General features: G+C 41.7%; 3 protein-coding genes and 1 long non-coding RNA gene across 35 annotated transcripts in view; 2 read left to right on the forward strand and 2 right to left on the reverse strand.

The window, feature by feature from the left end:
* Window positions 1-20,884: 20,884 nt before the first annotated feature.
* On the reverse strand, window positions 20,885-188,969 carry KANK1 (KN motif and ankyrin repeat domains 1). 31 transcript variants are annotated; one of them, XM_065550437.1, is made up of 15 exons: window positions 188,698-188,890; window positions 148,010-148,168; window positions 144,513-144,647; window positions 82,547-82,663; window positions 46,792-49,440; window positions 44,082-44,099; window positions 38,334-38,552; window positions 37,306-37,414; window positions 35,261-35,467; window positions 32,509-32,596; window positions 30,042-30,261; window positions 27,179-27,321; window positions 26,489-26,689; window positions 22,907-23,005; window positions 20,885-21,916 (listed from the first exon to the last, which is right to left on the reverse strand). In XM_065550437.1, exons 4-15 carry the CDS (start codon window positions 82,581-82,583, stop codon window positions 21,854-21,856), a joined length of 4,053 nt encoding a protein of 1,350 aa, XP_065406509.1. In that variant the 5' UTR covers window positions 82,584-82,663; window positions 144,513-144,647; window positions 148,010-148,168; window positions 188,698-188,890; the 3' UTR covers window positions 20,885-21,853. The 31 variants fall into 31 exon arrangements, 29 of the variants coding, with proteins under 29 accessions (XP_065406509.1, XP_065406514.1, XP_042706562.2 ...); XM_065550442.1 differs by lacking the exons at window positions 44,082-44,099; window positions 148,010-148,168 and adding an exon at window positions 151,309-151,446 and having other exon boundaries at window positions 188,845-188,960; XM_042850628.2 differs by lacking the exon at window positions 148,010-148,168 and having other exon boundaries at window positions 188,845-188,931.
* Window positions 188,970-203,330: 14,361 nt separating this feature from the next.
* DOCK8 (dedicator of cytokinesis 8) overlaps window positions 203,331-288,358 on the reverse strand; it is a 132,059-nt gene continuing 47,031 nt past the window's right edge. For both annotated transcript variants that reach the window (XM_005296756.4, XM_065549378.1), the window contains 42 exons: window positions 288,206-288,291; window positions 286,833-286,899; window positions 285,974-286,123; window positions 285,183-285,263; window positions 280,391-280,550; window positions 279,582-279,721; window positions 278,956-279,049; window positions 277,207-277,369; window positions 260,996-261,113; window positions 260,039-260,109; window positions 259,156-259,294; window positions 257,851-257,952; window positions 257,043-257,138; window positions 256,552-256,786; window positions 255,745-255,909; window positions 253,986-254,161; window positions 252,305-252,400; window positions 250,478-250,573; window positions 248,520-248,669; window positions 246,313-246,426; window positions 244,807-244,962; window positions 241,978-242,117; window positions 240,631-240,800; window positions 238,495-238,643; window positions 236,794-236,976; window positions 235,546-235,681; window positions 233,547-233,634; window positions 228,084-228,180; window positions 226,553-226,687; window positions 224,547-224,699; window positions 223,718-223,876; window positions 222,737-222,837; window positions 222,221-222,413; window positions 217,473-217,616; window positions 216,563-216,694; window positions 215,557-215,691; window positions 214,196-214,285; window positions 212,256-212,492; window positions 210,603-210,746; window positions 208,977-209,083; window positions 206,541-206,711; window positions 203,331-206,024 (listed from right to left, as the gene is read on the reverse strand). In XM_005296756.4, the coding sequence (XP_005296813.2) occupies window positions 205,964-206,024; window positions 206,541-206,711; window positions 208,977-209,083; window positions 210,603-210,746; window positions 212,256-212,492; window positions 214,196-214,285; window positions 215,557-215,691; window positions 216,563-216,694; window positions 217,473-217,616; window positions 222,221-222,413; window positions 222,737-222,837; window positions 223,718-223,876; window positions 224,547-224,699; window positions 226,553-226,687; window positions 228,084-228,180; window positions 233,547-233,634; window positions 235,546-235,681; window positions 236,794-236,976; window positions 238,495-238,643; window positions 240,631-240,800; window positions 241,978-242,117; window positions 244,807-244,962; window positions 246,313-246,426; window positions 248,520-248,669; window positions 250,478-250,573; window positions 252,305-252,400; window positions 253,986-254,161; window positions 255,745-255,909; window positions 256,552-256,786; window positions 257,043-257,138; window positions 257,851-257,952; window positions 259,156-259,294; window positions 260,039-260,109; window positions 260,996-261,113; window positions 277,207-277,369; window positions 278,956-279,049; window positions 279,582-279,721; window positions 280,391-280,550; window positions 285,183-285,263; window positions 285,974-286,123; window positions 286,833-286,899; window positions 288,206-288,291 (5,580 nt within the window). In that variant the 3' untranslated portion in view covers window positions 203,331-205,963. The remainder of the gene's footprint in view (window positions 206,025-206,540; window positions 206,712-208,976; window positions 209,084-210,602; window positions 210,747-212,255; window positions 212,493-214,195; window positions 214,286-215,556; window positions 215,692-216,562; window positions 216,695-217,472; window positions 217,617-222,220; window positions 222,414-222,736; window positions 222,838-223,717; window positions 223,877-224,546; window positions 224,700-226,552; window positions 226,688-228,083; window positions 228,181-233,546; window positions 233,635-235,545; window positions 235,682-236,793; window positions 236,977-238,494; window positions 238,644-240,630; window positions 240,801-241,977; window positions 242,118-244,806; window positions 244,963-246,312; window positions 246,427-248,519; window positions 248,670-250,477; window positions 250,574-252,304; window positions 252,401-253,985; window positions 254,162-255,744; window positions 255,910-256,551; window positions 256,787-257,042; window positions 257,139-257,850; window positions 257,953-259,155; window positions 259,295-260,038; window positions 260,110-260,995; window positions 261,114-277,206; window positions 277,370-278,955; window positions 279,050-279,581; window positions 279,722-280,390; window positions 280,551-285,182; window positions 285,264-285,973; window positions 286,124-286,832; window positions 286,900-288,205; window positions 288,292-288,358) is intronic.
* LOC122173748 (uncharacterized) lies at window positions 244,738-250,612 on the forward strand. The gene is made up of 3 exons (XR_006174493.2): window positions 244,738-244,878; window positions 247,938-247,993; window positions 250,484-250,612. It is a non-coding gene; the product is annotated as an uncharacterized LOC122173748 (long non-coding RNA).
* LOC101943302 (uncharacterized) lies at window positions 271,007-275,383 on the forward strand. Its single transcript, XM_005296755.3, has 3 exons — window positions 271,007-271,615; window positions 272,187-272,297; window positions 273,323-275,383. Exons 1-3 carry the CDS (start codon window positions 271,121-271,123, stop codon window positions 273,434-273,436), a joined length of 720 nt encoding a protein of 239 aa, XP_005296812.2. The 5' UTR covers window positions 271,007-271,120; the 3' UTR covers window positions 273,437-275,383.

A 288,358-nucleotide genomic window follows, 5' to 3' on the forward strand; every position in this document is an offset into this window, starting at 1 on the left:
GGAAGCCCGAAGGGAAAGACTTGGTACTGATATTGTTTTGAGCCTATTATGAAACACAGGAAACATTTGTGGGATGGGGGGATAGCTACATGAAAGTAGATGTTTTGGAAGTTAAGGGTGACGAACCAGATCTAAGGATGGGCTTATAGTGGTTAGCATCACCATCCTGAAGTGCTGGAAATAGGTGTTCAGGTTTCTGAGGTCAAGAATCAGTCTCCATCTTCTCGCCCCTGGGAACTAGGGATAGAACCCTCTTCTGACAAACTGTGGGAGAAATGGTTCAACAGCCCTCAAAGGTAGGAGAGACTGGACCTCTTGTTTTAAGAGGTCTTCATGAGAGGAGTCACTGAAGAGGGACAGGGAAGGGGGGGTGGGAAGAAGGAATAGTGTGGAAGTGGATGGAATAGCTCACATCGATCACCTCCAAGATCCGTTTGTCTAGGTAACCTGTTCCCAGGCAGGAAGGAAGTGGAATAGTCAGTCTCCATACAGGGATGGATGGAATCGTGTAGCACAGGATCCAAGAAAGTAGGTTGCTTACAGCCCTCAACTGAGATATCAAAACTGTTTCTTAGAGGGAGGTGTAGATAATGTTATTGGAGGAGTGGTCCTGTTTTCTGAAGTCTAGATCTCTTCCTTGGAAAGTTTGAAGGTCTGGGAAAAGTCTGGCATGGATAGTACTGAGGCTTTTTTTGTCGCAAGGATGTAAATTCCCTGAGACCGTAAGGCTGTCCTTGTCTCCTTTAGGGTATGGAGGGAGGAGTGTGTGTCAGCACTGAAGAGCTTAGGCCATTCCAAAGGCAGGTCTTCAATTGTGTTCTGCATCTCTCTTGGGAGACCAGAAGACTGGAGTCAAGATGCTCTCCATGTAACCATAGCCATGGCTATGGACCTGGAGGTTTTAACTATCAATTGACCCTCCGAGATGAAGGCCTGAAATTGCTCTGTCTAGTTGTAGTGGACCCTCGCTCACCCCAGAGGAGGGAGGCCACTCTGTCCAGTCCTGTTTGGCCAGAACCAGAGTCCGCAGGACAGTCTGGGACCCCAGTGGAGCTGGGCGACACACAGTCCCCAGCAAGGGTTAGCCTGACCTGGGCGACTCAAGCTGTCATTGCTTAAACTGAGTCTATCAAGGGTTTGGGGCCGGGGCTGAGGAGGCTCAGGCTGCCCACAATCAACACAGTCTCGGCGGTGGCTTCAGCCTGGGCGGGGCTCAAGCAGCCAGCAAACAACAGTCTATAGGTAGGCTGGGGCCTGGGCTTGAAGGGGCTTAGGCAACCAGCAGACAATACAGTCTTAAAGCGGGGTGGGGCCTGGTCTTCTGGAGGTTCAGACAACCCGCAAACCAGAGAGATTGAAATGTTCTCCTACTGGTTTTTGAATGTTATGATTCCTGATGTCAGATTTGTATCCATTTATTCTTTTGTGTAGAGACTGTCCGGTTTGGCCAATGTACATGGCAGAGGGGCATTGCTGGCACATGATGGCATAGATCACATTGGTAGATGTGCAGGTGAACGAGCCCTGGATGCTGTGGCTGATGTGGTTACGTCCTTCAATCTCTCTGGTCACTCAATAACAGACCTAAAAGTGGCAATTCTTCAACAAAAAACTTCAAAAACAGACTCCAACCTGAAGCTGCAGAACTGGAATTAATTTGCAAACTGGATATCATCAGATTAGGCCTGAATAAAGACTGGGAGTGATTGAGTCATTACAAAACCTAAACTTAATTTCCCCAATACTAATTTCTCCCAACTGTTACTCACACCTTCCTGTCAACTATCTGTAATGGGAAGAACAGGAGTACTTGTGGCACCTTAGAGACTAACAAATTTATTAGAGCATAAGCTTTCGTGGACTACAGCCCACTTCTTCAGATGCATTTGCGGATACAGACTAACACGGCTGCTACTCTGAAACCTATCTGTAATGGGCCACTCTCTTACCACTTCAAAAGTTATTTTTCCTCCCTTGGTATCCTGCTGTTAATTGATTTATCTCCTTAGACTGACCTCACACTTGGTAAAGCAACCCCCATCCTTTCATGTATTTATACCTGCTCCTGTATTTTTCACTTCATTCATCCAATGAAGTGGGTTCTAGCCCACGAAAGCTTATGCCCAAATAAATTTGTTAGTCTCTAAGGTGCCACAAGGACTCCTTGTTGTTTTTTATGTGAAATAAGTTCTTTAGAAATATGTTAATGGCTCCACTGAAATAGCAAAAAGTAAAGGAGGCGAAGGATATTTTTGTTCTTGAGTAATAATTTCTCTGTAACTGTCCTTTAGCTTTAAAATTTGCTTGAGATTTAAAGTATAAAATTTAACCTTTTATAAAAAATATCCCTCACACTGTTTACTGAGCACGCAGCCTGTTGGTAAACCACTGAATATGGCTGAATGCTTTTGCTGCATTGATTGGAGCCACTGTACTGATGGGTGGGTGTCAGTTTAGATCCCAGCAGACAGGTGTCAAGAGGTTTGGCACTGAGTAACAGTCTTGTTGACCAAGAATTAAGGACCCAATTCAGTGAGGTTCTGCCCCACCTCTGAGTGCAGTGGGAGGAAGCTTCCATTGCTCTTGTTTGTGTTGTAGTGGTTCTGTGGAAAAACGGACAACGTTCTACAGCACCAGTCTCTTTCCAAAGTCTATTTTATTCTGAAATGTCTAATTTGTTTTTATTTATATTTGGACTCCTTATTAAATGAAGAATCTTGCTTGTTTCTTTGCCACAGTTAAAAAAACAGCCTACATCTTGTATGTGTATGAATGTGATTCCCTGGTTCTTACCTCCAGCTGGGTCAGAAAACATAGTATCCAACATGCTTAGCTACTACACAGGCAGCTGGAAGTACATCACTCACGGTGATCCACTCTCTTTACCAGCTCCCCATTGAATACCAGGGCAAAACTCAGGTGCTGGTCCCAGTCTTCATAGTGATTCCTTGCCTGAGAGACCACCTCACATTGCATGATTGTAGCTTCCTGCAACAGCTATGATACAGTGGGAGGATAGAACTGTCAACCTGAGGAGTGGGACTCAGGGGTAAAGAAGACAGGGCTTTCACAGCAACTGGGTCTTGCAGTGGATGAGATTAGAATGTCCATGAACACTAGTACAGTACCTTCAGAATGTGTAAAACGGCCTCACCGTATCAGGCTCATATATGATGTGTAAAGGAGGGAGATGGTGCTAGGACCCTCTCCCCACCTGGAACATCACTCACAGGGGATTGACTCTAGTAGGAGTCCTTGTGCTCAGGAAGCACATGGAATATGTATGGTCCGGGCTGCTGTCGCTGCTAACCTCTATGCAGGGGGTGGGAAGAGATGGTAACGAAGGCAAAGCCAGCTACACCACATCCTCTTAAATGCTGGTACAAAGCCCACCATCCCCAAGAGTGCCTGCTAGATGGCACTGCTTGCACTGCTCCCAAATTGAAACAGTGATGATGTACTACAATACAGACAGCAGTACACCCACAGCACCCATTTAATTGTCATTATTTTCTACGTACAGAGGAAAACATTTATGAGACACTTATCTGAGATGTTATTGTACCTTCTTATGCTGGAAATTCCAACTCCCCCTCTCCCCCTGCACCGCAACTAGGATCTTTAGCTACTGCTGACAGGCACTGAGCACATCATTATGTGTCAGTTTGGCAGACTCACTTTGAAATGCCATCAGCCTTGACTGCCTTTCTAGACCCAATTAGACCTCCCAGGGGCCCACCTCTGTAACTGCCTTAGGCCCTAAATATCCTAGCTGCTGCCTGATCATCAAATTTAGCAGAATAAAGAGCCATATGGCTCCAATTCTATAACCACTTCAGCATATGTGTATCTTTACTTATGCGTTTAATCTCATCAAAGTCAATGGGCCTACTCACATGAGTCGCTCTACTCACATGTGCAAGTGCTTGCAAGATCAGAATGTATGACTGTACCATCCAAACCCACTGAAAATATACTTCAGTAAAAATCCAATAGGTGGCCTAAATAGGCCATGCTTTTTTTTTTTTTTTTTGAGTTTTCCTCATCTTTGTACTGTATAGTTCCCCTCCCCTTTTTATTCATTTATTTTTGTCTCTGGAGCCTTAATCTGAGCCTTCTTTAATTTATAAGGAAGCTGAAGTCTAGTCAATGGGATCACATTGCATATACGCCAAAACAAAATTCCATAGAGTTGTATTCCAACCAGAAAGGTATTTTTGCATCTGCTGAAGAGGTCACTGGTACTGAATTCAATGAACATTGTGGAGGGAGACCCAAAGTTGCCAGCTCTTCTGTACAGATTTTGGAATGTTTATGTGCGAAATATTTTAGGACTCTACAGTACAACTCAAGGCCAATTACATTTAAGGTCTAATGACCCCGTTATGTTCTTACCAAAGTCAAGAGAGTTGGCCTCAGTAATTCTTTCTAACATGCCCTTCCATCCAACCTACAGCATGTCAAAGAGCTCCCTTCTTACTATTTTGAAAAGTGGTGCTTCTTTTACAGTTTATCAATTTCCACTTATAATTTACTTGTGCACCCAGGAACTAGTTTTTCCCAATTAGTGGAGAAGGATAAGTATCATGTCTGTGTTTCTGAGGCCATCTATTTATTTTAGGCCAGGTTGTGACTGCCCTTTACAGCAGGGGCCAGAAGATGGAGGGCCCTATGCTAGGAGTCTTCGCCTTGTTCTTATGTGCCCTATTCAAGAGCCAGTGATAACCTCAATCCCAGTGCTCAGGGGTGGACAGGGGCTGTTCCCTCCATTGCACCTGGGAATGAACATCATCCCAAAGTGTGAAGGGAAGGTCAGTGTGTGGGCCTGCGTTCCAACTCACAGTTCAGGCCTGAAGCAGCCAGGGGAGTATGCTGTATCCCTGAATGGACATAGAAGCGAGATGTGTCAGCTCAAACACAAATGGAATTTGCTTTCAGCGCCATTCCCAGCACTTCATCCAGGGAGTTAAGGCATCAGTAGCTCCAGATACATTACTTGTTAAAGAAACCACTGGAAATATCAGTATGAGTCAACATGCATTCGGTGGGTGGGTAGATGTGGGTTAGTAGTAGTAGTAATTTCCCCAGAAATTAAGGGATTATGTTAAAAAATATTTTCCAAATCAATCCAAAAGTGCCTACCTATAAATAGTCCCCTCTGGGGGTAAGAACCTAGCCAACAATATCAGGCTGTAGCTTTAAACAAAAATGAAGTTGGAAACAAAAGTGAGTCTACCAAACTGTGCTCAGTAAAATGCAAAAAGTAAACAATTTGCAAATTTGCCAAAGCAAATTAAATTGAAACATTCATACCCGTTTCAGATGTTAAGAGATGTTAACATTTAAGATGTTAAGAGCTTTAAAAGTCTCAAATGGGATTATTATTATAACTAGTAACAGATAGGGAAAAAAAGGTGAAAAACAACACTTTTATCCCTCTGAAAAACCAAAGTCTGTTTTTTGTTTTTCTCCTTTGTTCCTGAATCATTTCATTCCAGATTTAAAGACCGGGGGAAGGGCATGAGCTATCAGGCTCTCTGGAATTTTTAGCTGTTGTTAATAATTTACTTTGATAGCTATTTCAAAACATTATTAGGCTTGACTTATAAAATAAAGGTAGATGAGCATGCAGGAGGAAACCATTGTATTGCTCCAGAGCAGTCTTCACATTCATTTTAGGCACACTCAAAAAATTAATTGGACCAGTGACTTAGAACATTGAGGTCGCTTGCATGACTCATTAAACTGACATTTCTAACATTTGTAATTCACTCTATAAGAATGATAGAATCCTATAAGCAATCTATATGTTTGAGCTCTTTTATCAGAGAATAGTGCTATTGCATACAGTGCCTTCAGATTTGAATACCAACATCAATTGAGATATAAGACAACCAATGCAAGACAGCAACATTTGATAGATTTCCAGACTGTGGCAAACTTGGATCTTTTAAAGCTACACAATTAATTGCTATGTTTTTTATTTATGATCTTTAATCTCTCATTGGATACAGCTGACTTTCCACTTCAGTGAACAAAGCCACTGCCTTAGTTCCTATTTAAAGGAATTAATAGATCATTTCAAATTATAAAGCAGTTGCTTTATTATCTACAATTTTTAAAGTTGCTCAAGGTCCAGTTATTTTAAAGTTCTTAATTTGAAATAGCCAAAAACTGATGGTGTTCCAGTCAGACTGCGAAAGCCATTTATTTATTTCACAGCTGTTTGGAGTGTGGGGAGGGGAGATTGAGGGCGTGTACCAAGAGTTAAAGGGACTGGTTTTGCTGCTTTGATTTATTGGCTGGCAGAGTTAATTCCTTATTTGGATATGATTATTTTTTGCTGCTGAGCAATTATTTGGGGCTGGAAGTCTAATTAATTGTTTGTGCACTCACAGCTTTTTGTAGAAGTTGTTTTTTTTTTTTTTTGGTCATTTAACTGTAAATAAATAACAAATAATTCTTTAGTGCTGAACTCTGCTCTCAAAGGCAAACACATCCGTTGATTCAGTCTGATTGACTTTCCATTGAAGTCAATTGGAACAGCATGGGTCCAAGAGCAGAATTTTGCCCTGCTTTATTTATTTTGTTTTTTTAATTCTGTCCCTTAAGTTCTGTACTTCTCCTCCCACCCTCCTCCCCACCCATTTCCCCCTATTTTCAAATCATCTGTGTAGGTGAGATAGGTCAGACTTCACTTCAGATAGAGCTGGAACACTTAGACCATTTTGATGAGGGCTATATTATTGTTATTCAAGCCTTTAATCAGTCTTCTTGTGTATAAGGTTTTATATGGACATCAAGGTATTGTTATGTCATGTAAGAGTACTCAGTACATCGCGATAATTGTTTAGCCCTAGTAACAGTTTTCCTCTGTTGTTAGATGTGTGTTTTGCACAATATTGCAGTCCAGCAATGTAAGGGTTAGTACTCTCTAAAAATATACACACATAGGCTACATTAAAGACCATATGAGCATCTATGTACCTATTGGTTAGGTGGTGCTTAAGAAGATGATACATTGTTACATATTCTCCTAATTAGTGGACTGTTGGTTTTAATTAGTGTGAGGGTGAGTTTTTCTAGACACAGCTGTTTGGTGGGCTGCTAGCATCTGGCTAGACAGATGTTTTGATTTCTATCACTCCTTGGAAACCTTCCCTTGCCATTGACAAAAAAGTATTTTGGGTGCAATTCAGCAACCCCTAGTTACATTGCAGAGCTCAAGCAAATAGTCCTATTGCCCGCATAAAGACTAAATAACTAAACCTAGGAGATTGACGTCCTCGTACATTAAAAACCAGTATTCATAGATGCAGGCTCAGAAATGAACCTTTTAAATAAGCAATAAATTTGCAAGGATCCAGCTTTAACACATCATTTTGTCTTATCTCGTTTTTATATGTAAAGTCATTGGATGCAACCAAGCTATTAGATGCTGAAAAGCAACTTCCTTGCAAGCACATTAATGACTTCTCAGAAGAATTTTCACCAAGCTCATTGAGGTAAATAGGACACATTTTTAAAATTGTCCAAATACCTATTTACACAATAGACCATAATTCCACTCTGTAGAACTTGCTATGGTCTATCAAGTAAATGATACACATTTTAAAAACTGTCTGGATGTATATTTACCTGATAGACCATCAGACTGCAGCTGTTACGGTCCACTGGGTAAATAATACATGTTTTAAGCAATTTTAAAATAGCTATTTATTCTCATACACTTCAGTAAGATTGCTTTTCTCATTTTTTTAAACCAAATGTTAACACACAAAGAAAATTAAATACAAAAGCCTTATCTGGAAAAAATATATTCATCTCTCTGGGCTTGTGACACCACAGTTCCCTAATATAGCTGTGACTGAGCTCTCAGAGAACGTGAGAATGTTACCAGTAATATTTTGCAATTACTTTGTGTTTTCATAGTCAAAGAACAAATAATCATTATTTGTATCACAGTAGGGTTTCAGAGTTCCACTGTGCTAGGCGTTGTACAAACACAGTAATGAGAAAACAGTCCCTGCCTCTGAGAGCTCCCTATCTAGGTTTATTAAATAATTGATCTGCAAAACAACTTCATGCGAGGATGTATCATTATCCATGTTTTGTAAGTGGAGAAATTGAGGCTAGGTTACTTACCCAAGGCCACAAGATGGAGTTAGTGTCCCAGGTGCTGTTGAGGCCTTAGCGCTGGTACCACTTGGAACAAAGATGACTTCTTTAGATGACCTTCAAGACATTTTTCCCCTTAGAAGCTTCATTGGCAGTTAAATCGAAACCATCAGTTTGGTGGCATTCTGAAACAATAATTCAGGCATGTAAGGAAAATAACCAATGATGGGAGCAGATCTAACCCACATGCATGCACTACAGCAGGCAGTGGTGTAAATAAGGGAAGAAGCAGCAGGGAGAACACATAGTTTCTTGTTTTTATTTTGAAGGCTCTGTACAGTCTTTGCGGGGTGACTCTGCTGGTGGAGCTAGAAACAGCCAAAAATGTGGGTACGGCAGTCACTAAACATGCCCGGTAGCCATTTTGAAGCTATATATGAAACTTTGTGGGCAAGCTAACTGGCAGGAGATACTAAAAGTAACCATCTGAAGACTGAGCCAGTTGAGGTCCCTGAGGAGGAGGCTATAAATAAGGGAAGTTGGAGCCAGCCTGGGAGAACTTAGCAGCTGAATCATGCAGTGATAAGTGATGACCACTGCATGGTCTATATCTAAAGACTGTGCCATTCCATTTGGATCCAGATGGTGTACGCCACAACTCAGGGGGAACCAGAGAAGGCAGAGGGTTCACCCCATGAGGACATTGGAGGGAAGTGACTATATATGTGTGGTTACAAAATACATATTTCCTCAATATTTGTAATAGCAACAAACGTGGCAATTTGGGTGAGAAACACATACCAGTTGTTAGCGAAAAATATTCACAACTAAGTCAAACATCAATTGAAGATTGTTCATACTTATTACATGTTACTTTCAAAAGAAATTGTGTCACACTCTCGGTCAGAAATGTAACTGTGTCTAATGTCAAATCTTTGTCCTGGAAGGACTGAGCTCTGCTGTGTGCTTCTGTAGAAGAATAGGCTGAAGCACAGGAAAGGGGGTGTGATTAAGTGGAATCTCAGACCCCTGGTCAAGTACACAGAGATGTTCTCAAGTTCTGTCTTTCCCCAGTGCGGGGCACATGCACTCTGAACACTTCACATTCTTGACTGAATTGACTTCAAAAGAACAAAAACTACATGTTGGCCAAATTTTTTGCCATATCAAAGCATTGACTTTCCCTAATTGGAAAATTAGGTGGGGGGAGGGTGGTGTCTAATTCCCATTTTCATAAGGCTCATAGGAGCCTAGGTCTCATAGAAACTCAACGGAATTTAGGCTGCTAATTGCGTATGGGTAATGGTTTCAAGGGACTTGGGAGACTACATCCCATTTTCAAAGGTGATATAAGGCCCAGATCCTCAAAGGCATTTTGGCACTTAACTCCCTGTGGTAGGATCTGAGCCTTGGGCACTTAGGACCGGATTTTAAAAGGTATTTAGGTGCCTAAAGATGCACATAGTGGTATTTTCAAAAGTGCCAAGGTAGGGAGTTACGCACCAAGGTCCTTCTGAAAATCCTACTAGGTGCCTATCTGCATCTTTAGGCATCTAAATACCTTAACAATTCTGGCCCTTAGGAGCCTAAAAGTCAGTGTGACTTAGGCTTCCAAGTGCCTAAGTCACTTTTGAAAGTGGGACTTTGGTGGTTTTGCTTTTACTGGAGGGTCTATATATAAAGGAAAATTTTCCTCTTGTGCATGGAGCTTGCGCCTCCTGAATTGTTGTTTTGCACCCATACTCAGCCCTTGCATACCTTTTTACACTTGGATGCCCCACGGCTTCCTTCCAGCTGCTGGTCTCTACCTTTTGCAGAGTATTACTGCACTTTCCAGTAAGATGGAGAAGCAAGGAAGGTAATGGACTAGTAACCCAAAGTGAATTAAGACATAATCTATCCTTGGAAAAGCCCGAGTTTCACATGTGTGGTCCCTTAACTTCACACATTGAAATTTTTTTTTAAAACCCAGAAAATGAATGAATCAAGCTCTTAGACTAGAATACTTGTGGGTGACTTGTGACAAATGCTGTGAATAAACACCCTGTAAAAGAGAAGAATGCATTTGCTGCAAAGCTGTAAATCTTTGCAGTATTTGGCATTTCCTGCCACCAGAGGTCTCCCTTCTCCTTAGAGAAATGTCTAATCATGCATGAAGGAGCCAAGAGAGAAGCCAAGCAGATGTCCCAAGTCTCAAGACTTTTGTTTTTGTTTTTTTAAAAGTTTGTGGCTAAATTTAGCATTAATGAAAGAGACTAAAGACAGGCATGCTGCAGGCTGGGGCTCTGTAATTTTCCCTATGCAGCCCTACCAGGCACTTCAGTCCTTATCTGTAAAACCCTGCCTTCTACTCCCAGCCTGTTCTTGACCAGATACAACATCATAGTGGTTTTGTCATGTGCGTCAATGGCGACACCATAAGGCCATGTTCACTTATATTGTGATCCGTGTCTTTCCAAGAACTGATTCAGTTATCCAGAGGTAACCTGCCATGTCCCCTTAGTCACAGAGAGCCTCTTATTATTAATTGCAAATAATTACTTCACTTCCTACTTGATGTTTAAACCCTTCAAATATTTATAGTTCTTTCCACATTCCCCACTTTCAGCAGTTGTCTCCTAGCTAAACTATAGATATTTTTATCCCTTTAACCTTTCTCCATAAGTTGACCCTTCCAGCATGCTGATCATTTTTGTTGATTTGCCCTGAACTCCTGCCAATCTGTCATTATCTTTCCAGTAAGGAGCTGGCCAGAAATGAACACTACCTTCCAGATGCAGTTGCATCAGAGCTACCAGTATATAGGGAGGGATGTTTACCTCCCTGCTCCATGACTCATGCATAAGCAGAAAAAATTGCACAGGTCTTTTTCACTGCCCCCAACACCTTGCAAACTCCTGCCCAGTTTGCTCTCAGCCCAGCTCTCTTTCAGCATTACTGCTTTCAAAGCTTCTCCTCCCACTGATTAGCTGTGGTTTGGATTATTTTTCCTGAGTATTTTTATTTTACCAAACTGAATTTCATTTTATTCTCTGCCCATGTTTCCAATCTCTCTCAATCCCTTTGTATTATTCCTCTGTCATTTGCAACTCCTCCCAATTTAGTATTATCTGCAGAGGTTATTAACATGTTGGTTACACCTTCTTCCAGGGCCGGAGGGTATAATTAATCACCACAGCAAAGGAAGGGACAGTTGAGTAGATTTTTTTGTGCCTGAGCGCATGACAAATTTGCAAGACTGGTTTATGTCTGTAATTTGGTTGTAATTTCCAAATCCTGAAGTCCTTAACTCAGGGCCTAGTTGATCCACATGGAACGGCTCTCTTCTATGGAAAGGAAGTTCAACCATCTCCACAGTAGCCTCTCATCCACTCATGGACTCTAAGGAAGGTGCTAATCAGGTCTGGGGTTACATTCAGGGGGTGGGTGGCTAAAGTTGAGGGAATAGATATTGCACAGGACTCCAGACAGCCAGAGGCAACAGGAGGCTTTATAAAGCATTTGGAGAACCTTGCTTGAATGAAAGACACTGTACAAGAGCAAAGAATGCATGCAAATGAAGTGAGTAAGTCAAATTCCTCCCTTCATTTATAGCAAAGGCTCTGCCAGGGATGAATCTGTCATTGACTGTTCTGGACACATTCTTTGATTTTTGTGGTTAGCCTAAGCAACGTAGTAGTAACTTAAAATGAGATGCTTCTTCAACTCTGGCCATTGTAATTAAAAGAAGAGCAGATAAAAATAATTAGAAGTAAACTAAGTAAACATCCCAAAGGTTTCTCTCTGCTACTTCCATTTAATGGGAGTTCCTCAGCTAAAATTCCTACCATTGCTTTGAAAACTTACCTCTCAGAGTCTATAGAATAAGGGAGGGATAGAATGTATTGGCTTTGGGAAGATATGGAAAGAGATTCATACTAGCAATAGGAAAAGTTATCTCATAATTCTCCATTTAAGAGCATAGCCAGTCTGTATTTACAGGCATTTAGTATAGAAAGGCCTCTTGGCCACCAAAGGGTACTTTTGATTATATAACACAAAGTATTCAAAAGGTAATTTCTATTTTATGGTACCAGCTGTGCTGGTTATCTGAATAGAAAATGTGCATCTTAAGGATGCACTACGCTGCTGGGAAGTGAGGAGTTACCAATATACCAGCTCATGTCATGCCAAACATATAGTTGTTACAATGGATTTATTAATGGCAAAGGAATAGCAAAACATAGCAATCAGCTACCTCATATCTAACCAGCCAAATTTATTAATCTTGTATCTGTATAGACCCAGCACATTCAGGTTCCGATCCAAAGCCTATTGAAATCAATAGGAGTCTTTCCATTGACTTTAATGGTCTTTGGAGGAGGCCCTGAGTGGGGAAGTCTAAGAGCTTTACAATTTTTAACTGAACTATGGAACAAACATGAGTCTGAGGGCACCTTCCTTGAGACCTCATTTCAGTATTTCTAAGAAAGTCTAGCCTAGGACTCTCAGTGTGTTTTTCTAAAAGGACTTAAAAAAAAAAAAAAGAAGAACAGAGGCGAGGTCCCAGAAGGTATTTGTTCTGCTCCTATGTGACACCCTCAGGTTTGCTGGGAGTATGAGTGAACCCTCTACAAAGTTGTGTTTCAGAGGAACAAAGTTTTTCCTCTGTGTCAAAGCCATATTAGATGTTTATATTAGATGTAGCACTTAGAGACCCTAATCAGGAGTAGGTTCCCTTTTTGCTGGGCACATTACAAACACATTGGATGACATTTGAGCTTACAGTCCAAGAATCAAAAATATCTCATCGCTTTTGTAAGGTCACGTCTGATGGAAGTTTTTCCCTGTTTCTAGCAGAGTGATAATAATGGTGCTTCTGGAGCTTGTAACTCTGGGGTCCTTTTAGCTCTTTTCTAAATGTGAGCTGCTTTCTTTAATATTACAGTCTCAGAGATGACAACTCAAACTTCCTGAGATAAAGTTCCTCTCTCAATTTGTGCTGTGGAACCCCCAAAATGTGTACATAGCCTTGTTTTCCAGAATCTCCTACAGAGATGGGCCCAAGCCTCAAAGCTTAGATCAGGATCTGAACTTTCCCCAAGACTTAGAGGGGCTTGGATTTGGGGTTTTGGTAGGAGTCCATCTTAAATCCTGAGCCTTCTCTGAGCCAGGAAATTGTTTTTAGTTAAACCTGTTAATTTGGAGAGGTCCAGGTTGCTTCTGGATGGGGTCACAAGAGTGGGAGAGGATGAAGTCTTTTTCTCACACACATCCCTGTGCCTCTGTAAAAGGCCAGACACAACTGCGTAAGCTCTGCACTACGGTGGTGCTGTCATTAGCTTTTCCAAAGGCATGGGGAGAGCCATAATCCCAGTCCCCCTCTATACCAGTGAATCATAACTTTGCGTGTCAGGGAAGCAACCCAGTTGGCAATGCTTGCTCACAACAGGGTTGACATGGACCCATAGCATCCAGGCTTCTAACCCAGGAGCACCATACCAGTGATAGTCCCCCACATACACATCACATACCTTCACGATGACTGAAGTTCCTCCAGCAGAAAACTGGTGTAAAACTTCTCAATGCAAGTGGCTGCAGAAGCAGTCTCACAATTCCAAAGGAGACTTTATGTTTTATATATTACTGCAAAACAAGTCAAAAGTCTGGCCTAAATGAGATGGAATGTGTCACTCGTCTACACTGGGGCTGCTAGAACACATCAGTGCAGTCTGCAACACGCGGTGCGGTATTTTGCAGTTTCCCCAAGAACAATGGAACTTTGTAACCACCTTTGAACCCTCACTCTGTAGGGAAGTTTAAATTTCAGATTTTGATAGACTTTATTGTCTGACCTGGATTGAGAAACTAACCACTGGTGATCTCAGCACATACCCAGTATGGAGTTGGTATGTATGGTAAGCCCCTTAATCCAACCATCTGTGATAAATTCCATCCAACGCTGACAGATGGAATTAAACATTGCTAGAGAAGGGCACCAGTGGATGTAGGCATTACTATGAATTCCAAAGTATTTCCTGTTTGAGGACCTGGCTTTCAAGGTATGAACTAGTTAGGGTGTCAAGCTATTTGAGACAGGCGGGGCATCAAGAGAACGGAAGTCTGGGGGAGTAATTACTTTTTTTTTTTTAACTGTTTATTCTGCTCAATTAATTAAATCTGACAACAGGATTGCAGGTCAAAACAGACTGTAGGGTTTTTGCTGCCTTCGGCAAATTGGAAAATGTACTTTTAGTGTTTGCTTGTTGTGAGTGCAAGTGCCAGCCTTGGATGGCTACGTTTTTGCCACCCTTAGCAGTTTTTCTGACAGTGTGGGGGAGCAGGCCCTGCTTCCAGCATGACAAAAGCTGTCTTTTCAATGGCCTAAGCAGATGGTGCTAATTAGCTTTTGTTGAGTTGAAGATTATTGCACTGACATGGACTTGAGTCACAGTTCTGACTCAACTTGAGTCTGGTTCTGAATCTGAACTTCCCCATGGTCTGAGAAGATTATAGATCTATGTGCAAATTCTGAACCATCTCTAGCACTAACCAGACCATAATCATGTAAAGATACTAGGGAAGGTTGTGACCTGTATCCAAACTCCTCCAAACTTTTGGACAATCAGATTCAGATCTAGACTTTGTGAGTTAGGCCTGCACGTTCACCTCGCTAGCACCATCCATTCTAAGTTTGGGGCTAAAATTCTTAAATTTAGGTCTCAACTTTAGACACCCATATCCATAATTACTCCTCTGAATAAGTGGTGTTTTTTTTTTTTTAAGGCACTGACCCCCCAGAGCTCCCACTGGTTTCCTTGGGGACTGCAGATGCCCAGCTCCTTTGAGAATCAGGCCACTTTATTTAGGCAGCCTAACTTGGGACACTCAAGTTTGGAAATTTTAGCCTAGGGCTACGAGAGATTCAAATGTATAATTGTGTCTGCAGTCCCAGAGAAACCACTAAACTGCCTGTGTAGCTTCACTTTGACAAATCATAGCATTTTTCTTTTGAAATATATATAAAAAATGATTTTTGTGGCTAGAGCTGTGACATGTATTAAATGTGCAAGGTGCCTGCTACAGAGTAAGATGCCCCAGAGTGGTTTGAGGGTGTTTACTGTGCATATCCAGGTTCTCAAGGGCTATGGAGAGCTGGTTCAGTACCTTCACAGCACAGTGTAATCTTTAGCAAAGTGTATTTTTTATATGATCCACTGGCTTTCAAAGTGCTGCCATGATAAATAAGCAAGAGGCAAACATATGATTAGTAATTTCCTTATGGCAGGAAGCACAGCTAAATGGTTTCTGGCCACAGACCAAGGCTAAATAAAAATCATGTTCTCAGTAAAACAGAAAATAGAAAGTTGTCCCACGTCCAAATATTGTCTGGCAGTTCGTTGGCTTTCCACCAGACATAGTGCACAAATACCTGCTGTTAGGTCAAGGGAAATAGAAGACAAACCTGCAAACAACCTGATAAGACTGGCTTACAGGTGCCTCTTTACATGAAATCAGTAGGTTCCTAAATCCCAATTAAAATTAAAAAAAATATTTACTATAGTAAAGCAAATGTCTCAGCACTTCTTTTTAAAGCAGGGAGTTTACAGCATCCTAGTTTTCTTCCAATTCCATCATATTGATTAGCCTAACATGCCTTCGGCAGTCTTAGCCAGTGTTATAAATCTCTCCTACCACACATCTTGCATCTGAAGAAGTGAGGTTCTTACCCACGAAAGCTTATGCTCCCAATACTTCTGTTAGTCTTACAGGTGCCACAGGACCCGCTGTTGCCTACCACACAGAAGCCATAGGGGTGATAGGGTAGTTTAGATAGCATGTCTACACTGCAGTTAAAAACCCATGGCTGGCCTATGCCAGCTGATTTAGACTCATGGGGCTCAGGCTAAAAGGCTGTTTAATTGCAGTGTAGATGTTCAGGCTGCAGTCTGGGCTCAAGGACCTTGCGAGGTAGGAGGGTTCCAGAGCGCTAGCTGCAGCCGGAGCCCAGAAGTCAACACCAAAATTAAACAGCCCCTTAAGCTGTCAGCTGGTATGGGCCAGGCACAGGTGTCTAATTGCAGTGTGAACATACCCTAAAAGTCTATCCAGTCCCAGACTTCTTTGCCTGAATTGTTCTATTGCACACCCATCACAGTGGCATCTGAGCACCTTCCAGAGTTAAAGACTGTAGAAGGCAAGGCATGGCAGTAATGTTTCTGCTGTCTCCCACTGCTCCTGAAGGGAGTAAGTTTTGTGAGGATCAGGCTTTTATCCTGCTTTGTGTTTCAGAGGTGATACTGGGTTCTGAATTGCTGTGTGGGAAATCAAGGTCAAAGAAGTGGGATTTGCATTTGGATCTGAAAGTGTTGGGGCTTGTGGTCTTTAAATTTGCTGTGGGAGTGAATTCCAGAACACCAGGCTTGCTGCCAAGAAAGCCCTATCTGTTGCATACACAAGCTTCACCCCTGTGGTGAACAGTTGTATTGTTCCTCAGAAGCGGAGCTGTTGAGGTCTGGAGGGTAAGCTGTTTCTTTAGATAACCTAGGCCCAGACCATGGAGATCCTTGAAAATGAAGACGGAGGGTGAAATCCAGACCTGATTGAAGTCGATGGCAAACTTCCACTGTCTTCAGTGAGGCCAAGATTTCATGCAGAGAGCCTGAGTACAAAGCCAGTGGCGAGCACTGCGTGATGTGCTCCTTGTGACCTCTATTGAGGCAGTTACAATGCTGCACTGTAAATCTGTTTTTCAAAGATTATGCTTCCAGAATAACGTCTATTGCGCTGAGATAATCCCCATGGAAGTGAGAAGCTTATGATGCAGTCCCAGTTATCATTGCACAGGAGGGACTGCGATTTCCTCAATCGTTGTAGGGGAGAGAGTATGCTTTTTGTAGTGACTGACATCTGCTGCGTAGGAGCCCAGTGTCAGTGAAGAGCCCAAGAGGATCCTTAGAGTTCAGATTACTTTGACATACATTCTCAGCTAGTGGACCTGTCATGCCAGTGGCAGACTCTTCAAAGAGTTCTATTCTGCCTACAAGTAAAACCTCCAGCTTGTTGGATAGAACTTCAAGTATCTCTCCCCCTGAGGACAGGAAGGTAAGGGTGGCATTAGTGTGTGTTGTGACTGATAAATAGAGGGTGCTAATAAGAGCCAACTGTGATGGTTGTTTGTGTGGCATAGACACCTGTTCCCTGGGAACTAGAACTTAGACTAATTTCATACAGACAAAATCACCACTCAGCAGGGCTTTCAGTCACCACTAGGTTGGGTTAGATCAGAGCTATTGAGCTGGAGAGGAAAATATTCTTAATCCTGTTAGAAACAGTAGTTATTACCAATCACTTGAGCCACCCAGAGCCTCTAGTTGACTTTTTTTTTTTTTAAATGATTGAAGTGTTGGTGTTCACAAGTTACAAGTTTTAAAGTTCAGTTCCCCTTAAAACAATCACTTCTCCTGGAAGTAAATGGTGCAGAATTTTGGACCTTATACACAAGAGTCACTTAGGAATACAAGAACATAGGAATTACTCTACTACCTCAGATGCATGGTTCCACCTAGTCCAGTATCCTGTCTCGAATAGTGGCCACCCCCACATGCTTCAAAGGAAGGTGCAAGAAATCCCACAGTATGCAGATGCAGGGAAATCTGCCCCTCTATCCCCAAGAAGGTCTCATTCTAATCCCTAATACTGTAGTTAGAGATCATTTTAGGCCCTGAAACAAAGTTTTACCTCCCTTCCAATACTCTGTTAGCACTAACTCTAACTCCTAAATCATTAGCTATTGTAGTACTGCAGTGATGATGGCACTTTAAGATTGGCTCTGTTTTATGGATGTGAATTAGTCTCTCCCCCAAGAAACTGGGGGACAGACAGCTGTTCCACCTAACAGGTAGTTTGAAATGTATGTGCAAGTAATTAGAAGAAAACAATGCAGAGTGTCATTTTTTTACTTTCCCCTTTGAAAAGTTCCCTGCCATCCATCTCATTTGTACAAAAACAAGAAGGAGAAAAAGACAGGGTAAAAATCATCTTGGGCTACATTTTGCTCTGTTACACCTCAGTAGATCTGGAGTAACTCCACTGATATAAGTGGAACAGAATCTACTCCCTCTGTATTTAATCAGATGGCATAACCCACATGTTTTTGTTTCCTGATCAACATCATGTCCTGCCAAAAATCACATGCAAGGGATGAAAATAACCAACCTTTCAGATGAAATGTTAAAAGCCTGCTATTCAAAATAATTACACAGTTATTAGGTACCTACAAATCAAGAGACAAAGTACAATTTAAGCAGATGGAATATTTTGTCCCAATCCTCTGTCTGGCCAAGTAAAGCACAAGATAGATTGTCTTCCAGAAAGCATTTAGTTCCTGTGGCTGTGCTGAAAGACTTTAAAACATTACTTCTGTAGGTATCCTGGAAAGACAAAGAAACTCCACCTATAATTCAAATTGCTACAAGTATAGGACCTCTGCAACCTTATTCAGGGTATAGCTTTCTGATCCACTTTCCTTGAGCAGTGGGTTAGGGGAATTGGAAAGCAAGTGGTGTGACCCTACGGGAGACTTCGTCCTTTGCTACAGTTCTAGTTACACTGAAACATACCTACTTATTGGGATCCTGTGCTGATCTTGGTTTCTGTACTTTTCCTTTTCCAAGGCTACAACCTTGAATGGCAGTCTAGATGTTGTGCACGTATCTACGTTCAGAGCATAAGTTTGTGAAGGGATCACATCAGTAGTTCATTTAGTCATGCACAGGAAAGACTTAGCTGGTGTTCAAATGAACTCACTGGAGACCTGACTTCTCTGGAGATAAAGTCACCAGGCAAAAGAATGCAACTGACTTTTAAAAAAAAGTAGATGCTAGTCTTTGTCTAATCCTATGCGATGAATGTGAATAGGTAGGACATAAGAACACAGCTGGGTTTGGAGTAGCGTTTGGGCCTGAACCTTGAGCATTTCAGTCAGAGCAGAATGAGTGATACACAGTTTAAACTCACATGCAGGCTGTAATGTAACTAAATGACGTACATTTCAAATAAACCTGTAGTGAGAGCAAGAACATACATCTACACAGCTCCATAACCCTTTGGAAACTAGTTCCTCTCCGCCTCCTCCTCAGTTGGATATCACCCTGGCACTGGCTGATTTTCGGTGGCTTCTTTTTGTTCAGTGTGTGTGGGTGGAGGGGAAAGGGGGACCCACAAGGGTGTGACGTACTAAGAACAATCTAACCTCTGGAGGGTGGGACCTGTTTGGGATTTCTAAGAATAAGTCCCAACATACCTTCCCCAGGCATGGGCCCTTCCCTTAAAGTGGGAAGGAGCATAGTGCAGGCACCATAACAGCAGGAGTAAATCATTTTTGACATAGGACTCACACTGGCTTTATGCCATGAGACTAGCTGAAAGGAAAGAGGAGAGAGGTGCGTTAAAAAGAGGGCCCTCTTTCAAGGCTCACAGGGAAAGCTGGGGGAAAAGTAAAGAACAGGCGCAGAGAAGAGGACAGGTACTTTGAAGGGGAAACTCAAGTATATTCCTTCTCACTGTCTTAACACATGTCTTGTCTCCAGAGTTAACTCTGGCTCTTATTTGGGTATTGCCTCTTACCCAGCTTCTGTCAACACACAAAACTGTCTCACCTGAGTTTGGTGATGCTTTCAACCCAGACTAGCCGGGCCAGCTGGAGGTATAATCTAAACCCCGACTGCTGCGTTCACAGGCCTGGTAACCTGCCCACTTTGCAGTGAGAGTGCAGGCTAAACTATCTGAGTGCTGATAGTCCAGTGCCTCCCCACTATTCTCTCCATGTGCCCAAAAGGACAGACAAGTTCTCCTACTATTCACTGGGAAAGAATCAGATTGTCTCAACTCACTACAGCACTAAGAACCATGGGATATGCTCCCGCAAGTGCTAATGACACACACAGGTGAGTGCAGCACCAGTGACGACACAGGAAATCGGGTAGGGCTTTGCAGTGTGGCTGCTCAGATACAGGATACTGACCACCTGGGAGAAGACACCTCTGTAGGGTTAATCAGCTAGAGGATTTGCTGTTGAAGAATTTCAAACTCTTTCTTCATGCTCTAAGGAATGACTCATTCTAGCCATTATCCTGCCCTAGCAACGCCATTAAAAAAGCCTATAAGATTCCTTTATTAGTGATATTAGGCCGCATAGCCTTGACGTTAGCCAGCACACCTGGATTCTACTCTTGCTTTGCCATTGACTTGCTGCAAGTCACTTCATTGCTCTCTGTGCCCCAATTTCCCTGTCCATTAGAAAGGGATAAGGACATCTGTCCCACTCCGTGACGTGCCTTTTGATTCTCAGATAAAAGGCGCTGGCAACATCAGTGGTAAGGATTATTAATAATGACATTCAATTGAAAGACTAGCTGTAGTGAGAGCAAGAACATCAATAATAGTTTAAAACTTGTGAAACTAGATTTTCAATTGTAAGTTTCATGACAACAGCAATCTGAGACAAAATGATTCCATGTTACAGCCTCATCTCATGGAGATGGCCAGACAAGGACTTGTTTGCCTACTGAAACTCTTAAAACCTGTAGCTACCAAACACAACCTGATCAGGGCTATAGGAGATGAATGAGTGATGTCAGCTGACAATGTTAACAGTAACCCCAGAGTGCTGAACTACCCACTCATCCCAGCCTTGACCCGATCAATCCAGCATGCTTCACTACTGCAGTTGTAATTCACAGCAATTTGGATGATGGTAGATCACAACTAAAGCAGCAGAGGAGTATAACAGCATAATGAAATTTTATTTTGAAAATATGGCAAGAGTCTAAGGCACTTCAAACATTTAAATACATATGACTAAAGTGAATGTGACAAGGTAATAGCATTCCATAAATATGCACTGAGAAATACTTAATTCTGCTCGAGAGGAACATATAGCTGATACCTCTAATTTTATTCTCTGATAAACATTATGTATAGATCCTATGGACACTGACACATAGTTAATAAAAATATGGTAACAATACATGTAATTCTTCATATAGTTTTTAATTACTAGAGAATATAAAATGTTGAAAATACTGTGCGATTTAATTTTATAGATACAATTATCTTTAATATAAAAGTTATACAATACATCCAACTGGTGACAACTCATTTATTTAGCTAATTTCAGACCTGACAGAGAGCCCTTCTTCTATTTCTAAACCATCAACCCACCAGCCCAAGCTCCAAAGAGCTGATTATAAAAATTGCAATTGCTTATGTAATTTTAAAATTAAAAAGAACTCAAAACCATATTGGAATGACATTTATGAAAATAATAATTGCCAATAGCTCCATGTACAGTAAATATAAATATTTTAGAGAACAATTAAAAAGTGCCCTGGAGACTATGACACTTGTCCAAAGAGGGGGAAAAACACTCATACCTGTGAAGATAGCTTAAAATTCCTAAACTGTACATAATGCAACGGAATAGACTCTACAGCAAAGAGAAACAGGATTTATACTGTATCCTGCAACGATGGATAGATGACAAAAGAATGGTTCTGGCTATGTTACTAGCAGACTACTATCTAACTGTATGCTTTCTTCAAGTTTATAGTCTTCTACCTTTAGCACTAGGTTCTGCTTTCAATTTGCTGGTGAGTTCAGGCACAAGACAATTACATTCAGTATCTGTCTCTGTAATACAGTAACAATTAGCAGCTTAGAGATGGCATTGAGATTTACAGATATTCGTGCATTACTAATCAAACATGGCTCTGCGGGTAGGACCAGGAGATGTCTTTCTGCTGAGCCTAGGTGTACTCTAGAAAGGAGAAAGGAAAGAACAGTTAGTTAACTGAATTCAGCTAATTAAATAAAGAGATTAAACAGACTGCACATGAACCACTGTCCCTTCAGTTTATGAAGGCAGCAATTAAAATTCAACCTTTATAGAACAGGTAATGTGTTTTGTTTCAGTCCAGGAGCTGCTGTGCTGGCTACATATAGCCTAGTGTCTGAAGCAGCACGGTATTATCGGTAGTAAAACATTTAGGAACTGTTTATCATGAAGACAAGTGCAGACTGTGAGAGTTGGTGGATATTTGCCAGTTTGCATAGGGTTGCAACAAAACTAGAGCTGACCTTGCTTTGATGACTTGCTCTGTAATAGGCATCACAATTATGCAAAAGAAACTTTGTACATTGGCCAGTCTACGTGGATGTCTGATTTAACACAGACGATGAATTGTCCTCACCCAGAGAGAAAGGGGAGGAAGTATCCTCTTGCCAGGGTCCAGGCTGTCCTGGTCTGTACTGCACTATTCGCTTAAAGGTTGTTTTGTGGATAAACACAGATTGTCCTATCCTGTGCTGCCCACCCAATACCTTTCAGAAGCTAAGTATTTACCAAACAAGAGATACCCACAAGCTATATGCATTTGTGCATGCAGTGATAGGTAGCATATTCACAGACAGATTACCTATATAGCACTGTTGAAATTCTTTGTACGCAGTGTTATTACAGCCATGTTGGTCCCAGGATATTAGAGAGAAAAGGTGGGTGAGGTAATATAAGTTGGTCCTCTAAAAGATATTACCTCACCAACCTCGTCTCTCTAAAAAGTTCTTTGGTTAAAGTATCAGAGGGGTAGCCGTGTTAGTCTGAATCTGTAAAAAGCAACAGACTAACTTTGGTTAAAGTGTGGCCTCTCCAGATACTAACCACATGATTTTTTTCAATATTTAGTCTCAAGAACAGAGAGATACCACGTAAATTCAGTGTTCAACGACCAGGAACATTTAACATACTAACCGGTGACTGGGGTTTGGAAAAGTTTACATGAGCATAAAGAAGAACTGCTATGTCCTTGTGTCCAGCTTCCAGGGCTATCGAAAGTGCTGTGCTGCCATCCTTAAAGAATAAAAAAGAAAAAAAAATTATACCCGGGTGCATTATCAAGCCCCTTAAAAGCTCCTTCAGTCTACAGAGAGTAGAAGTTACTGTAATGAGGCCCTATTGCTCAAACAGCCAGGCTAATTTAGGGTCCTGTTTAATTTCCTTTATTATAATTAAGTGACAACAAGCCTTGTGCTTCTGTTTTATGAGGCAATCCAAGTGCCAGAGGCCTCATAATTTCTCTCAACAAGGGGACTGGATTATAGCTGAGAAAGAATGAGTGTGCCATTATCACAATAATGTTACAAGTAATTCTGTGTAAGACCAGTGATTTCAGGAGATTGGTCTGAATTTGCTTGAGAGAAATTGAATTGCTGGTGGGGAGGGGAAGAAAAGTGAAGGGAGGGATAAAAGTTAATCAGATACAATGAGAATTAGCTGTGTTATAACTCCCATTAAGAGTAAGAGCAGCTGCATTCCTAATTCAAAGTGCACCTGGCTGAGAGTCTACCCACGAATATTGTCCTTTACAGATATTATTTTCTTGTGTCAGAAGATATTTTATTTATTTCAGAATCATAGGGGAACTTAAGATTGTACCTCATTTATGTGTATGTGTGTGTTTACCTGCTTTAACCTTGCAAATAAATCTCTTATTTCTTTTTCCTAGTTAATAAACTGTTAATTAGTTTATAATAGGATTGGATATAAGTGTTGTCTTTAGTGAGAGATGTAGGGTGCACTTGACCTGGGTAAGTGGTTGGTCCTTTGGGACTGGCACTAACCTGAATATTGTTGTGATTTTGGTGTAAGGGACCAGCTATCACAGAGGCAGGCTTGCCTGGGTGGCAAGATAGATTGGCATCCCCAAGGCTGCCTATTAAGGTTGTTATAGTGCTGGAGGTGTTCACACTTGTTACTTGGTTGGTGAAATCTCAGGATAGAACTCACAACCCGTTTGAGGGTTGTGCCCTGGTTCTTGACAGTCTGCCCTGAGGGTGGCATCCATAGTCGTGAGCCATTCCAGACAGCGTGACAGTTGGGTCAGCGTGACTTATCTCTGACCCCCTCCTGCACAGCACACAAGTTAGTCAAGAAAGAGGCTCTCCCTGCCCTGATTCTCCCTTCTGTGCAGCTACCATTTGCTTCCCCTCCTGAGGCTGAGCTCCTGTGACGGATGCAGGCATCACTCAGCCATAGCACCTGCTGACCAGTGATTTTTAGCTCACAAGGCATGAGGGGATTTGCCAATAACAGCCCTTATATCACCAGAACTCACTAGTGTGCTGCCAGCCTCTTCTCCCCTTGTCCACCCAAGTTTCCACTACAACACCAGTGTTACAACTGGCATCACAGTGAAATGTTTGGGAGGAGCAGGCTTGTTAACTATTGCTGGGGCATTTGGTATTAGACCAGTCAAGACCAATCTAAAGGAAGCTGCAGCCTTGATCTCTGCATGAGCCACTTTTAAGTGAAATGCTTCCTTATCAGGTGGTGATGAGTGATTAACATGTTTAATTCTACTGAATGGGCAGGGGGTGGGGTGGTCAACCACTAGGATATCGTGCTGAGCAAGGAATACTGGTACATTTGTGGTGTACACAGATTTGTCCTGGAAAAGCAGGAAGCATTCAGCAAAGTTCCTGAATCATTAGCAAGATGGCACAAATCAATAGCACAGAGCTCATTTCCATAATGGCAGCTGGAAACCAAATTCTTCGTCATTAAAGGGGACCAGCAGAAATATAATCCTTCCTTAAAAATGCCAAAGTACCCTTCATTGCAAGCAAGGTACTTGCCCATATCAAAGAACTGGAGGTAATTTAATCTTAACAGATCTACAACTGAATGGCTTGTGTAAGTGACAGCACCATAGTACTGAAGTCAGGGCTGGTGCCATGCCATCACCTAGATTTTAGGCACCACCAAAGTGAGTGATAGAATGTTGACAGGCTGCTCAAAATTAGCACCTGTTTCTGGTGGCCCTAGACTGCTTTAAGAAGGGATCTGTTACACCAAGGTAACCTCACTCAGATGTCTATGGGTATGTCTATACAGGAATATAAGCCTTTATGGAATGGCTATAGCTGGCCCGGGTCAGCTGACTCGGGCTCAGGCGGTGGGGCTAAAAATTGCTGTGTAGATGTTTGGACTTGGGCTTGAGCCTGAGATCTGGGACCCTCCACCCTCGCAGGGTCCCACAGCTCGGGCTCCCAGCCAGAGCCTGAACATCTACACAGCAATTTTTCAGCTTCAGAGCCCAACCCCCATGAGCCGGAGTGAGCAGACTCGGGCCAGCCAGGGTTTTTTTATCTCAATGTAGACATGCCCTATGAGGCCAGCTGTTGTACACCACTCACTTTGAGGGCAGTAAAACCAGCTGAGCTTCCTGACTAAGGTGGATGTACTGAAAGCGTTATAACTGTTGTACAGGGAAGTTAAACCCCCAAATTAAAAAAAAGTCAGACTTTTTGTAAGGACTGAAAGTGAATATTGGGTGACAGTAATAGCTAGAATCCAAACATATCCCGGAACAATACTGTCACCAAGAACACAACCATAATACTCAGTCAAGACATTCTCAAGTTTTAAAGGATATATTGATCAAATCCTCTATCTCAGGGGTTCTCAGACTTTTGTAATGGTGACCCCTTTCACACAGTAAGCCTAAGAGTGTGACCCCTCTTATACATTAAAAACAAGAACTTTTTGATATATTTAACACCATTATAAATGCTGGAGGCAAAGCGGGGTTTGGGGGTGGAGGCTGATAGCTCGCGACCCCACATGTAATAACCTCATGAGCCCCTGAGGGGTCCCGACCCCCAGTTTGAGAACACCTGTTCTATCTACTCACACAGGATGCAGTGATCTTTTCTAACCAAGAAATATACAAGCATATCATTCTCAGTTGAGCACACACATTGCCGCAACAATGAACAAATGTGCAATGTTGTTCAGTGGTTGGAGATGGCAAACTGACACTTACAAACTCACGGCATCACTGCTTTGGGCAAGAGAAGAACTTATGAAGAATAGTCAGTATTTTGATTATTTGTCATGATCATAGAGAGGCACTGAAGGAGGACTATTAAGTCATAGAAAAAGGTAATATATGGAAAATTAGGTTTTGGATTTTTTTTTTTAAAGGATTTCTCACCACAAGTCTTTAAATCATTCAGTAAAAAAATGAGGTTTGAGTACTAAGGCCAATTCCCGCCCTCAAACTTGTATGCGTGAAGTTAAGCATCTAGGTTTAGGCACCTTAATAAGAGTGACCTGATTTTTGGAAGTGCTCAGAAAATCATGTATTTAAAAGAAAAATAATCACAGCATGCACTATGACTAAGATGATGATTCTGGCATTTCTACTTTAGGTTGTCAGCCATAAATTTCATGTAAGTAGATCTTTGAATCTCTCCATTCAGTCAAAAATAAATCAACATTCCAAAAGTTATCTCGTGGAAAGGTAGAGCAGTGTCTGGAAAGGTAACTCACATTGTCCTGCAGGGTGCCATTACATCCGGATTGAGCCAGCAAGAGCTTCACTATCTCTACATGTCCATGTTCACTAGCACACATCAAAGCAGTAGAGCCCTCATCATCCTGGATATTGACATCTGCACCACAGGCCAGCAGAGCTTTAACCATGTCTATCCGTCCATGACTTACTGCCAGCATCAGAGCAGTTTGGCCGGCCTGCAAGGAAAATCATAGCTAAAGTAACAACCAACCAAGCACATGCACACACTCACTATCATCTGCAACTGCTGAAAGAAGTCAAAACTATCACAAGAGAAGATTTGCTTTAGGAGAAAAGTTGGTGGTAACAATATCTCACAAAGTATAATGAACTAAGAGTTCTGCAGAGCTTATAAACTTCTCCCGAAATTCAGTTTTGTTTTTCCAGACAGTGCCCCCCAAAATTGAAAGAGGGACAGTTGAGGCACTTGAAAAAGAAAAATCTTATTTAAAGCTCAAATATTTTTCCATGGCTCCATTTTGTAAACAGGAACCAAAACCATACACACAGATGTCAAGAGGCAGTGACTGGCTGCGTACAGTCAGTGCAAACTCTGAACTAATGGAAAGTCACACATCTGCTCTGTAGTTGCAATAAAGGCAACTTTATATTCAATTTACAAAGCAAAACAGCTTTGAATGGTACCTGAGTGTGACAGTACTGACCTGACTGGCTTTAGCATTCACGTCCCCACAGCCGAAGAGTTCTTCCACTATTCGCATGTCTTTCTCAGCCTCCACAGCTGCAAGAGCAGCCAGCATGATGGGGGTATAGCCAGCCTTGTTCTGATGATTTACGTTACAAACATCTGCAGAGGAATGAGAGAGTTTCTTTGGAAAGCAGGAATTGTACTAATGAACTGAATAAATTGCTATTAGAACAGCCTATTGAATCTGCAGTAGTCGCTCACATAATGAAAGCAATTCAAAGGAAAGCTGAGGAAAAAAGGGTGCTCTTGAACCAAAGAAAGAAAATAATTCTTCTTCATTACATGTATGATATATGTGCCACAGAAAGGACACAAAGCAATTTATTTGTCACTGTTAAATTTAAAAAAATGATTGGAAATTTTACAAGAATATTACAGACAATAGCAGCCTCGGGTTGGAATTTGGGGCAGGCCATCTGGGTGAGCCTTTTAATTACATTTAGGGAATCCTCATTCCAAAAATGAAATAGTTGGTGATTTTGGCCAATGAAATTCAAGACCAAAAGTTTCCCCCACAGCACATTTTCTTTTAGCTACTTATATTGGTGCTAACCATTTTAACGATTTGCACAAACTACTCTGACCTGTTTTGGAGCTTTAGAAAAGGCTTTCCAGTTAAAAAGTTTCAAGCTCTAACAACTACTTGTCTGGGAATAAATACAGTAAGTCCTCTGAGGAAGTGTTGGGAACTAATAGAGCTGTTCTTTTTGTTCCAACCTAATACACCAGTCTGTTTTCTATTCCTAAAATTCTTGAGTTCAGTGGGACTAGTACTTATTTACCATCCAGTAGCTTTTGAATGTGTTCATATTTTAATTATCATTTGGAGGGCAAGAGGGGATTTATATAAGATTTCTGTAAGAGGCTTGAAGTTTCAGCTCCACTGCAGTTTTACCTCTGGAAAAAAAATTCACAGCAACATCTTCATGTTTCTCCCTGTTTTTCAGACAAAAATGGCATTTGCAAAAGCGATGAGGGAAGAAAAAGCAGGCTGGGAAGGTATGAGGAAACGTATGCATCCACCTCTCAGAGGAGTGGCAGTCAATTATGCTAGCTATAACCAACTACAGAGATCCAGGCTTGCTTTCCAGTGCCAATATACTGGCCCCTCAGTTACCAGTGGGGAATTCAGCTGAAAGGATCAAAGGTTTTCAAAGGGCAGAAAAGAATCTGACCCCTTTTAAGTGCTGCTCTGCGGCGGGTGATGGATGCTACACCTTGTGGTAGTGCCAGCTGAAGCCATTCTTACTTGACTGATCTGCCTCAGCATTAAAATGCCTCGTAGGAAGTGAGTTCTCAACTACCCTCCCTTTCTTTATAGCTAGATGGAAGGGGAGGATCTTGAACCTTTTTTCTATTGTAACATTGGGTCACAGATTGCAAAAGGTTGAGAGCCACTGTGTGCTATGACAACTCACTCCATCCTTGCCAGCTGGGGCTTTTGGGCCTATGCACATACCTGATTTGGGAAGTTCGCTGTTTCATGCGTCTAGTGACCATTTACATACAGTAATTAAGGGAAGGGCTGTCCACACTGACACTTACGAAGGAATGCCGCTACGTTTAAACCTTTTAACAGGATTCCTGGCGCAACAGTCCTTTTCACACAGCACTAGCCCACAATAGTTGGCATTTCCAATTCCAGTCACTTAATTTAATTACTAATGCAACTACACTGGCTATTGTGGACTGAGGAACAATGACTTCCCACACAGCAGCAATGTGCTCATGCTACCTTGAGATATTCAGGGAGGTAAGAGAGAAAATTCTTTCCAACACAGTCTAGCGCTTACATCAGAATTCAGTCCTGTCCCATTTCACTGTGCCCTAGACATTGCCCACATTCTCCTGCAGTGACTCAATGCTTCCACCCGGCCTGCGTTCAAGCCAGCCTACAGCATTTGAAGTGCTTGTTTTCCTGTCAACGGACGAGGAAATCTTTGGTGCTGGATGTGCTGCATTGTTACAGCACATTCAGATCCGTTCATTCTCTAGCTGGTGTTTCTATTTTTGTTGATGAACAATCATTAGCACAGCACCTTTCATTTGGGAATCTCAAACCACTTTACTAGCATTAATCAAGCCTCTCTACACCCTTTTGAGGTACAGCAGGTAAGTATTATAGCTATTTTACAGGGACAAATTCTGTTCTGTACCTCACATGGGTGGGGTCTGGACTACCCGTACGCTATCCACCTTCTGCCGGGGGCCAGCTCTAATTTACAGCAGCCTTACCTGGGCTGTCCACTGCCTGAACTGCAGCTCAAAGCAGTCACTATGGCAACTCTCCCTCCTACCACTACTTCCTTCCCTCCCCCCCTTACACTGGGCTGCAAAGGGGGCAGCATAGGGCTACATGTGGCAGCCCCACACTGCTCCTGTGCTAGGGAAACTCTCCCCTGGCTGCTGCCGCACCTTTACAGTCCCCATTTGCCATCAGGGCAGTGAATAGGTGCTGAGGTGGTGGCCAGGCTCAATCCTTAAATCAGTGGATAGATTAGCCATTCAGCAAGTCACTGGCAAAGTCTTGAATCTAACCTAGGAATCTAGATGCCAGTTGCCTAGTCTAACAACTAGACAACACTGCCTTCTCTTCTGCAAGTTAAACAAAAACCATCACCTCCAAAGCAAGTCTGGAATCCTTACTTCCTAGTGCTGTTTTACTGTGAAGTTGCAGTGGACTGTTCTAGAATTAAAATTCTGGAGGAAGCCCAAACCCAGAATTCTGGAGCTGACCGGTGGGATGTTACCTGTGAGGATCACAAAAAAACAACAACCCACCCACCATCCCAAAATCCCCTCAAAAACAGCCAACCTACTTGCATCCAAAAGCAGCTTTACAATCTCAAAGTTAGAGTGTGACACACTGTAATGGAGAGCTGTGTTGCCATTCCCATCTGCCATGTTGATTATGTGTCTGAGGACAGGGGGAGAAAGCTCTTCAAAAGCAGCTATGTAGTCTCCAACCATTGCAGGAACAGCTGACTTTTGACTCGATATACGAAACCACTCATGCTGGATGGTATTTAAACAAAATCTCTGCCAAAAACAAGACAAAAAGATTTTCAGATGGATGTACTATTTATAGTGTTTTCTGGCCCATGAGCTGGCAGTTCAGGAAACCAAGACTTCTTTAGTCAGATGTGGGCAGGAAGTATTCAACTCAAACCCAAGAAATAAAAATTGAATCTTCTCCTCCCACAAATCTCCATGTGAAACTCAGGTTGTTAATTTCTACCCATTTCACCTACTTTCCAGGAAGCTTGCCTGTCTCTCTGGTGGTATTAAGTTCGACAAATGTCTGGCACCAGAATTCATAGGTATCAAGTGTTGACTGATAGGAGCAGGGCTTGGGATGGTAACTCTCTTCTTAGATAGTTAACTAAGTGTATCTATTAGTCTTGTTTTAGGGAAATGTCCCAGACTAACAGCAATGGAAACTGAAGTTTTTCAAGTGCACAGCTACAGTGCAAGCTTCCCTATATTGCCTCACCAAGGTGTCTTCATTCTAACCTGGAAGGACTCAGATATTTCTCCCTTCCCTTCCTCTCCATTCTCTAGTTCTGGTCTCTCCCCAGCACTGCTCCCTTCAATACAAAGCCTCACAGGCAGGGAAACTTACTCTCGTCAAGAAATCCAGGGGCAATCAATGGTGTAGTCACTCAGTGTGTTTCTTTAGGCCCTTATGCTGCATCAGTATTTGCTGGTGCTGCCCCTGGCACTTGTGTTAGCAGATCTTGAGACAGAATCAGGGCCAGAGATTGTAAGCTTCTCAAAGGAAGGATAGTGTCTTCCTTTATGTCTTGTTTTATTACCTAAGCCATGGCATTATGCTTGAAAACATACAATTTTTGGGGTGTAAACTGTTAGTATAGTCCCTTTTGTTTATATAACACCTAGCATATTGTGGGCACTACCAAAGAGAAACAATCAAACAATAATTATTAATATAGAATGCCCTTTAGTGTTACAAACAGAAATATTTTCTTACATTTCTTATGCTGTTTTGTAAATAGCAAATATCAAACTGTGAATAAGGACCATGCTTTCTACATGTGGATGCCTACATTCAGGCACATCATATTTAGGCATCTAAATAAAAGTGTCCTGCAGCTCCCACTACTGTAACTGGGAGCTGAGAATGCTCAATACCTTGGTAAAAGATCACCACTTATTTAGGTGACTAATTTTGGATGCCCAAATTTGAACATTTTGCACAAGGTTCATTTCCAACTTACAGATAAAGGGAACTAGAGTGGATTAGACTGGAGTTCTTAACTACAGAGAACCACTTGTGCTTGCAAACAGTTTGAACATGAAACATAATGCACAAGATCAGATTACCCTTGCTGGGCAAAAATAATCGCCTGATTATCCCATTATGGACACTTTCAACACCCACTAGGCTTGAAAGTTTGTTCTTTTCATGAAAAACTACCAGAGCAGGCAGGACTAATATAGGGATTAAAACTATATGTCACCCATACATTAACCAACAATGTCAGGCCCAAATCAGAACTAGAAAGACATTAGGTTAGAGACCTTTGGCCTGATTATCAGAGATGCTGAGCACCTGGAAATCAGGAGCTGCAGTGCTTCCCATCACTTGATTATTGTATCTCACACCTCCTCCAATTATAAAGCTGTAGTTGTAAGTACAGAACACAATTTCACATTATATTTATAGCAATCTACATTCATTCATCTTCAGAAAACCCTCACAAAATGCACAAAGATGATGGATATTAGCACAGCAACCTCATTCTGCTTGTTTGCACTATATTAAGAATATTTTCACAAATGAGAAAGAAACAGTATGTACGTCTATGTTTGGAAAGAGGCAGAGCACATTCCATATCAGAACATACTTTGTACTTTTGTAATCAAAAGGAATGCTAACTCCCGATGCCGTATATTTTCCCACAGGAATGTGGTTACCAAATCCATATCCAACCTTGCCAGCCACATTAGCACAACACTTTCTAAAATATAAGTAGAATGGACTGATGCAATGAAACTGCCCTTTAATAAGTAATACTATTTTTATGTGCTTGTCTTTTGGATGAATACATTCCTGGCGTGAAGTAGTATGGATGGGTTGGTTGACAAAAGTCTTCTGATGTGGAACCAGAAATGACATTTTGAGACTGTCTAAAGACAGTCTTTATTCTGCCCAACTATTTAATTTCCAGTCCTGAAAACAGGAAGTTACCCTGACTTGTGCTAAAAGAGACTGAATAAGTGAGAAACATTCAGAGTAGTGACTTTACATTGGACTGGGCTTACCATATCTTTGCTGGCTAAGGCCTTGGGATCATCTAGGTTGCTTTTAAGTAGATTACATGCAGACAACATCTTTTCACTTAATTCATACCTGTGGAGCAAAACCAAAATAAAAAGGCATTTGTAAATTAGTTCCTCTTGATTTAAATGTTTTACCTTGTAACTTTTCAAAAAGTTACAAAGGAGCAAATGGTTCTAGCCCTGCCACAAGTGCTGAACTGTGGAATCCATCCTGGCAGCAGTTTTCAGTGCGAAAAGAAGAACAGGCTACACCATTGCACTTCAACCACAGAACAAAAAGTAGGTTTCCCAGATGCCCCCAGCAGGATAATTAGTACTAATAAAGTTGAGCAATATTTAACTCTTGAGTTTTAGATGCACTTACCCTTTACATGAAATGCCAATTACATTTTGTACTCTCAGAGGTAATTTACCAGCATTAAAAGGAAATCAAACCAATGGGTGAGAAGCAATGTAAGCTCTGGCTCCTTGCCTTTTCTCATTACACCCCATATGCCAGGAGCACCCTTGCTAATCCCTGTTCAACATGTGATTTCACTCTACTCCTTCGAATCCCTATTACTTTTCCGTCACTGACCTCCTCCCCATCCCTCATTATTGACATGGTTCCCAAACTACAATATATTTATTTTAAAATCAGAAGAACTACTAAAAGATATGAATGTAGCAACTGGGGTTGAATTGCCCAGGTTGCTGATCACATGCTGGTCTGTGGGAAATGTCCTGTATTTTTGCATGGTCTGAGAGACCAGCGACAATTTCAAGCAATAGTCTTTTATGAAGCACTAGGGATAGAAGACACATCTATGGGAAAGTTGGAGGTTTTAGCTTTCCAGTGATATAAAGCAGTTTTTCCTAGCTTTGATACTTCATGTGAAATCAGATGTTAAAAATCACATTTTGGTTATGCCCCTGCACACCTACTGCATCCGTGCTTGTAGGATAGCACTTGGGGCTCTGATCTAGACAGTCCAATCTGGTTAAAAATAAAAGGCTTATCTCATACACTTCACCACTGTAACCTTCTTCCCTCTCCATTCACCTTTTATCATCCCTTGCTACATATTAAATCGAAATTCAAATGCACGTTCCTTGCAGAATAGACCTGTCATTTTTATTTTGTCTCTAAAATGTCAGACCCACCTATGGCACTGTATAAATAAAATAGAGAAGACTTTAAAAGTCACCGCCTAAACACATGTATATTAATAACCCTTAATTATTTAGTAGTGGTGCATACTTGTTATTTAGCAGTAGATAAATACACACATGTTTTGCTATTAAGTTTTATCCCCATTGAAATTCCACAGCTGAATAACTATTATCTAAAGGGCTTGTCTACATGGAACAGCAACGCAGCCTATGGGATTATGTGATTTCTGAAGCGTGCAAATGTGTTACTTACTAATGGGTCCACGTAGACTCTGCTGGTGAGCACTAAAAGTTCTCTACTGTGCTTCTATGTAGTGCTGTTTGAAACAGCACTATATTACAGTGCACTAGGGTACTTTTAGTGCACACCAGCAGGGTCTGTACAGACCAAATAATGCACAACACACTAGAATGCTTTAGGAATCACAGCCCCGTAGGACACATAGGGCTTGTCTACACGGAGCAGCACAGTGGCCATTATGACGCCACTTATTTATTTTTTACAAGTAAGTGCACTTTTAGCATTTTACATTTTAGCAAACCTTGTGTGTTAAATGGGTATTTTATCTTGGTTCAGATTTAAGACCCCTCTCTCTATTCTTACAGTACTTGTTATGTAGCAGGCAGCAACCCACAACACAGTACTGTCTGCCACCCATGGAAAGGGTAAGTATTGCCTGTCCAATGCTATCTTACCTAGCTCATCACCAGGCAACCTTATTCAAAAGAAGCTTGGTAGTTGTATGCTGTATAATGCAGGATGGAAACTTTAATTTACATGGTCTGGGACTTGATCCACCTGACACATCACACCCCGCCAATGAATCATCCTGGCAGCTGAAATCAGCTGAGGCATTTCTGATGGCAGGCCCAAGTTCAAGACTAGTATGGATGTGGTAAGTGTTCAGTTTGTTGACCTGCAGGGCCTGGTGCAAGGTTCATCTGTTTGCTCTGGCTTTTTTCTGATGAGGTGGTTAGGAAAGTGTTATCCTTTTTTGTTTTTAAAAATGAGTGCCATTGATTATCAGGGGATGGTCTGTACTGGCTATAAATAACCTGGACCTAGTTATAAATGGACGATTTTAAATTGGACATGGGGCAAGCATGTATATTACAAGAACATAGTCAATTAAAAACAATAAAAGTGGCAAGAAACTATAATCCTCTGATATGTTCTTATTATTCAGAGAGAATCGTTTTACTGTAACAATCCCTCTCTTCTGGGATTACCATCCCTGGCTACATTTTTAACAAGCATATGCAGATAAATTTGGGAGAAGTTTAGTATTTACATATTGGGATCCCGCTGAGTATAGTATTCAAAGAGTTGAATGGAGAACAGAGAAGAATACACTATCAGGAAGAGGCGTACTCAAAACAAGCCTAAAATTATAGTTTTTAAATGATAGTCTCCATTGACCTAGTGACACAGGAAGTGGGTAGCATGCCAGTAAGAGTCTAGTTTTGTGCTTTCCAGAACACAGTAATTAGCAATGATGAGGATATACTACTGAAAATAAAAAGGCCTGCTCTATGCAGCTCTAGCGCCATATTATATATTAAACAGGGAAATATACCACACCTTTCTCTGATTTCAACCTTCTCAGGCTCACTCTCTTGAGCCTGCACCTCTTCATCCACCCCAACACACCCAACATCTTCAGCATTAAGCTCATGATGTCCTCCTTCCATCTTATGCAGGGAATACTCATTGCCTTCACACTCATCATCCGACTCTGAGGAAGAACTCTCTTCTGAACTAGACTCGTCACTCGATGTGGTTTCATACCTAGATGGCAATTGGGAGTTGTAGAAATATTCCATGAAAGATTTCATTCAGTGACATTCGATATTTGATCAATGCCAGATTAAACTAATACTTTGCGCATGTATATTACTATCCATTGCTATCCAAAGAACTTCAAAGCCTTTTACAAGTATTAATCAAAGGTAGAGATTATCCCCATTTTACACAGATGGGGGAATGCAGATGCAGAGAAATTAAGAGGCTTGACAAAAGGTTGCACAGTAAGCCCCCAATTCAGGAAAGCAATTAAGCACATGCTTAACCTTAATTATGTGCTTATGTCCCATGACACATTCTTAGTGTTTGTTGAAAAGATATGCTCTCCTGCACTGGGGCCTTAGCGTCGGACCTGAAATAGCAATTCAATATGACACCAGCCAGTGAGACAATTTCTGAAGGTAATTCTAACCATACACAGAAAAATTGAAATAGAAAAATGTTAGTAAGACATCCAATATTAGATTATTGGGTAATTCTTCATTATCTCAAGAGAATGAGGCAGCTGATTAGATTTGATCATTAAATTCTTTGATAGTCAAAAATGAGCATAAAAGTCTCCCAAAGATTTTCAGAATACTTATTTAAGAGTTAATGCCTAAATAAATCTCTGCTAAACCATATTTTCTCTCTGACACTTTGACCATTACATTCACATTGTCCCATGACTGAGACTGTGCAATGCAACTGGCAGGGGAAAAAAAGAGAGAAACATCCCTTTTAACGGTAGAAACCTTCTTACAACCCCAAATATTACTTGAGGCGCTAAAGGGAAAGACAAACTCCTGCTTAGAGGGGAATTTGTTGCCTTGGACTTCCATCCTTTTCCCTGCCAAGCTAATGTTATCTAAGATCAGAAGCAATCTCCCCCCACCCCACCCCACCCCACCCCCACCACCTTTTTTGTGTGTGCTATGATGATGAGAAAACTTTTGTCTTTTTAGATTAAAAATAATGGGGGGTTAGACCATTTTGAAACTGATTCTAATGAATTACCTGATTTCTACTGAGTTTCTAAAGAACACGTGATGCTCAGTGATTGTTTACACATTCATCCTCACATCTGCAAAAATAGGTGAAATCTCAGCCCCACTGCAGTCAATGACAAAACTCTAACTACAACAGGGTCAGGATTTCGCCCAATATATACAATAGTAAGTAATTGTTTAATGTGTAGGTAAGATGTTCAGGCTTTACTTTTCAATTACCTTTTAAAGTCTTTGTTTTTTTCTTTAACAAAAAAGCATTTCAAAAAGACAATGATGTGGCTATTTGAAAGTTCCCTCTTTAGCTGATAATTTGATGTAACATTCTGAAATTGATAACATTTTAAAACTGAAAGATTTTTAAACCTAAATTTGTTTTGCACTACTTTTGTTTACTTTAGTCAATTTCACTTCTTGATCTCACAATACTGCAATATCTTGATTGTCCACTCTTTATTAAAACTGTATGTGTTGAAAAACAATTCCAGTGAAATTAGAAGCGTTCCCATGGGTCTTTGTTTGTTTGATTGGTAGTAAGTTTTGTAAAAGCTGATATATACAAAAACTTAGCTTTGGGGACCATGTGTGACATGGTAGCTTCCATAAAAACAAAAACAAAACAAGGCACAGCAATGAAAGGTCTCAGTAAAATCATCCCAGGCAAAAATTTCATTTCTCACCCCCTCTAATTCATGACCTTCAAGATTGCTCTCTCAAAATTCTGAGAGAATTCCTGAACCACTATGTACACTTCCCTTGTTTTGTCCTGGGAAAAGGAAGAAAAGTGTTTTGATTAATTGAATAGTCAGATATTTTTAAAGACAGGATTCCTCTTACCCTCCATTTATACCGACAAATTGCAGATTCTTCTTTGCACCGTTCAAATCCTTTTCCCCATCCCTTTTTTTCATGATGGACTTCAGTGTACTTTCATTATTTGCACATACTGTTGGAGAGAGTGCCAAATGCATGCATCAGTACAAGTTTTGCACCACCTTTGGGTGTAACTGTTTGTTTTAGATCATCTTAAAACAAACAGCTCTTTATTTAAACTGTAGATTTAAGGTGGATTTGTCTTATTCCTTCTATATACAGAGTCACTGGTACATTAAAGTTACAAACAAACTATTGTTGTTTGTGTGCAGGAAATAACAACACAAAAAGCTACCCAGAAAATCAGGTCCAGAAGCAGAAAACTGAGAGATAAGGTTATCTAAGGGGGTGTTTTAGTTTGCTTGATGACAACCTGGAGACAGATACATTTTTACTGTTTTGTTGCTGGTGTCAATTTTCTGAGCATTGAAACTGGTTCATTTAGTCTGTCAAGAAAATCCTAATTCTTGGTGTCAAATGACAAGTATTTGAGTGCCAACACTGAAGTTGCCAATATGTTGGAACAGAAGGCTAGATATATATGCACAGGAAATAGGTTTGACAAATACTCATTTAATTGGGGAGTGGGCAAGGTTTATTTAGATTGGTGAATTTAACTTTAAATATTCATTGAAGTAAGTCAACTTACTAGTTTAAAGTTAAACACACTACAATTACAAAATATCTATGTACCAGGCATTAAAGGGTAGCAAATGTTAAGCCACATTTATCTCTTATTAGATTTTGTCTGATAAATCATTAACAAACTGTACTCAACCATTTTACATTACACTGTAACCTACCATTTAAAAATTAAATATTGACGGGACATGATAGCACTCACAATGTCCCTCCCCTTCACTTCTGTTTCTTCTGGAAGTATTCCTCCTACCTCTATAATTATACATGAGGAGCCATGTGATTTACTCCAACTGTGTTTGAATATTAAAGACAATCAGCATTAACAGAGCTATGTCTCTGCAGATAGTTACCATAGAGGCCAGAGGCAAGCTGGTCATCTGTTAGATTAATTGGAGGTATTGCATTGTCTTGAGAAGACAAGGATTTCTTTCCCCATCCTCTTTCTACTGTGGCAATCATCTTCTCCTCTTGGATGGTCCCAGCCTCCTGTTCAAATTTCAGTGTCCGGGAGCTAGAAGTCAAGCATGCACTAGCAAGCTGATCATGTGGGATGTACTCCAGATTAGCATCTGTCAGCAAAGAGGGTGGACATTATTAGTACTGAGAAGTCAAACCAAAATTACTGCTTAGTACCAGTAGGAAAGTATCATGCTGCACTACTGAATAAATTGTACACTATATTGCTCAGTTATAAAAATCCATTAAAAAAAGAGTATGGTGATTTTCACAAGTTTAAAAATTAATCAGTTCTATGGATTTTTTTCCTCTTTCAAAGTACACAATAAAAAGACAACTACTGAGATCCAGGCAGTAAAGGGCCATCATCCAGACAAGCGTTTCTGGGGGTATGCATGCTCGTGCCCCTTTTTCCTTCCATAAACCCTGGATTTACTCCATTCCTGGATTCTATTCCTTACTTCCAGGATTTCTCTCTCATGCTGAGCTTCTGTCAGGTTGTAATCCCTGTCCCCCAGATCTGTGGCAATAACTACCACGGCTGCTCCTTTGCCAGGGCTCTCAGCATCATGCTCACTTTCCTACCTGCTCTGAAGTCTGCTCCTACGTGATTAGGGTCATATCTGAAAGTAAGTTTTACAGGGAATGACCTTGTCCATGAAAGCAATTCAGAAGTTAAATTTCCATATTTCTCAGGCTTCCAGTAATCCTGATAGTTCTGTACCTTGTCTAGTTATCTAGGTACTACAGCCTTTTTCCACCTGCCAAATTCATTTGCAGCATTTTCTGGACAGTGCAATTATAACCACCCCTTTAGGCTCTGGTGAGCTGGTTCAAGTCAAATTACCACAAATGTCCAGAAGTTTAACTGGCCTAGAGAAAAGTGTATCTGGCATGACTCCATTTCTCCTCTCAGGTTAACAGGGTAGTCCCTATGTTATTTTTCTCTTTTACAATCTGGAACCTCTTATGTACCGCTCTGCAGTCTAAACATGGAATCTACCCTATTGTGATGGGGCTGGAAAGGCTGCACCACCAAAACATGCTTCGTTTGCAGTGGTGCTGTTTTTTTCCATACATCTCCACTTAAGTAAACTGTTCAGCAATGCAAAGGAGAAGATGTGTTTTTATCTATTCTAACACTGCCATCTCTTCACCTGGAAAGCAGGGGATCAATTCCTTCCCCATTATAAAGAATTTTTGCCTTCAGTAATTAAACAGGGTTTCAAAAATGTATCTGAAATGCACTAGTCAAGGACTAAAGTGTACCAGTCAGAGTGAAAAATACCTGTCCTTCCATACACCCAAAGTTCATTTCCCCACAAAGTCATGAAGCCAGTATTTATATGAGAGAACTGTACTGTTTATGCTACTACATTTAACTGTTGCATAGTGTCAATCAACTTTCTATTAGTCAGCTTTTAAAATATACCTGACTACATCTTCCTTCCTTGAGTTGTCTTTCCTCCTTGGCTTCACTCCACTTTTTCCTTTTCCTATAATAGCATATGATGTTTGTACAGCCCCTAGCATAATGGGCTCCTAGGCAGCATGATAGTAATAATAATAATAATGGTGAAATATCACTTCGTGGCCGTTTCTTCTCTTGTTTTCTGCTCACTGTCCTACCTCAGAGTCTCCTAGCTGCTCTGAAGTCTCTGCTACTCTAACCTCTCAATCAGCCCCCATTTTTGAGTCATGGAAATATCTGCAGATTAAAGAATATGGCATAGCTCCAGTTTATACATAGCTCATACTTGGAAGAATGCTTTGCTACCATAAGGACTAGAAAGTTATATTTTATTTTCAATAAAGGCTTATATTCTGCAATAGTTAATGGTACTCCTCTGGGTGGCTTCCTACTAAGTCTGGGTGAGTGGATTTTTCAAGCCCACATTAATAACAATGAATAATAACCATGCACATGCAAGGTGCCAGTCTGGCTGAAATAGCAATACAAGCTGAATGAAATGCTGGGAGAGGATTCAAACAATCTGATGGCCCCAGGTGCAGGGAATGAACCCTCCAGAAATGTTCTACACACACCAACTGAAATGGTCATCCTTACAAACAAAATCAAACCTTCTGCATAAAGTCCTTTCGTATTTTCACTGTATGACCTCAACACTTAACGTAACACAGGGCATTTCCTGGTGTTCAGTGACTGGCTGGGTTAACATCACTTCTCATCGGCTGGTCCTGATGACCTTAGAAGTGGCCAGCAGAAAGGTCGTTATTGCTTAAAAACACCCAATTGTTTTGCTACCAAACTCCCCTCCCCTCAAAACTAACACAAACTTTATCCAACCCCTTGGCTGAAAAAAACAATCACGCCTCCACACACCCCTCCGGAGTAGTGAAAGTTCCAGTGCATGTGTAACAAATAGGATTTTAAATGACTCAGGTGTTTGCGTTAATTCCTGAAGAGGTTGTTTTAGGAACACTTTTTATTTGGGCAGGTGCTCCATGAACAGATAATGCACCACATGAGTGGTTAGTAAGTGGTTTGTGAAGTGAGTTGTTTATGAGCTTAATAGAAAGTCAGAGAAGTGTGTGTACGGCAGGGTGGGTTACAACATATAATCTCAGCACACACTGGATCAAAAACTGTCAGCTTTTCAGAAAGAATGTGTGAGATATATAGCATACAGCCCCCATTTCTCCTTTTTCTGGTCCTCTCTTCTCCCAACCCCGTCTCTCTCCTCACTGCACTGATGGACAGGGGCTACTGGAGGGACCGTGAGAGATGGGTAGTTTTGAACAGTTTCATCTGGATGTGCTGTAGCACTTCATTTCAGTGTAGTATTTATTCCTACTCTGCTGCATGCCGTGCTGACCAGCAGGGCCAGGCCAGGCCAAATAGGGGTGTTTGTCATGGAGCAGGAGAGGAACCTTGGCCCACAATCCCATACTGAACTCAGATGCTGCAGCAGGATTTGGGATCCATGTCACAGGAAGAAAATGTGTGTGATTTTGGTCCCACTATGTGTGGGATTCAAAATGGCTGATGGGGCTGTTGCAGGAAGTTGCTGGTCCTGGTTTGAGATGGCCGGAAGCTGTGTGTGGGTGGCCTGGCTGCTCCTCCCCCACACAGTGCTCAACTCCAGAGGCTGGGAAGATCTGCTTCAAGGAGACTATGGAACCAGGTCCACAGCCTTTTGGCGTGCCCCTTCTCCTGCCCTGGAACGGAGTGCTGTGTGGGTAGGGATGGGGATGGAGCAGCAGGAACAGGAAGGAGGAAGAAAGGGGAAGAAAATATTGATCTTTGCCTCCACTTCCAGAATTTCTCTCCTCCCCACCCCACAAACAAAACAAAACCACCACTGATACAACGAAACCCAAAAGGCTTCCCCCGCATTCCTCACAGGTGAGAAATACTGCACCTTGGTCAAGATGTTATCTGGGGCATGGGTAGCTTCATGTGTGCTAGAAGAATCCTCCAGCACTTTAAAAGGAGCAATATGAAAGCATTTGAGAGTAAGCAGGTGAAAATAAATGTTCAGCAGTCACCCAGGAAATGCAGGCAAGTTGACAGGCCTATGCCAAGTAGAAGCGGTGTTAGAAAAGCCACTGTCTGAGACAAGTTTAAGTTTTAATTTTTTTTGCTCTTCCATGGCTCAGAGCAGCAGCAACCCCATTCTTGCCCTTGATTGTTTTATCTTAAGTTATTCAAGGAAGCAGAGGGGTTAAAACATGCTTTATTGCACCAGTAATCTGTCACTTGCTGCATCGGTGTTGGGATCACCTCATAGTGACTTGCATTATACTGTCGAGGGGACAACAAATAAAAATGGATGTTAAGTGTGTGATTTTTATCAGCCACTGACATTCAGATGTGTTTGGTATATTGATATTTTTGTTTGTTTATTATTGTGGCACTGATGTCACATTCAACATGAGGTTCCAAAGGGTTGATATTGCTAGTCAATCACATCAAACGGCCGCCACTCACAATCCAGGAATTTTTAAATCCACTTTGGAATCTAGGGTGGGATTTTCATAAGTGCCTAAATGATTTAGCAGAACAACTCCCATTGATATTTAATGGAATTTGGGAGTTTTTGAAAATCTCACTTCTAGTCTGTTGCAAGTAACGGTTTCAGAATAGTTAAGTCACACTGACCAAGACTATTAGGCCTGATTCTGCTCTCACACCACTTCTGTAAATCAGGAGTAGCTTCAATGACGTCAATGGAATTAAACCAGCATAACTGATTAGAAACAAATTTTTTCTGGAGTTTTGTGGAATTCCGTCTAAAAAAGGACAAGCTAATTGGTCTATTCATTGACTGCAAGGTGGATTTTGTTTTTTAACCTATCTACACAGATGCTTTATGGCCCTCATCATCACACTATCTGAGCAAAAGTATCTATTTGAACACTGTTTCACACTGTGAAGTATTAACATTAAAAACAGAGTACATGGGTTTCCTTGAGTGTCGTATGAATTAGACATAGGTGAAGGAAATATTTCCCTTATGTACTAGAGACATGATCTGTAACATACAAACACAGATACAACTCTCACTGAGCTCACTAGAATCTGAGTGCGCTCAACATTTTGCAGGATGTGGTCCAAAGTCTCCTTAGGAAGATATTCTACTTTTTACTTTATCAATGTACTTTTTAATCCATTATCCATTTGTTCTACGCTTCATATTAGAACACTTAATGACATTGAAAATATTTTACTAAGGTAAATAAAATGCTGTGCTAAAGAGATGTTTAATCATAAAATATATCTAAGCTCACATTGAGAAAAACTTGAAGAACAATATTTTAAGGCACAATCAGAACTGTTCTTCTGTCAGAAAGGTATCCATATTAAAGTGGTTACTTTATTTAAAAAGGGACACCATTGTTCATTCCTGGTTCATCCTTTCTATGTTTATTCATTTTGCAGAGCTCAAATTAAGTGGGCAACAAGTTCTGATCAAGTTTCAACTATGACATAGGTTAAAGATGAAGATGACCTACCAAACAGAGAATCTACCAAACAGCACCTTAGAAGAAAGCCAGACTTCAGAACAGAAGGCATTCTTGTTTAAAAACTTCAACGGATAGAAAATTTGTTTAAAAAAACCTAACTACTGTATGGGTCATGAAATTACTGCAGCTCTAATGCCAACACTAAATAGGTCAGCCAGTTTCTTAGAAGAATATGTTATAATGATTTATGACAATGCTGTTGTCTAGAAAGTGCTCACAGGTCACAGGTGTGGGTCCTTTTTCTGGAGTTTCCAATTTAATCAAATGGGAACTCGCTTGTGACACAGACTTGTTTAGCTGACAAAACTGGAAAGGGAAAGCCATTGGTATTCTTGTGCAAGTTTGCTTTGAAAAGTGAGACTCTACAGTTAGTATGTTGGGTTTTGTATTTACTGGCTGGCAGTGAGTTACATGGCAAATGTTCCGAGTTTACTTTATGCCTCCCCTCCAAACTACCATCCCTTCAAACTCAACCTGGGATCTGAGAGTCAAGCTGGATACTTTCCATCTTGCACATCATGACCAATAATACAGGTTCTAGAGATCAAATTATGCCTTTAACAACACACCACAGCTGATAATGGATTTGCACAGGTGTAGCTGATTGGAACTTGATGAACAAATCTGTTGTTGATGACCAAGGAGGAACTCACCTCTCAGCAATGCTGACTCTGGAAGGCAATAAGAATAAGCACTAGTAACTCTAGTCTCTTTTCAGAGTAAACCTGCACTTTAAGAGGTTATTCATTGTATCACTCATGTCAGAGCACTGGAGGAACTTTCATAATTTCTTTATTACCTCATGAATACACTGGAGATACAGTTTAGCTTCACAAGACTGACTGTTGTTTTATTAAAAAAAAAAACCACACTTTTAAACCATTACCCACTTCCAGATAAGAGTCTGACTCAAACCAAACAGCCAAGCATGATGGATTTATATTGTTAGCATACTAGGCCAAATGTAGCCCAAGCACAAGCAGATACAAGGGGAGATGCATCCTTTTACAGGGTTGAATTTGGCTCAAGTTTAGACAATGATCTCCTATTTCTAATTTTGTTTTAACTCTGGTCCCTCTATTTTAAGAGGCTACTTTCCATGAGCAGACCAGTTAATGAGACTGGTACATAAAAACTAGAAGAAAATGCAGGTCACTTGAAGTGAAGATGCTGGAACATAAAATAAGCAGCTGATCAGCTTATATAAGAAAGATTTTCTTCATTAAAAAATAGGTGAAGCCAGGTTAAAGTCACTATTAATGTTGCTGCTGAATGTCAAATCAAAGTATCATTTGATGCTGTGCATAGCAGAAAAGGTCATTCCAAAGCTCTCTTTTCTCTGCCTTAGGAGAATTGACCGGTTAGGTTGAAGCTTTACTGTAGCTAAACTGAACCTGTATTTTCTTGGAAAATGGGAATCCACCCAGATAAGATATTTATAAATGTGCTCGTTACCATGGGAGCTGAACTCTGAGTAAATTCATTGCCCGGAACATCATGTGTCATGATGTGACACATTTGCCAAGTGGGGGAACTGAGGGATTTACCAAATTCACTCTAATAGACACTACTGCTCAGCAAGTTCAGATACGGTATACAATTTATACACAGATTTTTGTCAGGAAGAATCATTTACAACAGAAGCAATTTTTTAAAGTTAACAAACTAGATTTAAAGTTGATGACGACCTCCTAACCTAATTACACAAAAGTTAAAATGATCAGAGACAAATTCATAGCTCAAAACCTGTGCAAATATGTAGCATGTAATTCTGACCAGGAATGTGATTGATCACATTAATAAAGATTTTATTCTATGCTCTCAGTGCTAAAGATAATAGCATTACAAGCTCAAACAAAATTTTTCCTAAATATTTTTGGCAAGAATGTGAAATACAAAGCCTAGTAAAAATGCCTTTATTAGAAGATGATCCACCACTCCACCTGTGCCTAGATAGTTTCTAGGTTCTTCAGACTAAATGTCTGACATCATATATTAAAAGTGAGGGATAGAATGGCAGATTAACAGTTTGTTAAAATTCTGGTTGACATTTTTAAGTGCCATTTTAATGCCTGTTGGATATTCTTATTATAGTACCATTACATTTATGAAGTCATATGTATAATGTGTACACTAGAAAGATAATAGTGTAAATAAAATATTATGTTGTATGGATATAGACAGGATATAGGATGTACAGTACCTCGCCTTTCGTGTATATTTCATTTTAAACATTCACTTTAATAAAATATTTTCTTTATCCCAACGTAAATGTTGCCTACTGCTGTACTGTAGTAAATTAAAAATTTTAATAGATGGGTCCAATCAATGCATAAGAGGCAAAATATTAGATTTAGTCAGCTGTCTTTACAAAACTACAAGAAGAAATTTATTTAAGATAGTAAATAAGCTGTAAAAGCTTCATTTAGCAGTGTGCTGGATAATCACTATTAAATAGACTTTTTATTATATATTTCCTATTCAGCATCTATGATACAGATATTCAAGTATATTTGAACAACTTTCCTATCTTTCTAGTAGTCTTACTATTTCACTGTGGGAAGAGTGCATTGTGCAGAAGTTATTGTTGGTTGGTGGTCTCATCACAATCTCTAAGAAGCCAACGATTATGAATTCACTAGTACATAGGTGGAGTTCACAGACACACGCTGTTAGAAAAATATCTAGTTAGGTTTTTGTAGCTGACAATATGCTTTAAAGTTGTGAGCAGAGGTACAAAAGCATAAAAAACATCCTCAAAGTTAATTACGCAGATTCTAAAATAAAACAGGACACCAAGAAAAAGAAATATTTAAGCCTCTCCCAAGCACCACTAAAACCGAAGTAGTCAATATTACTTATGCCTTGCAAATGTGCTGCTGTAACTGGAGACTATTACAAGCGCTTACTGAAACACAGATGTTCTTGTTACTAAACATTCCTTAGTGGCCCATTGGTAATCAACGCTAACAGAGGGGGGAACAGTACCTAACAGTGGTCTAATTGGGAGAGGAGAAGATGAACGAAGAATGTGAACGCAAAGCCACCAACCTTTGAGAAAGAGGCTGAAGATGCCTCATCATCAGCTAGAATATTGAACTTACAAAAGATGAATGTGACTTATGGGAAAGTCAAACATGCCTTGCCATAGTTTTGAAAAGCTGCACTCTGCCATTAAGAAGGGACAGGGGAGCAAAAACAATGTCAATCTGAATAATCTTAAATCATAAAATATCCCAGGTTAAATTCTGTCACACCAACCAATCACCGGATGTTTATATCTATATTTAAGCATTTCTACCAAGCTCAGCACTATTCTTCCCCACCTTCTGAGAGTGACAGGAATGCACACACTCAACATACCTGGGGTAGCACTTCTCTCCAAACACTGTTTCTGGACGTCTAAGTTCCGCAGCTCCTCAGTGCTTGCGTATTTCATGACAGAGTTGATAGACGAAAGGGTGTTTATGAGCTGAGAATTAAGAGACCCAATTTGCGAGTGTGGTTCTCCAAACGCTTCTGCCAGTTCACTGTAGTTTTCAGCTAGCAGCATCTGTTGTTCCTGCAGCAGCTTCTGTACTCGCTCAATGTAGTGATCCAAACCAGTCCTCATTTCAGGTGGAGGGAGAGGACTTTCCACTAAAATGCTCACAGGTTCATACACAGGCTCATCCCCAACACCAATGCTTCTGGTACTGGCTGACACAACAGACAATGGCGGGGGACCACACGCAATATTTCTCATTTTAAGACCAACAAGATAGTTCTCATGAATGTTTATCTGCCCTACTCCACAATCCTTGGTCTTTATCACAGATGGCTTGTCAAAGCTAGAGTCACTAGAAAGCAAGGTTCCCACTCCAACAGAACGAGTTTTGGCAGATGTGTTTATGTCCTTTACCCGACCATCTCCCACTGCTACAGTCCGCATCTCAACATTCACAGTGTTAGTCTGTTTATCATAAGTGTTCAAAATGGTGTTTGTGCTGGAATCCAACAGAGAAGCGGCTTCTGTATTGGTGAACTGGTTCACCATTGCCAATACTGTACTGGTTTGCTGGGTAGCTGTCTGAGGCACTGCCATAACTGCACATTCTACTTTGCAAACAACCTCTGTGTTTGTGCTGCGGGACACACACTCCTTTGGTGGACAAACAGTCACATTCACTGAACAATCTCCACAACCTATCGACCGTACTTCCTTGATTTCCGCTTCTGTCTTGCAGAGACTCAAATTATCCACAGACTCTTCAGTGTTGATGCCAGTTTCACAAACACTCATTTCTGTGCCCACATTCTTGTCGCACATCTCAGTAGATCTCCCCGTGCATTGGTCACGCATGTCTGCTCTCTCCTTCACAAGCCACCGATTCATTAGCAGTTCTGGACCCACAGCTGTACTCTGCAAATTAGGCCTGCAGGAGATTCCAATATCTCTCATTTGTAAATGGTTCCCCACACAGGAGTCAGCAACATCCACATGATCTCCTACCATTTGGTCTCTTGTTTGTACTACAGCTTCCACCATTCTGCTGAAAACCAGAGGTTGAGCCATCAATGCTTTATCCACTTTTTTCCTAGATCCAGCTGCCTGCAGCTCTTGTTTTAATTTGGTCATTTCCCTATCATGAGTAGTTTCTTTTAATTGAACCTCAAGTCTGTAGATCTTCCCCTTTAGGGCTTCAATGGTCTGTTGCTGAAGCTCTATTTCCTTTTCAGCTTCTGTGGTGATGCCAAGCATCACCTCTGTCACCCCAACCCCAGAATCTCTAGTTTCTGTCTCTGTTCCCACAGCCACCTCCATGCATGGCCGGGAAGACCTGTTATATATAACCACATCATTCATATTTTCATCAGCACCCACAGCAACCGACTTGCTTTCTTTTGTTATATTTTCTCTGTTTGTCCGAAGATTAGATGGGATTTCATAGTTGCTGTCCTGGATTTTTCTCTCTAATGCTTGCATTTCAAAAGTCAATTGCCTAAACTCCTCTGTCCTCTGAGAGTTCTGCTCCACTTCTTCCTCACAGTCTATATATAATTCACCTCCTCTTCTGACCTGAGACAGATGTCCCCATTGCTCTGCGTTTCCCGCACTATAAGATCGCTTTCTGAAGCCGTAAGTGTCATTTTGATTGGGTATTCTTTGGCTTTTGAGTTCCGCCATCATCTGTCTTTTCTCTTCCTGTAATACTGAAATCTTGACCTGGAGCACAGGAATAGTTTTGACTTGTTCCTCAAGCTCCTTGAGGCGTTTGAGGGCAACTGCCATTTGTTCCCTGATATGCTGCAGATGCACTGGGCTCACATTGGTTACAGGGGTTGATATTCCTGAACTCAATGGGCTATGACGGATGGAGCTGCCCAAAGAGGAAGCAAGATAGACATTATAGTCTCCATTGCCCTGGTACCCATTTTGAAGCTGTTGAGACATCTGATTGTGCCCACTAGATCCTACAAAGGAAGGAAGGGAGCTTGCTGAGCCCAAGCCTCCAAAGCTGGAAAGCCTGGGCCTGCGGACATCCCCTGGAGTCACCTGCATTATAACCTTCTCCTGTTCCAGTCTTCTCCGGGTTTCCATGAGAGTTTTTGTTACATGAAGATTGTGCCTAGGAAGCTGTGGTGAAGGAGGGGGAAGTTGTCTGCTCTCAGGAATGGTTAAGAAGGTAGGAGAAGCTTCAAAGGAAACTGATGGCCTTGTAGTGACAGACGATGCTACTTGATTCCTTGCTGCAAAGGAGGACTGCTTATTCTCATCACTGTTTGATGAAGAGAGAGACTCTGTTGAGGTCCATCCACTGTATTGGCCACTGGAGTTCTTGGTACCTGTAAAAGTTGGTACTAGTTTCCTCTTCTTCTGGATATTTAATTTCTTAATCGTGTTTCCCTTTTGTATATCATCCACATACTTGAGAAAATCCAAGTCTAACTGGTAGCCGTAAGGAGTTTCCACAAAATAGGGATCTTTCTGTTCTTTGTCATCTTCTCCACTCAGAACACCTTCCTCTTTTTCTGTAGGAAAAAAAACAAAATCAATACATTTAAAATATATAAAAGAAGCTACTTCTGGCTAAACTATACAGCTGAAAAGCAAAAGATAATTACACTCTACTCATAGCCCAGACTGAACGTTATAAGTTGGGAGACATATTACTTCTCTATCTTAATTTACCTTGAAAAACATCTCTCCCTCTCTCTCATGCACACACAGATCTGATACTGAAATCATAAGTAAACGTATGGAAATATGTTGCTTTAATTGATGAAGGCACCACAAAAGTCACTACTGATAGCATGAAATGATACGTTGAGGAACTTCAGCAGTACTGCAACATCACAACAAACTTTCACACAGGCTAGTGCTAGTCCGTCATGAAAGGATCAGGTGATTCTTTGTGCTGCAGTGAACCATCTGGAGACAGTGCTCCCTTCGGGGAGTATTAAAAGGAATACACAGAAATCATTTCCTCCCTAATTTACCAATGCAGTTAGACTTCAGGCACCAGTTTTTAAAAAGGTTAAAATAATTTCAGATCAGTTTTAAGTCTGAGCAGCAATACAGGCTCTCTTCTTGCTTGGGAGCACACTGATGTGTGTCTGTGAATCTGTCTCTTTTATATTTCAATCCTGCATGAAGCCCATACACTAAAAATATGCAGCGAGACCTGTTTCCAATGCAGTCTAAAATTCCACAGCCAAAAGAGAAACCGCCAGCTCAGATGTCAGGACAGCACAGCTTCCTGCAGACACTGGGCTCACATGCCACCAAAGCATTCTAAATAAAACTTCGCCAAATCTGTTGTGCTTCTGCAGACAGAATGTTTATACATGAGGTCGCTGCAGAGCCTGCTCCTCCTTCTCCACAAAAACAAATCGTAACTCACTAGAGGAATCAGGTACTTTAGAACTGCAGGGCAAACAATAAAAGTTAGTTTTCCAGTTACCTGAATTAGCTACATATCTCTGCTCTCAGACCATACATTTCCCATCCAAATAAAACAAGGCCTCTGATTTTTCTCCTTGCCGTCCTAGCTTCAACAAGCTCTCTGTTCACTAAAGCCCTGCCTCTCAACTTTCTCATTCTTCACCCCTTAAGGAAAAAAGTCCACATTAGTGTAAACTTAGCCAAGCAGAGCACATTTTCATAGGCTGAGCTTTCACCAATGAATTCTGTTCTACAGCAGAACTGAAAACTACTGCCTTTTTAGCACCCATAAGGAACCTCAGCAGTCACCATGCTCTATTGTCTTAATAATAAGAGAACTGTTAGTCTTTTAAAGGTGCAGTAATCTCCATCCATTTCCTCCTCTGTCCCCTCCCTACCCATGAATCATTGTTAATTTGCAAATACATTTCTTTTTACTGTATATATTTACTGCATTTTAGTTCCTCCTTAAAAACAACTGTTCACAGTCTCTGGGCATATAAAGTTGATCTGGCACTTGGGTTTACAAGCTACTATTGTATGTTTGCTAAACTGGCTACCCCTCCAGTATTCCCCCAACAAAGAAACACAGGCTACTGCCGGCAGCGATAGTACCTGAAAACAACTTCTAGCTCATTTTTTGAATATGACTAATTTTAAATTGGTGTCCCTTTTAAAGGGACACACGCAACTTAAAAAAACCCAAATCACTCTGAATCTACTATTGCTAGAAGTGACACCTAAGAATGCAGCAACAAAGATTAGAATAAAGAAATCTCTAAGTTTTTCAATTTACTCACTGAATTTGACCAAAGCATACTTTTGGTGCTTTGGAAAACTTCCCATAGTTCTGACTGGTCTTTCTCTGCCCTGTGCTGATTGGGTATTTGCACCAACTCTCCCTCTCCCTCACAGTCTCTTCATCTCAGAGAGTCACTCCTCTTACCCTATTCTTCCCTTCCTTATCCTCCTCAGTCACTCTCCCTTCAGCTTATCCCTTCCTTACTAACCCAACCAACCAAAAAATAAATAAATAAAAATTGTGGAACTAACATGACTTTTGACGCCATCACATTGTTCACTCGACCTGCTCGACACTCTTTCCCGCACCTTAGGTCTGTCTTGTCTATTTAAATTGTAAGCTCTTCAACAGAGGGACCGTCTTTTTGTTTTGCATACGTACAGAGCCTAGCACAATAGGGTCCCATTCCATGACTACGGCAGGGTCCCGTTCAATGACTAGAGCTCCTAGGTGCAACAGTAATACAAATAAATACTAGTCAGTTTCACTGTTTTGTTGAGGATCATAATATCATCTTAATAGCATTTTTAATCAGTAGATTCCAAAGCACTTCACAATCTTCAATGCATTTATCCTCAGAACTCCCCTGTGAGGTCAGGAATGCTATTCTCCCCATTTTACAGATGGGGAACTGAGGCTCAGAGACTTGCCCAAGGTCACAACAGGAAGTCTGTGGAGGAACAAGAAATTGAACCTGAATCTCCCAATTCCTAGGGTACTGTCCTAACTACTGGACCATTCTTCCTCTCAGTCACTTGTGCTTCCTGACTCCTGCAGCAACCTGTGGGCACCACACTTTTCTCTATGGTTGGGGAGAACTCACACTTTAACAAAGATCCTGCAAAATGGTGATTTGCAGTCATAGCAGCAAAACTGAGCTTGTAGTTGGTGGGTGTATGCACTAAAAAAGGGAGGGGAGGCGCCAAACCTGCAATTGACAGCATGAGGCTGGACTGCCAGATAAAACACTTCCGTTTCAGACTGGGGTCTTGATGTTTTTACTCATGGACTTACCCAAAATAAATTTCCAAATATCAGCAGCAAAAATATCCATGTGTGTGTGTGTATATATATATATATATATATATATATATATATATTACACACAGAAAAACTATAAAGAATATTATTAAGGTTGCAAAGTCAAGCACTCTAAAGACAGGAAGTGGCAGAATTAAGGTTGCATGCACAGCCTTAATTCAGCTCCCTTGGGTGTATGCATGATGATGCTGTTAGGATATTGTTGGGTTAAACCTCATTGAATCTAGAGGGTGTAAGTGCTGCCCTTCATTTAAGATAGCTGTAAGACTTCATTAAGCTCTTTTAGAGAAGCAGGTAGCTGAAACAATAGGGATCTCCAACCAAACACAGGAACAGGTGAGGCTGCTCAGGAATTTGGGAATAGAGGAGTCACTGGGTATTGTTTTAATAGAGAGTGTGACTATGCAAAAGAGAGAAGGTAAAGCAGCGATGAACACCGAAGAATTAAGAAACGTCAGGAAAGCTCAGGACGGAGTGGGGACAAGCACTGGGAACGTGGCCCTGAGAAAAGCTATGAGGGAGATTTTTGGCTAAGTGCTGACTGGAAAGGGGGCTTGGAAATGGGAGCTAACATACGCTCTTGTTGTTTTATTCCTACTGTGTTCAGGGAAACAGGACTTTCTGTACATTCTTTGTACATAAAAAGGATTGCATCAAAGAAATACCTGACTCCATCATCAATTTCTGCTCCTGACTGAACAACTCACAAGATCCCAAATTTTTCACTAATAGCTTGGTCACAAGGGGTAACAGTCTTTAGTTACATGAGCATGTACTATTTTTCCCACAGGAGATGAATCAAGGTTGTGTACTGAAGGAGGCCGTTCTCTACTGGATCTCTGCCTCATTTGTTGCAGAACATGGACGGTGTGTAGTGAAGGAAGCTGGGGAATATGCTTGAGTGGGCACACAATTCTGCCTCCCCCTCACCGCACTTGGTCCCTTCTACCCCATTCCTGTCCTCTCCCTTCACTGTTCCTGTCTCCTCATCCCTGCCCCAGTTGCCTCCTTGTCCCAACCTACTTCCCCCATCTCATCCTCAGATCTGGCTTTTGTCTCCCCTGCAGTTGATGCAGGAGACTTCCTCCTCCATAATGCCTGGGCCCAGCAGAGGTGTCGATAAACACACAGGAGAGGCACCCTTCTTGTCTCCACTTCCATACACAATCCTGGCATAGAGATCTGCAATCACAGGGAAAATCCTGTTCAGCCTCCTGCAGCCCCGAGGCATGCTCAGTGTGGATTGAATGTTTGCCATTTTTAGTTGCATAGCTCTGGGAAGTCTCTACTTGGCATGTGTAAATTATGATTTTCAAAAGGGTGTATAGCGTGGTCAAATATCAGCAGTTTTTCATGAGGCTGGCAAAAGGCAAGTCCCTGAAATTTGGCAGGGATGGAATTTGTTAAAGCCAGGGGGTACTAGGGCTTTTCAGAGAAAAGGCTGCCAGAATTTCACATGGGTAAAACAATGATTTTTTTTTGGCCTTGCTCTCAAAAACTGTTGAAGCCTTTTGGCTGAATATTTCCAAAAATATTCAACCTGAGACAGATACCCAGTATGGACAATTTCAGCCCAAACAGTTAAAGCTTGGCAAGGTTATAAGCAACTGAAAACAGAGATGTAAAGAGAAGTGTCAGGCAACCCTAACAGTAGACATTGCTACCAGCCACACTGCCCCCCTCCAACAATAGATCTTTATTCATGACATATTATGTAAAGGATTATCTCAGAAAATTAGCTTTTGTTTTTTTAAAAATGCAAGATGACAGTGTCACTTTAAGTGCCAGATGTTCTCACTGACTTTCTTCTCTGTAAAACCAGTTTACAGAAAGCATAAGCATTTGGTTTACTGCAAGGACTCAGAACTTTGGCATATACCATAGAAAAGATTGTATTGTTTTCAAAATTAACCAGTTATATTTTTCTGTCCAATTCAAAACCATAAAGGTGAAAGGTTAAAAAAAAGTAGTAATAATTTTATTAAACATTTAACCCTTCATATCATGCATTGTGCTTTTGTGGCAGGTTAATTCTGGAATCTTGGGACTTTCCTATTAGTGGAAAATTACTCAAAACCTCTGAAGACAGCTCATTTAAGTTTAAGTCATAAGAACTAAACTGTCAAATATTTCTCCCTGAAACAATTCAGGTGGAAATTACCGAAATGAAGCCTCTCCAAGACCATATCAATTCCTTGCATCTTTGCAATTAAGGCTGTGGCTAATTTGGTGGTCTCTAGGTAAACTGGCTATCATAGTAATGTTGACATTTTGCACCTGCCAGCCCATAATAAGAATTACTTGCTTATATATTTTTAAGAGATGTGTGCGGTTAATCACACACAATTTTTCATTAAAATAACACCGGGTACACTCTACCAGCACAATTACACCACGGTAGGCGGATCATTGCAGCAATGGTTCTTGATGCTACAGATAAACAAGGAGAAGTTATGTAATCTGGAGAAGAAAAAAATCTATGATGCAGCATGTCAGAACTGTGCCAAGCCTTTACGCATTTTACAGGCACATCCATTTCAGACTTTGCTGTGAGGCTTCAAAGTACAGAAACAAAGTGAAGTGGGTTGCTATTTTAGGGGAATGGAAAATGATTCTGCCAGTTTCAAAAATCTACTAAAAAGGAAAGGAAATAAAACTCTGTGAGAACATTATTTTTTTCTCTCCTAGCCATGATATATTGGATGCACCATGGATCCACTTGCTCCATTAGCATTTGGTGGATAGTACTGTGCTGCACAAAGCAACATTGATTAACTTTTGAGGAACTGTATCTATCTGCCATTTAGCCAAGAGGAAAGGTCTGCATATCTTGGGAGCAAGAAATCTCAATGCCACTAAAAAGAGCGGCAACAGAGAACACTAAAGAGATCCCTGTTGAGCCTCTTATTTTTTCCTTGGCTAGCTGAACATGGGCACTGCAACAAATAAAAGACATTTGCAGATCTCTGCAATACTCCACACAACCATAAATTACATCATTGCGCCACATTGAACTTCTTTTCTTTGCGTGTTGACTTGCAATGGTTAACTTTAACACAGTCGCACAAACACACACAGAGACTTAAGTCATCAGCTTGGGAATTTAATATGCATTGCTGTTTCATCTGCTGAACACTCAACCGTTAGAAGCTGGACTTTACATTGTACGTGCTCATTTTGGACAAGTGGTTGTGAAGCAAGATATTCTGGAATATTTTTTAATTTGTAGAGGCCTCGTTGTGTTACTGTCACCATTAATTCAGTTATCTAGAAGTGTGCACAAATTGCATTTCCGTCTCCCTGCTGAATAATAATCACAAACTGGCCATAGGCATCATTTAACAAACACACTGTTCTGTTCTCTCTTCCTGAACTGCTGTGACCAGCTCTGTCTAAACACTGCAGTCTTGCCAATTTCCATTAAATTATATCCTAGCCGATGCACTGCACAAGAACTTCAGTATATTAAAGCACTGAATCAGAGCTAGCATAGCCCACAGAAATCGCTTCTTCTCCCTGAATGGGAGATTCAAAGACTACAATGTTTAATTTACGGGTTCAAATTAGTTAAAAGCCTTAATATCACGTAAGCGTAAGGAATAGGAGAAAAAGGGAGCATTTGGACAAATGTAGTTTCAGTTCAACGTGCTAATTAAGACAACAAATCACTACTGTATAGTGTCCTGGGAGGATCAAGAAGTAGTGAATAGAAGAGAAGAAAGGCAGCCTGAAAATATTTTAAAAGCTTATTCTAAATCTAAGATGCTTTTAAGAATAAATAGCTTGCATCTAAGCCATACGGTCATGGTATGTGCACTCAGGCATTTTATTTTCAGTCTGCTAACTATTTAAAAAAACCCTTTCCACTGAAATGTTATGAATAATACATTCTCCAAGAATAATCACACAGAAAAAGATCTAAGGAATGTTGCAAAGAAGCAGAACATTGGTATAACTGTGAAACCACATAGTATTCTTATGTGCCGGACTCAAATTTAAAAGGTAACACAGAAAAGGGAGAAAAAAATGGGGTCTCTATTTTGGTTCTTTGTTGTGTTTGCAATGAACTTAATGGGTTTTCTGAACCCCTCTCTCACTCCCTGTTTGTTCTTCTATCTAAGGACTATCAAGCAAATAAGGAGAGGAAAAAAGCCTGTCAGGCCTTCCTTATGCCTCAAAGCAGCACCAAATCTCGTTTTTCCTTTCCAGATTTTTTTTAAAAGCATGACAATAAGTTTTACAATATCACCTCCCCCTGATCACCTACTCTGGCTAAGCAGGGCAAATGCAGAGAAGGAACCACTACCCTGGAGAGGAACAAGATTTCTCTTGCTTCCAGCCTTGCTACACCTGCTCCCAACCGGAAATGAAGAGGAGCTGATATAACTACAGCTCCTTCCCATAGGCAGTAAAGGTATGGACTTCCAGAACGTACTCTCTATCCCACCCTGAACTACCACAACTGCAGAAAGCGATGAGAGACTCCATTACCACTTCCGAAATGAAAAGGAAGGGATTTTTGTCCTGGCTCTCCTGTTATAGAGAAATTTCATTTACAGTAAAGGTTGCGGGAGGAATAAGCCTACTTCACTGAAGAAAGGTTCACAGTATATTTAATAAGTAAAACAAATCACAACAGTGGTAAAACATGACCTGTTATAGAGTTAAGGAAAGCACATTTCCGACATCTATAGTTATAATATTCTTAAACTAAGACATAATTTGTCTTCATCTAAACCATATATGTATTTTACATTTTGGAAAAGCACTAAGAGCTTTTCGGATAGCAACTTCTTTTTGATGTTAATAAAGTGAAATAAAAATCCAACACCCAGACACCATGGTGAAGGCTACAATACAAATGTCTGAAGTGAATAGCATTTTCTTCCATTTTGGGTGTTGCAGAACACCCACACACTTGCATGCTGTAGATGACTCTTCTATAGTTTCCCCGATACCACTATATCTGCTGTCTTTTATAATAGTTTTCAGAGAGAACACTGCCCTCATGATGGAAGAGGATGATGAAGATTTCTATATTATGTTAATTTGTTCTGTGCTGGCAAAAAAGGGTAAACTCTTACATATTGTTTAGATATCTGCAGTACCTAATCCCATAGTGGTGAGTTAAGGACCCAGCCTTAGGGCCTGTCTACATTTAAAAGGCTGAAGTGGTGCAGCTGTGCTTCCGTGAAGATGCTACCTCCATGGACAGGAGGGCTTCTCCCATCGGCCTAGGTAATCCACCTCCCCAAAAGGCAATAGCTATGTATGTCGATGGAGGAAGCCCTTCTGTTGACATACCATTGTCTACACTAGGAGTTAGATCATTTACTAGTGAAGACCAAGCCTTAGAATCAAAGAGAATAAGGAAAGTGAGCTAAACGAAAGACTATTCGTAGATCACTATGTTGTGTTTGCATGCGAAGGGTCTTAGACCTAAGTGTTGCATTACATTTACTGTAGACATCACAATACTTTGGCAAAGGAGATATTGTTAAGATGGATCTTATGCCTTAACTCTTTACTCTTTCTAGCTTAAGTGGGCCCATTAAGAAAACAAAGAATATAGGGCATGATCCACAATCTGCTAAAGTCGAGAGGTGTGTCTTTCCACTGACTACACTGGGCTTTGGATCAGGCCCACAGTGAACAGACTTTCTTCAACTGAATTAATTTTTCTCCCCCCCAAAATCAGCACATGATAGGAACAGTGTCAGTGATGGCACTTTGGTCTGGCTCTAAGTGATCAAATCAATTCACTTGTTTATACATGTCCCATGACTATTTACTGCTCAATTTTTAGTTCCTAAAATAGTGGAACCATTTCTTTAGCTCACAGGAAAGAAGCTTTGGCTTTTCAAAGAATCACAGAATTGGAAGGGACCTCGAGAGGTCATCTAATCCAGTCCTCTGCAGTTCTATGCCCTGTTCTGCAAGCGTGCTGACTACTTGTGCCTGACCATGGTACAAATAGTAATAGTTTTATTTTTTGGAAGCATGTTCAAGTGCCACCTTAGGACCCAATCCTACACACATGTATGCATGTGCAGAACTTCATGCATGTGAGGAGCCCTACTAAAGTCAGCCTGACTACTCATGTGCTTAAGTTATATATGGGCATAAGTAAGTGTTTGTAGGACTGGGACCTTAGTAACATCGTTCAATTACAAAAAAAGTTTACTTTCAGAGTAATGTCCCAACACAGTTTGATGACTTTCATGACACTATGTGAGACACCTTTTCCATATCTGTATTTACATTATCTTCACCAAGAATGTCAACATATTTCTGGAGGTAGCTGGTTATTTTAATTAACACAAGCCATTGTGGGTGACTTACACAATTTATATTTCAGTTAGGCATGGATGGATTAGGGTTTTTTTTAGTAAGTATCGGCAAATGTAGATTTCACCCTACACACAAAAACTGATTTTGATCAATAATCATCAAATGTACAGCTAAGCAGCATTTTTCTTACTTTGCCTAAGAACTTTTACTAGAGTTTGATTTAAGAATATTTACTTTGCATATTTTGACATGCGAGGCTGACAATTGGTGTTTTAATTGTTATAAAACTAACTTTTTGAATATCAACAGCTGCTATCATTAAAAAATTTTCTGCCTCCCCCCACCATAATTCCCCAAAGCTGTGAAAATTTAAATCAATAAAAATCATCAATATCTGTAAAATAAAAAAATAAAAATTGAATTCTGCCGAGTCTAATTTTAGTACTCATAAAAAATGTGCCTAATAACTATGTCTACAAATCACATGCTGTAAGTTACTATTTAACAGAAAGATGCAAATGCAACAGACACACATAAGGGGGCAGAATTAAATTTGCTATGGGAGCCTTATCTTGGAATTTTCCAATTTTACATTCACATGGAAGTAACTAAGAGCAATAAACAGTGGGTTTGCGGGGGGGAGAGATTTTGGAATCTCTCAAAGGGGAAGAGGAAAGAAAGATGAAGTATAAATAGTGCATTTTAAAAGTATTTTGCCAAAAATAGTTACATGCATTTATTTGAATGTTTGATCCTGATACGATTGAGCTGAACTTCCTTTTTCTTTAAAAAGTAAGAAAAACCTCTGAGTTGAGAAGTTGCAATTTTGCAAAAGGTGGCAATTTTGTAAAGTTATATGCCACTGCACCTCCAAGGTTAGCTATGGCTGAGGTGACATTTTGATTTTAAAATCAAGAACAGCTAATGAGTAAGACCGTTCTGGTAAGAATAAATGAAGGTTGACAAGGCTAGTCTGGACAATGAATGCAGGATATAAGGAGTCACCAAAGCTAATTAACACCAAATAAAGGATTATGCTTATTTATGAGGAATTGTTGCACACACACACATACACACAAAATTGAACTAGGATCGTCTGCATTCAAATACAATATGGTTCTTATCACACTTAAATCAATCTACCTTCCCTGTTAGTAATCCCCTCATTTGAGGCCTATAAATTGTAGGCTGAAGCCTACTCTCTGGTTGTACTAATTTTCCTGGTACAGCGCTAGTTTTGGTGATAGTGCAGCACAGACACTTTGTAAGTGTACCAAATCAAACCTTCTGGCTACTGAAAAGATAACTTAGGGCTTGTGTACGCTACGGGAGGAGATCAATCTCAGTTACGCAACTTCAGATAGGTGAATAACGTAGCTGAAGTCGATGTACTTAGATCTACCTACCGCGGGGTCCACACTACACTATGTCAATGGGAGATGCTCTCCAACTCAAATTCCAGAGCGCCATCAAAAAGGGCAATCAGAAGAATGTGGGCAGCTATCATGGACTGGAGGGAGCGCCACAGAAAGCAAGTATTGGCTCACCACAGTCTCACTGCCTTCAGAAAAGTTGCTTTAACAAATTGACTTTCTATCTCTCTCAAATGTTGTGCTGCTGCATAAGAACTACATGGTGAATTTGCAGGCTACTTTTGCCTTTAGCAGTCTCCATATCCAAGCACTGACATCCCAACCCAGTTTACTTTGCTTCCCAAACCAGATGCAAATCAGGCAGGTTCAGGTGCCCGGCTATTTTCAAGCATACTCTAAAACTGCAACTTTCTGCATCTCTCATGATTTATCTACTTGAGGATGCATCTCCATCATCTGATCATATTTATTTTATTTCACTCACTTTATTACATGCCTAGCCACTTGTTTTAGGCATGTGTCATAAAAACTAAAGTATAAAAGGTACAAGATCAATCAATGAAAAAATAAACTCCACCTTATTCATGTTAACCTGTCACGGCGATCAGTAAACACCCCCTAATTACACATTTCTCAAAAGCCTGAATGGAAAAAGGCCTTAAAGTTTGCCCTTTCACTGACTCTGGCGCTGCTGAAGTAGAGGAAAAGCCAGTGCTGGACTGGCAGGTAACTTCATGAGAATGCCAACTGCCCCTTCCTTTAAGTCACAGGCGTCTGTACTAGTTTAAGCACCGCAGCTGATTTCAGCAACCACAACACCTCCAGGGTGTGAACTTTTCATACCAACGGCAGAAACGGGGCAACAATATCTTGTCACTCTTCCCAGTTGCTCCTCTAAGTCTTGTCTGAACTGCGTCAAGTAACCAGCCTCAAAGCCACAGGTTGCCATTTAGCACTAGGCAAATCACTTATCCACACAGACCAGTCTGAGGGAGATGGAGTTATCGAGCTGGGTGACAAGCAGCACAGAGAGGCCCCCCACTCCCCCCAATGTAGTATAAAAACTCAACGGCCCTGCAGTGGGGAGTGGGGAGGGGTGGTAGCGCCAGGCTTCAGCTGTGGGGAGCTCTGGATTTCAGCTGTGTGTGGGGGGGTTACTGCTCCATGGGACTGAGGGGGGATCTCAAGGTCTCGGAACTTTATCACGCTGGGGGGTAAGGGTGGCTTAGGGATTTAGCCTTGTGGGGTGGCTTCTGCCAAGGTGCCAGGGCTTCTGCCCCACCGGGCGGTTTCTGCCGGGGCTTCTGCCCCATGGGGCGCTGAGGCTCAGGGCTCCAGGCTTTACCCCCCCCCCCCAAGGCAGGGGTGGGGGGAGGGGGGTCCACCCCACAGGGTGCCCACCCCACAGGGTGCAAAGGGTCGGGACTCCAAGCTTCAGCTGCTGGGGCTCTGAGCAACCCTGCTTGGCGGACCTTCAAAAGGCTTGAAAAGGCTTGTGGACCTTCAAAGGGCCACAGACCCCTGGTTGAGAACGGCTGACATAGAGGATGAAGCTGCCCATGTTCCCTTCCTAGTTACCCTATAGTGTGCATTTTTACTAGGAAAAGTGTTGCATTCTCAACTCATGTGAGCTAACTCTCCGTAACTAACATGAGGTAAAATTGTAGTGAAAACCAGGCAGACTGACTTTAACACAAGTTAAAACTACAATCTGCCTGGTCTCCATTAGGATTTCACCTCATGTTTGTTACTGTGAGTTAGGTGACAGGATTTGAGAATACAACTTTTTCTTAGCAAAGACAAGCCCATACACACGTCGAACAGGATGGCAACAGAAGGGAACCCTGTGAAACTCTGCCTAAGAGAGCTCTTGATGCAGAGGAGAGCAGCTAACCAATAACACCTTGAATCTGTCAAAACGAAAGGAACACATCCACTCATCCACCCCTGCTGGGGTCCAAAGGCAGGTCACCACTTCCTTCTGGTCATCTGTATAAGCACACACACCTGCCATCTATCAACAGATTACCAACCAACTGCACTCATGCAGTCTGTCAACCTGGCCTAGACCTAAAGCCAAATCATCTAAAATCATGGACAAACACTACTTCAGAGGTCTTGCCATAGCCTTCTCGATAACATTACCTAACAAAAAGAGAGTAATGAGACTGGGCATGATATTGTTCAAGACAGTCTAGTTAGTGCTTCCTTAAAGAGAGAGTGTTGACAAGCAACTTCAATGGGTCCAGCGCCTTCTTGCTAGCTTTTGCCAGTCAGGATGGACACAAATAAAACTCAGGTCTTAACTAGAGGGCTTCTCCCATCCCATATCTATATCCCCAACCTAACCCTCAAACCAACTCTTCAATCAATTACATCAACTGAAACTCAAGCAAAGGCAGCTGCATTTGTCTCCTACCCAGACACAGCTGTGTACTCACAGAAACAGATTGAGTTTGTTATGTCATTACCTTTCTAAGTTTATAAACCTCTGAACAGGTGAGAAGTTGGGAACAGTTACATAGGATTACTGTTATAGGGGAAGGGTCACCATAAGGAAAGTTTCCAACCTCTTTAGGATATATAAGCTTATTGTATGAAACTATAACAGAGACCCCCATTTCCAGGTCATCCTCTCTGCAGCTGTAAGGTCAACTGGAAAAAACCTGTCTTATAGAATAATGATTCCACAAATATTTTCACTTCTGAGCACTGGGACAGCTACCTTTTGGTATGTGCTTAGGCCAGTAAGAAAAGTGATATACTCTACATGCACTCAGTATGCAATTTCAAAAACAGGTTAGCTTTGTTTTTCCATTTGAAAATCCAGCACAGATTCCTCACTTGGGATTAGATACGTGCTGCCTTTGATACTTTAAAACAAAAGCCATTTGTATTATCTGAAAACAAAATATCTGAACCATTGTCTGAACAAGACAAAAAAAACCAAACAAACAAAACAAAAAACCCCACAAAACAAAAAACACCTTTTCTCCACACTTGGATAGCTCCGACTGCTGACCTGATTTTTTTCAAACTTTATTTTTTTTATGAAGTTCAGCATCAGCCAGAGTAAGCATATAAAATATCAGCCTAAAAGGTAGTTTTATGAGCAAATTATAAATAGCTGAAAACGGTGGTTTAGAAGTAGATCACTAGCAGCATAATCAAGCCACCCAAAGGAGATTTTGCTACCTCTGCTGCCAAGACCTTGATATAAATAAATATGTCTGGCGCTTCATGCAACTGAAGAAAAAAGTACCCTGATATATAAGAACATCGCTGAATAGAAAATATGCATTTTTTCAAGAAACTAACTACTCAGTATGTAACAAACATAGGACTACAAAAACAACAAGAACCACGACCAGAGTTGATGTAAACCATAAACACAAACTTTCTTCAGTCTGCAGCCTAACACAGTGCGACTCTGTCAAAGAGAACAGTCAAAACTTTATAAACCAAACCACAGCAAGAATGTATGCAACTAATGTACATGTACCAGGACTTGGTGGTTGGCTTTCAATTACACCAGTTAGGGGGAAAAAAGGGATATTTTTTATTCTTTTTTTTACCAATGGCAAACAAAGCTAACATCCATTTTCCCCTCTAACTTCTCCTCTATTTGACAGCCTTACTTACCATTCTGCGAAGAGGTAATTGTTGAATGTTTCAGTGTTTCGTTTTCAGGAAATTAAGTCTGAAGCACACTTTTCCTCAGCCGTAAAGGGAATGCGTACTCCTGACACATCAGCAGGCAAGGAGCCCAGGGTTTGCTACAGAGAATTTATTTATACTCTTTTGGAATTTCCTGACAAAATTCTAGTCTGCCTGCCAGCCAGTGAAGCTTAGTTCCAATGTTTTTCTTTGCATCATAGACAGTGATAACTGACACTGAGGACTACTCCTCACAATGAGTTAAATGTATAAAAACAAACAATGACAAACGTACTGTACTAAAACATAAGCAAAAAAGGACTAAATCTTTCTGATGATGTCAAACTAGGAAAGAATGAAAAGCTGTCATGATTTCTCTTACTCATTCCCCTCTCCTCCCTGCTGTCTGTTGGACTCTCTCTATCTCTCTCACACACACAGACAAACACACAGATAATTTGGGCAAATAATTATCTCTATTGTAGCTGCCATCATCCCAATGCACTCTGCTTTTCTTTACTCTTGTCTAATGCAACTTATAATCTGAAGGATAAAAATAAAACCTTTCTATATAAATTAGACCCAAGCATTTTTCTTTTTCAAGGAAATGGTCAAACTACAGTTGGTGCCTTTGTTTTAAAATGATACATACGCTTATTTGGTTTCATAGCGATATGACATCCCTCCTAACTCAAGTCAATGTAATTGGGAATCCAGGCCCAGAGATTTTAATTCACAGCATCTTAGGGCTAGTCTACACTGGCAACGTTAAAGCGCTGCCGCAGCAGCGCTTTAACATGGCTTGTGTAGATGTGGGAGAGAGCTCTCCCAGCGCTCTAAAACACCACCTCCACGAGGGGCGTAGCTCCCACTGTCTACACTGGCACTTCACAGTGCTGAAACTTGCTGTGCTCAGGGGGGTGTTTTTTCACACCCCCTGAGCGAGAAAGTTGCAGTGTTGTAAAGCGCCAGTGTAGACAAGCCCTTAAAGAGATTCCTGAATCTCTCAGCTAAACCGCTTTTCATCTCTGCCTAAAATGCAGACTGTAAACATCAACTGAACAAGATTATGCTACAACAAACCCGGGCTGACTAAACAAAGATTCCCAAGTTAGGCTCCTCCCTCCCCCAGTTCTTAAGGAAGGGAAAAGAACCATTCTATGCCTCTGTGGGATTCAGGGAGAAGACTCTGTTCTTCCCTGGAAAGGAACAGTGGATGTGGGAAGCGTGCTCCACAGCTTCACTAGACTCACTTGTGTTCTCCAGGGTACATCTACCATGCTGGAAATTCCTCAACACACAGAAGAGTGTGAAAAAAACCCCAATAGCCACAGGCAGCTAAGCGGTGCGGCAGCGAGTAGGGACAGGCTGAGGTCCATGTGCTGTGCAGGCGGCCACGAACACTTTACAAATGAGAGCACGAGGCAGATGCTAAGTTCTGGTGCAGTAATAATATAACCACAGTAGTATTTTTTTTAAGCAATGGAGTAGCGAGATCTGTTTTATAAAGGAGCAGTGAGTTGGTTGAGCTTGTTTTGGGCGTGAGCTGCTTCTTTTAAAAGTTGATTTTGCTCTTTTTAAAATCTAACCTGGCAACGCTGTGAGGCTGTCGGCGGGGAAAGCAGAACTGCTGAGCCTGCCCCCCACACTCACCCTGCAGCAATGGCTTGTGTGGCTCCGGTCTCACGGGGGTGGCTGGGCTTGGCTCCCTGCTTGAGTTTGGCTCAGCCTCCCCTCTGTCATGATGATAGGGGCAGGGGAAGGGGTTCCAGCTGCACCAATCCGAGTGAGTGAGTGGTACTGGAACCTCATTCACAAAGTTGCAATGCCACTCACGCAGCTTTGGCGTGCTTAGCCGCCATCAAAGGGGACAGGCCAAACCTGTGGTGTGCTGTGACCTCAGAGGTCACAACACCCAGAGCATGGCCCAGCCAGCCCCATAGGACAGGAGCTGCTGCTATGGTACGCATGGTGTACGTATTATGTTAATGTGTATTATATATTGTGGGTAAGAAATATTTAGTAATCCAGATTTTTTTTTTGCACTAAAGCTTGTTTACTGGGTAGTGACAGGCAATCAAAGTGGGTCCTGAGCCCAAAAAGATTAAGAACCACTGCTCTAGTGGTATGATACTCTGGCTTACCAGCAATGAAACAGTATACATACCACTAAAACACGATACCCATCCCCGTCCATACATTCTACTGTCAGCTGGGACTGGAACTGTGGTGAACAGCAGAGAGTAAGTTCCTCCAAATGCATTGTAGGAATTCAGGCTCTAGAACAGTGCTGGGCAACCGGCGGCCCATCAGGGTAATCTGCTGGAAGGCCGCGAGACACTGTTTACATTGACCGTCCACAGGCATGGCCGCCCACAGCTCCCAGTGGCCACGGTTCGCCGTTCCTGGACAATGGGAGCTGCAGGAAACAGTGCAGGCCGCAGGGACATGCTGGCTGCCACTTACTTGCCTGTGGATGGGCAATGTAAACACTGTCTCACGGCCCGCCAGTGGTTTACCCTGATGGGCCGCGTGCGGCCCGCAGGCCACATGTTGCCCACCACTGCTCTAAAAGAAAAGGGAAGTGGAGCCCCCTCGCAGCACCATCCCATGCAGGCTGAGCGCTAGAAACTGCGTTAGAAGAATAGCGTATCAGTATTGTTTGCCCGGTTTCTGTCTGAATGCCTCTTCTCTGCCCTCGATTTACTGGATCCTACTACTGTACTTCACCCTCAAAAATGACATATGTCACCATAACAAGTGGGAAAATGTTTAGCCAAAAAACTTTTTACGTCAAAAAATGCAGATTGAGTTCACATGAAATATTTAGTGAATTCATGTAGAATTTGGTGAACGGTTTGGGTTGAAAAAAATATTCCTAAAACATTGACATGTTCTCTTTCAACATGCAACATTTCAATTGTTTTATACAAAATTGTTTTGTTTAAAAATGTACTTCAATTTTATTTTTAAAAGTTAAAAAAAAAAAGCTCAAAAACCAAACAAAACACTGCATTGCAGGTTGAATTAAATGTTTTGTTTAACTCACAACGTGTTCTGTTTTTTTACTTTTCCATTTGCTAAAGTTTTTTGCCACCAAACCAAAACAAAGAGTTAATCTCAATGCTCTAGTCACTACCTTTGTGCCACAAAGACAGCAGTGTGTCACATCGCACATCTCACGTGCTCAGGCCTGCTCTACATGAATATTTTTTGCACTGGTGCAACCGCACTGACATAAACGTATAATGTAGACTCATGGTCCCAGCTGAAAATGGGCCTTGTACCAGTATTGCGTGTGTATGCCGACATGAAAGTTGCTACACACCAGCATGAAACCCCCCCCCCAAAAAACTAGCCCACAGCGAGATTATCTGAGCTGTATTTTAAGGGACATCCTGTATTTGTTGCCTAACATCAACTTGTATTCAGTAAGGAGCAAAGTAATATTTAATGAGATGAAAAATAATTTGTTCAAGCATTGATCACGAGTAGAATAACACCCTTGTAATATAAACCCAGGATTGTCTAACATGAAGAAAAAATATTTTTGGGGGGAGTAGTCTCTTAAAAATAAGCTTTGTCCAATTGTCTTTTACTTCCTTGAAATACAGGTGGTCACTATATACGTACTGCAACCCAGCCCTCTCCCAGCTGTCATGCCACTGTCAGGTGAACGTAGAGCAGATCTGAAGTTGATTCAAGAAGAAAGGAGGAAGCAACAATAAGTATCTGGGCAGAGTAAACAAAATTTTGCCCATGGTACTAAGCAGAAGTATGTGCCCAAATCTTGGGTGGAAACCAAACAACTAATGCCACTTGCCGATGTGTCAGTGCACAATCTGCCTCATTCTTCATTGTGTACAGCTAATTGAGCAGCACATAGGCAGCTGGGACCATGCTCACATTTGGTCTTTACAGTACTCTAGCGTATAGTCCCAGTTAGAATGGTGGCCAAACCCTGCATCACCCATTCCATGTAGAATGCTGCTTTCATTGTTCTTCTATACAGGATTCCTGCCTGGGGAGAAATCAGACCTAAAATTTGTCCCTTTGAAGCAGTTACCCATTTCATTTAAGAAAAAGTAATTCATAGGAAGCCCCTGAACTACTAGTACAATTTCTGGTTTGATCAACAGGTTCTTAACAGTGGTAAAAGAAAAACAGGACAGCCCATCTTTAGTTTTCTTCCATAGGAGTTTGTGAGATAGGGGAGAAATCACAAAAATAGAATACATGTATGAAAATGAAATAGTTCCACCTCTTCCCCCCCAAACTTGAAATTATGCTCAAAAGTAGATGTCAAAATTCTTTTGGAAAAAACTGAGTAATGAAAACACATATTAAAGGATAGCGAAACATTGTGGAAAGGGAAAGAGAACAGCAGCTGTCCCCACATGTTCCATCTGCTTCTTATTATTTTGTGGTTTCGAGTGCTTGACATCTGACAGCGATTTCTCCCATCCAAGATCACGCACCCATAATAGACCTTCTTCAAAGCTCTCTCAATAATCCAGCAGGCCCAAAAGTTCTGCCATAAACATAAAGGGAGAAAAAATATCTGAAATGTGTCAGAATTTTCTCCATAGATTGACTGCACATGTTGACATCTATTTGGACTAATGAATATTCAAACCAAAGGCAGAGATTGTGTGTTTATTCACTCTCTTGGCCTTCCAGATTATTATGGTGCCAAACAAAAATATTCAGCTACTGTTTACAGTGGAAGCAAAAAAAAAAAAAAAAAAGTTAGAGAACAGCACTAATGACTGAGAACCTGATCTGTCGGCAGAAAACAGAGGACCCAGTGTATAGACAGGTGTCTATCGGTGGCCATTCAGGCTTCATACAGCAACAGATTATATCACATCCCCTTCCAAAACAAAAATCAGACAGACCAAGAGACACAGATCCAAGTGCAAGCTGGACAGGATTCATTTCAAACATTTGTCCAAGAGGGTTTTTGTTCCACCACTGATGGAAAAATATAGATGAAGTGCTCGCTTTTTAAAATGTTGTTCAGAACACCCCATCCCCCACCTCTTTTTTAAAGGAGCATCTCACTAAAATTTGTGCCAATTTAGTGTATAAAATGTGAAACATGTATTTTTGGCTTAAATAATTGCTTTTAAAGACTTCAAACTTTAGCAGATATACCAATGATCGAAGCGGATTTATGGTCACCTTTCCAGCCAGCCCTAACTCAGCCTCTAAGTTTCACATGCAAAATCTGCATTTAAGTATGCAAATAATTTGAGAGAACAGACTGGGTAGTTAGCTACTCCAGTTCATGTGCAACATCAATTTGCATGTACCCATAGAGAGGTACAGCTGAAAACGTGACCTTTTAGGTCATGAAATGTCCACTTAGTTTACTTACATGCCTGCATAAAACTTACGTGCACTTTTGAAGGCCAAGCAGGGGAGCTAGTGTCAATAATGGAGTACAGCTTTTAGCATATTGTTAATGATTTCCCTTTTCAAACTCTTGTAAACTGGAGTAATAGAAACAGGGTGAAATGTAATAGTGCAAAGTACAAGGTCATGCATTTAGGGACTAACAATAAGAATTTTTGCTATAAGCTGGGGACATATCAGTTTGACGTGACAGAAGAAGAAAAAGACCTGGATGATCACGGGATGACTATGAACCACCAATGTGATGCGGGTGTGGAAAAGGCTAATGTAAACCTAGGATGCATCAGGCGAGGTATTTCCAGTAGAGACAGGGAAGCGTTAGTACCATTATACAAGGTACTGGTGAGACCTCATCTGGAATACTGTGTGCAATTCTGGTCTCCCATGTCTAAGAAAGAGGAATTCAAACTGGAACAGGTATAGGGAAGGCTTGAAATTAGGTGAAGGTTTCTAGCCATCAGAGGAGTGAAGTTCTGGAACAGCCTTCGAAAGGGAGTGAGGGGCAAAAACCTAACTGGTTTCAAGACTGAGCTTGATAAATTTATGAAGGAGATGGTATGATGAGATTGCCTGCAATGGCATGTAGCTTATCTGCGACTGCTAGCAGCAAATGTCTCCAATGGCTGGGATGGGACACTAGATGTGGAGGGTTCCTAGTTATTACAGAGAATTCTTTCCCAGGTGTCTGGCTGGTGGGTCTTACCCACACGCATAGGGTCTAACTCATCGCCATATTTGGGATCAGGAAGGAATTTCCCCCAGGTCATATTGGCAGAGACCCTGGGGGTGTGGGGGGTAGGTTTGCCTTCCTCTGAAGCATGGGACACGGGTCACTTGCAGATTTAAACTAGTGTAAATGGTGAATTCTCTGTAACTTTAAGTCTTTAAACCATGATTTGAGGACTTCAGTAACTCAGCCAGAGGTCAGGGGTCTATTACAGGAGTGGGTGGGTGAGGTCCTGTGGCTTGCAGTGTGCAGAAGGTCAGACTAGATGATCACAATGGTAAAGTCTAAGAGTGTCCTTCAAGAATTTAATTGTTCTGACACCAGACCAGTGCTGTGCACTCATGGCTCAATGTCACCTTTTAAAAGAAATCTTGGAAGGAGTCTTTATTACCGAAGCCAGAATGCCAGTTTAAGTGAGAGGAGACTAACTTGAGCCATAAGACGTATGCAGTGTTGTTGTAGTGGTGTTGATCCCAGGATAGAGAGACAAAGAGGGTGAGGGAATATCTTTTAGTGGACCAACTTCTGATGGTGAGAGAGAAGCTTTCAAACTATGCAGAGCTTGTCTTCAGGTCTGAGAAACTAACTCAAAAAGTGTTACTGCTAAATACAAAGTGGAACAGATTGTTTAGCATAAATAGTTAACACATATTTCAAGTGACCATTTAAGGAGAAGTGGCCATTATGCCATAAGATGCAGTGCAGGCCCTTTTTCGGTAAGCAAGGTAGGCATGGCTCATCATATTTTGTGCTCATGACACCCTCTGAGCACACCTGTGGAGAATGTGGGAAATTTCTGGACTGTTTTTTATGAAAAGTAGGTATATGACTCAGTTTCCCCCAGTTCCTTTTGTATTGTTACCCACCAGGAACGAAGGAGGTAATTTCTTTCTTGGGACACAGCAGAGGGAAAGCAATGAAGTGACTTGGTGTCTCTTGGACTCACATACACACTGAGCTGAGGTAGGAGTGGGTATGAATGGTCTGTCAAGACCAGTTAACATATATATGGAGTTACCTTGGAGATGGAATGGAAGATGAAGGACTGGACATGAACTTTTAAGGACTGCCAGGCAACGTGGGCATAACATGTGGAAACAACATGACTGGAGCTTGAGATAAAGAACAGACATGTTAGCAGACTATAGTAAGAATGCTGCAAACGAATGAACTAGGGGGTGGAATCCTGGATGTTTGGGTGAGACAGGTGGACTGTGCTGTATCATGCACGTGCAGGTAAGCTTTGCTTTACCATTCTAACTCAATGTCCTAAATACTGTATTGCAGTTGACTAGTAAGTGGCATCTTGTTTTGAACAGGCTGCCCTGTGTCACTGCAACACATCTGCTGGCTGTAGAGCTCACAAGGGGGCAAGTCTCCCACATAGTTCAAACTCTTTTAGACCTGCGGAAGGAGCCATTGTGAGAAACGGATATGCTGAAACCAGAGCCTCAGTCTCAGAGTAGCGGAGCGAGCCACAGGGCTTCACCCTTGTAAAAAGCAGAGGCTCAAGGTTTAGCACGTAGAAGGGTACACTGCCAGAGTCATAGCATGCCTTGTGGATCTGTGACAGCACCTTTATGTAAAAGGTCTGGAGACACTTACCACTAACGTGGAGCAAAAAAATAATAATCCACAATTGCAGCGAGGAAGGAATGAGTTTTTGAACCTTGAAAAATATGCACTGCCTTTTTCCACAATGCTTTTCCAGGGAAAGATGTAAAATAATCTTGTGTCTATTTGCCATGCCTGTGACAGATATGGCAATTTCCTGCAATACCTTTGGAAGATCTTACTGAATTAAGATCTTTGGAGTCCATAGTATTAAATGCAAAGGCTGCATATTATTATGAGCGTGGATGATCGGTGGACTATATTGAACAATGTGGCAGCCAAGTGGATTTTCAAGGAAATTTCTAGGGGGAGGTAATCTATTCACTGAATATAGGAAGCTCCTATTTATTCAAATATGGCAGGCAAAAATTGTGAATGAAAAGGAAAAAGGAGCTCCAGGAAGTTCCATATTCAAAATATTTGTTCTCTGTAAGTTACCACACACAGCATATGGGGTACAGGACAGTAGTACAATAAAATAAAATGCAGTAAAAGCCACATTCATAAGAAGTCAAATGACAGGACAAATAGGGAAGGGTTACCAGAGAGGCAGTAGTCATACTGTCCACTTTGAAGGGAAAAAATGTCTAGATGTTTGTAACTAGACAGAAATGAAGCAAGATGGATGTGAAACAGCAGCATCTGCCACTCTAAATCCAAATTTTGGGATCTCTAAAAAGCTGGTTGTGTCCAAGCTCAGACCAGGATCCATCAGAACAAGTCTCCAAGATGAAGTCTGTAATTTAAAGTCTATCCAGCCAACTAGGAACTGTGTTATTCAGACACTGCTACTATTCTAAGCACCATGTGCTGTGAAACCTGCAGTGTGTATCATACAGATAACAAGTTCAACCATTTATTTCAATAACTATGATAGTTATGAATTTGGATGAGAGAAGAAGGAAGCATGAGTATGTTCACATACAAAGTTACATCCCATTGGCAGCAGAGTGGAATTGCATTTCAGGAGGAAGGATTATAAGATATGGGGGTAATGCTGAAGTATGCACTGTGAGAACTCCCTCCCTCCCTAGTACTGTTGAGAAAGCAAAATCCGGTAGAGGCTGTTTTTATGTAATCTTTGGGCTTATGTACTTACAAAAGGGTGTGGAGTGAGTAAATTACTACAATAGCCCAAGTAAGGTCATTCCTTCATTTCTGTTGCAGAATTATTAATTGGAACTAGATTAAAATCAGACATCAGGCACTAAATTACTAGTTGTAAACAAACTACTGGTACTTCAATTAAGTTTATGGATTTAAAAAGCTAGAAAACAGTGACAATCTTATAGATAATTCCCAGTTTCTTTTCCCAGGAGAAGCTCAAAGAAAAGTGTCAGGAATACTACAGAACAGTGCCAGAAAAATGTTTTTGGATCAAATGGATACAGGAAAATTTGGGACTCTTGTATCTGCACTTATCAGTGTCAGGTGGTAAAAGCTCATCATTGCCCCGCAAGTCTCAGGCGAGTTTATTCCAGTGCTTCCTCTGAGACACCTACATGCACATCTACTGCTGTCTCCTCTGTGTGCTAGATTGCTCCTAGAAAAAAATGAATTAAACATATCTAATACACTTCACCATGGGGCCAGATTCTTTTTTTCAGATCAGTGCAAATCTGGAGTAACTCTATTGACTTCAGTGGAGTTACTTTGGATTTACACTAGTCTAAGTGAGAGTAGAATCCAGGCCATGGTGTCATATGAAAGTGAGAATCATATACATTCTGCAGTTTCACACTGGGGACTGTGAGCGTCCATGCCCCTATTGATCACAACCACTGTGGTGGGGATAGGGAACAGGTGGTCGTTGAGATACTTTCGTCCCAAGACCATTAATTATTTTAGAAGATAAGGGCCTGCATCTTTAACTGGATTCAGAATCAGAGAGGGATCCAGTTCATCCTGTTAAGAGGCAGACCACACAAGAAGGACCAGTTGCCATCTCCATGCAGCTTTCATGGTCAGGACCAGGCAGAGTACACAGCAAAAGTTTGAGAAGTGAGAAGAGGATGATGACCACAGGCAAATCTGCACTAGAGAGGAAGGGGAGTAGTCTTTTGGCTAACCAAAGATAGAAGGTGTTTGGAGCAATCCAACAAGATACAGATTGTTCTCCACCTTGGCTGCAATGCTCCTTGATGTAGAACGTTAAGTGATTGATCCTGTCAGTTACACTCAGTGCTTTGCCCTTCCTATTAGCATCAATGCCATTTTATCTGGCTTTATCTTCAGCCAGACTTCAACTTCCTCCCAAATAAAGGGACATCTGGGAGAGTACTATTCACACATGAAGAAACAGCGGAGGCTTGGTCTACACAAGCAACTTATGTCAATATAACTGCGTCACTCGGGAGTGTGAATTTTCCACACCCCCGAGCGACAACGCAATTACACCAGTCTAGCTCCCAGTGTAGACAGTGCTCTGTTGCCAGGAGGGCTTTATTGACATAGCTATCACCTCTCAGGAAGGTGGAGTACTTATGAGTATGCCCGTGGGAGAAGCCCTTACCTCAGCATAGATAGCGTCTTCACTGAAGCGCTACAGCTGAGCCACTGCAGCATTTTAAGTGTAGACAAGCCCCGAGTGTCATCAGCCACTAGTGACATTTGTTTGTAAAATTACTGGGGAAGCTTGAGAGAAACAACACTCATAGGGAGTGGAGGCAAGTGAGGAGAGATACACCAGGACTGAGTCCTGGGACCCCAGTCCTTCGGTGAGAGCTCTCAGGAAAGAGAAGCAGTTGCCCATTATGACTCTTTAGGATCTATCAGAGATGCATGAGCAAAGTCTGGCTTTGCAGGAGAGGATGCAGTGGTGTCAACAGCACCCCTAGAGTAAAATAATTAATGTGTAAGATACTACTATAAATCCACTCTAAATAGACAGGTAAGTAGTCAGCTATTAAAACATGTGTCCATTCAGAATCCTTAGAAATTTGCCCCTTAGGCAGATTTGGAATCGCTATGTAAGAGATGTTGGGTTTAATGAAAATTTAGGTAAGTTTTGTAATGGCACTGTGCTGTTGAAACTGCTTGGGGCGCATTCAACCCTCCACCCCACTAATGTCAAGGTCTCCACCCTAGTTTGTTTTAAAGTGGTGTGCATCATCAAGGTGAATCAGCACATCTCCAAGGGTGAGGCACTGGTAAGGTACCAGCTGCATAAATCTTGTGGGTATTGCTGCAGTCTGCCCATTCATGGAACACAGAAAGAGATGCAACAACTCAGCACTGTTCTCTTGTTTAGAAGCAAAGGTGCCAAATCAACAGCCAAAAAAAGAGGAGGCATTCACTTTATTTTCTTTCACTGTAATCATGATAGGATGTATGCCTATCGCACTCTGAATACTGAAGGAAAGGCAAGCCATAGCTACATATTTATACTGTGAGTCACATTGTCCATTGAACCAAACCAGCACTGGTTGAGTGACTGGTTCAACAAAAATATGAACTCATCTGAACCTGATTAGCTCATAACTGAACTAAGCAAACACTATGAAGTTTGAACTAAGGGGACTCAAATTTGCAGAATCAGAAGCACTGCAACATTACTCTGGAAAAGCCTGTTCTTCAGGAAACCATCCCTGGAGTGAAGAAGAATACTAACAATTGTCTATATGCCTGCCATTCCCAGCAGTCATCCATGATGTTCAAATTAGTGAAAAATGATATTGAAGTTTCAGCCTCCATCACAGAAGGCAAATGTCTTGAGTTGCTAAGCTCTTAAACACTCACTTCTGCTCATCTCAATTTAGTGTTGAAATTCACAAAAAAAATTATGTATTTTAACTTTAACCTAGATGACAAGAAAAACAACTGCCTTCCTAAGAGAATCATCAAACAACAGATTCCATTAACACTCTAAAGTTCTATTACAACCTCGTTTCTCCTTAACTAGCATACATTACAAATCCTGACCCTGCAGGGTCTGCCAGAAGTTTGTGCTTAGTTGTACATGGTCCAAGATCATATTCTGTATGAGGAGTTTCCTGTAGTCTTAAAAAAAAAAAAAAATCAGGGAAGCTACTGTAATGATTTATCATAAAAATCCCCTGGTAGCTCAAGCAAACTTGTAAGCAATGGAGAACATGCCTATTTTGTAAAATTTCCTAGAAATCAGTGAGAAGTTTTGCTTTAAAATACCTTGTAAATGCAGCCTTAATATAAAGGCTTAATAAATTATTAATAGACGTTTTAATCAATGGCTGATCAATTATACACTGTTATAGAGCCCAACAGATGAGATTTAAAAAGTAATGCTGGATTCTTTTTATTTGTGTTTTGGCCTTGGGTGCCTTTATGATTCAAATTTTCAAGCCTCTTTTTGCAACCATGAGGGCTTGAAACTTTATTATGATTACCGTATTTTTTAATTTTAAAAAGTAAGCAGAGATTCTCCCAATCAGATGACCCCAGGAGATGGGGCTTTAAGAAAAACTCCCAAGACTTGTGATAAAAATCACAGGAGTTGGCAACACTTCCCCAAACCTGTAGTACAGCTTATTCCTGCAGAGCTGGCCGCTCTTCTCCTCATGCACTACTTGTGCCCTGCTCCCCCTTCAAATCTAGAGAGTGTCAGTATGCTCCCGCAGAATCAGGTCTCTGAAACCTAGGGCTTGAATCCATGTCCTGCTGAAGTCAATGGGAGATTTCAGTGGGAGTTGGATTTTATAGGGACAGTTCCGATATTCGGGGCTTTGTCTTATATAGGCACCTATTACTCCCCACACCCTGTCCCGATTTTTCACACTTACTATCTGGTCACCCTAAATTGGATTAAGCCATTAGAGAACAAACACTCTGCCAAGTGGGACAGCAGTTTTTACTGTTTTCCCTTTAGAGTCAGGGAACCTCGATCAGTTGTATTTGAGAGCTAGCTGACTATCAGACTTCAATATTTAAAATTAAATATAAATAAAATTAGGGGAACTGGATAAGCTGCTGCTTGGAAGCCTGTACTCTAGAGCAGGGCCGCCGAGAGCGGGTTTGGGCCCTGGTGAAAAACATTTTTTGGGCCTCCCAGCAAGGGCGGACCGGCTAAACAGGGCCAATGAGGGGGTGGGGGGAAGCTGGGCCCCGGGCCCCCTTCTGCACCGCCGGGCCCCAATAAGGCGACGAGAGGGGGGGGGGAGCCAGGCCCCGGGCCCCATTCCAGACCGCTGGGCCCCAGTAATTTGTACCGGCTTACCTCCTCCTCTCATCGGCCCTGCTCTAGAGCTCTAGATAAAGGCTTCGTTGCTTATATGAAGCAGGTCTCCAAACCCTTTTAAGGTCACCCATCATTGACTCTCACTGGATTACACTGGATGCTCGGAGGATATATTCCTCTACGTACAGAGGAAAGTTTGAAAATTAGTTGGGGGACAATATTTAAAATCTCACTCAACCAAAAAGATTCCATGCAAGCTCTAATCCATATTCTCAGAGATTTCAGCTCACTTACAATGTAGAAGACAACACCCTCCAATTAATGTATCACACCCACACACCCAGGAGAGCGTACAACACCTGTGCTCCAGCCCTAATCCCAAGAAGACTGGAAAGTGGGCATGGGGCAAAAAAAGGAGAGAGGGGAAAGGGAAAGGAGGAAGAGGAAGGATGATCCAGAGGTTAGGGCTCTAGCCCAAGACATGGGAGATTTAAGTTTAATTCCCTGCTCAACCACAGGCTTCCTGTGTGAACTTACATATATCACTTGATCTCTCTGTACCTCAGTTTTCTATCTGTAAAATGGAGATAACAGCACTTCCCTCCCTCCCAGGGGTTGTGAAGATAACTACATTAAGAATGAGACATTCTGATTCTACAGCAATAGGGCCCTGTAAATACCTGAGACAGAAAACCCTGCACTGAAAGTAAAACAGGCAAGGGAGAAGGTAAGATAAGTTTGAAAAATCCCCACATCTTTTAGAAAGAGGTTTTTAGAGGAAAAATATTCTAAAAACAATGAAAAGTTATAGAAAAAATTTAGCCTGAGGGAAAAAATACAGAGAGACAAGGAACGTGAAGTAATATCTTTTATTGGAAGAATTCTGTGTGGCTCTAAAGCTTGTCTCTCTCACCAACAGAAGTTGGTCCAATAAAAGAGATTACCTCATGGGACTGATCTGGGAACAACAACACTGCATATGACAATGGAAAAAATACAGACACTCACCACCCCAGATAAAAGATTAAAGCAAAGAATACATTGATTTGGGCTGTGGCAAAATTGCTGCCCCAACACGCCCTCTCCTGGCTGGATGTGGCACTGAGGCAGCTGTGCCTCAGTTCCCCTCCATTGTCCTGCTCCAACCGTAGGCGTATCCTGACCCTCCAGCCAGACCAGGCCCCTTCCAAGGCCACAGAGTCCTTTAAAAAGTCCAACAAATGTATACAAACTAAACCTTTAGCCCAGCTGGGCACAGCTGGCAGCCACCACCTCAGGAATCTCTGCTGCTCTGGACTGTCCTCCTGTCTAACCACAGGCTTCTGTGCCTGGATCAAGCCCACAGTCCAGGGGCTGGGATACACCTCCCCTCACTCAGGGGTTCAGAACGGCTACAGCTTTTCAAAGCCCTTATCTCTAGTCAGGCTTCCAGCTGGAGAATCTTGTCAGTTCTTTGCTTCTCAGCCTTCTTTCGGGCTGCTTCCCAGAGGGAGGGAACTCTCCACCTCCTCTCCTCTGGGTCTCCTCCTCGAACTAGGCTCACCCAGCTCTTTAAGGGGAAAACAAACCAGCTCTTCTCCAGCTGGGCTCTCTCTCTAGGTAGGCCTGGCCCTTTCAAATGGGTGCAAGTGTAACCCACACACCTTCTGGGTTCAATCCTGCCTGCCAACAACCAGGGTCTGTTGGCGTTACAAGTTGGGGCTCATCCACAATTTCAACTGGGAAGACTCTGAAGCTTGGGATGTGCTTCCTCAGCTAGGGGAAGTATGTAACCTACACACCTCCTGGATGTGGTGTTCTGTCCCATCTAGTGGTACCAAGACCACATAGCGAGATAAAATGAGTCTGCTCTATAGCCTTAGCTAACAACCAGTTTGGCTTTTAGCTCATGCGGTAGAGGCTCATGCACTAAGCTCCAGAGGTCCCCAGTTTGATCCTGCCCGCCAACGACTGGGGTCTGTCAGCGTTGCACAAGCAGGTGGGTTAATCAGCTTCTCAGCCCCATATTAAACCATTCACAGCATTTGTGGGGTAAATACCCCATCACAGGGCCTATGCTACCGTACTATTATACAGACCCCTGTGGCCTTACCTATTGCACAGCAATGCAAGGATGCCTTTAAAATGTTAACAGTTCCTCTCAAATTGACTTTGGGTTGCAAGAAAGATATTTTCCTTGCTAAGCATAGATGCATGGCACGCTTCCGCAAGCTCTACACGCAAATTTGCAGAGGTATCAGTAAGAAGAATTATGATTAGTTTCGCTCTTTGCCTTTGAGGAGAGTACAAGGTTGAATCGTGACCCTCTTGATCAATTCTCTAGCAGTGTTTTCTAGCTTTGTTGTATTGTAGGGATAGCATAATTTCTAGGGTATTCATTGCACCAGTGAATCCCCTTTCATATTATGGGATTTGTTGCTCATCTGATCCAAAACTAATTTAAGTTAAAACAGATCAGAAAGCAGCTAACAGAATCAAGACTTTTGCATTCAAAATAAAGTATTAAAGATTTTTCTGTGGGGAGCACTGGAATTACTTCCAAGGAACCCTCCATATTGTAAGTTTCAGTCTGGAATGAGTTGTGACATTCTGTTAACAGAGGTTTAGTGAAAACCTTGATAGACTTAACTGCAAAAGTGCTGGGGGTGCCTCACAATATTGCTTCTGTGTCCATTAAGGCTGATTCATAAACCAAGTAATATTTGCTGTAAGTTGAACCCAGAGGGTGGTGAAGACACTGTTACTAATCTGAGAAATAATCATCTTAGCTGCCCTGCCTTTCAGTTGCTTGAACTTTGTTTAGACAATGAGGCCGAACTTCCACATAGCTCCTCACTTAAGCACGACATTCACAACAGAGTGCCTACTGCAGCTGCTCTAACAAGTGCATTAGGCCACTATGCGCTTCCCCAGCACCTTCATACCCACTGAGTTTAGAGACCTATTCAGTCAGCACAAAAACCCAAACCCAGTTTAGGACTGGATTCTACAAAGTGAAGAGTTGAGAGTACTCAGTGCCCCACACGAACCTGCAGTGAAACAAAACAGAAAACTTATTTCCTATAAAGGGAAAAGAAAGCCATGTATCTCTCATGGTCATCTGCAGCAACTTCGGCTGCCTCCTGAACAGGCTATACATTGACAATGCTTGATGTTACTGAGACCTAAACCAAGAATTAAAAGCGAGTCCCTTTAACATCTGAGGATGATTAGCTAAGCTTATAGTTCACGCAAAAAAACTTTTGTAATGCAAATGAATACTGTGCAACAAAACCAAAAGAGGAATAATTAAACTTGACTTTAGTAATTTAGCAGCAAACTGAACCACTGACAGAGAGGTTTGAATTCCATTACAGTTCCAGTTATTTATTAGCCATATTTAAAGGACACCATCTTTGCTGAAATATACAAGAACTATTAAAATTTATAATCAACAACCTTTCTCACAACTAGCTTTCATGATAAAGTTATCATTTGCTTTGTAGATGGCCTCACATGCGCAAAATATTTATAACTAAATGTATTTTCATTTCAATGCATACTCCTCAAAAAAGTTCTCAGAGTACTTGTATATACATGCTAAATAGAGAGAACCTTTCCTACAAACAAACCTGAAAACTCCCTCAAGATCTTGTCTGCAGTTGCCAATCCGTAGTATACCAGACAGGCTCAAGTATTCAGAAAATTAACCAAAAGGACACAGTAGGCATACACATTTAATGGTCTCGGTACTCACATTGGTAAGTTAGCAGCTAAAGCAAAGCACTGTTCTTTAATCACCTTGTAGATGATGGTGGTTGAATTTGTACTCAAAGCAGTCAAACTATTTAAGTAGCATAAATCTAGTGCTGAAGCTCACTACACAGCTACCTAGTTCTTTTCCTGGTGACAACTGGTTCAGAGGGTATGGTGTGCAGAAAATCCCCACCTCTGAAGTTTCTTTTCACTCTTAGAACACTGTGCAATTAAGAAACCTGCTTTAATATGTCCAACGCCCAGATGAGCAGGAGTTAAAGGCAATCTCCCTCACTCAGTAGAGCAGAATAGCAATTCATACGTCTATAGTCCAGCGCTTAACCCATTGTGAAACAGTCAAGGATTGGAGAAGCATGCACATACAAAACTAAGTGTTACACATTAGAACTGCGGCCTCAAGGGTTTATATAGCAGACAAGTCCTGACAGTTCTTTATGAAGCAGTGGAACAGTATACAACCTAACTTTCTGTTTTGACACAATTGATCATACTTGGTCTCAATGAGTAAGGGAGCAAACAGTTTCTACTCTGCATTGAATCCTATTTACATACCAATCCCCAAACTAAAGATTCTTGTACTAATATATTCCCATTTCAAACATTTAGCTTCTTATAAGTTGAAGTGTCATCAGACTATCATCATTTTCTGTTATTAGGCAATTTTACAATCCAAAAAAAGGCAATTAGCTATAGTCAAAAGTAAGGCTGATGCACTGAATCTATACAGAACATTCCAAACATTTTTTAGGAGTGAATAGTTCTGCCTGGCCTGAATCAAGAGTATATATTTTTTTTAAAGCCAAAACACGTGGGGGTGAGGAGCTAACCCTGTACTCCTGTGTCTAATTCAGAATGCAAGACTTTTATAAAGCTTTTTTAAAATTAACTTTGTATTTATTTGTAGAAAAGGTTACATACACAATACAACTTTTTTTCTTTATATAAAAAGAGAAAACCTTCCCATATCATATGATAATTTTGAATCTTTTCAAAATAATTTTTTTTTAAATGAAGTAGTTTGTGCTATCGCCATGTTTTAAGGCTGTTTTTACCAGTGACATAAACAATTATCAGAAATGACTGATAGCTTCACTTTCAATAAAGTTTTCCATGTATCCAACCAGTCTGTTAGGATTGGGACACAAGAGTTCTCATCTCTTTGCACAATCAAAGACAACTGTACTCCTTTTTGCCCAGAGAGAAAACTTTCTAGTCCTTTGTATTGATGAATTCTATAGCAAATATAACTGATGCAGCCAGTACCTTATGGATTTCATACTAGTCCCATAACAGAAGTTTCTAAAGTTAGGACATTGCCAAACAACATGTGCATCAAATACAAATACTGTCCCTGTCAATATCTATCAGACTTCATTTCAACAAGCATGCGTGAGTCCAGTAAATACTTTGTATGATCTTTAAAATAGGAAGAATTTGATTTTTGACTCACCAGAAAGCAATGTTTAAGGTTTCACGTGAATGCCATGGGAAAAAAATGTAACACCCTTCCCACCTACCCAAACCTCAATTTACACGCCCATGCTGCAAGCATACATACATTAGGAAAACTCAGTGCACTGGTGTTAAAGGAGCATCCATTAAGTTTCTGCCTTGCACCCGAAATTCTCCATGTAGTCCCTGTTGAAGTCCTGACTGTAGTATGCTAAAGTCATGTTTGTGGAATGCTCCAGAGACCAAGAAAATATTGACAGAACAGTGAGGAAAAGCGCTGCAGCACTTTTATCAACTGTCCTCTAATCTCTGGCCCCTTCTGATCTATCAGCCTTATCAATAACCCTTGAACATCCCTTGGACTCAAATGTTAAAGAGTACCCAGACCCAAATAAATGCGCATGGATCTTCATAGCTCAAAGAAGGGAAAGTAAAATGAATAATTAAAACTCATTCTAAATGATGGTGGAAACCAAAAGAAGTACTAATTAGACAAATAAGGGATGTTTAGCACCATAGGCTTCCGATATCACACGAGAGCTCCTTAGGCCTAAAACTCCACTACAACTATAGCATAATATCTATTTGTTTTTCTGCAGTGAAACTCTGTGAGACAGATCCATCTCTGGTGCAAACTAGTGCAGTGCTGTTACTTCCGTGCAGCTAGGCTGATTTAAACCAGGTGAGGATCTGCCACTAGAACCTTAGTTTGAATGTTCAAGTTAGGAGAGCTATTTGCAAAATACCTCAAAAGAGGAAACAAAAATAACTAAGGAGAAAGCAAGAAAAAAACTTTGAAATATTAGTTTAGAGTCATTTGCACCTTGATCTTTCTCACAGATTCACAATTTTATAGAAAGAGAGTTTAAAAAAACAACTCAATAGGGAAAAGCATCCCAATGTTAGTTACCTGAGGTACTGCCACTAATAGTCGCTGGGTAGGCCATGTTTGTTCACTGACAAATCCAGAAATATGTTGTTAGGCTTCATGCAAATTTCATGCATCAAGTCCAACCAGACATGCAACCTGAAACAACAAGAAAAAGGCAGTTAAAATTTGACAGTTTAGACAGCACTGTACGGCATCTCCTTTCCAATATATATCTCCAACAGCTGATCATTTTGAGTGTCCGAGGGCTTATCTTCACTACAAAGTGAACTTGAGTGTTGCCCCTGATTTGAGTCCTGTCCACCCGCGATACCCTTATCTCAAGCGTGGTGGTGTTTTAATTCAGAGTTGGCTGGCTTGTCAAGTGGGATAGGCTGAAGCCCATGTGCTGCCAACACGTGATCTACTATAACAGGACCATTCTGCAATGTGGACTCAGGGTTAAAATATAAGCATTAGGACTTCTAACTGCTTTGTCTACACAGGATTTTTAGCAATTTTCCCATGCTGATCTAGCACCAGAGCAGTACCATCAGTGCTGGCAACGGCGGGAAGGGTGTCGACGGAGCAGGTGATTTTTATCACCGTTGTCTAAGCAGGGTTAGGTAACCTGGTGGTAAAAACACCTACAGCACATGAAGCTCCCACAGTTGCTGGCATCAATGCAGCTGCACCTGTGCTAGACGAACCGTGGGAGAATGGCTGAAATTTCTCAGTGCAGATGTAGCCTAAAAGAGAATCCTACAGTGTCTCAGCACAGGAGAGGTGGCCAGGAGACATGTGAGGTAGGGGTATCCCTACCCACTGCTAACCCCCTATACCATACAGATCCCTTGGGAACCTGGTAAATGCACCAAGTTAGGAAGGATTTACACTGGGGACCAGCCTAATGCACAGCAGACTCAGGATCGATAAAGCACAAAAGTGGCTTAAAGCTGGTTTTCCATTCTGGCCCCACCCTCAGTTGCACAACGCCCTCCTTGGCTGCAGCAGAGATCTGGGCCATTAATTTCAACCTGAGGGCCAGGACTCAAATAGCATACTGGCTCCTCTCCCATGCTGCCTTGTGGTTCTATCATTTCAGCTTTTTTTTTTTTTTGGTAAGAAGTATCTCTCTAGATGTTATGTTTATGAAGTAAATGTGACCAAAGTGTCAATGATGTAGAGGTAACTGAGTTTGCAGACAGCCTGAAAAATAGCTAGAGAGACAGGGTGGATGAGGTAGTATCTCTAACATCCTGAGAGCCACATGGCTACAACACCACTGCATGAAACAATAGCTGTAAGGTGAGGTATTCCGTTCACTTCAGTAAGTGCCAGTGATAATAATTTAGAGGTCAACATGGTTAGCTATTTTGCTACTCATCAAGGTATATTAGAAAAGGAGAAGAGGAGAGACTCTTGCCAAAATCTACACAATCTATTCTGAGTGCCAGGGTCATTTTGACCCCATAAGTTGAGTAGGCTTGGCAAGAGTACCACCACTTATTCCCTCCCAGGCCCCAACTAAGAAGGAGCCATGCCAGCAGAAGTTCAGCAGGGCATCTGACTGAGTCCCACAGAGGAACCCAGCAGAGCCTATGGATGTATTAGAACTCCAGTAATGGGGAGCAACCAAAAAGAGCACAGCATGTGTGATTACATTTTTAAAATCTGCACAATCTGAGAGTGCCATCTCATTTTGTTGTCTCAAACAGGTGGAGTTTGGAGTAGAACCATAGAATCATAGAAGATTAGGGTTGGAAGAGACCTCAGGAGGTCATCTAGTCCAACCCCCTGCTCAAAGCAGGACCAATTCCCAACTAAATCATCCCAGCCAGGGCTTTGTCAAGCTGGGCCTTAAAAACCTCTAAGGAGATTCCACCACTTCCCTAGGTAACCCATTCCAGCGCTTCACCACCCTCCTAGTGAAATAGTGTTTCCTAATATCCAACTTAAACCTCCCCCACTGCAACTTGAGACCACTGCTCTTTGTTCTGTCATCTGCCACCACTGCGAACAGCTGAGCTCCATCCTCTTTGGAACCCTTCTTCAGATAGTTGAAGGCTTCTATCAAATCCCCCCTCACTCTTCTCTTCTGCAGACTAAATAAGCCCAGTTCCCTCAGCCTCTCCTCATAAGTCATGTGCCCCAGCCCCCTAATCATTTTCATTGCCCTACGCTGGGCTCTCTCCAATTCGTCCACATCCTCTCTGTAGTGGGGGGCCCAGAACTGGACACAGTACTCCAGATGTGGCCTCACCAGTGCTGAATGGAGGGGAATAATCACTTCCCTCGATCTACTGGCAATGCTCTACTAATGCAGCCCAATATGCCATTAGCCTTTTTGGGAACACTGTTGACTCATATCCAGCTTCTCATCCACTGTAACCCCTAGGTCCTTTTCTGCAGAACTGCCGCTTAGCCAGTCGGTCCCCAACCTGTAGCGTGCATGCGATTCTTCCATCCTAAGTGCAGGACTCCGCACTCGTCCTTGTTGAACCTCATCATATTTCTTTTAGCCCAATCCTCCAATTTGTCTAGGTCACTCTGGACCCTATCCCTACCCTCCAGAGTATCTACCTTTCCCCCCCAGCTTAGTGTCATCCACGAACTTGCTTAGGGTGCAATCCATCCCATCATCCAGATCATTAATGAAGATGTTGAACAAAACCGGCCCCAGGACAGACCCCTGGGGCACTCCGCTTGATACCGGCTGCCAACTAGACATCGAGCCATTGATCATTACCCATTGAGCCGATGATCTAGCCAGTCTTCTATCCACCTTATAGTCCATTCACCCGATCCATACTTTTTTAACTTGCTGGCAAGAATATTGTGGGAGACCATATCAAAAGCTTTGCTAAAGTCAAGATATATCACGTCCACTGCTTTCCCCACAAATACCTTCCCTTGACCCCCTACTGACAGTTCCCCTGTAAACTAAACATGTTTCCAGTTACATTTGTTTTAAATACTTTGCTACATAAGTAAAGTTTTAGAACGCTAATCACAACGAGGTAAAAATCAGATGATGTTTTAAAAACTCATTTGAAGAACAAAACAGGCAACTCACACTTGTTTACATTTAGTGAAAATTACAGAAGTTGTGTTAGCAATTATTCGTCCCTTGTGACATGCATGCAAGTATGTTGTTTCCCAATAGGGCTTATGTATTTTATTGTTGCATACCTAGAAAAGGGAGGGATAAACTGATTTAGCCATCCGTTTTCTGCGAAACACAAAAAGAACCTCACTGCAACAAGTGTTTACCATTTGTGACCTCCTATGTGGAAGGAACTATGGACTAGGGCAATACTGTAATAAGCAGGGAAGTGAAAAAGTTGTTATATGGGCCAAATGAACAAAGGTTATAATCACAAAATAATAATGAAAGCAGCCAAGGCAGCCTGCAAAGCAAACACACACAGCTTCTGAGGTCCCAGATGTGGCCTGTTGCACAGTTAAATTCCAGGCATAACAGGATACAGATTTCTGAATCAACAAGCACAGCAGAAAATAAAAAATGCATCCAACTTGTCAAATTTGCAGTGAGAGCCAATGTTTAAAATATGAAAGCTTTTAACAAAGTATAACCATTTTCCTCCCAAAGAACAAAACATAGAGCACTGTTCCAACTTCCAACTGCACAGCGTTCACCTCTGTATTTAGGATACCTGAGATACTGTAAGCTCCATGGAAAGTTTGTCAATAAAAAAAGTCAACTTTTAGCTTGCCATGCTGAATGTTTAAGTTTAAGAATTATCAGCTTCTAATATATTCATTGCAATATCAGGCATCCTGTTCTTTGTTAACACAGACACTGTCAATTTGCTGCTTTCCATTCAGCTTGAATCTGTATCAGGGAAATCCAAAGCAAACTTCTGTTGAGGAGCTCTGAGGTCTTAGAATCATAGGACTGCAAGGGGCCTTGAGAGGTCTTCTAGTCCAGTTCCCTGTACTCATGGCAGGACTAAGTATCATCTAGAGACCATCCCTGACAGGTGTTTGTCCAACCTGCTCTTAAAAATCTACAATGATGGAGATTCCACAACCTCCCAGAACTGGACACAATATTCCAGTTGAGGCCTAATCAGCATGTTCTTGTCTATGCACAATACAACACAATAGTACTACACACAATATAAGCACACTTTTAGTTCTTTTCTATGTGGAAAAGCTTTTATAGTACAGGCTGTGGTGTGAACTTAGGCCAATAGTGTTACTGAGGTATAACACTCCCTCCTTCCCCCATAAGCAATGGCCTTAATCCAGTATAAAAATGGGCCTTTTTCAGTTTAGTTTATATTACCTGGGAAGGGGTTTAAGATAAACCAACCCCCATGCTCTCCCCCACTTTTACATCAGAATAAAATGTGTCAGAGTGGGGGAGGGGAGGAGCGGGCATGTTATACTTTATAGCTATCTAACTACACCTGTATACTGGTAAAACTTTCCTGTGCAGACAAGGCTTTATACTTAGAGCCCTGCATGGATACAAATTTATATCTGTGGAACTGCAGGGCCCTCCCAGGAACCACAGCAGCAAAAGGAGCAGAATGTGTGGCTGCCGCTCCCAGGAGCCAGCACCCCATGCCGGCAGCTCCTCTGGAGCAGCTGTACCGCCCCAACCCCGCTCCCCTCCCTTCCACGCCGCTGTCTGCGTCTCCTGTTTAAGGGCAGTGCAGCCGCACCAGTAGCTCCTCCGGCACAGGGCGCTGGCTCCTGGGAGTAGTGGCCCTACCTTCTGCTCCTTTCGCCACTGCAGTTCCCAGGACAGCCCTGCGATTCCGCAGATATCGATTTATATCCACGGATATCCGCATCCACAGATATAAATTTGTATCCACGCAGGGCTCTATTTATACTGGTATAATTGATCCGCACTGGGGGTTGTACCACTTGAATCATGTATGTTTAAACACCAATACAGTTCAAGTGATACAAAAACTGTGTGTTGACAAGCCCTAAAAATCACAGCTTCAAATGTGTAGCTGAACCCCACAGCATAGATGCAGTATAAGGAGATGGAAGGGGTTTTCCGTTGTAGGAATACCACCTCCCTGAGCAACAGTAGCCACATCAATGGAAACATTCTTTCATTGACCTAACTGCGTCTACACCAGGGGTTAAGTCAGCCTAGCTATGTTGGTCAGGGGTGTGGATTTTTCACCCCTCCTCCCCCCGAGTGCCACAGCTACAGTGATCTAAATTTTAAGTGTAGACCAGGGCCTGGTCAAAACTAAAACCTTAGGTGAACCTAGCTACTTTGCTCAGAGGTGTGAAAAAGTCACACCTCAGACAGACATAATTAAGCTGACCTCAGTCCCGGTGTAGACACCACTAGGTCCATGGAAGAATTCTTCCGTCAACCTAAGTACCACCTCTTGTGGGTGTGGATTAACTACAACAGCAGAAAAACTCCTTCCGTCACTGTAGCATCTATGCTACGGCACTACAGCAGCACAGGCCTGTGGGTAGGTCTACACTAGAGACACTATAACAGCATAGCTACATCACTGTCAGGTCATTTATACCCATCACTGTAGCTATGCTGGCATAACCCTGTAATGTAGACACAGACTACACTGACAGAAGGTTTTTTTTCCTGTTGCTGCACAAAAGACCACCTACCCAAACAACAGCAGCCCTCTTCCATCTACAGAGCTATGTCTTCTCTGGCACTTAGGTCAGCATAGATTTTTTTCACAGCCCTGTCCATCACAGCTATGTTGACCCAACTTACGTGTAGCCATGTCCAAGTTGAGCTGAGGCAAAACCTGTATGGCCACACATGGATCAGTTTCAAAGTTGCACAGGTTTTTAACTAAATCCATTTAAAAATTGCACCTTTAAAGTGGTGTACTTCTATGCATAAAACAAGAATTAGGAAGCAAGAAGAAATCACTGCAGCAATTTAGCACAGTGACTGGGAAAGAGAACCCAGACAGCTAACCAATGTACTATGAAAAAACACTAAGAATTGATTCTTAACTTTCTGAAACAAAATGCCTGAGGTAGGTAATACCTCAACTGCCAAGTGTCTGTACCAAGATAGAAAAAGCTGGCCTTCCTTGATATAAGCCAAATATATTCAACAAAACAATGTTTTAACATCTCTCTCTCTTTTCACAATTCATGCTGAACTATACTGTCTGCATAGGTGCAGCTCAGCTAAATCGATTCTCAACTGTGTTTAACAAGCACAGACTCAGAAACTGTGGTACAGCAAGTTTTAACCATTCCTGGAATAGTGCTGTGCACTGTGTTACTTGGAGATGCAGGCCAAAATAAACCATGTTCAGCCGCACCACGGTCAGCGAGAACCTTTCCTAACATGGACAAGGCTATGGATGACAGGAGAGTTCAAATGAAAAATGCAACTCCATAAAGAGGAAGAAAACACAAAACACATCCTCTAATACAGAGAATGTACAAAAGAGAATTAGAAAAGGAGCTTACATTTTTCATTCCCACCCTTAAGGTTTCTGCCCTTACTAGCCCTATGTTTTTACATGCTTATCCCATGCCTGCGTGTGAATACTATGAACTAAAGTCTTAAGGGTAAATGCAAAACAAGCAGAGACTAGCTATATAAAGTGCTATTGCTCAATGAAGCAGTTTTTAAATTGTTTTGAATTAGATATTCAAACTAAAGCTCTCCTCTGCCCTGAGATTCAATTTTGTATCTTTTGCAGAAAGTGGGTTTTTTACCAACACACAAAGCTTTGCTAAAAATCTCTACTGGTCACAAGAGACCAACGGGCCCAATCCTCCACTGCACCCTGTCAGGCCATTTATACCCAGACAAACCCTACCAAGTTAGAATTCTCCCCCAACTTACACCGCTGGTGACATTTTGCATAGATGTAGATGTGAAATAGGTGGGGTGTTCTGTAATTGTCTCTTAACCCCTGAAGTTTTTATATAGCATTCAGAAACTGTCTGGGCTATTAACTAGGAAGATCCTACTGGCCTGGCCCCATTTCACAGCTTGTTTTGTCAGTGCGGAGACCCAACAGATCAAAAGGCTATAAACACTTCAAGTCTCTCTCTGCCCAGAGGAGGTAGGCAGTTGTTTGGGAGCAGTTTGCAGGGAACAGACAGACACCTACCCACTTAGGGGCCCGAAGCTAGACCTTCCATCCTAGGGTGATAGGGTAAGAGATGTGCATATAGAGTATTTGTTGTTTGAAAAAAACTTTTTCTATTACTTTATGAACATAAGAACAGCCATACTGGGCCAGACCAATGTTCCATCTAGCCCAGTATCCGGTCTTCCAAAAGTGGCCAATACCAGGTGCTTCAGAGGGAATGAACAGAACAGGGCAGTTATTGAGTGATCCATCCCCTGTCCTCCAGTCCCAGCTTCTGGCAGTCAGAGGCATAAGGGCACTTAGAGCACGGGGTTACATTCCTGACCATGTTGGTTAATGGCCACTGATGGGCTTATCCTCCAAGAACTTTACCTCATTCTTTTTTGATTCCTCTTATACTTTTGGCCTTCACAACATCTGATGACAACGAGTTCCACAGATTGTCTGAGAGTTGTGTGAAGTACTTTCTTATGTTTGTTTTAAGGCTGCTACCTATTAATTTCATTTGGTGACTTTTGGTTCTTGTGTTATGTGAAGGTGTAAAACAACACTTGCTTATTCCCTTTCTCCACACCATTCATGATTTTATAGACCTCTATGATATAATATCCCCTCTTACTCGTCTCTTTTCCAAGCTAAAAAGTCCCAGTCTTATTAATCTCTCCTCATATGGAAGCTGTTTCATACCCCTAATCATTTTTGTTGCCCTTCTCTGTACTTTTTCCATTTCTAATACACCTCTACCTCGATATAACGCTGTCCTCAGGAGCCAAAAAATCTTACCGCGTTATAGGTGAAACCGCGTAATATCGAACTTGCTTTGATCCACCGGAGTGCGCAGCCCCGCCCCCCCAGAGCACTGCTTTACCGCGTTATATCCGAATTCATGTTATATTGGGTCACGTTATATCGGGGAAGAGGTGTATCTCTCTTTTGAGACTGGTCAACCAGAACGGCACACAGTATTCTAGGTGTGGGCCATGGATTTATACAGTGGCATTATGATATTTATTGTCTTATTATCTCTCTCTTTCCTAATGGTTCCTAACATTCTGTTAGCTTTTGTGACTGCCGGTGCACATTGAGCAGATTACATCAGAGAACTATCCACAATGACTTCAAGATCTCTTTCTTGAGTGCTAATAGCTAATTTAGACCCAATCACTTTGCATGTATAGTTGGGATTATGTTTTCCAATGTGCATTACTTCGCATTTATCAAAGTTGAATTTCATCTGCCATTTTGCTGCCCAGTCACCCAGTTTTGTGAGATCCCTTTGTGACTCTGCAGTCTGCTTTGGATTTAACTATCATGGAGTAATTTTGTACCATCTGCAAACTTGACCACTTCACTGTTTACCCCCTTTATCCAGATCATATATGAATATGCTTAACAGCACTGGTCTCAGTACAGATCCTTGGGGGGATCCCGCTGTGCATCGCTCTCCATTCTGAAAACACACCATTGATTGTTACTCTTTGTTTCCTATCTTTTTACCAGTTACTGATCCATAAGAGGACTTTCCCTCTTATTCCATGACTGCTTAGTTTGCTTAAGAGTGAGGAACCTTGCTGAAGACTTTCTAAAAGTCTAAGTACACGATACCTACTGAATCTCCTTTGACCACGTATTTGTTGACCTCTCTCAAAGAATTCCAGTAGATTGTTGATGCATGATTTCCCTTAAAAAAAAAATGTGCTGACTCTTCCCCAACAAATTGTGTTCATTTCTGTGTCTGGTAACACTGTTCTTTACTATGCATTATTCTTACTGTTAAGATTAAAGACACTTTGGTTTAAGAAGGCTGCCCAGTCACTCTGTTAACCACTGGTCACAAGCTCCGGAACGGAAAAACCACGGGTGCCTGAATCCAGTTGGACCTGTTATAGGTAAGCACAGGACACTGTGGGCTAGGATGTGGTGTAAGAGTGGGAGAACTGCAGGATTCCATCCTAAAACAGGTCTGACGTGCTTGGGATGTGCACTCAGAGACCAGGGAATGAGTCAAAGATGTAGCTAGTCCTGTAATCATGACAGCAGATAACTACATCAGGTGCATGGCAGTGGGCCTAAGATACACAGAGGTGTATATCCAGAGCAAGATTAATCATAGCACCATTCTTCCTAAATTTAGGGTGTTAGTGATTGATTTATTCCCTGGAGAATGAGGGTTTATATCCCTTGTCATTTCTTTTTAGTCCCATCTCATGTAACCGTGAATGTTTTCAGGTTCCATATAAACACCCAATTTATTTTTTAATCCTGCTAAGCTTTTTCACATTGCAGATGAAGAAAATGCATAAGTGAATTAATTTCCCAGCTAAAGTCTGATTGGTTGGGGGAATTAAGTTGGTGATAGTGGCTGTTCACTCAGCTGTTGCTGGCCTGGCTCATCCCACATTGCAAAAGAAACAATCCTCTGATGACATCACTCTCTAGTCTGTACCCATGTACTCTGCCCCAAGGAGGCATCCTCTGTGATTCAGTCCTGTACAAAGATGACAACGTGACCCTTTATGATTTACACAGTCACCACATCTAACCACATCCTGTAATGCAGGTACTTGCTTTGGGACTACATTGAACATTACAGCAAAGTCATCCACCACTGTGACACCTTTCCCGCTCCCACAAGCCCCACAGAAGCATCTCGGCAGGATTTATGGGAAGAGGGATGAAAAAGGAAGCCTTGTAGCTGCTTTGGAAATCCTTTTAGCTTTTGCAGGCAAGTAAATGCAGATCCTAATCACGTCACATTAACTTATCTGCCTTCCTCCCAGCCTCTTCTGTATAGAGACCTGTACAGTACGGTTCCTGCAGGAGCTGAGTTGTAAGGAAGCAGGGAGCCAGTGAGATGGCCCAAGACCTCTAGGATCTAAAAGGATTCAGCGAGATTGGGAGTGGAACACTCCCAGCTAGATCAATGGTGGAGCATCTATTGCTCCTTTACCCCTCCCCCACCAATAAGTGTATGTCTATACAGCAAAAAATAAAAAGACCTGTGGCAGCAAGTCTCAGACTTGGGCTTGTGGGGCTTGCGGTATGGGACTAAAAATAGCAGTGTAGGTGTTCAGACGCAGGCTGGAGCCTGGGCAGAATAATAAAAGGGCAAAATTATGTACAGCGTAAGAGTACACAGTAAATAAACATTCCCATAACAAGCTATGTAAGAGCATTCAGTAAACACTAATGGGGGAAGTCTAGCAGGTTTTGATGTTTAGCAGAACTTTTTAAAATGGTAGAAGCCCTCGTCACTGGTTGGACCCTCCTCCCACCCCCCCCACCCGCCCCCAGAAAATGTAAGTGAGAAACCAAGAAAAACATGGATAGCTTAGTTGTGTCCTTTGGGGCTCCCCGTCACAGCTGGCATTCCTCATAGCACCATTCTTCTGGCAAGGAATCCTGCATCTCCCTATGACTTTGGCTCATCAAGCCAATGCATAACGAAAGGAAGTGTTTTCCGCATCATTCCCTGGGAATTTCTGGTCAAACATAGCATGTCCTACTCTGTATTGTTATTCTTCTACCTCGATGCAAATAGGAAAAGTTTCTAAAATATAATGGTGTGCAGTCTGTAGAATTGTCTTTTTAAATTGATTCAACAAAAACATACTTTGGGATGATTTTTGCCATCAGTATTGCCTCAGAATTTTCCATTTGCTACAGAACTGACTGGTGGGCTGCTGGAATTGTGAGGCCAGAAGTTAGAACCTGTGTGTCACCAGTATACGAATAATCCTGATGAAAATGAGAAGGGGGTTAAGTGAAATTCACACTCTTACACATGGTGTCTGCTTCTGAGTCTGCAAACACACTGAAGTAAGCAAACCGTAACACTAATTCACGTAACTAGGATATCTTCACTGCCAGGAGCTCTAGAAACCCTTTTTTTTCTTTTAAATAAAAGCTTAGATTTTGGTGACTAGAGAGAAATTTCATACAAAGACCTTTTCTACATTTCAACACTGAAGAGCATTCTCCCTGCTGATTAGTCCTGCTAGACTTAGGTCACGGGGTTATTGCTCACTCACCCTAATATATATTAAATGACACTTTAGGGATTGTTTTTAACCTCGGCCTGTTTCAGGGAAAGTTGCTTGCTTCCTGTACTGCAGATGAGTTTGGTTGACATAATTCTGGTTTGAATAACGTCTGTCAAATAAAAATTAAGCCTTAGCTTCCTTTAGTGGAGCTGGTTACTGAAGCCAGACTCAGCTGTACTTTACAAGCGTTTGCTCCGTTTACATAAAGCTGTTCTTGGCAGTTGGCCTGTATTTTGTGAGATGCTGATTATAATGAGGGTGTTTCACATAGTAAGTTAAGGATGCGTCTATACTGGCTATATTCTGAAATTTTCCCACCACTGCTCTGGCATTAGTGCAGCTCCACCAATAGTGAAACAGCTCGTGTCGAGCAGTCGCTGGCAGTTTTATCACTGTCATCTGCAGCTGTTCGAAGTAAATATAGATCGTTGAAGGTTAAAAATCTGGTAGCTTGTCTACGTAGCACTGCCATCATTATTAATGTGGGTGCTAGGGCAGCTTTGAGAGAATTTTAGAAAACTACTCAAATACCTTAGCTCAGGGGCGGGCAAACTTTTTGGCCTGAGGGCCGCATTGGGTTTCGAACATTGTATGGAGGGCTGGTTAGCGGAGGCTGTGCCTCCCCAAACAGCCAGGGGTGGCCCAGCCCTGGCCCCATCTGACTCCTCCTGCTTCTCGTCCCCTGACGGCCCTCCCGGGACTCCTGCCCCATCGAACCCCCTCCCCGTTCCCCGTCTCCTGACCGCTCCCGGAACCCGTGCCCCTGACTGCCCCCAAGACCTCGCAACCCCGCCGCCCAGAGTATTGTGCCAGCGGCGCAGTCAGCTGAGGCTGCGGGGGAGGGGGAACAGCAGGGGAGGGGCTGGGGGCTAGCCTCCCGGGGCAGGAGCTCAGGGGCTGGGCTGGAGAGTCCCGCGGGCCCACCTCTTCCTTAGCTGGTGGGAGGAGAGGGGATGCAGACTCATGGAGAATAGTTCAAGGGTTAACATACATAGTTTATAGGTTGTTTGATAGAAATGGTCAATAATAAAGCAGCCCTATTTGTGAAGGCCAGCTCCTTTTCTGTGTAAGTGGTCTCCAGAAGTGGAATAGAAGATTTCGATAAGATCAACAAAAGTATTTGGTACAAAAAAAGCCTGGTTAACTTTAACTAAAGGTTATTAACTTATTCTTCACTTGCTAAAACAGCTGTTCAGACTTCACAGTGTGTGCACACACTTTAAAAAAAGTAAAAGTTCAGAAATTCTCAGTTAAGATTGTTAATGAATATTCTCTAACATATTTAATTTATAAATCTCCAATTTGTAAATTAGGGACAGATGCCTTAGAAGGAATTTTCCTGTGCAAAGGCAGGGAAACTCACAAGCTGGGACTCAGTTTATCTGGGACTCATAGGGTACATCTACACTACAAAAAAAAGACACGCAGCAGCAAGTCTCAGAATCTGGGTCAACCCACTCGGACTAATGCAACAGGGCTAAAAATAGCAGTGTACACGTTCAGGCTGGCTCCCGGGCTCGGAGACCCCGCAGAGGGGATGGGTCTCAGACGCTTGGGAAGAATTATTTAAAGGAAGGAGAATTATGTCAGTCAGAGTCAAATGAGAAGAAAAACTTGGAGAGTATAAAATATTCCATAATTCTAGATTCGGATAATTAAAATACCAAGAGCACCATAGCCTATCTCTAGATTTTATGAAGCTGAACAATTGACATTCACCTACAAGGAGCAGCTAAATACATTTATGTATAGCTGGGTGGGAGTGACCCCATTTTTTCTTTCGGTTCCTATTGCACAAGGGCCTATCACTGAAACTCGCTTTACTCCCTTTAAGATGTGTGGCAGCTGCTCTGCAGAAGGTCATCTTTTCTGTATCTATCAGATATATATTACATTTTCATTTGCAAACCTCAGTCCTATGATTCTTGTGTGCAGTTAAGAGGACACATCACGTAATGCTTTGGCTACCCCTTAGAAACAGTGGGAGGAGAGAAAAGGGCATACACACCTGCCAAAGTCTTGCCTCTTGGTAGATCATCCGGTTGGATTCTGGTGCAGGGGCAATTATACCTCTATGGGTACACTGCCTACAGTGTGTCTACATGACTATGGTCCTTATATGCCTGGTCTAAGGCCATGCTTAACCTGAGACATGAATTCAGCACAGCACTGCAAAACCCTATTTCTCATCCATTAAGTATCCCCAAACTATGAGCATTGTTTTTGTCATTCATCATCAGCTAACTTCAGTTACCAGGCTAGCTGCACCACTATCCAATCTGAGTGCCTCTGCAAAGGCGATGAGCCTCGAGCCATCACCTCCTTTGGGGTAGAATTACGTGATTCTCCCACTAAGGGCTTGTCTACATGGACAGGCTGCAGCTGCACCACTGTAGTTCTTTAGTAAAGATGCTACTGTGCCAACCGGAGAGCTTCTCCCATCGATATAGTTAAGCCACCTCTGCGGGAGGTGGTGGTAGCTATGTCTCCTGTCAACATAGTGCAGTCTACACCGGGGGTAAGGTCAGTATAAGTACATCACTCAGGGGGGTGGATTTTTCAGCCCCTCGCCCCCCTGAGCAACATAGTTATATCCATGTAAGTTGGTAGTATGGACCTGGCCTCAGACTAGGACCAGGGTTACAGACCCCTGTATGTTAACTGTGATTACCTCAGCAGGCTCTAGTTACATTCAGGGCCACAGCTTTGCTGTGAGCAGTTAACTCTCTCACCCAGGATAAATAAAATGCAGAGAAAAGGAACTGCTCATCTCTCCCTAGTGTAAGCATTACATTCTATCAAAATGAAGGAACGATGATGAAAAGGAAATATTCCCTCCATTTACATTTTCTTCTCTGCTCTCTTTTGTGTTTATAGTGAATTGCTAAAACCTGGGATAAGAAACAACCTGGGATAAGAATATTTGCATTGTTCGTTTTAAATTCATTGAGGTTTGTTCAAAGTATCTACAGTAGTTAGGAAACATTTTTGTGCAATACTGCCATATAATCATCGTCTCTACAGGATGTCTAAAAGGACAGGTGTGGGAAGCCAAAGAGCCATTACTTAAGCATTTTTAAACGTCAGGAAATGCAAAGCTATTGATAATCCTCCAAAACAAAATGTTAATAAAAATGTTTTCATCCACCAGGACAAAGCTGCTAGCTGAAATGAAAATAACCCAGCACCAACACAGAGTGAAAGTCTCCCAAAGCAGGTGTTAACTGGAGGGGGTTGGGGAGGAGACAACACACAAATCGCACACTAGGCCTTTTCAGGATTCTGTATGTAGGTCAGTTGTGCACTGGCCTTGGCCTGCAAACACTGAAAATCCTGGAACGGCTCTTCCTGGCACAAGAAGCAATGCAAGCTCCACACATCTCCTCCCACAGCACATAACAGACTATGACAATCAGAGCTTTGCATTCCACAGGGTAGGACAAAATACAGATTCCTTTTTACTTACATAATTAAATGTTCATTCATAACATTCACAAGTCAAGATCTTACTAATACAAAACTGTTTTTCTTCAAAAGGTTTAAGATAAGTTGGTAGCAATAAATGCAGTAAGGACATTTTTAAAAGTGTGGTAAGCTCATTAAAGCAACTTTGGCAATTGCTTACAGACGTACTGTCAAGAATGTTAAGGCCAATCCTTGGTAAATAGAGACATTTAACTCCAACGAGCCTGGACCTTGAACTTTGGGGTGAAGCTTGGTATAAAATGGCATATTGGTGAGAAGGGTTATGGGTTAGAGATACTGCAGTTGATGCCCCCTTTATGACAGCAACGTTTCAAAAGATGCCTACAGCTGTAATCCCTTTGCTGAGGAAGCTAGGCACAGAAAAGGAGTCCTGAGAAGCTGCTAAAAGCAGTGGCAGATGCATCCATTCTGGTAAAGAGGTGACATATTTCCTTTAATCCTAATACTGCATGACAGTCATAGCAGTTAATTTAACAGAACAGCTCTTCCTGGTGACTAATCTCTGTGGGCTTGAAAATGTCCAGAAGCTTCTTGCCCAAGGAACAACCTACCTGGCCAGGTGAGAAGTACTCGTTGCATCACCACCCCTAAGGTAACACCCATTAAAGCCATGTCTTTTTAAGTTTACACTGTCACGACTTCACTTCCTCAGCAACAAGTCATCTTTATCCTCATCCCGCAGCCCCATCAGTTCTGCTCCCCACCAGATAAACTCAACTCTGATTGCTCTCTCCGACATACACACTGGCACTCTCCTCGTTAATACATTCTGGGATCTAATCTCTCCACCAAATCAATGACTCTAGGTTCTCTCGTGTCATGCAGCAGAGATAAAGGGTATCACAAAGAGTCGCTTTCTTCCACTGCTGAACGTGGAACTATTGGAACCGGAGCGACAGCATTAACCCTAAAGCTGCTGTCTCCCTGCTTCACTGCACAGCTCCTGCCCAGAATCTCCCCAAGCCTCACTCTGCACCTTACCCCTCGCCTGGCTTCCTGATACACATTTCAAGAAGCAGTACCCCTCCTCACACCCCACTGCCACCATTACTGAATACTGGGCAATACATTATTCCCCAAACAAATGAACATGGGCCCCCTCACCTCTTTGCAGCCTGCTCTTAGGTTACCATTCTCCTGGATACAGAGGAGACCCTCGGCCTTCCAGCTCTTATCCACAGACTTCTTTACACATTGCTCCCCAGCCTGTTCAAGAAAAGCAACGCCTATGCTGCTCTCCCTCTCCTCCCTTTCCTTAAAACACTGATGCAGCTTTTCCCCCTTCCCAAACAAGAGCAAGTGGCTCAGGGTACGTCTATACTTACCCGCTGGTTCGGCGGCAAGCAATCGATCTTCTGGGATTGATTTATCGCGTCTGGTCTAGACGCGAAAAAATCGATCCCGGAAGTGCTCGCTGTCGACGCCGGTAATCCTGCTCCACGAGAGGAGTAGGCGGAGTCGACGGGGGAGCCTGCCTGCCGCGTGTGGACCCGCGGTAAGTACCTTTAAGTTCGAACTAAGATACTTCGACTTCAGCTATGTTATTCACATAGCTGAAGTTGCGTATCTTAGTTCGAACTGGGGACTTAGTGTGGACCAGCCCTCAGAGACCACGAAATTCAGGCCTTCCCCCGCTCCGCCAAGGAAGGAGCCAGCAGCTCCCCAGCCGCATCTACTCAGGTAAAATTTCTACTCATCCTGGACAAGTGGGTTTTTCAAGCCCTTCCTGTGAAGCAACTGTTCTAGTGTCACAGCCTGTATAGCGCAAGTGTGGACACTCTTGAGAGGGGGCTCCACGAGTGCATCAAGTCTTAATTGAAGAGTCTGTTTGCTCCCACACAGCACTTTCAAAACTGCCTTCAATGAGTGAGCATGTGACAAGTTACAGTGCCTCACTCAGTGTTTTGACCCAGAGCTGACACAGGCTACCAGGAAACTGTCTGGAAGCAGCTGCAGCTCAGGACAGCCGGGAGACTGCAGGTGTATTTTCAATACTTTACATTTAATGGATCACTAAATAAAGGAGTTGCCAACTTCCTGCAATCTGCACTGCCTCAGCCTCACATATGGGTGACGTTATCACTGTGCATGGTTACAAAGACAAACGGAACTGACCCAGATAAGGCAGGTAGGAGGCAGCGTGCTATAATGCACTTGGCTTTCCATTTAGGAGAGTGTGAGGTTACCCTCTAGCAGCTGCCACACAGAGGGGAAAGGAACTTGCTTCTAATGCCAGCTGTGGGATTTCCCACTTAGCTCAAGTGGTAAAGGGCTCTGTTTTGGGAGGCAGAGGCCAAGCTCAGTTCTAGCTCATGCTCTCCCCCTCTCGCCTAGAGAGATTTACATAGCAATTTTATCAGTTGTCTGAAGCATACTGATCTTTCTTAGGGTAGACGCCCGCATTCTTTTCAATAGCTGTAGCACTATTAACCCCTTGGTACTGGCTACATTAGCAATACACCCTCCACTACTGCACACACGAGAATACACTGCATCACTGCACAATTATTTTGACTCTGAGAAATCGGATGTTTAAATTCAGCGCAGAGCTGTGGGAACCCTCTACCTTCCCACTCCCTACATGCCACAAGTGTTTAAATCTCCCTCGGGATTGTGCCTGTCCTGTTGCTTTTACCTACCATGCTTCTCCACTACTGTTGTCAAAAACTGAGCATGGACAGTACCTGGACAATGATAGCGGTGTTCTGCTTCCCACAAAGAAGTTTCAGCACAGAAACAATCGAGGCACAGGTGCAGTCCTTTGCTGCTGCTATTTGAAGACTGGCAAAGCAGTATTTTATAAATTCCGATGTACCCTTTTCAGCTCTAATTAGGGTTGCCAACTTTCTAATGGCACAAAACCGAACACCCTTGCCCTGCCCCCTGTGCAGCCCCTTCCCAGAGACACTGCCCCACCCTGAGGCCCTGCCCACTCCATCCCCCCTTCCTCCATTGCTCGCTCTCCCCTACCCTCACTCACTTGCTCATTTTCACCGGGCTGGGGCAGAGGGTAGAGGCGTGGGAGGGGGTGAGGGCTGCGTCTGGGGGTGCAGGCTCCAGGATTCAGGAAGGGACTCCGGGCTGGGGCAGGCGGTTGGGTGTGGGTGGGGATTCAGGCGGCATTTACCTCAGGCAGCTCCTAGAAGTGGCCGGCATGTCTGACTCCTAGGCGGAGGGGCCAGGGGGCTCTGCACACTGCCCCCGCAGCTCCCATTGACCGTGGTTCCTGGCCAATGGGAGCTGTGGAGCCAGTGCTCAGCGCGGGGGCAGCGCGCAGAAGCCCCGTGGCCGGCCACCCCTATATCTAGGTGTCGGAGGGACATGCCGGCTGCTTCCCAGGAAGTGCGCGGAGCCGGGTAGGGAGCCTGCCAGCCCTTTGCCAACTGGACTTTTAACAGCCCAGTCAGGAGTGCTGACCAGAGTTGCCAGGGTCCCTTTTTGACTGGGTGTTCCGGTCGAAACCTGGACACCTGGCAACCCTAGTTCTAATACAGAACTAAACTGACAATAACAAGCTGAGAGAGACACAGTAAGTTCATGAACTAATTTTTCATCTCTAAGCCCTATATTAGAGTTCTGGATTACATGACTGTTGTGAATGACTTTCCTAGCCCCTAGTACGGTGTGAACTGTTTCTTGTAGAATGGGAAAAACTCTAGGCATTTTAAAAGAGAGGTTTGCAATTGTTAAATTATATTATTTTTGTAGCCTGCATTTTACAACAATTTTGAAATGCTCCAATTTTTCAGTGGCATTTAAAGATAGATCCTCAGTCCCAGTCTGCCTCCTGAGGCTCAGTTACTGCTGGGAAATACAATGACACTGTACGGTATATTATTAAAGAAGCAGCCCCCACAAAGAGACCAGTCACTTTCACTGAGTGGATATACTGAAATTGTGTTAGGCATTTATAAAAAAGTTATTCCTTTAATGAGAACAAAAACTAATCGTGAGCTAAATACATGCCAATTTCTACTTCAACTGACACAGAGGTGTTTAATTTTAAGTAAGTAGTACCACTGGCATTTGTAGGACTCAGGTCTACAGCAAAGCAGCTCTCTTTTTAACAAGCAGTCAGCATTCAAGTGCCAATAAACTAGACTTTCATGTCAACTCTGTATGGGACAAGACTACAGCTCTGTGCTGACATGAGCAAATAGACATTATCTGGACGGCTCACTATGTACCTCACTGCGCATTCCAAGTTATAATCAGACACTGATTTCCTAACTGAAGTTTAGATCTAAAGGTCACATTCCAGTACACTGAAATACTGGACCAAACCCAATCCAGGTAGAATCATAGAATATCAGGGTTGGAAGGGACCTCAGAAGGTCATCTAGTCCAACCCCAATTTTTGTCCCAGATCCCTAAATGGACCCCCTCAAGGATTGAATTAACAACCCTGGGTTTAGCAGGCCAATGCTCAAACCACTGAGCTATCCCTCCGCCCCAACAGGTAACTGCTGCCCAAACTCCACATATCAATAAAGGACCCATAATGCAACTAATTAACCATCTTTGGCTTTGTTTTACTGATTTTCTTTTAATGTTTTTGTAGCTAAATATTGAATGGGGAAAAAACAAAGTATTTCTGTGCTAATCATAGTATGATGCAAACTCCTGGTAACATATATGGTTCACTAAAGGTACCCCAGAAAACCCTAGAGATATATCATAAATTAGGGGTTTTTTTCTTTCAAAAGAATGCTCCCAGAGTTGCATTTGTTTACAACTGTGAAGCAATAAAATCTGCAATGTGATTTATTATTGGTTTCTCTGCATGGGCTGCCTAGTAGGCAGGCAATTTTGTATCGTGTACAATACTAAAAATAAATAGGCTATTTTTAGTAAGTAACAAGGAAGGGTGGCTTCACTGATAGTCACATTGTCCACAGGACAAAATAAGCCATTAATCTCTCTTCCCAAACTATTCAGGATGCCTGAGCAGAAGAATATTTTCTTTGCTGTGCTTATTCCAGGCTAAAAAGCTAGCTCCCCTAAAAGCTAACAGCTCTTCTCACTACTCCATACTCCCAGCTTGCTACAGAAACCCAATCCAAGGAGAGTCCAGCATAGCAGCAGGAAGTGAACTCATACAGGAAGCAGCAGCAGTGTTTTCTGTCCTCTCACTGGCGAAATCCCAGACTCGTTAGCACCTTGCCCACTTTCCTTCCACCAATGCAGTTTGGAATGAAACAGGGGAACGTCTTTGACCCACTCCAACCCCAAATGGAAACAAAGTTTGGAAAATGTTTAGATACTAAGCCACTGAACCAAGGTGGGTAACGCTGGGTAGGGTGATTTAGGAGGATTCTGTATTGCAGCTGGCCCTATGTTCCCATATAGGGGTTCAGTTTTTAGTGCTGCTGACTCTTAGCTGGCTTTCTGCCTCTTGATGAGGGTTTTTATTTTGTCTGTTTGTTTTTATGTTAGAGATTCTCTGGCTTGAAAGGCACTGGGACAGGAGGAGCAAGTGCATTGATTGGCAGCACTCATCACTTTCACTTCTGTTTCTATCATCAAGGAAGTGCAAGCATTACTGAGAGCTAGCTGTATTTTCCACCTGCTCCAGTTACTGAGTGTGATAGACTCAGTGCCAAAAGTATCACAAGGGATTTGTTACACTTCTGTGAATTTTTCCTGGGAGGGGAGGAAAGGAAGAGAGCCAAAGTTGTTATAGGTAATAACACCTAGCTGGATTTAAAACTTCTGTGGCTAGCTATTTTCCTCTTAATTTAAGTTTTTTCCTTAACATATTTCTTTCTTTTAATGCTTGTATAGATTTGGAAATGTAACAAGCACTGACAAAGGAAGTATTAATTTGCACCTATCTACATGATGCACTGGGATTATTCTCACTTTTCCTACTAATAAAATAGCAAGACAAAAATAAATTATAATGCCCTTCCTTTAGAAACTAAATCAATAGTTTTAATAAGAGTTTCTATTGATTCATTTATTAATATTTTAGCTCTATTTCTATAATTCCTACGGCTGCACTGCAGTTCAAGGCAATTCAGCATTCTTCTCAAGAGTGCAGTACGGAGGAATCATTGGTATTAGTTAACAAGCAGACAAGTAAGAGTGTAAGTTTCAAAGGCAGTATGGGCAAAAATCTTTTACCTTTCAAGATAGTACAGTAGGTGTTCTATCCATCTGTGGCCACAGATAGTCTGTGTCCCATTGGAGCCAAACCTTTTCCGTCCTCTATCTATCACAATGCATTATAAACAAGGGATTAGCTAACATGATGACAAAATATTTTCGCTCTTTTCTATATTTTACCACCCCAAAAGTGATTTTATTTTATACCTCAGGAAGGAAGCCATCAGCTGAGAGTTCCTCGGAATTGTTCCTGCACAAGAAACAGATGAAACCACAGAACGCTCTGTGTACAAAGTGCAAAGTACAAAAGCTAGTTTACATTTGCCAGTGTTTGTTGTATTTCCTATGCCAAATACAATAAATACGCAGTAAAATATAATATGGAGGTGTGGGAAATGTTGATTTATTTTATTTATGTTTATTAAAGATAATGCCAAAGTCATGGTTGCCCATATTTATCTTTAACTACACATTTCTGCCACTACAATGCAGACGTTGCTGATTCAAGCTCAGGCAAAAAGAGATGCATTTATTATGGGATGAAATGTACTTATTACAGGATGAAAGTTTAATTTGCCTACAGATTGGACCACCAGGATACAAGAAAGGGAAGAGAAAAATGAAAGGTGAAACTGTGTTCGTTTTGCCCAAGCTATTATGTATAGTTTCTCTGAGAGCTTCTGTGCTATTTGTTGTACTTTGTTTACAAATATACAGTTTTTAATTTAAGCTATTTTGCCTTACAAACTTTTACTGTTTTAGAGCTCAGTCCTGTAAAAACTGAGCACATGTAAATGGTTGCAGGAGCTGGGTTTAATTTAATATACAAACTTCTTTGCCATTGTAGCGGGGTGGTCACCCCACTCTGGCCCTCAAGGGGTTAAAGCAGCACTGGAGAGTGCTCCAGCTGGGAAAAGGTAGGCTGATTGGGAAAGCAGCCACAGCTGTGGCCAGCTTAATCAGGGCCCAGCTGGCCCTTGTAAGAGGGCTGTGGGCCAGAAGCTAAAACACACACTTTCTCTCTCGCTCGCTTCTTGGGAGAGAAGGACCGGGGTGCCTGGGAGTTGAGAAGGGTACCTGAGGTAGAGCAGTGCTGGGGAAGGGAAGTGCAGAAGGAGCTGGGGAGCTCCAGCCAGGAAAAACCCCAGGCTGCAGGTCTTGCTAAAAGGGCAAAATAGGTACCGGGGCTGCAGAGGGGAAGCCCAGAGGTAGGCAAAGGCAGCAGGTCCTAACCCCATTGCTGATGATGAGTGGTTTACAGACTGCAGTTGGCCCCAGGGAGAGGGGCTAGATGACGACTGGCAGTAGCCACTGAGGCAAGGTGGGTTTAGAGGGTTGGGGGTTCCCCTGGGAGGGGAATCCCAGAGCGAGGGGGCACTGTGGAGGGCAGAACCTCTGAACAAAGGGCACTGGGGTCTGGGAGGGACATGGAGCCAGCGGCAGGTGAGACACTGGCCGGCAGAGGGCGCTCCGGGCTGGAAAGAGCTAATTCCTGAGACGGCCAGCAGGAGGTGCCGCGTTGGTGAGTCTTCACTCCGCCACAGCCATGGAGAAAGTAACACTACAGTGGCTTACCCAACTTTGGTTAATTTCAGGAAGAATAATGCCACTCTAGTGGTATAAAGATACGTACAAGAAGCTTTTAACATACTGTTACTACCATAACAATCCTTTTTCTTAAGTATTTTTATACTTGTTGGCTGAATGTAGCAAAAAGCAATTCTATCAGCAATCTCTTTTAAATTATAAATGATGCTTGTGTTCTTGCTGCATTGTTCTTCCAATTTTTGAACACAGTACGCTGGCTGCAGTACTAGATTGTACAATTGTTTTATTCAGTTTATCCTTTACTGAACAGAAGTAACATTAGAGGCATACAATGTGCTTGCTATTTTCTAAATATGAATAGTAAAGGTTAAAAATATCTATTTGCATACTAAATATTCACATGATTTGGATAATTTGATTTTTTTTTCTCAATTTAAATTGCCTAGAGATGCTTTGAATTTTAATTTCAAAACAGTATTTACACTAAATAGGTTGATTTTACAAGACCTACCCAAAGCCTACAGAAATCAATGGGAATTTATCTACTGACGTCAGTGGTCTTTGATCAGGTCCCATGCAGAGCTGCCAGAACAGCTGTAACATAATATTAACTGGGGGAGCAGGAGAATCATACGTTTATTTTTGGTTTCTGACAGGCTCTAAGTTTTGTAGTGTCTAATGCCTTTTTCTGAAGTACTTTTTTTTTTAATTGAATAGGTATGTAATATATATGCATTAAAAAAAATTTTAAGGTACCACCAATGTAGATCTGTAAATATGACCACATATTTTTCCCAAAATAACTTTAATAGTAAGAATGACATCATTTGTTTCATTCGAGATAAACAGGAAAGTGGAGAGAGGAGAAAAAAATTCAAAACATCACTAAACAAGTCCTGCTTTGGAGAAGGAAATTCACAAATATTAAATATGCTCTGTGTGCTCAATCTACTGCCCGAATAAATTTTTTATGCTTCGGATAATTAAGTAGACCATACTTTGCAGAAAGACTACAATTTAAGTCTTTATTTTTGCAGCAGACTAATGTTTTACAGCACTTGAAAGATGGAGAAGGGAAATGTAAAAATACTTTGTATACAAAAGATAAAAGTTACTCAGACATGAACAGATTTCAGTTAAGCTTCTTACCTGCTGCCATCATACTGAATTTTGACATATAAAAATAGAGAATTATCAGCAAGGAGTAAAAGCTACCAGGATCACAAACCAAACTAAAGTTCTTAAAATACTGCAAGATAACCCCCATCTAAGTTTAGCTAAAAGTCATCATATGATAGCTACACCACACCACCTATAAAGGAGATACAGACAAGTTCTATTTCCACAAGGAAATGAAGTAATGCATTTACCTCCTGAGGCCAAGTTTAGGAACAGCAGATGGCATTTAAATAGCAAAACTCATTTGGAAATGCTCTTTAATTTACACTATTCCCATTCCCAAAAAATAATAAGATACTTAGATGGTCAAAGTGTACAGATCGAAGCTGCTTGTCAGTCTTATGAGGAGCACATATTTTACAAATGAATGTGGCATTTAATTGCTTAAGAGTTCAATTTGCAACAATTGAATTGCAAATTATTGATATGAGAAGCCCAATCTATACTTATTTCTAACCCTAGTACTGTACCTGCTGTGTAAAACCTGACAGATCAGCTACTCCTCCCTTTCCTTTGACTTTTGAACAAACACAAGGCAGGTCAGGAGAGCTGTGGTAAAAATGAAGCTAGTTTTTAAAAAGACATGGAAGTCACATTTTTATCTTTTTGAGCCCAAGTCACAAAACCAATGATAAAAAGTGTTTTTATTTAAATGAAATACTTGTAAAAATAGATCTATTTAAAATTAAATTTGAAATTATGACAACATGAGACCTAACCCTTACTATAATCTATTAAAATAATTTAAATTAAAATATTACATATATAAGTAAAAATAAGCAGTGCGTGTTTGCTGCCGAAATTTTAAAAGAGTCAAAGTACAGAACTGCGGGATGTCGTTGGCTAAGCACCTGGAAACAGAGCCTGTAGAAATGCTAAAACCAGCATTTGACAGCAGTAGCCTCTTCTACAGGTTCAGAGAAAATATTTTCTTTGTTTCACCTTATTCACCTAATTCAGTTAATTCAAAGTTGAGAAACAAAATTGAAAAAGCATGAAATCTTGTTATTCTCTTTTCATCTCTGGATAAAAATGAGGTGACAGGATGAGATCTACTACTTTTAAAAAAAATCTCAAAGGACATGGTGACCAGAAACAATCCGTTCTATTCACAAATGATAAACGATATTTCCTTTGTTTAACAGTCCAGTTTCAAATGGAGAATGTTTTCACAAACTATTTTTTGTAAATGTACCCAGCACATTTAAGGTAGATTTATTTGACTAATAAAGATAAAAAAATGAACAAACATTTTAAAATTGAAATCTAATTTTCATCCAAATACAGTTTGACAAAAGTCACGAGTAAAACATTAGTCCTCTAGTAAATAAGAAATGCATCATGTACCATTTCGTAACAAAAAAGTAAACATTAAGAATGTGAATCAGTGCATGGTAAGCTGTATAATTCTTAAATAAATGTGTCTAGATATAGTATAACCTCCTGGTTAGCAAAAAATACCACCAAATTTAGTATAAGGGCTATATTTAGTTGCAAATCAACATGTTTTACCAAAGCAATGAGAATTAAACTTTCTTTAGGAAAAGTATAACTAGAAAACAAGATTAAAATTGATTCTTTAAATCAAGGTTTCCTGTTTGATAATTTGAAGTCAGTGGAAAAGGGCACTTGGTTCCTTGCAGGACAGAGCTCCAGGTGCGTGGAGAGAGAGGTGGCCAACCTGCATGACACAGCTGTACAACCCCTGTGCTTCATAACCAACTCCAAAAGGGAGCTGAGTGTGTTGAGCTATGGAAGTGCATTCTGGGAAAGAGCTTTGAGAACACGGTCTGCATATTTTGTTGCATACCCCAATAAATCATAGTCTACTATGGTCCACAATCACCCTCCATTTCCTCTGCTACTGGATCAGTCTGTCTGTACCTGGGTCCCATGCTTAGGAAGTCTACAAACATGAAAACAACACTGCAAAGCAGTGCCAATTTGCACCTGTTCAGAGGTCAAAAGAAGAGTAATCCAAGGTGCAAAAGACTGGGGAGATTCCACTTTGTTTTACTGACCAACAGCAAATAAACAATAATGCAAAGACTAGTACTGGTAGAATTCATTTAACTTTGGGCATACAGATAATTACAGAAAATTAGAACAGAATGCCTATGAATCATTTCTCATCTCCTTTAGATTTGTGAACATACTGAGCATATCCTACAAGAGCTGGAGAGGTTATTATATTTATTTTACTGGAATAATAAAATACAGTACAAAATCAATTAAGAAAAAGAATCTGAGATCATTTAAGAATTATAGTGTAACAACCCAATACATACGTCTCATTTTATCAGTTAGCATAGCAAGAAATTTTGTCTTACGAATTTCAGAAAAGCATTGAAAATTACACCTCTACCCCGATATAATGCGACCCGATATAACACGAATTTGGATATAATGCGGTAAAGCAGTGCTCCGGGGGGGCGGGGCTGCGCACTCCGGTGAATCAAAGCAAGTTCGATATAACGCAGTTTCACCTATAACGCGGTAAGATTTTTTGGCTCCTGAGGACAGCGTTATATCAGGGTAGAGGTGTATATTATTTATTCATGCCTGAGCTTGCCTAATACTTCTAAGGGGTGAATTAATTTCAAATCTTGAGTGGCTACAGACTTCAGCTACATTTAAAATGATGAGCCTTATAGGCTGGATTGTTATTTGAATGATCGGAAATGAAATGTTAATAAAGATGACAAAATAAAACAAACAGATTAAACAGGCAGCACAGAAAGTTTTAGGAAGTGCCTTCACAAACGCCGTTAAGTGCCATCAAATAGTCATCCAGAAAGAAATACAGTAGACGAGCCTGGCCCATAAGACAATACCCATCTTATCAACTCAATGAATGATTTAAAAAAAAAAACCCACACACACTTATGAGTTCCTTTCTCTGGCATCTGGGAGTACTAGCCTTATCAGGGGAAAGACAGACTTCCATGTCAAGAGCACCATTGTTATCCATTTCCATCAAGGATCAGAGGACATCATCACCTCTCCAAAAATTGCATAGGGTTTCCACATATGATGCCCTTTAAAATTCTGGGCAATAATACTGAGTTAGTTATAAAGTTTATTTATATTATATATTCAAAAATACCTAAACAAGACAGGTGTGGCAAGAAGTTGGCAATTCAGTGGAAGATTTGTGTAAACTTCAGGATAGTGAAAAACAAGAAACTGCAAAACTGCAGTCCAGTTAGCCTGTCTTTATGAGCAAATCAAGTTACTGTAATTATCATTTCTATGGAAAGCCTTGTTTCTTGATCTTGAACATTTGCTGTGTAACTCCGAGCAGTGGCCTCATTAATAACCTCATCAGATTCCCCAGATACTGAGCTGAACACGTTTTGTGAATACTGATTAATGGTAATAAAATTCACCTGCATGTACTTCAAGCCATAATATTTAAGTACTGCCTACCAGTTAACTGTTTGGTGGCCTATGTGAAGTGAGTAAGTGGTCCTAATTCAGCTTTTAGTACAGGTAGCCATGTCAACACTCAAGTGGCACTTCTTGGCTATCTCAGTAGAGGCACCAATGTCTAAAGGGTATAAAGATTGAACTCCCTACTTCTCCTAGAAGTAGTCATTCTAAAGGATGGTTGAGGAACATTAGCAGGATGGTGTGATGAAAACTTCCATTGCTTTTCTCACTGATGAAATATTGAAAAATAGTAAGCTGTTTATGGTTTGGTGCAAAACATGTTATAATGTGGGTGTAAGTTTACCCTAGTTATAATGTAGGAGTAATGATTACTAGGAATGTTTATAAGATCACCAATCTAATATAACCTGTTTTTAAATTATTTCCTGTCAACATAATAAGCAAGAGTAACTCTCATTAACTCAGTTAGTTTAATTTATTTGTTTTAACTCCTCCCATGCTAATTATCACCTGTATTCTTCCCCCAACTATTTTCTTACCTTAACTGCTGATTTTCTTGCATTAGGAAAATGAAAAAGTAATCCCAATAACTGATGACTATGACATTTCTTATCAGGCTGGCTTGTACTTGCCTTCAAAGAAGAGCAGCTTCAAAATTCTTCCAAGTCTATCCATGGGGGGGGGCGTGGCAAGCCAGGGCAAATTTGAGTGAGTGGTGTTGTGACTGGGTGCATAGGGTCGCACTGCCACTCATTCACATTTGGCACAGTAAAACAAAACAAAGTAATGTTTTGTTCATTTTGTCTTTTAGCAACCTGAATAAAAAGAAATTCTACCATGTGGTGCTATACAGACCCCCAGCTTGGATTATTAGCAGGGTTCAACCTTTATATTCATTGAAGAGACCTCTACCACTTGAACTAACAGAGAAATTGGTAGCAGTAGTAAGCTGTTATCCTCTGTGTGCACCAACCACTAGAGAGAGAGAGAGAGAGAGAGAGAGAGAGAGAGAGATGAGACACCCATGCTGTGCCAGAGGGTATCTCAGCTACTGAGGACAGCAGCAGAATGTAGAGACTCAGGACTGCTGGTTCAATTCCAGGGTGTGTTCTCTGGTTATTATGAACCCTTCTGCCCCTGTGCTCACAGCTTGTTCCCGTTCCCCTTTGTTTTTATTAGCATTCCTCCTACATCTATATACCCCTCATCTCCTACTTCCTCTTTTCCATTCCCTGCTCTGGCCAGGGCCGGCTCTAGCGTTTTTGCCGCCCCACGCAGAAAAAAAAACCAGCCGCGATCGCGATCGGCTGCAGCTCTACTGCCGCTTCAATCTACGGCGGTAATTAGGCGGCAGGTCCTTCGCTCTGAGAGGGAGTGATGGCCCCGCTGCTGAATTGTGGCCAAACAGGCAGACATGCCGCCTCCCTCTTCATTGGCCGTCCCAGGCACCTGCTTGCTACGCTAGTGCCTGGAGCCGGCCCTGGCTCTGGCTCCTGCAACCTTTCTCTCTACCCCAATACCTCTCACCTCTGCATTCAACTCTGAATGCTTCCTCCTCCCGGGCACCAGCAGGGGCAGCACTGAGACCACAGAAGTGACAGCTGATGTCCTTTCAGTTCCTGCCCCTGGCACCAGGAGGAGCAACTGCAGGGAAAACCCTAGTCAGCTTCTGCAACCCTGGGCTGCAGCATGCTCAGTACAAATAGAATCCTTAAGGAATTTCGCTGCCAAAACACTGAAGTTTCTACCGAGCAAATGCAAACCAAGAATTTTCAGAGGTTCTTAACTGGGCCAAATTGGAATAGATTTTCACAGGAGAACATAAGGCACATCCCTGACACCAGGAGGACCCCTGTACCAAATATGAAGTCCCTGCTCCAAAACATAGTTATTAGAGCTTCTCAACAAACTGTGGTAATTTTTTTTAAAACAAATATGGGCAAGTTTGTTCTGAACTATTTTACCTGAAACCTTCCAGAAAAATCTGGATTGAAGCAGATACACAGCATGGAAAATTTGACCCAGAATGGTTTAAGTCTGGCAGAGTTATAGGCAACTAAAAAAACAGTGTTATATCAGCAAATGTTGGGCAATCTCAACTACAGGTGGTGCTACCAGTCTCATCTATAGTCCCGATGAACTGAACCTTAGAATCAAGCCAGCTCCATGAGATGAAATGGACAGTCAACTTGAAACCTAGCCAATTTCAAAACATGAATTAAAAAGCAATTTTAGATACTACACCTATCTTCAATTTCTATGATTTCACAACTGTTTTTCTTTTTTTCAGATGTGCCCTCTCCCAGAGCTGTGTAACAGGCACAACAAAAAGGCATTAATTGCTGTCAAATGCACAGAGTAAACTAACAGGGTGGGGGGTTTGGGGGGAACACATTTCCTCTCTAAACTCTTTCAGTTACAGCCCTCTCCGGTGTTACAAGTAATGAACAATAAGTAAAAGATTCAGAGATTTTTTTTCCCAGTTGACAGGTGTGTCTTGCTGAAATAAAACATCTTTTCTGCATATACCTTGTTTTGAACACTACTGTTATAATGACTGGTTCTGAGCGCCTGTGCAACTGTTTCTTTTAAATTATGTCAGTGGATGTCAGTAATTGGGCAAAACAAAAAGCCAATTGCAAATTCCCATATATAATATTACCAAGTTATCACTTACAGAAATATTGTGTAGAACATTAACAATAGGTGACTACTGGATGCATGAACACCCAAGTTTCCTGTGGATAAACAGTGAAAATGTGAAGACCTGACTCATATCAGCTAACAAGCAACTGCTTCAGGAAATTCACAATAAAATCTAGCTCAGGTCAGTGCAGTTGCTGTGCCTATATTTCAGCTGGATCTGAGCTCTTGGGTGAATTATTTGCTTTACTTAATATGAACCTATTTCTCTGTTGCTAATTCCTAAAATGTTTTAAATACTTAACTAATCTGTTACAAACAGTTTATCTCCTCACCTCACTTTCTACTAGGAAACATAAGAAAATTGTAGCCAAATGTTTTCAAAATCATTCTGCCCTCTAAATTAAATTTCCCTTCTGGACGGGATGAAATCTTTAGATTTAATGGGAATCTCTCTATTTATTTTTAAGACTATGCTCACTCAACCTAATAAACTTATTATGTAAAGTTTTCTTATTGGTGAACTTAAGATTTCAGTTTTCATAAACATTTTATTGGTATTTCAAAGGAAAGTCAAAGTTTAGCAAGATTATATTAAGAAAAATAACTTCCTAGTGCTAACCAGCATACCTGATGGACTGAGTACAGAATTGGAAACAGGGAATTCTTGAGTTCTAATCCAAGCTCTGGTAATGATTCATCTTGTGGCTTTGGACACATTATCCAGGCCAGCGTTTTCAAAGAAGTGTCCATTAATTTTAGGTGTCCAACTGGGGACACCTAGGATTGATTTTCAGAGGTGCCATGCAACTCCCCACTCAAATTATAGGTGCTCAGTTCTTCTGGAAAAACAAACAAACAAACAACAATACAGTCCCTTTGTTTTCCTACCTGTAGCTGGGTCAGTCTTGGAAAAATAATGATTTTTAAGGAGCATTTAAAGTGAACCAGGAGATGTTTAAAGTAGTGTAGAAATTGGCTTGTAAGGTCTGACACAAAGCTCACTTATTGGTATGAACTGAATAATTTACAAGCCACACAGGTAAAGCATCACAAGTCTCACATTCCAGCAGTATGACTGCCTCATCAAGGAAACTCATATGCTCCTTTCAATTAAAAGCTTCGATTTCACATGCAATTGGTGTCTGATCAGTCTTGCCACGTGAATTTCTGAATGCTATACTGTAAAAAATGAGCAGAGGTGTCTTTGAAAGGCCAAACCATTTTCTATAGACTCTACTATCTGAAAAGATACTGTCTTAATGAGCCAAAACTGCAGCAAATTAAGTTTGTTTTTGCTTCTTGCAAGGATCTGGAGTATAACTGCTGTTACTGTCCATCAACTTCCCCTCTCTTGGTCATAATAAAATACTTTGACTTAAATTAGAGAGAACAAACAGTGCAGTGGTTACACAAGTTATGTAAACTAGTTATTACTCGATTTCCTAAATAACTTATATTACAGTACTTATATATTTTCATTTATCTTTGGTGGAGTATAATGTTTTCACTGAAACTTTATTCTCTTTTCAGGGTAAATTGTGGCTTTAAATTTGGGTTTATAAATGTTATGATCTGAGACAAGTAGCAGTGCTTTCAATTTAAAAACAAACAATTCTAGATAAAGTTGTTTTTCAAAGCAAACATTTCCCTGAAGTGGTTGCAACCCAGATATTGCAGGCTGTGCTAGTGGATGAGAATCTGAAGGTGAAATTAAATAGAAATTTATTATAAACAAAAGGAAAACTGACTAGTCTATTTTCATTGTTCAGTCTGGGAGAAATGCAGAAAATAAACAAACTGCATAAGTAGTGACATCTGAACAGACTCTAAAGTCCTGTCAGGAAATATAAAATCCAGGGGTGTCTTTAGAATATAATAAAAAGCACCTTAAGATTTTTCAGCTTGGGTTTGTGTTAGTGAATTTAGTGCCTATGAACACTGTTGACTTGCCAGTGAGAAAAATGAAGTCCTCTTAAATGCTTCCTTTGCATCCTCATGCCTTTGTCCATTAGACTTCTCCCCCTTTCTTTGGGTACCAGGAAACTTCCCTTTCTCTACTCAGATCCCGCTCTTCTCTGGAGCCTATCAATAACAATCCATTTCAGAAGAAGTGCATACACTTAAATAAATTTGCACCATCTTCAGTTTTTATCTTTATCTGGTCAGGTGGTGCCTTGTGTCTAAACCACTTATCTGTCTAATTTAGAATGTGAGATATTTGGGATAGGGATCACACCATGCTTTATTGAGTAAACACAATCACAATGCTCAGATAAGAAATAATAAAGCTGTCTTTCTTTTGATTACAGCTGGTCAAGTTATACTCGAGAGTAGACAATCAGACTAATGTGATAGTTTGGGGAATAAGTCAATTTATGAATTCCATTCTGTTTTATGAACAGCATTTATAATTGTAACTTTTGGTGTCAACTGGAACCTCCATTTAGTAGCAGAAAGACTGTTTGGGAAGCTGAAACAAGGTTCCTAGGGGCAGAGAGGCTGACTTTTTAACAACTCTGCCCCCAGCAACTGATGGGGGTTGGAGCATGGAAAATCCCAGTCAGAAGAGAAAAGATGTCAGATCCTGCTTTTAAAAATGAGATGCTAGGGAGCTAGTCCATCATCAGAAACAGAAGTCAGAGCTGGAAAAGCGGGGACAGGACTCAGGAGATGCTTCACTTGTCTGTTTTAAGTTAAGTCTCTGGCTCATGTATGTGTTATTGATCATCAAAATCATACTATATTGTTTCTGCAACCTGATGGGGTGACAAACTTTGTAAGGCACATGGACAGAAAATGATTCATTTACAGTATAAATCTGTAAATGAATCATCAATTATAATAAAATTCATTATTTTTTTCAATAAAGAATCCAGCAGCATCTGAATATTCATGAACAATTAGGAACCCCACAAATAATAAACTTACCAGATTTATTCCCTGAAAATATGACTATTTAACTGGCTCACTGTAGTTATTTAAAGTGCATTGAGAATATTTGCTGTAAATTTGGAATTCTCTATGTACTCAACCTAATAGATGCCCTGTACAGTTAAACAACTGCTACCTGGTAAAATCAGGAGCACAAGAGTTGGACACTTGTAATTAAATCCAGCTTTATTTCTCCAAGATCACTTTTGTACATCCACCTAACACTATAAAAGGGGGTGTGTTTAAAAATTAAAAGCTTTCATTAACTATATTGCATTGGCTGTGTTATTAGCTAGCCCTTGCTTTGAAGCTACTGTCTTAATAGTGTTAGAGAATGTGAAGCTTGAAACTTAGTTTATTCTTTTTTGATGGTTGCCTGGCACGTTTTAAGACTTAAGTCTCCTGTTTTTCTAGAAGCATGGAGACATGCAGAATAGATTCTCTCTGTAGCTGCTTTAGGTTAAAGACCCCTGAATTCTAAGAACCTGATTACAGTCTGAAATAGTTGACATAGCTTTCCATAATTTATCAGTTCTGCTCCGTATCACTAATCTGACCTTTGAGTGTGTCATGTCTAATAAAACAATTGACTACTAATTAGAAAAGCTTATGGTTTATGGCTCTAGTAAGTAACTACTACAAAATGTTTAGTGAAATTAAGCTTAGAGTACTTAATGCACATTTTAGTTTTCACTTAAGAGCTCGAGTGATTTTTTTTCACTAAAGCTACTATATGATTGAGTAATTAGGCACAAATTTGTTACACCTGCCAGTAATTTGTTTTTTCAATTTGAAACAAAAATGCAAGTGGTTATACAGTTCACTGCCCTGTGTTTTATGAAAAGGAACCTCTTGTCTCTCCCTCCTTGGGTGTACAAGCTCTGACAGGCAGGAAGTGCTTAGGCTGCACCCATACAAACACTAAAGGATGTTCTGGCATTAACAGTGTCAGAGGACATGGACATTTGTTATCTCACTGCTTATATCAGGGGTAGACAACCTATGGCACGCGTGCCGAAGGTGGCACACGAGCTGATTTTCAGTGGCACTCACAATGCCCAGGTCCTGGCCACCGGTCCGGGGGGCTCTACATTTTAATTTAATTTTAAATGAAGTTTCTTAAAAATTTTAAAAACCTTATTTACTTTACATACAACAATAGTTTAGTTATATATTATAGACTTATAAAAAGATCTTCTAAAAACATGAAGATGTATTACTGGCACGCAAAACCTTAAATTAGAGTGAATAAATGAAGATTCGGCACACCACTTCTGAAAGGTTGGCGACCCCTGGCTTATATACACACAGTCGATCCATCCAATGTGGAAAGGGACTTCTGACTCCCCTCTATCCCCACCTCCTATTCAAATCCTTTCAACATAAACCACCACCACTAGTGAATTTAAACAGAGAAAATATTAGTGAAAAACTCTTAGGGTGAAATCCTGATCCCACGGAAATCAGTGGCAAAACTATTAACGTCAATGGGACCAGGATTTCACCCTTAGTTTTCTGCATCCTCAAATCAACCAATCCACGATTGGTGTATTGTGATCTGATGTCCCTGAATGGTAAGTAGCAGCACCAATTACTAACCTAAGAATTGGTGTTCTCTATATATTGTCACTTTCTCTGTGTTTCAACTCCCAGGCACTTATCACAGTGATAACAGAAACCCCAAAGAACTTCAGGAATAAACACTGAAACTTCCCTACACCACGAAGGATCAGGGAATGGCTTGTACAACGTGCTGCCCCTAGAAAGGGAAGCTGGATCCAACTCTCCCGCTGGAAAACTACCTGAGAGTTTAAATTTAAAGAGACGGTAGAGGTAGTGGGAAAAGCTGCTTGGACGAGTTTTTGTTGGAAATGCTGTTTCAGTGAAAATGAAAAACTTTTTGGAAAGTCACTGACAAAATTTAATTTTGAAAATAACTGGAAAGAAGTTTTGCAAGTGTCAAAATGTCCAGGTTACATAAAACAAATTTTTAAAAAGTGTCAAAATAGTTTGGACCGACCTACAATAAATTTTGTTTGTGAATAGTTTTGACACTGTCTTTTCATCCCAATTCAGCATGAAAAATCTCTGGATTTTCTGTCCAGTGAAAATCTTTTTCCAGCAAGGTCTAGTAGCGGATAGAGCTGTGCAAAGGACAGAAGTTCTGTTTCATGAAGGATTTAGAGATTGAAATTTGGCTTTTTTCATAATCAGAATAAAACCTGACAATCTCAAAATTCTCCACAAAAGGGAAAATTCAAAGAAATTTTCATTTTTGATCAACCGAAATGTTACATTTTCACAAAATCAAAACATTCTATTTCAATTTCCACTGTTGTATAATTAACCCAAAATTAAAAAAAAAATTAGTTTCAACAAAAAACTGAAACATTTCATTCAGAAAAATGTTGAAACAGGACACCTCAACCTTGTTGGAACTTTTTGCCAGTTTTTTTCAGAAACAAAACTCCAGCAAAACTGACCAAATTTTGCTAAGTATTTTGATTTTAACAGAACTGCATATACAGATGGGATATGGTTCCATCAAAAAGTTTCTTCAACCAGCTCTAGTCATGGACTTTATCCTGGTTAGTTAGTGTAGGACCTGCAGCAAAGCTTCTGGCTTGTCCATAGTTGCCAGGACAAGGTCTGTGACTCATGCTTTCTGCTGATATATGGGGGCAGACCTCTAAACTTGGCTCTTTTATAGGTGTATTAGAGATAAAGAAACATGGGGGAAACCCAACTCTTTCCTCACAGCTTCTTAGAAACCCAGACTGAAAAAAGTTTGTTTGTTTTTTTAAAAAAAGACATCACCCCCCAGTAGCTCCCCAGAAATGGGCATAGTTTCAGAGGAAACAGTAAGATATCTCAAGGTAACTTCAATACAAACCCAGAAATTAGACACCTCACACATCTCATTCTCCTCCCCACTCTCCTCTTCCACTTCCTCTGGGCGCATTAACTCAGACTCCCAAATAAAGTATCCAGAAGGGCTCTGCAGAGAAGAGACTCTCAGTGCCTGATCCATGCTCCGCTCTCTGAACCCTAGCCGCATTTCCTCAACTACCCTTAAAGGGTATCTAACGTGACTCATTCTAATGTCTCCACTTCCAAACATGCAGGCCCAAGCCATGATGATCTGGAATTAAGTGCTCCTGGTAGCTATGAACAATTGCCACAAACTCTCCCTATCCAGCAAGAACTTAGACAGTGTAAAATTAAGGTGACAGGTTTCAGAGTGGTAGCCGTTGTTAGCCTGTATCAGCAAAAAGAATGAGGAGTACTTGTTGATTATCACTACAAAAGTTTTTTTTCTCCTGCTGATACTAGCCCACCTTAATTGATTAGTCTCGTTAGAGTTGGTATGGCAACACCCATTTTTTCATGTTCTCTGTGTGTATATATCTTCCTACTGTATTTTCCACTGCATGCATCTGATGAAGTGGGCTTTAGCCCACGAAAGCTTATGCCCAAATAAATTTGTTAGTCTCTAAGGTGCCACAAGTACTCCTCATTCTTTTTAAAATTAAGGTGTTTTCCCCAAGTCATTCACCTACTGTCTAATGCTTGACAGCTAAAGATCTCTCCTGATATGCAGTGTTCAGCAATCACATCCTATAATCACTGCTGAAATAACTGTATGATGAATACTACATTATTTTGATTTTTAGAATTAAAATAGCTTTTCATATAATTTGTCCATACTGCCATCTAGTGAACAAAGTTGCTCCTAAGAACAGAGAAGGAACTATAGGCCTGTTTATCTTCTTTGTACCAGATAAGGAAAATAGGAAACTTGGACATTTCCCAACCGCTCTATTGATCATCCAGCATTAGCAACCCGTCCTATTGCACTTTGCAGACACTACAACGTCCTGAAATACAGCATGGATCAAGGCTAGGGACGGAGAAAGGATTTAAAAGAAAAATGCTTCTCCCCTCGCCTAAATTAAGACATTGGAAACTTAAATATATTTTTCTTTTAATAAGCACCAATTAATTATACTGAAACCAAGGTGTGTCTGGGAACAGAATGAAACTCATCCAGCAAGTGTCAGCCCATAGGGAAAATATGCAACCTCACCCCAACAGGGCGGCAAACATTAACACCAAACTATCATTTATATCTCACACCAATAATTATGCTAAGTCTGAAGCCAGAGCACCTCTGGCTGTGATTGTTGTCTGAGATGAACTGGATAGAAATCAGGCTTAGACAGTTATTGGGTGGGAGATTTCCAAGGAGATGTTGGTGCAGAAAGGGGTACTGGTAATTCAGTACTGCACCAATCAGGGCCGGCTTCACGGTTTTGGCCGCCCCAAGCAGCCAAAAGAAGCCGCAATCGCGATCTGTGGTGGCAATTCGGCAGAAGGTCCTTCGCTCTGAGCGGGAGCAAGGAACCGTCCGCCGAATTGCCGCCAAATAGTTAGACATGCCGCCCCTCTCCGGAGTGGCTGCCCCAAGCACCTGCTTGCCAAGCTGGTGCCTGGAGCTGGCCCTGACACCAATGCTCTAGCGTGGCATAGTGTGAAGGGGCACTGAGCTACAGAAGATATTAAAGCAGACGTTTGGACCACTTTTGGTCAATAGAGGTTAATAAGAGATCTTTGTCCTGGTCACATTGCAACAAAACCCCCTGCAGTTTCAATTGGATAAGGTGACCACCTTCCACCCTAAAAAACGTGTATACTCTTGCTATATGCTACTGTCTGCACCTCACTCAGCAACTGTGCTTCTGCTATACTGAAGTGATCTCTGTATAGTTTGTAATAGATTTTTAAGAGTTAAATGTGGGGTCCTTCTGGATAAAAGGCACATGCATATATGCCCACCTATCTCGTGTAAAAGCTTCACGTGATTTTAGAATTCTGCGCCTGTAAATGTTGAGACATCTGCATGTGTATTATTAAAAAACTTAAGCTAGCGATCATTTAGTAACTTTTTGTTCTGCTTTTCAAATGGGTCATGAAAATTGTGTAAAAGGAAATCTTGTGCCCATGGACTTTTTGCTATAAGGGAAGCACCTCAAATTTTGTGCTCACATGGCTCGTTTTTGTTTTGTTTAAGATCAGCCTTGTTTGTGGGGTGCCTGCTAGTAAGAGACAATGCTCCCAAGAACCACATTAAGCTTTTGCTGGAGTTTACTAGACATGCAAGTCTGGAGATGGAGAGAGCAGGAAGCCAGCAATGTTCTCTGCTAACTTACGTAACAGGATGGGATGGAGGGGTTCTGTTATTTAACTAGAAAAAGGCAATTTTCGTCTATTAAAAAAATAAAAGTTTTCCACTTCCCTTCAAATGATCAGAATGGTCTGGTCAGGGACCTGCAAATTGGCAAAGAAAAAAAAAAGCCCTGAAGTTCTTTAAACTCCAAACTCTTTGGCACAATCTGAAAGAAATTCACGGTTCAAGGAGCTTTGTGAGTTTGGGAGTTTCATGTACTGCAAAGCTTTTGAAAGTCACAAAAGCCTGAACACATTCTCTTTACACTGTCTCAGTGTGTGATTTGCCATACATCTGTCGCCTAAATTTGGCTGTACTTTTAAACAGAGATAAGAGGTACATCACAGTTTGATCCCTGAGCAAATCCCTGTCTAGTGCTTGCTTTCAAGTGGAAGTAAAAAATACCTCTCTCACTTGATGAAAGCAGAGCGTTCACTTTGAAGACGGATGGCATTATAAAAAGAAAGTGGAAAAGTAGCCCAGAATGTTGACACCTGTCCTTGTGACGAAGAGAGCATGTTTGTAATCTTTTGAACTTACTACTGCTTCTTCTTCAGCAACAGAATTGCTCTGACTATACAGTTGAAGGGACCCATTACTGACAATCGGACTTCTCTCTGCCCATCACAGTGTTGAAAAGTGGGTATAATCCCAATGACAAGGTTATTGAGTGTACAGTGCTAGCCTCCTAATCACTACGCTTTGGGATCTCAGACGATAATCTCTACAGCCTCTCTTGCACAGTCACAAGTACTTTACTTTTATCTCCAAACCCATTCTGTTGTACTTGAGCTCAGGCTAACTGGAGCCAGTCTATGCTGGTAACCACTTGATCAGAACTCACGGAAACAGATGGGCCGTACTTACTGTTGTTCGATACAAAGGGGAGCTTTATCTGAAAATTTGTCCTGCCAAAGTTATAGTTAAAAGGTGACTTGTAAAGGAAGAGAGATATATTGGGCCTGTGTCCTTTTATGTCTCTTACAGGTGTATAAAAAGATGACTAGATTTTTCCTCTCCTCCATCCCTCCCCCAGATTAGAAATGCAGGTCTCTTCTTCTCTGACAGCCACTGTGGTGATGGGAGAATTGGTGACATGATACCAAGGGAGGGAATTTTAATCAGGCTGTTTAAAACTCAAGAATGTTCCCCCTCCTTACCTTTCCCTCCATGCACACAAACTTACCCCAATGGCTACTGAACATTTGGAAAGAGAGAAGCCTTTGTTAAGGATTAATTGAAAAGCTTGAGATATTTAAAGTGTACAAAAACTCAAACATTGACCATTGGACAAAAAACAATTTTTCAGAATTGACAAAATTTCAACAAAAACTATTGGTGAAAACTTCCATAACTTCCAAAACTTCTTTGACCAGCTCCACAAAGAGGCTCTGTAGCAAACCCAGGGAAGACAGACATTATTGTTGATGTTTGAACTTTAGAAAATACACAAACTTCAATGCAAACTTAAAAAAGAAATTTCTAAATGTAAAAGCCAACACATTTCAGACTTTCTTTCTTTCTTTCTTTCTTTCTACAAAGCTGTTAAAAATGGCACACGCCCACATTTTTTGTAATAAATTTTCACAGGTCACCTTAAAAAACTCCATAAATGAAAGGTTACATTGTGCACCACGATGTTAGTGAAAAGTGTTTTTAAATTGCCTGTGTTCCCTTAAGTGTGTTACTTCATCTGTATATGTTCAAATATGTGGTAAATTCCTCAAACCAAAGAGAGAGAAATGCCAGACCATTAGTCTAAAAGCCAGTCAACTTGGGAGCCTCAGAGTTAATCCTCATTTAGTGTTGGCTAATTCTTTGGCAGTACATCGCAAATGAAGGCAGATTCCACCTCCCTATACGCATGTACCAAAACATATCCACAGCTGCCAACTAAATATCAAAGCGTGGGAGTACTCTATCAGCTTCCCTTCATGCTGTGTGGGAGTGTCCCAGGACAGAACTTGTTTGGGGAAAATGTGCTTATACACCTGAATAAGGAATTCCTTGGAAAAGTGCCCAAATCAAACCACACATCTTCGAGAACTCCAACAAATCCGGAGAAAAAACAAAACTCTGAAGTAAACGTCCTTTCTGCACTCCAACAATTGGCCAGAACACTATCAACACAAAACAAAGAATATGAGGAAGCCGCTGGGACAGTTGGGTTTCAGACAACAGAGGTTACTAACTGTATAAAAACATACAAGGCCTAGCTACATATGTACACTTCCACTCTGCTAGGTTCTGGCAGCTTCTGCAATAGAATATAGAAATGCCCACTAGAGGGCTCCCAAACTATTTAAAAGGATACTACTCAATTCCTATACACTACAGACTAAAACTATTATGATAATTTAAACAAGTAAATTCATTCATCTGCATGTAATACAGTGTTACTGTCACTACAGAATGACTTCTGTCTGATGATACTACTGTATGTTTTTGCTATCCAGAACAGGAGCGTTATAGCCTTGAACTAAGAGTAGCCTCTTCCATGAAGGTCAGAACTCTGCTAGTCCTGTTTTGCTTGACTCAAACTCCAAAGAGACGCCATAGAAGGAAAAAAAAAAAACCAATAACTTGATTCACACAGGCAACAAAAATTCTTCCTTTAGACTTGTTCAGAACAGTTTGAGACTACTCAGGCTTTATGACCAAGTGATGCTCCACCCAACTGAGCAGACGTTGCTGGGAGGCTATTGAATTCAGTAGGACAAGAAAATGAAGGTGTGGAGGGAACACTTCAAGGGGAAAATCTATTAATGAATCTTGAGGGGGTGGCCATTATACATAATGACCCAATTATATGTGCAAGTGAAGCAACAGAATACAGGGTTGTGTACTTGACCGTCAACAAAGAATAGGACCATAATAAGCAAAACTTTACAAAAAGAAAAAAGTACACACGGACACCAATCGTGAAAAAAATATATAATCTTGTCGCATGCACTGACTGGTCACAGACAATTCTGCAGGTGGGGCACGGAAGTGGAAGCATCCAGATGACATTACAATAAGGGAATATTGAAAATTACTACCAGTGTCTACTTTGGATATTTGAGACACATCTTTAAACAAATTTCTGGATGCTTCCAAAAAAGAAAAAGCTAGTGAAACTGAAAGATACTTTTCTAGTAGGTGTTTTGCACCAATTTAGTTTCAAATGAGAGGTGCTAAAACTTATTCTACCAAAGAACGCAAAAAGGAAATTGGGGATGATTGTTGGAAAGAGTTAAGAACTGGCCCACAGTGATGTGAAAGCCAGTTAGGTGAAGTAAGAATTTACCCTAACCTTCACCCATCCTGAAATCAAGCTTAACAAAATGTCCTCCCATTACACTTCTCGTAATGAAGAGTCTTGGGGCCTGTTTCTACTAGAGCTTTTTACCTTGAGCTAAAGGGATTGCCAGTTAACTCAAGGTAGTCAACAGCTTGGAAAAGGCTAGCCTGGACACTCCCCAAATGTTTGTTCCAGGCTATAGTAAGTTTACCTGAGTCTGATCCCTAGGGAAACCCTAAGGGCTGTCCACTCCCTCTTCTCCCAACAAAATTTTCCAGTGATGTGGTCAACCCAAAAACCTTCCCAGGCTTCACTCCTGCTTCTGAACTGCAACCTAGAGTGAATCACACGTCTAAAATCCTGCAGCCAAGTCTCATGAGCTTTGGTATTTTTGGAAGCAAGATATGCTCTTGGGCATAAATTCCACTGGAGTGCCAAAAGAGTGTAACTGAACTGACGGGATCTAGCAGGTAGATTAAATGGAGATACAGTAGCTGGACCTGCTAAAGTGCAAAGCGCCACTTATGCACACTCTGCATGACTAAACTTGAAGCAGTGTACTTTGATCTATAAAAATGATACCAAAACACGACATATGTATACAGTATGAGATTTAATAAGATGCATCGCTTTACTTTGACAAAGTAACATGTCAGAGGCACCTCCCTTCCTTAAGAACTGAGTGTGTATCAAGTATGAAGTTTCAAAAAGAAACCATGAGTTTCATCCCATCTCAAGCACAACAAAAACAGCTGAAATATCTTTCATGTTTAGATAAGAGGCAGTTACTTACCTTAGTCACTGGAGGTTCTTCAAGATGTGTGGTCCCTACAGGTATCCCACTGTGGGGAGGCATGGGGTGCACGCATACCCAGAGCAGAATAAACGTAGGAACCAGCACTCAAAGAATTACCCTTTGGGCTAATTTGTCTATGATTATAGTCAGTCGAAAGGGTTTTCATTTCTATTTTGTAATTTATACGCACTTGATAGGCACCTATATGCATTATAATGCATTCAAGCATAAACTAGACCATCACTAGGAAAACACTATTCAGCGTAGTTAAATTGTAAAATAGTTGCCAACTCCTAATTTGTGATGACTGAAATTTGGTAACTAAAATACGCATTTTATTCCTAGCCACACCCACCTCTCAGGTAAAGTGGAAAATAAACACACACTGCACAAGCCACATTTTAGAGTCCAAATATAGTTCAGGTGAGTAAACAGCATCTTACAATACTGAAAAACAGTATATATTTATGGCTGATTCCATAGAAATTATATGGAGAATTTCACATACCAGATTCTGCAGAAATATTTTAGAATATTTGCTCTATTAAGCAAATTTACTTAAATAACCCACCAATAAGTTGTTCAGCAAGCGCTTTCTTGATTTAAAAAAAAAAATCCGAGACTAATTCTATTTAAGTTTTTTCATCTTCACATTGTTTAGTCACCTTCTATTTCCTCATTCTCTTCCCTGGCCCTAGAGATCTTTCAATCCCTCGTAAGCATCTCTTCCCCTTTTCAGAGACCTATGTTGGGAGCCCTGCTCTCCCCCAAAAGACTTTTGATACAATGGGCCCAGAGGAAGAAGCGGCAATAAGGGTTTCCTGAGACTTTTTCCTGACTGTTATTGGGAAGGAGGGGTGGGGTTGCCTACATACAGAACAACTCCCAAGTTCCACGGCATTTGCAGTACCAGCAGGAGGCTAGAGTTGAAAGGCACAGGAATTGCATGCCAATGACCAGCTCTATATCCATGGACAGCCCCACCCTGGTCCTTTGTAGCCTTCCACTAAAGCTACGCTTTCAAGATTTCCTCAGCCAGTGGACCCTACAGGGAACAACTTTGAAAGCAGACGTCCATCATGGAAAGGTAAAATCTAAAGTCTGTGCCATATCTCCACAGTGCCAATGAGAAGACCATGTCTGTCCCTGGCCTGCTTCCTCCCAACTTGCAGATCTCCAGCCCACAAGGTAAGGGGAGGGGGCTGCAGAGGCAGCTGACCCATTTTTGTGCCCAACCCATCTGGCAGAGACCCCTCCTTGCAGGAATCTTGGGGTAGCCATTGGGCTCATTCCCATTTGCATCTTTCACCTTTACATTATTCTATCTTTTCAAATTAATTCAACCAGACAGGAATAAAGCACAGCATCGGGAGTGCAATAGTTAATGACTTAAACTGTTGTGCTTCCGAGTTAATGTACCATTGAGTTGAATTGGACAGCTTACTGGTCCCAGAACTGTTATTACACTGCTGTGTGACTCTGCAGGCACACTGAATCAGTTCCTGGATGGAGGGCATCTTCACAACCCCATTGGAGAGAATTTATTTCTTTTAAAGGAGCTTTAAGTTTGCACTGCACTGCTCCTTAATTCCACAAAGGGAACCTTAATCCATGCTAAAATTGCCAGGACAGTTCTTTCCAGTATCTTTCTTTATGTCATACAAAACAGACTATATTATAGTACTTCTGTTTACTTTACATCCTCAACTCTAGGAAACAAAAATTTAAGATAAAGGGGGGGGATCAGGAGCCAGATTTTCAAAGTGCTCCTATTGGTCTCATTGGGTCTTGAGAATTTTAAAAGTCTGGCCTTCGATTTGTTTTCATTTTGTTACCCAAAGCTAGTGGTTGTGAAAACACACACACACACACACACACAATTAGAACAGCATGCTAAACACCAACATGTACAGCCACCTAATAAACATTAGGGATATTGTCACTTGAAAAAAGCTTCTGCTGAAACATACGTTAGCTGATAGAATAGTGCTCATCTTCTCACAAGTGAGTTGTTATGATGCTCATGACCCCAGCAATCAGGAATTTCCTCATGACCCATTTCTCTTTGTTGAATTCCGGGGCTGCCAGGGCAAGGCAAGATACAAAACACTGTGTGCTGAAGTGATAGACACACAGTTTAACCCAGGGAAGGCAAACCAATCATATACAATAGAATGGTGTATTTTCAAACTTATGCATGCACACCTTTAACAAATGCTTCCTGTAACCTAGTGGTTCTCAAACTTTTTTTTTCGCGGACCAGTTGAAAATTGGTGAGGGTCTTGGTGAACCACTTAATGATCTTTCTAAATGTTGTTTGTACCGTTAGCTAACTATTGTAAAACACTTTGGATAAAAGTGCTATATAAAAAAACCTAAATAATAATTAACATGTTTTTGTTCTACAAATAAAAGCATACAACTCATATTTTAATATCAGTAGTCTCTCCCTAGCCAGAGCAGCCACCGAGCTGGGAATGAGGGGGGTCTCTCACTCTCTCCCCCTCTGCCGTAGCTCCCAAGCTGGGGTTGGGAAGGAGGGGGCGTCTCTCCCCAGCAGCCGCAGCCCTGGAGCTGGAGCAAATCGCCTCTTTCTCTGACTGCCGCAGCCCTGCACGTCCCAAATTCCCCCCAACCCCTCTTCTCACCCCACTAACCCTCCCCCCACCTCATCTCCTATTTCCCCCACCTCACCCTCCCACCTATCCCCTATTCCCCCCGAGGCCATCACCTCATCTTACATGTGCATCTTCTCCAGGGTCCAGGCACCTAATTAGTGGAGACGTGCCTGCGCAGCTCCACTAATTAGGTGGGTGTCCCTTCATTCTCTCCTGGGCGGCCGCCCAGGTGTGCACCTTACAAGGAACTATCCATGGACCACCTGAATAACCAACAGAATACTGGACCTGAGCTATGAACTCTGGACCTTTTCCTACAGGCTATGGGTATGAATCAGATTTAATGTGGGGTACATCACTGGACCAAAATAAAAAACTGAAGCTAAGCAAAGTCAGACTAGAAATAAGGCACACATTTTTAACTGGGATGGTAATTAGCCATTGGAACATTTTATCGAAAATTGTGGTGGCATTCTCCATCACTAGCAATTGTAAATCAATATTAGATGTTGTCCTAAAAGAGATGCTCTTTCAAAGTTCAAATAGAAATGTATTTAGGGAAGCCCTATGGCCTGTGTTATACAGGTCAGACTAGATTATCACAATCCCTTCTGGCCTTGGAATCCATGAAATACTTTGAAATCTGCGGGAACAAGCTGGAAGACAATTTCATCCCCAGTCATGGAGTTCCAGGAAAAAGGACTGACTCATAGAACATGAACATTCTGTCAGTGTATTTTTTTAATGGACCACATTTACATGTTTAAACATGAATTACAACTGCTTTTGCAAATCAAATTACAGTATTTTTCACTTAACTGCCTTGTCTGGAACTAAGGATTCTGCTCTGTATTTCCCCTGCAACTGTACCTAAAACCCAACAAGCAGCATTCTCTTGCATTTCTGTTCTGCTGTAGGAGTTAGTGATTTCAAACAAAGTTAAATAAAAGCACAGAACTCACAAATCAGTCAGAGCAAGGTTAAAAGCTTTTCAGGTCTCCTCTAAAGTATAAAGCATATGTTCAGGGAAACACATGTGCAAAGTACCAGCGACTCAAGTTCTGTTAACATTCCTTATCGGGACAGCATTTTTAGCTTTATGTTTGTATCTGCAGTGTTCTGTGCTTGGCTATCTGCCAAAATCCTATTGGCTTGAATAAAAAGTCTCTTCAAAAGCAATCAGTCTTTTACCCTGGGGGTACGCAGAGGTCTTCCAAGGGGTACATCAACTCATCTAGATATTTGCCTAGTTTTACTTAAAACAGGCCACATAAAAAACACTAGCAAAGTCAGTACAAATTAAAATTTCATACGACTTGTTTATACTGCTTTATATATACTATATGCTGAAATGTAAGTACAATATTTATATTCCAATTGATTTATTTTATAATTATATGGTAAAAATGAGAAAGTCAGCAATTTTTCGTAATAGTGTGCTGTGACATTTTTGTATTTTTATGTCTGATTTTGTAAGCAAGTAGTCTTTAAATGAGGAGAAACTTAGGGGTACGCACGACAAATCATACTCCTGAAAGGGGTACAGTAGTCTTGAAAGGTTGAGAGTCACTGTTTTAAAGGATCTAGGTTCAGACACTCATCACAGTTGTCAAAAGCATGGATCTTTTCCATAAAGGGTATAGGAGAGTTTACCATCCTAAGATGAGGGTATTATCCAATTACATTTTGGGTTTTTTCCCTAAACCACTCTTCTCTGGATAGTAATTCCCTTTGTCAGTCAAATAGAGTTACATTATGAAACTAACTGTGTTAAAACAAAACAAAAACAAACACCATAACACCACTGTTTAACATGCTCAAGACCAACTCTGTTACACAAAAGGTTTGGTCCTGTCTTTGTAAGTGGAATCAAATCACTCTAGAACTAGATATGAAAGCTTATTTTTAAGGGTCCCATCTGCATTTGGAGGAAAGATTCAGTGACAATTATAACATGGTTGTAAAAGAACCTCATCAAAATGCTGTTCCAACTTGTAGTGTAGAACAAACCTTAACCACATTTCATTAAATGGGATAAAGACTTGACGTATACTTTATTTACTGGGCCAGTATTTCTACTTTCCCATTGCAATCATTAATCATACACAAGTGTTAAATAATGGCTCCTATCCACTTCCTCTGACTAGTTTTCTCCTTTTGTCACTACAGAACCAACTGATCTAATCCTACATTTATAAAAATTAGTTGTCAAATAAGTTGTGAATTCACAAATTTAGCATAATGACTTTACTGTAGATTAACAAAAGGAGGATATGGGGGCACAAGCTCTTGTTTTAACACAACCAGGAGCAGCAATCGGCAAACAAAGAGCTAATGACAATGTAGCTGCCCCCTCTCCCTCATATATTTTCCAGTTATTTTAACTGATCTGTCTGTGTAAAGACTTGAACACAGGAAGAACAAATTATTGAATGTGAGAAACAGATTGGAGTTTAAATTTAAACGTGAACACATTCCTCACTAACTCGGCAAGTCTTTCAGGAAGCATCTGAGGAGTTAGACAAGCTCAGATCCTCCTCTCTTGATTTTTGTTAACCACTAACTCTGTTTTCTAGCAATCCCATTTCACTTCAGGTAACTCAACCCATCCCCACCCTACCCACAGCTGTTAATTCTATTAATTTTATTTTAAAAGGCATGCTTCTATTATAATCTAGATGCCAATTAAAAAAATCTTGCACCAGCAACATTTGGTATTAACAGCTTCTCTACCTAAAACACTAGTTTGCTAAATATTCATACAGAGAACAATATTAAAAAACCAGTCGTTCAGCAAAAAACAAACATTCGTTACCATCCCAATAACCAGGTTATCGGAACGGCAGCACATTCTGCTGTTAGGTATCATTATTCTTTACAGACCAAATTCATGGAACAGTCATGAAGCAGACTGTATTTCTTTTGTACCTGCTGTGTAACATCACCAAACATTACCCCTCCAAGCAACCACTGAAAAATTTAAAGTAAAGGCTGACCTTTGAGACCAGTGTTTTCCTTAGTGTATTGAAAGTATGGGAGTTCACAGTGAAGGAGAATGTCTCAGATTAAATAATACTTAGCAAGAAAGGAACACACACACACACCACTAAAGAAACAGACCTTTCATAAAAGACAAATGCTAAGCGATGTCTCAAGAATCCTTTTTTTCCATTAATTTAGTGGTGTGGGATTTACTGACATGGCTTTATGAATGACTGCCTTGCTACTTATTTGCTAATCTGTTTTGGGGTCATTGCTGCAGCCTGCTCTAAAAGGAAACACTGACAAAATGTGATGTGTCAACTCTCCAGTAATACCACGATACCATACAGTTACTGAGTTAGAAGACCTTACCAAAGCTTTTATGGTGGTGAAAATACAGATGTATTTGTGAAAAATTATTTTCCATTTTCAATCCCCCTGACCCTCCTCCAAGAAAACAAAAACATTTGCATCAAAACAAATGTACTGGGTGCACCTTAAAATAGATGCTTTCGTGTTCTCCCAACAACTCTTTACTTTCTCAAACATATTCACATATCTCTAGGATTTATAGCATAACTGTGGAAGTTACTAAGGTTCATGGCTTTAAAAAAAACAAACCCCAAACCAAAAAACCCAACCTTCAAGCTAAGTACATGTCTGGATTAGTCAAATACAAACATCTGCCCCTAACTTTAGATTTCTTCATAACAATGTTACTACAAAGCCTCAAAGTTCCCTCTTCTTGAGGAAAAGAAAATTGTGAACTTTGGATTAAGATACCAGTGACTAACCAACTGACTCACAAGTTTTCATCCCCTCCTCCTTTTTCAAATCTAGCCCTGACCTGATCAGCAGAAAGTCATACCAATTAGATTGCTGCCAGGCATTCGAAGCAAAGCCAGTGTTCTCAAGATATTTGGCAAGCTACTTTATTAATTTACACTCTAAAAAGCAAGGCAGCTACATTTTTTCCTATGGTTTGTTAATGGTGTTGATCCATACATACAGAAAGTAATTACCATCTTAAAATGAGTACTTCCAATTTAGGAAAAAAGAGTCACATTGCTGTCCGAAAATATTTTACCTTTTATTGTGTCTTATGAGATACTAACAGAAATGGAAGCAAAAGTCTCTTTCTTTTCAAATTGTGAATTGTCCATTTCCCCTGTAATCCAGGGGTCAGCAACCTTTCAGAAGTGGTGTGCCGGGTCTTCATTTATTCACTCTGATTTAAGGTTTCATGTGCCAGTAATGCATTTTAACGTTTTAGAAGGTCTCTTTCTATAAGTTTATAATATATAACTAAACTATTGTTGTATGTAAAGTAAATAAGTTTTTTAAAATGTTTAAGAAGCTTCATTTAAAATTAAATTAAAATGCAGAGCCCCCCAGACCGGTGGCCAGGACCCGGGCAGTGTGAGTGCCACTGAAAATCAGCTCGCATGCCGCCTTCGGCACGGATGCCATAGGCTGCCTACCCCTGCTGTAATCACTCAGTTCACTTCCCCATTTGTTTGTATGGATCCTCCAAATAGCAACAGGAGAGAGAACAGTGTTTTTAAAAAATATATAAACTTTGGTTGAGAAGACCATGAAAATTGGCAGGGACACAGACTTGCAGATGATTAGTGTAGTATCAGAAACTACCTATGAATCACTTTGAGAGTGAGTAGGTTTCAGGTTGACCATGTCTCTTTCACTTTTCAATTTACCTTTAAAGCCACGGGTTCTCAACCGTTTTCTTTCTGAGCTCTCCCCTCCCCCCAACATACTATAAAAACTCCATGGCCCAGTTGTGCCACAACCACTGTTTTTCTGCATATAAAAACCAAGGCTGGTGTTAGGGGGGTAGCAAAGAGGGCAATTGCCTGGGGTCCCACACCATATGGTGCAACACAAAACTAAGTTGCTCAGGCTTCGGCTTTAGCCAGAGGTGATGAGGTGGTGGGACTGCGGCTTTCTGCCCTGGGCCCTAGCAAGTCTAATGCTTGGCGGACCTCCTGAAACCTGCTCATGGCCTTCCAGGGATCCCCAGACCCCTGGTTGAGAACCACTGATTTAAGCTTTCTGCTTCAAGACAATTAAATTAACTCTGTTCAGTTTTTGTTCAAACTAACTTCTGCTCCAGGCATCTAAAACCTTTCTTTTTTTCCAGACAAAGCATCCAACAGAAGCCTGAACACACTAGTTCCATCCCCGTTATTTTCTATGCATCATCACAGATTATACACTGATTTAGAGGAACATTCACAAATGGGACAATAGTTTGGCCCAATGTCTTCTGAAGAAGATCTGTTATCCCTTATCACCCTTTCAACATGTATTTTCTCTTTACATTACACCATGTACATTGGATATGTAGCTTTGGGTATACCTTTTTAAATATATGAACTAGCTCACTTTGACAGTTACAAACCTGGCTAAACACGGCGATTAAGCAAAAAATTTCCCATAGTCTACAACGCTGCTGCATAAAGAACATGTGCAAGCCTTTAAGAAGATACATGACTTGCTAAAAGATTCACTAGTACTGTCACTGTCTAAAAGTCTTTAGACAAGTGTCTTGCTAAATCACAACCCAAAAAAAAGTGACATCGTGTTTAGTAGACCATGTTTAGTAGGCCCACCTACATTATGTTTAGTAGGCCCACCTACGCAAGGGGAAGGACGAGAGCGCCAATCTCTGAGCCTTGTTTCAGCTGCAAAATAAGAACCTGAATATTCCTTTCAAAACTTTTGGAGTGATGAGGCTTTGTTGCTGTATTTGTCATTAACACCCCCCCACAAACCTTTCATATACATTTGTGAAATATTCATCATTTATATGGCATTTTACTTGTTCAAAGTTCGGAACAGACAGCACACCACCACAACATCCTAGTCAGATAGAGAAGTAACTATGGCTGATTTGATATGAAGAACCGAAGCAGAGCAGTGACGTGACTTGCTCAAGACCAGGAAGCAAATCAGTGGCAAAGCCAAGATAGAAGCCCAAAAATTCTTATCTTCTAACTCTGTGTTATTTCCTTTAGACCACACTGCTTCCTTGTGAGCTTCCCTACACATCCATGCATTTGTAGTGTGCATTTATCAGTGATATTCTCTAGATATTGGGGTGCTACATTTCCTATGCCATTAGAGGGGGAAAAGGTAACTTTAAATACATCAGTCCTGTGTACGCCTCTATTTTTATGTTAGATCAGTATTAAGTTGTAACCAAGCTGTTTTAGACATTCCCCTTTGTGATCCTAATATCAAAGGTGAGGCAATAACAGTCACTTGTTTTCACAAGAGACTGATTAAAACTTTACATGTTTAAGAAACGATATTGATTCTTTGTCCTTTGTTATTAAAAACCAACCCTAGGTATACGGACTCACCAGCCAAATCTATACTACTTCACATTTAAAAAAAAAAAAAAATCAATGCTTACCTGCCTAATCTCAACATGAACAGAACTAGAGGGAACTCTCTGAACACCTTAAAAAAACAGCCAGAAAACCAGTAAAGAGATGTGTACTCCCACTGCCAAGTCTGACTAGATGAAGTGAGCTAAACTCCTTCCTGTGCAGCAAACCCATCATTACTACATCATCCTTGAAGTACGGGTTCTCCATGGCTTCTCCCCTTCTTGTATCTGAAACACACTTTAAATATCAGCAGTGCTGGTCTAGTAACCCATCTTTTTTATTTAAAAAAAGTTAGCATTTTGATTTTAATACCAAATTTGAAGGGAGCCAAGAGGGAATATAGACCCATGATGATGTAACAGAGTGTTTTTTGGAATGAGTTTGGGATGGCAGCATTATTCATAATGAAGAGCAGCTTTTCGGAAAACTGCATCCTGCTTTCCCCACAAATTTTAATTAGTCCAAAGTAAGCAATAATCCTTCCTTCCCCAATGACAGGTCTGATACCTTGCAACCCTGTTAAATTAGACATGGTGTTCTATATCCACTGGAAAGAGGAGATTTCCCCTGGATCACAAACACATTCTACTAGGCCTGGAAGAGAGCTAATTTTAGTGAAATAATATTGTAAACATCATAACAGAACTTTTTTGGAAAAAAAAAAAAGTTAATAATGCATTTCTGATGCTTGTATGATAGTAATGTCCGTCTTCCCTAGCTAGAGGGTTTGCTAGAGTTCCAGGCTTCTTGAGTAATAGGAGATTCTTCTCCGGTGGAAGGCTCTTCTTTCTTGACATTAAGTTATCTTTGTAACCTAGTTCTTTGATGTCTGGCTTTACATGTTATCAAACAGCCAGGTAGTTAGATTTCTCCCTGAGCATAGGCCAAAATTTTCAAGAGTGAAGTTCTGATTGAGACAAAGCTGTTACTGTAAGAGAGCATTCATCATCTTGAACTGCAGTGTGTGTCTTGCACCTTTTCACACGCTATCTCTTAGCCAGAGCAAGGTGTCAAAAGGTGGAGGCTGAGGAAGGACAGGCAGAACACAGGAACAAGGGATTCATGAGGCGTTAAAGTCCTTCATTATTGTACCCTCCAGCTTTATGTGACAACTTCTGAAAAAAAATTAACCTACTGGTTTAGAAGAAATATCAAGGCTCACAAAAGTAGGGGCAGCTCCCCATTAGTAAGGTACCTCAAATGGAGGGCTATCATTCATGGGGTCCCACTAAAACATGAAGTACAAGGTTGTGCTCATTCTTGATTACAGTCTCCTAATTTAAAAAAAAACACCCTAATTTATGGTTCGTAATTCCACCCTCAGGCAGCATCTTTCATGTAGGATTATTACTGAATGTTTTTAGGAAGACAATTCATTTGGCCGGCACAAGACAAAATAGTGGCAGAATCTAATATTAACAATAATTAAATATTTTTGAGCGTATTACTTAATCTTTAATGCAGGAGTTCTTATGTGTCTAGGCAAATTTGGGGTATCTGAAACTGATCTTATTTACTCAATTCTTTGACTGGGGGGAAAAAAAGGATCAGATTTTATGGAGTTAGAAGTTGCACTAAGAAGGCCCCATCCATACCAGTTTGAAAAATGATTTTGTAAGTGGTTGAAAGCACAGTCACATCATTTGTTCACAAACAAATTCTATCTTACATATCAGAGTTGTTAACAAAGGACACATCATTTTTGATACAACCATACTGGAAGAAGGAGGCTACAAAACAGCTTGCCCACACAGTTAACTCTAGACACACATGGTCTCCCAAGCGTACAGCTAATCATGCTATCCTCTCTCACTCTTCTTTTCTCCTTTTCCTGGTATTCTCCTCAAGGTATAGGACTACCGCCTGAAAACATTTTACACACTAGTAATGGTGTATTTCCAGGATCAGTCACTTAGACCAGCATTTTCAGAAGTGGTCACTGATTCTTAATGCTTGACTTGAAGACCCCTTGGGCCTGATTTTCACACATTATTTTGTAACCATGTTCTCAAACACAGCTGTACCTGTTGTGCTTAGAAACGACAGTTAGAGCACTACAGAAAACTTTGCGGACATAGCACAGATGCTGTTCTAGTTCTAACTGCAGTCCTATCTCACTGAAGACAATGGTAGTGCATAGCTATAACTGAGGACAGAATTTAGCAGGGCAGGATCTTACCAAGGGTGATACAGCAGCCAGCTTGGCATTCAGCTTCCCCACTTGAATTCACAGGGCTTGGAATTTAAACAAACAAACAAATAAAAAATAAATACCCATCATTTGTAACTTGAGGAAGTATGATATGGAAACCAGTAAGACAGACATGAAACACTCACGATGCCATTTTCAGAGCAGAATTTCACTTTTTTATAAATCTTGTATTATTTATTCATGGACTTAAAAAAAAGTTCATCTTCATTTTCACAAAACAAATTTGGGGACAAAACTGGCCTGACAGCTCCATCATGTCCGTGTATCACACTGACAAACACAGGATAGCTGGTCTCTACTCTACACTGCCCCTCAAGCCCTTCCATTTGCTGTTAATGATGTAAAATGAGACCTACATACAGTTCACTATGAGATTTCCAACCCAAGTTTTATCTGCCATGTAACTGAGCATCTTTTGATAACCACTGAGCCATTTGGACTAGGGAAGGAAATTTTTCATATGTTATATGAGGAAGCATAAAACTATTTTAAATACTTTAAAGACAAATGAGGCCTGGTTCTTCTTTCACTTACAACAGGTAAGTGCAGAGTTACTCCACTCACCTTAATGGAGTTAAATAGCTGTAAATGAGGCTAGGTCTACACTAGGGGGAGGGATCGATTTAAGACACGCAAATTCAGCTACGCGAATAGCGTAGCTGAATTCGACATATCCTATTCGACTTACCCTGCTGTGAGGACGGCGGCAAATTGACCGCCGCGGCACCCCCGTTGACGGCGCTTACTCCTCCTGACGAGGTGGGAGTACGCGAATCGATTTATCCGTCTAGATGAGACGCGATAAATCGATCCCCAAGAGATCGATTTCTACCCGCTGATCCAGGCGGATAGTGTAGACTAGCCCTGAGAGGCGAATCAGGCCCATTGTATTTTATGTTGTTCCATGTTCCCTATTTTGATTTAACTTTAATGTAAGAGTTGAATTTCAAGATGAGCTACAAGGGGATCAATTTAGGCCATAGAGGGCAATTCTGGGAGGAAAAATAAGATTTTAAAAGGAGGAATAAGTCCTGTTGCCAATAAAATATTTCACCAGAATTATACTGAACATTTAATTAATCATCTTTAGAAAAGGGAGACATTTGGAAGAACTGGTCTCCCAAATTAGTTGAGATTGTTCCTCTACTATTTTCCTTGATTCCAAAGATTTCAGCGTAACAAGTTCAGAAGGATATGAAGAGAGTTAACATTCTTTTTGTCCTACAAAGGGGCACCAACTAGTTTCATAGTTGCTGGAAGAAAAAACAAAACTGTTTTATAGTGTGTCAATAAGCCAATATTTGTGCTCTTTTGTTAGATCACATTTAAATCTCTCTGCTTCTATGAATGCACAATTTTTAGTTGCCAGTAGAAAGTCTGGCTTGCATGAGGCGATATATACTGTATGGCTGTTTACAGTTGAGAATGGCACATCACATACCTTGACAATAGATATTTGAGACTTACTAGATAAACCATGGAAAATGTGCTTCTCTTCCTCAACCTCAGCTTTCTCTCCATTAAGCGTTGCCATTAAATTCATAATCCTGATTGTTAAAATAGTTCACTTCAAGATGTTGATGCTCTGTTTAAATCCCCAAAGCCCCAATACCCCTTTGAAAGAAATGATGTTATGTTAAGGTGAAGGAGTTAAAGATTTACAAAGTCAATAAGAATTCATAACTTCTGCATTTTAATCATTCATAGCCACTGTATTTGATTTACCCCACAATTTCCATCAGAAAATGAAAAAGTTTTGAAGAATGAGTTATTCTCAATGTAAATCTTCTGCAGGCCTCTGTCAATCATGTTAGTCCTTTCTCTGGTTAGCTTTTCCTGCCTCCTGATTGAAACTACACGACCAATTTAATTGCTTTGTGACTTCTTATCTTAAAGGCAGAAAAATATGGAAAACTAAAATGAAGAGTTAACACTCAGCAGTTCCTTTAAGCAATGATGGAAAGCCTTCAAAAAAAAAAAAAAAAAGCAAAGTGCATTAAGATCTCAAATGGATTTAAATTCACCTTTCACTACCCTTATACTTTTTTGAGGGAAGCAGCCAGCATACGATTCCACAATTACAACACACTATTCTGAAGTCTTCCTATATTAGAATATGGAGGGGGAGATTATCTTTCCAAACATGGGATTATCTCTCTCTATTTGTTTACCATAAACTACTATTCTAACAAGATAAAGGGAATTTGAAATCAGGAAGGGAAACTATAATTTCAGGAATTTTAGTGTAAAAAGAATATTCTAAGTTGGATTTCTGTTGTAAAGACTGGGCACTTGCAAAGTTTTCTGTTAGCAAGTTTTTATAGTTTCCAGTCTGTTGAACAGATCCTTAAACATTTATTCAGTGACTTTCAGAAATATGTTCTAAAGGAGTTTATTTAATCATGCTCCAAACAATGTATATGATTAAATGGAAGCATTTTAAAAATCCAGTTAACATGTCACTCTCTGTTCCATTTACTTTTTGCACTTCTGATCAGTTTGGACAATTAAAGACAATTTCAGTACAGTCCAGTTCACTGTCAGGTTTAGTACTGCAATAATTGGGGATCAAACACTACAGGGAAGTGTTTGCTTAAAAACAAAAAACAAAACACACACACACACACACAAAAGGTATTTTCAATGCTACTGTTATTTCTAATTTATATAAATATTTTGCTTAGGTTTTATAAGAACTTGTTTTCAAAAAAAGCAAAATTTAGGCCCAAAAGGTGAAGTTGACAGTGCCACTTTAAACCTTCAAATAGAAAAATACCTAAACAAATCAACCAGCTGTTGTGCTGACAACATCAAATAAAGAAATTGTGGAGTTTATTCTACCCTTTATCAATAATGCATGGCTGCGCACAGACAATTTATAGCTGTTTTCCATCACTGGGTATTGTGTAGTACTAAATTAAGTCTACAAAATTCAAGGACAGTCCACCCACACAGCTACAGTAAGCGAGACATGCCACTTTGAATAAACATTTTAGAGGCATTTTATGAGTTTTATTAGCATATTGGGCCACACAACTCCTCATGGACCGAATATTCTCTCCACCCCCCAAATAAATACTCATTCTGCACACATGTTCCTGAAGATGATCAGCAAAAAGGAAAAAAGTTGGTTTTGTGCCTCCAATTATGCCCCTTTTATTTATTTATTGCTATTTTATGTATATAGAAGGTCTGACATAAAATTTGAACACTTAAACCCATGTAAAAAATAAGATTTGTTTTCTACACAAACTAAAGTGTTGCCTACCTCCAAAAACTCTATGATGAATGCCAAACTCATGAAGTTATGACACCACAAGACTCAAGAAACAAAAGGGATTTTAGTTAGACTGTTTAATAAGTGTAAACAAAAAAAAATAAGTTCAATGATTAAAGGACATTTTTAAAATGTTATTTGCAGGTCACACACTTCAGAAAGCACACACCAGGTTTTCAGTAATATATAAGAATCAAATCTAATTAGGAAACTAATTACTGTATTGCAATCCCGTTATAGAGTTTATAATGCCAACAGCAAATCAGAAGTTATATCATCACTCTGCAAGCTCAACTGATGATACACTTGTACTCTAGAACAGTGGCTCTCAACCTTTCCAGACTACTGTACCCTTTCAGGAGTCTGATTTGTCTTCCCTCCCCCCAAGTAACCCAAGTTTCACCTCACTTCAAAACTATCTGCTTACAAAATCAGACATAAAAATACATAAGTGTCACAGCACACTATGACTGAAAAATTGTTTACTTTCTCATTTTGACCGTGTAATTATAAAATAAATCAACTGGAGTATAAAATATTGTATTACATTTCAGCGTACAGTATGTAGAGCAGTATAAACAGTCATTGTCTATATGAAATTTTAGTTTGTATTGATTTTGCTAGTGCTTTTTATATAGCCCATTGTAAAACTAGGCAAAATCTAGATGAGTTGATGTACCCCCTGGGGACACAGTTGCCAACCCTCCAGGATTGTGCTGGAGTCTCCAGGAATTAAAGATGAATCTTTAATTAAAGATTATGTCATGTGATGAAACCTCCAGGAATTCATCCAACCAGAACTGCCGACCTTACCTGGAAGACCTCCACATACCCCCATAGTACATGTACGTATTCCTGGTTGAGAACCAGTGCTCTAAAAGTGAATTAGAGTCAGTTGTATCCTTTGATACCATACTGTGGTCTCAAAGAATTAAGGAATACAAAGCAAGGAGCAGTTAGTGATAATAGACAGCCCTTAAGGGTGAGAACACTACAGTTATGAGTTTTGCATATGAGTCAGTTCTATTAAGGCTCTGCCCACATTGCAACTGAAGATTCACTTCAGCAAAGTTCCAATTTCAGAGTGGGCAGATTTAAGTGTTGTCATTTAGAAGGGGTTGGCGGTACCATCAAGAAGATAGTTTTCTGCCCCACTGTAAACCCACTGCTTCTGGCATTGTACAGTCACTGCTGACCCACTGTCCCTCTACAAAAAATACCGGTGATGCCGATGGTTCTGTGAAAGCCTTGCTTTTAGCAATACGTTTGCCTTTCCATACGCCATCAGCACAGCAAACTTTTGTACTGGTGACCCCTTTGACGCAGCAAGCCTCAGTGCGACCCCCCCTTATGAATTACAAACACTTTTTTATAGATATTTAACAGGATTATAAATGCTGGAGGCAAAACAGGGTTTGGGGTAAAGGCTGACAGCTCGCAACCCCCACACGTAATAACCTCGTGATCCCCAGAGGGGTCCCGACCCCCAGTTTGAGAACCCCTGGTGTAACTGGTCTGGCCCTCCTTCATCTCAGCCACGTGGTATGCCATCCAGAGAGCAATGCTATTGTGCCACTCTGTGTGCATGTCCAACAGGTACCCTAACTCCAGTGAAGGGATATGGGACAGCTACTCAGATTTTCCAGGAATGCATTTAGACAACACTGTTGTTTGCAGTATTGCTGCAGCCGTATTCATCCCAGAATATTAGAGAGACAAGGTTCGTGAGATAATATTTTCTATTGGACCAGCTTGTGCTGGAGAAAGAGACACACTTTTGAGCTACACAGAGTTCTTCTTCAGATCACTATACAATGCTAGGCAGTATGGTGGCTGCAGATACACCCCCTGGTACATGGAGTCATTAAGTTATTTTCCCAAGAGCAGAAAGCAACTATCCAGTATTCGGGAAGACATCCTCTGTTTGCCTGGTCTGCTAAAAGAGCAGAAAGCAGTGGCAGGACAGATTTTTATTCCACAACATCAAAAAGAAAGCCACAAAACCAAGGCCCCTCCTCAGACATTCTTTCCATCTCTGTCATGGGGTCAACATGTATACTTGGTACAGAATTAAGAGCTTATTGTCTCTCCTATCTCAGAGGCAAAAGCTATTCCAGCTCAGATTCAGCTGTAATTCAGCCACATCCTTTACATAAATCTAGTTCCCCCATGAATATGTAAAAGTCTCTTAGCCACTTCTCATGCAGTAAGATTTTTTAAAAGTACATTTACTGAATGCTTGGATTTTGGATTACTAAAATAAAATTTTTTTTTGAATAGGTTCAAGAATTCCTGCTATAGAACATGCAGCTGCCCATTTAAGACTTGATGAGATTGTAATATTACCCTCAATTAAATCAAAGCAGTAGGACAGAGCTCTGACAACTGAGAATGCTCAGATTCAGTTTCCTTTGGTTATTTAAAAAAAAAATGGAATAAGTTTTAAGAAGCCCTGCCAAGAAATTTGCTTTGGAATTAGAAAGGTTTTCATTTCTTCTTTCAGGAACTGCACAAGATAACACAAAATAAAAATATGCACATAATATAGTTGAGCTCTATTCTTCAGGTAGAGAACATTGCTCCGGAATACACACTGTCCCCATTATGAGACATGGTCCCTTCCAGTCCTATGTTCTTGCTACAGTGATGAGCACTGTTCTGCATTTAAATTACTCTTTTAATACAGCAGAGCTCATGTAAAAAAAATAGATGTGTTGTATTTTTTGTACATATACCTAAACCTTTTAAATTAAGTGACAAAGAAATAAAGATGTATTGATCTGAACATGTTACATATATACACAGTACTCCAAACTTATTTCATTAAAAGAAAACAAACTCTTAAATATGTTTCTGCTAAATGAATAGTCTTGCTGTATTATATTTTAATTCTTAATAAAACTCTCTTTAATAATACACACTGCTATTACTACTACAGTGCTTTATTAGTACCAGCAATTAAGTAGCCACTTAGTTATGACATGTTTTACTTTCACCTTTCAGGTGCAAAAGGCAAGGAGTGTTTACTACACTTAGGAAGGGTGGGATAGAGAGGAAGGGGAAGAGTCAGTTGAGCAACTTAACAAGGAGCAGGGCAATCCAATACAGGGCATCTCAAACTTTCTCCAGCGGGGGCCACATTTAAGAGAGCATTTCACTCCTCACCTACGTGCACTCACCTAACACCCTTGGAGCACCTGGCAACCAAAGCAATAGCGTACGCCTTATATGGAATTAGCATTTGTTTGTTTCTTAGCAGTCTGGTGTGAAAAGTTTGTCTTTTGTGAAGAACAGTCAGACACAGGCTGCATTTGCGCTGCTCATTTAATGTCCCCCCTCTCATGAACATCCGTTCCAGTCTCCCTGCTTCTCTTCCATTCATCCCTTTCTCCTCCCTCTGCGCATGCTTCCTTGTTCTGTTCTCCCCTGCACATCCAGTCCAGCCACCAGTTCCTCTTCTGCCCTGCACAAGTCAACCAGCTGCCTTATTCTCTTCTCCCCTGGGCATTTCTCTCTTCCACTGGAGTCTGGCAGCTCCAGTCCCACCTTTGATCCCCGAAGAAAGCTCCAGGTTCCTCACTTCCTCCTCTGAGTAGTAGCCTTTACTAGCAGCAAAGGAGGAGCCAGCCGCCAGCTGCTTTTCCAAGCCCCAGTTCTTTTCACTGCACAAACTGCCTGAACTCCTATTATCACAGAGCCAAGCCAGCACTATCTAACCCAGACACCATAAGAGATCTAAAGGAAGCACTCCATGGATTATCAGTAGCCCAGACTACAACCTAAAATCCACTGGTTTAATATGCAGACAGGCAATGCAGACAAACGTTTCCTTTTCACCTCTGGAGGATGTCACAGTTGCTCAGCATGGATGAAGTTCACCTCTCCCTGCACCTACCCTGAACTGAACTCTGTGCAATAAACTCCAAAGGGAGTGAACCAACGGAACCTGCACACATCTCCAAACTTGCACGCCAGGCCTCATAGCTGCAGCACAATCTCCATCCCCCCAGCCCCCGTCCACATGCCCCGAGTGACTGGTTTGGGAGGCTGGTATAGTGGCTGCTGCCCCTGTGATGTTTTTGGGCCACTAGATTCAGTAGCCCCTGCTTATCCCAACAGCACGTATTGCAGCTGGCAAGTCAGGATAAGCACAGAAACCACAGGGCCTAAGCAGTATGGATGGCTTGTTTGGACTTCTGCATCTGGACCAATTTTATCTATGACTAGGTGTGACTCATTTCTTCTTAGTTACTTTAAAATGCAGCAAGTGAACTCCAATTGTCAGGGTTAGCAAGAACTCATCTTTCAGATTTAAGAGGTATGTTTAGTTTTAAATTGTGAGCAACTCTCATCCTAACTGTTTCTTCTTCCAGGGTCTATGGGAAGGTGGGCAGCAACAGTGGCCTGAGATCAGTTGCTGTTTCAGACAGTAGCCACCGTCACCATCTAGGGCGATCTATGGCATGGAGGAGAAGAGGGATGGCTCTTGTGCCAGGCTGCTCCCCTGCCACCAGAACCATACTCCTAAAAACAAGGACACACACACCAAGACAGATAGCTGGCGGGAAGAATCAGCAGGCCCGCAGGCCCAGCAGTCAAACCAGAAACCAGCCCAATGATGTTGCCTGCCCTCCCTCAGAGCTTGCTAGCCTCCTGCCTCTTTTCTCCACACGCCCGTGGCTTGGTTTTAAAAAGAGAAGGGCAATTGGGCTGTCTCCCCAGGCCCAACTTTAGTCTCTCAGAACAGCGTACATTGCAGCTCTAACATGAAGTTTGCAGACCATCATACCATTCATTCCACCTGCATGTTATATCCCTTTCCCCCATCCTGTGTCTTGTCTGTAAGCTCTTTGAGGCAGGGACTGTTTCTCTGGGCTTGTTTTCACTGCAAAATATTGCCCTTAAGCTGACTTCCGTCCACACACAAAAACCTCTCACTCAAGTGTAGTACATGCTTTACACCGAGGCTAGCTGGCTTGGCTGGGGCTAAGGCTGCTTTCACTCAGGCTGGTAACCTGCCTGCTTTGCAGTGAGGACAGACTAAACCAGTCGAGTGCCAACAGTCCAGTGCTTTCCCCACAATCCCCCTACGCTCCCAGAAGCACAGGCAAGTTCTCCCACAATTCCCTAGGAAAGAATCATAGAGCAGCTCAGCTTACTGCAGCACCAAGAACCAAGGGCTACGTCCCCAGAAGCCACACACATGGGGGAGTGAGGACAAAATACGGCTTTGCAGTTTGGATATTCACCCCCAAACCAGGTCAACCCAGGCGCCAATCACCTACGTTAACTCTGCAGTGAAGTCGTACCTTGTTTGTACAGTGCCTACCCCTCATTTGGCCTTTAGGCAGTACAGTAATACAAGTAAATTATAATAGTAACAGCTCTATTCAAAGACTGGAGAACAGGGGACCACTTTTCAGACCAGAACTGCATTTTAACCTCTAAATGCCTCAGTTACTTGTAAAAACAGGGATATTATCTCCCATACTTAACATCCCAAGGAGACTGAGGCTTAAAGAAAAAAATCTCCACACAATTAATGTAGGTGAAACACTTAGGGATACTCTAATGGAAGGAACTATACAAGTACTAAGTCTAGAATTAGTGATTAAGAAGAAGCCTAGTTTTTCCAATAAAAAAATCCTAAATTAATAAAGCCTCATTAGTTCAGTGAAACTAGCCATGCTTCAACTGACACTGAAGATCTAACAAAGTGATATAGAATGTGTTAGTCTGATACCACAGGGATGGGGGTTTAAATCATACCTCAAAAAATCTGTACCGAACACAATCCCCTAGTTTCCTCCAGGCGTTTTTTAGGATCAGAAATAAAAGTAAAGGAGTTTCAGCTAGTGCAACACTTCAGAATCTAACCGTACATCCAGATCCTTGAAAGTCATTCTGTAAGGAAAGAGGCAAAAACAAAGCACCTGGTAATGATCCAAGAGTAGTACTGCACTTAATACACCATAAGTTTATGATCTAATTATTTCACAGTTTAGATTTGTTAGACAACCCTAAACAATTTTTAAATAATCAAAGTTATTTTTAAAGGCTAAAAGTCATCTTCTGCCTCCAAGTAACATGACCACGCTCACAAATAATGAGCAAATTCACTGAGAAGGAACTTGTGAGCTTTTTGGTTTCAGGGCTCTGCAAAGAAAAATAAGAGTGTAAGGACATGGTTTCCCAGTTTAACTCACCTCAGTTAAAGCAATAGCCAATATGAACACACACAAAACAAAAAGCTGAGCTTGTACTAAAATTATAAGAATGCCATACATACCAACTATTAATCAATGCTGCCAACATTAAGAATACAAACCTAGGGAAAACTAAAGTATCCTTTGACCCAAATTAGTGTTTTGTCAATCCAGATTATTAATTTAGAAGCATTAGGTGGAAGTGTTACATTGTTAATTATGATTATGTAGTATGTGAAAAGCATAAGGATGCATTTTACAGAATACAGTTTTAATGAAGACTTACTGAGATGTAAGAAACTTGTTATTCCCCTATTTGTCTCAAAATTGGTTGAGCTACTTTATTTTGCCCTGATCTTGCAAAAACTTATACACATGCTTAACTTTACACACCAGGAGTACTTGCCATTGAAGTCAGAGCTACTCAGAATTGTGACAGATATGACAGTACCCTGTAATATCCTGCACAAGCCTTATTGAATTGAATTTAGTTTCTCTGGAGTCCATTGTATTAAAAATGCAATTGTCTGTGTGTTACTGAGGGACTGTCTATATTTCCATAGGAAGGGTAAATAGGAGAATAGCAGGGGTTTAGTAGGCAAATTCATTCAGATTGTAATGGCTCGAGAGGAACACACACACGGAGAGGTCCACATATACTAATTCAAACTGGATTCTCCTGGGACCAATAGACAAAGAAAGGATTTTTGGATAAATAGTCTTGCTTTAAACTGGCTGAGGGCTTCCTTTCCACTCCAGCAAATGGACAGGCCTTCTGGTCCAAGGGAAGCCCCAATCCTCAGGGAAGGGTTGGATGGACTTTGGCCCACTTAGGCCTCACAAAACTGAGTGCTTGTTCTGAGCTGGAGCTGCAATGAACTTATGACCTTGGGGACCATTCCTGAGTGGGGTTTGAAGGACTAATTGCCAATCAGAGCCTTTGTCAGGTGTGTAGGTTCTTTTATTGTTTTTAATATGTTTGCTCTGGGATGCTTTCACTGTAAGAATACATCTGCTTGCTTAAGGCTTCTCTTAATTTAAAACGTTACAATGGCACTTCTGTGCCACTGCGGCTGCACCCCTGTAGCGCTTCAGCATAGGCATTACCTACGCTGACGGAGGGATTTTCCCATGCTCACGGAGGTAATCCACCTCTTTGAGAAGCAGTAGCTAGGTCAATGGAACAATTCTTCCATTGACCTAGCACTGTCTACAGGGGGACTTAAGTCGGCTTAACTCTGCTACTCAGGGGTGCGGATTTTTCACACCCCTGACCAACTTAGTTAAAGCGACCTAATTTTTAAGAGTAGACCAGATCTTAGAAACAGCTGTATGGTAACATACCACAGGAACCAGGGGTCACCCAACAAAATTAATAGGCAGCAGGTATAAAACAAACAAAAAGGAAGTACTACTTTGCACTACACAGTTAACCTGTGGAACTCATTGCCAGGGGGTGTTGTGAAGGCAAAACCATAACTGGGTTAAAAAAAGAATTAGGTAAGTTCATGGAAGATAGGTCCAACAATGACTATTAGCCAAGATGGTCAGGGATGCAATCCCATACTCTGGGTGTCCCTAAACCTGTGACTGTCAGATGCTGGGACCAGAAGACAAGGGATAGACCACTTGATAATTACCCTGCTCTGTTCACTCCCTTTGAAGCATCTGGCATTGGCCAATGCCAGAAGACAGCATACTGGGCTAGATGAATGATAAGAATGGCTATACTAGGTCAGACCAATGTTCTTAACTGTGCCAATCACAATGTGTACCATGTCTGAGGAGAGAAGCAAAGCAGGTCTGCTTAGACATTCTTTTGCTGGGAATAGCCAAGTGAAAGCCTGGAAATAACCCATTCAGAAGAGAGAGAAGCAGGTCTCCACCCAAGAGAACAGATAATTGGGGTGCCAGAAGTCTGAGAGTGGGTGCCCTCGCCGAACCCCTAAGGGGAAATACCGGAGCAGCTTCCCTGAACTGTGACACACACCATGAATAGTTCCCATTAAAGTCAACAGAGCTACTCAGAATGTGTGAAGTTAAGCATGTGCCTAAGCCTCTGCAGGATCAGAGCCCTAATGTGCAGTACAGCTCTCTCCCTGTAAGGGTTTTAAAAGTAATTTGGTCACTTATGTTTAAGGCTGCAAGTCTGTCACGGAAGTTACGGATTCCGTGACCTACATGACTTTTGCAGTGGCTGGGGCTGGCTCAGGGGCTGCCCGGGCCAGCAGCAGCAGTTTGGGTGTGTGGGAGGGGGCTCAGGGCTAGAGGTTGGAGAGTCCGGGGGGGGGGGGGAGAGGCGGCTTACCTCAGGGTGCGGGGTTCCCTGGCTCCCACTGGCATGGACCCCCTGTCGCTCCTAGAGAGCGAAGGGGCCGGGACGGCAGGGGAGCCTCTGCGCCGCGTGCTGCCCATGCCTGCAGGCCCCACCCCTGCAGCTCCTGGCTAAAGGGAGCTGCAGCAGCCGGCGCTTATGCAGGGAGCAACGGAGCCCCTGCCCCTGCCTAGGAGTTGCAGGGACACGGAGCCGGGTAGGAAGCACCTGCCAGCCCTGCCAACACCCGCCCCCTCTCCCCCTTCGCCCAGTGCCAGCGGGGGTCCCGGGCCACATCCTGCAGCACCCACGGCACGCACGCGCACACACACACACCGAGTACCCACAGCTCCTCACCCAAATTTTAGTCGGGGCGGGTATTTTTAGTATAAGTCATGAACAGGTCACGGCCTGTAAATTTTTGTTTATGGTCCGTGACCTGACTAAAAATATCAGTGACTAAAACATAGCCTTATTTATGTTCAAATACCAGTTATTCAATTATAGATCATTTGTGGGACAAAGGGGAGTGGGGATGGTCCTGGAACGATGCATTGCTACAAGTACAAAATTCAACTCCTTGAACAAATAAATCCTCCATTTAGGATTGTAAGTTTCTTTTTTTTTTTTTTTTAAGTAACCTTTTCAGCCATGGTTAAGATAACTGGTTTTATTCCGTTACAGAATGAACAGAGTGGAGTTAAAATTGATATACAGTTTAAGAGATCCAAACTGTTCTCCCGTACCTTCCCCTGAAGTTTTGAAATTGCCTGTGGTGCAGTCCTACAGGGTAGGGTCACACAAAGAGCTGTGCAGCTCTAGGCAGCACAATTCCAGTCCCAACAGCTGAGTGAAATGGACACAGTTGTAGTCAGTTTCATCCTGGAGCTCCTACTGGGGAGATACTAAGTGAAGAGTACAGAGTGAATATCTGATACAGGTGCAGAATGAATATCTGATACAGCTTCTGGGGCACTTTGCAGGCAGTGCGGGAGGAGGAGAGACAAGAAAAGACAAATGGCTTAACAAAACAAAGCAAGAGTTTTGGGTAACATTTTGAGGGGAAGAAACATTGTTTGCATCCAGGTTTTAATTTTGAAGGCTTTATCATCATCATCATCAACTACATATTTATACTTTCATGTGGAAAGTCACAAAGCCATTGTTAGCTAGTGGCTAAACCACCTGATCTAACCTTCATGGAATACATGGGAATTAGTCCAAGCAAGATTAAAAACTCTTCACAATCAATGGGCACTCAAATTAAGTCATGTCCTGATGCCCCAATTACTGTTTTCCTGTTACTATGCACACATTGTTTTCACCCTGGTTGCTTTAAAAAATAAAGAATAAAAAAAAAATTTAAAAACCTACAAAACTGTTCTTTCCTATCAAATGCTGCTTTAAGAAAAAAAAAAAAAAAACTATGATGACAGGCACTTTTTCATACCTTAGAACAACATTTTATTTTACTCAAGTTCTAGTAAGATATAGGAGATCCAATATTTAACAAAGACCAAGGAGTAGCCCCATTATTTGTTTAAAACCAAAAAATAAACTATTGGCAAAGCTATACCCTTGTGTGACTGTAAAGCCTTTAATCAACTTCAAGACTTTCAAAGCTGGGAAACAAATAAAACACAGATGAGGATTCTTTCCCGCCCGCAGTCCCTCAGGTTTGATAAACATTTCAAATTTGTCAGCTATAATGAACTTTGTTTACATTACACATTTACCTATTCAGGGTAGCTTCTAAATGATTTCAAAATACAAAGGAAAGCAGTAGAAGTACATCTATTAGTAACAAGAGCTAACAGACACACTGGATGAAGTACTCCATTTTCAGAGTCAGAGGTTTAGAAGGCATTTCTTCTCAACTCAGATATTTATTTTTCTAAACATCTTTAGAAAGAGAAAAAACATTTTATGGCTCTCTACACCAACGTTGGTTTATATCTGAAAATGTTTTAAGTCTGTGCGTTTTTATTTAAATGTACCATACACATTTTCAAGTTTGTCAAACGTTTACAATCAAGTCAAGCACATTTGAAAGGGGTTTTATTTTGGTGTTGTTACTCTTGACTATAACATCAATTCAAACTTTAATTAAGCCACTGTATGATTTTAGGTTTACAGAACTATAGCATTTTGTAGCTCCATTAACTACTTTCCCTTACAAAGGATTTTATGGGTGTTTTCAAAAATCCCCTTCCTCCATCTCTCTCTCCCTCTTAAAAATAAAATAAAAAGTAAAAAATTCAGTGCTTTAGAAGAGTTAAGTGAGATGACACACGGTGGTTATATTCTGAAAGAGGCATTACAGAGTTCTACATTTTTAGTCTTGAGAGCGTCCTGTCCTCTGCTCGCTACACTGGCTTTCCACAGAATATCAAGTCAAGTTCAAGGTTTGAGTTCTTATCTTCAAAGCACTCAGTTGCCTGGGCTAAGTATATCTAAGAGCTGGCCTAAGGCTCTGTAATGAGGACTCTGATACACAACTCTGCTTCTCTGGCAAAGTGGAACTATCTAAAATAGAGGTAAAGTTTGTTGGTGTGGGAGATGGAACTCTCTCAGGGGCTGGTCCAAGGCAAAATCCCACAGGAACTAAGGAGCATCAGAAATCTCATCACAAGGACAAGGCACATGCCTTGTACCGTGGCTTCTCTAACACACAAACAGCACATACATGTTTAAAAAAAAAACAACAACCCACACCATTCTCCCCCTCGGGAGAAGATGAGGGAAAGAGAGAGAGAATGAATCATACCTGACAGATGTTAGTCACGTCCTTTAATGTACTACTGAAAGGTGCTCAGATACTACTGTGTTATAAAAATCAGAATTCCACATCAAAGTTTTTGTCAGAGAAGTCATCTTTTTACTTCTGAACCGCCAGCTTTGTCAATCAGCCTGGCTTACTTCACTACCAGTGACAGAGAATCTACAATCAGACCTTTGTTAACAAGTCCACTAGTGATGTACAAACTAGGGGAGAACCTAGCTCACTCCACCATAACATTTCAGAGCCACTGCAGCTACCTAGAATAAAGAGTAGTAGAAACAAAAATATGCTCAAAAGACAGTCCAGATACTATACTAGATACAGAGGGAGCATGTCTGTTGATTAATGTGCCATTTTTACACAGCCAGTTTTCCAATCTTAACCCCATTTTGATTTAAAAGACACAGACTTTAAGGCCAGAAGGGGCTATCGTGATCATCTAGTCTGACCTCCCGCACGTCGCAGCCCACAAAACCTCACCCACCCACTCCTGTAATAGACGCATACCCTCCAGCTGAGCTACCCAAGTCCTCAAATCCTGATTTTAAGTCTTCAAGTTAGAGTATCTGCCATTTATTCTAGTTTAAACCAGCAAGTGACCCATGTCTCAGGGTGCAGAGGAAGAGAAAAACCCCTCAGGGTCTCTGCCAATCTGACCCGGGGGGTGGGGAGTGGGGATTCCTTCCTGACCCCAAATATGGCAATCAGTTCAACCCTGAGCATGTCAGCAAGACCCATCAGCCAGACATCCGGGAAAGAGCATTCTGTAGTAACTCAGAACCTGCCTCCTCCCCATCTTGTGCCTCATCTCTAGCCATTGAGGATTTTTGCTACTAGCAGTTGCAGATGGGCCACATGCCATTTTAGGCAGTCTTGTCACATCATCCCCTCCTTAAACTGATCAAGCACAGGTTAGGTTTTTTACACCCAACAGCTCCCCTAGGAAAGCTGGTCCTGAACTTCACTACTCTGATCGTTAGAAACCTTTGTCTAATTTCAAGCCTAAGCTTATTGATGGCCAGTTTCTATCCATTTGTTCTTGTCTTAACATTGGCACTTAAATAACTCCTCTCCCTCCGTGGTATTTAAGTTATCCCAAAAAAAACCTTCCAGGACTTTCAAATAAAAGGTGCAGTGGAGCCCCTTTTTCATAAGTGTTCAGTTATTAAGAGGCAAGTTGAACTGGGGCCAAAGTAACTTGGCAAGATTCTTTTTGAGGTTTCAGTGACAAAGCAAATCTTTTTTGCTTAAAGCCAAGGCTACCTTATCTGCCATCACTGATGCTGCCTCTTGGTACAAAGATCATCGCTCTTCACAAGATGCAAACGGACTTTCAGCTTTTTGTGACTTGACGGGATGCACAGGATCAAGAACAACATGTTTGGTTTCTGACTGACCCACCTATTAAAACAAGAATAGTTGTCGGTGGGGTGGCGTAGTACAAAGTTAGAATAATTTTACTGCATACGTATTTATTACAATCTGCAACCAGACACACTAAGTCCCGTTACACAAGGTGGAAGGCAACAGGGAGTTGTTTCCCCCAGTGCAGAGTGGGTATAAGAGGCTAACAAAGCAAAATGGTAATGTGACTACTGCCACACTACACTGGTGTACATGACAAGCCTGGGCCCCATGTGAACAGGCAGTTTCAGATGCTGGGTAGTCACTGGCTATACGGAGATATTGTGTTAGCAATATTAGTGACAAACATGGTTTCTTTCCACAGAAATCCTCTTATTTAAATTGAGAAAACCTTTTACCTGGAAGATCTTATTACTTCATGACTTTAATTATGGTCTCTCTCAAGGTTGTCCAGCTGACATTCTCTGCACAGCTCAGCTACATGAATTAATGCATGAGTTACTTTAGCAGCAAATGGGTTACACAAACTCAAGTAGGACCTTGGGTACAAGAGTCAGTTCTCAAGTTTCAGTTCATTTACTGAGGGTACATCTACACTACAGCGGGGAGTCGGTTTAAGATACGCAAATTCAGCAACGTGAATAGCGTAGCTGAATTCGACGTATTACAGCCGACTTACCCCGTTGTGAAGACGGCGGCAAAATCGACTTCTGCCGCTTTTTGTCGGCGGCGCTTACTACCACCTCCGCTGGTGGAGTTAGAGCGCCGATTCGGGGATCGATTGTCACGTCCCCACGGGACGCGATAAATCGATTCCCGAGAGGTCGATTTCTACCCGCCGATTCAGGCGGGTAGTATAGACCAGGCCTTAGAGGTTTGAGAGAGAGTGGGAAAAGGACAGTTTCACCTTGTTTAGGATTAGCATTGGAACATGGTTAGCAATAGTCAGCCACCTTCCTGATCCTTGTAACAATAACCGAAAAGGGCACTTAAGTTACATTTCTAGTCCAGGCAGCCACACTATTTGAATATAAAGAGGGACCACCCATATCAGGCAACATGAACACCACTCTTAATAATATCACCAGGGGAGGGCTATGAAGACCACAAAATGGTTTGCCAAATACCAGTACACCTGAATGCCAATCTCCCAAAGAGCGTCAAAAAGAATTTAACCATATAATTCACCAGGCATCTGCGTCCTTGGTCACTGCTGCATCAAGAAATTTAATAAATAAATATGATTTATTGATAAAATAGTTAGTTTGCCTGAGGTTCAGATCCACATAGGATCAGTTCATGAAACAGGAGGATTCACAAAAGCAAAAGCTTTCAATACATGACCGTTCAAGACGGGTAGGAAATTTTATTTGTAAACAATTACTGAATGGAAGTTGATGCATAAATATGTTGAGGAGAGGCAAATGGTGTATGTTTTAAAACAGAGCTCTTTTTTGCAGTTTTGATGTCATAACTTCAACTACTTTTATATTTATGGATTAGAAGATTTACTTAGACTATCCTTTGTTTTTCCTCCATCCCCTGAAAAAAGTATCCATCCTTTGGGTCAAAACAACAGATTGTACAAACAATCAACTGCAACTAGGGTTTCATTAATTATCAGGAGGACTAACTTGGCGTTTCTTTTAATACCGAAATTGAACAGTCTGACAAATCACTATCCTGGTACTTCACTCCTTCTATAATCCATGCATTTAAGCCTGAGATAGAGCCTTTATGGTATCTAATTGCATGCAAACATCACTTTGTTATAGTGCTACATATTAAGATAATCTCACCATTGTGCTAAGCAGAATTTTACCTGGAAATTAAGACGGAGCTTCATAGCATACTTGCTAGTTTCTCTGGAGGTAGGACGGAACCAAAACATCAGTCTTCCAACCAGCCACTCACCCAATACTGTCACTATGGGTAGATTTACACTGCAATCGAAGGTGTGACTGCAGCTTGGGCAGGCATACCTGCACTAAATAACAGTGTAGACTGATCTGGTGGGATATGGGCAGGCCTGTACAGTCCACACCATCACGCCATCACTCCTTCACTGCTATTTCAGGATGACAGATTGAGGGCCTTTTTTTTTTTTTTTTTTTTTTAAATAAAATAGAGCAATCAGGTTGGGGGTGGGGGAGGAACCACCATAGCTCATTCTGCTCTTTCCGTTTCTAGATCAGATAGCCACTCACCTGCGTATAGTGAGCAACATTTACCTTCAGGCAGACTGCTGCTCTGCTGAACGTGACATGGTAGGTGAGGTAATATTTTTTTTATTGGACTAACTTGTGCTGGTGAAAAAGACATTTTTTTGCTCCATAAACCTGAAGAAGAGCTCTGTGGGGCTCAAAGGCGTCTCTTTCACCAACAGAAGTTAGTCCAATAAAAAAAATATATGTTATCTCACCTACTTTGTCTCTCTCATATCCTAAGACCAATGCAGCTACAACACTGCAAACGGCTCTGATGAGAAGCAGTTGTTTAGTATCCGTAATACGCTGGCTGCAGTCATATTGGAGCATGGAAAAAGCCTCAAGACCATAAGGCAGCAGCCATAAATAGCTAGTTCATGCACTATTATTAGCCTGATAAATTCCATATTGTCCATTTATAACCTTGAATTTCAGTCAACTTTGTAAATGGAGCAGTTTAGAGAGTCTCTTAAATGTTTAAAAAAAAGTGCACTAAAAATAAGATTCTAGGCTGCTGAAGCTTAACTAAGGTGGAGCACATCTGTGGAGAGCTGTGTGCTAAATTCATCTCTGGTGTAAATCAAGGGAAGTCAGTGGTGTTACCCCAGGAATGTATGCGGCTAATACATTTGGGCTGGGATTTTGAGAGAAAGACATTAAGAGATTGAAAGCCATGGGGATTTGTATACTTAACTCCCTCAAGTTCCTTTAAAAATCACAGCCTTCGTTTTTGTGCTCTCCCCTGTGTGTGGAATGCAAAAGGTAGCCCTACACACCATCTTCTGGACATGGCTGAACAATAAAGTGTTGCATATGTAATTGGTTTCATTACAATACAAATAGTGCCAAGAAAAATCACACCCCAGATTATTCATATCTGAAAGACCAGCCTGTCCAGATTAAGGCCTGGAGCTTTGAAGCATAGGCGCCGACTCCATGGGTGCTCCAGGGCTCTGCACTCACCGGCAGCTCCCCGCCCCGCCCCCAGCTCACCTCCGCCTCCACCTCCTCCCCTGAGTGCCTCGTGACTGCTTTTTCCCCCTAGCTCCCAGCGCTTGCGCCGCGAAACACCTGTTTCGCGCAGCAAGCACTGGAAGGGGGGGGGGAGGAGGAGGAACGCGGCGCGGCTCAGGGGAGGAGGTGGGGGAAGGGGTTGGAAAGGGTGGCGTCAGGGCAGGGCCAGGGGCGGGGGGACACGAGCACCCACCGGCACCAGGGAAAGTTGGCGCCTATGCTTTGAAGTTTCATTTTTCCTGCAGGGCACATGAGAGTGGAATTTGGAGAGAGAGAGACAGACCTCACCCTTCCTTCAGGACAAATGGAATTTTAAGACTTCAGATCTGCAGGACACACACCCCATTAGAACAAACTTCCTCCCTCAAGCGGTTAGCACAGGGGAAATGGGACTCACGTGACCTGGTGTCAACATTTCATTGTCGCACAGACTTTCAGGGGGACCTTAGGCAAGTCACTCAGCCTTCGCAACTGATTTCCTATCAGTAAAATGCAGATAACGATGCTTAGCTGCCTTTGTAAAACACTTTGAGACCTTCAACTTTAATATGTGAAATCTGAGCATCATCTCACCTTTTCCTCCGGGGTAGTTATGAAGAATTATGGTAAATAAGCCTCCGAAAGACAGGTAAATTTGGGAGTGCTTCTCAGAAATGTATCTGATTTATTTTCCATTCCCCCACTCCAAACACACACCTTCCCTTTTTTCCTCCAGCCCCCACACTGCTCTAGAAAGTGCTCAATATTGAACCTAGGCAGAAATAGCGAGGCTACTGGTTTGTCAAATTTTAAAGCTGCACTCATTTAGTAGTTTTTGGATTCAATAAGCTCCAGGCTGCACCATTTTGCAAAATGTTTGGCTGTTTGCTCAAGCCGGCGGGTAAGAACAGTGTTTTGGAGAGAGCAAGCGGGGGCATGTATCACTGACGATGGCTATTACTGGTGGTAATGCTGCTACATTACAATAGCTGGCTCACCCGAGATGCAGAATCAGGGACAGTGTCTGGTTGTCAGCAGGACTCCACAAATTAGGGCTGTTGGGAGGAGACCATCCCTATGCAACTCACCTTTAACTGTCTCCAGGGAAACCCCTTTCCTCTCCAAACTTGCACACTACTCTTGCCCAGCCTCCCTTCTTTAGCTTCTCCCACCGCAATCAAGGAAGCAGAGGATAGGTAGATTCTAACTACTGCATAGTCTATGAAAGAATAGCAGTAGACACCACCATGGTTAAAATACCAGCGGCTGCCAACACCTCATCAACATTAGGACTAACATGGTTGCTATAAACACTTTTAGGGAAAACACAAAGATTACTAGTGAAGGCGCCACACAGGGGACTACAATGATCTGCAGACATAACAGCATTTGCAAGATCCAGTTCTAACACACTAAGCAAAGTTAGCAGGTCTAGATTAAGTACTACCCCCAAAAAAGAAAGTTAAAGAACTAAACAAACAGGAAACTCCCCATAAACCGTATGGCCCGTTAAGTAGGTTTTCCTTAATGACATCCAAGTATTCTAATAAAATACTTGAAGTTGCAAAAGCCCCTTTATGTACATGGTTTATAAAATATGCAGGTCACATAACAATACAATGTAAACCAGCTCTGGCTGAAGAGCTAGAGTTCAATCACAAATGTAAGGAAGGGCACAAGAAACCCAATGTAAAGCTTTGCAATATTGCTTTATCACATCAATGGGACGATTCAGAGTGCTTAGGGACATTCCAGATGACTTACTCGTTGTCATATCACAGAGTCATTTGTGCAGGACTTTCAAACTTGCTATAGCAGTTTGTACATTATTTTCCCCACAGAAAGAAAAATATTCATGTAGGAAATTCACAACTGTATTAACTACAGGTTTCTAGGGTGTTAAAAAGCACTACTCTTTAAACCAGTGGTTCTCAAACCTGGTCCACCGCTTGTTCAGGGAAAGCCCCTGGCAGGCCAGGCCGGTTTGTTTACCTGCCGCGTCCGCAGGCTGCGGGAAGGGCGGCCAGCACATCCCTCGGCCCGCGCTGCTTCCCGCAGCCCCCATTGGCCTGGAGCGGCGAACCGCGGCCAGTGGGAGCCGCGATCGGCCGAACCTACGGACGCAGCAGGTAAACAAACCGGCCCGGCCTCCCAGGGGCTTTCCCTGAACAAGTAGCGGACCGGCTTTGAGAACCACTGCTTTAAACAACATGATTTCAGTAGCTATTTTCTGTCCATTTAGCTCTTTCTAGATGTTCTTTAAATACAAAAATACTTCCCAAGATACCAATGTAGCCACCAATAAAAAAAGCTATAGGGTTTCATTATTTCATGTAAAGTAAAACTAAATGTACAAGGCTGTTAATCCAGTGCCTCTCTAGCACACCGTACATCATTTGACTGTAATGCTTGGAGCAGTAACTTGACCTGTCTGGGAAGGTGGGCGGTGCTACACAAGCTGAAACATTAGAAAGTTTATGCGTAATTAGGTTGGGTATTTGCCACATTCTTTGATCCATGAACAAAGTAGTACAGTATGAATAGAAAAGTTACTTTGACACTCCAGACTCAGATTACATCCAAAACATCAGTTAAGAGGACTTTTATGTGATTCAATGTGAAAGAAAAGTTCTCATACCTTCAAAAAAAGTTTCGTTGAACTTTTATACCTAAACTTTCCCTTGTGGTGTTGTCAGCTCAAACAGAGCCAGCATTGTGTTCCAGCAGGGGTTTGCAGCCTTTCCTGCCATGACACAAAATTCAGTCACTTTGTTCTCCTGTGAACACACACAGAGATACAGAAGCTTTTGCACCCATTCATGCAGCACTGCCAAGGACACCTGCCAGTCCACCCTTTCCTACAGCTGCTCGGCAATGGAGAGGGCAGCTCTCTGTGGCTCTGAGCCCTTCCACACTTTTGAGAGGGCACACATTTTCTTCAGTGTGCTCATGCCCCACTTCCTGTTCTGCTCCTTGATTCAGAATTCCCACTCAGTGAGGCCAAGAACAAGTGAGAAAAATACAATCTGTGGGTCTTGCTGCGCTTACAGGGAACATACTGTTGAAGCACTCATGAAGCAGATTGGATGAGGAGACACAGCACTTGCTAACAAATTCATGAGCAACCAGCTCAGACTGAGACTCCTTAAATTTCTGGTAATATTTAATTCACGCTGAGCATGCTCAGAGGCTCGCAGGTATTAACCTAGTGACTTGAATATGCGACTTCTAACCCTTGTCCTTACAAGGAACGAGACCACCACAAAGCCCTACTAGCAACTGAGAGAGACTGAGTAATGTGTACTAACTCAGTAGCGAAGAACTTGCAAGTGAAGTTGAAACCTATCCTGTAGGAGGTTCCCATGACTGATACTCTTGGGTGGGACTTGGGGAAGGGAAGGGAAACTACAAATCTAAAGATTTCCCATAGTAGAGGGAGACTAAATCTAACTCCTTAGCTCCACCATTGGCCTAAGGAATTGGCTGGGGGTGGGGGAAATCTTTGGGTGCAGTCTTCTTTCTCTATAACAAGTTCTCCTGTTAGACTAACTCAGTTTGCTATGTCTCGCTGGGCAGAAACTCTGCAATGCTTTTCTTTGTTTATTCAACTCAAGTGAGCTGATCTTGTGATAATTAGCTAGCCTCGGACCTGGGTCTGGAGTCACTCAGAATCCTCTGTCTAGACTGCCCTCAGAATAGGAGGTTACTTACCTGTAACTGGAAGTTCTTCTAAATGTGTGGTCCCTACCTGTATCCCACTACCTGACCTCCAGCCCCTCTGCTGCAGATCTCTCAGATTCGTGGTAAGGAAAATAACTAGAGAAACATTGCTCCATACTGCTCTCTATATCCCTGCCCTCAGTTTGGAGCATGGAGGAGAACAACTGCGCAGCCACGGACCAATGCTTACTAAAAATCTCTGGACTCAGGTGCATGAATGGATAGGAACAGGAGGCAGATGAGAGAATGCAGATAGCATGTATCTCTGTAGTACCGCCATCCCTAGAGCTGCATCTGCAGTAGGAGTCTGGACCAATGCATAATGTCTCGAAAAGGTGTGTATTGAGATGGCTCACAGAGATGCTGCAGAGGTTGCTTACACTCTAATGGAATGGGCTCTCGACCCCTCTGGATGGGGTGAAGCGAGAAGGGATATGTTAGCTAATTAGTAATAAAGACTGATGCAGCCAGAGATCCACTGAAAAAGAGAGTCTCTGTGCAGATAGAGCTTGACCTCTTGATAGCTCAGACAAGGTGATTAAAAAAAAAAACCCTAAGTATTTTTCTAACTGCTTTTGTTCTCTACAGATAAAAGGCCAGTGCTCATCAGATTTCTAGAGTGTGAAGCCTTCTCTTCTAATCACAGGCATGAGGTTTTGGAAGGAAGAAAACAAAAAACAGTAAGTGGATGGTTCATTTCATATGAAACTTCAAAATTTCTTTAGGGGTGAATTTTGTGTGGAGAAGAAGAGAGACCTTCTCTTTATGAAAGATGGTATATGAAGGATCTGCCACGAGTGCTCTCAGCTAGCTCACCCTCCTAGCTGGCAACTACAAGGCAACATAGAACAGATGGATAACAGTTCAAAGGGAGGTCTGGTGAGAACTGAAAGGACTTCACCAATGGTGAGGAAGTTTTAACAATTCCTTTCAGAAATTTAGTCATCACAGGATGGGTCAAGATAGCACAGTCCTCGACTAGAGGATGAAATGCGCTGATTGCTGCAGGATGGACTGGCAGGGAACTAACACAGAGATCCAATGACTTAAGGGTAAGCAGGAATCCCAGCAGGCTCTGGAGACAACTGGCATTGTCATGACCAAGAGGAGAAACACTTCTATTTGGACACATAGCATCTCCTGGTAGAAGCTTTCCTGCTTTGGTTGAGAATGGATTGAGCTGCCACTGAAAAGGTGCCCATCCAAAATACCAGACTTTGAGGAGTAGCAGTCCTGTGCTGGAGTGCCTGATCGTACAGTTGCGTTGTGTCAGCTGATACAGAAGTGGTTGCATGTTGACGGGCAGACAGGTTGAAATCCTCGGGTGGTCTGAAAATAAGAACTGTCATGGCCAGTTGGACACGATGAGCCCCATTGTGATGGATCTTTTGCAGGATTCATGGTATCAGTGGGACTGGAGGAAAGGCATATCTGAGGTGGTCTGTCCAGGGCAGCATGTAAACACAGACTAGTATTAATTAATAAGATGTTATGAGCATTTTCTAGGTTTTGGAAAGAGTGGATTCTTCACCAGAGACAAAAACCTTATATACCTTTTTCACATCAGTTAAGTCTGTAGGGAATTTAATTATGAGAATTTTTCAAAATAATCTGCCAAAGTTGACAAGTCACCACACTTAAACCTTGTCTAAACTTTGCATTTAAAAAAAAAAAAGCAACTTCCATATGATTTGAAGCTTTTTCATCCAATATTTTAGATGCACTTTTTTGTTTAGGAAGTTCTTGTTTTCAAAGAAGAGACTATGGAAGTTATTATAGGTAGGGGAATCCATACTACCCCACCAACTCTAGTTGTAACCCTTTAATTGCAGTTATGAAAAAAAAAGTAGGCTTATCTCTTGCCTTTGTATTTCAAATGAAGAGATTTCTAACTACTGAGTTACTGCTGGGTTTTTAATTCCAGCAAGAAAACTGCTTGATAGGAGAATAACTTGGAGGATTTCTAAGGAAAAGTCATAGTGCAGAACTACTTTTTGGCTTGGCAATCAAGGTTCTCTGCTTTGTTTGGAGAAGTCACGTGAACAGCTTACCTGTGGCTAGACCACAGGGCTTTCTACAAATATTTTGTATTCCAGCACAAGTTTAGACATGTTACATAAACATCTGCAATATCTACTAAAAATGTGAAAGGGTGAGTAACTCCACCCTACCTATCTTCAAGCCACTGTTTCATAACCTGTTCTCTAGCAAACAGAAAGCTTTGTTAGGGGCTTCCAGTCCAAGAATGCTGCTCCCTAAACTATCTGGTGCTCTCCAGTAAACACCTGGGTATTAGGGTTTTAAATACTTGATTGAATATAGCATGGATGAAGATGAGAGAGGAATGCTATCCATTTCTTTCTTGCAGATTTAGGTACACAAACAATTCCCCCATCTTTGCTTATGAGTGCTTTATCTTTGGAGATGGGGAAATGCCAATGTCGTCAATAAGCAAAGAAGAGCAGTGGCAGCGGGAGAGTTGTTGTACAGGTTGTATACAGAGAGGGACACTGAAAATGTCTTTTCAGTGTTATGCTAGTCTTTAGCTGACATAGGAACTGCTCACATTCACAAGTGCTTATGGCTGGCTGAAGCTAAAAAGCTTTAAAATACCAAAAATGTATAAAGGTCACACTTCTTAAGGGGAGTAAAAGAAAAAAAATCAAACATACCACAAACACATGAAGCTGTATCAACTGTTCTGGAGTTCATTTTCCAGAGTGTTAACAGCCACAGAGCAGATGTTTATTACAAAACATACTGCATGAAAGATAGCTTAATATCAAAATATTTGCTTTACAAAGATCCCAAAACAATGAAGCTCTACCAGAGCCAGCAGGCTACCTGCTATGTTAACTGAGCATGTGGGAGCTAATGTGGGTGAAGGCTTGTTTGCACACCTCGCTCTCCCTAATGCTTTACATGGCACTAACAACATCTTTACATTAGACTGCAAAAAAAGTTTGCAAGTTCTGCCTAGCAAATTCAACTATTTCATTAATTTAGGTTTAGGTTTCTAAGAGGCACCCATCACCCAGTCTCTGGTGATATACACAGAACTAAGATACTGCATCCATATTCTCCACGCTTGCCTAAGTCAGAGCTCTTCACAAATCATGGAAACACTATTTGCCACCTACTGTGTTCCAGAGAAGCTATTTAAAGCTTTTGGTGTTATATCAAGGAAAACAGCAGCAGAGAGATTTGATAGGTCATAATCCCCATTTTATTCCAGCACGTAATAATGATAAGTTTTTTAAAATAGAAGCAGGTCACAGTTTAAAAAAACATCATAAAAGCAGCAAAATATTCTTAAAAAGTCAAATGCTTTAAAGCTCAGATTTCAAAGCTACAATGTATTACTCTGTTAATCTTTTGGAAAAACCAAGATAGATACCTTGCTTCAGTATGATTAATATAGGAATTCAAGCCTTGGTAGGATGACTTTCCTAAAGACACCAAGACTCAAGTGTAACACTTCTATATTGGTTTACTGCATCATCCATGCTATCAATGTACACCTGTAATGAAAGAAAATCTGATATTCTTACCCTATGGGCCTTCCTCAACTGCCATAAAAAAGATTTCTCTCTCTCACACACACACACACAAGTAAAAGTAAAGGGGACTTTTTCAAGGTAGTTGAAAAATTCAGTCTTCTATATGGATTTGCAAAAAAAAAAAAAAAAAAAGTAAGGTAGTTTATGGATTTTTTTCCCAGGCCAGGCATTTTTTTCCTGTGTTCTCAACAATAAGTTCCAGCAACTGAGTACTTGCAGATGACCCCACAAACCAGCAAGGCTGAACTTTCAATCCCTGGTTGTTCTTCCACGTTCAAGCACATTGGTAAGTTTGTCTGCACCACCACTGCCTGTGTTGAACCAGCTATGAGTATACAGGAGACTTATCTCCAAGAATGTCAGGCCAATACCTCTTGTGCTTACTATTTTTAGTGTATAATTTTAGACGTGTCCACAGAGGAGGAGTCTGCCTGTACATCAGGATTCTGGTTCACAGTGCAGTTAAAAAGGAACTGGCAAGCAAGAAATGGGTCAAGTTCTGCCTTGCTACAGCCCCCGTTCCCCCCCACATTGATGTCAGTGGAGTTAAATGAGGGGGGAAATTGGCCCCTCGAGACTTTACTTCCCGAGTCCTTTCCTCGAAAAGGATTCACTGTGGCACCAAGACAAAACTGAATGAAGAATAGGACACACAATAGTAAGGAGGAGGAGGGTATCACTAAAAGGCAAGCCTAGAGAAAGGGTCTTATACAGAAAAGAGGAGTGTCACTAACTGGTGTGCACAGATGGAGAATAAAAGGTATTTTCTATCAGTACAGCAACTCCCAACTGATGGAATCTGACTAGTAAGAGCTAACCTAGTGTCCAAACTTTATTTCTATAGCTCCTAGCTTCTTCGGCACAAAGGAACAAGTAACAACTGTTCTTATCTTTCAGTGGGAAGACGCATACAAGTCATTCTGTGTGAGGAGGCTGCCTTTGATGCTCCCTTGCTCCTGGATCTGTCCTCAGAACAGACTGAAGAAGGGACACTGCAGCTTCCTTTCCCTGGTGGAAATTCTTGGGGGAGAATTAGGGATTTAAGAGAACTAAACATGAAAGCTTTAAATAAATGCCACTTGATACAGATAATTTCACGATGGCCAATATCAGGTCATGGCAAATCTATATTTATCAGATGAACGTTTCCTAATCACTCCTACACTTAGTAATTTGAGAAGAAAGAAAGACAACACCAGCTATCAGGAAGGCTGCCAATTAATTCTTCCATCTTTCCTCCTCCCCCAGAGTATTGCTAAATGTCAAGCTAGCATAGTACCAGCTAATCTGGGAACAAGTGTTTGATAATATTGAAACAGAGAACCAATTTGTTCTGAAAATACCACCAAAACTGTCTTTAACCTTATCTGGAAAGACTCATTTATTTTCTATTCCTTCCAGTGGAGCAAGACCTGGTAAGAGGGAAGTAGAAGCACTCTTTGCTAAGTTGGGTTTTTTGTTTGTTTGTTTTTGTTTTTTTATTTTTTAAAGAGAGAAAAAGACCTAACTGGGTGGGTTGCAGAGTTATAGGTTAGTTTTCCAGACCATCCAGGTCCATGTGTACATCTCACTAACCTCCTGGAGACAGAACTGTCAATGTATAAACTGTTTCATGCACAAGTTTTTCTGAAACTTTGTTCCTAAAATGAGTTACACAAAGACACACAGGATCTTGGAGACCCAAATTCTATTCCTATCCTCTTAATTGTGCACCCCAGTTAGAAAACAAAAGTCTTTGTACCTGCAAAATAATTGACAATCAGATAAATAACTGAATAGCTAAGCAAACAGGGCTTAGCTTAGCCTGAACAGAAGTTCAGATGCTAACATAACCCATTTTAATATTAGACATTAAGGGACATGCTCTTTAGGGCAAGGACCATATTTTTCTTACACGTCTGCACAATGGGGCTAGAGCCCATAGGCACTACTGTAATACAAGTAGAAAGCTAAGATGATTTTTAAAAATAAAATAAAATAAAATAAAATAAAAGGGCTGAGGGCAAAGTTAAGAGCCTGTACATATCATGAGAGCCATATTTTAACTAAACTTGGAGACAGTTGCTACAGAGGCTAACAAACCTCAGCTGTAGCCTTCCTGGTTGCTCCACAAGAGTGGAATGACCTCACCAATACTACAGTTTGAGGGGCACACTGGTAACCAGGGTTGGGTTGCATAGGACCCTCTTGGCTAAACTGAAGGAGTGGCTTTCTCAGCATGTCGCTCCCTTGACAGAATCAGACTGAAGGAAGACCAGACCCCTGGTAAAAATCTTCACATGCATCAAAAAAACCCACCCCTCCCCCTGTTGCCTTGGCAACTTGCTGCTTGGAGCAATAAGATATTACAGGCCACCCAGTCTCCCTTCTTCCTGTTTACATTATTTAGGGCTATTCCTTTCCCAACTTGTACTGACCGTTAACTCCCTCCTACTGTAATGCAGGTCTCTGTTTTGCATCACTAGTAGCAGGAGGATGATTCAGTTTATTAGTGACTAATAATGACTCAAATGTTGTCTTCTGTGAACCTCCATCCGTCCTGGGATCCACTTCTTCCTCTCAGCAACCAGGGCTCCTGATGCCTTTCGCCTTCACCGGCTCCACTTCAATCCGCGCTAGCCCTCAGATGCGCCAGGCCCAAGAGGCATGGCAATGTTGTGGAGGCTTATTCACCTTGCTTGGGAGAACAGTCTCACTACCTGATCAGGACAACCTGAATGGCATCTTGTAGCAAGAGCCTTTGTCTGCCTTGAGAGGTCTGGTGGGCTGTAAGGTTTGTCTACAGTTCTCCTCTACCAGGGTCTGGGGGTGAAGAAAGGAAGTTGTGAGCCAAGGGGAGGCCTCTGCCGCCTATAAATATGAGGGGCTCTACACCTTGATAAGACCTTTCAGGCATTGTCTAATATGTGCAAGGTGCCTGTGTCAGCACTCTTCAGCTAGGGTGAGCCCCCCGATGAGAGTCAGCAGTCCTACACATTTTAAGATGTACTACTTTGGGGAGCTGGACCATCCAGCACTCAGCATCTTCCTGGCATACAGCCAGCAGGTTCAAAATGAAACTGGCTTTCATGTATTGCTGGTGGTTTTTTGGAAGTCACATTATTCACTCTGGGTGTCCTCAGTGTGCTGTGGGTGCAGTTTACTAGGCCCAGAACAGCTAGGAACTGGGCCACTGCACAGAGTCCCTCACAGCTGGATGCTGCACCTGCCTCTCAAGCCGTTATCTCCAATCTCTTCTCTCAAAAGCTCTGCTGCAAAATAAGTCTCAAAGGTTATACATAAGCCTACAATTTAGTCATGGGTATTTTTAGTAAAAGTCATGGACAGGTCACAGGTAGTAACCAAAAAGTCATGGCCCGTGACCTCTCAATGACTTTTACTAAAAATACCCCTAACTAAATCTTAGATGCTAGGAGGGGCGGGTGGGTGGCCTGGGGCCCCACTGCTGCTCTGGGGCAGTGCCGGGGACCAGCTGCCTCGGGCTGCCCAAGCAGCAGCCAGTGCGGCTGGCCCTGTGGCCGCCCCAGCTACTCGGGCAGCCCTGGGATCAGCCACACTGGCTGCTGCAGAAGTCATGGATTCAGTGTCTTTCCGGGACCTCCATGAAAGGCTCGCAGCCTTACTTATAAGAGTGCCCAGCTCAGCTACTTTCTCTTTTGTACACCAGTAGTTGATGCACCAGCCAAAGGAGGTTAAGTGACGACCACACCCTTGCCTTTGCCTTCTGGCTCACACTTGCCTCAACAATCCCTAGTATACACACTCCTAGTTTGGCCTGAGTAGGGCCTACACAGTTCTGGAGATAATCTGTGTATAATCAGCCATAGAGCCATGCCCACAGGTAGGTAAAGACTTGGAGTGAAAAAAACTGAACTCCCACCCCTCAAACAACCTGATTTTTTTAAGTTTATTTTCACATTTTGAAATTTAGAAATTTCTAACACATTCAAGAAAATGCTGACCAGTTTCACCCATAACTCAGCCCACTTGTGCATCCCCATTGTTCAGCTTACGCATGCTTTGTGCAGACTCAACAATGCCTTTCAAGGGTCCTGTGCATGCTCATCTCATACTCGCATCCTGGAATGAGTGCTCACAAGCGGCCGTATCCACACAAGCTTTGATGGAGGATCAGGAGCTAAACTGTTTCCCCACTTGTAAAATGGGGATCACAGAACTTCCCAAGGGTGATGTAATGAAAGTTATTTACACCTGCTCTTTGAGATCCTCAAGTGCAGGGGCTTTAAGAATAAGAAGCATTGCCAACACTAAGAAACTTGGACTGCAGTTTTAAGAGTTCACTCAAGAGATGATAAATTAAATGAGATGTCATTATCCTTCAGCCAATCTGCATGCAACTATTGATTCATCTAGTCTTACTTCAAATTATGAGCTCTGACAGTCCGCTCAGACTGCTGTATGAAATTAGTCATGTAAACCAGAGCGTAATTTGAGTGTAAGCCAGAAATCACTCTCGCATCAAGAGCACTGGCAGTCCTCCGAAATATCAGACAATATTTACATTCAGGCCAAACCTGTGGTTTGGCAAAAAAGTTCATTCACCCCACTAGTGCTTTGATCTTCTGACAAATCATTTCCTGATACAAGTTTAAACATACAAGGACTATGGACACCAACCAGCTGTCACAGTTGCATTGGGAATTAGCCTTAAATTCCAGACATCTTGAGAAACAGGGTGGGGGCAGGGGAAGAGTAAGAGAAGATAGCCTATTTGCACCTACAGTCTGGTAGAGTTTTACATAACTTATTTCTTCTCTTGGTACTTGATAAAAGTTTATCATCAGGCAGGAAAGCAGTTGCAGGACATTTTCGTCAGCAGAGAATTACAGTGGTAGCTTTTTAAAACAGTAGAAAAATTAAGAACGCCCCCACCCTTTGTTTTGTCCTTCAAAGTTCTGAAGCTACTTATTAAAGGCCTCAACCTTAGATACGATAATGCATTTTGAGAAACTTTGCCAGTGACAGACAAGAAGCCTACTTTTGATGTCGGGGGGGAGGGGGGGGGGCAGTTGAAACAAAGTTAATTCTAAAGGTTGCTGCAGAACTCATACTTTGGTGATCTTTCAGTCAATAGGATCCTGAACTTGCATCTCTCTCTGTAAAATGCCAAATGTTTTATATATAAACAAAAAGAGGCTTAAAAATGTCTGTAAAATAAGTTTTTAAATATCAGAGAATGAAGAATCTGTTGAATTCATTTGTTTAAAGGAAGGGGTGGGTTTTTTTGTTTTTAATATAAAGTGTTTGCTTCCTTACCCCCATCCCACTAAAAAAATATTTTGCAAGTACACCACTTTCAACATGCTCCAGGGGTTGCCTCTCTAATCATTCACTCTTATGCTTAGATGCATACATAGTCTAATAGGTTCACAGTACTGATGTCTATTAGCATGGTGTTTAACAATTCAGACAGACTTCTTCTAGGATGATTTCTAAAGCACAACCAGCTAAGAAATCCACAGTCATTCTCCTCTGTGAAGAACCCATAATTAAAAGACACAACAATTGATTGATTTAAGGTGTTGAAAGGAATATTCCACAGAAGTCAATCATTAAATAAGTTTCCATCCTCATTCTACCTTAAAGAGTTTATGTTGACCTTTGGGCAAATCCACCCAACAAGCTGTTTGTTTCTCCCCTGACCAATCTCTAAGAGTGTTTATTCACAGGCTTCAAAGAAGTAAAGCATTTGTTCTCTGGATGTCCTTGAAAATCTCTCACTGCAGGCTCACAGAGCTAAATTCCTTACACTCCCACTGGGGATGCACTTGTTACTCTGCAGTTACTTCTGATTTAAAGTGATCTCTGGTAGCCAGCTCAACAAAAAGTATTGCCAACTTCTGTCAGGCATGCCTCCCAACCTGCCAAGGTCCAATTGGATCCATGTTTTAAAATAAGACACACAAGAAAAACCACACAGCGTAAACTTCAGTATGAGGTAGATTTCTTTAGCATTTCTAACATTTTCTGGAAAGCTCTCATGGGCCTGTATTGTGATGCAAATCGTTTACAATTCCCAGACGCTCAAAAGCCTTTAAGCTGGAATTAAAGTTGTAAATACATAAGTAACTTAGAGAGGGGAAAAAGGAAAGACTTAATAGAACACTGAAGAAAAGACACACACACACACACACACAAACCAGAAAATTCAAGTTTAGGGTAACACTTAACAAATAAAACCACAAGTCCAACATTGGGAAGTATGGAAAAGTAGAGTTCATGCAACCTATGCAGCCTTAGCATTGTTCTCAGCCCCTGGTGCACTCTCCATACAAAGCAGACATTGCCTCAACTAACATGACAACTAAAAACTCTCCGTTTTGGAATTGCCTCCAGGAGGAAGAGAAGGGACATGCATCTTTAAATTACAACTACCTTGGTTTACATAGAGCATACTTACCCTGAGCTTAAAAGGCTGTATAATTTGCAACACCTGGCACTGAAGAGGATCTAAAGGTCAAATGGTGTAAGTAATGCTGCAGCAAGAATACTTCATATATATGAACACCTTTCCTGTTAGGGTCTATGTCCTTCACAGAGATCTAGTGAGACTAAATTACAAGAGACATTGGGGAATATTTTCTCCATTTCACAGATAAGGAAACGGAGCCAAAGAGGCCAAAGTGACCTGCCCAAAGTCAGGCATGTCACAAATTCCGGAAACCTGTTAGCCATGTTCTCTCGTGTACATCACAGATGACACCATAGACAACAATGGAGTTATACATCTCTAGGAGATAAACTCCAGATCTCTCATCTCCCAACCTCTACCTTAATCACAAGGCCATTCTTCCTCTCCCCACAGAGAGGAAACTGCTGTCAAGGGAGGGTGAACAGGAGGCTAGTTTCCTATCAAGCTGCTAGCACATATGCAGTAGATGATTGGTACAGACATAGCGTGGCTCATAGTGCAGAAGTTGAAGCTGTATGATGTTAAGGTATCTGGATAGTCTAACTAGGGTCAAATGGCAGATAGGGATTCTCTCTGCTTTGCTTTTTCATAATTTCTGAAATTTGGAGGGTTTTGAAAGATGTCTAGTGAAAAAAAAGTTGAGCTAATGCCACTTTTATTTATTTATGTATGAGCAAGGCCTGAAAGCTTCCTCTAACATACCACCTGAAAAATGAAATCCTGCTCGTTTTCAAATTCAGGCCCATCTATCCTGGAAAGCTAGGATAGCTACACTAAGAGTTAGTGAAATGACAGCCTCACAGGAATTGAGGGGATTTTTTTTTTTGTCAGACCATTTAACAAGGGTTTTAAAACCTATTTAACTTCAACAGCCGATTAATAATAGGGATAAAGGAAGTTAGTGTTAAAGATTCAAAACACCCTAATCCCTTCAATCAAGATGGTGCTCACACTAAACATGATTCAGACCACTAAGACGGAGAGGGAGAGGTGATAGATAGGATGGTGTACTCAGAAGCTTATCAGTAAGTGGGACCATGTGGAATTCCATTTGGCCTGTGTCCTCGGCAGGTTTTTAAAAAGCTACTGCACCCATCATGGGTGGGCATGAAACTGCCTGTTAATACTTCAGATTTCTGTTTTCTCAATTTCAGCAAAACCAGTCTCCCTTTAGCAAGAGCTGGGATGTTGTGCAGTTAAGTCTTCACATGTGAGCTTGCTGCCTTAATTATTTTCAACTGAATCCAAGTTCAGATGTTGCTTTGCAAACTGAAAACTCTCCTAGTGAATAAAAGAATTCCTAAGGCAGCAATAGGATTAGAAAGGTGGCTGGTCACATGTGAGGCTTTATTTCGATTACACCCCGACTTTGGCTGAAAGGAGACTGAACAGATTTTGCTGAAATTAAGACAGAAGTTTTGAGTATTGGAGCATCAATCCAAATTAAATATTTTTTTACTCGGGTGGGGGAAGGGGTGAGAAGAGAGGGAAGGGAAGGGGAAATGATTCATTTTCTGAGCAAACTGACCAAAAAAAAAAAAAACTATTTTCAGTTGAGGGCATGAAGGAAGAGTGGACTACGTTCCAGTAGTCCAGCATGTTGAACTTATGTCCAATCACATAATGCCAGAGTCTGAACTTCCACCACCCACACTCTGAGGGCTTAATATAATAGACCCCTGTATTTAATGGCTCGGGGATGGTTGTTTTTTAAATCTATTTAAGATAAAAAATAAAATAAGACTACACCCACCCCCCATACACCCCTTCTGCCTCTGATCTGTAAGAAGTCACACTAACCAAACATTAGGCCCCTATGCCCATAAACAGGAGGCTATGGTGGGATTTTCAAAAGCATCTAAATGACTTTAGAGCACAAGTCCCAGTGTCTTCAAACAAAAAGAAGAGGAGTACTTGTGGCACCTTAGAGACTAACAAATTTATTTGAGCATAAGCTTTCGTGGGCTACAGCCCACTTCTTCGGATGCATAGAATGGAACACACAGACAGAAGATATTTATACATACAGAGAACATGAAAAGGTGGGAGTAGCCATACCAACTGTAAGAGGCCAATCAATTGAGATGAGCAGGAGAGAGAAAAAAACCTTTGAAGTGATAATCGAGATGACCCATAGAAGGTGTGAGGATATTTTAACATGGGGAAATAGATTCAATTAGTGTAATGACCCAACCATTCCCAGTCTCTGTTCAAACCTAAGTTAATTGTATGTATAAATATCTTCTTTCTGTGTTTTCCATTCTATGCATCTGAAGAAGTGGGCTGTAGCCCATGAAAGCTTATGCTCAAATACATTTGTTAGTCTCTAAGGTGCCACAAGTACTCCTGTTCTTTTTGCAGATACAGACTAACACAGCTGCTACTCTGAAACCTGACTTCAAACAACAAACCCTGATGGAATGTAGTCTGGTCCAAGCACTTCAGCTTTCCTGACTTGTGGAAGTTCAACAGAAGGTGATACTGATTCCAGTTACAGCCTGGGCTATTTGCTTATCAGTTTAGTGTTTCGGCTTGCATTGTTCTCACAGTAAGGATGCTAATGAAGCCCTGGACTTATTTTTAGTACAAGTGAGCATGCTAAGTGTGAAATTTCTTATTAGAGAAGATCTATGTAAAAATCTGAAATTCTACTAACAACGGGGAAACAAATGAGAAAAGCAAATACAAAACATCCATTCTACCAAATTAAGGCTATAAAATAGGAAGTAAAGAACTAGAAACCTGTAAATAAAACACTGATTTAAATTTTTTAAAAAAGTTCTTTTTAATCATGGCCTTTATTCATCTTGACACTAAGTATCTTGGATAGAGGATTATTTTAGATAATTTAAGAAGAATAGCTTTACAGCAATTTAAGAAGTTGTGGGGTGCTTTCTACAGAGCATCTTCATAAGCACTCAATACTGTTGTGACAGGCAAGGCTATAGATGCCTAAATAATTCTTCCATACTAGAGAACTAGAACCTACCTATCACTCCTGTTAGTCCTGCTTCAGCGTTAATACTAACACAAGGAGTAATATGTCTGGTGTCCCATTAACGTGGAACATAACTATGGTGTGCCAATTGCCTGAAGTCGTAGTAAATATAAAACCACTCCCCAGTTATTCACTTTTTACCCAGATGGTTGCAAGAGGTTATCATTTTCTGCAACTTGCTCAATAAACACAGCTCTGGGACCACTGTAATGTAAAGTTGAGGTAAATAAATGAGTTGTTTGGAGAAGGGAGGAAATATCTATAGTTATTAGAAAGTTCACAATTTTTTTTTCAACTAATAGTTGGAGGACACCAGGGCTCCATGTAAATAATCCTGGGCCTCTTCCATTATTTCTATACTAACATATTGCTTCGTATTGTACTCTCTCTGACTCCCCTCCCCCAGAAGCCTCTAGTGCCTTCACTTCAAAAGCAGCAACAGCTGCCAGGCTATCACTCCTTCTCCCCTTCAGCTCACTAGCATTTTGTAAGCTACTCTCTGTCAGTCTATTACGTCAGTCTACCACCGACTTCACATGAAGGAGAGACAAGTGTTTAGACAGGTGTTTAGAACTACCTCACAGGAAGACCCACATGCACCTAACATTTGCTCCTCACAAGACAAGTGAACATCTTGCCCATTTGTTCTTTGCCCATTTGTCACAGCTTAAGCGCCAAGAGTTTTACTGTTCAGTTCCTGCTGTCCTTTCAGCCTCCAGCTAACAGAGAGCACTTATATTTGAAGGTGATTAAAGATATTTTTCTTTTTTCATACAAAAGAGGATTCTCCACACCAAATGGAGTCTGTGCAGTCACCAGCATCTCAAGAGAAGGGCGGAGGGGGAAGGGACAATCCTGGAAATAAAAGGAAAAAGAGAACTGCTCTCAAAGAAATTCCTCTCACTCCTAGGATGTTGTGGTCTCAGACAGCTTGATCCTGCACTATTCTAGCCAATGGGAGTCATTGAATGGGACCAGGATCAAGCCCTGTGTCCACCGGGGGATTATCATGGCTGTGTACTTCAGGACTATGGCTGTTCCGGTCATTTCCTAACCCAGACAGTCTGTGGGGCACGGATTGCTTGTGAACACTTATTTCCATAACTTCAGGATAAAAATCAATCCCAGTGCATACATACAGATTGTGTTTGGTTTTTAAGTTTCTTCACTGTTGCTAGAATGAAGAGGACTGCAGGGAGTCACCTGGAGGGTTTGTACTGCCTTGCCGGAACGTGACGGGGACAGCGGAGGAGTATCCCCACTTGAGACACGTTAGAGTGCTCTACAATTCACACCCCTGCTAGTCTGGACTGTGGTGCCATGTTAGGATAAAGTATTGTGGGGGTTTTGTGGGCATGTAAAATGATTCTCTCTAATATTTCAGTAATAATTAGCTAGAAGTCAACACTAGGACCATTTCTGGTGCAGGGGAAGGGTGGACCATGGTGGGTTTTGATGGTGGGGTGGCCAGTGGCTGATTTTTTCTGTATCTCTGAGGTGGCAACCTTAGCAGCCCCAGATGTTTCAAGCAGAGCCACCTATCCAACACGGTACTAAAAATGCCAGGGGCTGGCAGCGTCTGGGCTATACTAGCACTCCCACCATTGCTACCACAGGGGGAAATGACCCAATGGTGGGACACTTCAAGAGAAATAAGATCATGGCAGACAAGAAATATTTGTGAAAGATTCTGACACCACCAGCCTTCATTTGAAGGCTGAAAAAGTTTCCATTCCAGAACCTGGTCCATATTAGGTCCTCTTAAAAATCAGAGAAAAGAAACACTAGCCAACTGTGGTGTACTGATAACACCATGACAACAAAAAACATAGGTTGCTGAGTTTTATAATAATCATATTATAACTATTATAAAATACATAAGTATTTTAGCTCCTCTTATCTGACTTCAGAGACAATCCTATGGCCTAGTTACGGGTAGTCCCAAACCTTGTCGACAAGAGGAAGGTTACCTGCTGGACCCATTACCCGCTGAACATGGTTTAACTACAGGTGTAGACCAGGCTCCCACGAATCAGCCCTAGCTTAAGCTGGCACAGGACTGGCATACTTCCAAAGCAGCCTGCTACCTTGTGTTGCTCACTATAAAAACCACAAATTCAACAAGTTCAAAAGGAAAAGTGCCATGATTAGTTCCAGACCAGTATCTTGGAGGAATGGAAGTTCAAGAAAATGAGGTGAAGGGAGATTTTTTTTTTTTTAAGCCAAAGATTAGCTTGGGTGAAAGACAGTTACGTTTATTTACTGAACAAATGGGAATTTCAAAAGTGCTCAGCAGTAGCCCAATTTTTCTCCCACTGAAGTCAATACACCCAGACATATAAAAATCCCACCATTGTTAACATTTTTGTATGTGTAGGGCTCTTAAAAATCAGAGTCAGCAAGTTTCCAAGAATTTCTACAGAACCTCAAAGCTATCCCAGTGCTTTCCAGGGGACTTAGTTATGACCAACTGAAAAGGCCTGGAGTTAAGAATGAAAACCCCTTCTCAACCTTGCTACCTAGGAATTATAATTCCTAAACATTTGGAAGTACCCGTCTTTATAACCACTGAATGGTTTGGCATGCCTCAGAGATAACTGCTATTCCACTCTACTTCCTGGGAGGAAGTCCAGTTTGTCCACAGTTTCTGGAAAAACAAATGCTACTCAGCAGATGAATAAGAAGCTGGAGAATGTAGAGTTGTCTTAGAACAGGGGTAGGCAACCTATGGCACGCGTGCCGAAAGTGGCACATGAGCTGATTTTCAGTGGCACTCACACTGCCCGGATCCTGGCCACTGGTCCGGGAGGGGGGGGGGGGGCTCTGCATTTTAATTTAATTTTAAATGAAGCTTCTTAAACATTTTAAAATCCTTATTTACTTTACATACAACAATAGTTTAGTTATATATTATAGACTTATAGAAAGAGACCTTCTAAAAATGTTAAAATGTATCACTGGCACGCGAAGCCTTATATTAGAGTGAATAAATGAAGACTTGGCACACCACTTCTGAAAGGTTGCTGACCCCTGTCTTAGAAGTTCTTTTGGAGGCAGGGAGAGGGAATTTGAAAAAAAATTTAAAATTTTGTTCACAATAAATCAATGTGAAGTGTCCAATGATTAGAGCCGGACTAATAATGCAAAACAGAAGTTAAAATGTATTCAAGATTTTGTTAATTACTCCAGCCATTTTTGTACCATTGTGGCATCCTTTCTGCATACATTTGTGTAATTGTGTTGTGCTACCACAAAACCAAAACCTAAGTCTGTTTAGAAGTTCATCCTGTTAAAATTACATTCGCTGCCTGTGAACATTGGCACCAGAAACCTAACTACAAAGCAAGCTCATCCTAAGGGAAGCTGAAGTAGGTACACCACACACTTGTGCACACACCCTATATGCAACTATGTGACAAGTCAAAACAAAGCAGCAGCTCAAATTTCAGAGTTAAGATATCAAACCCGAACAAAAAACTCCTGAGGCTATAAATTTCAAAATGACAAATCTTTGTTTATTTGGGGATAATCTGAACACAGAAAGATGCCAGATTCCAGTCAATGAGTCATTATCAGTTATTCACTCTGCTCAAACAATGCACTAGGCTTTACCTCAGCATGCAATCTCTCTTCAGAGTAGAAAATAAGTTAAATTAAGCACCTTCTTTCTCAACAGATCTTCTGCTTGTGTCTACTCTGTTATATCTGCTTAGGGAAGAGCAAACCTCTATTCCAGATTGGCACTGCAGAGCAAACACAGCTGTGTGAAGTGTGAGGTGCATTGTATCCTGGTTTATGAGTCAACAGATGTTTTCGTTACAGGAACACTGAAGAGAATGAGATGGAACAGAATGCAGAATATCAAGACTGGTAATGAGGCATAAATGAGAAAGAAGATACTGTGGACTTCAGAATCCCGGTTGAGTTTTCAGAGCAGGGAGACAGACCTACCAAATACAAACCTACCAAACCTCTTCACCTCAGTTTCATTTAAAAAAAAAAAAAGAAATAAACAACACAAACCTGGAAATAATTGAGACACAAAATGGAATTCCACAATGCCATTATTTTTACTGTAACTGAGTCCATGTTCTTGTTGTCAGACCATCCAGATACACGTTTCATTGTCCTTTAGTATTTTCATATTATATTTGAGAACATTTTATTTAAAAAACTGCCACATAAATGAGAAAATAAATACTCTTTGGTAGGTAGGAGTGCCACATATTTTCCTCTGAGACTGTAGCGCTCTTCAAAGCAGCACTGAAAGCCTCTGAAGAGAACTCCCACCTGGAAGAGCAAGGGCAGCCAAAATGCCTTCCTCCTATTTCCAAATCAGAGAGAGGAGTTTGGAGTTCCTTCTAGAGAGCCTCTGCATTATCATATGCTGACACAGAGCAGAAAAGCTAATATTTATAGATAGTTAACTATTGTCCGCTAGGGGTTTTTTGGTCACAGCTGGCCCAAAACAGAAGTCCTCTGCCTCCATCCTTCTTTCTTATTTAAGAATTCATGAAATGATGGCAAAGAACTTTGACAGAAGTTGTGGAGTCATATAGCCATGTTTATGCACCTAAACAAACACATCTAACCTTTAATACCTCATCACTCCAGGGGTGGGTGGGAAGAATAAGAAACCTCTAAGTTAGGTAAACAATTGCAGTTTAAAATAAATAGAACACACTGAGCAAGGAGAATTGAATTTTAAACTATCCCCTCCCTTCACAACTTACCACAAGCTCCAGAGTTTGACATGAATAAGAAGCTATGTCAAACGTAATGAATATACATATATAGAGAACAAAGTTTAAAGGAGAGACATTTTCACAACTCTAACCACAGGACAGTGTTTTTGGTCACTGTTTCCAAATCCTGGATCAACCCTGGGTTCCCACAGCTCATAGGGGTGGAGGAATTGTAGACAGCTCAATGTGCAGCTGTGGTCAAAAAGAATAAATGAGATGCATAAAGGATGCAATGAAGAATAAAATGGAAACAATTATAATACCATCATAAAAGTCAATGGTGCAGCCTTATCTGGAATTGCGTGTGCAGCATTGGCTACCCCATTTATGAAAGGATATTGTGGAACTAGAAGTGAGTTCAGACAAAGGACAACAAGAATGATCCAGGACATAGGAAAACTTTTGTATGAAGAGAGAGATTGAAAACATTGGGATTGTTAAAACAAAAAGAGAGGGGACATGATAAAAGTATATGAAATAAGTAATGGTATAGAAAAGGGAGATCTTGGAACCCAAAAACAAGGAACAGTCCATGAAATTAGAGGTGGGAAGATTCAAAACTGATGAAGAGGAAATAGGGATTTCCCCTCCACACACAGACAGACTATGGAACTCATTGCCACATTAAATCATTGAGGCCAAGGATTTAGCAAGATTAAAAAAGGGATTAGCCATTTACATGGATAACAAGAAAACCCAGACTTAATGCTAACAAAAAGGTTGAATGGAATTAAACCTCGCGTTTCAGGGCTTAAGTCAACATCTACTCATTAGAGATCAGTATGAGACCAATGGCAAGGGACAAATTATCCCACATCTGCCTACAGCAAGGTTCTTACACCTTCCTCTTAAGCATCGGGTGTTGGCCACTGTCAGAGACAGGATACTGGAGATGACTTGCCACAGGTCTGATCCAGCATGACTATTCTATGAACTGAGGAAGGGGGACAAAATGCTGGCTTTGCCTATAAGCCATTTTTGCACTGTCCTATTTCAGAAGCCAGTAGGCTTGTCTCTTACACAACAGAGTTGTCTCAGGGTCACTCTCTATTATCCTCAGATGACTGTGGCTCCATAGCAGAGAGACAGATCAGCCAGACGTTTTGGTTCTCTGACTGTACCCATGTTGGGGGTAGAAGTCATGCCTGAAATGCACAGAGCCAGCTACAACATTCTTATGCCAGCCCTGGATTTCCCTCCCCCACGTGACAGAAGAATTCCTGGGAAGTTGCTTAAGTCAGCTTTAAGGCTGCTTTGCATCATCAGTTCAGTATAATGTGGCCTTCCTAGGGCCAGAATTTAGCCCAGAGACGAAGGCTATGGCTACACTACAAAGCTTACAGCAGCGCAGCTGCACGAATGCTCGTGCTAGTGCAGACGCTCTAAGCCAACGGGAGAGAGCTCTCCTGTCAACTTAATTAATCCACCCCCAACAAGCGGCGGTAGCTTCTCCCGCCGACATAGCGCTATCCACAACAGCGCTTAGGTCAGTGTAACTTACGTCATGTGGTTTATTCACACCCCTGAACAACATAAGTTATATCGATCTAAGCTGTAGTGTAGCATAGCCTAAGACTTTGCTTGTTTGTTTCCTTCTCACCCCCATCACACCCACCCACCCACAAAATGTTAATAGAGTTCAGTGCTCTTGCAAATGAGAGAGCCAATTCTCTATCCGAGTATAGTGTGACCTAGTGCTCCTACGCAGAGTTCTGACAAGACACACTCTGCCCCATTCTCGTCAGGGCAGACTGATTTAAATCAAAACAAGTGTAGAACACTAATTTTAGTCATGATTTAAAGCAGCAAGCAGGAAATTTTGATTTAAAAATCATTGATTTTAAATCTTGTTTTTCACTTCTACTTCTGTTATTTTCCTAAAGAAAGGTTGAATCCCATTGGTTGGTAACAATTAAAATATATTGATCTGCAGCATTTTAAAAAACTGATTTTTTATTAGTTAAATAAATTTACCTTAGAAATGCTGATACATAAGGGGAAAACAGTATGTTTATCAAGACGCAACATATGTGTTGCATTTAAAAGTAACAGATTTGTTAACAATCAAGTATCTGTAGTTAGTGAACTGATGCATTGTTTCTGATCACTTTGGGCCAGGTTTTCAAAAGTATTTAGGTGCCTAGTAGGATTTTTTTCAAAGGTGCCATAGCATGATAGTCATCTAACTCCCATTCATTTCAGCGGGAGTTAAACACCCAACCTGCTTAGGCACTTTTGAAAAAAATCCCAGTAGGTGCCTATCTGCATCTTAAGGCACCTTAAATGCCTTTGAAAATCCAGTCCCATGGCCTTCAGATTTTTAGAGTTAGTAGATCTCATCCTTTTCCACTTGGTTTTTATTCATAAAATTGGCTGAGGAAAAGAAGCTTCCCTGCTTTTTCAACTCATAATCAGTTTCTCCATTTTCTGTATCTGGTAGCTACACTGAAATCAAACGTAACTAAGGCAAAAGCTTTTCTGCACAACAGAAATTGGAAGTACTTACATTTCGAAAAATGTAAATGCCAGCACTCACTCCATTGTAAAGAATGTAAATAATATAGATACTTAATGCAGTCCGTTACATTGTGACATTTATAAAGTTTGAGCGGACCTAAAATGTTAATGCTATTTCCCCCTAATTCTGTATATAATTAAAAAGGCAGCATCCCTTAACTCAGTGGTGGGCAACCTGCAGCCCGTCAGGGTAATCCACTGGCAGGCCGCCAGACAGTTTGTTTACATTTGCACAGCGGCCCGTAGCTCCCAGTGGCCCACGGTTCACTGTTCCTGGCCAATGGGAGCTGCGGGAAGTGGTGCGGGCCGCAGGGACATGTTGGCTGCCACTTCCTGCAGCTCCCATTGGCCGGGAACGGTGAACCGCAGGCCACTGGGAGCTGTGGGCGGCCACACAAATGTAAACAAACTGTCTGGCGGCCCACCAGTGCATTACGCTGACAGGCCGCAGGTTGCTCACCACTGCTTTAACTCATTAAAATTTTAGGGCTCAATTTTTAAAAAAAATTTAAATTAAAAAATAATTTATATTGTCTTAAAATTTAGGTGTTAAATTTAACATTATGACATGTTATTTTTAAACAGCTTTTTTTAAAGAAAAAAAGTATTTAAATAAAAAAAATCTTATTTTTTTAAATAGAAAAATAATCAATATTTTAATCCACACTGATTCTAGTACCGGTCCCTCAGACAGAAGTGGCTACGTTTGTAGTCCCTGTGATGCACACAAATGGAGTGGAAACTAAGGGCTTATCTACACAGCCCCACAGCATGGACCACAGGGATGCGAACTGCAGCATGCACTGAAGTGCTGTGCTATAACTGCTCCTTGTTGACCCTGCTAGCATGAATTAAAAGGTACCTAGCTCACATTAACGTAGTCCTGGTGGAAAGGGGGTCTACACAGATCCAGGTCAATTACAGCACAACACTTTAATGCATGCTGCAACTCACACTTCTGTAGCCCACACTGCACGGCTGTCTAGAGAAGCCCTAAAAGTACTGAACTTGTTATGCACATGTGACAAGAATATATTCAGACCCCAGGAAAAAGAGTGCCCATGCATACAGCCCTTGAGCCACTGAGCTCACTTGAACTGGTTTTGCTACAGAACAAGTCATGGATTTGCTTCTCAGTATGGTCACTCTTCTGTTCCTTCAGAGAGTGTAATATCAAACCCCTTCTGAGCTCAGCATATTCAGAGCTTTCCACTTTTGCTTTCTCACTACTATTTCAAGAGTGGCAACGTCTCCAGTAACCACATTCATCATATTCAGGACTGGGGAGGAGTAGGGGAGAAAGAAGACAGAAAAGAGCTTGGGTTTTGTTAGGACTAAGAGGTTGAAGTGCTTGTTTAATAAAAGCTCCCGGAATATAGTTTAGTTTTAGTCTTTATGTGATAACAGGCTACCACCAATACTTGTCATCACCTTCAGCACCTTCCGTCCAAGGGTCTCAAAGCACTTATAAACACCTAACCCTACCTACGTCTGTGAGGTAGGTAAATATATTCTTAATATTTAAGCTCTAGGAGGCATGACAACTTTTATGGGCCTACCAGTTCAGACTAGTAGTCCATCTAGCTCAGACAATGGCCAGTACCAAATGCTTCACAGGAAAGTCCAAGAAACCCCACGATGTACAATTATGGAATATTTGTGTCGATGAGAAAGCTGTCCTCCTAAATCCCAGGCTGCTGGAGGATCTGGCTTTAGGGTCTTCTGTACTTCCAGTCACTGAAGTCAGGGAAAGATATTTTGTGCAAAGAGCAGTGGACTTGGCCAAATATCAAGAGACAGTCCCAACTCTGAGAAGGTGCCGGTAACAGAGATTCTCACATCTCCCTCCGATTGTTGCCTCTGTAACACTATTAACCATCGCATACACTTTTCAATGGAATAACCTCTCCCTGTGGGTAATAACCAGGCTCCATTCAAATGTTCGGCCACTACCACCCTCATGTGAGACACTATAAGAACAGAGAGCAATGATATTCGCTCAATCCCACTGTCATATGCCCACTTTCACAAGGATACTTTATTAAGAGAAACCTCACATCAGCATGAGAAACAATCCTACTGTAACTCTCAACAAATCACAACAGCTATTCAAAACTAGTCCCAACACTAGAGAGCCTGCAGGCCGCACCTGTATAATTCTCACTGAGCAGGGCATGATAGGTCAATAGGGTTAATTATCTAATCCCAATGTTGAAGGAAGTGGAAAATATTTAAAAAAAATAAAAAAGCATAGGTTTCCAGACTAGCTCTGAGTATTAAGTAGGTGGAAATGAATCATTTACTCTGTACTTTACCTACTTCTTTCCCCCCACCGCACCATCTTCAGACAAGCTTTCTAGCAAAGTCTGAAAAAGTGCAGGACGCCAACCTCTCCTTCCCTTCCCTCTTTACATAACAAAGTGAGAATTCTCTTGGTACCTGTATGAGATGTCACGAGCAGTCATTCTTAAAACTGTCTATTATACGGAATAAACAATCTCCAGGGGTGGGGAGTTTGATAGTTATTCTACTTTACTATCCACACAAAACAGGCAAAAGACCAAAGACTAATTTTGTCTTAATAGCTCCTACACAGAGTTAGTTCAATTTTGTCTAGTCACTTCTCATTTAGTCTGCTCACGTATGCAAGGAATTAAAAGGTACATCTGAATCCCAATTCCATGACCTGTAATAGAGTGGAGAAAGACGTAATAAGAGCCAATGGTTGGAAGCTGAAGCCAGACAAATTCAAATTAAAAAATAGCCACAATTTCCCTTCCTCGCCACCAACTGAGGATGAGTAACCATTGGAACAAACAATCAAGGGAAGGAGCGGATTCTCCTTCTCTTGCGGTCTTCAGATCTAGCCTGGATGCCTTTCTGGAAGAGATGCTGTAGCCAAACACAAGTTACTGGTCTCAACACAAGGGTCACTGGGGGAAATTTAATTGCCTGTGATATACAGGAGGTAAGATTAGATGATCCTATCATTCTGGCCTATGACTCACTAGCAAAGCTCAGAGACATTCTCTCACCTTTCATTAGGCTTGTACTGCAACACTAGAATAGTTATTTTCACTTTCTGGTTCTAATGACTACTCCAGACCTGTTGTTTTTTCTGACACTGCAGAAGGGATTCACTTTAAAAAAAAAAAATTGAGAGTTTGTTTAAATATTCCCACCTAATATAGAAATCTGAAATGCATGACATCTGAATTCTGAGTTTAGCTACTTGACACTGCCTTAATCTCAATATTGTCATAAATCCAAGTAGAGCTCCCCTAAGGAAGTACATTTTTGCATGACATTAGGTGCTACAGTTTGTTAGAAACAGTTGGAAGTTAGGATACAGTTCACATAGGCAATAGGAAAGGCACATTTTCTAGGTAATCTGCATAAGTATACATCAATCGCTTATAGTTAATGAATTCCATTAATTGTTCATTCCTGACATGTACTATCACCCTCCTTTTCAGGCCCTGGCTTTCTCACAGCTGGCACAATAGAATTTGCATGTTATCACACCTCAATATATAGCATCTCTAATGGAAGTAAGAGGTGGAGTCCCAATGCTGACAACTCTAAGTTGTTGCCTTGATTATTCCACGAGAAATCTAAAATGCTCTCCTACACCACTGCCAGTTACTCAGCCACAAAAAGACATTATTCAAGATACTTAAAATGACTTATGTCCCATTAGAGTCAATTACATTGTAAGTCTGATCACAAATCTAAATCGTTATTTAAGGCAAATTTTAGTTTCAAAAGCTAAGTGAGATGTATAAAAAATCAGAAAAAAAAAAGCAGTATTTGATTAGTCATAGTTTCACAGGGTTTACTTACAAAATAAAAACAAGTTAAATTTTCAGCCAAGAAGCCCTCCATCTACTTATACAGTATTGTAAACATTTTTTATTTTAAGTAACATGGAAACATTTATTGGATGATAGAAAGGGTAAATAGTCAAAGCGTCTCACAAATCTTTGTTAAGTTTACCCATGGAATCACAACAACCAGTATGCTAATCATTAGGACATGGTAAATAAATAACTTATTTATTTAATGTGCTGGATTGCCTTACCACAAGTATTTACAAATACATTTACAATTTACACGAATGTGTGCATTATATAGAAGTTTACCATTTATACTCACACTGCCTTACAAACTTACAAGGGCAATCTACCAGGGACTGTCTGTTTTTCTATAAACAGCTTCTGATCAGAACACACGTTGATGCTTGAAACTTTCACTGTTACTCAATTCTACTAACTGACCAGAAGGCTCCTCATCCCTGCTTCACAGCCACAGTAGGTGCTGACTCCATAACAAATTTGCAACTGTTCCCACTTAACAGATTGTGCTTTTGTAACCAAAAAGCATTGTGCTACTGCCTACTTTTGACAGCTTCTCCTAGGCTGCAAAGAGAGACCCCCGCATCAGTTACAAAACAGATTCTTCATTAGAGAGTTTTAATTTCACTTCCCACATCTATTATTTAGATATATAATGCACATCAGGAATTGAGACACACATAGGTATTAGAGTTTAGAAGCCAGAAAGGGGGTGAGGGGAAGGAAGTTGTGTAATGGATTAGTCTCATTTAGAGGACACTCCTGGATATGAAAAACAAGGCAGTTTCCATTTCCATCAGTGCCAATAAACATTTACAGTGATCTGTCTAGGCCACGCTTGCTGACATGCCACCTGAGAGACCTAGGTTTAATTTCCAATCCAAGGGCCTGATTCTATTCTCAGTTACCCTAGGATAAGTCCAGAAGAGCTCCATGGAAGTTAACAGAGTTACATGCGTCTAGACTAAAATGGAATTCAGTCCCATGTCTCTTACTTTAGCTTGGAGTGCTACCGAAGCAATATGCTTAGTCTGGAGTCATTATCAAATTATTGGTGACAACTTCGACGTTTTCCAGTTGAGCCCCAGCCATCCTCAGGCCTAAGCAGTGTAACACAGTTTACAAAATGGAGAGGGGTTACTTGGCAAATCCTGTCCTGATGCAGGGAAGGAACTAGATCAGCGGTTCTCAAACTGTGGGTTGGGACCCCAAGTACCACTGCCCAGGCCAAAGCCCACTGCTGGGGCTGAAGCCCTTGGGTTCAGTCTTCAGTCCCCACTCCTGGGGTCATGTAGTAATTTTTGTTCTTATAAGGGGGCCGTGGTGCAATGAAGTTTGAGAACCCCTGAACTAGATGACCTACTGGAGGCATCACAGACCCACATAAGTAGTCATTGTGACGTTGTGCAGTCTATATGGTTTTATAAAAACATGATAATAAGTGAATATAATGTAACTGGAATATGCTTCATGCAAAAGGTCTCTTGTAAGGTATCATTACAAAGCTTATAATCTACTGAGTGTGATCATCCTATTTGTATAAATACCACTCTTGTATCTAAAACTAGAAATATGAAATATAACTCTGAGGGCCTATTGTAATTATGCAAAGTGTGGGCCATTAATGGTGGTTTGGAATCTTGATGACTCCCATTAACTAGGACCATTGTCTGCAGATGGCTGTGTTTTACCTGTGAGTCTTCCTGTATATGTGTGTGCTGGCAAGTGGGTAATGAGGTCTTGCAGTAACATGTGATCATGTCACCTGAACTGGAATCCATCTTTAACCTGGTGCTTTTCCAGTGAGGAGGGGTGGAAACCCAGAGGGACAAAGGGTTCCCGCCTTATGCAAAAGATATATAAAGGGGTGGAAGAGAACAAAGAGGAGAGAGAGGAGCCATCATGAAGAATCCCCTAGCTACCACCTAAGCTGGAACAAGAGCTGTACCAGGGGAAAGAATTGTGCCCAGGCCTGGAAGGTGTCCAGTCTGAGGAAAAAACTTACTGAAGCATCTCTAAGGGTGAGATTATCTGTATTCAGTTTGATTAGACATAGATTTGTGCATTTTATTTTATTTTGCTTGGTAACTTACTTTGTTCTGTCTGTTACTACTTGGAACCACTTAAATCCTACTTTCTGTATTTAATAACATCACTTTTTACTTATTAATTAACTCAGAGTATGTATTAATACCTGGGAGAGCAAACAACTGTGCATATATCTCTATCAGTGTTATAGAGGGCGAACAATTTATGAGTTTACCTTGTATGAGCTTTATACAGGGTAAAACAGATTTATTTGGGTTTAGACCCCATTGGGAGTTGGGCATCTGAGTGATAAAGACAAGCACAGTTCTGTGAGCTGTTTTCAGGTAAACCTGCAGCTGTGGGGCAAGTAATTCAGACCCTGGGTCTGTGCTGGAGCAGACGGGAGTGTCTGGCTCAGCAAGACAGGGTACTGGAGTCCTGAGCTGGGGTAGTCTTGGTGCATCGGGTGGCAGCTCCCAAGGGGGTTTCTGTGATCCAACCCGTCACAGTATTGGGTCTTTGGACCAGGGCACCGGAGGACACCCCCATCCTGGCAAGAATGATCTTTGCATGTCTTTCATGCATATTAAATTATTGTAGCTTGGTCTTCTGCACTTTACACTGCATCATCTTTTCCTCTACCTCTGTACTTATTCCCTTCCTCACATACATACCTCCTCCAATCCCTTGATCTCACCCAAAGTCACCCTGTCAGAAGAGGCTGAAATAAGAGTTACAGAGGCAAAGATAAATCTGATTTCTCAATTAGCAAATTGGCATACCACCTTTCTCAGCAAGCTAAGACCCAAGGTGATTGACTAGGCACAAGAATTGCCAGACAAACTATTCTCTTAATCAAAACATGTAAAGAGCGCTCTCATTTTAAATAAAAATCACAATGTAACAGGCTTTAGCTTTACAAGAGAAAAATGAAACTGTTAGCTTTTATCTAAAGTCAAACTTCTGTTAACAGGGCAGTCACAGTAAAGCCCCGTCTACACTAGAGCTTTAAAGCTCACCTGAAACACTTTTTTAAAATATACTTGTAACACTGTAGCCCCACGCACAATGTTCAAAAGTGTCTCGTGATCCTGGGTGCCTAACAAGGGGCCTGATTTTTAGCCTGCACCCACCCTCTGAAAGTCAAGCCCATTTAAGGTGTCTCAGGTGGGTACCCAAAAATGAGGGCAAAGTTACTCGTCACTTTTGAAAACGTGGACCTACAAGCTTAACTGTGGCTTAAGCATACCCGTGCTGACGGACACACTAGCCTGTGTAGGTGGGACCAAGAACTCCCATTTGTTCACTTGCATCACACCTTCTTCCCCTACACATGGAATGCCCTTCCTGAAGAGATACATAATGCCACTATCCTCTCCCCCTCAAGAGTCACTGCTGTCATGAATCCTGGTAAGTTGAGGGTCACTTGGGACTTGCTGATTTTTAAATACATAATTTTCATTTTTATGTTGTATCCTTTTTCCCCCCACTCCCTTTGACTGGTGTTTGTCTTTGTCAGCACTTCAGATTGTCTCTCTGAGTGTGGGTAGCATATTGTGAGTGTTAAATTTTATTTATTTCTGTTTCAGTAAGTCAGTTTTGAAGAGGAACAGTATTCTAGTCTAGGCCTACCTGGGCAAAACCTCATCTTTACACACACATCCCGTCGAACAGGTCTAATTGTGTTGGAATCAAGATTTAACAACTCAGACTTCAGTTTAAGTGCAATTAAACACCCTCTGAGGATGGGGCTTTAAGTTAATTTTCAGCAACCATAGGCTACTGGAGACTGGCCATTTCCCCCTAAATTTCCCACCCGTGGAGCTGCTGCAGTGGTAACAGGGCTCACGGAGGCATGGGCTGTCTTTGTTTTAAGTTTATACAGTGAAAGGCACAACAGGATTCTGGCCTCTATGAACTACTGTAATAAATAATAATGATGTGTAGACCAAACTCCACATCACCTAACTATGCTCAGTGCAGGACTAGAGCAGTGGTTTTCAAACTGTGGGTCGCGACCCAGTACTGGATCGTAGAATGTAAAGCACTAGGTCGTGGCGGCTCTGGTTAGCACTGCCGACCAGGCCGTTAAAAGTCCTGTCAGCAGTGCTGCCTGGCTAAGGCAAGCTAGTCCCTACTTGTTCTGACACTATGCTACGCGCTGGAAGTGGCCAGCAGCAGGTCCGGCACCTAGGCGGGGGGGCCAGGGGGCTCTGCGCGCTGCCCCCGCCCTGAGCACTGGCTCCGCACTCCCATTGGCTGGGAACCGGGATTTCAGCCCTGAGCGCCCCCCCCAAACCCAGAGCCCACTCCTGCACCCCAAACCCCTCATCCCCAGCCCCACCCCAGAGCCTACACCCCCAGCCCAGAGCCCTAACCCCCTCCCACACCCCAACCCCCTGCCCCAGCTCAGAGCCCCCTCCCACAACCTGAACCCCTCATTCTCAGCCCCACTCCGCAGTCCTCACTCCCACACCCCAGCCCTCTGCCCCAGCCCTGAGCCCCTCCCACACCTCAAACCCCTCATCCCCAGCTCCGTTGGGTCATGGGCATCAACAAATTTCTTCAATTGGGTTGCCAGAAAAAAAGTTTGAAAACCACTGGACTAGAGGACGGAGGACATGCTTTTCAAGGGTGCTCAGCACCCACAAGCAGAACTAAGTTTTCAGAAGTGCTCTCGGCCATGTTCATCTGAAAATCTGGCCATAAGTGTCACAATAGGATCTGCAGGGTGTTGAGCTCTTTTGAAGAGCTGGCTCTTATTTAGGTGCCTAAATGAGAGCTAAACTCATTTGAAAATCTGGCCCATAGTGCTGACTGCTGGCATACACCATTGGCCTTCTCCACTAGAACGTGTCATTGGTGGTAGCAATGGCCGGATTTTTTGGGAGGGGGAAGGGAGCGGATAAGAGTCTAATACAGCTGTGGCCTGAATGCCCTATCACAGGGTTTCTCAAACAGGGGTCGCCACTTGTGTAGAGAAAGCCCCTGGCGGGCCGAGCCGGTTTGTGTACCTGCGGCCGATCGCGGCTCCCACTGGCCGCGGATCGCTGCTCTGGGCCAATGGGAGCTGCTGGAAGCGGCAGCCAGTAAGTCCCTCGGCCCGCGCTGCTTCCAGCAGCTCCCATTGGCCCAGAGCAGCAACCCGCGGCCAGTGGGAGCCGCGATCGGCCGGACCTGCGGACGGGACAGGTAAACAAACCAGCCCGGCCCACCAGGGGCTTTCCCTACACAAGCGGCGACCCCTGTTTGAGAAACCCTGCCCTATCAACTCTACAACTAGGGCCACGTTATAAAGGAGTTCCCTGACAGTGACTTCCAGGTGGATGTGGTCTTAGAACAAAGCTCTACTTCAAACTCAGCATCCGGCCCCACCTCCACTATACTTATTCAAGCAAGACTCCCTGCAACCGACAGCCCTTCCCAAGCTAGTGTGTGAGTGATCTGCATTAGTTATTACATTATCAGCTTCTAACTATGCCTAAAGTGCTGGTTCAGGTGTGCTAAGGACGGGCTGAACAACAGACACTGGATCCAGCAGGGAAGTTAGATCCTGCCCCCCAAGCAGGGTGAACAGAATGGAGCGCTGACAGACCATCACCTTGGCCTCACAATGATGTGCTCCTCCACCCCAAATACCATGGATGTTTCAGGACCAAAAGCCTCCCCCATCCGCTGGGGAGGGGAGAGCCGCCAGCAAGTGGAGGGAGAGGGAAGCCCTGGCCATTGCAATGTCAAGTGAAGGGGAACCCGAAGCAACGTGCTCTGGCCGGGGGCTGGGCATGCAGCTGCACAACTAAAGCCCCGGCCCTGCTCCACCCCCCCGCTCCCAAGGAAATGTCCCCAGGGAGATAGCTCAGAAACACCACGCCGCCCCTCCTCCTGCTCCTCCCCCTGCTTCCAAGCCAGGGGAAGCCAGTTGGTCGCACCACAAACCACCACCTCATCCAGCCCCGGGGCAAGGGAAAGAGAAGCTGCCACAAAGCAGCCGCTGGGGCTGCACGATCCTCTCGCCCCAGCCCCGAGGAAGGTAGTTTGCTAGGGGACCCCCCAGGGGATCCAAGCTCTGTGCGCCCGGGGAGGGGGGGAAGCAGACTTTACATTGACAAGAGTCCTAACAAAGTTTCCTCCCCGTTCCCAGGGCTGCCCTGCTGAGCCTGGATCCCTCCCTCCCAGCCTCCAGCTCCCAGACCCGCGGGCACAAGCGATCCCCAGAGAGCCGCTCCGCTCACCTCTCCGCTCGCATCCCTCACGCCGGGGGGCAGGCGGCTCCTAAGGACCTTACCCAGGCGGGACGGGAGAGAGGGGGGGATGCATCAGGCACGCGGCTTCCCCAGGGGCGCGCCACCCGGCCCCGCAGCGGCTACAGCGACACCCACCTCCCGGGAGCCTCCAAACTCCCCTCTCGTGTCTCTTTGTACCAGCGAACAGACACAGCAGCCGGCCGCCCGCACTGCGGCTGCGCGCTGCCCAAAATCAACAATGCAACCCTCCTCCCCTGCTGGGGCTCCGGAGAGGAGGAGGAGCAGCGGGATAAGTCGAGCTCTGGGGCTGAGCATAGAGCGCACAGTCTGCGCGCAGGGGCACAGACCAGGCTGCCTAGCAAGGGTCGCTGGCTTAGGGGCAGAGTCACTCAGCGGGAGAGCTAGCTCATACCAAGGAAATTCAATAACAAGAGTGAGAGGGCGATATGTTGCTCCCAAGAGGTTCAAGCAAAGCAGAGGACTGAACTTCAGGATGTTGCTTGGGTAGATTTGATAGGTCAGCTCAGTTATATAGACCTGCCACTGCCTTTCTGTGTGACTTTGGACAAACCACTCTCTCTGTGCCTTGGTGTTCCCATCTGTAACGTGGGGATAATAATACCTGCTAGGATAGAAGAGAGGGCTGTTTAGATCTATTTAGAGCATGCCCAGTGCTGGACCTCTTTCAATCATTTTAAATAAAATGTTTTGCAATTTACATTTTGCAATATACACATACAGACTTTCCACTCACGAGCTTATGCGCTGCACGTACTGAGCTGCATTGTGGGACTTAGTTTTTAAACAGTCTCTTTTAAGCCTTATGACTGAAAGAACGCTACAAAGGAATGATCAGTAAAAAAATGAAACCTACTTCATGTGCCACTAATGATAACAGGTTCTAATATCTCTTGACACTTGTATAGCAGCATTTCTTTCTAGGATCTCAAAGCACTTGACACACATTCCCAAACTATTTCCCATCTGTGCTGATGTGTTTGCCTCTGCCAATGAAGCATTCATTTGTACAGATAATTTATCTTTTTCTCTGTTTTTAAGGGTAGGTGGGAAAGAATTTTGCATTTTGCTGAGCATGACTCAGCTGCAGATAAAGCATGCTGGAGTTTGTGGGGGTGCTAATCTGAGACAATTCTAACTAGACTGACCTGCCATCATGGCTAAAATGCCTAGCACAACTCACTCTCTCCCCTTGCAACAAGGAGATTCTGAATCTCAGCACATCTGATTTAGGACTCCCTGTTGTATGGACTGGATGTAGAGCGATCATTTGGATTTAAAAATTAAAACTTGGGGCCAGGGGGAAAAGGAGTGTTCAAATTGATCTTTGTAATAAAACTACAGTATCCTTGAAAAATTGCCTAAAACATATTTTTAATCTAAATAAGGAAGTGTTCCCTCCATTAAAGGGCTAAAAGATGGATCCAAAGTCCATTGAAATTAATGACTTCAGTGGGTTTTGGATCAAGTTCCAAATCCTGAAATGGCTGGCACAGCAAGGGCATGCCCTGTGTTAAGGGAGTCTTGTCAGCCGGTCCAGGGTTCCTCACTGCAGGCTGTGGTGGCCCCACTGTGAAGTGCAAGGGTTTTGCAGATCAGAAGCAAAGTGCCCCCCTGCCAGTTAGGACTAGCTGTTGACAACAGTATTTGGTATTTCCCTTTCAGCAGGGAGTAGATGGAGTATTTAGCTTTGAAATTCTCAATCTATAACACCTCTTAAAACGATGGTCTTAAAACTGTTGTGCCCAAACTCTGTTGGCTAGAAAAACTGTCTTTAAAACCCTTTTTGGCTAACAAGGCCACAGTTTTAAAAGCATTCACTTATATTGTATGCTTCAGTGTTTTGGTAGCCAACCTGAAATTTCAGTGTGGATGGATGCCATAGTTCCTTTCACTGCTTCTGTATTATGTCGGGTTCTATTCTGAGTGCCCTGTGCCTCTCAGCTCCTAAGAGCAATAGCTACCTTTGTGATAGCGGAGAGATTGATTTTATAGCTCTGATTCTACAATCTGTTTGAATTAAGGAGTGGTTAACAAGTGAATGCACAGGCCTGGAACAAGTGGCACACAATAGACTGAACAAATGCCAACAGTTTGAGGATGCTTGGTCTTTCCTTCCACATTTGGATGCATAGTGTTGCTCGTTGATCAGCCATGGCATGTTATTTCACAACACACAAAGACACTACTGTTGCACTGCACATATACTCTCTCTGGGCTTCTCTCTCTGCTTCAGTGTCAGTGTTTGTGTTTGACACCTCATGACCTTCCTTGATAGTTTCATTCTCTTGCTTCTATTTTATTTCTACCTTTCTTCTGAGGATTCTCTGGGAACCCTGCAATTTTTCCGCTGGTTTTGAACCTGTAATACCATACCTGAAAACTAATGCAGCCTTTGAATTGAGACTGGTCTGGATTGTTTCAATTAACATTCATTCCAGAATGTAGCAGAAAGAAGATCTGAGTAAGTCTGCACTCGCACTCATTTTTTTAAAGGCCACACTCAACTAACTTTAGGCTCCAAAGTTAAGTTGGTTGTTGGTTTTATTAAAAGGGGGGCTTTACCGAGCCTAAATGAAAGTATTTCCACCTAAACTATTTTCAGTTTTGTTTTCAAACTCCCCAAAACCATTACACTATTTTTAGACATTAAATAACATACCAATATTTATTTTTTGTAAATAAGGCTGTTGTGAAGTTGTACTAGCACAAGTCATCTCACAAACCAGTAAGCTTTTATTTAAAAAAAAAAAAGCTAAACAACTACTTAAATACATTATATATATTTAAATCATCAGCACCTATTTTTATAACACTTCCAGGCTGACACTTTGTTCAGATCCTGCAGTTCTTACTTACATGAGTAATCTCTGTGCCAAGCTTCACCCAGGACACATTTTTATGGATGAATTATCAACCCCTGAAAAACTGAGGCTTAAGGAAAGAAATGCTGACAGAAGTGTATTCAACCTGCATTGCAAATGCACTGCTAACAGAAACATATATCCAAGCAGCAGACAGCTCCTTAACATCAACTGTTCAACCCAAATAGTAGTTAAACCCAGGCCTCATCCTCCAGGCCTCACTCACGTAACTCAGAAGAAGTCAGTGAACTACTCACATAAGTAAGGGCAGCAGGGTCAGGCCTTAAGTTTAATGAATTAACTGAATCTTAACATTATTATTTGTATGATGGTAGCCCCAGTCATGGAGCAGGACCCCATTTTGCTGGGAACTGTACAAACACAGAACAAACCTACAGTCCCTGCCCCAAAGACTTTGCAATCTAATTTTACCCTTTGTTGGAGCAAGGATCGGAGCAGGCAGATATGACACCCTCCTCCTTCTTCTGCTGCTCAATCCTTTCTTTCAGAAGCTGCCAGCGGGTGACAGTTTAAATGAATGGAATTTAAGAAGAAATCAGTTGGAGCATTGCCTTCAGAAGAGCTCAGGAACAGACTTTACATGTCCATGCAATAGGCAGTGCTGTTCTGTTTTTGCATCTGAGTATAATGGACCAGATTCTGGCCCACCCCCGCACCCCTTTGCACTACTCTGGCAAGGGCTTGTAAAGTGCATGAAACAGGAAGCTGAGGATTTCCCGGACATGAGGGAATCCTTATCTGAGGAAGCACCCGTATAGCACAGCCCGCTCTATTCCACTCATCCAAGCCCCTGGGTGTAGGGGACATGCGGGGGAGTGTGGTAAGAGCACCCTACACTAGTGATTCCTTACCAGCATGGAGCAGCTGTGAAGCTGATCTAATTTACACCTGGGCCTGAACTGGCCTCTGGGGAGTAGGGCAGTGCAGCTACTTTAGTTCCCAGCCACACGGTCCTACAGAACAAGGCTAGCCCCAAGCATTAGGGACAATATGTATTCTTAAACCATTGAGGCATATCAGGGAGGAGCTGGTTATTAGAGGCTAATGAGGCTAAGCGTCACCAATATCACAGCAGAGTAATGTGGCTGAGTTACCTGTTGGCACTGGGAGACTCTGGGTGGGGGGAGGGGCTGGAACTACAAGTTGCAATTCATCTAAGGGCCAGCAGGGGACTCCTCGCTCTGCAGCATGGGCTGCAAGCAGCCTGAAGAGGTGGGGAGGGACTATTTCAGATCATATGAACGTGCTGCCTCTGTTCCAGACCACTGGCAGGTGTGGGTGGTGGAAAAGATGAACTGCCTTACTATGAATTATTTGTGAGAGTCTCTATTGCACCTGAATTTGTTTTGTTCTGTTTGCTCATTTAACAATGTATAAATGTGGTCTCGGAGCCTGGCTCGCATGTGGCGTGTACATGGGGGGGGGGGAGATGTTCCTGGACTAGGAGTGTTGGGTGAGAGGGGTTCATTGCTGAGGAGGGTTCTCTGTTGTGGGGGGATAGATAGAAAGAGGGAGGGTCTCAGCAGATGTAGGGGAAGGAGGAGATCTAAGATGACAGATTGGGTTGGAGGGAAATGATAAGGTCTGGGCACCTTCTGAGCTAAGAGCGGGGAATATGTTGGTTTGTCAAGGGAGAACAATCAATTGGTGAAAGAGTAGGTGGGCACATTGGTTGGTGGCATGTGAGGGAAGTAGCTGGTAGAGGTTGGGACTTGGAGAGAACAGCAAAGAGGTGACAGGGATAAATACTTTTTTATCCCCCCTGCACTTTTACTGGGGAGTGTTCTACTTTTTCACACTGAAAGTGTGCAGGAGAGGGGAAAAAGGAACCTTTTCTTCACACCAATCTCCCTTATTCCCCAGGCAAACACTTTCCTACAACACCCTCGCCACAGGGTCCCAGCTTTTAGTTGTAAAATATGGTCCAAGGAGTTGCTACCTGCAACCCCACACATTTTCAGAACTAAGGATCACTGACAGAGACTAGTCATATTCTATCTATACAAACCACTGCCCTCTCTCCAAATTACTTCTTAAAAACCTCCCTTCGCCTGGGTGCCTTTTCGTGATTGCCCAAAGAAAGAAGTACTTGTTCATTTATTCTTGTTCGACCTTTAGGTGTCCCATTTAGGTTGCACTAAAGTGCATTTGGTCTTGTAAGGTCAAATCCTGTCATCTTTCAGCAATCACTGCTTGTATGAGCAAGACCAGCAAGCTTTGCACCTGGTTCTTATGTGTCTGCACTGTTTTGTGTGGCTAATTTGGGGCTCCAGCCAAGTCCCACTGCAGTTAATGGAAGTGTGTCCACTGACTCCAGCAAGAGTTGGATCATGCCTTTAGAAAGTATAAGCTCATTGGGGCTATCTTCCTCTCTAACCTTTATAGGACTGAGCACACCATTGGCATGCAAGAAAGAAAGATAGATAATATACATTTTCCCTATAGACAGGATGCTGGTGTCACAGCTCCACATGATCAGAGCATTGGAAAAGTCTCTTGGAGGAACCCTGTGATGTACCAGACTCCCACGGGGTCTCGCTCTTCCTCAGGGTAGGTCACATGGCCCCACCGCATCCTGTGACTGAATTGCTGGACTTCACCACACCTGTTTCACACTGTGAGCTCTGTTAAGCAAATCCAACTGGAAAGGCTTGTACACTCTCCAGGGATTAAAGCACCTCACCAAGCATTTACAGTGACACTCAGGCAGCGTTTTCAAAACAGTTGGGTTATTAATCAGCTGGAGCATAGTTTTGGAAGTCTTAGGGTACGTCTATACTTACCTGCTGGTTTGGCGGCAAGCAATCGATCTTCTGGGATCGATTTATCGCGTCTGTTCTAGATGCGATAAATCGATCCCGGAAGTGCTCACCGTCGACGCCGGTAATCCTGCTCCGCGAGAGGAGTAGGCGGCGTCGACGGGGGAGCCTGCCTGCCGCCTGTGGACCCGCGGTAAGTACCTTTAAGTTCGAACTAAGATACTTCGACTTCAGCTACGTTATTCACATAGCTGAAGTTGCGTATCTTAGTTCGAACTGGGGGCTTAGTGTGGACCAGCCCTCAGGTTAGCACAGAGAAATGAAGGTTGAAACGTAGTCCATTGTGGTCAGCCCAGAGCCCCAGCCAAGCTGTAGTGAACCTCATCTGCAGGCGCTGTGTGTCTCGCTCAGGTATGTCTACACTTAAAATGCTACAGCAGTACAGCTGCACCGCTGCAGTTGTGCTGCTGTAGCACTTCAGCATAGACACTACCTGTGGCCACAGGAGGGGGTCTCCCATCAGCACAGGTAATTCACCTCCCTGAGAGGTGATAGCTAGGTCGTTGGAAGAGTTCTTCCATCAACCCAGCATTGTCTACATCGGGGGTTAGGTCATCTTAACTACACCACTCGGGGTGGGGATTTTGCACACCACTGGGCAATGTAATTAAGATGATCATTTCTAGAGTAGACCAGGCCTTAATCTCACTGCCTTAGTTCTTAGATGGGAGAGCTCCCAGCTTCCTCCAGAAGCCAACACTTACCCGGCCCCACCTCACACCTTCCAGTCCTTTGTTCTCAAGATGGGGTCTTTTCCTGAGGAGAGGTGGGGAAAGCCATCTCCCTCTGGGTCGTTGGTTGGTAGGTGTCAATATCCTGGTGACTGGATTTTCCATTGTCTTCTCCACTTTGCCATTGATAGGGGGTCAGCCTTGACCAGACCTTTTCAATGACCCGTTCAGGGTTCAGACAGCTAGACAACACGCACACGCATGCACCTATGTCTCCTAGCCTGTCCTGAGAGCAAGCTTAGTCCTTTTTCCCCTCACTAGGTAACCGTGCAAAATATGAGTGGACACTAGACAGCTGGGTAGACCAGATAATCAATAACAGTAATTGATATTCCATGCAGAAGTAAGTTAATGTAATGCTGAAAAAAGAGACTATATAGTTCCCCTAAACTGGATCAGATCCATGTAAATATTATGTATGGTTTGGCAAAGTTTTGTGTTAGTTTTAAAGTATAAGTTACAACAATACACATAAAAGGCTAAACACACACAGTGTTTATCTTAGAAACTAGAGAGGATGTTAGATAAACCATGTGTTTTATGATCGCTATGAAAGACTTATTTACTTTTATTTACCTTTTGGTGTGTTGTTTTACTGAAGAAAGTGACAGAGACAGATGAGATTAGCTATAAAAATGGGACTGCAGGAGTTACTGGTAATTTCCTAGTTCTTTTGTCTGTAGCACTTTCCAGGCCTCTGTTGCTTTATGTTTGAATGTTAACTTGATTTGAATGCAATTTCTTGCTGAATAGTCCATACAGTTAACACGAGGGCATTGTTAAGTGATGCTGCTAAAGTGTGAGGGCCTGAGTCTTAGTCACCCTCGGGCCTTTTTATGCCAATGTGGCAACATAAAGGAGTGGAAATGGCCCCTGTGCAAAGGACCTCCTTGGTGGTAGAAGGGCCCTGCTCCCAGCCAATAGCATGGGGGAGTGTTCGGAATGGCCTAAGGGCAAAGAGTAGGAGTGAGGGGTGGGGCACAGTTAGGGCTGGGGTAGAGCGAGAGCACGTGGTGCTATGGCTATTGTTTGATTTCCAAAACCCTAAGGGATCAAGAGAAACAACACATAATTTACAGCAGCCTTAAGGCTTCTCTAATTTACACCGAGGGGGTGGCTCTCTGGCCTCCAAAGGCTCCATAGTAATGGTTGGCTGGGCAGATCCCCAGGACAGTTGAGGAGAGTAAAGGGGAGTCTAAACCATCTTTTTTCTCCCCCAGTCCTGGCCTACTCTAAGTTCCACCCGCTGTAACAGTGCCACGGAGATCACTGCAGCTGCCAGGGATCAGGTGAAGCAGATTGCAGTCCACTCCACCCCCACCTTCTCCTGCCATAGCACTCCCTCTATGTGGGGACAGGGCTATACTACCAGCAGATTGCTTTGGTCAGGAGAATCCTCAGATGCTCCTTATGGCAGCTTTGTGGTTGCTTTGCAGTGCTAAGCAGCTGTACCTGGGGCTGAGAGCCTGGCTCAGGGAAGAAAAAGACTGCTTGAAGCCTCCTTAGCCTGTGCCACAAGCACAGGGAAGGGGTAAGTGGGAACGGGGCCATAAGTATCTTCTGCTGATAATAAATATCTAGCAGGCTTGCATAAGTATTAATATATTAGTAAATTACACTTCTCCACCAGAAGCTGCAGTGCTCTATGGCTGTGATTGCAGCCTCAGATTGCACCTGCATCATCCCCTATACAGGGATTTGGCCCAAGGTTCCATTTAGTCACAGATCTCCTAATCACGGTTGCCTTGTGTGTACTGCTTCTACCTGTTTTGAAGCTTATTGGGTTTTCTGTGCCTATGGAGGAAGTAGGCAGGAGATGCACTTTGGAAATCTTCAGCAGCAGGAAATGGTTGTAGCTCCATTAGCACCAGGGGATGGTATGGCCTTATACACGTCTACCCCGATATAACACTGTCCTCGGGAGCCAAAATATCTTACTGCATTATAGGTGAAACCGTGTTATATCGAACTTGCTTTGATCCGCCGGAATGCGCAGTTCCCCCCCTTCTCCCCCCCCCCCGGAGCGCTGCTTTACCACGTTATATCCGAATTTGTGTTATATCAGGGTAGAGGTGTATTCGTTTTGCCGTTAATGACAGCAGCCAAGCTAAGGGGCTGGCTTTTCATCACCCTGCATGAGGTGTAGTCATTTGCACCTGCGCAAAGGAGGTGGCGCATTTTACATTCACTTTGCATAGGTGTAAAAGACTGCACAATGTGTAGGGCAGTTGAGAACCTTGACAACAGGATAGTTCCAAAGCTAAAATACTTTCCCCCCACACCCAGAGCCTCCAAACTCAGCTTTGGTCATTTTCCTATTGTGCTTGCTTGCTTTTTAAGGATGCAGTTATTTCTGAAAGCATACTTAATCTTCTTTTATATTCCAGTCTCATTACAGCACTCCACTGGTAAGGTTCATGTTTCTACATGTAAATTTAATAGGAGGGATTTCACAAACATAAAAGAAGCCAATGCATTCCCTGAACACTGTTTCAATGTTTGTATCTGTGACTAGCTTTAAATAGTTGCATGTGTGTGCTTGTCATTCGATCCAAAAGGATGTGAAATGTTAGTATATGGCTGGCTTTCTAGTATCTGGGTTTTCAGTGCTTGAGGGTAAATTGTGCAGTTTGCCAGATCCTAACTCAGATCTCACCATCAGGCTTATGCATATTCGTGGCTCTACATTGTACTTGATTTTTACATGAGTGCACAGGAATGCAACTCCAGAAATTATTTACTAAGTGGAATGTAATTCTTGTCGGTCTTCCTATCTTTAAAGGAGTACTATCAATATTTTAGCTCCTCTCTCCCACCCTGCAAAAAAAGTTTGACTACTATAAAGTTCTGGAGGAAAGTCCTCCAGATTCTTATGATCTAGATTTAATCTACAACTCACTATTGAAACGTTGAAGAGAAAATTTCACTCCCCAGTGCTCCAAGCCCCTAGAAGGGTGAAAAACCCATCAAACACTAAACTTTATAATCCGTGTGCATTATTTAACTGTATGGAAAGGTTCAGTCCCTACATAAAGTTCCACTTTTGCTTGGCATCTCTTGTCAGTTGTCTGACAATAGGAGCATCTGCATTCTAACGTTTTTTGTTTTAGTGTGCGCACGACAATGTGATTTTAAGGAATCCTATTAAAACCCAGACTGTGACTTGTAGAGGGTTTGATTTAGTAGGAATGCAGTTATTTCTAAAGCGATGTGTATATTCACTGGACTCTGGAAATTAAGATGGCCATGTATTCTTTCCCTTTAAATTTTTTTGGAAAATTTTAAGAAGAACTTTGCATTTGCTCTGAATGTACAATGAGTTCTTATCCCAGGAATTAACTCTAACAATGGTTAGAATCTTCACAGGATTTGTGGTTTTTTTCCAGTATTTTATTCCCATCTTTACATTCACTGTTTCTTTTCACTATCAAGTTGTGAAAAAGTTCACTATCACCTTGATCTTTTTCCTAGCATTCTTGCTCTTTAACAAATATTGGTATTTTGGAATTCTCAGATTAAAATGTACATTTTCACCCAGACCCCAAGCTTACAGGTATTTTTGTGCACAGATATGTTGAGTTTGTATAACTGATAATCATCCTTAGTGAAGCCCACTTAATTCATTAATGCTCATCAAGCTGTTGTTCATCTTTCTAGAACAGGATTTCTCAGACTTTATCCCAGCTTTAGACCCACAAGTGGACTCTGATATCAACAAATAAGGAACCCTGTATTGGTTATTTAGGATTCAATAATGAATATTCAGTTCTAACCTCTGACCAAAGTCCAACCAAAAAAAAAAACCAACACAACAACAACAACCAACAAAAGAACAGATTCCTCATTTCCTTTTTTCCATAGATCTGTGGGACCCTGCCCTGGAAGAAGCTGCGGCTAGATTAGCTCTGCAATACGAGAAGCACGTGCCCCACAGATCACTCTGAGATCTCTAGCAACATTGTGTGGATGAGGGTGAGAAGAGGCAGATTAGGACACATTTGCTGCATGTGGGGTTCCTGCACTTTCCTGTGAAGCATCTGGTGCTGGTCACCCTCAGAGACAGGAACTGCACTAGATGGATCATGGGAATGAACCAGTCTGGCAAGTCTTACGTTCTTAAGAGCTGCAAACCCTGATGGAAGCCCCCAGCAGCAGAATGTCTGCATGGGGAATGATTACACTGGTAGAAAATTGCCACAACCTCCTCTGTTCTGCTGGAAATCTGCCAGGGATCAGCCCCACCCAAATAAAGGCAGATGGAATGCCTTGGCAGATGGTATGGCCAAGGCAAGTGGGAAAGTGCCATGTTCCCTCAGGAGTTTCTGCAGGAAGCAATCCTTTGGGTCTCCCAGCAGACCTTAAGGATGCCTCACTCTGACTGAAAGAAGGAGAGCAGGCAGTAGGAGTGAATCTTTCCGTCAGTGCCAGTCTGGCCTAGGGAGATGCCCCTTGCACCTCTTTATGCCATTGGAATGAATGGAGCCCCAGATGCAGTGGTACTGAGTATCTGCAGATTCTCTATTACCATTCCAGTAAATCACTGAATTGTGCACATTATTTATTGTTTCTCCTCTATGTGCTATTGCACAATCCTTTCTGGTCCTCTTTGGGACTCATGAGTGAATTTCAATATTCTTCATTATTTAAATGGTGCCGCTAGGAAGAGATGTTTTCCTAATTGTAGATACTCCCCAGAGTTCTACTGTGTCCCACAGAGGGTTTGAAAATGTCCTTGTTTCCTCCCCAGTCTACATCCCCTCCCCAAAGCCCTTCACACAATGGCCAGCCTTCCAGCAAACCAAATGACGCTACTGCAGAGACCAGCTGGATCACTATTAAGCCATGGGAGGCAGGACACCCTACCGACACCCTCCAAGGCACTGAGTTCACTGGCTTGCAGTGCTGCTAAACACTCTGTGCCAGAGGATCACCAATGGAAGCTGTCTCTCCCATGTTTATCATTCCTTAAGGAGTCTTTTCCTCAGCCTTTCTACTTCCACTTCAGTGTAGATTTACAGAGGGTAAGTGACTACCATGCCCTGATCTGAGAGTAATGTCAGTACAGCAGTGTACGGTAGCAGGGTGTAAATTGGATAGCAGGTGAATGCAAGTGGGGAACATGATGTTGGTAAGGGGAATATAGAGCTCTCGAACCCCAGACAGAGACAAGCTGGACTGAAAGATGAACTGCAAAGTTACATTGAGAACTGAGCTAAGATCAACTTTATAACAACAGTAATAGGGTGTGTTAATTAGTCCTATTCACCTGGTTGAGGGGCCAGTCAGCAATTAAATAAGGATTAGCTTACCTTTCTAAAACAATTCCCTCCCTCCCTGAAATACTCTGAGCAATTGGGTTACTGACAACATGGCACAATGAATCCATCTGTGACATCATGGGCTGTGATTAGAGTTCTGGTAACCCTGGGCTGTGATTAGAGTTCTGGTACCCATGCCACCACAGATGGCTGCAATCTGGAACGTCACCAGCACAGCAGCACCTGCCAGGAGGAGAGAAATTTGAAAGTAAACTAAAAGTGGAAACAGCAGGAATATCAGGTCTTTCCTTCCCTGTTTTTTGGTAGAGGAATCCTTGGGCAGCGTGAGAACTTGTATGGGAGAAAACACAATAAGCTGAAACTCTGCGCTGCAGGTTTCCCAGCTCTCAACTGAGAGGTGGAGAAGTGGAGTGAGGGAGAGAGACTGAGACAAAGTATCAGTTATGGGTTCCAGTTCTCCATTCCACATGAGCTCCACACCACTCAGCTTAAAAAACAAAGGGAAAAGGATGCAATGGTGGCTTGAAGTCAACTTCAGACTTCTCGTTTTGGACCCACTGGGGTGTTTGTCTGATATCTAGTATACATTAGAGATGCCCCAACGGGCTGTTCCAGCAGCAAAAAATAACCAGAGCATAGCAGTGTCCTGGTCATGCTGTCTCCACCTGGCCACATCCCCAGTAAATTCCCTACCTTAATGGCTTCAAATGGGAGTGATGCAAAGACATTTCATTGGCTCTGTGCTACCCAGAAACTTCATACGCTGGGGGTAACAGACCAGAGATTCGGGCTCATAGACTTAATGTCCCCTCCTCCTGCAATGGAGTGATAGGAAATCTACATGCAGGATGTCAGCCTATTTTGCTGTTGCTTTTATCTGTCAGTTCTGCAGTCTTTTAAGGAATCTTCCAGGAAAACAGGGAAGTCAGGACCTGCTATTTCCAATTTATTTTAATACGAGAGGCTTTCTTCACACATCATAAAGGGCAATCTTTTTCTTTCCAGTCTCTCTTAAGGTAAATTAACCCTTATTTTGGTATGGAATGCCACATGCAGCCTGGTAAGTGGGGTGCATTCAGCACATAAATCTGGCCTTAACTCAGATGTCATTGTGCTGCAGTCTTTGTTTTTAATCTTTCGCGTTCTGATCACTCATTTATTTCGTTATGGATGGCTTTCTCCCACTCAGCAGCAGTTTTTGTCAAAAAATGCTGCAGACCTTAGGGGCAACTTGATTTTTTTACAATCTCAGCAGAACATTCAGTTTTAAATAGTATTGGGGGCTGGTTTTATTCTCCTCAAACTGCAATGGATTACGACAACTTTGTTCTTACTTAGTCAATTGTTTGAGACCATTACATAAGCAGGTCTCTTGGAAATCTTTTAGACCCGGTTGGTTTAATATTATTCTCCAAACATTAAAAGCCAGAAATATGACAGAGCAAAGATGGCATAGATCCAGATTGCTGAGAGATCTCCAACCTTCGAAGCAAGCAACATCAGCTTAGTTATTGTAAAGCTATTCTTGCTGTCAGCTCCGTCATTTTTTGGTACTATCAGCTGGGAAAAATGCCACCCCCGTGGCTTAGTTTCAAGGGGCAGATTGAGTGTTTAAACCAAGATGCAGTACACCCCTGGAGAACACTTCCAGATTTTCTTGATACCTGAAAACAGGTTGTTCAGTTCTTTAAAAGGTGACTGGCAAAGGAGAGCGACATTGCATAGTGTCCTTTTCCCCCTGCTTCATGATAGATAAAAAAGACTGGAAATATTGTTTTTAAATAGTTTTCTGGTATTTTTGAACCTTAGAAATATTGAGACTTACCTTCCCTGTTTTCCTAGAGGCTTCCAGAGACGATCAAGGAATTGTTGTGGAAGCACTTTCTTTTTTGAAAGGGTGGCAGATATTGGTCCAATAGAAGATATTACCTTGCCCACCGTGTCTCTCTCATATCCTGGGACTGACACGGCTACAACAAAAATGCATATAAAAATATTCACTATGTCTCTTCCGTTTATTAGGGAAGGCCACAATTGCTGTTATCTGCTAATGTGGTAACTTGTCACAGACACAATGCACGGTGGCAGAGTACTTCATTTTTATGGATTACATTTTGTGGTTCCTTTAACGTGTTTTTAAATATAGGTGGGTTTGCATTAAAATAAGCAATGGAGAAGATCTGCATGGTTTTTTTTGTGGTGGGGGTGTGGGATGTGGTATCCTTCACATCAAGATCACTTATTCTAATCACTAATTCTATACCATGCATCTGAAAGTCATTAGTATCTGAGGGTTATTGAAAAGCTTATGTGAAATGAGTTTGGTCTCAGCTGAGTTCCTACTGAAAAGGTTTCCACATCATAGAACTATAACTCCATTCGTCCCTGATCAGCTCTTCCACCAGATTAGTCAAGAACTGAATGAACATGGAGACTGGGCTACATTCTCTCCACTCCCCACCCTGGAGACGATCCCCAGAACAACGCTGAGCTGCATTGATGGGCCAAAGTGCGGAAGCCGGGATGCTGCTTCCCCCCACAATATATTCAGTGGAGCGGGAACTGCAGTTTCCAGGGCTTTCACTCCAGCTCTTTTCATGGGCACTAAAGCACAGTTTTAAAAAGGAAGCCAGTAAGCATCAGGTGTAGAACAGCCATGAAAACCACGTAATGGAATCTGTGATTTTATAGAGAACATGTTCTCGCCCACCCCCCAAGAGCAAATCCCTGCCCCATTGAAGTCAATGGCAGAACTCCCCTTTGACTTCACTGGGGTCGGGATTTTACCCTAAATGATTTTTTTTTTAAAGAGAATGAAAAGTTAGTTACTAGTCAAGCTTTGTTTCAAGGGGACATGGATAAGATACAAGGCACTCTAACACAACTCTCAGTTTTTACTGAAACGTACTTTATTGCAAAATGGAATATCGGAATTCAGTAGTTTTACAATTGACATAGTTCAGCTCTTAAATATGCACATCGTGTTTCATTTTTGCAAGGGATGACATGCAGATTGGAAACCCTTACTAACACTGGTGAGCAATCAGATTATGCGTGGAATTAACAGCTCACCAATATGAGCAAGGGATTCAAAATCTAGCCCTTATTAACTATTGTAGATTTTCCGAAGTATTTCTTCAACTAATAGACCTATTGTACAGGACCACACAATATGGAACACTTAGACACTCAAAACACAGTGCATACAACTCAAGCAGTATGCAGCATATTTGTAGGTTTCCCATTTTTTGGTTACCTGAGGTTTTTGTTAGCTAGCTGTAAATGATAAACATCTTGAGAACAGTGAAGCTGGATTGTGGGATGGGGGGAGGGAGTGGAGTCAGTGGATTGTGATCTTGAAGATACTTTTATTATTGTTTTTAACACCCTTTTCTGAAAGATGATCAAAGCACAATGTTGTGGCATGCCAAGAATCCATAGTTATCAGGCTGTGGGAAATTAACCTTCTGTTTAGTTTGTAAATGTTTCAAAGCAATTTAATTAAAGGAAAGCCACTCTCAGGAGGCATCTGTTGGCTTTTAATTTAATAGACTGTTTACTTATGGACTTCAGATGCTTTGGCTTCAAGATGCACAGAGCACCTACTCCTGAAATATTGAATTTTGCCAGAAGTGTGTGTGTGTGTGTGTGTGGGGGGGGGGAAATAGTCTTACAGCACAATAGTTTGTTTTTATACATCAGTACAAATACCAGTGTTTATTTAACCCATTCCTCTTCCTATCCTGGTGTGAATCTCTGGATTTGCCACAAATAACTTCAGAAACACTCCTTAAACTTTTATATATTTGTGCTCTGCTGTTGATATAAGTGCTGGGGGAACGTACACATTTTCAGAATGGCAAGATTGGAGATGCCCATGAAGGGTCAAAATTCTTTCAGTTCTTCTATGAAATTAAAAACAAAGGAACCAGCAATCTATCAGCCTGACTAACATTTATGCTTACACTGCAAATCAGTGTGCAGGGGCCTTGTGTAAATGAGAATCATGCTCCATAAGTTTTAAAGAAATTCCACTGTCCCTTCTGAAATGCTTTGGCCGGGTACGACTCTGAAAACAAAGTACGAGGGAGAAACCTTGGTTTATTATTTTTAAAAACTCATATTTTATTCACAGAGCAGACAGCCTTTTATTTAAAGTATTTTTTCTATTTCACACAATCATGTTAATCTTTTACTAAAAAATTACCAAGATGATGTAAAACTGAATTATACCATTAAAGCCTGATGTTTTAAAAAGCAGCACTACTGTTTCCATAGAACTTAATTTACAAGAATAAGAATTAAGGGAATCCATGTGGTCAGCAGGACTGAGTGTGTGGCTTTGGGAGACAGAAGTTTCTGCATTCAAATCTTGGTTTGGACACTGTCTCACTAGGTGCATTGGACAAGTCACTGCATATTGCTCTCTCTCTCTCTGTTTCCCACCTGTAAAATGGGAATAATAATACTTGCTTATTTCATAGAGGTTTTGTGAAGATCAATAGTTAATGTTTGTACAGAGCTCTGAATGTGCAAAGCACTATTTATTTATTATAAATATATTTAAGTGCTAATTATGATTATGTTTTAAAACTTCACAAAGATGAAATGCATTGTGGGCAATCCTCACAGTGCACTCCTGTAGTTCGTCTCTTTTCAGAGAGCTCTCTAAAAGAGCACTGTGTACTTAAGAGTTGCATCACTTATAGTTTAGCTCTATACTGTTAATGTCAATTTTACTGAACATGACACTGGTTAAAAAAATCTTAGTCTCACAGAGAAGTAGCTCACATATTTAACTAAAACAATTTAAAAAAGATCTATCTTTGAGGATAGGCAAGTTATGCAGAAATTACTGCTTGCTGTTTCTTGCCTTTCAAGCTTCACTGTGAGAAGACTTGTAAGAAAAAGTCCTTTCTATTTTAAAAAATGTACATAGGTTGCTGTGATACAGGGCGTATAAGTAAGCAAAGTTTACTGTAAACATTATACATCTTTCCTGGGGCTTCAATTCAGTAAAGCACTTACACACATTTAAATTCTTCCCTGTTTAGGACAGCATGCATTCAACATATTCAGACTGTGTGGCAGTCCTGTGGGTCATGCTTAAGTGCTGTCCAGAACAGGAACCTATATGGGCAACATTCTCCAGTGCCCATTAGGCATACTGGACTGATTCTCTTGACACTTCAGTCAAACCCTAGGAAGTTGTCTCTTTGTAAACAGTGATTGGCCCCTACACAATAAAGTCAATTATTCAATTATCTATCCCTCATAATTCTCTGAACAATATTTTACAATAAATACAAAAGCAGCTTAAGTCAACCCCCTTTTCACCCTCTTTCCCGCCCGATCCCCATTTTTCTTTGGTCCTGTACATTTCGTTGAACACTCAATGCGAATGGCTGAAAACGTGTACATGTTACATTGTGAGAAGAGTTTCCCAGTTTTCATAGCATTGGAGTATCCTCTCATAGCTGATCCATAGCAAATGGATCTTTCTTTTCTGAAGCAGACAGTCCTTAGATGTTCTGTGAAGAGTGGGCTTCGTATTTCTTAAAACTAGAGTTACGAAAAGAATCCCTGAAATGAAATAAATTCATAAATAAAACATGGGATTGCCAATCACACAATGGGATATTTTAATACCTGATAGACATATTTGACTCTTTTTCCTTGACGCAAATAAGTGGTGCTGGAAAGAACAACATATGAATAAGTATAAAGCATCCCACGGTTTATATATCTGGATCCTGGGTTTGCAACATGTAGTCCTGAAGTGAAATGATCACAAACACCAGTTGCTGGAATATATATATAGTTTTCTCATGTACCTTGGGAAACGCCACAGGCTTCAAGTAATGAGGAGCTGGCAGGACATTTAATTACCTGTCTCTAAACGGATTCTTATATTAGTGTAAAAATTCTATCCATCCTTCGCCTTGTGGTACAGCAGCTTGAGCAGCACAATTAATACTTTATTCTATTTAATTTTGGGGCTATACCTCAGAAGCAGAGGGAAGAACTGTCTCACGTCTCACAAATAAAGAGGCACTCTTTTTGTTAGCATACAAACGGCATCCATTGCCCTAGTTGTACCTTGTTGTACTGTGGACTTTCACTATAGGTTTATACAGCTCTGGGATTTTCCTCTCAATCATCGGCCTAAGGTTCTCTTTCAGCTTGTTATAGTTCTTTTTGAGTTCCAGCTGATACTCCCGCTGATCTGCAGTAATAAGGCGCTTGTTTTTCTCCACTGCTTCACCACATCTGTTCTCAAAATAAAGATTAAAAACACATTGGTTAATTCCGATAAACACTTTAAAATTGTATTATGGTGAGTTTGTGTTAGATAAAGCAAGATTTCAGCCTGTCAGATTATTTGCTGCCAGACTCATACAGTCCTCTGGTTATGAGTTTACCATTTATTAGATATTAAAAATACATGAAGGAAATAAACACATTTCAATGACCATTGTGACACCAGATTACATTTGTACTGGAGTAAATGGACGCATCTCCACTGTAAGTGAAGTTGCACTTATACTAGGGTTACCATACGTCCGGATTTCCCCGGACATGTCCTCCTTTTGTGTGCTAAAAATAGCGTCCGGGGGGGAATTTGTAAAGCACTCACAATGTCCGGGATTAGCAGAGCGAGTGCCTGGGAGGACTGCAGGGAAGTCCCGGGCTGGACTCCTGAGCAGCTGTAGAGGAGCCGGATCCGCCCTGCATTCTGAGCCAGCAGCTCCCTTGCAGCCCAGTCCAGCAGCACTGTGCAGAGCCAGACCGGGTTTTGTTGTGCAGGGCCAGGGACCGGGTTTTGTTGTGCAGGGGAGCTCAGCCACGTGTCCGGCTCGGCTGCACAGAGCCCAACACTCTGTTCTGAGCAGCAGGGTAAGGAGGTCAGGGGGCAGGAAGGTTCTGGAGGTGGAGGTCAAGAAACGGGGGGGGCTTTTTGGGGGGAGTGGAGAAAGTTTTGGGCAGTCAGGGTACAGGTAGGGGGTAGGGTCCTGGGGGGCAGTTGGGGGGGGTCTTAGGAGGGGGCAGTTAGGGGACAAGGAACAGGGAGTCTTAGGTAGGGGGTGGGGTTCTGGAGGGCAGTTAGGAGCAGGGGTCCCAGGAGGGGGCAGTCAGGGGACAAGGAGCAGGGGGGGAGTGTTTGGGAGTTCTGGGGGGGGCTGTCAGGTGGCAGGGGTGGGGAGATGGATCGGAGCAGTCAGGGGACAGGGAGCAGAGGGGTTTAGATGGGTTGGGAGTTCTGGGGGGGGCTGTCAGGGGGTGGGGAGTGGTTGGATGGGGCGTGGGAGTCCCAGGGGTCTGTCTGGGGGTGGGGGTGTGGATAAGGGTTGGGGCAGTCAGGGGACAAGAGGCAGGGAGGCTTAGATAGGGAGTGGAGTCCTGGGGGGCAGTTAGGGGCAGGGGTCCCAGGAGGGGGCAGTCAGGGGACAAGGAACGGGGGGAGGGTTGGGGGTTCTGGGGGGGCGGGAAGTGGGAGGGGCAGGGGCGGGGCTAGGGCGGGGCTCCTCCTGTCCTCTTTTTTTCTTGCTGAAATATGGTAACCCTAACTTATACGTAACTCGCATCTCAATGTGCATGCACACACGACTAGATGGTTAAACATTTGACTATGTGAGCATGCAGAATAAGATTTATATGCATATCGGGCAGTACAATCTCAAAGCAAGCATGCACATCTGCATACATGCAAACGTGCCTGCCTCCCAGGACTGGTTGAAAAGTTTGTCATGGAACAATTTTCTGCCAGAAAACGCTGAGTCAACAAAATTGAGACAGGAATGTATCAATTTAAACAAAATTTGATAAAAAGATAACAAAGCGCTTTGTTTTGACATTTCTGAAACAAAGTTCTTTGGAATTCTTGTTTTCTGGGAAATTTCAACTTTTCATTCTGATTTAGGCTGAAAGGGGGGGAGGGATAGCTCAGTGGTTTGAGCATTGGCCTGCTAAACCCAGGGTTGTGAGTTCAATCCTTGAGGGGGCCATTTAGGGATGGGACAAATATCTGTCTGGGGATTGGTCCTACTTTGAGCATGGGGTTGGACTAGATGACCTCCTGATGTCCCTTCCAACCCAGATAGTCTATAAAAATGTTGGAATTTTCCACTGAATGGAAATTCTGAGTTTCAGTTGACTAATACATCTATATGTAGGCACAGGAACTATGGGTGTGGTGGGTTCTGCAGCATCCCCAGGTTTTACACAGGGCTCCACTCCCGTCCCCGCATGCGGGGTCCCTGCTGCCAACCCTGCACCCAGAGCTCTGCACGTAGCCTCAGCCCCCTTATCCGTGTCCACCTCTCCCAGAGCCACAGCCCTGCAGGGGGCACAGGTAAGGGGTGGGGGCACAGCATCCTCACTCTAAAAAGTGTTCCAGCATCACTGCCTACATATGGTTTGAAAATCTAGCTCCTGATGTTTACTGCATTGATTTGTATTATGAATGACATTAACATGGCTACAGTTCCACGCTCCAGCTTCAACAGATCTTCAATTAGTTTTCCTTTCACTCACCTCATTATAAATTCTTTGAAGCATAATCTCAGCTTGTTGTGATGTCGGTAAAGTTTTGGGTCTGCTGGAATTTCCGCCAGGAACACCTGGGCTACCTCTAGTGGTCCCTTATAGGAATAACACAGTATAATATTACAAAGAACATATTTCCTGCATTAACTGAAAAGGAAGCACACAACTGATTTATTTGGTTAGAGTGTGTTTGGTTTTTTGTCAGTGCTGGAGTGAGAAAAAAAATTGTATGTTGACATTGTAGCAGGAAGCTGCCCTTTTAAGGGTTTTCCCTGACTGTGTTGCATTAACCACTGCTTCTTTGCCTCTCTTTCTTTTTATTTGCCAATCAAAGGTTAGGCCAACATATTCTGTTCTGTTCTACTTTTGTCCATCATCCCCTATTGCCATTGATTCCTCTATGAAAAGAAAATGGATTATCTCCATCTGGAAAGGAGTGAGCAGGGACTTTCCTACTGCCAAACTATTTTACATGGAAGATGCACAGCCACTAAAGTGACGGGTGGCAATACAAAACTCCTAGCATAGACAGTTAAGAACATGAAAAGAATGTTTTTTCCACAGTACAAAACAGCACATTCCTATAAGGAGTTCAATCTGGTGGCGGTTTTGGTGGAAGAAAAATCGGTAGGAAATGAAGGGAGTAGGGTCTAATTAGCAGGGGTAATCAATTATTTTTTATCAAGATCAAAATTTCTTGGTCAAGGTATAGTCAAGGTCCAGACTCCAGAGAAAATAATACAAAATTAATAACAATAATGCTAATAATTAGTAAATAAAAAGATGTTATGGTCCATTCAAAGCGTTTAGCGGTCCAGATTTGGCCCGCAGTCCACCTATTGACTACCTTGGATTAGGGGAACCAAGCTCTGCTGAAGCATCATTAGGGCCTTGCTTTTTTCCTCTTAGTTTGTCTTCATAGTATTTGGTTTTTGTTAAGGAGTGTGTGTTGTAATAAACTTCAGTTGAGTGCTGTGGGGTTTTTTTTGGTACTTTCTTATATGCTAAGAGTTCTGGGATTCTGGTGGCCCCCCCCAGCAGAGAGATTTACTCCTTGAGTATTCCCTTAAATGACTGAAGTTGATGGGATGGTTAGTGGTCTTGTGAAGGAAAAATCTCTCTAAAGATGAGTCAATTCAGTATGAGTAACTGCTTAGAGGTTCAAATGCATATCCATACGTTAGCAGCACTCTCTGAATCCACTGTAACTGCAAAATTGGTCTGTAAATGTAATGGGAACAGGCTGGTGTGAGAGATCCAATATTTCTTGCTTCCAGTTGGGGTAAAAAATCCCTGTCTCTTAACATTTTAACAGTTCCGTTTCTGGTCAGAACAAGGAAATGCAAAGATTTACAAAAATAAATCATGGCAGGTAAAAAGTTATCCTGATTGTTCTGAACTTCAGAAAAAAAGTTTTCCCATCCCTAGTGGTTAGTCCACAAAGATGAGCCACAATGGGCAGTGTTCAAAGGGGTATCTGCAAGTAATCAGTCTGATTGGAAGTACTCTCACCAATGCAAGACAAAACGAGGTAGAAGAAAGCACACTGGGGAAAAAAGAAACATGCCAAAGGCTGTGCAGAAGACACATTATTTTGCTGAGCTTGACCTTTACCTGATTTACTGTGGCTCCAACAGAACCCTGCAGCACCATCTGGAGCATTTTGGCATCTGGTGGCTCCTGGTTGGTTGCAACAGCCAGTTCTAGTGTCTTCTTCTGCATGTCTTCAATAGCAACTTCAATTGGGGTTAAAATGAACTAATACAACGCAAGGACAGATGCATTATTATCTGAGTAATACTTGTATTACAGTTGGTGCAGGCATTGCAGGTGAGTGAAGCTGTTTTTGTGCTGGGTCACAGCCAGGGTGGTCAAAACCAGGACAGGGCCAGATTAACCTTTTGTGGACCCAGCATCAAACATATTTGTGGGCCCCCATGTAGTTTTTATGGGCCCCTTCAGAGTGTGGGCCCGGTGTGACGGTGCCATTGGTGCCATAGAAAATGTGCTACTGCCGGGATAGAGATGAAAACATTTATTCAAAAACAAAATAAGATATTTGAAGCCACACTTGATTGTGACCTTCACTCAGCCCATGGAGAACAAATTGGGATAACATCAATGCACCTGGAATACCCCTGATTTGGTTTGTGTGGGAGGGGGCTGTTTGTTAGTTTTATCCTTTTTGTCTAAACACTCAGGACCTGGGGCCTGAACACAAGTGCTTAATTAGCACACTTATGAGCCATATTAAGCCCAGATGTAGCAGTCAGTGGTGTTGCACCTGCATCTCCCCATTACCACCCAAAGTGATGTTTCGTAAATACATTTTTTGAAAGCAGCATTTTCTACTTTGGCACAATAATGTTTACAAAACCTTTTTAAAAGTTAGTTTCTTTACCCTATTTCTCCCTTTGCCTCACCACCCCTCATGACTGCAAGTGAACCAGTAAAGTTACTGGGGAGGAGTGTGGGGAGGAAAATTGCTGGTGCCCATCTGTTGCAGGGAGAAAGGTCCACTAAGAGAGACACACACACTTTACCACAAAAGCTACCACAATCCAGCCTCAAGACCCTACCCCAACCTTCACACCTGGGCTCTCCCCATGTCCCTCCTACTATCCCCACCCCACACAACTAACCCCCACCCTCACACAAAGGCTCTCCTGAATCTCCCTGCCACTGGCCACCCCCCCATTTTCACCCTAGGGCTGTCAACTCCCTCCCTCCTCCTGCCCCCCCCCAACAGAGCCAACCCCCATCTTCAACCCAGGCTCTCCCAACCCTCCAATATCACTCAAACCAGACAAATTTAACCTCCTGTAAATTCTGAGTCAAATCCATACACCAGTAAAGTCAATGGAAAGACATCAGTGGGCTTTGGATCAAGTCCTATATCTGAATTTAGTTTGTTTCTAGGTTATTGGCTTCCTGGCTAACATGGTCACTGTGCTTCCTACTTTTACAAAGCTGCTATCCTCTCATTCCTGTCACACCTCTTCTGCCATTATCCTTACAATTGGAATGCTATGTGGAACACCCATCTCCCCAATGCTCCAGAAGCCTGCAGGAGCATGCATTCATGCATCCGTTGACCTGATCTATGGCATTTCTATAGTGCTGGTCAGTGTACAATTTAACAGAAATGTAAACTTTCCTCACCCAGCACAGAGCTTGAAATCATCCCCTTCCAACAACACCCTCAATCCCTATCTACTGGCTGAGCTCCATACTCAAATTCACAGCTCTCACAAAGATGTCCATTACCTCTTCCTTTTGAATGACGTTGATTCTGGTTTTGACATAGGGGAAAGCATGCATTGTGGTCAGGATAGTATTCCTCTTGTACTGTTCACGCAGATCACCCCTAGGGCGTCCATCCAGGGTGAAAGGGGTGGTGTACATGAAACGCCGGAGGCTGAAGTTCTTCTCAAAGTAGGTCACCCTGTCTTTCATCTCATACTCATCAAAATAGGGCTCCACAAATGTAATTTGTATGTAGGCCTGGAGGAGGGGGAAGGAAGAATCTTTGTTTTAGTGCCAAGACAAATGACTATGAAATAAATGGAATGCATGAAATATCACAGAGCTCACAGTGAGATGGCATGTGCTAGAAGAGCACACAGGCTGTGTTTTGTTTATTATTAATTTGCTATCACACACAGCAGGACCTCTCTGATTCTACCACAGCTGCAATGACCTCATGTTGTCCAGAACCTACTCAGAGGCCTCAGTGTTCTGTATCTCCACTTTCCTTTCCCCCACTTTGCATCTGTACCACTCCCCTTAAAGTAATTTGTTATTGACCTCAGTGGGGCAGGACTGGACTACCTAGGCGCTGAATATACACTTGTGAAACCCTGCTGACTTAAATTAAGTTGCAATGGTGTGAGAGGAGAATTTGGCCCATTATGGGTTTAACCATTTGATTGAAGTGTACCAAAGAAAACTAACATGTTGCCTCTAGGCAGTGACTATATGTTTTCCAATTAAGACTGCCCAGTGACTTTATTTTGGTGTTGGGGCAGGGGAGAAGTACTAAAGAAACCAATATTCAGAACAGATAACACAAGTCTTATTTTTTCACTCATGTACCTTTTTTAATGTCAGCTCAATATAAACTAAGGAAAACAAGCATAGAAAGAAGAGAAAAAAAGAAAAGTGGAAACCACAAATATTAAACAAAAATGTAAAGTGAGGATAGACATAGTTTTCCACTAAGCCCTGGAAAGTGATCAGGATTTCCTATCACCATAATATGCTTACTCTGAACTCCACACTGGCTGCAGATCCAACTTCAGTGTCTTAGTCTTTATAGGTTTCAGAGTAGCAGCCGTGTTAGTCTGTATCCGCAAAAAGAACAGGAGTACTTGTGGCACCTTAGAGACTAACAAATTTATTTGAGCATAAGCTTTAGTAATAAATTTGTTAGTCTCTAAGGTGCCACAAGTACTCCTGGTTTTTTTTTAGTCTTTATAGTGATAAATAGAAAAGGATCTGGCTGTCTCAGAGACTGCCTCTCACTCCAAGCTCAAGTCTTGTCTATGTATCTTAGGTACTTATCTGACACCCATCACTGTACTATCTGAGCACCTAACAATCTTTAATGTATTTATCAAGACCACACTCCATGTAATGCTATCATCCCCATGGTACAGATAGGGAATTGAGGCACCATGAAGCTAAGTGACTTTCCACAGTCACCTAGGAAGTCTGTGGTACAGCAGGGACTTGAATCCAGATCTCCAAAGTGTTCCTAGCCATTGGACCATCCTTCCTGTCCTCTTGTGATGACTCTTCGTACTGCATTCTGAAGTCTATTAGTCTGCTCCCAGTAGCTCTTATGTAGCACTGTCCATCTAGAGCTCACAAGTGCTAGTGCCTTTTATATTTGGAGAAATTGAAGCACCGAGGGGTGAAGTGACTTGCCCAGAGTCACACAGCAGGTCAGCTGTACAGCAAGGAGGGACAGAGATCAGGGTGTCTGATTTACAGTCCAGTGCCCTATTCACTGGACCACGTTGCCTCCCCAGTTTGTTTTATAATGACAGCCTTGGACATCAAATACTGACACACACGCATCTCAGCTTTACTTTTATGAGTCAGCATTAAGGTCTCACAGGCAACTCCGCGCTCGCCTTTTTTTGAATCACTCAGTGCTCAGTTCTGTTCGAAGGACACGAATAGCTGGACTAATACCTCTGTACCTTATTGGGATGCAGCTTGCTTCTGTCTACAGGAGTGGAGTCTTTAATCACCTCCACAGCATCCTCCCCAAAGCACTGACCATAAAACCCCTGAAAAGGAAAAAATAATTATTCAGAGGTGATTTTACCCATCTGTAATACAATGCAAGTCATCTGTGCTGCTCTGATCAAGACCAGGAGTTGTGATAAGTTCTGGATGTAATGCAATAAGTATGCTACTGTAAGGGCTAAAGTCTGCAGAGGCCTAGACACCTTACTGATGAAGTCCCAACACTGAATTGTTAAGTAGGGTATGTCTACACTTACAGAGTTTTTGCGCTGTAAGTTTCACCAGTGATAGGGAACCGGTGAAAGTAAAGCGCTGGTTTGTGTACTCACTCAATTCCTCAGGTGTCAGAGAGTGTTTACACTAGCAGCACTTCCATCGAGAATGAGAGCAGCGCAGTACGGCAGCTATCCCACAGTGCAGCTCTCTCGATAGGTCTTGTGGGAAGGGGGAGATGAGCGGAAAGCATTCTGGGTCCCTGCTCAGTGCCCCGTGGTGCCCTGCTTCATGTCTCAGGAGCCCCATTACTTCCTGGTTTCTTCCATGGCATTTTTTAAAAAACCTTCTGCTGTCTGGCTGCTTTCCCCACCACATCTACAAAGAAAGGGAGCTTCAAACTTCCCAGGGCTTACAAGGGGAGGGGCGGACGTCCGTGCATCAGAGCAGCGGAGATGCTGGCCAGAGTGGCCACTTTTGGAACTGTGGGATATCCTCCGGATATCTGCTTGAACGTGTCTTCACTTTCACAGCAATCCAAAAAGAACAGCGGTAAGAGCTGTATGCCTCTCATGAAGGTGGTTTTCTTTTTTCCATGAAACTTCTGAGTTTCACCACAAAAAAGTCATTAACAAGTATAGACGCTCCTGCGGTTTTAGCACAAAAAAGGGACTTTTTGCACTTTAAATGGTAAGTGTAGACATACCGTAAAAGGCAGAGTGCCAGCAAAGGAGGGGGAAAAAGCGAAGAATCTGTCATTGCTTCCCTAAGCAAAAGTTCAAAAGGATTCAAAACAAAACTCGCATCCCCTCAGGTTAAGTCCCTGAATTCCTTATACAGGGAGGGACGTCAACCACCTCAAGACATGAGACCACAGGGTAATGAAAACTCTTAACATTATGTCATCCTGCTGTTATAGGGGCTGCAATCCAAGGTATCAGATACACAGACACAATGATCTGAAATATAAATCAACTTGATTGACTTTTGTACATTACCACCACCTACAGCTGCTGTGCTGTGACTTCTTTATTCACCTTACTATTTTCTTAGAAAGCATAACACAAAGCAGGAAGTTATACAACTATGATCTCTTTACCTCGAGTCTGTGAGAAATCTCAGGAAGTTTAGTAATTGCAGGCTCTTTATAAACAAATTCCTGTTCATCTAAGTCCCCAAATTTGGATCCATAGAAACCAACACGGAAGTAAGTTCCAAACATTCGCTTTTGACCCTGATTGATAAAGGGGGAAAAAAATTACATTTAGCTTTTCTTCCCTTAAATATAATCCAATGTTAATGCCTTATTCATCTGATTTATATATGAGGAACCCCATGGACCTTAAGTTTGTCCAGATTTCAGAGCAAAATATGACCCTATGTAATATCACCTTGTTTAACATAGCAAAAGTTTAGGTTTTGTATCAACTCACTTTTGCAAATCTAAAACAAAAGAAATGTTTCTTTTAAAAAAAATTCCAGTGGAAACATTTTAAAAACAAACATTAATCAACATTCAAGTATTTGCAACTCACAAAACTTTGTAGTATTGTAAAAGTCCACCAGAACTTGAAAGTGACTAGAAACTAAACTGACTGATCTATTTTCATTGTCCAAACCAAGAGAAATACAGAAACAGTATGAATACTGAAAAGTAAATTAGGTTTTACAATTCTTCTGTTTTTGTAATCTACGGTACTAGTAACACTGGCAAGAAAATTGTTTTTCTTTTTGAATGTGTGTGGCCAAATGTAATCATGCCTGCTTTCACCTGGTCTAAATTTTATTTGTGATTTTTTTTTTAACTCTGTGTCCCTTTAAAATATTTTGAATGTTCTATTAATCTCTTTTTATACATGTTGTTTATAATCCTCTCCCATCTCTTCATGTTTCTATGAGTCATTATGATTCTCTTCAGTGTAGACTATCCATAACAGGCAAGATCTAAATTACAACAACATGTAGTCCAAAACAGATGGAAACTCTGATTAGAGGAAGGAAGTGCTCCTGTTTGGTTGGATGGTCTTGTCTTCATCATCCCATAAGCAAACACTGCAGCGCAGCAACACACAACTTGCTCATAGAGAACCAGCAGCAGCAGGTACCTTGTTAATAATGCTGTCGAAGGCTTTTTGAAGCTTGCTGTGAGTAGAGGTAAGCTTCCTGAAGTCTCGATGTGCTTCTAGTATAGGGATGACAATTTTGTAGACCTCGTTCACAGTTTCGTACAATCCCCCCTTGTAAGAGGGAATTAAAAAAAGGAAAGAAATTGAGTTTTCATACATTATATAAAGAGATTGGATCCTCACTACAGGCATTGTAGGACAAGTTATTTTATAAGCTCATTTTTCTGATACGATGCCTGTTTTACCTTTTAAAAAAAATCAGTAAAGTGATTATGAGCCTATGGGAGTATAATTATATTACCATGTATTAATTTAGTAAAATGTCTTATCAAACATCCACAAAGCTCCTTAGTGATGTATACATGTGCTGAGTTGGATGGAGTTTAACTACATGACTCCCTTTAAAGTAAATGAGAATTGTGAGGCTAAACTCTGGCTGTGCTCTATATGAAAGCATATGGGTAACTCTTAGGGTCTACAGTCTATGCAGTAATATGAAGCTCTTTTTCAAATTTACTATATCAGGGTAATACCCAGAGGGCTCAGTTCACTCCTGGTGCAAAGTAAATTGCAAGCTCCAAGCAGTGATCAATCTGTCTGCAGTTGGAGCACAGCAATCCCCCCTCCAGAAGAGGTCATGGCCAGCCTAGGAACCAATACTGGTGGGGATCCTACAGGAGCCTCGGCAGAATGTTAAACTTGCCAATCCCCAGGGATAAGTCCCCACCCCACGCATCTACCCCTGAGGGCACAAGAAGTGAAAACTGCACTTCCTTACACTTACAGGTGTGAGTCTGACCCAATGGCCAAAATCATCCCTGGGGTAACTCCATTATCTTCAGTGCAGTCATACAGGGATGAATTTGGCCCGCCGTGTCTATTCACTCACCGTGCTGAAGAGCTCTGCAGCTTGTTCCAGCAGCCCCACCAGGCCGCTCTCAGAGAAATACCTCCCAGAACATATCCCATCCTCATCTGGAGACAAAATATCATCCGAAACAGCAGATTCCTCCAGCACATTGGAGGAAATATTCTGAAATAGATCACAACAGAGACCCCCATAGGGCTTGGAAACCAAAACCAACAGACTATCACAGAGGCACACCCTGCAACAGAGATTCTTCACTGACAAGAGTCTTAACACAACAGAAATAAAACAACAGAAGTTCCGCTGCTGGATACAAGGCTACCTTCCATGAAGAAGCTCTTATCACGTCATAAACCCCAGCACTAGAGATCAAGGGGCTTGTCACCAGAATCCCGACTTGTCCCTACCACCTCAGTATTTTGAAAAAAAAACTCCCCACTAGTCCCAAAATTCCCTCTGTAGGCAAGAGACTTCCAGGCAGCTGCATTTCAGTGAGGGGGGCTAAAGGTTTCCATGGTGTCGTGCTCATTTTCACTCTAACAACTCTTCCCCCTTGTCAACTGAGCATAATTGCCTTCTCCATAAATCCTTCCAAGCTTAAATTTTCCATGCTTCATATCAGCCCAAAGTTTGCTAAATGGGTTTTGACTCCACTTATGCAAGTGTGGAAAAGTGCAATGCATAGGATGTTGCTTTAGAAACCATAATATTTGAATTCTTTTTTTACTTATACGTGTTTGATTTCTCAATCTCAGTGCTCCTTAATGGTATTTTACTGCGGGTAATATATTAGAGCCTGATCCTGAAGGTAAGTTTCCCACTGAAGTCAATTTCTTAAGGGAAGATGTACTGAATAAAGCCTGCAGGATCAGGCATTTACGTTTTTTAGGCCACTTAGTAAAGTCTGGAAAATGCTTTGGCATCCATTGGAATGAAAAGCAACATATAAATGCAAAATCATCATAACATTAGCATTGTTAAATTATATGTAAATATAAATAAACATAAAGACACCCCAGCATCAGTAGCTTTCAATAGCTGCAACAATTTCTAGTTTTTGATTTGTTTTTAATTGGAAAAAAAAAGGTAAACTGAGATCATGTGGTCTCATGTTTTAACAGAAAGTGACATTTGAACTCCGTCTCAGTGAGGAGAAATGCCAGCTAGCTGGGAATTTGATTTTGGAAAGGCCTTTTTATAAAATGCCAGACACCAAGTGCCACTACTGTTGATCTGACTTAAAGTTCTGATAGCCCACATCAGTCACTGCATGGGGATACTCATCTCCACTGCAGCTTTATGGGCACATTTTCATAGAGTCTGAGGTCAGAAGGGACCACTGTGATCATCTCATCTGTGCTCATTTTTCCTTCTCTGTGCGAGAAATTCACTCTGTGCAGAGCACCCATACAAGGCCTGTGCGTAACGTTAGTCTCATTTAAACCCTAACAGGGAGTCCAAAGAACAGAGTGGCTGAAATGGGACTTTAGTGACACACAGAGCCTATGCTTTCCTTAGCACAAAGGGGAACTTCACTCAATATTATTCATATCAAACATTCATCAACACTAGAATTTGTTTAATTCTTATACACATTTATTTAAATTGCCAGGATTAAAAAATAATGGGAATTTGGAAGATAGGGCTAAACTTTTTTCAGCACTTTGCACTTCGTTATTAATTAATTTATATCAGGAGAGTCTTTAGAGGCCTCAATCGAGGTTCAGGGCCTCACTGTACTAGCCACACAAAGCAAAAAGCCAATCCCTGAGCTAAGGAGTTTACAATCTAGCTAACAAATGTACTGCACTTTTCATCCCAGTATCCCAATGTGTTTTCACAGCCTGTTTAGTACTTGGAGTCCTACTGTCCTTTATGAGCACTTTCATAGGAAATTTAAAAGAATTCGGAGCAGGGATTTATTAGAAAGGGGAAGCAAAGGAAATTGCAGCCATCAAATTATCTGCTCATTGCCTCTAAATATTTTCCCACAGCCCCTTTCTATTAGCTAGGAACTGTAGTATCTGAGCACCTCTTCTATACATTTCTGTGGTTTGTGTTACCTTTTGAGAAATGTATGCAGGACAACATTCCATTAACTTTGGTCTGCAGCTTTTGTCTTGATCTGCTAGACTTTGCTGTGTCTCCCCACCTTCTATATCTAGGAATTTCACAAATAAGTTAGAGAGATAGTGGGTGAGGTAATTTCTTTTATTGCCTTAACTTCAGCTAGGGAGAGAAACAGGCTTTTGAGCTTGCACAGCGATCTTCACCTCTGTGTAAGCTCAAAAGCTTGTCCCTCTCACCAACAGAAATCGGTTCAATAAAAGATATTACCTCACCCACCTTGTCTCTCTAATTCCAATGGGGCCAACATGGCTACAACAGCACTGCATACAACAAATAAGTTACTGATTCAGGGCCAGATGATCCTGAATATTTTAGCATTCAGGCAACACTTTGGGTAGCTGTATCCAGATCCACATTCACATAAGCTGCAGAATTCCAAATCTCCTGAACTTGCACGATCCTAACAGCAGTATATTTAACCCTTGCTGTACCCTTCTGGATGTTTAGTGAAGCTTACAGAGCAACAGAAAAGTTTCAATTCTGAATAATCTACAATCTTTTTGAGTCACATATACTTAGTTTTCCTTGAGAAAAGCCAGCATTTCTAAATAGCACAAACTCAAGGGGCTTGATTTTCATTTATGCTACATACATCCTGGTTCAGGGAGTATAAAGTGGCCTACACTTAAAGTGGATGTAAGTGTAATTTACACTCCCTTTGAGTCCCCTTTACTCAGTGTAAAGGGGACTTAGTGTAACTGACAATCAGGCCCAAGATGAATTTTGTTGAAGGAAAGATTTTAGAGTCTACATTGCTAATGAGCTATGTATGTGCATTCTGACAATAGACTGTTCTGTTTTGCATAGCATAAAGAGTAAATGTGATGCTACTGGCTCGTATAAGGGGCTGGGAATTGGAATTCAAGACTCTACTAATGATTGTGTGAGGGACCTAGGGAAAGTCATTCAAATCTCTCTATGCCTCAGTTTACCCATCTGTAAAATTGGGATAATACTACTGCTGACCTAATATTTATATACTAATATTTTACATTTTTATAGCACCTGCCATCCAACAGCTCAAAGTACCTCACAAACAGTCCTTAGATTGTAAGCTCTTCGCCACGGGAAGCGTCTTTTTTGCTTTTGTATTTGTACAACACCCAGCACAGTGGGGTCCTGGTCCATGACTACAGCTCCTAGGTGCTCCAGTAATACAAATAATAACAATACTAAAGCACTCTGAGCTGACAAGTATTCTCATCTTTCTTGTTTTATAGATAAGGAAACAGAGAGCGGTCCAGTGGGTGCCTTACCCAAGATTACATAATAAGCCTGAGCCCAGGCTCTGAATAAAACCGAGATGGTCTCACTAGTCTTGTGCTTTAGCTACAAGATCATCCCTTCCACTCTCAGCCTTACCTTAGAGGCACTGCAAGGCTTAAGTAATGTTTGTAAAGCGCTTGGAGCTCCTCACATGAAAGGCTCAGTAATAATACCCACCACTTTGCCTTTTTACAGAGCAAACTGAAACCTCAATTCTGCTCAGATAAATGGCTATGTCACTGAGAGGTTTCTAGATTCTTAAGGAAGAATATTTTTTCGTTACCTCTCTACTACAGAGCGCTATGGCTCACCTGTCCTTTTTCCAGACATGTATTTTGATGAGAAGAGCAGATCCACCTGGGATGCTTCTAGACACTATTTGACGTTGATAAGATCAGTGGATTCTAGCTGAGTAAATGAGACAAGATTTCCTACCAAATGATGGTATGGAATAGCTTTGGTGTGTCTCCCCACCTTCTATATCTAGGAATTTCACAAATTAGTTAAAAGAACAGGAGTACTTGTGGCACCTTAGAGACTAACAAATTTATTAGAGCATAAGCTTTCGTGGACTACAGCCCACTTCTTCGGATGCATATTAGTTAGAGAGAAAGTGGGTGAGGTAATTTCTTTTATTGGCTCAACTTCAGCTGGGGAGAAAGACAGGCTTTTGAGCTTACACAGCACTCTTCTTCGCCTCCATGTAAGCTCAAAAGCTCAAGAGAACTGTAGAAACTAGGTTGGACTGACACTTTTAAGGAGGCCTCTCTCCTATTGGTGCACAGGTAGAGAATTCATTTAAATGAATGCTAGTTACATGTTAAGAAAAGCCACGCGTTGGTGAGAGATTAGCCCTTTATGTTTAGAATGTTTTCTGTGCATCTGATTCAATTAATAGGCATGAGTTGCCTACAAAGGAGGTGCTTACTTGCTATATTTTGTGGCTGCTATGTCATTCAGCTACAGACTACATCTTAGACATTTAATATACCTAAAATTGGAGCTACCCATTCAGTAATAATATTAACTTTCATTCTAAAGTATTCAAAAGTGCTTCAGAAATTAGATATCTACCAAATTTTCAGATACTTCTGGGATGGAAGCATTGTCTAACAGCCTACGGCAAAACTATGAAACAGTTTCAGCTATTCCAGCAGTCTAGCGACAGTTGGTCCCAACTCAGTGTTAAGCAATGAGGTCTGGCCACAAACTAAGGTCTTGGGGAAAGGGGCACATTATACAACTGTTGAATGTTGCCTTCTAGATAGCCCAGATGTGGATTCGGTTAACTGGCTCTGATTGGTGCCAGGCGACACCTCACCAAAGTCACTAAAAGAGTACCCAGATACAGAAAAAACGCATATTCTTTCTACCTGAAAGCTGACGCTGCCCACTGGCAGGTACTTGTGATCCTCTAGCATGCTCAGGTATTCCGCAACCAGAGCTGCAGCATGGACCAGGCACATGGCTGCCTCAGTGTAGCACTTCTTCTTGGCGTGTTTCTCTGCCATGTTCTGTAGCCAAGTCAGCCTCAAGTCAGGTGATGTCTGATACCCTTTGGCAATTCTAGCAATACAGGTCAAGAAATATATTTGAATTGGTTTCTTTCTTTCTTTAAAAAAATACATATCTATCTTCATAACTGCTTATAATGTGCATATTGCATCACAAATGAAATTGAAAATTGGCTTATAAAAATCTTTAAAAATGTAGACAATTGACTGGTGCACTTTGTATGTTATATCACAATGAAAAAGCTCCTTTTGTCTAAACACTGCACCTGGAGAGCTTGTCGGTAAGAAATACTTGGGGATCTCTTTCAAAACCCCACAGGCCCTTTGTGTTTGCTTCATTTTAATTCATTCAACAGCAGAATAAGAAGGTTTCACCTGTACATGAGATCCATGAGCATCTCTGGATCTTCCTGAAACTCCCTCATTTTCACTGTGTCTGACAAGATACTGTTCAGATTACGTAGCAGCTCCTTCACCTGGAGATACACACACATAAACCCCACACGTTTCAGGGTTTGATTAAAAGTTCAGCATCAACACAAGATGAGTTATTGCTTACTCTATTAACTGTTGGCACAAAGAAAAGTCACAATGCAGGACTGTGGCAGTGCAGACTGTACCAGTCATATTCATTCAGCAAGCAACTAACAGATCAATGACAGGGCAAAAGACACACACACATACACAATAGCTTTATCAAATCAAATAAAACAAGTCCATCTCCTTTTGTTCATGAACTCTATAATACTTATTCCTAAATGGAGTGCAACTTCTGGTTCAGGAAAATTGCAATATATTGTTAAACAGATGTTTTTGCAATTCTTAGCACCAGATGTTTCATTATCTCACAGTTAGACATGGTGGTTGCTAGTAATGCAGTCACTTCCTTATGAACTGAAAAGAGTAGGAATTTTTTTTAAACTAAGGTTTCCATATACAGCTGTCTTACTCTGATAATGTGGAAAATGACAGGTTCCTATTTCTCATGATGGTTATAAAATCATCATAATTTATAAAGCGGGATGCATAAAAGGGGAAATTTGATTAGCCAACATGTGTGTCAAACTGTTAGTGAAAGCAGGGTAACTCAAGTGACATGGAATAATTAGAGATGCTACCTGTATATTTTATTTTAAAATGATGTATTCCTTTTATACAGGAACTGTTTGGATAGTTGGAAGAACTTAGCTTTCAGTTTCATAACTCAAACCACACAAAGAAGTGCAAATATCCTAATTGCATAACTTCTAGGCTATTTCCTTTAAAATAAGGTTTATGTCATTTTTCACTGACAGCTTTGGGTTTTGGAGGATGAGAGGTTCTGAAAAAAGCATCAGAAGCCACAAAAGGCCTAACCTGGACTGGAAACAGGGTTGGCTGCATGTCCATATCTTCTTCTGCATATGCCAAGATGGTTCGTAAGGATCTTCTGAGATACTCCTCATTGAAATCCGATGATTTACCAACCAGAGAGGCCAGGGACATTGTTACCTGCATCTTCACTCTTGCAAAATTCTTTATAGGTGGGGGGAGAAAGAAAAAAAAAAGGTCATGCAATAACTACAAGGTGTACGGATTCAAATGTATTAATTTGCCACAGGCACCAGACATTTTTATTCATTTGTGTGCTCTTGGGATGTAAACCCACATCTTTTCTATTTATTTAAATACAATGGGCCAAGTGTACCAGCTTATGCCATCTGTCATTTTGGCCAGTACTTTACACGTGAATACCTTAGGGCTACATAGTTTCTGAGGCTATGTATCTATGCCGAGTGTAAGGGGAAGTAAGAATCCCCTCTGTCACACCTCTGCACATGCTACCTGGACCTTAGGACCAGGCACATAGGTGCTACACCCCATCAGAACAGCTGGATAATGAATAGGTGGAGTCCTGGCTCCCTTCCCTCAATGAGCCAGCCTGTGCAGCTGAGCTTGTGGGAGACGTTCAGGGAGTGGGAATGTTGTAATTTGCTGCTGATATAGGCCAGCAAACAAACAACTATCATTTGCCACCCCCAGAGCAGGAAGCAAGCAGGGTGGGAATTGTGCCTCAGAGGTGTGCCTGCAAAAGCACCTCCTCCTTACATACAAATCTTTTCAATGTATTATCATTTTTAGGATTGGTTTTAAACTCTAATGCAAAAGAGTGGCATCAAATTCTTTGCTGTATCTAATAACTTACACTGATGGAGCTGAAACTGTGTCTCATAAGGAGGTAAAGGGTAGCACAGGCTTGAATTCGGGTGATGTCTATGCTGCTGCTGCAGTGATGTAGAACTCTTTGACACAGGTCAGCACACTGCTCCATCTCCTCTTCAAACAGCAAGTCTCCAAACTAAGAGAGGCAGAGAAGACACCATCAGGGCATTCGACCCCAAGCATTCAAATGTCACAGGTCAGGCTCAAAAAGTCATGAGATTTAAAGACAATACTGTTTGCAGTTCTTTTGATTTGGCTTCTGGTTTCTCAGCCTTTCCTCCAGACCTAGGAGGGCTAGAAATTTACTCTTTAAAAAAATAAACAAAAGCTACGATTCTCAGATGATCTCATGACTCCAGGAGCTTTAAGAAAACACCAAATGTGGCAAGATTTGCAATAAGATTGTGAGAGTTGGTATTTCCAGACTTTAAGCACACCAACACAAAGGGATGAAGAAATATGCCAACAGTGCATTGAGAATATGGAACAATTATTCATTGGATTTTTTCACATCCTGCTGGCACCCTAACCCCCGGCACCCCACAATTTCATTCTCCCCAAAACTTCCAGCACTAACTTCCATCCCAGACCCTGCTCCAAACTTTTGATTTATGATAGGTTTGAGACACACAGATTGCTATTGGTTCTGGTAGCCCCACAATGTGCTTGGCACTGTGAAATACAAAGAAGGCAACATCCCTGAAGAGCTCACATTCTAAACAGAATACAGATGGATACACATATACTGTTTGTGCATAGATAGGAACTTAGAAGGTGTGCATGTAACAATAAACACATGCCATTATCTCTCATTGTTGCAACCCTTGTGTGCCTCTTTCTGAGTCTCCACCCTTGGTTCATTGTCTTATCTGGCTGTGTTATGTCTAATCTACATTGCAAACTCTTTGGAACAGGGTCCCATCATTTTTCTTTGTTTATAAAGCAACATGCACACACCTATAATGCATTATAAAGAATTAGAATGATTGCTTCACAAATTACAGTACCAAGTCATGTTAATTGGAAGATACACTCATTATTATTACTGAAATCTGTCATAAGTCACTTTAACTGGAAGAGTCCAAAGATAATTAAATTTCCATTGTACTTTATGAGTTTCATAACTACTCAGGAAACTACCTTATCATTAAGCTTGTCTGCCTATCTATATTTAATGGAAGACAGACACTAATTTGGGCATGATTATCCTGTTTGTTTGTTTTTTACATTTAGGATCTTCACAAATCCTTTTTGGAAATTCTTTTTCAGAGGAGAATGACTCCTTTGCCAGATGCTAAAATATTCTGAATGAGGCTCTTCTCTTAGGACTCTATATTAAAAGATAACAAATCTGGTATGATTCATGTTATAAAGACAGTAGGCCAAAATCGTCCCTTATTTACTCCTGTGAAACTATATTAACTTCAGCAGGGATGCACTGGGGAAAGTGTGGGGATAATTTGGGTTAGTATTTAGAAAAAATAATAGTATAAATTATACCAACAGACTCAGATTCTCATCTCAATTATATATGCTTAAACGTGGAAGAATTCCACTTAGTTCAGGTGATTGACATCAGTGTAACTGATCAGAATTTAGTCTTGAGGCTGTAATAATCTGATTTTTACTATATTCATGAATTCAGTGCAACCAAATTCCTGAAAATTAAAATAACTATTTTAATTAAAGCGACCAATCCTTTTGGATGGAATTTTGCTATGCATTTTTATCAGTATCATTTTCTGTGTTCATTGATACATGTCTAGAAGCAAAAACAATACAATACTTTTATTCCACCTGAGTTTATCAATGTTTCCAAAGAGTGGAAGCAGACAGCCCAGTGCAGTCATGAACGGCCATGCATGCACCAGCATGTCTGTACACAACACCTGTTCTGATGGGTGCAAAAGTGCAATTGGGTCTCCACTCTGAAAACGTGGCCCTAATGTCTTAACCAGAAGGACGGAAATAAGTATGTTTAGAGTTTACCTTGGCAATGAGCGCTCTGAGTGTGGCAAAGCAATGAGTCAGGTACGTGGTGCTCTGATCACAGCTGAGAGAATTTACCAGGACCTTCAGCACACCTCCCAAAAGGTTATCTTTGCAGTCTACAGCCGAGCTCGCCTACACATACAGAAGAACAGTATTCATGTAACTAGGCAAGCTAACAGGAAACAGAAGCATAGGGACCAAAATTCTCTTCTATTGTCCAGGAGACCAAGATTGGAATCCCTCGCAGGCTGCAAACAAAATGCTTCATCACACTGTGTTTTATCCTACGAAATAGGAACGGGGAAGTCACTTCTCATGGATCAGGGGTAGAAAGGGAAAGAGGAGTCCTCCCTGTGCCTCAGAGACTAGGTCTACACTACCCGCCTGAATCGGCGGGTAGAAATCGACCTCTCGGGGATCGATTTATCGCGTCCCGTCGGGACGCGACAATCGATCCCCGAATCGACGCTCTTACTCCACCAGCGGAGGTGGGAGTAAGCACCGTCGACGGGAAGCCGCAGAGGTCGATTTTGCCCCCGTCCTCACAGCGGGGTAAGTCGGCTGCGATACGTCGAATTCAGCTACGCTATTCACATAGCTGAATTTGCGTATCTTAAATCGACCCCCCCTGTAGTGTAGATGTACCCCAGTGTTCCAAGGATCCTCCCTATCCATTGTGAACTCAGCACATTTCTATACCCACCCTTAAAGCCCCAGGTTTTCATAATCTTGCTTCTGGCTGAGTCTTTTTTATGTGGCTTTAAAGGCCTATATGGCACTCCCTTTGGAGGGCGTCACTTTTCTAATGCCAGGGGTTACAGAGGAATACGAGGTGTTCTGCACTGCTTCCACATGCTCACATCCCAGCAGGCAGATCCCTCAGATGGCATAAATTGTCATCGTTCCACTGACTTCAGTGGAGCTGTAACATTGTACACCGGCTGAGGACCTGGCCTCTGGATGTTAAGACCCTGATCTGGCAAGTTGCTTCAAGTGGGCAGACCCCTGTGCTAGCAGGGCTCCAAGCAGGCATAAGGGTTCTCCTGTGCAGAGCACTTTGTAGGATTGGGGACTAAATACCGAGATCTCACATGACAACGCAGAGCAATGCCACAAGTCCATCAGGCCAGCCCAGACCCAAATGTTTAAGATCCTCAGACAAATTCCTGAAATAAATGAAGATCCTTCTCTGCACCACCCTCTTCAGTTAGAGCTGAGAAACCCCAGTGCCCTCTAAAGCCCACTGAAATTGAATTTCAAATACTGTTATAAATAATCGGGGCCAAAGTCTCTTCTCAGTTACATGCTGCAACCCCACTGAGTGAAAGGGGATTGCACCAACAGATGACATGTTTGCCCTTGGGGGGGGGGGTTGGGATAACTGGGGATCATTTTTTATTTATTTCAGATTGTATATGTTTCCAGGGTCTTTTTAATTAAAATGTACGGCCTAAGAGAGAAATGAATCCTGCTCACTTTGGCATCCAAGGTGCCGGACTGGCCTAGAGCTAGCCGTGCAGTTTCTCACCTGGATGATATTCTCCTGCATATCTAGGATGATCAAATTAGCTTCCGTAGCCAGGTTTCCACTGATCAGAGCTTCTTGATCTAGCTCAGCTTTTGTTCTATGAAAAGAAGCTCTTATTAAAGCATACAGTAAGTACCCCATTATTTGGATAATAACCTACTGTATAAACCAGTGCAAAATAAAAATGACAACATTTTGAATATTCCCATAGGGACAAGCAACAACCACCTTGTTGAAGGGCATGTTCTAAGGACTACTGGGTAATTGGGAGGAGTTGGTACTTTAGACCAGTGGTTTTCAAACTTTTTTTTGAAGAAAACTGTTGTTGCCCATGACCCAAGGAGCTGGGGATGAGCGGTTTGGGGTGTGGGAGGGGCTCTGGACTGGGGGTGCAGGCTCTGAGGTGGGGCCAAGGATGAGGGGTTTGGGATGCAGGGGGGCTCTGGGTTGGGGGGGGCTCAGGGCTGGGTCAGGGGATTGGGCTTACCTCAGATGGCTCCCGGTCAGCGGCACAGAGGGGGTGCTAAGGTAGACTTCCTGCCTGTCCTGGCACCGTGGACTGCGCTGCGCCCGGAAGTGGCCAGCAGCAGGTCTGGCTCCTGGGTGGAGGTGCGCAAGTGGTTCTGCGCAGCTCTTGCCTGCAGGCACTGCCCCCACCTCTTATTGGCCAGGAACCAGCCAATGGGAGTTCAGAGCCAGCGCTTGAGGCAGGGGCAGCGTGCGGAGCCCCGTGGCCCCTCTACCTAGGAGCCGGACCTGCTGCTGGCTGCTTCCGGGGAGCAGCGCGGTGTCAAAACAGGTAGGGACTAGCCTGCCTTAGCCGGGCAGCACCACCGATGGGACTTTTAATGGCCCGGTCGGTGGTGCTGAACAGAGCCGCCGTGACCCAGTGCCTTACATTCCGCGACCCAGTACTGGGTCACGACCCACAGTTTGAAAACCACTGCTTTAGACCATTGATCCGCAAGAAAAGACCTGCAACTAGGCCGATGGATATTTTTAAATTGAGGATGCAGTTTCCTTTGGCACCATAACATAATAATAATGAGCAATATTTATAAAATGATGCCATGCCCCACCCCAGGCGAGATGGCCTGAGGTGATGAGAAGAGGCAGCAAGTTCCATACCCTTGAGACCACTACAGCAAAAGGCGCCATCACCAGTCAATTTAAGAAGGGATGGTGGCATCCCTAAAAGGAGACGAGGGAATGATGGGGCAAAGAGCAAACCTGTAACATGACAAGGCTCAGGGAGGAGGTCTGGAACATAGTCCCTCTAGATCTCTCAGCAGGACGATGACTTGAGCCTGATGAATTATTTGTAACCAGAAAAATGACAAAGTTCATCTACTTGCTGACCCTGAGTTACCCAGGAACATGAGGTGGTTTGCTCAGTTGTATTCATTATTACTCCTGGGTTCCAGTAAGTTTGCAAGCTCTCAGTTGAGAGTATTCAGTATTTGAAATCAGAGCTGTTTTGACAGGACTCATTGCTCACGTGGTGTGTTTCTGTCCCCTGGCTGGATGAGTGACTCTTACCATCTGGTAGCTGGTGTGAATTCACCATTTGCTTTCTGTGAATGTTCTACTACATCTGCTTCAAAATTTATATTGAGATGAGGCTGGAAATCTCAGCTAATAAAGACCAGCATGGGCATCTTCAAGTCATCTTGAGAGTGTTATAGACTGCCAGGGTAGGGAAGTAAGGGCAGGTGTAACATGACTGATCACATTTATTCAAAGCCAGGAATGATGGAGAAGCCCTGCCAGGAGGCGATTGCAATAATCAAGCCATGTATTGCTAAATAAGGGTGAAGTCTGCACAAATTAAATAAACAACACTTTCTTTTAAACCATTTCCATCAGCCACTGGATAATTTACTCCCTAGACATTAGCCACTCCGATTGATTGACTCCTCTCTTGACATTCCACTTAGGCTATAACAGTGACTACAATCTATTTCAAGGCAGGTGGGGCAAGGAGAAGTGAGAACAAGTGTCAGCATATGCAAACCTGAACATGTAGCCCACCAACCGACTCCCGAATGCCTTGTGGAGTACGAAAATGACAATGTGCAAATAGTTTTCCAATGGGAAATGCAATAAGTGTTAAAATCCTGGTTAAATCACTAGGGACAAGCAAGACACTCAGATACCATAATGAAAGGTTTCAGAGTAGCAGCCGTGTTAGTCTGTATCCGCAAAAAGAAGAACAGGAGGACTTGTGGCACCTTAGAGACTAACAAATTTATTAGAGCATAAGCTTTCGTGGACTACAGCCCACTTCGGATGCATCCGAAGAAGTGGGCTGTAGTCCACGAAAGCTTATGCTCTAATAAATTTGTTAGTCTCTAAGGTGCCACAAGTCCTCCTGTTCTTCTTTTTTCAGATACCATAGTGATGAGTGCCATAGGCCATGTCTATACTTACAGTGCTGCAGCAACTCAGCTGTACCAGTACGGCTCCAGCACATGTTGTAAAGATGTTCTGTGCTGATCGGAGAGAGCTCTCCCGTCGGCATAAAAACCCCACCCTCACGAGCGGCATTAGCTATGTCAGCCAGAGACACTCTCCTGTCGACAGTGCTTATGTCGGTGTAACATTTGTCACTCACGGGGGTGGAATATTCACACTCCTGAGTGACATACGTTTTGCAGACATAGGCGGTAGTGCAGACACAGTCATATAAACATAAAATCCTTGTGTACATGCAGAGTTGCACAGGTTTAACTAAAGATGTGATTTTAAACTGATTTAGTTGAACCAGTGCAAAAGGCTGTATTGAACACTTATTTCAGGTTAGGCCAGGTTTATTTTGTTTAGCTTAAGTCAATTAGGAACGGTTGTAAGCTAAACCATAATAAGCCACTTTTAAACCAAAAGAAGAGTTTCCACACAGGGGTTTCCACCACTTTTTAGCTCAACCAGTGCAAATTTGTGTATAAACAATCTCCTTGACAAACAGAATCCTTATCCCTAATTATCCGAAGAGTGCTTTTGCAGCCCCAAAGCTAAAGTTGCCTCTATCCCATTCCTGTGCTACAGAGTGGGGATAGTGTCTGATATATAAGCCCCTGCTCTCCTCCTCCTTGGTCCACTCCTGCTTAGCATGGCAATTGGATAATTAAGGATCTAATCCTATTGCCTTAATAAGGAGAAAACCCATTTATAGGAATTTTACTTATGAAAGATTGAAAATGACCACAAAATTTGGTCCCAACATTTCAACTTCTGTTTTCAAAAAGGGGATTATATTAATCCTACTGAATCAGCATTTCATTCCATAGTTACAACTGCTACATTATTTAGCCCAGTATTTTTAGGTTGTACCAGCAATCTCTGGACTGTACAAATACTACAGTAAGAGACTTCATTGAATTGATTTTCATGAGGAAATGAGAGACACATGAACAAAAGGCAGACTGGACAAATATTTGTCATTTTTTAAAATTTCAATGAATTCCAAAACTAAAAACCTATTTTAAAAAACCAGTTATGATTACTGATAACAATGTAGTTACCTTTCAGAGCATTTACAAAACCCAGGCACAGTAAAACAGAGCCAAACCAATTATCCAAGCCAAAATTAAAAAGGGAGCTATAGAAGGTCATTATCATGGAAAGTCACTACAGTTTTAATATAGGGAGGCTACTGCACTGTCAGAATGAAAGGCAATCCTTCCAACTAATCTAATTCAGGTTCAGAATGGACAAGAAGCTATGGAAAAATGACATCTCTCCAAATGGCTATATTTATAGAAGCTTGGCACATACAGCATGCAGGTATTGTTAGTAGCATAACTGATTAATGAAAAGCCAGTTTTCTATAACTATAAACATTCAATTATTTATCACTGCAGTGTGTTGATTAAGTTGATCTATTTTACCTGTGCGTTCATACTTTGGAGAGTGACTGAAATTTGTATCCACAAATCACAATTTACAACTTGCAACAGGAAAAACATGTCACCCTTTTCCCCTTTGCAAATAAGTCAACTAAAATATAACACAAAAGGTCAAATTTTGCTCACCTGATTTCATAAGTTCTAAAACCAGAAAAGACCACTGTGACCATATAGTCTGGCCTTCTATATAATACAGCCACAGAACATCCCCCAAATAATTCTTTTAGAACTACAGCATATCTTTAAAAAAAATCCAATCTTGATTTTAAAATTAATGATGATGGAGAATCAACCATGACCCTTGGAAAATTGTTCCCCTAGTTAATTACCTTCACTGTTAAAAATGTATACCGCATTTTCAGTCTGAATTTGGGTAGTTTCAGCGTCCAAACACTAGAATTTGTTATACCGTTGTCCGCTAGATTGAAGAGCCTGTTATCAAACATTGTTCCTCATGTAGGTATTTACAGACTGATCAAGTCACCCCTTTTAACCTTCTCTTTGTTAAGCTAAATAGATTGAGCTCCTTCAGTCTAGCATTATAAGGTATGTTTTCTAATCCTTCAGTCATTCTTGTGGGTCTTCTTTGAAATCCTCTCCAACTTATCAACATTCTTCTGGAATTGTGGGCACCAGAACTGGATACAACATTCCAGCAGTGGTCACACTAGTGCCAAATCCTGAGGTAAAATAACCCCTCTACTCCTACCTGAGATTCCCCTCTTTACACATCCAAGAACTATACTAGCCCTTTTGGCCACAGCGACAAACTGGGAGCTCACGTTCACCTGATTATCCACCGTGACCCCCAAACCTTTTTCAGAGTCACTGGTTCTCAGGATAAGAGTCCCCCATCTTGCAAGTATTGCCTACACAGTCTTTGTTCCCAGATGTATACATTTACATTTAGCTGTATTAAAATGCCCATTGTTTGCTTGCTCCTAGCTTAACAAGTGATCCAGACTGCTCTCCATTTAATGAGATTAAGCATGTACTACCATGCTGTATATATATATAGTAGCTATAGCTACACCACCACATAAGTCGTATAAACCCCTCTTATGGGTTTTCAGTATATGCATCAGAGACCCAGTATCACTCATGCAGTTAATTAACACTAGATAACAGGGTAAACATCTTATTCAAGCATTTACAATCTCCTTATTGTGTAACAGCAACATCCAGCATCCTTGTGCTAGATCAGTGATTTTCATCCTTTTTTCATTTGCAGACCTCTAAAAAATTTCAAGTGGAGGTGTGGAGCCCTTTAGAAATCTTAGACATAGTCTGCAGACCCACACAGGACCCCAGGCCACAGGTTGAAAACCACGGTTCTATGATAACAATAACCTTTCGCGGACCCCTTAGACATTGACTGTGGACCCCCAGGGGTCAATAGACCACAGTTGAAAACCACTGTGCTAGGTAATCACTTTTGATTTCTTTTCTCCTCTGAAGACTGGGGCTGGACTGAAGCTGCGGATTTTGTAATAAAATCATCCTGGGAAAAATAAGCTTAGTTCTGGTAAAAGAGATATAAATTTATTAAATGACTTACTTATCTAGTCTCTCGTTTGCCTGCCGCCATTGAGTCTGCTCTTTTCTCCATCGTAGGTTTTCATTTAACCCTGGGAATCTGTCATTCCCTAAGAGTGCAACATATGTCAGCAAGATTAAAGCACAGAGGGGTGATCTGGATTTTGATATCAAATCGTACAGGAGGATCTACATTTCTGCAACAGTCAGACAGTTTTCAAATCTCCCAGCTTTAAGTCTCCTGAACGCGAGTAAACGCACATTGTCAATCATTTTTTAAAATCTGGGTTTATACATTTATGTTTGTTACACATGCCTTAGAAAATTAAAAATCCATTTTGAATCAAATTGACTGCCTCTCTGTGTAAGCAACTGTTCATTTTTAATATTTTCGAAAACATTGTCATGTTTCTTCCTTGTACAAGGGCACTAATATAATGACATCACTGTGCACCCAGACTACTTGTGGAAGCACACACACTTTTTTCCTTCTGCTCCTAAAAGAAAGATATGGTCAGAAAAGCAACTACATAAAAAGGAATCAAGTACCAGAGGGGTAGCCATGTTAGTCTGGATCTGTAAAAAGCAACAGAGAGTCCTGTGGCACCTTGAAGACTAACAGATGTATTGGAGCATAAGCTTTCGTGGGTGAATGCCCACTTTGTCGGATGCATGTAATCCGACAAAGTGGGCATTCACCCATGAAAGCTTATGCTCCAATACATCTGTTAGTCTTAAAGGTGCCACAGGACTCTCTGTTGCTTTTCATAAAAAGGAATGTCCTTATAAATCTGCTCTTCTTACATATTCTGGATCCTATCTGCTTTTGATTCTGATAAAATAAAGGGCCATGTAATCCCTAAACAGGAAAACCCATATAAGGGGCAGGAAACATTGTGAGTTTCAACTCATGCTCCTCATCAATCCATCGGAGGGGCAGGATTTGCTCTGTATGGAGCAGGTAGGGAGTGCAATCCCTAAACCCACAGAGATACCAATCTCAGAACACTCATGAAGGCCCAGTGGCCTCACAGACCTATCCAGGTAGTCTTCCTCTCTTCTCTTCCTCTCTTCTGAAAGCCTCCCCATGTGACTGCACTGTAGCAGATGCAGGGGAGGCCCAGTAGAAATTAATGTTGCTTGGAACAACAATAACTCACAACTCTTAGAAATCTGCTGGAGAACAGCTGCTCTCCGGCTCCACCCACTCCTCCGATCCATACATCCATAAGAAATACTATCCTCATGGCAAAGAGACCATAGGATTTGGAGGTGGGTGAATGTACCATGGAGCCAGCATCCCTCTATTAAACATCCCCACCTGCACAGCCCTATATTTTAACTATTTTTTCATCCCTGTTAGCACTGAATACAACTATGGAAGAGTGAGTTAGAATTTATTCTGGCTTGGGCATCATCCACAGAATTTTTAAGTGGATCCTCATTGCAGACAAAAAATATATTTACTGGCAATGATGTACAAGTCAACATAACCCAGATTGATGCTCAGATCCCCTCAGTTCTAGCAGTTAGAACAATCATTTTTTTAATTTATAGATGGAATGCATCACATATAAGGACACTGAGTGGCAACAAACATGAATCATATGTCCACAAACTAGAGGATGGACAGAGGTCTGGCTGAAACTCAGTCTCCAATTGCATAAAATGCCTCTCCATATATTTTTGGGCCTAAGGCAACTTACAGTGTCTCACCCTTTATTAATAGACTATGCATAACTTAAAATAGAATCAAAGAAACATTACATGTGATTTTTTTTGAGATACGTTGACTGCATATTTCTAGCATAAGAGCTCACATTTTATATTTGTTGAAAGCGAAAAACACAGCAAAGCATAGAAAAGTCTGCAAGGGCAGGAAAGGGAGAGAAATACAAGAGTGGGGTTTTTGGTGCTTTTATTGCCTTCCAAAAACACAAAGGGAAGAACGTTTATATCCACAGCATGCCTGAAGTCTTTCGATAAAAATTAAATTAAAAATGAGGGGGGGGGGGAAGTACCAGCTGGTGTCCTGCAGCGTTTCATCATTTCACCCCTGGCTCCTTCGCCTCTCAGTAAAGCCTCTTCTAACCTGGCTTTTACATCTCTTGATTTCTGAAGCACTTGGGTGCTGACTTTGTCAGAGCTTTGTTTGCCCTGGACATACATGAGAAAGCAAAGTTTCAGTGATCAGTTTCTGAGCAGCCCTCTTAAAATACATATAGTCAAATTAACTCTTAATCCAAAGTATTCTACCAAAGCTGTAGCTACAGTCCCCAGATCAGGCAGAGGGCACTGAACACTATCAAAGGGGCATAGGCACACGCAATCAAAGTACAATAGCAACATGCACACTGTCAAAGGGGTAGTGTGTGTACTGTTTCTAAGCACACAGGGATAGCTGGAAGTAAGGAGAAAGGTGGAATTGGATAGACTGTTTAAGACACTCCAATATTTCAAAGGGCCCCATTGTCATTATGCTACCATTATAGATTGTACTTCTGTAGCATTTTCTATGCAATGGGTTTGCGTGCGTTAATGTATTTAGCCTCACAACTCCCTTGTGAAGTAGATAGGTGGTATTATTCCAATTTTACAGATGAAGAAACAGGCTCATCACAAAAGTTACTTGACCAGGTTCAGACAGGCAATCTGTGGCTTAGATAAGAGCCTTGACTTTCAGACCCAAGCCTGAACCACAAGGCCATTCTTCCATCCCATGGCTTGCTATAAAGGGTAAAAGAAAGAGTGCACGGAAAGAAGCTACCCCAATCCACCTTCCCACAGGCTAATTATGTTCCAGAGGGAAAGAGGAAAGGAATTGGACTATAGAAATATGCAAAAATGTATGGTGAGTGAAGCGCCAAAGATTGGAGGTTTACATATATATATAAAGCCTGGCTCCTTATCCAAATATCTCTGCAGAGAAATGTTGGTAAAACAGACCCATTTGCACAACTGTTGGCTCTCCTGCTTCTATTCAGAAGTAAGAAGCTCAGAGTCACACAAAAAGGAAATAAATAAATCAATAAATAATTTAAAACAACTTTATAGGATCTCATAAATAGTTTAATCTGAGTTTTGTTCAAAAGCTTGGGTCAATTATTTTATCTGAATCAGTTTGCTCATCCCTAACAACGGTGAAGATCAGATGACAAGAGAGCCAATTTAACCTCTTCCAATCACAGAATTATGGGTTGCCAAGGAAGGATTGCACTAGAGTTTGTTAAAAAAATTGTGACAAAGCATCAGTGAAAAGTTCCATTTACCTTGTACTCAAAGCATGAAACGCAAATGAAAAGAAGATCTAAAATTCTGTTCAGCTGCATGGATGGAAGGTCTGCAATCCATTTCCGAATAAGAGACTGTTCAGCATTTTTCATGATCCAGAGGAAACAGACCAAAAGGTTGCGAGTAGTATCAGGACTTAATGTGTTGTACTGTTTGTAGGGCTAGAAACAGATAAAAAGCATGTTCCATAGAAGGAGAAAAAAGAGAAAAGTCACACTGGTTCAGTAATATTATTTAAATACTGGTGGAGTTTTGTATCAAACCCATAGTTCATGCTGAGAGTGCTTCATCTATTCCATATTCAGTATTTATAATACACAGCTAAGGTTGTGTAGACAGGAAGTGCATGTGTGTAAAAAAAAGAGAGCGAGAGAAAGGGGCACTGGTTGGTAGTTATCTGTACATCAGATTTGATAGCATGTAGTGTAGAGATAGAATTCTCTAATTGTTAAGGACTTTCCTGTTGTGTTTCCTACTGTTTTTGTAATGTAACGTGTTTTCACAGATACACACATCTCAGTGGTCATGAGTGCACACAGATACATCCATGCAATTTTGGAAATCTGGGCCATAAAGTATAGGCCACATTTTAAAAGCAATTACCGCAAGTTGTGCTCAAAAAATATTTCCGTGCCTGTATAAAGGAATGATTGCAGTAAGAGAACTGAGCACACAGAATACACTTTTAAATACCTAAGTGTGTACTAGGCACACATTTACCAATTTATAGGTGTAATGACCCTTTTATGTGCGTGCACATATTTTGTGGCAGTTACTTGAATGATTATTTTTGAAAATATTGCCCTATATGGATGTATAAAAGGTTGCTATTTTCATAATAAAAGGATTTAGGAACATTTGAATGCAAACAGAAACCATTTTTTGTTTATGCTGGCTTGCAAAAGTGAAACCAACACTAAACAGCAACAAAAGGTAAACCTAAACAAATGCATGAAGAATGTAACAGAAAGCTTTATCATAGGTAGGGCTAATTGTCTGACATTCTCCATTATAAGGCCTGTTTTCAGATGCTTATAACTTTGGCAAACTTAAACCATTTGGGCTGATGGGTGTCTGATTCAGGCTTTTTATTATTTATTTATTAATTATTATTATTGTCCAGCCAAAATGGTTCCGCCAATTCCAAGAATGAGGCATGGGGAAAATAAATTGTTTTACCCATCTGAAAAAATTCTGGCAATCTTTCCTTTGAAATGCTCTATTCCCCCATGGTTTGGAGCAGGGACTTGAAATTTGGCAGGGCTGCAGCGTATGACTTTTGCCATCCCTGTCAAAATCCACCCAAATTTGGCCAATTTTTATAAGCCTTTGAAAAACTGCACTTTGTACATGCACAGCAGAAACTTGCTAGAGCTAAAATCTCCAAAGATTCCATCCTCACTAAGAAGCTCAAACCTCTCACAGCTCCTAAGTGCTGACCAGACTGCACATGTTCCATTTCCACGGGGCTACTGATTGTTCTCCCTCCACCCCATAGATATGGGGGCAAAGCTGGTCTTTCCCTGTAGTGGCTGCTCCCAGCTGTTCCAGGCCAGGCACTGGAATTGAAAGCAGGGAGCCTGTCTCCCTAGTACTCTGAAGGTTTAGGATAACCTCAGAGAGAGGATAATAAAATAATACTGCCAGAAAGAAAGGCTGGCAAAGCAATGCAGACATACCAGTGAAGACAGAGGTGCACCTGAAGACCTTATGAGGTTGAACTGATTCCCAGCTATGGCCCAGGCAACAGACTGATTGATTGCATTTGTAGATTCTTGGTCTTCATCTGGACTCCCTGTACGACCTTTCCCACTGCGGGCTTCTGAAACTAGATTTGAAATGCCCCATTGACTCTGCACACCATAATCCAACATTATTATGTTGTCTCAGTATTACCAAGTTCCACAGTCTTGTATTCCTGTTGGCTAATGAAACAAGTGGCATTTCCATGAGAGGCACTGCTTGTTATGTTGAAGGGGAAAGGGGAAGCAGGGGGTGGGGGTGAAAGAGGTATAGGATTAGCTGGACAGTTTGCAACCACCAGCAGACTGCCAGGTTATACAAATAAACACAAGGATAGAAGGATCTGTTCTCACCCACTCCTGCTGTCTGGTAAAGTTGATTTATGCTTCAGAGGCAAAACCACTAAAGGATCTCAGGATGGCTCTGAACTGTAGTGTCAAACCAGTGCTTTGCACTGCTTGGATTAAATCACCAGTGCCAGGTTCAATGACCTTACATTACTAAGCATATCACCAAAGCTGTGCTTGGGTGGCGGATTCTCACAGAAATACACATACAATATCTTAGACCTTAGTCCATCCCGTGCTTTGCTGCACATTGGGCTACCCACATTTGCCATCCTTGCCTGTCAACTGCCTTTCTCACACATACAATACAATACAGTACAAATCTGGCAACTGCTAACAGAGGAGATGTCACCTACTGGTTAAAAGACAGGTTTAGGATTCAAGACTCCTCACTTCTATTCCCAGTTTTTCCACAGACTTTCTGAGTTACCTTGAGTAAATAAGTTATTTAAAGGTCCTCTAATACTGAGTGCTCAACTCGAGATACCAAAGGTTGGGTTTTTAGAAGTCCTAAGCAACTCCAACTGATTTCAATGTGCTCAGGACCTCTGAAAACTAAGCCCATGGCATCTCAATTTAGACACCCCAAAACAGAGGCACCCCAAGCTACTGGACACATTTGAATATTTAGGCCTTATCCTTGCTATCCCTCAGTCTTCTCATCTACAAAATAGGGATAAAACCTAGATTAACAGAGTATGGTAAGGTTTAACCAGTGTGTGTCAAGTGTTTCAACACTCTTGGGTGGCAGGTGGTAACAGAAGTTCCGAATATTATTGTTCTATTCCAGACATGTACAAAAAATGTTCATAACTGGTGAAAAATTATATGTCTCAAAACAGCTATATATTTTTCTTTGCTGCCTTGAATTTTTCATGAACACAAATGGTAGCTTTGCAAGTAGCACAGCGTTGTCCTTTTAATAGAACATAAATAGCTGGTTTCGCTAAAAAAAAAAAAAAATGGCAAACTGCTGCCTGGGACAAATTCATAAGAACTCATTGAAGTCAAATATGACAGAATCAGACAGCATAGAGAATTATTTTTTAAAAGGATTAAAGATTTAGAACAGTATTTGTAGTTTCATGATTTCGGATAAAAATTCTATTCTAGACTCTTGAGCCTGCTGGTTACTTTTGCCTGCAAATGCTCCTTTTAACTACAGTACCACGATAACAGGACTATCAAATAATAGAAAAATGAGTACATAAAATGAGCAAGCCAATTTGTAAACCTGTTAATACTTCCTAATTAAACAAATAGCATAAAAACAAGCAAACAAAAAAATCTCCAACTCATCTAGGTGCGCACCAGCTAAATAATGTAACAACATAACATTGTTACCCTTATTCTCCTTGCTATTGTTTGTTACACCCATTTATATCTTAATATTAGATTGTAACCCTTCCACGGCAGGGACCACGTTTATATGTTAGCCATCTATCAGAATAATTATTAATTATACAGTGATATAGCATTATGCATAAATAAAGCACTGCTCTATCATTTGCGCACCTAATTATTTCTGTACAGTTTCTAATTCATAGTATTTGAATAAACATTTTTCTGTACTTGAAAATCCAACTTACTTTGAATTAAAGAAACGTTTGCACTCGCAAGCATGTTTGGCATTAGAGTAGTTAAGGCAATCTCTTCTACATTTTGTCAGCTCACTTAATGAAGTCACTTTGAGAGGGCAAATAAGGGAAGAAAAGAAGGTCTTACCTGTAAAGTCATACAGCTGTGGCAGTGCATCCAAAATGATCCCAACCAAAGGGAGGTAAAGGGCAGCAATTTTGACCTTCACCTCTGGTTTTAAGCAGCGCTGGTCTAGGTCATGGGAACTCAGCAGGCTGTGCACAGCACTGATCGCTTTCCTCTGCACTTTACTGATTCTGTCAGCACAAACAAGGACTAGCTCTGTTACTGAGACACATGCAGGTTATATGGATCAAAGCGGCTATGAGAGATGACTGAGGCGGAGGAAGTTAATAAATATTCTGTGGATAATCTCTTATGCTATAACGAGAGAGTAACATCTCAGCCTGCATTCCCTAAAATAAATCCTGATCCAGATGACAGACTTCACACCTGCAAAGCAATGATCACTGGTAACTAGTAATCCAATAAGGAAAACTGTCCCAGGCAATTTCAACAGGGCGGAAGAAATGGATTTAAAGAAACATGTCACACCCTTGCAATGGCCAAGTATGGCAATTGTCTAACCAAATCCTTCAGCATGACGGAAGGCAGCAGTTTTCAAGGCCTTCACCTTGCTAAGAGCAAGTGAAATTCCCAATGACGTTTTGCTCCATATTTATTTAGCACTATTGCATGTAAATAATACACGTGCATTCACTGGGAGGAGAACATTTTGCCTACAAAACAATCGTACTATTGCCTTATTACAAAGTGACCCCTAAGTAACTACCCACAGGGTGAAAGTACTACGTTTATTTGACTGAAGCAGTAGGAGCTGTACGTAACTGGCTCGTTCCAAGATGTTGTAGGTCTAGTGTTCATCACACTCTGCATAAAGATCTGTCATCTTTAAAAGAGATTATCCTTTCCAACCGAACTTTTTTTTTCCTCTTCAAGAAGTTGCCCCATAAGCTTCTTGTACCATACATTAGCTCCTATTTTTCCTATGGTTTTATATCACCACAGCTGCCCTCCTAGACAGAGAACTTGATAGTTCACCTTGCTCAAAATAAGTCTACTCCAAATGATGGGGTGGTTGTCTGGGCTCCATGGAAGCAATTCTGCAGTGGATGTTTGTTACAAGCATACCCATGGAGGTTAACATGTGGTTTGTTCCAAGCATGCACATGGAAGGTAACATACCAACATTCTCCAGGGTACACAAGACCAGTGAAATGCTATCAATTCTACTCCAAAGGCAGAGGGAGCAATAAGTGGTGTTCTCTCTTGCTATGCTGACGATACTGCCTTTGTAGCAGTGGAAAGCAAGAGGCTGGACCTAAAAATCAAACCCACATCTCTCACATGACCATACTGAGTACTGATCACAGGGCCATCAGAAAAAATCCTCTTAAAAACTGAGAAACCTACCCTTCTGCCTCCGTGTCCAGTGCAGCTGCCAATTCAGTGAAAAGCAGTCCAGCCAAAAAGTGCTGCTGACGATAATCTGCCGAAAGGTCAAACATGCTGGCAATTTTCTGATCCTGGAAACTAGAGCAGGAGCTTGAATTCTGCAAAAGTATACCGGGTGTTTTAATGGATGATCAAAGAAAATACAACTCATTTAAACAGACAATAGTGCCACTCACTGAGAATACAGCTAACAGCCTGTTCTACTGTAAACCACTGAATACAACATGGGAACAAGGTAAACATCTGAGGGAAATATTGCAATGTATAATAAAAATGTGAAGCTTTTCAATCAAATTGAGCAAAATCTCTCTGAAGCAATTTTTTCCCATGAATATAGAGAGCTATGCTGAACGATTTAAAGCTAGAGCAGAGTGTCCAATTATAACAGAGGAATTTATTCAATGACTTTAGTCTCTTTTACTGTTTGCAGTTGTCTGTTTACAATTTTCTTAAATCTGTTTTGAGGAATTTTTCAGTGAATACTTTCTATGATTAACCCTCTGGTTTAATTATGCATGAGCAGCTCGGTTCGAGTGTTTGATGTGCAAACAAGCTGTGTTTGTTAGTTTGAATAGGACACGAAGCCAGCATCAACCCTGTGTTCAGATTGCTCTGGAGAGTCTGTACCATTCTGCTGGCACAAATCAGCCCTAAAGCTGCATAACCAACCGTGGGAAGATCACCCCAGTGCAGAGCCCGCATAGTGGCTTCTTTGCCACATGCACCCCCCTTTTCCATGGCTGGTACAGAAATGTGGCCCATAAGAAGGAGGGATGAACATGCTTTTCCTGTATCCTTGCAGTCTCTGTCTGGGGTTGCTGGCAGCAAGTGTAATTTAGAGCAGCCTTCAATCTGCTGTAACATATGGCTGGAACTGATGCACAGCCACGCCAGGATCAGTAGACTTGCTGCTGAGTTTGTGCTATCAGTTCCACGACTGTAACCATGGATCTGAACCATAGGTCACTTGGTACGTTTCTGTTCCCAACTGGGTGAGCATAACTCTTAAAATCTGTTTCCAGTGCAAATACTTAGGTTTACAAGTTCAGAATTTGCTTTTCATTAATATTCTTCAATATTCACTTGAAAATATTTCTGCCAAAAAACTAATTTGCTCGAATTTGCCCGGAAAACAAACATGTAAAAACCAGATCCCAACTTTATGGCTGACCCCTAGCTCCATAATGGGCTGAATCAAAACCTGACCTCTGAACACCCCCCCAAACTTCGGGACAGTGCAGGCTTGAATTTGTATGAAACCCCTACAGAGTGGTCCTATCTCAGCTGCCATATAAATGCAGGCATAGCTGTTTGTTTGCAGTAATACAGAGGCATGGAGCATCCGGTTAAATGAATTTCCTATATGAGCTCTCAACAAAAATTCCACAAGATTTACCCCCAAGGCAACATTTCTTATTGAAAAATCTCACTCACGTTAGCAACTATCCTGTAGACAGAGCAGAGTTACTAAATTGGTGGCCAGCTACTGTAGCAAATCATGCAAAAGCAGCAAAAAGCCCAATGGCTCGAGTAGGTTGTACTGTGTGGGTGACTCCTAAGGGAGGAAAGAGTTGATGATATTGCCTAAGGAAAAGATCGATTCTAAGTGGTAGCTGCCCAGCTCTGCTTTGCAGTAACTGGTTTTGATAGCTATGCAGAGTTCCTTGGTATTTTTAGTAGTGGAATCTCATTTCCAACTGTTCGGCGTCAAGAATGAGCCTCAAGCAACAACTCTGGGAAATCCTGACTCTTAGAGCCTCAAGATTTATTTATTTGACGCGACTGGCCGGGGGCTGGGGGCAGCGTGCACGCTGCTGGGTCCCCGCAGCAGGCCCAGGCGCCAGAGCCGCAGCCGCCGAGCGCCGTGGCCGCTTCCTTCCCCCGCGGCGGTGGGGGCTGCGGCGGCGGCTGCTCCCGGGTCCCGCTGCCCGGGGGGGGGAGCGGCCGCCGCCTGGCACCGCGGGCCGCCCCCTCCTCTCCCTGCCACCCAGCTGGGTCCTGCCTGCTCGGGGCCAGGCCGGACTCTCGCTCGCCCCGGCCCCGCGCTCCCTCTGCGTCTCCCGGGCCTCCCTCCAGCGCTTGCGGAGGAAGGGGTTGTTGGGTTTTTTTTGCCTCCCCCCTCCCCCCGCGTCCCCTTCCATTCTATATGCATCCGAAGAAGTGGGCTGTAGTCCACGAAAGCTTATGCTCTAATAAATTTGTTAGTCTCTAAGGTGCCACAAGTACTCCTGTTCTTTTTGCGGATACAGACTAACACGGCTGCTACTCTGAAACCTGTCAAGATTTATTTTAATGATCAGAAAGGACCTTAAAAAAAACCCGTTGCTTTAATGAATATTGACTTGCCTGTACACTTAAGATGAGCAGTGAGAGCATGTGCAAAAGCTCAGAATGCAAAGTCTGCTGCATATTTCCATATGCTATGACCCTCACAAACAGATGTTGCCATCTGATAGTACCTTGTGCTGCATCTTCACAAGCACAGTCATTGCTGTACATTGGGTGTGCGTAGCTTTTTTCTAGCTGCGCCTACTGAAAATTTCTCCCACGTTTGCATGGCATGATATGTATGAACTTGTGCAATTCAGCTTCATAGTAACATCTTGCTGATATTAGTCCTTTCTGCCCCTTTTCTACAAAAGGGAGCTCACAACTCTTGATGATTATAGACTTATGAATCCTGACTTAAGTAGCTGAATACAACAGCAGTGGCAAGACCATCAGTTCTCCACATACATACGTCATATCAGGATGTCAGACATGTGATACGGACTGAGTGATGCCTACCTGTGATGACAGAGAGGGAGAGGGGGATGCTGGTGCAGACACTGAAGTCATGAAGAAGAGATTCAGATTGAGGTAATGTTCATGGCTGCAGAGAATCCTTAGGAACTCCAGCCTCATGGAAATTAGGGTGGGGAGGGTAGTAAGCTTGTTTGACAGCTAGAAAAAAACAAACAAAAATATCATGTGACAAGCACAGGTAATTTAGATGTACACATAGAGAAATACTCTCTTCCTAAAACAGAATCAGCCAATTTAATAAAAGTAACCGAGCAGAGTAACAGACAGTAAAAAGCTCACTGGATTCTTGTGTTTAACAAGATTCCAACCATTAGGCATTCTCTGTTTAGTGGGGGTGTTTTTGCACTTGGCTGACCTCCCAAGAGAGGATCAGTTATTCTTTCCTTCCAGAAAACATGCAATTGCCTTAGCAAGCTTGTCTGGAAAGTAATTTTGAAGGATTCCTCCCCCCCACACACACACATACTCACCCCTTTGTGCATAGTAATATTAACTTTTAAAAACTCTGTTGTGCCTGTTGCAAACTAAACAAAGGAATCTGCTCCTCCACTGTGCACCATACTGCTCCAAGAGTACTGTCAGATCCCTTCACAAGTGCAATGCCTCAGCAGAAATTGTGGCAAAACAGTTGTGAACTTCAATGGAAGTTGTGCACGTGTCCAATGGCAGAATTTGGCCTTTTTTAAGTAAACATGAAAGGCTATATGGATCACAAGATCAAAATGCTTAGAAAAAAATAAAGAAGCACCAAATAACTTGTATGAAAATAATGGAGACGTCATGCATTTTTATACTGGGTTTTTCCAGAAGGATTTTGAAGCAAAGCCATTCGCAAAGAACACAAGAGGGTAGAGCTCGAGATGGATTTTTTTTTAATCTAAGACCATGTGGCATGGTCCAGAGGGAAACAGAGCCAAGAAAAATCTGCAGAAATGTAGCCAGTGTATGTCAGAGGAGGAGCAGGGTCAGCACGAACATTTTCTCCCACTTACTGCTCCAAGCTCCTCTATTCAAACACTGTACAGTTGTGACTTCACAAGGTTGGGGTGTACGCCTAGAAGAAGGGGGTATCTGTTCTATACAGCAAGCGAGCCTCCAAATACAGGGACTTTTCCGCTGGTAAATTATGAAAAAGTTAATACTGTTCATAGCAGCATTTCACTTTGTGCACTGAGTCCCACTGGCAGAGATACAGATCGTGGGAATGGCAGGGGACCTAAAAGCAGTATGTCCACTAAGTGGCTACTACTAATGAGGTAGAAGGGTCAGGAAATAGCAGGGAGGGGCTCCCACTTTTTGCAGATCCACTGGGATCCACATGGTTGTGGACAGCATTCACTGCCTATTCCCAGGCTCCATTAAGAAGGGAATGTATCCTGCCTTTTGGGCACTATTACTAATGCCAGCCTCTTGAGGGAAAAATGAGTCAGAAGCAGAACTGAACAGATTACCAAACTTCATTCAGATACTGTTCTGAACGATGCGTACCTGATTACAGTAATGTCTGATGAGGTTAAAAACGAACCCACGGTCCATTAGAGAAAGCAGATCGTACAGGAAAAATGCCAAGCTAATGTTGATCTTTTCTGCATGTTCAGTTTCCTTTAAAAAATAAAGAATTTGTGGTTTATAATATATAAAATCACCAGACTCATTCACCCAAGTGAAGTTGTGAAGCTCCATTGCTGGAATAATTTTAAAATAGATTTGACACAATATAGGAAAATACACTGTAGGGAATAGCTGCAATCATTTCTACTCTCAGTTTCTTAAAAAATAATTGAATGCTTACTATTTACAGAAAACTAAAATACTTAACACAGCTTTGACAGAATGTTTCTTTAACTCTATTTAGTGAACATCAAATATTTTATTTAGAAACCGTAAATCTGAGACTGATGACAAAAAAATTGCAGTAAGACAAATCTCTAGGTTTTATGATTTAGCAGCTCAGTTCTGAATATTTACTAATGGTTTGATTTTCAGGGACCCACAGCTCCCACTAAAGTCACTGGGAACTCTGTATGCTCAGCAACTCTGAAAATAAGGCCCGAGTTATTTGAAATTTATTAATTTGACTATAACCTTAAAAATCTTGGTTCTATGTGTAGTTCAGTCCAAAGAATTGTCTGATTGTGTGTGTGACTGCTTCTGGCGTGTACATGTGCGGGTGTGTTTTAATTAGCTTGTGTTCAAGTCCCACAGAGGTTGCTTATTCATGACTGATAGAGCAGTTTCAGGAAGTGAGACTGAGGGAATTGTATAGCCTTCAGTGTCTCATGCTAGAGAGAGTGGCTTTATAGTGTTCAGAGAGTCACTTTTTCATGTTTTTGTCTTTTCTGGTCAGATATATAAAGCTATTTTCTGTGATCTCATGCTGTTAAATATTTTCCTACTCTCGTGGTGCAAGCAGTTTGCTAGCCTGGGCAAAGCAAGCCAGGGGGACATGCTTCATCACTGCAGGACTTAAGCAACAAGCTATTAAAAACATACCCAATATTGTGTTAAAACAAGTAGGTTGCTTTTGCATCGTCTGTAAGAATCATACAAGTGTCATCTATGGCTTCTGAGTACAATTAATGTATATATCCAGTTCTCTAAACCCTCTTGGCACTTCAGTGGCATTTTCACACATGGAGAACTTTCATGATTAGACTCTCTGTCCTCACCCTATCAGAATGTGATCTAATTAACAGTACTGCCTATATAAGACTATTTGTGTCTTCTCTGTAAAGAAGCCATAAACAGGCCATGGTTGAATGCATTGAGGGCATAAATTAAAATTTTGCTAAAAAGTGTTTTACTTAAGTGAACAGAAGTATTTTAATGAAATGCTTTTAAAGATCACAGTGACCCAGTTTTTTATTTAAACATTCCCGTAGCATTTTGCTAGTGCATGAAAACCAGAGAATGAAACTGACTACTCGATTTCCTTTGTCCAAGATGACTGAAATTCATAATGTAAACAAATGGCATTAAGTGGTGAAAAGTAAGTTAGGTTTTTTAATTCTTCCATTTTTGTAACCAAATATGTTGATTTTCAAATATATTAGAGGAAAGAGTTACAGTGAGGTAAAGATTTTATTTTTGATCTGTGAATTTCATATTAACAGCATTTGAAGCTGGTGATGAGATCATTTGGAACCAGATTCTGTAAACCTTCCCCAGGGTGAGTGTTACCTTAATTCTTAAATATTCCCAGGGCAATCAATGGATCCACTCATGGAATAAGGTGCTATGCAACATGAATAAGGATGTTAGAATCTACCACACGATTGACACAAGTGAGATAAAATAGAAATATTGGGTCAAATTCATCTTTGGTGTAACTTCAGTGATGTCAGTGAAGTTACACCAGGATTGAATTTGGCTCAGTAGGTCTTGCGGGAAATAACCACAAAAAGAGTGCTAGCAGGGCCGGCTCCAGGCACCAGCTCAGCAAGCAGGTGCTTGGGGCGGCCAAGGGGAAGGGGCGGCACGTCGGGCTCTTCGGCGGCAATTCGGCGGCGGGTCCCTTGGTCCCTCTCGGAGGGAAGGACCTGCCGCCGAAGAAGAAAGCGGCGCGGTGGAGCTGCCGCCGACTGCAATCGCTGTTTTTATTTTTTTTTCTCCCGCCGCTTGGGGCAGCAAAAACCCTGGAGCCGGCCCTGAGTGCTCGGAAATGTTACATTTATTTCTTTGTATCCCACATTTACCTTCTGTGCTTTAACTAAAAGTGCTGCGATCTCTGAGGTGACCACGTTGACGATAGTGGTGATGTCATCTTTGAAACGATCTGAAAATCGACTTCTTCGCAGAGTATCTTGCTTGTCCATGTTATGAACATACTGAGCCATGCTCTTTATCTGCAAAACAAAACCAAACCCATTACTATCAAACGAATGCTTTAACACTGGCACTTGGGCCCGATTTCCCACAAGCGTCAATTTCACCTGCACAAAACTACCATCACAACTAGTATACTTGTTGTCAGTGTCAGCAGAGGGCCCAAGGACTGAGTGAGAATGGAGGCTGAACTATTGTCTTACTCCTAGAAGTTGCCCCTGTAGGTTGGGGTTGATGCAAGTTGGCAGGACAGAACAGAGAGGTTTGCATTCCTGATATTTCTGCTGCATTTATTATGTGCAAACATTAGGATTTCATCCTTCATCACTGTGCTTGGTGCTGTACATAATATACAGAGGAATGCACAGTCCCTGAACCAAAAGGTTTAGGATCTAGAACAGACTGACAATACAGCTGTTACCTAAACTAAGTTTCAAGATCAAAAATGTGTGATATTTATTAAATGCTTTTTTTATAGTGGATTACCTCTGAAAAGCTTCATTGAAGAAAGATGTTTCAAGGAGGGATTTGAAAGAAGAGGAGATGGCCATTTAGCATGCCAGGAGAGGGAGACAGTTCCAGGCATCAGACACACTCTCCACTCTTGAGGTGCTACATACACTTAGAAAAGATTCAATTTCTCCCTACATGCCACCTATTTATTTTTTATTTCTTAAAGTACAACAGACTCCAGACCCTGTCTCTGCTCAAGTTCTGGACTATAAATTCCTATTTTACCAAATATATGTGGCAAAGCACACCACCCCTGCTGAACTGCCATGTTCTCATGTAGGTGCTGACATTCTAACAGAACATTGGTACTTAGAAGGAAAGCGTTACATTCAGCCATCACATAGACGGGGTGCGAGAAGCCAGCAGCAGAAAGGTCAAATCCGTTTTCGAAAAACCTTTCCATTCCTGACCCATTCACTTTCTAGTCTCTATCCTGCATTCCCTCACGCATCCAAAGCTCACAGTTAAGTCATAGCTTCAATAATGAGAAAGAAAGAGAAGATCATTGGTCAGGAGTTTGAGATCGGAGAGAATGCAGGACGTGGGTCCTTGTTGTGCTCACGAAGGGTTCTTGCTGCTCTGATCCCTCGTGATGACAGGCCTGGGGTATCACTCTTTGAATGAGTTCCTACTTCTTGGCTGGCTTTTGAACGGTTTATTTGCTGCCAGTGTTCACCAATAAGTCAGACCATTCTTCAGTGACGTCAGTCACCTCAGGCTTGCACGGGAGAATCTCAGTGTGTGGAGTTCAGGCACTGTGGGCAGTGGCCTATGCTATTAGCAGAGTGGAGAAAATGGCAATTGGTATTCATCTGAAATGAAGGAAAGATACTAGCTTGATTGTTGTCTTGCAGTGCTTTGCCAGCTGTGGACCAATGAGTGCACAACATAAGCAGGGTTCTTTGAATCCTCAACCCTGGGCAGATCCTGCTGGCTACAGTTAGGATAAATTATTTCAGAGAATTCCCGCAAGGCTGATTTTTCTGTTTATGTGTTGGAGTCATCAGGGCTCCATGGAGAGTTGGATCTGAACCGAACCCCCTAGCCCGATATCTCCAAACTTTAGGGAGGTTCAGATCTGGAGGACAGTCCGCACTGTGTGCCTCAGGCCCACTCTTATGGGGAAGATTAGCTGGACGGACAGACGGACGGACGGACAGACACACACACAGTCTGAGCATGTTCCTAAACTGTGGGTTGTGATGCACTGGGGGGTATAGGTGATTAAGACAGGAACAAATCTGCATCTGTGGCTTTGGGCACAAATGGCATTTAATTTCTCAATTGTTATATAATTCTGTGAACAAAATCTTACCAGCAGCTCAAAGAAGAACCAGGCGTATTTGAAGACGGTTTCTCTCACCATCCCAGTGCTGACCACCATCTGCAGTGCTAGCTCTTCATGGAAATGCTAGGCAACAAACACAGCATGGTGAGAAATGATTTAAACTGAACTCATCTTCCAACACTGACCCCTCAATCCAATACTGTGTGGGTGAAATTCACTCCGTGTGTGCAAGGCCCTCCATACTACAGTGGCCTTTTGTGTGAGGGGGGTGATGTGGAAGGAGCTGCTGGGCACGGAGGCCTCTGCACTCCATATATGCTGGAGAGATTGACACCTTTGCTGCTTTGAATAAGCTGGTATGACAGGTGTGATGGGGACAGGTGGGGTGAGGGGTCACTGTAGCCACACCCAGTGCTGAGGAATCACCAAATGAAGATGCAGATGGGAAGCAGCCATTACTCAAGCCCATAATTCATGGGCTTTGGGCAATGTGTTTAGGGTGTGAATTGCAGCCTATACTGCAGGGGTCAGCAACCTTTCAGAAGTGGTGTGCCGAGTCTTCCTTTATTCACTCTAATTTAAGGTTTTGCGTGCCAGTAATACATTTTAACGTTTTTAGAAGGTCTCTTTCTATAAGTCTATAATATATACCTAAACTATTGTTGTATGTAAAGTAAATAAGGTTTTTAAAATGTTTAATAAACTTCATTTAAAATTTAAATTAAAATGCACAGCCCCCTGGACCTAGGCAGTGTGAGTGCCACTGAAAATCAGCTCGTGTGCCACCTTTGGCATGCGTGCCATAGGTTGCCTACCCCAGCTATACTGATTCTGAGCACTTCTATGTAATGCATTAGCGTTTCTGAGGTTGGGGGGAAGATGGTGAATGCTAAAGGGTGGGAATGAAGGAATCCTTAAAGCAAGATCTTTGCACTGGATCCTACTTGAAAACAATACTGTGTAAAGATGACTCTGAACTGAAAACCCAGATCCAAGCACCCCAATCTTTTAGGAAGTTCAGATCCAGATTTAAACTTTGCATCATGGTCCATTCTCTATACAAAAGATATACAAGTAGAGATACTGAATATTTATATGGATAATGGGAACATCTCCAGTTACATTAGACAGGATAATTAATCCCTCAATAATTAGGAATGGATATAAACCTTCATGCTTCAGGGCATAACTCAAACTCTAACAGAGGTCAGGAAGAAACTTCCCCTGTGGGCAAGTTATTCCTTAACTACCTACTGGAGGGTATCTTGCACTTTCTTCTAAAACAGCTGTTGCTGGTTGTTGTGAGAGACAGCAGACTGGACTAGAAGGATCACTTGTCTGATCTGGAATGGGAGTTCCTATGTTCCTAATAACTGCTACCCTGGAACATGTACTGTGAGAGAGACAGAGTGGGTTGGTTTCAAAGACTATGAGCAGGGGAAAAGCCAATTTGGTGAATTCGGACCACAACTAGTCCTTCACTCCCCTTCCTTTACCTTGGGAAACACTGATCCATTATGATCATTACAAGTCAAAGTAAAGAGTCTCCAATCATATACATTGACCTGTAAAGCATTCTGTTACTTGCCAGAACTACTTGGGAAACAGAATCTAAAGAGCCTGAGATTGAGGGGGTTGATACAAAAATGAAGATATATTAATTTATCTACTGGTCAACCTCCCTGGTATAAACGTAACTTTTATGGCACAAAGCTTATTTGCCAAAACTGATAAATTAATTCTTTCCCTTTCCCCTGTACCTCATCTAAGTGTTACTGGCAAAGTTTGTTTTAGCAGCTGTTTAACAGCTCTCAGCCAGGCTTCAGATTGCTCTCGCATTGTGTGGCACTCTACCTTTTTATTGGATGGTCTTGGGCTTACAGATGCATTTGATGTGTCGTTGGTGGCGTCAATATAGAAAGACATCCGACTGGAGCTGCGATCTACAACCTGGAGAAAAGGGCCAAAAGCCGGGGGAAGGGGATTTTAATTAATTAAACAAAGGAGAGTCAGCTGCTAGTTGTAAAAAAAAAAAAAAATACAAATCTCCCCTACCATCCTCTCTCTCACACATGCCCCGTAATGGGGGGAGGAGAGAGGAGGGAGGAGGGAGGGAAACAGTGCCAGGATTTGGAATTCAAAGGAAAGTAATGTAAATACCTCCACCACGTGGCCTACTCAAGTATTGCATTTAGACTTTAAAGCTCTCTTAATTCATCCACTCAACAAGAGCTGTTCTTGAAAGAAATTTCATATTTAGAACCACCAAATAAAATGACAGCTGGGAGTTTCTTTCATTAAAAACAACGTCCATTTAAAAGGTGGTGAAATGGCAGTACTCACCCAAGCATTGTAAATTGCTGTGATGCATGCTTTAATAACCTGCAATGTTGTTATTAATGTGATGCAGCTTTAATAACCTACATGTTAACTTTGTTTTAATTTAGGTAAATTAAAAAACTCTAGAGCTGAGTTATGTTTTAGGACACAGGAAATAGGAGTAAAATTCATAAACAATTAAATACAAGTCTACACTATTAAAAACTGATATGGATGAATAAATATATCCATATAAACAAATCAAATATTCATAACCTGCAAATATGACTAGTTCTTCTCTTTTATTTTGTTTTATTTCCCTCGAGCTAGACACATAAGTCTCATTCGCTTTAATTGGAGATGCACATGCCCCTTGGATGGAGAACAGATTCAGAAAGTGTCTTATAATCAAGTTTGAAAACAAAGCACTGCAAAAGCACTATGCTACACATAATTAACATCAACAATCTATGTAATTCTGAACAAGAAAAAGAAGAAAATCAGTTTATGTTTCACTTGAATTCAATGGGCAAATTAAGGACTCACAAAAGAAGAATTCATCACCAAAGCAGATGCTTTTGGTGCCCATACTAGCTGATGTAAAATCACTGTGCTGATGATGGACATCCCACCTAGTCTCTCACTTGAAGTGCACACATTCAGCACTAAACAGGCACTGTGATTTTATAAAAAATGGCTGTGAAGAAATGGAATATTTTCCCTCTCAGCATTAGAAGAGCGATTCTTCTTTGTAAGATGTGTTTAACCCTCATTAGAGCCTGATCCAGCCCCCAGTGAAGTTAACAGCAGTCTCTTTCCATTGACTTGAACAAGAGCTGATCAAGTCCCTCATAAACACCCTAGGTATTGTTATGTATAGATCTTTCAGAACACAAGAAAAGAATTAGAGATCTGAAAATATGCACATCCTGCAGTGGAGACAAAATCCATCCATTCAGAGACAAAATTCTGAAGACCTTACTGATGTCAAACTACTGTTGACTTCTCTGGGACACTGAGAAAGGACTTAAAGATTTGGCACCAGAGCTTTAGCTTGCTGTTTTAGCGCCCAGATGAACAGCAAGACTTCTTGGTGGCATATACAGCATATATGAGTAGAGATGAGTCCACCCACAAAGTCTGGATCTGGGTCCTTCATCTGGGTTTTTGGGTTAGACCCTATCTCTAGCTACCAAGCTTTCTTTTCCTCCCTTACCTTCGATGACATGATATTTTTGACTTCCTCATCAGTAGCAGTCTGTGTACCATGAATATCTGGATTGCTGCAGCTCATTACCCGGCTCTGGAGAAGTCTGGACCCAACAGACACAGCTGTGGTGCGCCCAAATGTGTAATAACGAGACTCTGGCAAATTGGCACTTCCTGCTGCACCTGGTCACGGGAAGACGTTTTTTTAAAATCAGGACTGGATATCATATTAACACAACATTATGATCCCATGAAAGCCAGTTTTACTCTGTGCTCCTAAAGCAAACACAGCAAGAACAGCATGTAGATTCTGAAAGCCGCTCCACCAACCTCACCTTTGATAACCTAACTAGGCCCGGAGCCAGAGGATGCAGAGTTAGGGGAAGGGTGGTGAGCTGTCCAGCACAGCACCAAGACAGAGAACACCAGAGGAAGATCAGAGCAACAGCTCCACAGCAGCAGCTTCTCTTTCCTTCCTTTCTCCTTCCACTTCAGAGACAGGCTGTTAGTCCCTTGCTGCACGTTAGACTGATGTACACACATCTGGGCTCAAAACTCTATCTCCACCCTTGATGTAGGTGATAGAAACTGAGGGCTTGTCTACACTCAGAAATGTATCAGACTAGCTAATCAGGAATGATTATTCTGGAATAGCTGTTTTCAGTAAATTTCCAGGTGTGGATAAGCCCTGATATTTACCACATCCCAACGTCAGCCAAATATTCAAGAAGAGCTCAGATTACACACGTGAGCAGGGGAATAAACCCCCCTCCCTATCACCTCTCACCCCCGTCTCTTTGGGTCCAGACATGTAGGAAAACAAAGGGTTCTTCATCTGCTTACTCCCTCCCTGGAGCAGGTAGGTGGGGAATGGGTGGAGCCTGGCCCCATCCCCCTACTCTCTTTCCAGAATAGCTAAACCAGCACAGAGGGCGGGAGGAGGGAAGTAATTTCCTGCTGGTATAGATCAGAAGGGAGTCACTGGTATAGATCAGTGGGGGAGGTTTAGGTTGGATATTAGGAAAAAAACTTTTTCACTAGGAGGGTGGTGAACCACTGGAATGGGTTACCTAGGGAGGTGGTGGAATCTTCTTCCCTTAGAAGGTTTTTAAGGTCAGGCTTGACAAAGCCCTGGCTGGGATGATTTAGTTGGGAATTGGTCCTGCTTTGAGCAGGTGGCTGGACTAGATGACCTCCTGAGGTCCCTTCCAATCCTGATATTCTATGATTCACTACCCATTCCTCTCTACTGTCCCCCAATTTGAGGGATGTCACTCATTTTATTCTGAAAGTTACCAACATGGCACATAAATCTGGGGTCCCCTCACTCAGAAATGGAGGTTCCAGAGAGAGAGTTACACCGAAGAAAGGAATCCCACCACATTTTAAAGTTTCCCACCTGAACAGGTCTGTGTGTGTCTTTGTCAGACACCATGTCCTACATCTGGGCCATCGCAGGCTGAGAGGTATGTAACCACTCCTTGGGAGCAGGGCACAATGCCACCTGAGACTACTTCTGGGGTGGTGAAGCTTGCTCAGGGCTGCTCCTAAAGGCACCATCATGCCCTATAGCACCCATTGCACTGTTGCCCTCTCTCTTATTTCTTGCATGGACTATACATTAAAGTATCTTTTAAATTCTGCTCCTTCTGAATACAAATGACTCCGAATGTCAGGAGCCGTCACACTCGTGCTACCTACAATCTGAGGGGTTGGGGCAGGTCAGGGAGGAGGGAATTACTTTATGGAGAAGGCAACAAGAATACCTAGTCTGGCAATATCTCTTTGAGGCTCTGGAAGGCGAAACACATAGTAGACGTATGATGCCAAGAGACAGTTCCTCCCATGCTGGTCCTTGCTCAGGTCTTTACTGTTGTGAAGACTGTTCACTATTGCGACCACAGATTCAAAGGCAAACTGGGAGAAATTGGCTGTGAACCAAAGGGAAAGAATTAGTCTCAGCATTAAAGGGCATAACTCAGTTAAGACAGGGCATTCTTTGAGCAGATAACATCTAATCCATTCACTGTTTAATCTACACTTTAACAAATTCAAAGCTAAACACAGAAACATCAGAATTGCTAGATTGGATCAGACCCAACATCCATCCAAGCAGTATCCTCTCTCTGGCAGTGACCAGCATGAATTGCTTCACAGAAAGGTGTAAGAACCCTGCAGTTGGCAGATATGGACTAATCTGCTCCCCCAACATAGATCTTTTCCTAATCTGATCTCTAATAGTCAAACATCGTCTTAAGCCCCTTTACATCCCTTCCAAAATTTGTGTTGGCATTGATTATAACTTTGGATATTCGGTTACTGATATAAATGTCAGTCAGCAGATACTGTACCTGGGTACAGAGGACGTGCTGATTTCCTGAATAAGCTGCAGGAAGTTGAACACTCCCCTATCTCAATGCCCCATAAATACCCTCTAGAAGCTAAATCAGCTAATATCAAACTAGAGCCAGCCAATTTAGCAAAATGTCTCCATCCACCCACCTGGTTTGCTTGTGGGCCCTTTCCAACCCTACTGCTATTCTGTTAGTCAATGGCCATGCTTTAATATGTACCTGTCTGACCAGCTATAACCATGGGCTTCACAGCCAGCTGGAAAAGTTTCTCCAGCACCAAGTGTAAAAACAAGACCAGGGGCTCAAGGCGGGAGGAATTCAGGCAAATAATGCTGAGTTTTAACTCGTGTTCCAGGGTAGCCTCTGTGATCTTCTGTTCCATCAGTCGAATTGGGAAGGTGACTTGGCTTTCCAGAGAATGACACAGAGTGAAGAATTTCTCCAGGTGGTTGTCCTGTGAATACAATCAAATACTCAGCATGTGGCGCTGGACAGTTACTGCATATTCTGTACTGCTGCAGCCACAGACAATCACAGAGCAACAGAGATGGTTGGCTAAGAAGTAAAAAAGTCACCAAAATTTGAACGGGCAACCAAGAGGTGAAGAGCTTTGTATCCCATTCACCAGTCCCTTCAGCTATCCAAGCCCCAGCAGTCTGTTTCAAATGAAGCTTATGTTGCATGTAAAAGATTGGATGTAGATTCTTTACCTGAGTGTGAATAGATGAAACAGCCTGCACTTCTACGTTAAACACCCCCTTGTGCCCTTCGACCCATTTAATTGGAGGTGACTGTGATGGAACTTTCTGTGTTAAAGATAAAATAACAAGATGATCAGCTTAGCACTTTTTCCTGTAAGTAGCCAAATAGCAAATACTGTTTACATAGAGTGCACATAGCTTTTAAGGGTGTTTTTTAGTTACAAATTAGACGTACTTCAGGTATCACCTTTTTATTCCACATCTTTATTCCACTCTACACTATTCTGCATGGGGTTCTGGTTTGCTCTGCCAGAGAGACTGGGGTCAGTGATGCAGTTTGAATCTGTCTGGTCCCCTTTACATTAGCAATATTTTCTTAGAGGGCTCTGTCCTCCACCTCATTGTCTTCTTGGGGGAGCCTGATCCCTGCTTCTCCACCCTTGGCAACACCTTTCCTGAAGACTCTAGGCAGTGACATTCCCATACACTGTGGGATAGTTGGATGTTCTGAGCCACTAAGTAGCAGGAGAGTATTAAGGGTCATATGACCCAAACCCCAAGGATGGAGCTTTTTGGAGGTCTGTAGGGCCTGTACTAGCAAGTGATTATTTTGGCACCCACAAGCAAGTGAATGACTGCACAGCCACTTGGTTTAGGGGTTTTCTTTAAAATCTTTTTGTTGGTTGATTGGTTGGTTGATTTGCTTAAGCATAGGGAAGGGTTCCTCAAATCAAGTTAGGCAAATGTTGGAGCCTAAAATACCGACAATGCCCCTTTAACTGGGGAAATAGTATCTATTAGCTATTTTGTTTGTTACCTCCGGAGAATGCATTGAATAGTTTAAAGGCAACTTATCCAAGGCAACAGGAAGACAATAATGTCCAGTCTGGAGACGATCATTTAATAGAATTGGCAGCCACTGAAATAGATGAGGCAAAAACAAAGTGATATTCATTACTGCATGAGAGTATGACTATTTATCTAGTTTGTGATAATTACAGTCAACAGAACAATGATTAGATATCGACCAGAAATGTTTTGGACTCCACAGTAATTTCTGCCAAAATCTGCAGAAGTGTCATCATGCCCCCGCATGCAGGGGCAGCCCTAGCTTTTTTGTTGCCCCAAGCACGGCAGGCAGGCTGCCTTCGGTAGCATGCCTGCGGGAGGTCCCCGGTCCCGTGGATTCGGCGGCATGCTTGCAGGAGGTCCGCCAGTCCCGTGGCTTTGACGTACCTGCCGCCGAATTGCCGCTGAATCCGCGGGACCAGCGAACCTCCCACAGGCATGCTGCCGAATGCTGCTTGACTGCCGCCCTCACAGCAACCATCAGGCCACCCCCCCCCGCGGCTTGCTGCCCCAGGCACGCGCTTGGAGCGCTGGTGCCTGGAGCCGCCGCTGCCTGCATGACATAAGAGCCAGTGCATGACATAAGGTCAGACTTCACTGAGGCCTTGGCTACACTGGCGCTGTACAGCGCTGCAACTTGCTACGCTCAGGGGTGTGAAAACGCCACACACACACCCCGAGCGCAGCGAGTGCAGCGCTGTAAAGCGCCAGTGTAATCAGAGCCTGCAGCGCTGCACGCTCGCTCACAGCGCTGCAAGCTAGTCCCCTCGGAGAGGTGGAGAACTTGCAGCGCTGGCGGTGCAACTACACTCGCGCTTCGCGGCAGTGCTGTGAATCCCCAAGTGTAGCCAAGGCCTATGACCACTCTCAGTGTGTAAAGTTAAGTACCTGCAGAATTCTTTGCAGGATCAGGGCATCTGATCCAGTCTGTGATCTGTACCTGTGCTTGTTAATTCTTTTGGTGTAGCCACAAAAGCCATAACATTTGAATGCAGATGTGGGTGCTGGGGAGTGTTAAAATCAAGACCTATTACTCATGTCTGGAAATTGTTATAACAGGATATTTGCAGTGTTGTTGTAGCCATGTTGGTCCCAGGATGGCAGACACAAGTTGGGCCAATAAAAGATATTACCTCACCCACCTTGTCTCTCTAATAACAAGATCGAGTGTTCTTGCCACTTCGGCTGGGGACTAAGTGAGGAAATTAGTTAGTTATTTCTACAAAAGGCCTGTGTGCACAGGAAACTGAAGTGTAAATCACAAGTGACTTACTGAATATCCCAGGAGGGTTTCTACACATGCTCCTTGCTTTGGCTGGCAGCTGATATGGTAGAATGTGAACAGTAGGTGGTGTTTTTCTGTGAGTTTAGCTGGCAGTTTAATTTTCACCTCTTCATAAAAGTCAGGAGACCTGTTTTAAAAATACCAAACACACACATCTTGAAACATGAAACAGGCAGGAAGGCTAACTTGCATGTAGGGGCCCAGATACTACTATGATATGAGTGGTCTAAATCTCTAGCCAAATAGCTAGATGTATCAAGATGTGTATTAGCTCAAGTAGGCCAATGATGTACTCATACGTAAACATAAATCTATGAATTAGCTGCACTGCAGAAATCTAGAGAGCACATTGAGATGCCTCAGATGTCTCTTCTCTCCACACTTGTGAAACTGCCTTCTATTAATCTTTGGTTTTGAATACACTTGTTTTAACAAAACCTAAATTCTGGGTCCAAATTCACCTGAGTGTTTCTATTTAGCTTTGTTTGGAACCACTAATTCACCCAAATGAGGAATATTCTAAAGTCCCAGAACTACTTTTTACTTGTGGACATACTTCTTAACTTTCAAATAGGGAAAATCCTTGAAATTCTTTCTGAAAAATAAAATGAATTAATATAATCATCAATAATAATAATAATAATAATACACCCCACTCTCCATGATTTCAATGAATGAGATTATTTCAATTCTGAATGTGACAAACCTTCAAAGCAGTATTTGGAATCAGAAAAATATGGAATTTCACTCGTCAACTGTGGGGTGTGGGGGTTAAAGTATTTTTAAAAGCTATGTAGAGTTAAAAGCATCCCTGAGCAAATGACTAGTATTTAATATATAATAAAAAGAATATTAATAATAGTACACATACTTGTTATGATATGTGACAGCTGTGTACATCTCTTGCAAAAATTCTGGACCTGAAGACTTTCCAAAAATGATCTGCATTCAAAAATAAAAGTACTAGTGACCAGGCATATAGCTATCAAATTTTATATCACCTTTCAGAACGATTTAAATGTTGAAAAACGACAGTATTTTATTTTCTATCAGCAGGTTGTCATGAATGGGATGTACATATATTACACACCCCATTCATGACAACATGCTGATAGAAAATAGAACACTCAGATTTAAATACTTTTTTCAATACTGTATATTTAAACATCTAAAAGAAAACTTTGTTAAAAGAACATCAAGGTTGCATAGTTTCACACACACAAAGAAATCTAGATATCTTGGGCTGCTGAATGGAATAGTTATCTGCATATGAAGATGTTTACCAGTTCTGTCTCACTGTGGATCTGTTTACTGTTCCAGTGTCAAGGTCACAGGTTCTATCCTCAGTGCTGTGCATGGATGGACCTGATATTTGTGTATTCATAGTGCCCAGGATTCGTTCAGTGGGACACAGAATATAACATTCTGAACAGGTTTCTGAACCTCTGTGGATTTACTGGTAGAGTTCCCAACATGGCACTCATATATAAGGCAATGTTATTCTTTTTTAAATAGAAGCTACAGAATGTTTACTCTTTCACGTAATACATGAAGCATTAGAGAATACAGGAGGATATGTTCCTGTTCCACACTAACTACAAGTCTCTTCTGCTGTTCCTCAGTCCTTTAGCCCTGCTTCCTGATGTGAACTGCATGCTTCATGAGCACTGTGGTCGAAACCATTCTGGTTTCAGTGCAAGGCCCACAAAAAATCGTAGCTGTGTGTGAAGCATGAGGTCCCAAGTCAACCCTTCACATGTTTTGTCCGTACTGCAGCTAGCTAAGTATGCTCCACAGATGTCTGATCCTGTTATTTAGTCTATATTACCGGCATTGCACAGGTAGCGTCTTCTCCACACATAAACTGAATCTTAATGGTAATGTTCCTTGCAGAGGCCAGTCGATTAGCAAAATTCAACCTCTGTGGGTAAACATAAAGGAGATTTCTGGAAGCAAAAGAAAAGAAAAGTAAATGAGTAAGGAACAATTATTTGCTTTTGAAGAACAAAGTACTTGGCATCGCATCTGACTCAGTTCTTCTTCTCCCAATGCTGTAATTCCACCTAGACACTAAAGGCTTTGAAAGGGCTCTTTCTATCTACAGCGCTTGTTGGAAAAAGGTAAGATTCTGGTGCTGCGCAATACGTTTGTTTTGTGGTATTCCTAAGGATAAACTATGCTTTTGAGAGGGCAACCTGGCATTCCCTCATTCTTCCAAAGTACCCTGTTACCCAGCCCTTTTACTCTAGGGCTGAGAGACAAGCTAGAGTGTTTGGGCCTAAGAAAATCTCCATTCCCATGTGAGAACAAATACAACTCCCACTCAGATACCATGGCAAAGATATACCTACATTAGTTAGCTTGCTAGACAGACAGAGAGAACAACTGTTACCAGTCCCGCTGCTGGAAAATAGGGGCCAAGGAAGCCCCTTGTTCCCATCACTCTTCTCAGGAGACCCTTAACTGGTATGTATAATGGAGGGATGGGGGGCATCAAGCCAGCAACCAGCCCACAATTAAAACAAATGTCTCTCTCTCTCTATATATATATATATAATTATCTATCCATACAGGACAGCAATATGCCATCTGATGGTCATCCAAGGACCACTCAGATGCTCACTGAAGATGGTAGAAGGTGATAGGAGGGTAAATGACCAACAGGGGAGAATAGGAGCCTGTACCTTTTGTGGGGAAGGAAGCTGTGAATAGGAGAGATTTAGAGGAGTTTCATTGATTTCTACAAAACAAACAAACAACTCACTTGGCTTTGAGTTTCACTAGGTATTTGGTTCAAACCAACAAACAATACACACAAACACACACATACATCCATTTTTGATCCATATCTGCCTAATGTTTTGTTTAGATCAATACAAAGCAGCCTGGATGCCCCAGCTGCAATGATGTATTTCACTGATTTTTTTCTTTGTTTTAGTTTATTCTTTCATTAGACAGCAACTGTCTGCTTTTATAGTTGCTGGCAAATAAAAAAAAAAATCTGGTTACACTCAGACCTAGCATTTAAAGCTTTCCTTGCCAAGGAAGGGAAAGTTCAAGGTACATTGAGTCTCAGCTAATCCTTCATTCCCCTAGCATTCCAGAACCTAGTAATATAGCTTATTATGAGGCAATGTGATATGGAAACAAATGAAGAGCATTTTCGTGCAATAAAATGTGCTGAATCCGTAATAAATGAACATTCCTGCTTTATGCAATGAAACGCAAAAATCTCTATTCAGGAAAATGAGCCTACATTGTCTGCAAATGTTAAAGAGCAAAAACAAAGCTTATAAGAACTTCTTAATAACACAAGACAAATAGAGAGCATTGCTGGATAGGGCTGCTGCTTCTCACCTACATAGAAATTGGCTCTGAATGAAGGATATGCTCAGAGATGCAATATATATATATATTCAACAAATAAACTCAACAACTCTATTTCACATTTGCCAAAGTTATAACAACTCAATAGCAATAGCAGGTTAACGATGGCACTTAAATAGTTTTTCAACCTGTAGTTCTTGGTGTCTGGTTTGGGGATTGATTTTTACTAATGTTTATACACATTTTTTTAAAAAAAAAATGCAGCTCCCTCCTGGAAATGCAGTATACCTTTACAATTAACTAAGCCCCAAATCTTGCAAGCTTCTCTACATAGGCAGATCACTGCACCTGCACAAAGCCTCATTGACTTTGTGGAGTGGAGGGTAGGCTATCAGAGTGGAAGAGTGCAGGATCAAAGCCCAAGGATACATAAGGGTACTTCACATAGGTGCCGACTCCATGGGTGCTCTGGGGCTGGAGCACCCATGGGGAAAAAATGGTGGGCACTGAGCACCCACCAGTAGCCCCCCTATCAGCTCCCCCCATCCCCTCAGCGCCTCCCACCAGGTGATGGGCCCCACAGATCAGCACCTCCGCCTACCCCAATGCCTACCGCCTGCCGCAATCAGCTGTTTCGCAGCGTGCAAGAGGCTCTGGTGGGGAGGGGGTGGAGTGATGATGCGGCGCGCTTGGGGCACGGGGTGGAACTGGGTGGGAAGAGGCAGGGTGGGGTGGAGCGGGGGTGGGAAGAGGTGGGGTGGGGTTGAGCAGGGGTGGGAAGAGGTGGGGTGAGGGTGGGATCTTGGGGGAAGGGTGGAGTGGGGGTGGAGCCTGACCTCCGGCACTTTAGAAAGTCGGTGCCTGTGCTTCAAAATCCAAGGGTAAAACCCTGACCCCAGTGAAGTCAATGGCAAAATTACAGTTGACTTCAGTGGGGCTGCCACGATATTGAGTTAATTACAAACAACAAGTTGCATTTCTGCATACTATAACGGCAGCACAATATTCACTTCATACCACTCAATGGGCCAAATTTGCCATTCAGTTATATGGGTGCAATCCCACTCTGAGGAAAGCCCCAATGGAGGAAAACATGACTGTTTGTTATGAAAGTTGTTTTTATGATGGTCTGACAGCTGTGGGGGCCTTTCTTAGCTAGGATTCTGCCAAATGTCAGTGTTTAACATAGATTAATGACCACCTGGTACAAGGACCTTGATTTACATGATTTTGTCTGTTGCGTGTCTCATTCTGCCTGTACAATGCAGGACAGATTTCCTAACCAGTTCTCTACCTAGCACAGTAGAAATGAGATTAGCACTGGGTAACAAGGGCAAAAATTTTGTCTCAAACTGCAGGCTCTGAACAGTTTAGCCAGCATCAATCTGAGCAGAAAGCATCCTATAAAGCTTAGAAGAGCTGCCACCATTTCTCATATCCTACTTGTAACTGTTGCAATCACAAACTGTATATAAAACAGCTCAGCAGTACCATATATACCTGTGGCACTGTGGCTTTTTCTGAGAAAATGTTCATGAAAGAATGGTCCAGTGGTTACACCACTAGCTTAAGACATGGGAGCCCTGGGCTCAATACGCTGCTTTGCCATGGTGACCTGTGTGACCTGGGCAAGTCACTTAGGCTACATCTATACTGCACGCCATTGGCAGCGGTGTGTAGGGTATGTATAGCTACAAACATCAGTGAAACGTTCCAGTGGGAAGGAGGCTGTGGGGAAACTCGGGCAGCTCCCTGCTGCCAAAGCCTTTCACTGTGGCAAGGAAAGGCTCTGCCGGGGGGAGGCAGTGGGGAAAGGTTCCAGCAGCAGAGAGTTGCCAAAGCCTTTCCCTGTTGCCTCCTCCTTGCCAGAGCCTTTCCCTTCTGCCAGTCTTTCACTGTGGTGGGTAAAGGCTCCAGCAGAAGGAAGCTGCCTGAGCCTTTGTCTGCTGCCTCCCTTCTGCCCGAGACTTTTCTCACTGCTGGAGCCTTTCTCTGCAGCAGGGAAAGACTCCAGCAGTGGAGAGGCAGTGGGACATTGCACCGGTCAAAACTGCAGTGTAAATAGGGGAGGCACTGCTTGGGCTGTAGAGCGCCAAGTAGGGTCTGTATCTGGGTTCATCACACAGGGACCAGGTGTGTCTTTACTCTACTTGCCTAAGCAGCAACTCACCATCTACAATAAATATTTATACATGTGCTGGGGTGGGGGGTGTAGTGGATGTACTCTATATGCTGCTGTAAAAACCGTGCAGTCTAGACGTCTCTTTAGCCTCTTTGTGCCTCAATTCCTCATGTCTATAATGGGGATGATGGTACTTTCCTACTTCACAGAGGTTTTTGTGAGGATAAATATATTATAGACTGTGAAGCTTTTTGAGATTGATTAATGAAAAGGGCTATATCTAAGAGATAAGTATTATTATTGATTATTATTATTATTATTCTTTTGGTACAACTAAACTGAGATGTAGAAAACTTAGTTCTGTTTATCACCATGTACTGTAATGTTTCGGGTTGCAGTACTTTGTGAGATGTAGCAGACTTCACAGTGAAATTAAAAACACATCCCAGGTTGGTTTATCAGCTAGGACATGCTAGATGGACTGCAGCATGTCTTAGCGGACAAACTAGTGCATGACTTGCCTTTCATTTTGCTGTGTGCCAAGTCTCACAGAGTAATGCAATCTACCATTTACATTTTTATATGCAATTTCCATTCAGCTAGGTTCTCTCAACATGATGTTATGAAACAGCTAAGGAAAGTGCAAAATATATTGGTAACTTCTATTGAATTATGCTTGGCCGAATGACTTATTAAACAAAGGATATTATCAATATTACACCTGTCAGAGACGAAAAACACATATAGGAGAGATTGTATAATCTGTTCATTGGTTTATGGATCCGCAGCTCTATAGAAGGTGTCACAAATCCACATAATGACCCTGGGTGCTGGATTTTACATTTAGATGTGACTTAAGATGAAAGATGTGTAAAATCACATGTAAACAGAGAGTTCTCTGCTGACTACACATATGAGGAGGCGCCAATGTACAAATTAATCCAGCAAGTACATAGATAAGGGCCAAATTCTGACCCCCTTTATGCTCATGTATCTCCACTGGTCTCACATTTGCAAACCCCACCACAACTAGTGACAGTAAAGGGCAGCATCTGGCACTAAATATCTTGCATTCAGAAAGGGCCAGATTGTGGCAAGTCCTGGTTGGTCTGTGTAAGGTCAGGAGGATAAAGGTAAATGGAGCTTCCTCCCACTGTGCATGACCCAGATACAACTGGCAGCCCTCCTGAGCACAGGTGCTTCACACAGATTACAAGCCACCCTGACAGAGGGAGAGAAAACAGAGAGTCGGACATGACCCTCTTGGACACTAAGCACTCTTGTATTCACACCCTACATACTACTGTAATAATCCTTGTACAAAATATGCCTCGTAAATTATCATTGGAAAACAACTCATTGATCATTTATTTTATATTCTTCTGTGAGGTATCTGTGCAGTGGGTATTAAAAGTTACAGATATATGCTAGAATTATGACTCAAGTGTGTTTAAACCAGGCATGTCAGAGGGAGATGGTAAACAAGTCTACCCCAGAAAAAGGCATGTGTTTTTCTTTCCTGGGAGTCACTTAGAATCATAGAATATCAGGGTTGGAAGGAACCTCAGGAGGTCATCTAGTCCAGCCACCTGCTCAAAGCAGGACCAATTCCCAACTAAATCATCCCAGCCAGGGCTTTGTCAAGCCTAACCATAAAAACCTCTAAGGAAGGAGATTCCACCACCTCCCTAGGTAACCCATTCCAGTGCTTCACCATCCTCCTAATGAAAAAGTTTTTCCTAATATCCAACCTAAACCTCCCCCACTCCTCCAAAGTACTCTGAAAGACAATGAGAATGTATTTACATATTGAGTAAACAGACCTATCAAGCTAACAAGGGGTGGAGGCAAACCTCACACTAACAAGTCAGGGAGGAGACAGCATGGCGTCTACGCCCCAGCAGGAGAGAGAAGCTGGTTCTGGGTTTTACTTTTCAGAAGAATACACTGCAAAGGTTTACTGGTGTATAATTACAGGGGTGGGGGGTGAACTTCAAATGATAAGCAATTGAATCAACTGATTGAATACAATACTGCTATATTATAGAAGTGTATAGAGTGAGGTCTTTTCTGAAAGCTAATGACATACTGGTGATTAATATCTCTGTGAAATGTATGTATTGAGACCCTATGAGGAAATATGGATACTAAATGATATTATGTTTTAAAGTCTGTGTCCAAACAGGGAGAAACAGGTTCCCTTCCAGACAGGAGAAAAGTAGCTATTTACCTGTCTACTATAAAAATTATGCATGGTGGAATCAAAACAATGGAAGCCCCATTTACAGACAGGAAGGGAAGAACAGCATGAGGTCATCCTGCCTCTTGAAACAAAGCCACTGAACTTTGGAAGATATAAGCAAAGACAGAAGCCATCTTTGCATCCATCACTAGACAAACACAAAGGAACAGAGCTCTTGCATGCTGAGAAAGATGGGTCCTTCCACCAAGGAGGGGTTGAACTTTCTGGCAACTGAATATAGGTGAGAAAAAGCATTTTGAACAAAACCTGTACCTTGCTAGATTAAGTTTTAGACTTTTAGAGGCATGTTTTCACTTTTATTTGCTTGTAATGCTTTCTAACTTTATCTTTTATACTTGAACTCACTTAAAATCCTATTTTCTTTTGTTAATACATTTGTTTTACTATTAATCTAAATCACCAGTGCTGTGTTTGAATTAAAGTGAATCTTAACTCCAATTAATGTGGCAAGGTGGTGGCTTTTGTGTCTTTAGAGAAACAAACAAACTTTATTATTTCTCAAACTGCCCAGGAGGAGGCAGGACATTACAGAGCACACGGCTTGGGGAAAATTTGGGACTGGGAGTGTGTTGGGCTCACCCTGCAACTAGTAACCAAAGCTGGTGGAAGCCAGAGTGGGGCTGTAGGCAGGCCGCTGGGGTCGGCGCTGCTGAACCAGTGCTGTCTAGCACAGACACTTCAGTGTGGGGCCTACATGTTTGTAGGCTGATTGTGAGGGCCAGTAAGACTAGGCAGGTATGGGTGAAGTAGAGCTGGGTGGGATGTAAAGTGACAATGCAAAGGGGCCACATCAGGGCTCAGGATCTGACCCATTCTGACCCTCTTTCTTTCTCTCTCTCTCTCTTTTTATTTTTTGTGAGTGCTTTTTATGGAGATTAATTTTTGTAAGGGATACCTTACCCTACGACCTCTAGGATGGTGCACTTATGTGGGCAAAACACTCTGGAATTTGATCAGCTGCAGCCACTGATTCTTGTTTCTAGTTGTGGGATGTTATCTTCACACTGCTGTACTGTAAACTGTTCCTTTATTTAGCCAGCATTATACAAGTATCACTGCAGCTAAAGACTGAGCTAGCTTTGCCATTATAAACATCTCTATTTGAGTTTGTTATCTCAGAAACCTCCACTATGTCAATGTGGGCAGCCACAAACTATGACACACATTGTTGAAGACTGAAAAAATGACAACTTCCTGGAGGTCTTCGTACCTTGAACATTGTTGATAAGAACGCTGTGGCTTGGCCAATTGCATACACCAAATAATAATAATCTCAGCATTTCAAAATCATACTAGGGTGAACTTTAGCATAAATGATGTCAGCCCAATTGCAAACTTTCTTCCCAGAATTTTTTTTGAAAGGTAAAACTGTTTTTTCGAACACAGACCAACATAATTTGAAGATGACTTGCATCAGATTTCAGACATCAAACTTCAGGTACAATGTAGTTTAATTAAAAACAACCACCTACCACCCCAGATTTCACCAGTTTAGGCCTATTTGGTGTTCTTTAAAAATCCTTTATGGGTACTAACAAGTATTTTTCAGTGATGCTAGTTTCACATATAAATAAATGGGGTATAGCATGATTCAGTTACTGTTCTCAGGCTGGTGTTAAATGAACACCACCATCTTGAGATCTAAAACTTTTTTTTTAAATGTAAGTAGTTTCAGGTACTACTTCTGCTTCTAAGTCTTTCTGCCAGGTTTTGTTACTTTCAGCTGCATGTGTCTATTTTTGCAAATGCTTTTCTCTCCTCAATTGCTGCATCAAAAACCTCAACACGCACAAAAAACAAAACAAAACCCTGGGAAAATCAACTGACTATCCAGGGGAATAGTGAAGCCTGACTATGTAAAAGGTAAACATACTGTTAAAACAGAAGAACATATGTTTCTCTAATGTCTTTCAGTTTTAGTAATTTTAGTTGGGATTTGTAACTATTGCAGGTACAACATTTTCAGACACAAGTCTGATTTTTAAGTTGAGTTCCTTTAGTGCTAGTGTTTGGACACCATCCATGTTACAAGGTCAAAAATGACGGTAGAAAAATTTCTGTGCGAGTCACTGTCAAGCAATATAAATGCTCAACTGTGGAGAAGACGTTTTGATGTCAAAAGAAGAGCAAAACATTGGCCAAGATAATAACAAAACAATGTTCATGCAAGTCCACAAGACAATAATTAATAAAATAAAGATGACAACATAAAATTTATGCAAATCTAATTTAATTAGAGTCTCTCAGTAAAACCACCGATTCACAGAAACAACCCTTACCGTGCACATAACACTGACTTGGGTTGGAGAACCTTCTGAAGAGAGATCAGCTGTACTGCTCTGTCTAAACACAATGGGGTCAAACCCTGCCCTGACTTGCACACTGTACAACTCCACTGTGGTCTGAACTTGCTGTCCTGTCTTACATCTCCATGAAATTTGACTGCACTGACTTGACCATGTTCAATGGTCAGGGCGGAGCAGATCTATCCTCCACCAAAATAAAATATATGCACAGGCTTTAAGACTTTGACCCTCTTGTGCTTAAATGCCATTACTCATAATTATTGGTTGTGTTGGTTGGTAGTTCTTCATACTAAATTACATGGCTACTTGTGAGTTACATCCCAGTGTGGCTGGGTTCCAAATTTTAATCAACAATAGATATGTCTGTGGATGACTAGGACACAAATACCACACATAAAATTCAATATATCTCTAGGTAGACCCTAATAATACATAACACAGACTGATATGCAAATGTACTGTGATCACTAAATTAACCTGGGCACTTGCTGCTGATGGTAATACATACAAATAATGCAGTTATTTAGTATATGTCAAGATAGTCTCTATTGGTTCTATTGTTTTCACTCATTATTAGGTCTTCAGAAAAATGGCTGTAAACTTTATCCCAAATTGCAGTTATTTTACTGCCTATATAAGCTCATTTTCAATAACTTAGAAAACACAGAAGAAATGGTGCATCAGCAGAATTTTAATATGCTACATTATTTTAAAAGGAAGTACATGCATAAATTCTCAAGATGGCCGTAGTTCTTTGGTTCAGATCCAGATTAGGGGGTTTGGGTATAACTCTGTGAGGTCCATCTCATGGATTTTCCAAATAACCATCCACTCAAGTGGGTGTTTTGTGGGATGCACAAGAGGCAATCGGTTTTGACCTCACAGCCCCCATGAATCCTGGAGATCTAGAGGGAAGGCCCATTCACACTTGTGCAAGGGACCCAACGGGAGATGATAATGTTTCAAGTACCATTAAAACCTGATATTTACTCTGATATCCACTGGATAAGCCAGGAGTAAGGCCTTCCCTTGGGCTCGACCCCAAAGTATGTTGTCCCAAGGGCCTTCTGTGAGTACTAGAAAAAAAGGGAATGGGGAATTTCATGGACTTGTTCAGGGACAATGTTTGTGGACCCACAACTTTCCTGTTCATTCCGTGACAGGGTCTAGGTTCTCTCCAACTGCACCAGCAGAAGGGTTGACTAGGGTGACCAGACAGCAAACGTGAAAAATCGGGACAGGGGGTGGAGGGTTATAGGAGCCTATATAAGAAAAAGACCCCAAAATCAGGACTGTCCCTATAAGATCGGGACATCTGGTCACCCTATCTACTTCCAAATCTAATCACATTAAATCTTTATTAATGAACTAAATGGTTAAATTTCTGATGATCATTAACTCTAGGCTTTAACATACAGCAGACAATATGCCTGAAAGAAACAAAAGAAGTTTCTTGAAAATGTTCCTTAAATAGCCCTAATTTCTGATACTTTTGATAATTATGATGAAATTATTTTGGCCTTGTAAATTTAATAAATAACACTATCCTTGTAGGTACATGACATTTAATGTAATCTAGTACTTCCCAAAATACTGATAACATGTTCCTGTGTAGTCATATGTATTACGTGATATGATACATCATCTCACATGCTTCAATATCTTCTTTTTCCCAGGATGTTTTCGATTTATATAATTTCAATGCAAAATATTTTGGAATTCAAAGCATAGACTCATCACTAACCCACTATTTAAACAGCTGCTCTTTAACTGCAATAGGAAGTTAGGGGTTAACCTGTGGAATTTGAAAATACTTTGTTGATCGCATTCACATTTTCTCTCACTGTGCTGGGACCTTCAAAGTGGTCCATTTGGAAACTTTTCTTAGAACAAGCTGGCAGATCTGTAGGAGGCTAAAAATCTTTACAAGTTGCAATGCACAAAATATCTGTTTTGGTCCTCCTGTGTATTGCACATTCTCTAAACAGTGTAACCAAAGGCAACTATGCATCAAGCAAGAAAGAAATGCCAGGTGCCCACTTTCATTATTCCAGCGAGGAAATCCGTGTGCTCTCTCAGGGTGTCCTGAAGCTTGGAGCTGGGTTAAAGGAGCAGGTTGACCATACTAAAGAGAAAATTACCTACATCTTTCAACAGCTCAGCATTTTTAACAACTCTTTGATAGACTTACTGGAGCAGGTCAGCCTAAATAAGAGGCTGAGAAATGGTCTCACGAAGAAAACTCAGCAACTTGAAACTAGGAATCAAGTTCTGGGCAGGCTCTCTGCAGAGCTCCAGAACCAGCTTGGTGAAGTGATGCACTACAGAATGACTTTCAACACCAAGCTGGAATTTTTAGAGGAGAAGATAGAGAATGCCCTAAATTACAAGACTAACACCAGTACTTCAGTGAGTATGACTGACATTATGGTAAGTACTGGAGTTTTTAACACCTGATCTTCTTAATCTATCTTTTAGCATGATTATTTATTCACTTATAGTGATTCTCAGTAAAAGTGGATACTAGACATAGGACTTTTTTTTAATCCATAAATCTATTACCATATGAGCTGAAAACAGGCTTGTCTGTTTTGCTCTGCATTTTTTTCTTTATTTAAGACGTATGTGGTTATGTGTAAGCTCTTCCGGGCATGAGCTGTCTTTATTTTTGTGCATTTTATAGCTTAATAATTACTAATTATTATTCAAAAACTGTAGTGGTAAATTCATTTACCGCATACAATTAAAAGTAGGACAAAACCTGCAGTCCTTATTCAGGCATAACTCTTATTGGCTTCATTAAGAATTTTGCCTGCATGGGGACTACAAGATTTGCCTCTAAAAACAATGTTCTATTCTATTTCTGATAATTCCTCCAGCTAAAAAAAAAAAAAAATCACATTGAAGATGCCCCAGTATTTTGTGACCAAACCTTGGAACATATCAAAGATTTTTGCAGCTTCAAAGTAATCTTTTCTTCCCTCCCCACCTCCTTTCTTAGTCTTTTGTGCAAACTCAAAGCGTAAGAATTGATGAGTTGCTTACTGAAGTGGAGCTGCAGCAAGACCAAATTAGTATACAAGATGCACTCATTCAAAAGTTACTGAAAAAGGTAGGCTCTTCATAACTTTTCTTCCCCATTCACCTTTTCACTACTGGCCTTTGTTTTGAATTTGGAAGAATACAGTGATCCACTGAACTGGTAACATTATTATGAATATTATTTATTTGTATTGTGGTAGCACCTAGGAACCCATCATACTAGGTGCTGTACAAACATTATAAAAAGAGGGTCCCTGCCTCAAGGGCTTTTCCTGTTATAGGGGGAAACAGTCATGATATGTTTTTCCTAAAAGGGAGATGAAAGACAAGAGATCTGCCAAAATTCTTGGCACCAGGAGTTGGGAATTCAAACAACACCAATACCAAAAGCTGGCACTAATCCTCTAAGTCAGGGTTTGGCAACCTTTCAGAAGTGGTGTGCCGAGTCTTCATTTATTCACTCTCATTTAAGGTTTCGCGTGCCAGTAGTACATGTTAACGTTTTAAGAAGGTCTCTTTCTATAAGTCTATAATATATAACTAAACTATTGTTGTATGTAAAGTAAATAAGGTTTTTAAAATGTTTAAGAAGCTTCATTTAAAATTAAATTAAAATGCAAAGCCCCCCGGACTGGTGGCCAGGACCTGGGCAGTGTGAGTGCCACTGAAAATCAGCTCGCGTACCACCTTTGGCACGCATGCCATAGGTTGCCTACCCCTGCTCTAAGTACTGTATAAATATCATCAACCCATGTCACATTCCTGCATGGCAGGAATTTTACAAATGGGATACAGCCACTCGCCCACGGCTATGCAGGGAGTCAGTAGCGGAGCTGGTTTCAGAATTCAGTGGCTGCAGTCTAATGTCTCAACATTCTGCCTGCCAAAAGAATGGAGATGCATACTTGTTGATTAATGGAATCATTTGATTCCTATGTATCTCTAGAAGACTGATGCTCACTTTAGTACCTATAGAACGAAAAACTTGTGATTTCCCTGTATACTTTATAAATGACTTACATTCACTTTCTGTTTCTGTAATTCTCTTTTATTTTTAACCACATTGCATTGTTGTCGTTACCTTTTGCTACACAGGTTAGGCCAAAAAGCAAACTAGCCAGACAGCTGAAGACCAATGGAATCAGGAAGAAAATAGCAGATTCTTCTGAGATGCAGAACACAACATTATCAGTACATGAGAGTATATGAAAGACAATCACAGGATTAAAATATTTTACCAGTGATCTATGCAGTGTAAATGCAGATATGCTATTAGGATTTCTATCTTGATTTAGAAGGCTAATATGCAAGATAGCTAGGGGCTGTCTTGTTCAATAGTTGTTATCTTTTAACAAACTGCATGGCCAAGGTACTGAAAAGTTTTGCAAAAATATTGTTATTGTAGCGTGAATATGACAGTTACCTACTAGCTTGCTCCTAACAGAAATGTTGTAGATCCGTAAGCACTAGTTACAAAGCAAATATTTTAAGGTACTGAAAATAATGAGTGCATCTGATTTTTAAAAAAGTGTTTTTAGACATTTCTTAGAACTATGCTTTATCATGAAGATTATGGAAATCCATGTTTTATTCAGTTTCTCAGCTGACTGACTTGACTGCACAATGATCATCATGCCATATGGTACACATTTCACCAATCGTATATTACATAACAAATGCAATTTGTTATGGCATGTCGGATGTAATGCATCAGTTGAAAGCACTGATACACAAGCTATATGCAGGAGGAATACTTGTGCCACTAGATTGCTGTTTGCTAGACTTTCATTTTTTCATGGTTTGTGTTATGCTAAGTAACATATAACAGAATTCATTGCTTTTGTGTATGTGCACATGCGCACTAAAATAAAAAATTACAGTAACTTCAGGAAACCTTATAAGCAGGTGTGTGTGTGTGCACACACACACTGAGCACAAGTGGGGACTGGCTGGAACTACTCCTGGATAGTAAAAACAAGAAGTGGGATATTGTGTCATATCCCCTCTACCAATAGCAGTGGCTTAAGTACTGCTCTTTTCTGAGATCTATAAAGAAGCAGGGAGGTAGCAAGACAGACATAAATGGGGCCTCTGATGGCAGGAACTCTGAGGGTAATACATGAGCAGGGACCCACATTCTTAAACAAAGAGAAATGAAGTGAGCAATTTAAACCCCTTGGAAAGCTACTTGAGTTATAGAAATATTTGAACGAAATGCTGCAAATGGAGAAAAAGAAATTAATTTCCATCTTCTCTCACACATGCTTAAGACACTGCAACTTTCCTCATTAAAACGTGTCTGGGTCTAGAGTGAAGAAACTGCACCCTCAAGTGGCTGAACAGCACAGATACACAGTACTATACTGGAATAATGACACTCCTAAAGCATCTTTACTGCTAAAATAGCTCCACCAAAACCACTTACAGATGGTTAATTTTCCTACTCCCATGAAATTTTAAATCTTTACAATGAGATCAGTCACACATCTCTTCATCCTTCAGCATTCCTTACAAATTAAGGGCCAAAATTCTCATCTCGGTTATACCAGTGCAGCCCACTGGTTGTCATAACTATTCTGAAATGTACATACAGATAGTATTGCAGGAGTTAAGCATCTATACTGGAAATTATGTTTTCAAAACCTTGGCGTTGAGGCAGGTAACCAGAAGCAACAGGTTCCTTTTGAGCAGGAGGTAGCAAATGCTTCTCTCCCCATCTGGTCACTGTGTGTCTCACCTAGTTGCATACAGAGCCAGATGCTGATTAAAAGATTGCAAAGTGAACAAGAGAGGGAGACCCCAGGAAAAAACAAACAATCTGCAGGGGGTGTCCTGGTTATGAAAAAGAACAAAGGACTGTCCTGATAGTACCAGGGGTACCAAGAAACACCCTGCATCTTTCACCGAGGAGGCAAGTGGACAGTGGGACTTGCCTCATGAAAGGGTGATCACAGCCAAGTCTGGCTGCTAGATGCTGGGAGAACTTTGGGTGAGCATTGCTCTATAAAACAGAAATATCTAGTTAATTAAATCTAGGCTCTAGAATGCTCATAACCTTTTTATTTTACATGTAATCTTTTGTTTCCAGTACTCCTACTTGCTATTATTCGAATCCCTGTACTTTTTAAAATAAAACTTCTATTTGTTTTCACTATACTTTTATTTAAGTTCTGTGTGTTAAGCGGAGCAGTGATCAGAGCTGCAACTGGTAAGCCAGGGTGCACTGGTACTTTGGGAGCAGCTAATCTGGAAATATAGAGGAACGGGGCTGGGCACTCCAAGGAGATGCTTGGGGTTGGAGTGTGCCTATCGCTAACCTGTAGCTGCTAGAGTGTGGGGCCTGTGGAAGCCTGGAAGGAAGTGCTTGTGTTGCCTGTGACCAATGGAGTCAGAAAGCTGACCCACAACAGGCAGAGACAAGGCTTCCTCATGCTAAGAAGAGGTGGTAGCGAGGTGTCTCACAACCCTGGTGTGACAGAGTGTAGGCAGTGAACAGGTGAGCCTGCACTCAGATCACTTAGACACCAACTTGTTCCCCAGAGACAGCTGACTGAGATAATTAGAGAAGCAGGCTGGTGGGCTGGGTGGGATACAGAGCCAATTAGCCCATCAGCCCAGTCTGAAAAAGAGGCACAGGAAGGAAATGCAGAGGGGAGTGAGAGTGGGGAACAGGGCTAGCTGAGCCCAGCCACACAGAGGACTCAGGGAAGGGAGACCTCTGTTCCCTCAGGTCCTGATGAGAGGGCCAAAAGCGCTAAAGATATTTCAAACAGACTGTTGCACAGGGACTATAATGGTACTGGTGGAAGGCATTCAAAAATAAATGATGCTGTGAATGCACACTAGTGGATAATGGGCAGAATCTGTGGGGCAAGAAGGCAGGAGTGAAGACACACCCTGCTACACCTGGATACCCCCCAGGAAGCATCACACTCCCTGACTCATTTGTGATAGTCAGATCTCCCCTGCTAATCAAACTGGCCCTGCTGTCCAAGTCCCAGTCCTGTACAGTATACTCAGCTGTTGATTTTTAAAAAAAAATCTGCAATACATTCTCTGTTCCTTTCATCAAATTTCAAAAACAAATTCATATATTACAGCTAAATCTATACATAATCCCAGAACATACCTTGAGTCACAAATCTCCATCCTGTGTATTATTAGCATTACCATACAGTACATCAGTGTGTTGAAGAATATTCCCTTGATATTCATAGCTCATTTGGGATTAATGTGTTGCCAGGCTAGTAAGAAATGATGGGACCTATTTTGATTTGTACTCTTTAGAACTTTTACCTTTTTTAATCAGTCAGAATAGTCTAATACATTTTACGAAGTGATATGATATAGAGAAGGGATCTTATTCATGGAGTATACAGAGCAATAAACTGCATCTTTGGGTAGTTAGATGACACATGATAACTACAAAAGCTGTTCAGTACAAATATGCTCCAATGCTGTGAATGTTACTCCTATTATATGACAAGATAAAGGATACGACAAAATCACAAATGAAAATATAATTAGTCTTGTGTCATGAGCGGTTTAAAATTCAAGGCATCTGTTTTCCACGGATGTCAATGGGATTTTATAGTTAGAAAAAAAGACTGGGAGTCAGAACTTCAAGGCTAAGATTTTTAAACATGGGTGCCTAAAGTTAGGTTCCTAAATTCATATATAAGCAGCTATGTAAAGTTGTCTGAGTACCTACTGAAGTGAATGAAAGCTGCTGGTTCCTCAACACTTTTGAAATACTTTGCTCATGACATTTACAATTGGACTGGAAAATATACTGCGGAACATACAGTAGGGATCCTATCTTGTATTGGCTAATGAGATTAAAGAATGGTTGTAACTTTACAGGCTTAGATAACCTAACTTGTTTTTCAATTTCTAGTTTCTATGAATCAGAGAAAAATTATACCATAATTATTTTGGAATATGGGTTTAACAGTTTTCAAAAAATCCATTTTTCTTACCTATAAACAGTGTGGGGAACATACACTTCTCGAACTGGGAACTCCAAAATCTCTTTCTGAGGACGACTGCGGTTTTCAGGAAATGGTTTCACTTGTAATAACTCAGGGGTGAGACAGCAACTGAGGACTTCTGAAGCTGGAGAGATCTCCAATTTAAGTGATCCTTAAAAAAATTACATGATAGCTCAGCCCACCATTAAAAATAAGTAATGAAAAATAAAACCAAACCAAACATGCATAAGGTCAAAAGAAGTAACTAGGAAATATGAATTTGGGTTTTTAGTTTGAGGACTGCAGGAGAAAGAAATCTTGGTTGGAGAAAGTATTTCGTTATCTGAATACACAGGGAAGTAACCCACATAGATCTCTACACATCAAGATAAAATCTCTCTTCAGGTTTCATCATCATCACAGTAAATCCAAAAGGAACATGGCCTCCTTGCAGGTTGAGCACTTCCCAGATTGATCTCTGGGCAGGTCCTAAAGGTGATCTCATGGGATATTCAGTTTATGACCATCACTGGCGATCTTATCACGCCATTGAAGCTTTTGGCACCTACATTATCCCCATCCACGTAGTGGCATTCCTTGGCACACAAACTTTGGAATGTGTTGGTCTTCCAGTTTAATAATATGTCCATATCAAGAAAGCCACCAAAACCGAACCAGTTCTAATGGAGGTGGTTTCTGGGTTCAGCTTCAATTATCCTCATTTCTGATCTTGTCCTGACACTTAATATATGGAGCAGCTGATGAAGACACAAGACTCTTTGCACATTCACATGTAGACAGGAAGGAAGGGATACCATATACTGAGTTGACTTTCTAGTCTTGTCGATTCAAAAAGGATAACATTTGTTCAGGGCTTGAATTGGAAATAAAGTAGTGATGCTCTCGCTAGCTTTGTGCGCAAAGCAAGCACTGCCTTACTTAAGATAGTAAAATGAGGTGCAGATCTTCAGAATATGATTTTCCATATTTTTTCTTGCTTGCTGTGACCAGCAGTGAAACTGTTAACAATGCTAACATTTAAACTGTCATAATTAAACTTAAGATTTAATACTCTATTGAGATGAATGGGAGCAGTTCACACCGTCCAGAGCTGCTCTTCGGGCTGCCTACAGACCCGGGCAGTCATCCCTGCAGTGGTTACATTCAGTTCACTTTTTAGAGATTTTTCTTAGCAACCACAAGGGCTAGAGACATAATGTATTGTAAATGAAAGCTTAGAATCTGGAGCACAAGGAAGCCATCACAAAAAAGCACCAGTTGGTCAAGCTGTTGTGAGAGGCCAAATTCAGTCTCTGCCTCTGCTTAATTAACACTGGGTCAATTAAAAGGGAAAGAGACTAAACATTTTAATCACCCAACCCAATCTCTAATCCCTGTTCTAACAAGGTATTAGGGAACCAGTAAGGATCTTGAGATTCTGCTTTAATCCCATTCTCCTCAAAAACTTCAGGTAAAACTAAAAAACCGAATGAACCTATTGTAAATTATTGATGAAAACAAACTAATTTAGAATATAAAAATAACTATAAATCTCTGTCTGCCGGGGTGAACAAATTAGAAGGTCAAAAATTAATGGCTGGCTTGATGAAGTCATTAATAAAATAAGGAAGTTCCCTCATAATACAACTTATAGCCCTAAAAACCAAGGGGATAATTGCACAGGAGGGCTGAGATTTTCATTGGTGTTTACTGGAGTTAGGTGCCTATATCTCATCCCATCCTAAACACATTTCGTACCTGGGATGGACTTCACTCTTCTCTGCAAGGAGGAAGATCTCTTGTAGTCAGTTAAAAATTTGAATAGGTCTTCATCACTAAGTCGATCTCCTTCCTGTCAGGAGAAAGACAAATTAATACTGCTATAAGGGTACATCGTATGGTTACCTACTTTCGTGAATTAGATATGTCTGCAAGACAAAGGCCTGGTCTACACTGGGGGGTGGGGTGTCGATGTAAGATACGCAACTTCAGCTACGAGAATACCGTAGCTGAAGTCGACATATCTTATTCCGACTTACCTCCCGTCCTCACAGCGTGGGATCGGCAGCTGCGGCTCCCCCGTCAACTCCGCTACCACCGCTCGCTCCGGTGGAGTTCCGGAGTCGACGGGGAGCACATTCAGGGATCGCTATATCGCGTCTTAACGAGACGCAATATATCAATTCCCGATAAATCGATCGCTACCCGCCGATACGGCAGGTAGTCTGGACATACCCAAAGAGTGAGTGGGTAACTCTGTGTTTTGTATGAATTATCCTTTTGTTCCCCACTGAGCAGCATTTTTTCAATTCAGTTCACTTTAGTACACGTTTACGAGCACAATATAAAACTCCACACACTCTAAAATAAAGAGCTTACTGTACCTGTTTTATAAAGGTGTTGACAGTCAGAGTGGTCGCTTTGAAGTTTGACACAACATAATTGTCCTCTGAATTGAGGCTCCTCTCAGAAAGTCTTCTAGCTTGTAGCATCATCGTTCTTCTGTCACCAGTAGTTCCTTTCCCTTCAAGAATAAATTATGTTTTAAAAAATTCATCTTATTTTGTGTCACTATAAAGTCTATCATAAAGCATGACATATATACCTGAATTTAGTACTAAAACACCACAAGCACCTTGTGATCTCAGGGGAATATCAAAAGACCTTAACTTCGTATTTTCCATCAACTCAGTGTAAGGCTATGTAAAACAATGTAGTAAGTGCAGTATTTATTCTGTTGAGAGAACATCATTGCTGCTGCGGCACGATGCTATTCGTTTCTTTAGCCCATAGGATGACAGGAGGTGAGGCAATCTGGTGTGTGCTATTGTTGGATTGGGCCTTCTATTCATAGTGGAAGACTAAAAGGACTGATCTTCCAGCAATATAAATCAAGAGTAACACCACTAAAGTCAATGGGATTCCACTGCCATAAAACTGGTGTGGAATCAAAGTCAGGGCTAGAATGCGTGCAGTAGGAATATGTACATCGTGCATAAGATCACATTTAGGGGCTCCAACTGACGAGTATGGCAACTTGTGAGTATTATGGGGGAAATGAAGGGAAAGCTGAGCAGTTCTTAACTACAAAACTGTTGTCAAGAGAATGCTCTGATCCAATGACACATTGGTACCCTATTAACATTGCTACTAAAGCTTCACGTTGCATTGATTAGAATAATAAAACTATTACCATTTAAACTTTCTGTTTCAGACATTTCTTTTTCAAGTGTTGAAAAGTTAAAGAAATTGGTTAAGCTTATGGGAGCCCAGGCGAAAGGCATCCGGTATCTCCCCAAACGCTGACAGAAGGACTCAGCTTGGGCTTTCAGTTTCTCAACCTTTTCTTTGCTCTAAAATAAAGAAAGGAAAATACAACATATTAAAAGGCCTAAATTTGACTATGACTCTATGAAGGCAATTTTCAATGTGTCTGCTCAGCCTCCTTCAATTTTGTTTATACAGGACCCAATGCAATGACTACTGAAGTCAATGGGAGTCCTTGTCATTGTACAAGGCACATATTATACAAGGTCAGCTCGAGTACACGCAACTGCAGAGATGGTTTCTCTCTTTCTAGGTGAAATTCACCTTTGTGAAGAGAGCCAGCTGAAGACTTAGACGTCACTTAAGTCAACTTACATCCTCAAAAATGGGACTTACTTGTTGCATGGGCCTTTTACTGACCCTCTGCACAGGGGTGAGCTTCCTCCTCTGTCTCTGAAGAGCTCACCTGGGAGGTAGAGTGGTGCAGGCAACTCACATCACATACAGTAGGGCACTGAACTGTAGTCAGATTATAACAGCTTTCGTGTGACTACTGACCAGGTCCAAATTTGAACTAGTGACCAGAGGTACAAGATAAAGTCCCCCCTTAAAGCTGAGTAAATAGTACCCATTATATAAAGAATCAGTAATTATATATTTACAGTTGAGTGTATAACATGCATTCTTGATATTCACCATAACAAGTCAATAGATGTCATTATTATATATATTCTGAACAGTTCCATCAGAATTATAACCCTTCTTTGTCTGAAATTGACATTCTAAGGCTACGCTAGCTAGCGTGTGGTCCCCTGCTCATGTACACCTGTTCATGCTAGCTTTCATGGAGCTAGTGTGAGTATAAATAGCAGCGTAGCTGCGGTAGCACGGGTAGTGGCAGTGGAGGCACAGCTTAGCTATGCTGTGTACATACCCACCAGTTTCAGGCCGTGTCTCTGCTGTCCCTACCCCTGCTACTGCAGCTACACTGTTACAGTAGAACCTCAGTGTTACGAACACCTCAGGAATGGAGGTTGTTCGTAACTCTGAAATGTTCGTAATTCTGAATAAAACATTATTGTTGCTCTTTCAAAAGTTTACAACTGAACATTGACTTAACACAGGTTTGAAACTTTACTATGCAGAAGAAAAATGCTGCTTTTAACCATCTTAATTTAAATAGTATGGGGAATAAGCAGGAAGAACTGGAAGTGCTAATAAATAAATACAACTATGACATTGTTGGCATCACTGAAACTTGGTGGGATAATACACATGATTGGAATGTTGGTGTGGATGGGTACAGCTTCCTCAGGAAGGATAGACAGGGGAAAAAGGGAGGAGGTGTTGCCTTATATATTAAAAATGTACACACTTGGACTGAGGTAGAGATGGACATAGGAGACGGAAGTGTTGAGAGTCTCTGGGTTAGGCTTAAAGGGGCAAAAAACAAGGGAGATGTCATGCTAGGAGTCTACTACAGGCCACCTAACCAGGTGGAAGAGGTGGATGAGGCTTTTTTCAAGCAACTAACAAAATCATCCAAAGCCCAAGATTTGGTGGTGATGGGGGACTTCAACTATCCGGATATATGTTGGGAAAATAACACAGCGGGGCACAGACTATCCAACAAATTCTTGGACTGCATTGGAGACAACTTTTTATTTCAGAAGGTTGAAAAAGCTACTAGGGGAGAAGCTGTTCTAGACTTGATTTTAACAAATAGGGAGGAACTCGTTGAGAATGTGAAAGTAGAAGGCAGCCTGGGTGGAAGTGATCATGAAATCATAGAGTTTGCAATTCTAACGAAGGGTAGAAAGGAGAACAGCAAAATAGAGACAATGGATTTCAGGAAGGCAGATTTTGAGAAGCTCAGAGAGCTGATAGGTAAGGTCCCATGGGAATCAAGACTGAGGGGAAAAACAACTGAGGAGAGTTGGCAGTTTTTCAAAGGGACACTATTAAGGGCCCAAAAGCAAGCTATTCCGCTGGTTAGGAAAGATAGAAAATGTGGCAAAAGACCACCTTGGCTTAACCACGAGATCTTGCACGATCTAAAAAATAAAAAGGAGTCGTATAAAAAATGGAAGCTAGGACAGATTACAAAGGATGAATATAGGCAAACAACACAGGAATGCAGGGGCAAGATTAGAAAGGCAAAGGCACAAAATGAGCTCAAACTAGCTACGGGAATAAAAGGAAACAAGAAGACTTTTTATCAATACATTAGAAGCAAGAGGAAGACCAAAGACAGGGTAGGCCCACTGCTTAGTGAAGAGGGAGGAACAGTAACAGGAAACTTGGAAATGGCAGAGATGTTTAATGACTACTTTGTTTCGGTCTTCACCGAGAAGTCTGAAGCAATGCCTAACATAGTGAATGCTAATGGGAAGGGGGTAGGTTTAGCGGATAAAATAAAAAAAGAACAAGTTAAAAATCACTTAGAAAAGTTAGATGCCTGCAAGTCACCCGGGCCTGATGAAATGCATCCTAGAATACTCAAGGAGCTAATAGAGGAGGTATCTGAGCCTCTAGCTATTATCTTTGGAAAGTCATGGGAGACGGGAGAGATTCCAGAAGACTGGAAAAGGGCAAATATAGTGCCCATCTATAAAAAGGGAAATAAAAACAACCCAGGTAACTACAGACCAGTTAGTTTAACTTCTGTGCCAGGGAAGATAATGGAGCAAGTAATTAAGGAAATCATCTGCAAACATTTGGAAGGTAGTAAGGTGATAGGGAACAGCCAGCATGGATTTGTGAAGAACAAATCATGTCAAACCAATCTGATAGCTTTCTTTGATAGAATAACGAGCCTTGTGGATAAGGGTGAAGCGGTGGATGTGGTATACCTAGACTTTAGTAAGGCATTTGATACGGTCTCGCATGATATTCTTATCGATAAACTAGGCAAATACAAATTAGATGGGGCTACTATAAGGTGGGTGCATAACTGGCTGGATAACCGTACTCAGAGAGTTGTTATTAATGGTTCCCAATCCTGCTGGAAAGGCGTAACGAGTGGGGTTCCGCAGGGGTCTGTTTTGGGACCGGCTCTGTTCAATATCTTCATCAACGACTTAGATATTGGCATAGAAAGTACGCTTATTAAGTTTGCGGATGACACCAAACTGGGAGGGATTGCAACTACTTTGGAGGACAGGGTCATAATTCAAAATGATCTGGACAAATTGGAGAAATGGTCTGAGTTAAACAGGATGAAGTTTAACAAAGACAAATGCAAATTGCTCCACTTAGGAAGGAAAAATCAATTTCACACATACAGAATGGGAAAAGACTGTCTAGGAAGGAGTACGGCAGAAAGGGATCTAGGGGCTATAGTGGACCACAAGCTAAATATGAGTCAACAGTGTGATGCTGTTGCAAAAAAAGCAAACATGATTCTGGGATGCATTAACAGGTGTGTTGTGAGCAAGACACGAGAAGTCATTCTTCCGCTCTACTCTGCTCTGGTTAGGCCTCAGCTGGAGTATTGTGTCCAGTTCTGGGCGCCGCATTTTAAAAAAGATGTGGAGAAATTGGAAAGGGTCCAAAGAAGAGCAACAAGAATGATTAAAGGTCTTGAGAACATGACCTATGAAGGAAGGCTGAAAGAACTGGGTTTGTTTAGTTTGGAGAAGAGAAGACTGAGAGGGGACATGATAGCAGTTTTCAGGTATCTAAAAGGGTGTCATGAGGAGGAGGGAGAGAACTTGTTCACCTTAGCCTCTAAGGATAGAACCAGAAACAATGGGTTTAAACTGCAGCAAGGGAGGTCTAGGTTGGACATTAGGAAAAAGTTCCTAACTGTCAGGGTGGTTAAACACTGGAACAAATTGCCTAGGGAGGTTGTGGAATCTCCGTCTCTGGAGATATTTAAGAGTAGGTTAGATAAATGTCTATCAGGGACGGTCTAGACAGTATTTGGTCCTGCCATGCGGGCAGGGGACTGGACTCGATGACCTCTCGAGGTCCCTTCCAGTCCTATAATCTATGATTAAATGAAACAAGCACAGAAACAGTTTCCTTGCCTCGTCAAAACATTTTTTTAACTTTCCCTTTATTTTTTTAGTAGTTTATGTTTAACACAGTACTGTACTGTATTTACTTTTCTTTTCTTTTTGGTCTCTGCTGCTGCCTGATTGCGTACTTCTGGTTCCAAATGAGGTGTGTGGTTGATTGGTCAGTTTGTAACTCTGAAGTTCTACTATATTTATATTCATGCTAACTCAATGAGAGCTAGCACAAATATTTGCACCCCTACTCACAATGTAGACATAGCCTAAAGGTGAGATACCTTTAGAAGTCCAAGAAACATTATCATTCCCCTCCTGAGAGGTAAATAATGATTAACTGAACCAATAAAGAGACATCTGAAGAGATGGTGCCTAAGTGCCCACATACACAAACAGATGATTTACACACACAAAGCAGTGATTTGTGTCCACACATGGTGCAAATATTTGTGCCCGCCAAACTTTGAAAATTCATCCCCTGGTTGTTTAATATTGCCCAAAAAACTTTCCAGTCATTGATTTCAGAAGAAGCAAACAATAAAAACATACATCATCTTCTCATGATTTTTTCAGTCATTCACATGAGCCAGGATTCGCTTACATACGTAACAAAAGAATATTTCCATTAACTGTTTTGCAGATTCTAATTGCTTCCCCCCATCCTTTGTTAGCATTTAACAATCTTGACAGTATCATGCTTACCTTCCCACCCTCACTTTCTTTTAGAACCATGTAGGGTTCAGCACAGTCTCCAATTTCTCCTTGCTGAAGGACTTTTTCAATCTATCAAAATATAGTAAAAGTATGAAAGCCATAAAAGGAAAACATACATGAAGAAAAATACAATCTTTTGCTTTTGCTTCTCTGTAAGTATGAAAGAGCTGGTCTATTTCACAAGGTTAGCCCAGTACTAATACTATTAATAAATTAAACAAATACATAATATAAAATGCCTGTGATTTTCTCTGTGGAATAGTCCATCATAGTAATTCTCCCAGCTCCAAATCAGTGCTTAATAAGGAAGCAAAAAGAGTGTCACTGCATTGTACTGAATCAGGGAAAAGCTAGTGTATCCTAAACGCAAAAACAGATCATATCAACTTCATTTGAGAGTTGAAAAAATACATAAACACACCAAATCAACACTAACTGGTAATTCATCAAAAACACAAACTGTAATTCAAAATCAAATGGCTTATTTCAGTTTGCTTTTAAATTTCTCTTGGACGGTGACACAGAAATCTATTAACATTTATAGGAGTAGTATACTGAGTGGCAATATAACTGTCAGTTTGTGTGACAGAGATGTCAATAGATTCCTACTTCTGTGATATCAGTGTTATCAGAATATCTCTAAACAACTAAACAACAAGAAATTCTTGTTGATTATTACTACCCTCTCTGAAAACTTCATCTTCATGAAACCAAACCATAGCTATAGTCAGAAAACATGAATTAGAAACCAACAGACTGATACAGCCAATGCTACATACCTTTACTACTAGGTAGATATCAGAAGACGGGTAAGTGACGGAAAATACTGCAGACCTTGCCTGACTAGATGAGTCAATGCAGGGGGTGTGAGATCGTAAGAATCCTTTGAACTGTTCTGAATTCAGGTCACAATGAAAATTTTCAGAGATCTTTAAAACCACAAAAAACAAAATTCCCCTATAGTTATTTGTTATTATCCATTGCAAAGCAAAAGTGTATCAAAGGATAAAACATGAGAACATAAGAAGATAAGATATAAAAAAAGTTAGAAAAGCAGTAGCCAGAACTGCAAAATTAATATGGAAATGCAAATTTGCATACATGTAAAATTCCCATTGATTTAAATGGATACAGGATTAGACCATTATGGTCCGATTCCACAAAGTGCTGAGCACCCCTAAGCTTAATGGGCCTAGTGGAGTCACCTCACAGCAGACTCAATACATTTCAGGACTAGGTCCTTAAATTTTCACAGTGAAACCAGTTTTGCAAAGAGGGGCTCTGTAGAGAGGAGATCACAAATAGCCACACAACACATTTTTGTGCCACATGCTCCATGTAAATTGAAGATCATCTGCTGCAAGCATTTCATACACGTGAATTCCAGCTGAACAAGCACAACAGCAGATTTTTACCATACTTCCAGTAAACCAGGGTAAATTGCCCATTTTTGGCAATGTACCATAAATTGTAACTTCAAAAGACAAGTCACAAAAGAATAATATAAAGTACAGAGCCAAATGTCCTAACATTTTCAAATTTCAATGAAATTCAGCTGAAAAAAGAACAGATTGTTATTAGCCAACACATTATTAATGTTTTATTATTGTCCTTTGCTCTGCTCTACTGCACTCTTACCTTTTTCCTTTCTTTTACATCATAGAGGGCTATGCATGCAAACAATGGTTCTATTTCTATATCAAATCTGTTTAGGAAAGAGACACAGAGCATTAATACTTCACTCTTGTGACTGTGCATATTCAAAAGTAAAGGCTCTATTTTACCTGCTGTTTCCTTTATGAGGAAAGGAGAGATGGGCATGAGACACAAAGTTTAGATTCAGATCTCAACTCTCCCAAACTTTGGGAGATCTACGGGTCTGGGATTTTTGTTTTAACCTTTAGAGAGACAAGGTGCCTGGTTCTCTTGTCTGTTAAATTTGCTTTGCACTCAGATGACATTTTCTGCCTGGTGAAGGATTCCTCCAATTTGAGAAAAAAGAACAGGAGTCTGGTCTTTTTGCGGATACAGACTAACACGGCTGCTACTCTGAAACCTGTCCAATTTGAGAGATTCCTCCTCCAGTGGCACATTGATTCCTATGCCACCCCAACTCCCAGCCTCTGGTGTAAGAGATGTGCCTGGAAGAAAGGGGGCGTTGGCAGAGCATTCCTACACCCTAATGATCCCTGACTGCCATAACAGCTTTGGGGGCTGTTAGCAGCTGGCATAGTTTAGAATGGCTTTGAGGCTGCTGTCAGCTAAGCATGCAGGACTGACTCTTGTTGGTCTGATGTTGTGGGAAGCTATGGTTAAGTTGCATTTTCACCAAGGCTAGTGTCATTAATTTAACTCCATGTTAATCCCTATGGATATCAGTCACATCTCTAAAAAAACAACAAGGAGTCTGGTGGCACCTTAAAGACTAACAGATCTAAAGTCACATCTCTGAAAATCTGGTTCATCTTCAAATAAGAGGGTCTGGGATGACGCAATCATTACTCTTGTCGTGCTGAAATGGCATTTGGCAGAACTTTCACATTCACTATTTCTTGAAATTAACAATAATTTCTGAAGTAATGTCCTCTAATAATATGTAGGTGCACACACAGATGACTCCAAGAGGAGCAGGAGAGGAATTGGCTATCTGCTTGTACTTTCTCATGTTTTCAGAAAAACAATCCTAGCCATGAATAACATGGAAGCACAGATTGCTTCCCTATTTAAAAAAATCCAATAACACACACACAAAGACTAAATGAGTTTGTTCTTATTACATAGTTTGGGTATTTTTTTACCCCATTGTCTCCTTGACAGTCTGAACATTTCTTTAACCACAGATGGACAATTTCTTTACAAGTATCAGCCAAAGAAAGAACAAGGAATCCAAATGGACCTTTGACATTAAAGACGTCTTATAATGGGTGCTGGTGAAATATATTCTACACCACAAAAGAATAAAACATGTGATGGTCACATGAATCCTGAGAGAGAGACAGAAAGACACTTACTTCAGTGTCTGCAGCTTCACCAAAATCCTGTTGCCCAGATGTTCCTTTGGGCAGTCTGGAACTGGTCGTATCTCCACCGCATCCTCCTATTATTAACCACATTATTAGGCACTTATTAATTACGAATGGAACCCTTACTCAGTGTAACCAGAC

This window comes from Chrysemys picta, chromosome 6 (genome assembly GCF_011386835.1).
Source record: "Chrysemys picta bellii isolate R12L10 chromosome 6, ASM1138683v2, whole genome shotgun sequence".
Taxonomy (NCBI): Eukaryota; Metazoa; Chordata; order Testudines; family Emydidae; genus Chrysemys; species Chrysemys picta.

Excerpts from the sequence above, each read along its gene's own strand:
- LOC101943302 (XM_005296755.3), top strand. The coding sequence starts at position 271,121 with ATGCACAAAATATCTGTTTTGGTCCTCCTGTGTATTGCACATTCTCTA. Across the intron at positions 271,616-272,186 it reads TGAGTATGACTGACATTATG|TCTTTTGTGCAAACTCAAAG; the intron begins GTAAGTACTGGA and ends CTCCTTTCTTAG. Across the intron at positions 272,298-273,322 it reads TTCAAAAGTTACTGAAAAAG|GTTAGGCCAAAAAGCAAACT; the intron begins GTAGGCTCTTCA and ends TTTGCTACACAG.
- KANK1 (XM_024103341.3), bottom strand. The coding sequence starts at position 82,583 with ATGGCCTACCCAGCGACTATTAGTGGCAGTACCTCAG. Across the intron at positions 32,597-35,260 it reads AAGGTTGAAATCAGAGAAAG|GTATGAATTAAGTGAAAAGA; the intron begins GTGTGGTATATT and ends TTTGCTCCACAG. Across the intron at positions 30,262-32,508 it reads CCTTAGCCAGCAAAGATATG|AGATTTTGTTTAAATACCAT; the intron begins GTAAGCCCAGTC and ends TGTTTTTGGCAG.